This window comes from Homo sapiens, chromosome 2, assembly GCF_000001405.40.
Source record: "Homo sapiens chromosome 2, GRCh38.p14 Primary Assembly".
NCBI lineage: Eukaryota > Metazoa > Chordata > Mammalia > Primates > Hominidae > Homo > Homo sapiens.
Window position 1 is genome coordinate 19784644 of NC_000002.12, and position 245046 is coordinate 20029689.

Sequence of the window (245046 nt, forward strand, 5' to 3'; positions counted from 1 at the left end):
GGAGAGTGAGTCGACAGCCACATTCAGGTAACTGGGAAGATACCCAGGAGCGGGCTGGCCACACTCGGGGATGGTTTGAGGGTGATATGCAGATGACGCCACTCACCCCTGCAATGCTGCTTCACTCTTCAGAACCAGCACAGCCCAAACTGCTCAACAGTGTTTCATCCAAGCAAATGAGAGGCAGATTCCTTAATAAAGAAACAAAACAAAAGAGACCCACGCACTGAGAGTAGGAGGCTGGTTCTGACCTGACTCTGCCATGAACTCCCCGAATGACCTTGGACCAATCACTTGAGCTGCCCAGACCTCAGTTTACACTATATGTAAAAGAGGAATCGTTTTTCCCGGGGCCCTCTCACAGGATGGCTGTGATTACCCATGGAACAAGCAACAACTAAGGGCTTGCAAAGTTAAAGTGCCAGACAAAAAAGTCTCCCTGGTAGAGGTTGCAACTTCCTCAACCCCTGAGAGGTGACAAGGTAGATATCAGCAATTGGACTTACCTCCCAATCTAAGTCCAGGCATATGGCTTCCCCAATGCCATAAAGGGAAAGACAGGAAATTACTTTTTCCCTGAGGGTGCTGAACTAGGCAGATAGCCAGCCTATTGTTATTCAATGTCAGAGTCAAAAATCCTGAGAGACCTCGATACCCCTCACAACAGTGTCAAAACTGGAACAATCTTAACACACACACACACACACACACACACACACACACACAAAACTTTCACTTTCATCATCCCCGGGCATCCCACTCAGGGCATAAAGCACGCCTGGGAACAAGAATCACAGGTTTCCTACCTCGCTGGAGACTTCACAATGACCCAGGGCCCCTAAGAGTTCCAAATATAGTCCAGGCTCCCAGAGCCAAGGCAGTGACTGGCCAGAGCCTCCCCATTTAGGGGTACTGACCTGAGTGCCATCTACCCGTCAAAGTGCTTGAGCCACAACAACAACCCCTGAACGTGAGGCTGATTAAAGAGGGTTACGTGAACTGCCGAATTAAGCCGTCCAAAATTGGATAAAGTGATTGTGAAATCTGTTTTGAGTCAACCTATACATGTCTCATTGCAGGAAAATGTCTCGGTAAGAGTTCATGGAGAAAAAGTCTGGCAACTCATTGTTGGCTGACCTTCCTGGGCTCCTAATATTCAGTTCCCCAAAAGGCATCTTAGCCATGTAATTTCCAATATGGGAACAATTTGAGTTGCAATTAGGCAAATCTCAGAAGGTTCTGCCACTGATTTGTTCATTCTCTCAATATTATTCTATAGGACACACTAAAATACTGCACCAGGTTCACGCAGAGGACAATTAGGACTGCTGCATGTCAGGTTACAGAGGCTGGGTAAACACATCCATGTCGCCATTCAGGAATGGTGTCGTTAGGCCTGCAGAGCTGGGCACAGGGCCCTCTGCCCCAAAGGACACCTACTAATGGCTCTGTGGGGGACAGAGGCTGTTAGCAACCCAGAGCTTTGGGCTGTGGTGATGGCAGGTCCAGAGCAAGTGGAGAGGGGGTCAGGGTAGCTAGCAGCCGGAATGCAACCCTGGAGATTGTAGATGAAGGAAAGCTAACAGACAACCCCTGGCAGTAACATTAGATTTTGTTAAAAGCTACATCTTTCACTGAGCACCTCCTCTGTGTCAGGCTCAAGCCAGGGCCCAGGGACACTGAGATGAAAAAGACATAGCTCTTGACCTCAAGAAGCCCAGTGGGAGGGCATATCAGCAAGCCCAATTATGATAAAAGATAAATTACAATCAAGATACTATTTTCAAAAGTGCCAAGAAAGCACAGAAAAGGAAGAGTTTGATTCGCCTGCAGTGTAAGAATAAGCTTCCCATCGAAGGGCATATTTGAGCAAGCCTTGATGCATGGCTAAGAGTAGGGCAGGTAGAGAGGAGAGAAATGGCCATTTTAGAGGAGAATGCTTGGTTGGGATGAGTTGGCACTTTCTGAGCCATGAGTGCCTCCCAAGGACTGAGTCATGTTCCTCTTTTTCAGTAAGCAAAAACTGCTAGTCTTCAGTTTATCTCAGGCCTGCCTCCAGGGAGAAGAAACTGTCATTCCAGTCCCCTTTGAGGCATATTTGGGTTTCCCCGGACTCCTGTTATGATTTGCTCTTTGTCCCCAGGTGGCTAGTTTACTCCCAGCGAAGAGGAATGTCTGGATTCTCCTCTAAGCCCTTTGCACAAAGTGCAGAAGCTGTCTCATCCCTTCCTGACCAAGCACATGACTCCGACCAGATTCTGCTAGAATTCAAGCATAGGTGAGGGCAAAGCCAGCCTTGACTGGGGACCTGCAGAGCAAGGCCTGAGTCAGGTTTATCTTTGTTTTTCCTTTGCCCCCACACCTACTCAGGCCCAGCTCTCAGGATCAAGTGTGTGGGTGAGTGAAGAAGCCCAAGTCAATAGCCGGGCAGTGCCTGGATGGTTAAGGGAGCACTCAAATCTCAACCTTGGGATCTGGTTAAGGGGCCGAATCACAAGCAGGAGAGAGGGGAAAAATGGGGCAATTAGTCTCAGGAACGAAAGGCAGAGGTAAGTTGTGTCAGGGCCACGTGTGGAGTGAGATTCAGGGACCATATAGGTCTGGAAGCCAGGAAGGAGAGTGGGTCGCCACCGGGCAAACCCAGCTTCCCAGAGCAAGAGAACCTTAGGAAGCATGCAGGGCGACTGCGGAGGCAGAATCAACAACTCAGCATGGCTCCGCGTGGTGGGCATCCTGCTAAAAACCACCTTCCGATCACAGTGGGAGTCGATTTGCACTTTGTAAACAGAGTTCCCTTCCCTGACACAGGAGTACCCCTTCCTCCATGAATTTCCTTTGGCATCTTCCTGCAGGTGACATGGATAGGCAGCTGCCACTTTCCACCCACGAAGAAACCCTGAGGATGAAAACTACCCAGGAACACTGCATGACAACTGCAGCAGCCCCGCACTCTATCCCTGGGCCTCTTGCTCAACTGAGAAAAATAAGCCCTATTTGTTTAAACCAACTATTCCACTTTTTCTTTTCAAGCAGCCAAATTCACTCCCTGATACACCTGACACTGGGCAGGTACTTGGTAAATGCGCATGGATGCTCCTGAGTCATCAGATAGCAGGAAAGATGCAGATGATCCCTGTGGATGAAATGCCTTGCCTTGGCTTCCAGCTGCGTGATGCTGTTCAAACTTCAAATCAGCCCCACAGACACCCCTTCTCCTCTCTTTCTCCTTCACACACACATCTCCTTTGAGTGCAGAGAGGCTACCGTTCCTGCAACAGAATCTGCCTTCCAATCGCAAGGTCACTCATCAAGGTGCTGCTTAAGCTGGGATTATTTCTTAATGATGTTCTAGGAGGGACAAAGCAGGAGCTCTCACCTATAAGTCCCGGAGCCAGGCCCTTCATGCGTCCCCGTCCCAGTCTCCTCATCTGGTAAATAGGGGTTAAAATTATTCCACAAGTCATAGATGGGGTAAAAAATGCTCCTTTTGGAAGTAAGAGTTTATTTCTGTCATGGTTAGTATTTTCTCATTTGTTTCTGGCTGAATGAAAGGTCTGCTGCTTCTTAATGATACTCCTGGTGCTGGGCATGGTGGCTTATGCCTGTAATCTCAGTACTTTGGGAGGCCGAGGTAGGAGGATCACTTGAGCCCAGGAATTTGAGACCAGCCTGGGCAACATAGCAAGACCCCCCCTCTACAAAAATAAAAATAAAAAAATTAGCTGATGTGGGGGTGCACACCTGTATTCCTAGCTACTCTGGAGGCTGAGGCAGGAGGATCACTTGAGCCCAGGAGTTTGAGATCACAGTGAGCTATGATCCTGCTGCTACACTCCAGCCTAGGTGACAGAGTAAGACCCTGTCTCTAAAAATAAATTTAAAAGAAAATTAAGGATACTCCCAGATCATAAAATTATTCTGCCAAGATGCTTGTGGCTTCGCTTAGGGATACAGCTACCCCAAAGCAGACAGTCGCTTGTCCAGTATCTCCTGAGCCACTACCAACACATAAGCCCAACCCCATCCGGACAGTAACCAGACCTGTGCCTTCCTAACCCAAATACAGGCTCTAAGGGTTGGCTGGGGGTGAGGATAGGAGCCTGAGCCTTCTTGCAGGTCTCACTGCCCAGTGCCCCAGCCCTCCAAGGTCTCCCCTTGACAGGCCTAAAAATGAAAACGCCTAATCCTACACAGGGTACAAGACACATCACAAGCCACGCAGATGTCACTGGCCATTTTAAAAAGCCCATGCTGGACATGGCTGTACCCAGAGAGCCTAAGGACTCCAAGAAATACCACTGGGGACTGATCACATTTGATTCTCTCAGTGACCCACTGACCCTAAGTACAGTGTCCAGTGTCTATACTGGTGCCTAGAGTTGGGCTGTCCTGCCTCCAAGGAGGCCTGCTCAGCGGGTGGGTCAGTATGTAAATAACTGGGCACAGAAAGAGCCTGAAAGTCAGGCCCACCCATGCTGGGGGAAAGGCCCAGAGCAGGGAGAAACACTTTTTCCAGGAAATCAGGAAAGCCATCATGAAGATTTCCCCAGCACGGGTCATTCTGAAGGAGGCAACAGCATGAGCAAGGGTGGGAAGCAGGAAAACAAGCAGCATCAACAAGGAATGGAGGGCTCAGTCCCAGAACACCTGGTGCTGATGGGGAGCAAGGAGAGTGGGGTAGGAAGGCAGGCTGGGGGCCAGGGAGGGCCAGAAGTTGGGCTTTGTCAGGAGGATGTCAGATGACATTGATGCATGGGGGGTATGACAAAGGTGGTCCTTGAGAAGATGGATCTGGTAGAGGATAGAGAGGGAGGGTGAAAGCAGGGAGCAGGGAGAGCTTTGGGGTGGCCCTGGTGGGCTCTGAGCTAGGATGCTGACAGCAGAAACAGATGGGAGAGAGGTCTTACGGTGGGAGAATTGGTCAGCCAGAGCTGCACTCTGAAAACAGGGAGTGGCAAAGAGAATACCCAGCATTTGGTTTGGGTGCCTAAGAGCATAGTGGTTCAATGAAAAACCTCAGGAACTAAAGAAAATAGCAAGTTAGAGAGAAGATGGTGAGCGGTGCAGAGGGAGCATCCCCTCCTACCGCACCACACTTTCCCGAGTGTACAGACCATACTCTCCTCCCTGTTGGAGCTATTTGAGACCACATCCGTCCCCACTCCAGGTGTCATGCAGAGCTTCCCCCATCCCTCAACTCTGGTCCAATGCCTGTTACAGCCTTTGACAGGCCGTTGATTCAGGGATGTTTGGTCATTCATGGGTTGAGATCCATGAAGTCACTTTAAAGGACAACACAAATGTGTCCCTGCCTCTGGTGACCGGAGCCCAGCACTGTCTCGACGGGAGATAATGAGACCGTCCCTTGATAGCAGGTGTCACTTAGCTCCATGGAATCAACCTCTTCTTGCTTCAATGTCACTGCCAGGTGGAGGAGAGCCATATCTGAGCATCTGTTTGTTTACAGGCATTGGCCATGGGGATTCCCTTTTGGCCAAGAACCAGAGTCCCATACCATGATGATTTCCAGCTTCTTTTCCATTGATTAACAAGCCGCAGGGGGGGTGTCACAATAAAAACCAATGCTACCACAGACCCATTAATTGTAGCTCCTTCTAAGCCCAATCAGCTGCAGGTAGGGTGACCAACCATCCCAATTTGCCTGGGAGTCTCCAGTTTTAGCACCAAAAGTCACACACCGCAGGAAAGTCCTCAATCCCAAGCGAATGTGAACAGCTGGTCACCCTAGCTGCAGAAGAGCTCTCTGATGTCCAGACAGGAGCAACCCTGAGGAGTTTCTTGGTTTGTGTTCCCAGCTGCTGTGGGAACACAGGCAGACAGCCAGCAGAGGCACTGCCCCGGGGCCGCCGAGTCTCCCCACCACAGACTCAGGCCCTCCGTAGCCTCTTCAGAGGCTACAATGCCCTGTCCTTTGCCTCCACCCCCTGTGAGATTAAGCCCATCCTCAGAGGCCCGCCAGAAGGCTGGGCACACAACATGTGCTCTGTAAGGAATGGTCAATTGTCTTAGGAAGTCTGTCCCTCTGCCTCTCCGATCTTCGCTTTTCTCCTCTCAGGGAAAGGCTGAATGGATTCATGTGGGCACTTGATTCTACCGGAATGCCACAACCAAGAATTAATTCCCAGGACAAATTCAGGTTCCTATTGCTGATTTATTGACACTCTATCCATCCAAATCCAGTTTGGTAAACCATTTAATCATGAGGTTTGTATATGAGAGTTTCCTAATGAGACATTTTACACCTTTTTTTGTTTGTTTTTTTTTTTTTGAGATGGAGTCTCGCTCTGTCACCCAGGTTAGAGTGCAGTGGGGCATGATCTTATCTCACTGCAACCTCCACCTCCTGGGTTCAAGTGATTCTCCTGCCTCAGCTTACCATAACTGGGATTACAGGCACCCACCACCAAGCCCAGCTAATTTTTTGTATTTTTAGTAGAGACAGGGTTTCACCGTGTTAGCCAGGATGGTCTCAATCTCCTGACCTCGTGATCAGATCTTCTGACCTCATGATCTGCCCACCGCAGCCTCCCAAAGTGCTGGCATTACAGGCGTGAGCCACTGCACCCAGACTTTACATCTGTTTTCTAAGAAAAGAAGCCATATGTTTCCAAGAGCAAACTGACTTGGTACCCTCAATAATGGAGTCCTGCTAAGGGGACTTCTAGGGAAAGGAGAGTCCTCTTTATCCTGTAAGGAGTGGAAAAGTGAGAGGCACGCAAAAGGCTAGATGCTGCACCACGGGGACATGCAGACTCACCTGCTTTGTGTTTTTAATAAATGTTTTTATTTTGAGATAACTTTAAACTTACAGAAAAAGCGCAAAGGTAGTACATGGAGTTTGCCAATGTTCCCTGTTGTTAATATTCTTACATTTCCACAATATATTCATCAAAACTAAGAAACCAGCATTTCCACAATATATTCATCAAAACTAAGAAACCAGCATTGATTGGCTACAATTAGCTTTTTTTTCCTTCAGATTTCACCAGTTTTTCCAACGTCCCTTTTCTGTTCCAGGATCCAATTCAGGTTTCACCTTGCAAAAAAGCCTTGTGTCTTCTTAAGTTCCTCTGGTCTGTAACAGTTTCCCAGACTTTCCTTGCTCTTTATGTCCTTGAGAGTTTTGGGACACCCTGGTCAGATATTTTGTAGCACACCCCTCAGTTTGGGCTTGTCTGATGTTTATCTCATGATTAGACTGATGCTATGGGTTTTGGAGAAAAAATATAATGGAAGTGAAGTGCTTTCCTCTCCACAGCCAATGAGGCTACACGCTGTCAACACGACTTACCTCTCACGATGTGAACTTTGTCCCCTAGCCAAGGTAGTGTCTGCCAGTTTCTCCACCATGGAACAGAGCAGGATTTTTCAAATGTCTGCCTTTCCAAACCTTATTGGGGAAAGCAGCAACAATAGCTTCTATGTTCATCCAACTCCCTGGCCGTGACTACTTGTCCAGGGGTGACAAGCATTTGTACAAGTTCCCCCATGACCAGGCTAGAAATCTGATCAACCTCACACAGAACCTAAAGTGGTCCCACTCCATCAGGAATTGTATAACAACAGAAGGTAGCCCTGGTCCAAGAGAAAACTGCAGTCCTTAGACTGATGTCCTCAAAGAAAGCCTATACAGTTGACCCGTGAACAACATGGGTTTGAACTGTGTGGTTCCACTTACATGTGGAATTTTCTTCAACCAAACACAGATTGAAAATAAGAGTATTCACAGGATATGAAACCTGCATATACAAAGGGCCAATTTTTTTGTATATGGAGGTTCCATAGGGCCAACGGAGAGACTTGAGTATATGTGGATTTGGGTATACTCCAGGGTCCTGGAATCAGTCCTTGAGTATACCAAGGGACAACTGTAGTTGCAAGAAAAAAAAATATGTATATTTACATTTGTATTAGTCCATTTTGACACTGCTATAAAGAACTTCCCTAAGACTAGGTAATTTATAAAGGAAAGAGGTTTTATTGACTCACAGTTCCACATGGCTGGGGAGGCCTCAGGAAACTTACGATCATGGCAAAAAGGGAAGCAGTCACCTTCTTCACAAGGTGGCAGGAGAGGGAAGAACAAAGGAGGGACTTCCAAACGCTTATAAAACCATCAGATCTTGTGAGAACTCACTCACTATCACAAGAACAGCACGGAGTAACCACCCCCATGACACATAACCAATCCCTTGACACATGGGGATTACGGGTCCCTTCTTTGACACGTGGAAATTACAATTTGAGATAAGATTTAGGTGGGGACACAGAGCCAAACCATATCAACAATCATGACTATTACGTTGCTCTGAGAACATGAATCTTCTCTAGCCTTAGTAAATGTCGGTTGAATTGAACTGGGTAGATCCAGTTCCTTCTACTCTCTTGCTGTGCCTCTCTCCTCTTTATTTCCCTCTCTTTTGCTTTTTGTTCCCTGTCTTGGTCCTTTAAGTGGTTATTACAGAATACAGTGTAATTTTTAATTATTATGCTTCTTAAAAAAGAGTTATGTCTCTGCTCTCCTTTATTTATGAAACAGAAAGTTGGGAGAGTTTCACTTCCATCTCCAAAAGAAATGGCTAGGATTGCTCTACGCATATGTGATTACTGGTGTTTGTTTTCTGGAACCGGCAGTGGGAACACACTTTCTAATATGTGATCTGGTGAGTGACAGAGTATTTGACACCAGGGTTGTTGGGTCACCACATCCAAACCTTACTCCAGTAGGGAACGGGACATTAGAAATAACTTCCTGCTGCTTCTGAGTTTATCTTGGGAGGAAATTTCAAGTGTTGTCGCTTAAAATTGGAGATGACCTCAGTTCTCATCTAGTCCAACTACCTTGCTCTACAGATGGGGAAATCTAAAACCTGTTGATAAGAGGAGGCTCGTACAAGGTCACTTTGCAAGTGAGTGGCTGTGGAACAAGAGCCCAGCAGCTTGGATTCCCACTGTAGTGATCTTTCTACTATATCAGGGTTATTTCACGAAGAAAACAACTACCTTTCCCCACACAGCTGTTTATAAGTAAGTTAGGGCATAAAAAAATCCCACACAGGCCCTTTTCCTATACAAAGTGTGCTATGAACGCTTTCTAATTTAATCAAAATGCACCTCAGAGTTTAACCAAACTAAACAGAACCCAGGTTGGAATCAGCACCACTTTGACCATCATACCCAGACCCTGGCTCCACCCACTCCTCACATAGCCCAAGCCCAGGTTAAGGCACTCAGACATGAGCCTGGACTCCATAAGATAAACCTTACACTTCGGGGTTATTGCTCAGTAATGTGACTGTTCTTGATGTGGGAATCCAAATGACTTGGCTGCAGAGATTTTATAGGCCTGGGAATGAAGGGGCTGCCAGCCGCCGACTTAGCTCCACATCAAGCAGCCCACCAAGGTGTTGGAACTAGGAGCAGGGTCAGCAGCAAAGGTGGCCTCTCAGGGATTACACAGGTTCTGGAAGTCCTTCAGGAAACTGAAGCTAAGGGGTTCTCCTGCCAGTCTCCAGATATCCAGCACATCTGTCTGTCCTATCAGCTTTTCTGCTATTTCCTGTACTCACCCAAATATGATGGAAGAGGAGGAATCTAGAAAAGACCCAGAGAAAAGTAATAAAGCCTGAGAATGGCTCTGGCCAGCTGTGTGGACGGTTACACTCCAGCATGCGGCAAGCCTGGAGGAGAACATGCAGGACAAGGGCTGAGGCTCTGCTCCAGACACCCTATGCTGGGAGGTGTCTGTGGCCACCACTGAGTTATATGCTGTCACTACACCGCATAAGAAACAATGAAGATGCCAATGTCATTGTCAATAACTCTGAATACATTCCACCCACATCACCAGTTGGGTTTGGCTGACTTATCCTCTTAAGAGATTGCCCAGAGTCACTCACTGAAGATGCCATTCAGGTATTGCTATGGTAGAAACTCCAACGCAGGTGGACCTAGCTGATCATGTGAGCCCAACCTCAGTGTCCAGGCAAGGATTCCTTGATGTTGAGTCTGGCAGGCCCCCTGTGTAATTTGTACTCTAGGTCCCAACAGATAGTGAAGTCACCTTAGATCGCAACAGCATCTAAGGGATATCAAACAAATTGTTATTTTAAAACCTAGGCGGCCAGGTGCAATGGCTCATGCCTGTAATCCCAGCACTTTGGGAGGTGGAAGTGGGCGGATCATGAGGTCAGGAGTTAGAGACCAGCCTGGCCAACATGGTGAAACCCCATCTCTACTAAAAATACAAAAATTAGCCAGGCATGGTGGTGGGCGCCTGTAATCCCAGCTACTCGGGAGGCAGAGGCAGGAGAATCGCTTGAACCCTTGAGGCGGAGGTTGCAGTGAGCCGACACTGCGCCATTATACTGCACCCTGGGTGACGGAGCGAGACTCCATCCCAAAAAAAAAAAAAAAACCTAGGCTCTCAAATAAAAGCCCAAAGACTCTCCATTGCCATTACAAATTTCATATACACTCATTAGTAAAACTCTCTACAGTCTTAGCTCAACCCACTTTTTCATACGCTGGAGACCCGCTTGCTCCCCAGCATATACACTGTACTACAGCCCCATCAGACTTTCTTCCTAGTCCTTTTACCAGGAATTCTCTTCCTCCATCAAAGCCATCTCCCTTTGCCTTTTGCTGAGCTCTTATTCATCCTCCAAACCCATCAAAAGCTTCCTCCAAGAAGTCTTTTTCATCATCTCTGGACTATCTTCTCTGCAAAACACCCAAAGAATTTCTTTTGTATCTATTTTATGGTTCTGATGCTCATAAACATCAAATTGTATTAGCATCAGCAATTTCCCTAAATAGGAACTAAGCTCCCGCTTCCAGCCATATATATAGAAAGCAAAACAGAAAGATCTGAGTCCTCAAGACCCCAGGGATAAAAGACTTTCACACTCTCTTCTATTCACACAATTATAATTCAGCTTCATTTTTTTGTCTTAATAAAAAGCATTTGCAATGTTGCTAATGTTCCTCCGGGCCTGTAAACATTTTTACTCCAAACACGTCAGCTGCAAAATGTTGGAGCCCCACTCAGAGAAAGAACAAGAAATCCAGATTCGCTTCTAGCCAACAGCCAGGGTGGGAGTTGAGACCCCACTCTGAGCAAGCTGCCCAGCACCTGGGTGGGCATGTGCAATCCAATACAGGCAGACCCCAACTAGTAAAATGAGGGGGGGAAGAGAGGATGTTTTTGTTCTTTTAGAAAAGGGCCCCCAATGGTATATATAAAGCCCCACGAAATATTTCACAGCTCACATCAAGAAGCGGAAAGCACCTTGATATTCAGACCCCTGACTGCTGCCAGGGTCCAAAGCCGTCCCTTAGCCTCAACTTCACACTTGCCAGAGGACAAAGCCAACTAGACCATGTGAAACCCGCATGCCTTCGCCACCTCTTAGCTGCCTAGAGGGACAATTAAATTAAAAATATAATGACTTTACACCAGAAGGAAGTTTATCCAAACCACACATGAAAAGTCGATTTCTGATTTCGTAGCCACACCTCTGTACTGCTTGGTTAAAGACCAAACAATTGTGAAACGTAGAGAAGAACGATGAGCAAGTCGTGAATGTGGGTTTCTGTTTCCCAGTAATCTTTTTCAGACTTTAGAAATGCCTACGGTTTCTGGAGATATGAGTGTCTAAGTATAACGAGAATATGTTTGGATTTCACACATTCTTATTTTACAGCAGAAATCCTTGGTAAGTGAGGAAGTCCCGTGAAAGCTGAAAAATCATTGGCTTTGACAATAGACCTATAAATAGAAGGCACAGGAATCATGAATATGCTAATGGATTTTCCCTGCTATGGCCTTGCGGTATTGAGGTTTTAGCCCTAACATGTACATCAATTGGTGCCAAGTTTAACCATCCTGCAATCTTCAGCAGGAATCCCTGCTTTACATGGAACAAGCGGCATGAATCACAGATGTTAGGGGAGGGCCCAGGATTTCTGAATCAGAAAACTGTCTCCCTGCAAATTTTTGATGATTTAGTACTTGGGTAAATGTTCTCTCTAAAATGGACCAGTAATCAGGTGGTTCAAAGCTTATGAGTACAATAGAAATTTAAATATTTTCTAGCTTAACACATTACATAAGGATAAATCAGCCAACAGACATTTATGGATCCATGGAGCATCTATAATAAATGGGTCTTAACTTTACTGGAATGTAAGCCCTATGAGGGCAAGGATGTATCCACCATGGAGTGGATAAAAGAGTGATGGGCACATGGTAGGTGTTGATACTTATCTATTGGATTAATTGGGTGGTTGATTCATTAATTAATTAAACTGTATTACTGAAGGAGAATATCATTTCAGGGGATCCCCAGCTGTCCTAGGAAATATGACACCAACTGAACACATGGAACTTGCTATAAAGAAAGGCAGCAGAGGGAAGACTTACCTGTTTCCAGTACAGTAACCCTGCTGAAGGAGCAATGGTGGGCAGTCAAGTTACCCCTCATTCATTCACTCAACACTCACCAACCTAGTTCTTACTGTGCTCCCAGCTCCAGGTCAGGGCAGAACTATAGACATGGCCAGAACACCACTGTCAGAAATAGCATCTTTAACCCATCAATCCAACCCATCCATGACAGGCTCTGAATGCCTGTCCAGCCTAGATAGGGGGTAAGGGTGGGGGATGCCCACAGAGAAGTGCAGGGCCCAGCCATCTCGTGGGAGCTGGACGTCCAGCCAATGCACAATATGAGCACATGTGTCCCTTTGACTTCAGCTCTTCCTCAGGTCCATGTGTTTTGCCCCAGGGATGTGCAAAAATCTGAAGGGAGATCACAGATGTTGTGCAGGAACAGAATGTGTGTGTAGCAAAGCAAATGAGGGCATCTTGGAAAGCTGGCGAGGACCAAGTCACAGAGGACCTTGGATGCAGAAAGGATAAAACAAGCAAGAATTTTAAAGTTGTAAGGAACGTTGGGCAGAGTGGTTAAGGAGACAGACTTTGAATCACATTGACTTGGGTTAGAATCCAAGTTTTGCAGATTAGCAATCATGGTATGCTGAACAAGTTAAACTCATTTGATCTCAGTTTCCTTGTCTGTAAAACACAAGCAATGCTATGAATGCCTTGTAGAGTCATTACCTCTTCCTAGTAAGCTTCCAATAAACTGTAGCTGGTTTACAAATGGTGTGTGGGATCAGGTAGCTGAAAGTACATACATACCCTGTTCTCGTCTCCCCACCACACACACACCTACTTCAGTTCACGGTAGGCACTCTGCCTGAATTACAGGTCCCCTTGTCTGCTGCAATCAGTTCACCTCCTGATGCTATCTCCTCTAGGAAGCATTCCTTGGTTAGCTCAGCAGGGTGTGATCTCCCCTGTCTGAGAACCCATAATGCTACATTTCTACATCTCTGGCAGGCTGTGATGCAATTCTGCCTTGTACCATAGAAATCTGTGTTCTGTTTAAATCTGCTCCATCAGACCAAAACGTCTTTGAGAGTTACTACCATCCTTTACACCTTCATAGGCCCCACTGTGACTCATAGATAGCCTGCTTTGATGCATGTCTATTTGATTGAGTCCAGATCTCCACGAGTTTTGCAGGTGAGGAAACTAGACTCTAGATCTTCCAGCCCATCGGGGTAGAATGGAGGCCTTTGGCCTCAGGCTCCCACACCTAAGCTCTGTTTCAGAATCATCAGAGAGACATTTCATTTGATCATGGAATGGAGCAGTCCCGCAGATCAAGCTCAGCCCTCGGAAGGAGCAGAGGCAGTGGGAAAGGCTGAAGGCTCCACTGTGGTACAGGGGCAGCAATGCCAAACTCCCAGTTGGTAACAGAGTGTTGGCCTTGACTGTGTTCCTGCCTCTGGAAACAAGACCCAGCCTTCAATGCAACGCTGATAACATCTCACCTGAAGGCAGCACAGGCAGGCCTGACTAAGGCTTCCACTCTTCAGGGGCCAGCCAGCAACATCCGGAAGTGCATGGAACAACCCAGGCTGCATCCTCCCTCCTCCATGTTCCTTCAAGAGTCCCTTCCTCCTTGCTACTCCAACCCACCTGCTCCAGCCTGGCCAAAGGGATGCTTCTGAAACATGGATCCAACCACCTTACTTCTCTGGCTGCAAACCCCTGCCCCACCCCATCCCACTGGATTGTTCATGGAACTGAGTTGAAACAGTGTGAGGATAGATTATGGGGTCTCCATGTATGGCCAAGTGGAATCACTCTGTCTCTAAGCACCCAGGCCTACTTGACTCCCAATCTATGTCTCCCTGGAAGCTCCATCCATGCAACTGTTCATCTGTACATCTGTGCATTCAACTCACATTTACTGGAAAGGGAATCTCACAAGAATGAAAGGACTGGGGATTAAGGGGTGATACTATTTGAGCTAGGTTCTAGCCCTGGCTCTATGCTAACCCACAATGAGTTGTTACATGCTCTAAGCCCTGGTTTAGTGGGTCCCTTTCTTCAGTCACACCAAGTGTCCTGTTTGAAATGGGTGCAGGGACCTCAATCTCTCTCTCTTCCTCTGAAGGTCCTGAGGAAAAGGATCAGCCAGATTCTGAAGTGGCCCTGCTCTGACCACCTGGGTTCTGCAATCCTAAATGACCTGGATGCTGGTCAGAAGCTCAGCTCCATAAGGAACACAGTTTTACAGCAGAGCAGGGAGCCATTGACTGGGCCCCTCCTGACCCACAGAGCTTCCCCAACTGGCATGAATAAAAGTCACTCCAGCACTTGTACAAAAGCCGAAGAGTCCAAAACAGCATAATGGGTGCTATGATGGAAGGGAAGAAGGCTCCGGGGGAGGGACAAGGGAGAGGAGTTAGGAATAGTAGCAATAAGGTGTGGCCAGGATAGAGGTCCTGCAGCCCTGGAACAGGGAATCCAGGTCAGAGAAAGGGAGGTGGTGGAGCCAGTCTCGGATGAGTTCATGAGGAGGCAACGCTGGGGCTGGACCTTGAATGACAAAGGTGACAGCGACTGTTTATTGTGCATCTACTGGGCACTGGGCAATATAAATGCATTATCTCTCATCCTTACTAAAACCCTAGAAGATAGGAAGTATAAATTCCATTTTACTGATAAGGAAATTGAGGTCGAGATAAGTTCTCTGGTTGTCTGGTCTGTTAATGTCAAAGATAGGATTTGAACCCAAGTGCATCTCATTCCAGAGCCCACGCTCCTTCACTACACAGGATCTGGATAGGGAAGGGGTGCAGAGGGCAGCCCAAAGACGGGCTCCCTGCAGTGCAAAAGCCTGGAGGCAAGACCAGGGAATAGCCTTTGGTATAAAGGAGGTTGTGCATTGTCCGAGGACAGAAGCTTGTCTCTATCCTGGGAAAAAGGCACACTGCCTCACTCAGGCCTAGAGAAAGCCTGGTGGCTTGCTCCTCCCCAAACCCCAGTCCCTGTCCCAGGTTGTTTACCTCCAGTACTTATGGAAATATAAGTGCTCTCACCTGACTCGGAGGACTGCAATGAACCAGGCAGGAGCACACTCTATGAACCTTCTGCCCATCCAGCAGCATGCCTCCAGGGGACAACCAGCCCCCAGGGTTCCTGGCAGCTCATCTAGACATTTCCATTTGATGCTATGCAAATGGATGAGCCTGCCGCTGCCATCAGGACCACCACTCCATGCTGGGAGTTTTCATGAAACAGATTCCAAACCTGCCCTTAGGCAGACATGGCCAACCCCAGATCCCAGCTCCACCAGGAGATCCCAGCTGCGGGGTGCTGGAAAGGGGCAAGTCAGCACTCGCAGCTGAAATCTACCTCTGGAGTACAGTTCTTCCCAGAGCCACAGCACCCCCTGCCCATGACAGGCCTCTCGAAGGCCATGCTAACACCTGCCCACTTCTAGAAGCTGCATGCCAGAGAGGCTAACATACCCAGTTAACCCACAAAGACCCACACCCTGAGCCAAGCCACCAGCTAATTAAAACATTCTGTGAGTGACTTCCACGCAGATGGAAAAAAACTGAAACAACACAGAACAAAGGAAAGGAGAGACTTCTGTTTGGGTCCTGGCTGTCACTATACCAGCCATGTGACCTCTGGCAAGCCACTTATTCTCTGATCTTTTCTTTCTTATCTGGTAGTAGTAACATCCAACATTTATTTTTTAAATTTGTAGATCACAATGTACTTTTACATAAACTATTTTATTGAAGGTGATGCTCGCAAAACCTTGCGAGGTAAGAACTATTGACCCCGTTTTGCAGATGAGGAGCACCAGGGTCAGAGAGGTCAACCTCCATATTCAAGCCACACAGCCATTAAGTCTGGCCTGGAACCAGATCCCCTAATAGCCTGCCCTCCCTGCTGCGTCCACCTCCCACAGCCTACTTGGGAAGACGCTCCCCTGTGAAGCCTTCCCAGACATCTTGTCAACCATCATGGCATTCTCCCTCTCATCACTTCAATGTCTGGCTTTCTGCATTCTGATTTTCTACAGTCTGGAACCCTTGGGGCAGCTGGAAGGCTCTCCTGCAGGTACATTCACTGTTCACCATTCAAGCCCCCAAAATAGAACATTCTCTTCCGCCCGACCTCTGCTAGACCAAATGCCACCACCAACAGGTCCCCAAAGACAAAAAGTGGGAGAAAAACTTCTGGGCTGGCTGTAGGAATGTGCAGTTAAAGTAGGACAGGAAAGTTGAGAGTTTGATCTAGAAATAGGACCCTATATAGAAAAAAAGAAAGGAGGGGCATGATCCTATCGGCAACTGCCCAAGTTGGCCACAGCTGACAATACTGACATAGGAACACATTCTCTGATGTCCTAGGAGAGGGTGATAGGACCATCCAGCTGCTGTTGCACGCGCCAGGGACCACACCTGGCTCTGCAGCCCTCTGGGCATGCTGCCCGCTGGGTCTCGTGGGCAGTGCTGACTCACAGAGGCCAGACCAAGGGGACAGCCTGGCCCGGCTCTCAGCACGTCTGACTCACCGTCTCCTCCTGAGCCACTGTACGACATTCCTTCTCCAAGAAACAACATCCATCTTTTTTTTTTAACTGGCAGAAGAGCTTTTTCATGTTCTTGGGACTGTAAACCAAGCATCGAATTTTCCGCAACTTTTTCTAGTAAGTGTGCCTTGTGGGAAAGTTAAAAACAAGTCCATTTTTGGGCCTAAACATTGTTATAACTCCTGAGCTGCCTTAGTTTCTCCCGAGGTCGTTCACCTAGGGGACGCCAAAAGCAAGGATGTTTCAGAGATCGTTGATCAAAGTAGGCACAAGATTAGGTAGTCAGCTTTGCTTGAATGAGTGTTTAATATTTAATAGAAATCCACATGTCAGGCACTGAATAGTCATTGTGCATGTATTTCTCTAGGCCCTACCATAAGCCTGCAGAGTCAGAATTGTCATCCCTGTTTTAAAGCTGTGGAAACTGAGGCTCAGAAAGGTTAAGCAACTTGTACAAAGTTAAACATTGGAGCCAAGATTTAAGCTCATGTCTATCTAATCCCAAAACTTCTATGCCTTAACTAAACCATGCAGCTTCTTTCCTCTCAGCCCCCACACATCCAGGCTGAGAGCAGGTCATTCTCCTGCAATTCGTACATTCCTGGAGGTTACTGAGCATGCCAAAGAGTTTCTACGAAGAGAATCCCTTGGCCTCCATCTCTGGCCAAGCTGTCTGCTCCTACCATCCCTGCCCCTCCTGACTCCTGAGGCTAAAGCTCCCTGGCTGCATCTCCCGGAAAAGGCAAAGAGTAAAAAATCACAGTTCCTATGGGTGCTACCCAGCCAGTCAAGCAATGTGTCCTCCTGGGAAGTTACTAACCTCTACCAGACTATACAACAGCCCATCCTCAAAGCCCTACATGGACCCATAAAAGCAAACCCTGTACCGAAGGCCCCTGTAGGGCACAGGTGGTGCTTGGGAGTAAGTCTGCTCATTGCAGATGGCATGCTGATGGGCAGATGGCCAGGTGGGCACTGCCCATGTACAGAGAGCTCATGCTGGATGCTTTGTTTACCCCTTGGACCCACCCTCCACTGTTCTCTGGCCTGGAGGCCAACCTGGGGCTGGAAGAATGGGCTTCCTTGCCCTTTGTCCTCCAGCTGGGTCTGGCCAGTGGAAGGTACTGGCACTATAGCAGAGGGCAGGAGGTGAATAAGACCAGGCTACTTGCCCAGCTCCTCTCAGGCAGCCTCTCCTGAGCCCCACAGCTGCAAGTACAGGTACGGTGGCTGCAACTGTCCGCCCCTACCACCCACCGCCCCCAGAGGGCTTCACCATCCCTTGCTCATGGCCCTTGCTCTTCTCACACTTTGAAAATAGGCCCCCCCCCTCCATTAAACTCTCCACGGTTACTTCCGTCTGTTCCTGCCAGGTCCCCAGCTCATTCAGAGTGGTTTAGTGCAAAGGCGTCGCCTTGAGTAAAGGAAGTGTGGGGTAAGCCAAGGCTATTTTGATGGCTTTTCTTTGGCTTTTATCATCCTCAAAATCAGGAAATTTTAGATGCTGTTCTTAGTGCATTTGCTGTGCATTTAAACTGTCGGCTACAATTCAGAAGCACCGGCACTTCTGTCAGCCACAGCTTCAATTCCCTGGCAGTAAATTCCTTAAGTAAAGAGAGAGGCCTTGGCCTCACAGCCTTCCCAGGATCCACGAGGTACCCACTCACACTTGGAATACTTGCCAGGTAACATCAGACTCAAAGCAACATTCTGCATAAAGCATGTTTGTTGGATTTAAGAATAAAATTTTTATTGAGATCCATTATCTTCCCAGTCTCCATTAAAATTGACTTGCTTTCAGTCTGTACAGATTTATTCTTAACGGAAGAGATAAGAAAAAGACCAAGACCCAATTCCTACCCTCAAGAAGCTCACAGATAAATGAATGCAATGTAACAGGAGCAATAAGAACACAAAAGCGACTCTCACACTGCCTGGAGGTACAAGGAAGGCTTCACAGAGGAGTGGCATCCAAGATGATGTCTGAAGGGTGGCAAGGAGCTCAGCATGTGAATAGATGAGTGAGGGCATTCCAGGTAGTGGGCACAGCATATGTAAAGGTATGAAGGCATGAAAGGGTATATGGTGTCCTGGGGGCCAGAAGTAAAACATTATGACAAGAACTTGGAGCATGTTTTGGGGACTGATAGTCATCAGACTGGAGAGTCAGGCCAAGGCCCTGCAGCCATGCTTAGAATTCAGAAGGAAGAACAAAACACTTGTAAAGTATAAATGATTGTCAGCCAAGAACCGTGTGTAAGGCTTTCTTAGTGACATTTCAAAATGGCCTTCTTATAAAATGATATTTCAAAATGGCCTTCTTAATGACAAAGGAAAATCTGATCAATTCATTTCTGGGTTAAAATTTATGCTCCAGAAAAATGTGACCTAAAGAGTAAGAAAATAAAGGTTACATATTTTGAAGTGGTTTAAGTAATAGATATTGTTGAGTACACATATTCTGTAAATTAGTGTGTATCTGTGCCAACTGGTTGGAAATAGCTCTTAAAAGTGGAGATTGGATGCATGGCGGGATGGATGGGTAGGAGATGAATATATGCATGCATAGATGGATGATTAAAGGAAGGAGGGAAAGAGGAAAGGAAGGAAAAGGAATGAAAGAACACAGTGAACGAATTCAGAGGTAAATGACTGAGAGATGGATGAAAAACAAATGGATGCTCCCAAAGCATTCATCACTCCCCGCCATTAAGCCTCCTTCTAACTCAGTGAATGAGCTCTGCCTATTGCCACAGAAACAAAATAATTTGGAAATGGCCAACTGAATTAGAAGCCAAGTTCAAAACTCCCAGAGCATTGAGAACACACGGTGAAGACCCCTGCACAATCCCACAGATAACTGGAGAGAGGCCCGATATGCCCATCCTTGCCTCTCCCTGGCCCTGCTCCCCTGAACAATGTGAGGATCACATGTGGGGATCCTGCAAGAGAACAGTGCCCTAGGGAACATCTCAGACTGTAAATTCCAAGGAACATTACAACCAATTGAAGGAAACTCTTGCAATTTTGTGAGCCACAAATGGCTCCAAGGAAAGTCTGGGTCAGTTTTCAGACCTGGCAATAACTTCCTTCATGGCAGAAGGATGGTGGCCATGAAAAGGCCAGTTTTTCCTTCCCCATTTTCCCAAAGGAATGGGCCCTGAGCCGGGAAGGTTGTGTTTTCCCCACCTGTGGTTTTCTGTTCAAGCCAAGTCAATAAACTGAAATACAGCTTTGGTTCAGCTGATCCTCGAGGAGGGAAACAGCAATTTTGCCTTCAAAGGGACAGACCCACAAGCCAGAAATAAGAGTTATGTTTCTGGGCTGTGCTGAAAGAAGGCTGGGCTGTAGGTTTCAAAGGGCCAAGCTCCCACCAAGTCCAGGGGTAGCTGGGGGCAGCCCAGGCTTTGGCAGTTGGGGGCACCTGTCATTTAAAGAAGGTGCTAGTTCATGAGTGGGCAGGGCAGATGCTAAAAGAAGACTAGTACCTGCTTTAACCGCACCAGGACACAGCTATCTGCTTGTGCCTCCAACAGTAGAGAAAATGGGGTAACATACTCCCTTAATGGGGTATGAATGGCCAAGCATACAGATAAATGGTAGAGGATGTGAGGAGGGAAGAAGGCTGGCCTCAAAATCACGAGGCTTCACTTCCTTCCTTACTTGACTTCCAAGTCCCTTTGTGGCTTTAGGCCAGTGATTCTTCCTTCCTCAGCCTCCATTTCTCATCCATAAAATGGACATGGTCGCACCTGCTCTGCCTATCTCACAGCCCTGATCAAAGAAAGAATGTGAGACTGCTTCAAAGTTTCAGCAAAAATCACCATATCATGGCCTGTATCAGGTGAACTGCCCTCCAGGGATCTTGTTATCACTAACCTTCCTTGCATCTTCAGAAGCGCATCTAGACTCCTCTCCTCCCATTCAAATAAGTCTGGTTGCATTCCCCACCTCAACTGAGTTCCCTATTCCAGCCTTGAACCTGGGTCTTCAAGGCCATCATTTCCCGGTGCCCAGATCCCCAAGGATTATGTACAGCTTCTAACTAACCCGACCCTCAGCCATAACCAAGACACTGCAATGTTTAATGCCGACCCAGTCCAATTAAACCCCCTGCATCTTCCTAGGCACAGCGCTATGGAGAAAGACATTTAACGGCCTTCAATACACAGAGGAGACCACGTTCCCCTCCACCCGGGGAAAATCTGCAAGATGCCAAAACGTTTATTTTTCTAGGATTAACACAATGACAGGGAATCAGCCACATATATTGTTGAACATGATGAGCCAAATATTTTTCTGTAATTTTTATAATAATATGAGGAAAGCTGAAAAAGAAAAAAAAAAAAAAAAAAAGAAAGCAGCTGGTGTTAGGCTAGCCTTCGTAAGTTCCAGCCTCCAAAAATAACAGTCGTTCCCATGAATTACCAACAACGCTGTTTGTAGGACAGTTGCTTGATATAAGAAATGGAACATATTAACAGGAGCTTCCTGAGAAAAAGGGGCTTAGGGAGGACAGAGTGACCTAAGACAGAGGATGCTGGGGAGGCCACAAGCTCTCAGCCCCATCCCCTGTGATGTGGTCTCCCCAAGCCTCCTGCAAAGCAAAAGAGGTCACAGGAGATGCCGCCAGGACCCACACTGATTTCAAGCACTCAGAATGTGGGCAGGTGGGGATGGGGACTCAAGCCGGGAGGAGGGCATCTGGATTGGGTCACACAAGTGCCACAGCACTGCCAGACAACTTACTCACTGTGTTGCTCTTTCCAGACCTTGAAACCTGATAAAGTGATGTGGAAGAGACAAACACGAAACCGGAGTCTAAGGAGAGATGAGGGTCAGAAAGGAAGTTCAAGGGAAGAGAAGGTGGAGGCAGACATGGTCAGGGCCTGGCAGCAAGGGGGTTCATCTTCTAGGGCCCCCACTCTCCCACAGCCTCTGGGTAAATCTAGTAGGGGAGGTATGTTGTGAGGAGGAGGAAGAAAAACAAGCACCCTGGGCTAAGAATGCAGAGTAGAGTGCTGGGATGGCTTCCCCACTCCCTGCCTCTGTAGCCTTGGATCAGTCACTGGCCTGCCCTTGGGCCAAGGTGTCCTCAACCTCATGAGGGTGCTGTAGAGATTAAGTGGGAGTGAGATAATTACAGCAATGCCACAGAAGGCTGGAAGCTGGTGTCTAGGAGCCAGCTGCTCCTTCAACCCTGCACTAAGGGAGGTCACGTGAGGAGCGTGAAGAGGGCCCTTGTGGACCAGCCAGAGGGGACCCCAGGAACAGCAAGCCTGCTACTTCTCAGCCTCCCAAAAAGAGCTTTCCCCTGGACTGTCCCCCAGGGAACTGGAGCTCCAGCTGACAACTGCTTGTGTAGAATAAGAGATGACATTTGTTCAGAGCCTCGGAGGACAGATCCAGGGCCACTAGCGGATGCTTCCTGGAGTCAGACATCTGCTTGGCAGAAAGAAGGACTTTCTATCAGTCAACACAAAGCTGGCAGCCCCTTCCCCACCCGCTCTCCGGGGATTTGCCCAACTTTATTCTCACACTCATACTCTCTTCTCTCTTAGGGCCTTATTTTTAAAAAGGGACCTGGAAAAAGAAGGATCTTCAAGACCAAAGGGCTAGGGAGAAAGGAACTGATCAGATTGGGCCCTGGACACAGGAAATCCTCAGGCTAATGGAGGGGAGTTGAGGCAGAGACACCCAAGGCTGGGCTTGGGTTAGGAGAGCTTCACAAAGCAGCTGCCTAGAGGGACCAGTGGAAGAGACCCTGGAGGGACCAGTGGACAAGGCCTTGGAGGGGTCAGTGGAAGAGATGCTACAGGAGCCAAGGTCAGAGGAGTGAGGGAGAAGAAAGGACCAGAAAAGAGGGTTCCCAGCAGGAGGTGAGTCCAGAGACTCAGTGCTGGCCCCAGCCTGCCTTTCCTGCAAGTTGTGTAAACCCAAGTGAGATGTTGAGTGGAAAAGATGGCAAGCACTCCAGGGACAAGAGACAAGGCCCTGGTACACCCTGCCAAGTGCTGGGGTAAAGGAACAAATCAGACACAGCCCACAATAATGCCCCCTAGGAAGAATTCCCATTTAACAGATGAGAAAACTGTGACTCTGAGAGATTGAGTTCCCAGCCATCAGAGAATTCCTGGTCTTTAGGTTCATGGGAGCCAGTGTGGGGAGGGAGAGAAGTCCTGCCCCCGCACACCCCCTGCTAGCAGGAGGCAGTTTCCACTGGAGAGCCAGGGATTTGAGGGAAGCATGAGGCAAACACCAAATGTTTTACCAGTGGAAATAAAATTGAAAATGTCCCTGGAACCCACTTCATCCAGAATTTCCAGGGGAGGTTTGGTGTGAGTGAGTCACCAAGAGCACAATGGCTGGTTCCGAAGGCCAGGCCAGCTGAGCTCGGTGGATATTTAAACAGAGCTTGGGGAAAAGATGGTCAAAAACACTGGCCTGTGCCTGCTGAAACCTGAAAGGGTTGCCTCCACCCTGCCTGAACCCACTGACTGCAGGAGGCTTGGCAGGCCCCATGTGGCTCTCAGAGGCTGGACAAGGACTGGGGGAAACCCAGAAAACAGTGAGGGCAGTAAATCTCTGCCTGCCCACGACAGTGCTCTGGCACCTTCAGCATCCTTTTCCTCTCTAAGGAGAAAAAAAGTACATAACGAATAACAGCCCCCAAGATCAGAAGAGTTATTAGGCAAGCTTAGTGCTGCGCCCGCTCTCTTTCTCCCCAACAAAATGTAAGCTTTTCCACGATACCTCCAGCCAGTGTCTTGTGATGTCACCGCCACTCTCTCACAAGCTCCCTTCTCCTTCACGGAACAAGCATTGAAGATGGATCAGCAGGCAGGATCACCCTGTTCTGTTCCCAAACTCCACCACATGCAAGTGCCTCTGAAAGAGAAAACCCCAACCCTACACGGGAGAAGATGGCCTGACGTCTAAGGACAATTTCCCCTTAACAGCTCAAGAAACTGTCCCAGACAATGAGAATAACTAACAGTAAGTTGCACCAATCACGTGCCATCATTTAAGCCTAACAACAGCCCCTCCAGAAAGAATTGTTCTTTAGCAGATAAGAAAACTGAGGCTTCAAGAGATTGAGTGCCCAGGCCAAGACAGCATTGATAGTCAGAGAATAAGTAGCAGATTGAAGCATCAAAACCTGCCACTTCCCTAGACTATCTCTCCTTGTTCTCAATACATCCCTGAGCCCCAACAGGAGTGAACTCTCCAAGCATGCAGAATGTGGGAAATGTCTCTGATATTCAGAAGCATACTAGACTAGCATCCATATATCCTGGGTCCAAAAACCTAGGAGTCAGGCTAAATCAGGCTAAGTGGCCATTGTAAAATAATAATAATAAAATATTCACCCTAATAATTATTATTACTATGAAGTCTTCCTTGGTGCAGCAAAAATCCTGGGCTTCTGAACATCCCCATGTAGAGAGAATCCAAAGTTCCCACCTTAAGCCTAAGGGGCAAAAAACACTCTCCATTCTGACTCTCCAGGTGAGATGAGCTGAACAAACAAAAAGCTCTCAACTCCCAAAGATTCCGGTTGCAGATCCACACCAGGCCCGGTATCCTGCCTCACTCCTGCCCCAGCCAGAACGCACCCCCGCCCCCACCCATGGCCCCCAAGTCCTCCAGCCTCAGGGATGGTGGACATTTACCCTCCCTCTGAAGACTAAGGGCCCCCAAAACCAGCTCTCAGTCAAGCCTCAGACTTTCCTGCTCCTGGGCCACTGCTGGGCTCAGAGGCACTGCAATGCTGAGGGCAGCCACCGCAGGCTTTCCTCTAACAGGCCATGCACAGAGTAGACGAAGTCAGCGTCAGATAGATGGAGGTCTTACTTGTAATCCTGAGCCTCAGTTCTTCTGTCAACTGGGCACAAAATTAGTACCCACCCCCAGGGCCATCGTGAAGATGAAAACATATTAATGCTTTAAACCATGGGATGGTGATTAATAAAGATTACCTATGAGTGTGAGAATGCTTAAAGCTGAAGACTCAATAGACCAGAAGATCAAGGCTTGTCTGCCCCAGATGACACTACTTCCCATCCATTTATCCACCCCCGCCTTGAAGCCACCCCTAAGTCCAGCGCTCACTTTCAGATCCCCAGAGACACAGCTCCACTAAGAATGAATTCATTCATTCAGGGCCTAGAGCAAGAGGACAGGTGAAAGTCTGTGACCCACCTGTCCTTTTCCTATCTCCCATTCTGGTGGAGTCCCACACCATGAAGGGCCTCGTATGTAAGTCTATAGACCCCTCCTTAAGCCCATACATTCAAGCCCAGTTCACATGCTGCCACCCCTCAGACTTAGAAATGCCCTCATGGGTGGCTCAGGAAAGACCCCAATGAGACTCCACGCAGGCCTCAGAGACATTGGAGCAGAGGAGTCCAGGGTCCCTGGTACCAGGAGTACAGTGGAGAAACCTAGGGTCAGACTCCAGTTGGGAATGTGGTTTTGGTCCCTTGTCCCCTGGGAAAGGGCAAGGCTGGAGGAAGCCCAGAGCAGGGACACAAAAGCACCGTGACCGTGGCAGTTGCTTTCCCTCGTTTACTCAATACATTCTCTGGGAACCCTGTGTGACCTGGAAATACCAAGGTGAATAAGGCCCAAGACTTGCCTACAAGGAGTTCTCAGTCTGGGGATGTGATGAGGTCCTCATAATTGCAGTAAAGTGAGCCCCATGGGAGAGATGTTAACCACAGCAACCAAGCTCAGAGGTGGGGCAGCCCCAGACAGCAACAAACCTCTGAGCAGGAGGAAGGGGAGTCCTGCGGGCAGAGAGTGGTGGCAAGAGTACTCTGAGAGAGGACAGCGCAGGCCAAGGTGTGCAGGAGTGTGGGCCTGGTCTCCAGCACCATTTGGGAAGGCAGAGCCCAGGAGGAGGAAGAGTTGAGGATGAGGCTCAAAAAGCAGAAAGGAAGTGAACCAAGCAGGGCTCCTGTGCTAGGGAGCACTAAGGAGTCTCTGGACTCTCAAATTCCAGCCCGGCCCTCCACACACACAGTCTACTCCACCTGCTTAGCAGAGAACCTTCCCTGTCTTGCTCATGGGCTCCATCCTGCCTCCCAGCTCAGTGCCAATACAGCACCAAGAATGTCCATGGCCACCTCACCACCACATCTGCAAGGGTGACATCACAAGCCATCTGCAGCTCTGGACAACACAGCCCCTGTTGGCCTGGTGATGAAGCTGTGATTAGATGCAGGGGCCAGGCCTAGGGCTGATGGCTGGAGCCCAGCTGGCCCCAGCTGGAGAGTCAGCTGCCCTTCCCAGCCAGCGCCTTCCCCTCCTGAAGCACATCCCATGCTACCCAGGAATTAACTAGGGAGGGACACTGTGAAAAACCAATGCCTCTGAAACTTGGGGAATATCACAACTACAGATTTAGAAATCCCCAGAATATGGAAGGCAGAGACTTATATGACCTTGACTGACCTATCTTCCCGTAGACAATGATGCCCTCAACTGCGCAATGGACTTCAGGACTAGGGTATGGAAGGTGGGTGACATGCCTGCCACCATCTTCCTTCAATCAATAAGCCCTAGGCCGGCTTCATCCCTTTCCAAACACCACCTTCCCACCTGCAACTGCCCCCATGGCCTCTGGCCTGGCCACACGCAGCTCCTCAATACACTCACTGCTGCACTCAGATGGGTCTTCTCACTACTCGGCGCGTCCCTTCTCACTCAGTCCCCCAGCAGAGCAACACCCTAGGTACCAAGCCAAACCTCAAAGGGTCAAAGGCAAGGAGGCAGGAACCTGGTGCGCTCAGGGAAGAGTGTGACAGGACCCAGTGTGGGAGAAGCAGGGGGGCAAAGTGGACATAGTAGCCTGGGGTCAGGTCACCAAGAGCACCCCACACCAGGTGGAGAATCACTGTTGCCTTAGCACTCCACCCCAACTCTTGCCAAGCATGTTACATTTCAAGATCTACTCATAGAGGGTAGAGGCCACCCTAGGACATCCTCTGGACTCCTGGAGAGGTTACAGGAGCTTTCTGGGGCTATAAGGCAAAAATGCCCTCAGCTTTCAGAATCTAAGTCAAAGTCACCTGCTCTCTAGAGATTTTTCTGACTTCCCAGCTCTTTCCTTGCCCCACTGTACCTGCGAGAAGGTTCTCATAGCATTGTGCTTAATGGCTGGTAGTTCTATCTTCCTCCACACCTTAGGTCTTTCGAGTGGAAAGACTATGTCTTATTTATCTTTGTATTTCCAGAGCCCAGTAAAGTGACTAGCATGGAATGTTTGTTCAAAGGATGGATGGATGGATGGATGGATGGATAGATGGATGGATGAATGGATGGATGATAGACTCTGCATTTCACAGCAGTCATAGATTCAATGAACATTATCTTCAAATTACTACTTGCCAAAAAGCTAAGGTGGATAAAAGCAATGGACCCAATTTTCATGGTTTTCCCAGGTACCCTTCCTTCTGTCTGCTCATCCCACTGGTGCTCAAAACCCTTGGCAGATTCCTGAGCTGGGGCATCAGGCCCAGCCTCCCAAAGACAGCATGGGAGAGGAAGAGCCACGACTGGATCCTGGCACCAGAACAACCCTTCGGTAATTACATGTTTCCAGACAGACATAAATAGACAGATTAGCCTTTCTGCATTTTTCTCATAAAAATAACAACAGTTCCTAAGCACACTGGCACGAGCATGGACATTAAGCATTGCAACCTGCTGTTCTTGGCAGGCAAGGGCTGGCCTTCCTTGCTGTTTCCCCCTACACTGCCTCCCCCTCCAGGCTCTTGGAGGGCTCCTCATGCCTGGCTCTGTCCACCCCTATCGCCCCAGAGCGGGTTGGCAGCCAAGCCCTGAGACTGGCTAAGGGCTTTTATGAGCATCATGTCCATGCTTTGCTATTCTCTTGGCTGGATCTTTATCTGCTTTTAGTCATTATGTAACTAAAAATCCTGTACACACGGTGAAACGATTATATGCCCCTTTCTGTACTAGGGAGAATGTTTGCTTTATTTCTGCCCTAACCCAGAAGCAGAGCACTCCTAACAGTGAAGCCCCTAACATTATACACACACTTAATGTAATCTCTCTCCCTTTCCTTCTGCTCTGGCCCTCTTCCTCCTCAACTCTCTCTCTCTCTCTCTCTCTCTCTCTCTCTCTCTCTCTCTCTCTTTCATTCTTTCCTACTTGTCCTCAGACTCCCATGCTGAACCTGGTTATGACCATGGCCCAAGGACCAAGGCACCTTCACTTTGCGTCCCACACTCTTCCACACCTGACCTGCCTCTAAGGCCTCAGGGCTCAAGAATCAGACCCTGAAGTACTGATCACCAGACCCTCCTCCCTAAGGCCCATGGATCTCCCAAGCTAAAAGAAGTCCTATCCTCATCCTCCTAGCAGATACTGACCCATCAGGCCTCTGGCCACAAGGTCAAGGGTCTACAACTAACCATCAGATGGCCATTGCTCCTTGTGGAAGACAAATGATGACTAGAACTGCTTGCAGGCCATAAAAAGCTTTATTTTCTCTTCCATGTGATGTTATTACTCCTCATGGCCTCCCTCAGAAAGACCCAGAACAAGGGGTGGGACCTTGTAGCAGGCTACATGCCACATACCCAGTCAACTATGCAAGGTATCTCTCAACAGGACTATGACATTCAATGAAAAAGAAGAGGAATTTGAAGTCAGAGGACTTCAGTTCAAGTCCCAGCTCTACCTCTCGTTAGTTGGTAGGTTCAGGCAAGTCACTTCCCCTCTCTGAAACACATAAGCAAAAATGGTGGTATTGTGCCTAATCATCAACGTGTGTGTGTGTGTGTGTGTGTGTGTGTCCTATTACTACACAATGTGGTGTCCCATGCCATGTTCGCTTACAATGCAGCTTAGTAATTATTTCACATAGGTACATAAAGCTTTCTTGTTCTTTCCACAGCTATGTAGTATTCATTTGTATAGATGTAATGTTATTTTTTAATAAGTAATCCCCAATCAACTTATTTTTAAGCTTTTTTCAGTCTTTGACTCTCTCCATCAATGCTGCAGTGAATGACCTTGTAAAAATATCATTTGAAACACTGCAAATATATCTGCAGATTAAAGCACAGATATAAAATTACTGGGTCAAAGGGCATATGCATTTGTAAATACAATAGGCTTTGTCCAATTACCCTCATAGATGTTGAATCAATTTGCACTTCCACCAGAAAGGTATGCATGCTCGTTTCCCATATTCTTGAAAACACAGTTTTTCACGTAACATTTAATCATTGCCAAATGTTGATGAAAATTTGTATCTCAGTATAATTTACATGACTCTTATTTTTAATGGGTGTGAAAATCTTTTCATATTTTTTACCATGTGTATTTCCTTTTCTATCGGTTTATAATATTTTTCCATTGTTTTATTTAGCTATTGGCTTGTCAGTATTCAGGAGCTTTTAATCTGAAGCTGCAGAGACAACACAAACCCCCAGAAATTGAGTACAAATGTTATGTAACCATGTGTTCATTTCTCTTGAAAATGTTTTTATTGCTTTTATCAAATTCTCAAAGGGTTTGTGACCTTTAAAAGTTAAAAACAAGTGAATGAGATTGCCATTAAGAACTCTTCAAGAGTTAACAACTGAATCTATGAATGCTGCAGAGTTTAAGGCACTGAGCATCAATAAACACCTATCTGTGTGCCCAGTACTGGCTCAGTGGTGTCGTAGGATACTCTAAAGGATTGGCTTTTCAAATCCAAAATGAGTCCCTACACATGTTCCACTTGCAGTTTAGATGCAATATTTATAGGTAGAAGGGTGATCTATTCACCCCTAGGGACACCATGATAAATTAGAAAACATAGGTACCGTGATGAATGTAGGATTCTGATGATTACTCTAGTCCTACTGTCAGTTTCAGTAACCACAAACAACTTGTTCCTGGAGGTTAAATACCGCCCTTGACATTTGCTTCCCTGGAATCCCATCATTCCCAGTGAAATCAAGAAAACCCTTCCTATGGCAATCTCTCCCCCCATCAACTCCTGCCTGCAGCAAACAACCATCACAAAGTCTTGCAAGAATGCCAGTACTTCTCCCACCAATGTACAGTGTTTCTCAACTTTGTATAAAAGAGTGATATCTGTGTGAACCCTCCTGTAAGGGGCTGGGTGAGCAGGTTGCATATGATAGATCCATTTCAGCATTCCTATCTCTTTAAGCCTTGGGATTTCTTTGTCTGCAGTATGCCAAGGAAGTTCTGATGTGTGAGTTTCATTTCACTCGGGACACCATTGAGTCCAAGTTTCAGTCAAAAAAACAAAAAAAAGCAAACTGCCAGAGTCATGCTGAGCTGCTCAAGCTAACAAATTAGATCAAGAACCTGGTAAATACATGCATCTTGATACATTCATCCCAATCCAACATTACATAACCTTCTCCCTAGACTGTCACCTTGTAATTTTTCTTGCATGTATGCTTTCTCCTCCTGGGTCATACTTTGTTCTCAACCCTCTTGGGCATGCTAGGATCTGACTTAGTTTTGAATCTGAAAACAATGAGAGGTAGTGAGAATATGTCTTAAGGGGATATAGCATCTCCTTATAAGGTCCTTAAGCAAGTGGAAAGTAGTTTCCTCGGAGAGCAGTGGAGAAGGTTGCTTCTAATGGCAAAGTAGGCACAGAGAGATTTGGGATGTGAGGCCAAGCTATTCTGAATCAGCCAAATCTACCCAAATGTCTGCATACCTATTCTCAGTGTCTCACTCTTTCTTAAACAATGTCCTCACTTTAATACAAGACCCGGTATGGATGTAAATTACATTGTGCTATTATCTGCAATTTCATAATTGAACTTTGTAACACACTAAGTTACAAGACAAGCAACAATTATTTTAAGGCAGTTACAGAAGCACTCTGATTCTCTGATCATTGACTTGTACCCTGAGATTATTCATTTCTTTTATTCCAGTGCAGTCAGAAATGGCCAGCCTGCCCACCCTTACAAGTCTCACTCCACGTGGCCACCATGACATTCTATAGCAGTCACCATGTCGTCTGCCAAAGCCTTGCCCTTCATAGGTTCTTTATTCCAGACAACTTCAGGTGACATTTTAAAACTACTGTTTGCCATGGTAGGCCATGCATTGTCAATATTCCATTTTCTTTTGAGAAAGAAGCCATCACTAGCTTCAAACCTAATCTGCACAGATAACCAACCCATTCTTCTCATCTTTAAATGTCTGCTTTCTAGGAGCACTTGCAGTGCCAAATACTGAATCAGCCAGGAGCCAGTCAGGAAAACAGAAATCTCTCCAGTTATATTAAGCAGGATGTTGTTTCATGCAAAAATGTAGGTGTTTATAAAACTGTTAGAATAATATTAGGAAAGACCACGATTAGCTCTTAGGAACCCATGAAGGATGACCACAGCAGGAACATGTCCAGAGATCACTATAATACCTCCCACTTCTTCCTAGATTCAACAGACTGAATGATGAATAAACTGCTCATTTTCCATTATAATTTTTTAATTGAAAGATTAACAATAAAATTAGAAATGTGGTTAAAAATACAAAGCTGTTTTAACATTGCAAACTTAACAGTATGATAAACCTCAGAAAAGCAAAACCAAAAATGAACTGATGTAGCTATCTCCGGCTTTGGTATAGCTGAGACTTTGGGTCTCAGGTCCAGGAAGGGCTTGGCTTTCTAACATCTTAAAGTAGTGCTCTTTGTCACTTGGTCATTTGACTCTGGTTTTTGCTTTAATTTTTTTTCAGTGAAATCCACAAGTGGCTCGTCCATGGTTCTGGGATTTCCAGCAACTTCTTCAGATGCATAAAACTCTTTTGGCCTTTCTTCCACTGAGGCTGTTGTCTTTTTAGAGAAAAGCTTTTTATCTCTGACAATCACTTTCTACTAGTCTCTGGAAAAAGGCCTCTGTTATCTTCTCATAAACCCTAAAAATGGGTCTGTGGGGCCATGACACTCCAGAATGTTCTGTGCTTGTGTACAGCCCAGGAGTTCCCATAAACTAGCAATGACTCCCCCAAGGCACCCTCAGCCATTAATACCTGTATTAGGGTTCTCCAAAGAAACAGAACCAATGGGATGTGTATCTATATAAACATAGAGAGAGGGAGGTATTTATTTTAAGGAATTGGTTCAAGCAGTTGCGGAGGCTTGACAAGTACAAAATCTACAGGGTCTGGCAGCAGCTGGAGATCCCAGGATGAACTGCAGTGTGAGTCCAAAAGTCATCTGCTACAGAATTCCTCCTTGCTTCAAGGTCAGTCTTTGCTCTTAAGACCTTCAACTGATCGGATGAAGCCCATTCACATTATGGAGGGTGGTCTGCTTTACTTCAAGCCTACTGATTTAAACATTAATCTCATCTTTAAAAATACCTTCATGGAAGTATGTAGAATAATGTTTGACCAAATATCTGAGCACCATGGCCAAGTTGGCACCAAAAATTTGCCATCACAATACCTCCTTCAAGAAGCCCTTTCTAGGGAGCAACCCACTGAACAGTTTCAGAACGTAGCCTTCCTCCCACGCAGCATCCCATGCCTTGAGGTTACTATGGTGTTTTACAAACATGTCAATCTCACCTACTTGAATCCGCACACCTCAATGGCAGAATCACTTCCAATTCATCTCTGTAGCCTGCTACCAGCCCAAACCTGACAGAGATGGCTCAGTGTCTGCCGATTGAAAGAACGAATGATCCCTGTAGGAGCTGGGGGAAGCTGATCCTACTTCCTCTCTCTTGAGAGGGTCTTGCTTCTCTCAAAACATCTTTTCAATAGACATTTGAACATGCAAAATAGAGGGGTTTTTTTGTTTTTTCTTTTTTTTTTTTTTTTTTTTTTGAGACGGAGTCTCTTTCTGTCGCCCAGGCTGAATGGAGTGCAGTGGCGCGATCTCAGCTCACTGCAAGCTCCTCCTCCCAGGTTCATGCCATTCTTCTGCTTCAGCCTCCTGAGTAGCTGGGACTATAGGTGCCTGCCACCACGCCTGGCTAATTTTTTGTATTTTTAGTAGAGACGGGGTTTCACCGTGTTAGCCAGGATGGTCTCGATCTCCTGACCTCGTGATCCGCCCTCCTCAGCCTCCCAAAGTGCTGGGATTACAGGCGTGAGCCACAGTGCCAGGCCCAAAATAGAGTTTTAAGGCAACCCAGTGTGGTTTCTTCATGGGGAGACAAGGTACACATGAGACCAGTTAAAGATTATAGCACACAAACCTCACTTAATACCAAGTTGGTACTACAAATAGTACCTTGAGTAACCCACTGTAAGTCTTTCTACTGATCATTTCTAACCAATGAGGGAAACACTTTAGGTATCCTGGATAAAAGCACCTTGAAGTCAGGATCTGAACATTGTAACAGGCCCTCTTGCATCTCACTCTGGACCAGGTTCTGAGCTGGTGTCTTTCTGGATGTCAGATCTGAAAACCCTGCAAACTAAACACATCTGATTCCCAAACCATCTCCTTGCAGTCAGGAATGGCCCATGCAGTGACGCATTCATGGAGGGGCTCCCACAGTTCCCAGCCCTGCCAAATCACTGACATGCTTCCCCAGACACTATGAATGGTGCCAGCAAGTCCCGCTGGAAGCCGAGTCTCCTCATGTCCTGATTCTGTTCTGTCTTCAGACAGACTCAGAGGGGAACATGAGCATGAAACACACAGCAATGTGGCCATCAGCCAGGGACATCAGAGCCCAACCCACTTCTTCTTGGGGTGAAGACAGACCTAGCATTGACAGCAGAGGGAGGTGTGATTTCCCCAGCAAAGTCCAGACTTCCTCACTGGGAGCTTTAGAAACCTCCAGGTGTGAAGGTTACTTAATAGGTGTTGAGTATAGGATCAGGGATCCATGAGGCCAGGAGGGTCAAAGAAGGAAAGGGAGCCTGGGCTAGGGAATGGCCTGAGGGTGAAGGACCTCTCCCCACCACCTTCATTTCTGGACTATTTGATGAAGGAAGGAGCAACCATTGCTCTTCACTGGTGTCGGCGGGAGGGGGGAAATACAGGTCTGGGAGATCTGCCTCTGATTAGCTGAGTGGCTCTCAGCAAGCTCCTTAAAAGTCCTGGTTTGTGTCACAGTGGAGGGGAGGTGATGGAGGACAGGCAGTCCTCGGGTGATTAATGGTGTCTGGGTTTCCACCTCCAGAATTAGTGCTCTAACTCTCTTCTGAGAACTGGATGCAAGAGTCTTTAGCTGGAGAGGTGCTCCCTTTCACTCCCCACCCACACACCCTGCTAAGTGCAGAGCCAGGCACACAGATTTCTCCATCAACAGCTCTTGGATTGATGAAGAAAAGCCTTCTAAAGGGAAAACATTGTTTTTCCTTGATTAGGGTGGGTTAGCAATGAATGAAGTTCCAGGACCCTGAATTCCAAATGGCTTCTCACTTGGGTCAGGTGCTTTCCTTGGTGGTGTTCTGCCTGGGGGGTCTTCTCCTGAGAACAAGGCCTATACCTTCTCCTGTCTTACCCTCTTAGCCAAGAACAGGACCAGACACCAGCTGCGTACTAGGTGAAGCTCCGGGGTGGAGGGGCATACATAGATGAAGGGATGGATAGAGACACTGAATGTGTTTGTGAAAGAGCACCCGGCCTCTGTAGACCCTGCCTTGGCCTGAACTGGATTTCCCTGTTCTAGTCATCACCCAGCCTTTGCTCTGCAGGGAAATATATGGGTGAGCGGAGAGCCACACATACTTCCCCAGTGAGCTTCAGCTCGCCCCCTCACCATCAATCTCCAGGAGGCTGGCTCCCCAAGTGGCTCATTGTTTCTGGTTTTATCTGAAACAAAAATAGACTCTTGCAAACATTCCAGTCTTGAGGTCATCAGTTCATAGGCCTCATCCAGCCCTGGCTGATGTTCCTCCCTCGAGCTCACTGAGGACACTGTGGCTGCCTAGGCACAGCTGGCTTCATTGCCATTGTGGCTTATTCAACACAGCATGTTCTTCCCTCAGGCCTTTTAGATGGTCCTTGGATATGAAGCTGTTCACAGACAGCAATGCCAAGCACTCAGACACCTTAAATAGCTGCCAAGACACAGACCTCCAGGGCCAATCATGTCCCTTTTGGGGAATGACTCAGTTACCACTCATGAGAGCCATCATGACTTCTCAGGGCCCCCAGGGCATACTGCATGGACAGGGCTTTCTTCCCATAATTCATTCCATGCTATGGGTGTTTGTCTATGTATCTTGCCCTGTCATTGGAGGGGAAGCTTCTGGTGGGTAGGAGCCAGGTCTGATTCAGCCCCAGGACCTTGCCAGGGAATATAACCAAATTCCTTCCTAGACAATTTTGTTAAAAGAGGCCGCATCAGGAAATATTTATTTATTTATTTATTTATTTATTTATTCATTCATTCATTCATTCATTCATTCACTCATTTACGGAAGGATAGACTAAAAGACACCCACTCATGCTATAGATTCTGGAATGTTCATGTTAAATTCGGCCAGGTCGTCAAAGCTGTTTGTCCAGCCTGTATCCTTTGACCACCACCTCCCATTCTTTTTTCCTGACTTGGATATTGTCACTGTGGCCCCTGCTTGCACTGGGAACTGGTGTGAGAAAGAGCCATTGGGAGACACTCCGATTGAGTTTTGGAAGGAAAGCCATCCAGTTCTTGACACATTGCCCCACTGTTGTCTAAGATTTTTCCTAAGAATCTGGTTTGTTATTATCCTATGGGTGCTGCTACTGCTCAGATTTCCCTATTTGCCTTTGCTGCTAAGAAGTTTATAGACTAATTGGTGGCCCATCGCTGGGAATGCATACACAGGATTGCAGTTTGAGGATTAATCTTACCTCCAACATTTTTATTTTCATACCCCTATTTTCCCTTTGCCCAACCCCCTATATTTTATTGTATCTTGCTGTTTATAAACTGCCCCAGGTTTGAGACCAGTTGAGGTCTAAATTTATTAATTAATAGATTAACTTATTTTAAAGTGTTATGAGGCCGGGCACGATTGCCTGTAACCCCAGCACTTTGAGAGGCCAAGGCAGGCAGATGGTTTGAGCTCAAGAGTTCAAGACCAGCCTGGGCAATGTGACAAAACCCTGTTTCTACAAAAAAATTAGCTGGGTTAGCTAGTTGTGGTGGCACACTCCTGTAGTTCCAGCTACTCAGGAGGCTGAGGCAGGAGAACTGCTTGTGCCCAGAAGGCAGAGGTTATAGTGAGACAAGATAGCGCCGAGATAGCGCCTTTGCACTCCAGCCTGGCCAACAAAAGTGAAATCCTGTCTCAAAAAAAAAAATTTTTTTTTAATTTTTTAAGTTTTATCAATGAGGGTAGGTGAAGTTTTGCTACATAATAAATAATCCCAATATCTCAGTGGTTTAACAACACGAAGATCAATGTGTGAATTTATTTACAACACTCCCTTATTTATTTCTAATGCAGCATTGCTAGGAGCTATGCTCCAGGCCATCACCATTAGAGGTTGCAACCTGACATAAACTTCTATTTGACATATGCTTCCATGATCACTGCAGCAGAAAGGGGAGGGTAAGCATGCATTGGCTCTTAAAGATGCCACACATTACTTCTGCTCACCTTTCACTGGTCCAAGTATGTCATATGGCCATAACTGATTACAAGCAGAGCAGAGAAGTACAAAACTACCATCCACCTGAAAGGTGGAACACCAGAATATTCATGAATTCTGTTCATGGCAAACACAATGCAAGCACAACCATATAATATACCATTCAAATTGGGACACTTTTGAGAGTGGAAGGAGGATCTAACAGTAAGAAAAACTAAATAATTTTCTTAAGATTTATGTGTTGCCTTGCAAATTGATTATTTTATTGATAGACCATAAAATTATTCTATTCAAAAACTAATTTCAAAAATAAAATTTCTGGCCAGGTGCAGTGGCTCACGCCTGTAATCCCAGCACTTTGGGAGGCCGAGGAGGGCGGATCACTTGAGGTCAGGAGTTCAAGACCAGCCTGGCCAACATGGTGAAACTCTGTCTCTACTAAAAATACAAAAATTAGCGGGGCATGGTGGCGGGCGCCTGTAATCCCTGCTACTCAGGAAGCTGAGGCAGAAGAATGGCTTGAACCCCGGCAGGTGGAGATTGCAGTGAGCTGAGATCGCGCCATTGTACTCCAGCCTGGGTGACACAGCGAGACTCCATCTCAAAAAAAAAAAAAGTAAATAAAATTTCTTCTAAAACTATAATATAGACTTGTGTACATCAAGTCAAAAAAATATGTTGTAAAGATGTCAACAATAGATACTGGGGACTACTAGAGGTGGGAGCAAGGGAGGGGGCAAAGGTTGAAAAACTGTTGGGCTCTCTGCTCAGCATGTGGGTGGCTGGATCATTCACACCCCAAACCTCAGCATGACTCAATATACCCAGGTAACAAACCTGCACACGTACCCCCTGAATCTAAAATAAAAGTTAGAAAAAAAAGTTTTAAACCCATAAAATAAAATAAAATTATCCTTTCTTTTCCAACTAGGAAAAGAGACAGAGATTTTGGAAATTGTGAAGAAAAAGGACTTTCTACTCAACAGAAAAACTGAAAGAATATAAATAAATAATCACTGACAAGGAAATATAGTTAAGCAATATGAAAAATGCCCAACTTCATTCTTAATAAAAGAAATGCAGATTGAAATTTTTTTTAAAAATTTAATCTCTATGTTGATCATCTGAACATTAAAAAATAATGTAAAGAGAATAATTTATGTTTGATATGGATTTGCATATTTAATTCTGTTTCCTAGACATATCACCCTCTAATATTGTATCACCAAATTTTTCGAAGATTGTAATTTTTTCAAGCTGATCTTATCATTTTAGACTTTGCCATAAAATTGCCTGCAATTTTCTTCAAATTGCATGTTATGATTCATATATTTGAAGTCATCGATTCTTTGAATTGGCCCTTCTTTGTAGAGCACAATTTTTTTAATTGAGAAAACATTTTGCCTCCTGGTATTGAGATATCTGGAAAGCTTGGGGAAATTTTAGTGAAATTGAGGATATTGTCCATTTTAATTATTTTTCATATTTGAAAAGAGTAAATATTTCACTTCAAGTATTTTCACGGATACTTTCCTTTTGTCTCAGAGTAGTTTTCTTTGCCAAAACATGTCAAATAAGTTGTCTCTATGATTCTTTTGAGTGGTTCACCAGTTTTACATGTTCGAGATCATAGGCCTACTCAATTCCATTCCACCACATTGCGGAATACAAATTTACTGAACTACCATGTGAGCACCATCACAAGATTCACCCCATAAATCAAGATATTCCAAAGCACTTAGAAAATTTGAATATTAAGTGTGGCACACCATTTTATCTCTTGTGATTTTTTTTTTCAGCTTCTCCCTTGCTTTTGTAGAGAGAAATCTCAGTGTCTTCCTACTTACAGGGCTTGTTTTTAGTAGTCACAATTCAAAAAAAGATTCATAAGCTGATGTCTTAAGATGAATCACTTACTTAATTTTGGTTAAAATCTCCAGCTGGTTTTAAACAAAATGAACCAAAATTTAGAGAATTTGTTTACACAAAAGCTCTACAACATTTTAAGACACAAGTTGATTCACAAAGTAGTTCTTCAAAAATTCAAAGATTTCTAAAATCTGACTGATAATAGGCAGGAAAGAGAAAAGTGTATACTGTCATGCTAAACTATTATTTCGCACTCAAAATCAGTTTTGTCACAAAATTTTGTAGTTCAGTTTTCTGAGTACATATAAAATTACTTAATTTTTTACAACTACACTTTCTAATTCAACTGATGGGGGAAAAAAACGACATTTGGAAACAGTTATTAAGTATGTGTGCACCCAACCAACTTCAAGTACATTCTGAGTCTATTAATATCTTAATTTAGTAAGAAAGTTATTTCCTCTATAACACTGTGTTCTACCAAAATTTGTATTTTTATTATCATTGAAGAAAATCTCCAATATTCAATGTCTTAACATTTATTTCATCTGTTTCACTTTTGACTAAATGAACTTACAAAAGCATTACAAGCATACCTCAGAGATATTGCAAGTTGAGTTCCAGATGACTGCAATAAAGCAAATATTGCAATAAAGTGAATCACATGAATTTCTTGGTTTCTCAGGGCATATAAAAGTTATGCTTACACTATACTGTAGTCTATTAAATGTGCAATAGCATTATGTCTAAAAAATACTTTATTGCTAAAAAATGCTAATGATTATCTGAGCCTTCAGTGAGTTGTAATCTTTTTGCTGGTGGAGGGTCTTATCTCAGTGTTGATGGCTGCTGAATGATTAGGGTGGTGGTTGTTGAAGGTTGGTGTGGCTGTGGCAATTTCTTAAAATAAGACAACAATGAAGTTGCCTAATCAATCGATTCTTCCTTTCACAAAAGATTTCTCTGTAGCATGTGATGCTGCTTGATAGTGTTTTATCCACAATAGGACGACTTTCAAAATTAAAGTCAATCCTCTCAAACCCTGCTGCTGCTTTATCAACTAAGTTTATCTAATATTCTAAATCCTTTTTTGTCATTTCAACAATGTTCACAGAATCTTCACTAGGAATAGATTTCATCTCAAGAAATCACTTTATTTGCTCACCCCTAAGAAGCAACTCCTCCTCCATTGAAATTTTATCATCATATTGCTACAATTCAGTCACATATTTAGGCTCCAAGTCTAATTCTAGTTCCCTTGCTATTTCTACCACATCTGCAGTTACTTCCTCTACTCAAGACTTGAACCGTCAAAGTCATTCATGAGAACTGGAATCAATGTCTTCTAAATTCCTGTTAATGTTGACATTTTGACCTCCTCCAATGCATCACAGATGTTCTTAATGGCATCTAGAATGGTGAATGCTTCCTGGGCAGTTTTCAATGTGCTTTGCCAAGATTCAGCAGACTAATCACTAAGTATGGCAGCTATAGATTTACAAAATGTATTTCTTAAATAATAAGATATGAAAGTCAAAATTACTCCTTGATCTATGGGCTGCAGAATGGATGTTTTGTTAACAGACATGAAAACAACACTAATCTCCTTGTACATCTCTATCAGAGCTCTTGGGTGACTAGACACATTGTCAATTAGTAGTAATATTTATAAAGGAATCATTTTTTCTGAGCAATAGGTCTCAATAGTGGGCTTAAAATATTCAGCAAACCATGCTATAAACAGATGTGCTATCATCCAGGCTTGATTTTTCCATTTCTACAGCACAGGCAGAGTTGATTTAGCATAATTTTTAAGGGTTCTAGGACTTTCAGAATGGTAAATAAGCATTGGCATCAACTTAATGTCACCAGTTGCATTAGCCCCTAACAAGAGAGTCAGCCTGTCCTTTGAAGCTTTGAACCCAGGCATTGACTTCTCCTCTCTAGTAATGAAAGTCCTAGATGGCATCTTCTTCCAATGGAAGGCTGTTTTGTCTATGTGGAAAATGTGTTATTCAGTGTAGCTGAGGTAGGAGGCAGGACTCAACTCCAGAGGCAGGGCTTGGGCATCAGTCCAAATTGAGGACTAGCTAAAACAGGGACTGGGTAGAAGCAGCTTTCCATAAGGCACACCCAGCAGTGTGCCATGTCAGTTTACCATTGCATGGCAACCCTCAGGAGTTACCACCTCTTTCCATGGCAATGACTCGACAACCCAGAAGTTACTACCTTTTCCTTAGAAATTTCTGCATAAACTGCTCCTTAATCTGCATGCAATTAAAAGTAAGTATAAATATGATTACAGAACTGTCCTGAGCTGCTACTCTCTGCCTATGGGGTTTCCCTGCTCTGCAAGAGCAGTCATGGAGCTATAACACTGCCACTTCAATAAAGCTGTATTCTTCTACCCTACCACTGGCTCGCCCTTGAATTCTTTCCTGGGAGAAGCCAAGAACCCTCACAGGCTAAGCCCCAATTTGGGGCTCACCTGTCCTGCATCATAGCCACCCTCATGAATTATCTTAGCTAGATTTTCTGGATAATTTGCTGCAGCTTTTATATCAGCACTTGCTGCTTTTATGTTATGGAGATGGCTTCATTCCCAAAACCTCATGAATCAACTTTTATTAGCTTCCAATTTTTCTTCTGCTGTTCATAGAAGGTAGGTATTACTTAACATTCTGTCTGGAAAAGGAGCTGGATAAGGGACCTCCTTGTATTATAGCTAAGCAGCCAACATTTTATGTGACATAGTACATTATTAACTCTAGGTATAAAGAAATAAGCTAAAGATGCATATTGTTGTTCCTAGAGCAGCCACCAAAATAATAATGCAAAACATATAGCTAAAAATTCAATAGAAAAATCAAAATGGAATACTAAAAAAATTTCAATTAACCCAAACAAAGGAAAGAAAAGAGAAAAAGTGGGACATAAAACAGAAGCAACAAATACCTAAAAATGGTAAAATGGCAGACCTAAATCCAACTATATCAATCATTATATTGAATGAAAATGAACTAGACACTACAATTATAAGGCCAATATAGTTGGGATGGATTAAAAAACAAAAAAGTTTCAACTATAGTGTGTGAGATGAGACATAAATATAAAAATAGGTTGAGGAATCCACTTGTGCCTGGTATTCTAGTGCACACGCCTTGCAAGCAATGACGCCATGAGTCTGACTTCCAGTTCCAGCATACGAGTTGAATGGATCACAGCATTTACTATTGCTGCTGGGAGAGCTGCAACTGGTTATCTAGCTTACAAAAGATTTTATGACAAAGATCATCAGAATAAAGCTATGATGAACCTTCACATCCAGAAAGACAACCCCAAGATAGTACATGCTTTTGACATGGAGGATTTGGAAGATAAAGCTGTGTACTGCCATTGCTGGAGGTATAAAAAGTTCCCATTCTGTGATGGGTCTCACACAAAACACAACGAACAGACTGGAGACAACGTGGGACCTCTGATCATCGAGAAAAAAGAAACTTAACTGGACACTGTTGATGTTGCATATCAACTTGTGAAGTTAACTGATTGCTTAATTAGAATGACTACCACCTCTGTCTAATTCACCTCCCCTGGGTTCTAAATGCGGTATATTGCAAACTGCAGCTTTCGTATTGATGGCATTTGTCTTACTTTTTGAAACATCGTGGTGCACATTTGTTTAAACAAAAAAAAAAAAAAAGGAAAAACCAACCTCATGGCCTGTGGGTTATTTTGGTCTTGTAAGGATCAGTTTCTTTAAAATATTGACATATACAGGTGTATCTTACACAGAATATAGTTGTATCTTGAAGTCAACATATTAAATTATTCTCAATTTTTAAAAAAAATATATTGAAAATAAAAGGAAAGAAAAAATAACTATGGAAACACATATCATAAAAAAAGGTGGAGGAGCTACATGCAGATCAGATAAAATAGACTTCAAGAAAAGGAGTGTTAGCAGAGATAAGAAGGGACATTTTGTAATGATAAAGGATTCAATTCCACATAACAAGCCCAAATGTGTCTGCAAGTGATAGCAAGCTTTAAAACAAATGAATCAAAACTTAACAGAAGTAAAAGAAGTAGTCAAATCTATACACAGAGTTGGAGATTTTATCATTCCCCTCAGCTACTGATAAAACTGTTAAACAAAAAATCAGTACAGGTATAAAAGATCTGAATGATGCTATCAAACACCTTGGTCAAACCGGCACTTACAGAACACTACATCCACAACTATAGACTACATTATTCTTTTTAAATGCTATGGAGTATTCACCATATGCTGGACCATGACAGGTCTAAATACATTTCAAAATATTAAAATATTATGGAGTATGTTCTTTAACCACAACAAATTACATTGGAATCAATATTAATGTGAAAGCTAGAAGTGCCCCCAACCATTTGGAAATTAAACAAATACTAAATAAGTTTCAAAGAATTCAAAAGGGAAACTAGAAAATATTTTGAATTGAATAAAAATGAAAACACAACGTATCAAAATTTGTGAGATGCAGTTAGAGTGTTCAGATGAAATTTCTTAGCTTACATGAGAAAGGAAGAAAGGTATAGAATCAGTGTTTTAAGGTTTCACTTTAAGCTAGAAAAAAAGAGCAAATTAAACCCAAAGTAGATAGAAGGATAGAAATAATAAAAGAACAGAAATCAATTGAATAGGAAATAGAAATAGTACACTGAAAATTAGATCTTTGAGAAGATGAATAGAATTGATAAACTTCTCACAGGAAGGATCAAGAAAAAAAGAAAATACAAATTACTAATATCAGATTTGAAAGAGCCGATAGTGCTACAAACCCTACAGATATCAAAAGGATAATAATGGAATATTATGCACAATGGTTCATTAATAAGTTTGCCAGCTTACATGAAATGGGCAAATTCCTTGAAAAGCACAACTTGCCAAAACTGACACAGGTGAAACAGAAAATTTGAATAGCCTTATACATAGCAAAGAAATTGAATTTGGTATCAGAAACATTCCCAGAAAGAAAACCTTCAAGCTCAAGATTCCACCGCTGAATTTGATCAAATGTTTAAGCAAGAAATAACATCAATCACAAGTAAACTCTTTCAGAAAATAGAGAAAGGAACATTTGCCAGCTCTTTTAATGAGTCTAGCATACTCTGATATATCAAAGCCTGAAAAAAAATTACGAGAAAATTCTCCATTAACACAAATGCAAAAATCCTTAACAAAATACTAGCAAATAGAGTTCATCCATATATGAAAAGAATCATTCACTGTGAACCAGTGGGCTTATTATAGGAATGCAAGATTGATTTAGTATTTGAAAATCAAAGAAATTCACCATACTAACAGAATAAAAGAGAAAAACCACGTGATTATCTCAAAATGTAGAGAAAAAGCATTTGTCAGCATTCAAAATTCACTTAAGGTTTTAAGATAATACACACACAGTGTATGGGGAATCAAAGAAAAACTTGTTCAGTCTGATAAAGGGCAGCTACAAAAAAAATCTACCAGTGCCATACTTAACGGTGAAACACTGAACACTTCTCCCTTACTACTGGTCACAAGACAAGGATGTCCCATTTTCAACACTTCTATTTAACATCATACTGGAGGTCCTCACCAGTTCAATACAGAAAAGAAATAAAAGGCATAAAGACTGGAAAGGGAAAAGTAAAAGTTTTTCCTTTTCACAGGTGACCTGATCGTTTAATTATCAAAACTTAATATTGATAATAAAACTACTAGAATATGTGAGATTAGCAATGTCAGAGGATATGTCAATACATATAATCCATTGTATTTCTAGGTAGCAACATTGAACAATTGGAAAATGAAATTAAAGAAACAGCTTCTTTTATAATTATGTCAAAAAGAAACATACTTAGGAACAAATTTGACATCAGTATTGCAAAAACTTCTCAACGAACATTTAAAAATGTTCTGCTTATGTAAATTGCACTGCTTAGGTTAACTGAAAGCCTTAAAAAGTATCCAAAAAAGACATTATGTGCTTGGCATGTACTTTCAAAATCTATTGAATAAATTCTAATGAATACCTAATACATTCCATGCACTGGAGATACAACAGTTAAAGTCCTGACCTCATGAAGTTTAGGTCCTACTTAGAGAAGCAGCCAATAAAAAGACAAATTATTCTACAATATATCAAGTGCTAATAATTGCTATGAAAAAAATAAAACTTGGTAAGGGAGAAGAGAGTAATGCAGGAAGACTGTTTTATATAATAGTGAAAGCCTTATTTATTGATTTAAGACAAGGTCTCACTCTGTTGCCCAAGCTGGAGTGCAGTGGCACGATCACAGGTCACTTCAGCTGCAAACTCCTGTGCTCAAGGAGTCCTCCCACCCCAGCCTCCCAAGTAGCTAGGACTACAGGCATGTGCCACCATGGCCAGCTAATTTTTTTAATTTTTTTTTTAGAGGCAGAGTCTCACTGTAATGCCCTGGCTGGTCTGGTCTGAACTCCTGGGCTTAAGCGATCCTCCTGCCTTGGCCTCCCAAAGTGCTGGGATTACAGGTGTGAGCCACTGCACCTGGCCAAAAGCCTAATTGATAAGGGAAAAAAAAAAAAAAAAACATTGAGCAGAAGCCTGAGGAAAATGAGAGAATGAGCTATGTATGTTAATCAGAGATGAGAATTACAGACAGAGGGAATAGCAGGTACCAGGGTCCTGAGGCATGAGTGTGCCAGTTTGAGAAACAGTGTAAAGACTAGTGTTGCCAGAGTGCAGGGAGGTGAGCAAGAGGAAGAGTAAATGACAGCAGAGGGGGAATGTCTCAGGGACCCCAGTCATGCAAGGATTGGGGATTTACCTGTGTGCATTATGCAAAACCACAGGAGCATGCCATGACCTAGATATTTTAAAAAGATCTCTCTGTTACTATGAAGAGGATAAAGTTTAGGGCACCAAGGATAGGAATGGGGTGGGAGACAGAGGCTTCATAACACCTAAAGAGAGAGGTCAGTGATGGCACTAGAGGGGCCCAGAAGCTCTGGGGAAAAGTATTCTTTGTGTTCTAAAAACACACCAAAGACACAGCCCATAAGACTTGGAGTATGGGGTCTGAGAAAAAAAAAAAAAAAGTTGAAGAGTTTACCTGAGCAGCCAGAAGAAAAAAGTACATTTAAAACTGTAGGCGGGGCACAGTGGCTCACGCCTGTAATCCCAGCACTTTGGGAGGCCGAGGCGGGTGGATCACAAGGTCAGGAGATCGAGAACATCCTGGCTAACACGGTGAAACCCCATCCCTACTAAAAATACAAAAAAATCAGCCAGGTGCAGTGGCGAGTGCCTGTAGTCCCAGCTACTCGGGAGACTGAGGCAGGAGAATGGCATGAACCGGGGAGGTGGAGCTTACAGTGAGCCGAGATCGCACCACTGCATTCTAACCTGGGTGACAGAGCGAAACTCTGTCTCAAAAAAAAAAAAAAAAAAAATGTAGGAAGTGCATGTTTGAAATAGAAAATCCAAAGGTACATTTTGGACTTGTCCCTTGTGAGATTCAAGTGGAGATCATAGACAGCTGAATATGCAAGTATGGGTTCAGGGGACCAGGTTTTGGGAAGGTAAATTTGAGGAGCCATCAGCCTACCGATAGGGTGATCATATAACTTAGCTTTCAAACTGGGACTTTTGCTGAGACTGAAAGGTGGGGCCAATTATGCCCAGCATTGGGCAAAAACCAGAACTCTCCCAAGCAAACCAGGACACAGGATCATCCTACCTACAGAGGGTGTTAGAACGATGAGACTAGGTGAGATGCTTGAGGAAATTAGGTTGGATTGAGAAGACAAACATTACAATGCCTAAAAATCCAAAGATGAGAGGGGACAGCCAAGATCCTATAAGACCAATCAGTATGAGAGCTGAGAGACTGCTGTCCTGGAAGCCAAGTAAAGAACAGGATTTTCAGTAAGAGACAGTGATCAGCTGCATCAAATGCTGCTGGCATGTGATGGCAGTGAGAGGATGGATGAGAACTGGATGACAATGAAAGCTAAACTCTGACCCACAGAAAAGAAAGTGTCTATACACTCTAAAAGCTTATTCTTTTTTAATATTCAGGGTTGAAGAAGTAGAAAAGTATTAGAGAATGCACATAGTTTTCACTTTAAAGAGAAATAATTCAAATCCTTCTTTAAAAATATACTGTCCAAAATGGAATGCTTTGTCAGGGTACAGTGGCTCACTCCTGTAATCTCAGCAGTTTGGAAGGCTGAGGCAGGCGGACCACTTGAGGTCAGGAGTTTGAGGCCAGCCTGACCAATATGCTGAAACCCTGTCCCCACTAAAAATACAAAAAAATCAGCCTGGCGTGGTAGTGCACACATTTAATCCCAGATACTGGGGAGGCTGAGGCAGGAGAATGGTTGAACCTGAGGGATGGACATTGCAGTGAGCCGAGAAGGCGCCACTGCACTGCAGCCTGGATGTCAGAACAAGACCCCATCTCAAAAAAAAAAAAAGCGTTTTATGGTCAGTTAAAAGAAAGATTTTTAAGGAAGGGATCCAGTTTCAGCTTTCTACATATGGCTAGCCAGTTTTCCCAGCACCATTTATTAAATAGGGAATCCTTTCCCCATTGCTTGTTTTTCTCAGGTTTGTCAAAGATCAGATAGTTGTAGATATGCGGCGTTATTTCTGAGGGCTCTGTTCTGTTCCATTGATCTATATCTCTGTTTTGGTACCAGTACCATGCTGTTTTGGTTACTGTAGCCTTGTAGTATAGTTTGAAGTCAGGTAGTGTGATGCCTCCAGCTTTGTTCTTTTGGCTTAGGATTGACTTGGCGATGCGGGCTCTTTTTTGGTTCCATATGAACTTTAAAGTAGTTTTTTCCAATTCTGTGAAGAAAGGCATTGGTAGCTTGATGGGGATGGCATTGAATCTGTAAATTACCTTGGGCAGTATGGCCATTTTCACGATATTGATTCTTCCTACCCATGAGCATGGAATGTTCTTCCATTTGTTTGTATCCTCTTTTATTTCCTTGAGCAGTGGTTTGTAGTTCTCCTTGAAGAGGTCCTTCTCATCCCTTGTAAGTTGGATTCCTAGGTATTTTATTCTGTTTGAAGCAATTGTGAATGGGAGTTCACTCATGATTTGGCTCTCTGTTTGTCTGTTGTTGGTGTATAAGAATGCTTGTGATTTTTGTACCTTGATTTTGTATCCTGAGACTTTGCTGAAGTTGCTTATCAGCTTAAGGATATTTTGGGCTGAGACAATGGGGTTTTCTAGATATACAATCATGTCGTCTGCAAACAGGGACAATTTGACTTCCTCTTTTCCTAATTGAACACCCTTTATTTCCTTCTCCTGCCTAATTGCCCTGGCCAGAACTTCCAACACTATGTTGAATAGGAGTGGTGAGAGAGGGCATCCCTGTCTTGTGCCAGTTTTCAAAGGGAATGCTTCCAGTTTTTGCCCATTCAGTATGATATTGGCTGTGGGTTTGTCATAGATAGCCATCAGAGTGAACAGGCAACCTACAAAATGGGAGAAAATTTTCGCAACCTACTCATCTGACAAAGGGCTGATATCTAGAATCTACAATGAACTCAAACAAATTTACAAGAAAAAAACAAACAACCCCATCAAAAAGTGGGCGAAGGACATGAACAGACACTTCTCAAAAGAAGACATTTATGCAGCCAAAAAACACATGAAAAAATGCTCACCATCACTGGCCATCAGAGAAATGCAAATCAAAACCACAATGAGATACCATCTCACACCAGTTAGAATGGCAATCATTAAAAAGTCAGGAAACAACAGGTGCTGGAGAGGATGTGGAGAAATAGGAACACTTTTACACTGTTGGGGGGACTGTAAACTAGTTCAACCATTGTGGAAGTCAGTGTGGCGATTCCTCAGGGATCTAGAACTGGAAATACCATTTGACCCAGCCATCCCATTATTGGGTATATACCCAAAGGACTATAAATCATGCTGCTATAAAGACACATGCACACGTATGTTTATTGCGGCATTATTCACAATAGCAAAGACTTGGAACCAACCCAAATGTCCAACAATGATAGACTGGTTTAAGAAAATGTGGCACATATACACCATGGAATACTATGCAGCCATAAAAAATGATGAGTTCATGTCCGTTGTAGGGACATGGATGAAATTGGAAATCATCATTCTCAGTAAACTATCACAAGAACAAAAAACCAAACACCGCATATTCTCACTCATAGGTGGGAATTGAACAATGGGATCACATGGACACAGGAAGGGGAATATCACACTCTGGGGACTGTCGTGGGGTAGGGGGAGGGGGGAGGGATAGCATTGGGAGATATACCTAATGCTAGATGACGAGTTAGTGGGTGCAGCGCACCAGCATGGCACATGTACACATATGTAACTAACCTGCACAATGTGCACATGTACCCTAAAACTTAAAGTATAATAATAAAAAAATAAATTAATTAAAAAAAGAAAGATTTTTAAAATGGCAAAAAGTAATAATAGAAACATTTAATACAGCACTTAAGATGTGCCAGCCACTGTTCTTAGTGCTTTACATATATTAACTCATTCAATCCCTACAAGACGTGGACTATTTTGCTCTCCTCCCATTTTAGAGGAGAATAAGCCCAGGTAAAGGAAGGTGAAATAACCTATCCAAGTCCCCATGAATAGTAAGTGACAAAGCCAGCATGAGGACCTTGGTAGCTTGGCTCCAGAGACTGTGCTCTTAGCCCCATCTGTGCTTAGTGCCCCTAAGGCAGGGATATATTCACAGTAGGAGAGAGATTTTTCAAAAATTGACCCTAAGGTGTTGAAAACAGTCATATTTCCAAAGTCACCAAGCTAGGACACAGGATACACACTTGGTGCTTGCTCCCACAATAGATGTACTAGGCCAAGGACCAGAGCTTTCTAATCCCACTTGTATGAGTCCATTCTCACATTGCTATAAAGAACTACCTGAGACTGGGTAATTTATAAAGAAGAGGTTTAGTTTGCTCACAGTTCCACAGGCTGTGCAGGAAGCATGGCTGGGAAGGTGTCAGGATACTTACAATCACGGTGGAAGGCAAAGGGGAAGCAAGCATGTCTTACGTGGCCCAAGAAGGAGGAAGAGAGAGAAGGGGGAGGTGCTACACACTTTTAAACAACGAGGTCATAATAGTGAACTCATTCACTATTATGAGAACAGCAAGGGGATGTCTGCCCCCATGATCCAGTCACCTCCCACCAGTCCCCTCCTCCAACACTGGGGACTTTGGGCAGGGACACAAATTCAAACCATATCACCACTCACCTGGGTCAGAACTTCATCTGCTACAGGTGCACTGGAGTTCAACACCTTCCAGCTTCCCCTTTCTTTCTGGAGTTCTGAGAAGACACTAATCTTCCTAAAAATTCGACTAACTGGCTGCTCACCTGGACCCTGACATCCTAGCATGGTTGTTATAAGCCAATGGATATACCCACAGTGAGGCAAGGTCCACCTAGAATGTGGTTACATAATCTAAGTAGGTCTGGGGTTTTCCCCACTCAAAAACAATAATGACTATCTCTTTATCTCCCAATGGATTTGAAGATACTTTATCATTTTTTGATGAATGCATAGTTTTCCTCTGTCGTATGAGCTATAATTTAACTAGCCCCCTTGTTTAAACATTTAGGGTTTTTTTCCAGTTTTTCATTAATCAGAAATTCATAAATATTCTAGTACATTCTCATATAAATTTCCCCACTGGAAGAGTTTCCTTTTTAGGGTAACTTTTTCAAAGCAGGTTGCTGGGTCAAAGGATATGGGCATTTATATTTTGGTACTTGTCATACTGCCTTACAAATAGGTTGAACTAATTTACACTGCCATTAAATAAGCACTTCTCAAGACCTTAGCTAATACTGATTTTTTTTTTTTTTTTACCCAATCTGTTTACCTTCGCCATTAGGCAAAATATGATATTTCATGTTTAATTAGCATTTTTCATCATTAGTGATGTTGAACATCTTTTTTACATGTTCCTGACCACTTCACTTCCTCTTTTGTAAATTACCTATTTAATTTTCCATTAGTCTATGTGGGTTGTTCTTTCTCCTTTTGCTTTGTAATCGCCTTGTGTATATTGGGCTGATTAACTCTGCCATAAATCATGCAAATATCTTTCCCAGTTTCTCATTTGGCTTTAAATATTAATAGTATTTTTACAGGGCAGATGCTTTTCAGCTTTATTAAATACAACTTACATATTAGGAACCTGCAGGAGATTTTCTTCTGATTAAAAGATTAAATATTGAAGTTAAATCAGACCCATATACTCCTAAATAGCCCACGCATAATGCAACCTTCCCTCCAGGAGCAGTAATCTAAGCTCTGGGGAGAGTAAAGATGGTGGTTATACATGTTCTGGTGGCATGGTACCTCTGGTCTCTATACTTTTCTCCTTCTCAGCCTCTTCCCTTTGGCTCCCAAAACTCTCACTAAAGCATGATGGGAGCCGTCTGTATGATCATCTCCCTTCCAAGGTTCCTGCCTTTTTAAGCTGATGTACATTCAAAGCTTTAGCTTTAGCACTGGAATTTAGCCCTCTGCCTTTTTGCATTTGTATGAATAATCCTTAAGAACCACCAAGCACCAGCATAAGTCTGGCCTGTGTTGGATGACAAGCCCATTGAAGGGTCTCTCTGGTTAACAATGGAGTTGCTGTGTGCCATCCCAAAAAGACAGAAAACACAGGAAGACGGAGACAGACAGACCAGCAAGGGATAAGCCCAGGGTGGGCCTCTGCCAGCTTGCAGTCTTGCCCGAGCCTAGTTTTGACTATGGTAAATGGAGGCTGTCATCTGTGAACAGGCCCAGTCCTCTGCCAAAAAAGCCCAATCATTGCCAAACCTCAAAGGCCTCCAAGTACACAGTGGCCAGAGCCCACTCGAAAAGATGACTTCACCAGCATAGGGTAGAGCCAAGAACCAAAATACTTTGTCTTCTGCTGTTTATTTTAAAATCATGATTATGTGTTCCCTCTTCTTTCAGGGACATCAAACATGTAGTAACATTGTACAGGGACTTCTGGAGGCCTGGCCATCGGCACGAGCATAGAGGAGATGTCAGGCAGGTGCTGGGAACAGTGTATCCTCGGCAGATGTTCAAAGGGCTGACCACACTTGGCTAGCCTTGCTATCCAAAAAGTGTGTCTAGTCTCAAGGCCATGGCCACCTGGGAACGGTCATGCAGCACATGGTTCCCCACCCCCAAGAACACTGCTTCACCTGCTGCCTCCTCAAGAGGAAGCTGGCAAAGGTCAAGAGGGGGAAGCAGACCTTCTCTGACCTCTCATGCTCTTCCAGACCTACACTTCTTCACCCTGTTCGTGCAAATCCTGGCTCTTTAGAGGCTCATACTGTCAAGAAATACTACCCACGACCATTCCATATCACTGCTGTCTGCCAACCTCCTGGACATTCTCTTCATTCATTAAAAACTCCAGGATCTGGCTAACAATTATCTCTACCAACCAAAGTCCCTGGGTGACCTCAACAGTTCCAAGAATGACCTAGACAGCACCGGGCTTCTTCTACTTCTTTTAGCCTCTCATCAGCAGCGATCTCCACCTCCTCCTCACTGTAACTGTCATTCCTGTTGTTACACCCTAGGCTTTGTCTTTATCTGTACTTTTCTACATCCAAAATCTTAAATTCAGTCACCCTAGTTTCCAACCACAGCCTCTCATCCCTCCAGCTCACTCACCTGAATGCATTCTCACTATATAAATATGCTCCTCCTTTGTGAATTCTTCCACCTCACAGGCACCACCAGCCCTGATTTCTTTCTTTCTCCCTCTCTCCCTTCCTTCCTTCTAAGTCTTTACTTTTTGCCCCACCCACCCGAGATTCCAGGGTTTTCTTCTGATTAAAAGATTAAATATTGAAGTTAAATCAGACCCATATACTCTTAAATAGCCCACACATAATGCAACTTAATCCTTCTCATCAATATTCTCAGATCAAACCCTTGTCCCCTTGATGTCCCTCTGCAACCATCTCACAAAACTGCAACCCAGGATCATTTGGACTCTCCAGTTCCATATGCCTAAATCAGGTGGCTAAATCCTACTGAAGAAATTAACTCACCCCTAGGTTTGGAGTCACTACAAATGCCTGGTCACCAGCTTATTCCACACTGCTTTCATTTTCCCGAGGAGCTAGTGCAAATGTTCTCCACTCTCAAATCCTTGACTCTGTCCCCACGCTCTTTCAGCTCTCAGTCCCAGGAGACAAACTCATCCCCACTTTACAGAAATGATGGCAGCCACTGGATGAGACACTTGTCAGCAGCTTACCAGCAAGCCTACCAGTTGTCCCCTCTGCCCCCTTCCTTTCTCACTTCTGCTAAAAGTGGAGAAAGTTTCTTTTTTATTTTTTTGCCTGAGGCTAATCCTTCCTTGTGTTCTTTCTCCTATCACTTTCACCTTCAGTGTCTCATCTCTTGATCATGGGCTGTCTCTAGCTCCTCTGTCTTGGTATTGGCTCTTTGCCATCAATGCTTAAACGTGCTCCAGTCTGCCCCGACTTTAAGCAAACAAAAACAAAGCAGCCTTCCTCTTCCCCAGATTCCACCCCAAACCTCCTCAAACTCATTTCTTCAGTTCATAGCCAGACATTGTTAACATTTTTTATTCTAGAATAAAACACAGATACAGAAAACCAGTAGAAATGTATAGCTGAATGAACAACCTTGTCAACGTGTTCAAAAAATTGCATTTTTCCAGTTAGAAGCCCCTGGTGCTCCATTCCAATCATAACTTCGCCTTCCCCAAGAAGGAACCACTCTTCCGATGTTCAGAGTGGTCACTTTCTTGTGTGTTTTTGTAGCTACACCACCAAAAGTGCATCCATAGGCACTACAGTTTACTCTTGCCCATTGCTTATTTGATATATCCTGTAAGTATTTATTATCTACATGTTTCTTCATGATCCCTTTTTTTTAACAGTGTATTGGTAAAAGAACCATCATGTGAACTGTAGGGTTTCTCATGGTCTCTGGATTTGGCTGATTGAACACTCATGTTGCACTCGTGTTCTTCTGTGTTCCTGTAAATTGGTGACCTGTAGGGTTTCTCATGGTCTCTGGATTTGGTTGATTGAACATTCATGTTGCACTCGTGTTCTTCTGTGTTCCTGTAAATTGGTAGCTGAGTCTAGTGGCTTGATCAGACTCAGATTTGATCCATTTAGCAAGACTATAGGTGATGGTGTTTCTTTCATCAGGAAGCATTTAATGTCTGGTTGACTTTGTGCCATGTTTGTACCCAAGAATGTTCAATGCCTCCTAATCCTGTTATGTTCTTTTCTAGCTTGAATATTTCTAGAAAAGATGCCTCCTCTCTCATAATTTGGTTACATGGTGGTACACAGTTGGTATAGAAAAGGCAGAATAAATGCTTGGTTCTTTCCTTATCTTTATCCAGTTGTCAAGATAATCAATTTGTTTCTTATCCTTCCAATGTGGCCAAGTAGTTTTGGGTTTTTTTTTTTTTTAAGTATTATTGTAAACTCATGGATTCCTATGTTTTGCCAGTAGAAGCCTCTTCAAATTGGCTCCTGGCCCCTTTAACACAGACCCCTTGGTCTTCGACAGCTTCCTTACTATCTGGTATGACAAGACATTCCAGATTTATCTCATGTTTACTGTTCCAGACCCAGAATTAGCCATTTCTCCTAGAAGCCTTGATTTGTTTTAATGGAAAACAAGTTTTCAAGACCACAATCTTCATGATAGGGATTGCTCATGGCTACTTAGTCAGACTTCCTAAAATGGTTATCTTCACTTCCCAATTCCCATCTACTCCTTAGGCCATCCAACTTAACTTCTGCCACCACCACTTCCTTGAAAATATTCTTATCAATTGCTAAATGATATTGGCACTTCTGAGACTCCATCCACAACTGACATAATCAACCACTCCTTTCTTCTCAAAACACTTAGGAACATTTATTTCTATGACACCATCATCTTCTCATTTTCCTCCTTTTCAAATTTTTTTCTTTTTCATTTTATCTTTTTCTTTTCCTATTTGTTTTCATTTTCCACCTTTTCAAGTGCTCCTTCTCATTCTCCATTGTGACCTGTTTATCCTCTGCCAAGCTCTTAAGTGCTGTGGCCTTGAGATGATTAAGGGTGTCTTAAGACTTTCTTCTTCTTATCAGAACCCCCCTCTCTGATCTATACCACCTACTCCATGGCTGAAATTAACTTATATGTTGATAATTCTCAAGTCAATATCTCCTGTTAAGATCTCTCCTCAAATAGAAGACCAGCTATCCAGCTCTTCACTCAGATGTCCCACCTGAGATTTCCAGATACCCATCACATCCCCAAGTCTCTAGCGTGCTCCTGATGCAATGATTCGGATCTCAGTAATTGGTGCCTCTGTCTACCCGGTTGCCCGAATCTGATTCTGGGTAGTCATCTTTAACTCATTCTTTCCCTTCACCCCCGCAATCCAATCAAAAACTGAAAGCAACTCCCTCCGTGGTCCCTCCTAGCTGTCTAGCATCCGCCCCCTTCTCTCCACCCACACCACCCTTACCCCAGCTCATGCTGCCTTCATCCTGCTCATCTCAGCCACATCCTCCCATGTGGCCTCCCTGCCTCTGGTGTGGCCCCTCCAGTCGATTCTCTACACCACAGCCAGAGCAATCTTCCTGAAACACCAACTAGATCATGTCATTCTACTGTTTAAAACAATGCTCTTAGCATAAAGCCCAAAATTTTTTGTAAGATGATTTTTACAAAGCCCAGCATGATCTGGTTCTTGCTTGCTTCTACATCCTCTCCTCTGATAATCGTCACTTTTCACTACCCATAACTCACTCCAAGATCCAGCTTAATGAACTTTGATCACTTTAAATGGAACCATTGTTTCCTCCAGGAAGCCTCCCCTGCGCCCCCAAGTTTGAATCTGATGCTTCTTTCAACACTAATTTGTGGCTTCAAAATTCCCAGTCCATTTATCTGCATTCCTCACTCCCCCTACTAGAGCAGAGTTTCTCCTTCTTGACAAAACTCATGCCACAGCTGCCTTATCAATTGCCAACTCAGGGACCCCTTCCTCTGGGTCCACCATGTATACCTCTGAATGCCAAGGTTCTATACTTAGAAGATCCTTCACATTCAGCAGACTTTCCTTAGCCAGAGACAGGCTGCCTATACTGGAAAGATGTTCTAAAAACATCAAGTCTGACCCTCCCATTTTACAGAGGAGGAAACTGAGGCCCCAAGAAGGGGCCTTTCAAAACCCCCTCAGAGAAGTCGTGGTTGAGACAATACAAGAATCCAGGTCCATTCAAGGGATTTTGCCTTCTACCAGCAAGCCCATAAGAGCTGCTCCAGGAGGCCTTATGGAAAGGAATGGGCCATTACAGCTTCCTTAGTTCAAAATAATCTAAAGCCATATTGTTGCAGAAATCTTACAAAACTACAGCTGCTGACCCTAACTGGGGTCTACTTTGCTCAGTGTTGGGACTAAATCAAAAGGCATAGCCCAGTCCAGAAGACAGACTGGCCTAGCCAGTTCTAAAGGGACATGAAGCCTCCCCCCTACCCCCCATGGTGACCAAGGGACTCCTCTAATCAATCAGGTGGCACAGACAGAAACACAGATGTAGTCACAGGAGCCAGGTGGATCTTGTTGTGGCCAAAGATGCTGGATCAGCCTAACAGAAGGTAGAACAAACAACTGAAGTGGCAGAGAGATCACAAGTTTAGGTCCCTGACATGGCACAGTCCAGACCAGATTCCCCTGCTAACTGCTTGACCTCCCCTAGGTCAAGCCAGAACAGGGGCTAGATGACAAAGAACAGATTGTGGCTTGTCTGTGAAATCTGTAGACCATCACAGACCACACTTAGAGAAGCAAGCATTCTCCTTGTCCCACAGAGCTGGAGAAAGCCTGGGTTCTTGGGTCAGATTCCCCAAAATAGGCCCTGAAATGAGAGTTTGCATTCAAGTGATTTCTTAAGGAAGTCTAACTGGGAGAAACTGGTAAGAACAGAGAAGGAAAGAAAGAAAGTGAGTTTGATCGTAGGCAGAGACCCACAGAGGACACTCTGAGTCCGATCCTGCTGTAAGACTCCTCAGGATTGACAAACCTTCAGCAAAGGCTTTCATAACCCCTCCCCTCACAGTCACTGGTCCAGGGGAGAGGTAACTGCCCACTCATTTCTGGCTTCTATGCAAAGTAAAGCAGCACCAGTAGCCCAAGGGTATGAGGGAAGTCCTTCAAAGAAGAGCTGCAGGCTCCAAGTGCTGGGGATTGGAAGCAAGAGCATACCCAAGACAGCGGTGCACAAAATGGACAGGGCCAAGGGGAGTGGTGGTGCACTGTCATTGCATCAAATAACAGCATAACATCATAGGGTGACCCAACTAAAGCCAAGCTGGAATTCACAGTCTTTCTGGCCACATGAGTAGAAGTCTGGTCATTGCTCTTGGAATCTGTTTAAATGAGCTGGTATACACGGAAGCTTTTTAGGAGTGAAGGGATGCAGAGACTCCTGGGGAGACAGATAGTGTAAGGAGGGGAATGGGAACCATACCAGGGAATGGTATGGTGACTGTCTCTCCCTCCAGCCCAAGACAGGGGTTCTGGATCTCTGTCACTTGTAGCCAGAGTTCTAAGTAACACACTTTATCAGTTTGCTAGGAGGGGTATAATGAGCGAATGGATGAAAAAAGTCTTCATAAATAACAAATGTTGTATTACTTCCAAGTCACATTTGATGGTCTGGAAAAAACACTGAAGGGTACACATAATGGTCACTCAGTGAATATCTATTAAATGAATGAATCAAACTGGCTGAAGGAGGAGGAGGAAGAAGAAAAAAAGGGAGAAGAAGAGGAAAAAGGAGGGAAGGAAAGAAGAATAAGAGTGGGTAAGAGGAAAAAGAAGGAAGGGAAGGGAAGGGAAGGAAAGGGAAGGGAAAGGAAAGGAAGGGAAGGAGGGAGGGGAGGGGAGGGGAAAGGGAGGAGAAGGAGAAACCCACACACAGAACTCACTGTATCTGAAAATTCTAGGGATAGGTCTAAATTCAGGCATGGCTGATTCAGGCCCTCAGAAGCTGTGGACAGGACCGTATCTCTCACCAAACTTTGGCGCTGCTTGTCTCTGTGTCGCCTTCATTCTCAGGCTCTGTCTGAAGTAGCAATGCTTCCACCAGTGGCTCTCAGTGAACATCCTACCAGCTTAGCACCCTCATGGCCCTTTCCTCATAGCTCCAATAGAAGTTCCATGATTGATTCTGATTCACTGACTTGAGCCATCTGCCCATTCTTGAACCAATTACTGTGACCAGGGAGATGGAATAAGCAGATCGGCCAGCCCTGGGTCACACGTTCACTCTGGAGCAGCTTACAGGTGGGTGGGGGTCGGTTGCTGGTCCCACCTGAACTGCATGAAATGAGCATGGGGGAAGGGGATTTCGCCCAAAGGAGAGCTGGGGTGCTGCTTGTTGAAGTAGAAAAACGAGGTGCTGGACATGCAAAAATCACAGTCTCCTACGTTCCTGTGTGATACCAAGACTGCTTCTGCAGCAGAAAAGGCAGAAAGAAGGGTGGGCCCTTAACTTCCATAAGCGATGCACTCTTAGATGTCTATGAACTATAGAGTCAAGGAAATTCAAATGTTTGTACCAGATCCAGGCTTTCTCTTGAATCACAGGTAACTGTTTTTCCAACTTCCATTAGTTTTCTCTCATTTGGGGAGCCATTTTGAACCATTAGAGAAGCTGTTAAAATGGTTTCAGGAGATGCCTGGTGTTTTCTTATAGAACTCCTGGTAAATTCATTTACACCATTGGAGTGAGTCCCTGCTGAATTCAACATTCCTTCTTCTAATTTGTCCAAAACTTCAAACGCTCATTTTCTTAACCCACCCAGTTTCTCTATACATCTATCTCCAGCAATAGTTTTTGGCATTCTTTAATGGTCATTCCTTTTCCCACTGGAACCAAGTGTTGAATCACCTCATAGCAGTTACAGTGTCCATGACGATGAACAGAGAATGTGAAAGTGGCTCTGAGGTGTGGGCAGCTTGCTGAGTGCTAAAGGTCTCTGAGAGAGACTCCTGTGGCCTTTGCCTCTGAGGATCTACTCACCCTTCTGCTGATAAATGTATTCTCTCCTCCACTCTTAGATCCTAGGTTTTGGTGGAGCTTCTCACCATAATTAGGGCTGGAGCCTATAATGTAAGCCTAAAAACCAACTAGATTATCACAGCTCCCCAGTCACAACAATTAATTTGGGACTCAGTCAGAAATAATGAGAGGCAATGAGACACTGGCAGAATTTTCTGGGAAAGAGACCGCTGCTATTAATATTTCCTGCTGGACTTGAATCTGAGGGAATATCAGGTTGGGAGCTAAGGCTGCCATTTAGTACCCTGAGAGACGGATCTGGCCTCCAAATGGAGTCAATCCAGAGGAAGTGGAGTTGAAGGTGAGGAAGAGGGAGAGACGAGAGAGAGGCTAGACCCTGGTGACATTGACTGAGTGAAGTGCCACCTGAAACCAGCCCAACCTCTGCCTTTTAAGAGAAGTGAGTTGATAAGTTCTCTTTTTGCTTACCCTGGTTTGTGCTGGGATTTCTCTCCCTGGAGAGCAAAAGTTACCAAGTAGATGCAACCCTATTGTATTTCAATACCCTCTCAGTCCCCACCAGCCCATGGGTTGACATCTGGTCACATTAACAACAGCACAATGGAGGCTCTTAGCTTCCATGCACTGCACATGGACTCAGCACCCCTCCAAGTCTCTCTCTCTTATTTCTTAGTGAAGATTTCACCAGTGGGTGTCTTATATGTTCAGGAACAATTTTGGTCATGTTCTTTCCTGACATTCTCTTATAAAATGACTGTGGCCAGAGGAGTGGGATGAGACCACTGACCTCATTCTGATCATGAGCAGGGCTGGGAGGAGAGTGAGTACAGCTGGCAGCCTCCATGAGGAGCACTCAATTCACATGGAGGAGAGGCCATCCATGGAGAAGAAGGGAGCACTATTGCCAGAAGAACAGAGAAGAGCGAGCTAAACACACAAACAAGGGGGCCCGCCATGGGTAGAAGGGCAAGAAGTGCTGAGACCACCCACTGATGAGGACAGGAAGGCCTGGGGGAGGGAACACATGTGCCAGTGGTCACTGGGTGAGAAGGTAGTGGGGCTCAGACTCAAGCCCAGGGGACCAGGGTGCTCCCCCTGCTCACCCATGCCTTTGCTGGAGAGCCATGAACAGTTTAGCAAGGGTCAGGAATGTGTGAAAGTTCACACTGCCAGTTCTGCCCAATCCACAGTCAAGTTCAAGTGTATTCCTGGATGGGGAGCAAAGGCAAGATCTGTCTGACAACACCAATTTCCCCCAACCTGAGTGCCAGCCCCCAAGGCTCCCTGCAATATAAACTGCCATGGAACACTGGCCTTAGACCCCTGCAGGCTTCCTACCCTCAGAAACAGCCATTCTATGGAATTACAATGTGGGGCAGGCTTGATCCAAACACTCCTGACTCACTGCATTGCAGCCATGCCCTGTGGGCTCTGATCACACAATTCTCTCACTCTTGATGAGCTTATTCCCCTGCTCCTTCATACTTTCCTCTCTCCCATCATCCCGGAATTCCCTTGCTCATTTCTATAATCTAAAGTCTTTCCTCTTCTTTCTCTAAGATTTTTCTTCTTCAAACCCCACCCCAACGTTCAAATCTGAGACTTCTCAATAGAAAGAACCCCAAATTGGAAGCAGGAGGCATGGGCGAAGGAGCCAACCCTGGTGCTGCCTCCTTGGATGACCTTGAGCCAATTCCCACACCTCTCTGGGCTCCAGCTTGCTCTTTCCAAGGCATTGCAGGCAAACGCTGGGATTCCCCATGTCATCTGGCCCACTATGAGCACAAAAGATGCCCCGTCTTCCACCACCCCTGACCCCAAGCCTCTGTCCCTCACACCAGGGCTGCCTTCTGTCCCCAGGTTAGACCTGAATGATGGGAAGAGATGTTCTTGCCCCTGGAGACCGGGCAATCCAGGGCTGTTTCTGTTTTAAAAATAAACCATATGATTCTTTCGGATTTGGGGGTTGAAGAGCAAAAAGAAAGAGGATATAAGAGAAGCTTCAGGGGTGATTGCCAAAAATGTTTCCCACCCACCAATTTCTTAAACTAGGAGCATCTCAAGGGGGAGCTGACCACATGGTCTTGATTTACTAAAACTTCACTCATTAGGCTGGTATCCTTTCAAGCATATTGGACAGCTAACAGGCGAGAAGCTTTTCAAAGCCCCTTCCCCTCCATACTGGGGCTGGCAGGGGGCCAGGAGGGAGGCCCCAGAGCAGAAGCACTTGTGCAGCCACCCCCAGGGCGCTGTTCCTGCTGGGTTACAATCTCCCCACTGAACCAGAAGAAAGCTCTACTGAGGATCACACATGGCACAGATGTGGTCACACATGGCTCCAAAGTCCGAACGGAAGTCTTGGCACTGGACCCAGGTGTGATGGACACATGTGTGCCCAAGGGTATAGATAAGAATATGGGCAGGACCACACACAACCAGCCCCCTATGGGTGTCATCTCCCCACACAGGCACACATGTGCTCACACACACACACACACACACACACACACATACACACACAGAGGCAATGGTCCCCGCATGCTGGAGAGGCACATCCAGAGAGCTCAGTCTCTGCCTACAGCTAGAACATCTTGGACTTCCAAACTCCTTGTAAATTAGATGTTGAATCTGTGCACAGGCTCTTGCTACACACACTGAAAGACAGCAAAAGCATAAACCCACTGGAATCTAGCACCAAAATGTATTTTCCACCAAAGGATCTTCATAAGAATATTCTTTTCTATGAGCTGATGAGAGGCCATATTTCCTGAGTTCTGGCAGAGACCTGCCTGAGTATATCTTCTGTCCCATCCACGAGTGTCTGCACCCCACATATCCAGCCTAGCACAATTCCACTCACAGGCTGCAAATCAGCACATCAGCTCTGTCCTGGGGACACAGCCTCGCTGGCAGAGGATTCCTAGGGCTCTGTGGGGCTCAGTCTATACCCAACACTGTGAACACCAAAGGGTAAGCCAACCAAGGCATTCCCCAGAGACACCTTGCTTAGGGAGGTGGCGCAGTGCCAACAGGGAAGCTGAAGTTCTTTTCCTGATTGGGAAACATGCTGATGGTGACAGCAGAAAGAGTCAAACCCAGCAACTGATTGTTTCCCAGGCAAGAAGCTCCAGAATATGCTGCTGTCCAGTCGGAAAGGGCTTGCTGCCTCCCTAAACACCTTCCAGCTACATTCACTCTCAGAAAAACTCAGGGGTGAGATTCATGGATGATGGCTCTGAAAAGGGTGTGGTCCAATATGAGTTTCCAAATGGGAAGCAGAGGCTCAGAGAGGAGAAGGCAGTCCTGTTCAAAGCAGTGCAGAGCTGGGCCATGAAGCCAGGCTAGTCCAGCAACTGAGAGCACAGGCTTTCAGGACACGTAGTCCTGAGGTCAATTCAAACTCCACTGTAGCCAGGAGTTAACACCTACTTATCTAGGACTAGAATTCTTATTGACAAGAACACCACTAACTCATGGAGTTAAGTGAGAATTAAATGAGACACTACATAAAAGAAGCCAGTATGCAGTAGGAGCATAATAAATGCTGATCTCTTCCCCTTCTCATTCCCACATTCTTCCACCAATCTGAGCACAGCTTTGGCTGCTTTTTGAGTTCTTGACTAGTTGATGCTTTAAAGATCTGGTCCACAACCCAAATGTCCATCAATGATACAATGGATTAAGAAAATGTGGCACATATACACCACGGAATACTATGCAGCCATAAAAAAGGATGAGTTCATCTCCTTTGTAGGGACATGGATGAAGCTGGAAACCATCATTCTGAGCAAACTATCGCAAGGACAGAAAACCAAACACCGCATGTTCTTATTCATAGGTGGGAATTTTACAATGAGAACACTTGGACACAGGAAGGGGAACATCACACACTGGGGCCTGTTGTGGGGTGGGGGAGGGGGGAGGGATAGCATTAGGAGATATACCTAATGTAAATGATGAGTTAATGGGTGCAGCACACCAACATGCCACATGTATACATATGTAACAAACCTGCACGTTGTGCACATGTACCCTAGAACTTAAAGTATAATAATAACAATAAAAAAAGATCTGGTCCAAACTGAAAAGCTGGCTCCAAAGGATGGAAGCACAGCAGCTCAGCCCCTTCTGAACCAAGGCCAGGTAGAGCCCAACATTCCCAGGACTGCAGGAAGACTCATGACCACCAGGTAGAGCCCAGAGCCTATTTCTCTCTCCCTCTTGCACTCTGATCCTGAAAGAACGGTGGTATCAAGACTGGAGACTCCTCCTCATTTGGTCGCTTTGGTGGCCCTCCCTAAATAGAGGAAGAGGCATCCTGATTCACAGCATCATGCAGTCCCAGGTGTGGCTGAGGGGCTGGCAGACCCCTTTCTGGCTGCAGATCCTGAAGGGCTCTATGGGGGCAGGGGAGCACACAGGCTCTGTGGTCCCAGAAGGCAAGCCAGGACCCAAGCAGTACAGGCTATTGTCAGGTTACAGGGGCATCATACTGCCAAATCTGCACTGCTTCTCAGGTTGCAAGATGCTTCCATGTCTATCTTCTTAGCTCAGGCTGTGGTGGGACATTTCAAAAGGCGGTGACTCCAAGATAAATCCTAGCAGAGGATGACCACCCGCCTACGACCACATTAAGAATTCCTCTAGTAGGTAAAGGTAGGAGGTGGCTTGGAGATCCCTCCCAGACCCAAGTGTCTGTGAGACCATCAGAGCCTTAGAGTCCAACTCTATCAAAAGTTTAGGGCACTAAATGGATAACCCCAAAGATCACATAAGAGGCTAGTTACTTCTGTGGAGTTCAGAAAAGACACCTACTTTCTTTCAGTCAGTTGTGTCCAACAATTTAGCTGCTACAACCCAGGTAGCAAAAGTCAAGCTAAAATTCCAGGCTGCCTTCCCCAACCCAGAAATTGAAAACAAACTTGCAAAATGTGAGCCCAGCAGAGCAAGATCTACAGCACTGACCCAGTGAGGAAACTAGGCCACCCAATGGGGGGTTACCTGCGATTGGCGCCTGAAAGTGAAGCATTCCAGGCTGAGCCTCCCGGGACACACACATCTCTGTCCGCTCAGTCTCCACACCATTAACAAGCGGAGATTTCCCTAGGCTGATCCTCGCCAGGTTCATTGGGCAGAAGGAAGTCGGCTTTCCAAAGACAAAGAAAGTCACTTCGCCCGGGAACTTGACATAGCCAAAGTGGGCCATCTTTCTTCTCTAGATTTTAAGACCTTTATGGCAGGGCTAGGGAGGTATATATAAAGAGGTCAAGGCTGGGTGTGGTGGCTCATACTTGTAATCTCAGCACTCTGGGAGGCCAAGGCAGGAGGATCACTTGAGTCTAGGAGTTTGCGTCTGCAGTAAGCTGTAACGCCACTGCACTCCAGCCTTGGCAACAGAGCAAGACCTTTTCTCTATTAAAAGAGGGATAGGTCACAGGGTGAGAATGGACACTCAGGGTCATTCTAGTCCAAGGCCCCATCTAGCACTTTGATGCTTGGGCCTCTCTGCAGCAGGAACAGAGACCACAGAATTGACTCTGCCAGTGACCAGGACTCATGAATGATTGCAATTCAGAAATGTTCTTCCATTGTGTTGAAATCTGCCTTTCATTTTCCCCCACCATATCTTCATTTACTCACAAATATTAATCATCTAAGCAAACATGGCGCCTGCCCAATCAGTCTAGAATTTTAATAGAACAACTATGGCCTCCTGAATCCCCAACTACCTGTACCTCCCTCTGTCCCTCTACTTCATCTCTTTTGGTTTCTCCTGCTGTGGAATGGCTTGGCAGGACTCTGTAGAAGAGTTGGGAGACCTTGAGAACACACCCCAAAGTGTTTGGTCATGAGACATTTGAGGACCAGGGCCCTGCCAGCTCACAGCTGCCCGAGGTCAATGAAGGGATGACCTGAAGAGAATAGGGCCTGAATTGGGTCTCCCAAGGGCCTGAACAAGCCCACTTGGCTGAGAAGGGAAAGCTCAGGGAATGGAGGTCATCACATTGTCAACAACTAGTGTTTCAACGACACGGGAGAGAAAGGAAGCTCCCATGAAGACATTAGTCCGTCTCCTTCCTTCGTTCTTGGGTCTTAAGGGAGCTCTGGTGCCATTTGGGATTTATTTTGTTTTGCTCAGGTAGGGATGGGGGAAGAATCAAATTGCCATATATTGTGATGTCCTTACACGTGACCACGCTGGTTTTCAAACGATGTTTGATGAAGCTCTGGGGAGTGCACAGAGCCCTTTAAGGGATGCTGGGGAGAGGAGCCTAGGGACAAGGTAAGCTACAGCCAGAGGCATCAGTGTCTTCTCCGTGCCCCTGTCCTATCAGAACAGCAGCTCTGAGTTTATCTGTACTATATGTGAGGCTTTTTGTTTGAAGAAAGTCCTCCGTGGATCTTTTCAGATGCCCTTGCTTTTTAAAACAGAAAATTTTTAAAGGACCTGAATTTCTGAATTGCAATCATTTCTGAATCATTTCTGAATTGCAATCATTCATGAGTCCTGGTCACTGGCAGTGTCAATTTCGTGGTCTCTGCTCCTGCTGCAGAGAGGCCCAAGCATGGGCCATGGAATGGGTTGGTGCTGTCTCCTGACCTTCCCACCAGAGTTCTTTTCATCTAATTCAGCAAAGCTCAAGGATCCCTTAAGGGTAAAAGGTGCTACACAAGAATCCTGAAAGAAGTGGAGGGCGAAAATGAATGGCAATTATTTCCTAATTGTGAACCATAAGATATGCAAATAGAGGGGCTTTTCCACAGTTGGAAACCACACAGTCCAGGCTTGGCCAGGACACCTGAGACCTGGGCAGGTACCTCTGCTGGATTGTTCCCAGGATGACTGATGACCCGACATCCTCAAGCCCAGCTTCAGGGCCCACTACAAGGCCCTACTACTGCTTCACTGCCCCAAGCCCACCTGTGGAATTGAACATAGAGTTTATCCTAAACGGAGTCACCTGGATCAGGTATGGAATCCTTCAACGATCCCAGGCCGGAAAGCCCTGGGCAGGGCCCCAGGTAGTGGCTGAGTCAGTGTGAGGAGGCATAGTGTCAGCGTCTAGCAAGTGCTCAAATCAATCATGAATAATTTTCTGGAAGCAGCTGAAGGCCGAACATATTCTTCAGCCATCAGATGTGGACTGTACGTTGTTTTTAAACTTATTTCGTTTTCTCTTTTGCCAAAAAAAGGGGGGAAAAAAAAAGACACAAGTTTTGGACCATGAAAACAACCCTGCTCCCTCTGCTCTGCAGCGCCTGGGCTTTTATTGGTGTTTTGTCTGCAATGGGCTTTGGCCACGTAAATGTGAACAAAATGAGGTAACTCACAAATCCTCTGGCTGCCTCATGGCTGAAGGCTAGTGCCTCTGAGAGTCAGCAGAAATAGACAGGCAGACAGGCGAGCACCCCAAACAAGTGGCTATGAGCCGGCAGCCAGCATGTTCCCCAAACCAGGGGGGTCAGACCAGGGGTCTGGAATGCAGTGGCTTGGGAAAGTGGGACAAGATCACCATCACTATTAGGATGAGGGACTTGCCTCACGGGCACCGTGGCTGTAGGCACTGGGTGTCTCTTGTGAACTACCCTGTCCCCTCCCAGCCACCAACTACCCCCACCATGCTGAGATGCCCTCTGCTCTGCCCTATCCTAACCCACCCCCATCATCTATTAGGAACACATGTTGGTGGGGGAGACTAGTTGGGGCTAAGGACAGGACCAGCTACATCACTGAAGTGACCCAATGCAAGATGAAAATGTGGGTCTTCTTGTTCACAACTTACTCAGAATTTCAAAATGGCAAAAGTCCCAACCTCTTTCAAGCATGGATGCCCAAGAAGTCAGGGGAGCAAGACAGAGACACGGGCAGGAGTGGGAACATCACGTAGGGTCTCTGTGATCAGGGCTGAGTAACAGCACTCTGTTCCTGAAATGCCCTCAGGCAAAGCAATAGTTCTGAGAGAAGTTCCACTTAGGAAAAGACTTTCTCAAGCTCATGATGCAGTGAGTAGCACAGATGCACCTCCCAGGTGAGGCCAGCCCTCATCCCATGCCGGCAGGGCCACCGGGGATGCTGCAGCCATGAGCTCAGCCCTCTGGTGGCCAGGGAAGTCCAGGCGTGAGCTTCAGACCCAGCGCCCCTCACCCAGCTGCTGCGGCTACCCACAGAGGGTGAGAACAATGGGTCATCCTTACATGCCCAGGCAGGTCAGCACCAGGCAGCCTGTCCCCTCCCAGCCACCAACTACCCCCACCATGCAGCCTCCAAGGAGGCACCAGGGCATCTCAGCAGCACAGGCTCAGTGCTGCAGGAAGGGCAGAGGTAGGTCACAGGCTGGGAAGGCCATTAATGACTCAGGTACCCTATAAGCACCGGGTTTCTGGGAAGCTGTCCCCCTGTGGCCTGACACCAATCCCTCCAAACCCTGCCTCCTCCCCTCCTTTGTCCAAAGAGGCAACATGAAGTCGGGCAAAAAAGTCTGATCTCAGCCACATCACTGACCCACTGTGTGATCCTCGAAAGACACCCGTCTCAGAGACTATTTCTTCTAAAGTAAAACCCAAAGTTGGGTTATATGATGGCAAAGGCACTGCTGGTTCCAACACCACGATTCTTCCTAAGAGAACAAGTTATGTTGGCTTTCAGGGATCGAAGTTCAAGTCCTCTTGATAACACATGAAGGGATGAGGATGCATCACTTTACCTCCTTCCTGGCGTTTCTGGAGTCAACCTCCTTGTGAGATCCTAGGGCCTCTCTGCCCAGCCACAGGTCAATGGGAGCATCACACCACTGTGGTTTAATCTCACATTGTGGGAGCTGCCCCAGTCCAGGACTTGGCCGCGGAAGCAGCCAGCAACCCATTGTCCAGCTGGCAACGTGTGGGATCTCACACAAAGGCTATGTGGAAATTGCCCATAAAATCACTCTCTTGCTCCCCACCCAGCTCTCATGGACCCCACAGAACAATTTATAAAGCCCACGTGGAAAAGACTTCATCCACAGCCAACTCCCCACAGGCCCCAGGCTGGAACAGGCTCCAGCCCAGAGGGGCTGCTTCACTGCTGGGCGGGCCCCCCTGTGCAGGCCGGAGTGGCACAGCCTGAGAACAAAGACTTGGCAGAAGTGTAATGCCCCCAAAGCCATTTATCACCAATCGCCACCCCCGTCACAGAGCCAAGAGTGATATGATCATACAGTATTTCATAAATTGTGTCCAAATATCTATGATATTATACAAAGTGATGCCTCTATAGAATTAAAAAGTCAAATAGCATAGAAAGTTGTACAATGAAGAGAAAAATCCACCACCTAACATCAAAAGACTTATCTAAGAGAAGGTTGAGTCCCCACTCTACTGCTGGAGGAAAGGTGGTGTGACTTGTCCAGGGTCACTCAGCTGATCTGCAATGGAGCTCAGGGTCTCTGACTACCCAAGGCAACTGTTCCCAGTGGACAGCATTTAGTATGCTCTGTGTCCTGGTGCTGGGAGATCCAAAGTGTCCCCGGCCTGCTCCTGAACCCCACACAAGCCTGGAGGCATGGCCCACACTGAAGAAAAATGGAAGCCAGGTCCCGTGGGTCACACCTATGGTCCTAGCATTTTGGGATGCCTAGATAGGAGGATTGCTTGAGCCCAAGAGTTTGAGACCAGCCAGGGAAATATAGAAAGACTCTGTCTTTACAAAAAAAAAATAATAATAATAATAACTAAGTGTAATGGCACAAGCCTGTAGTCCCAGCTACACAGGAGGCTAGCATGGGAGGATCGCCTGAGCCCAGGAGTTCAAGGCTGCAGTGAAGTATGATCATGCCACTGCACTCCAGCCTGGGTGACAGAGAGAGACCCTGTCTCTATTTAAAAAAACAAAAAGGAGAAAGAAACATGGAAAAGAGGTGAGTTTTGGTTTTGGCCCTTATTTTGCACCTGCGGGGCCTGGTGTCTGACACCACATCCACCAATAGGTTCTTTGCTCCACGTGGAGCTCGCTTCACTTTGCCCAAGTATATCATTCCCGCTGAGCCCTCTGCAAGCTTTCCCAGTGAAGCCCTATTTGAAACTCTTTCATTCATCCCTAAAGCTCTTAAGCTACGGAACCCAGGTCTGGGCACCCTATCGGGCACACTGAACACACATCTGCAGATAACATTTAAGCCCCCAGGATTCTGAGCTAGGGCTGATGCCATGGTGGGGAAAGAAGGGGAGAAAGTTTCCAGTCTGACGTCTGGGAGATGGGGCCCGCCCCTACAATTCAACAAGTTTTGTTGAACAGAGCAGACTCAAGGGCAAAGCACAGCACATTATGGTTGATTGAGTGGAGAAAAAAGAGATGAATACCTCATTTGTGGACAAGATAAAATTGCCACACCACCCGGGCCTGAAGAAAACATCCAGCTGACTATGACAAAGGCAGCCTGGGGACCACCAGGGTCACCACCTGCTGGAGATGCAGAGGCTGCCCCAGCATGGCAGGTGACAGTGTCCTGAAGGCTCACATTCTGAATGAGAACCCTGCGCCATCTGGGCCTGTCCCCAGCCAAAGCTGTGCAATCTGGGACTAGCCCTGGGATCATTTGAACCACCAGAAGCACACACGATTATAGGATAGTGAATTTTAGGAGAGCTCAGAAGAGAAACTTTTATGACCTTAGACAGAATCATAGAGAAGGGGAGAAAGGGTATCTATGACCTAAACTTCTCCATGTCCTAGGCAAGAGGTCTCTCAGCAGCATCCCTGGCAAGCATCCATCCTCACCTACCTTAAACACTCCCTTCACAAGCACTCACTCCCCTGGAAGTCAGCACCTTCTTTAGCTGGAAGGGGTATTCCTTTATTTTTTTTTAATTTAGGTTAAAAACCAGTCTTTTTGGAATTACTGCTGACTGGCTGAAGTCCAGTCCCTTAAAGCAGTTTTTACAACTTTTTCTTCTGTAACATGTAACTGATGACCCACAAATGCATATCCATGGGCACCTGTTCATGCATTCATTCAACAAGTTTTGTTGAACATCTACTAGGTCCAGGCACTAGAGCAGAGTAGAACAGAAAAGAGACAAAAACTCCTGCTTCCTGAACGCTATATTTATTATTGTTTATAACACTAGTAAGTAAAATATACAGCATATCAGGTAGAGATAAGTTTAAATATAAATAAAGCAGGGACAAGACAGGGGAGTACTTGGGATACCTGTTTCTATAGAGCAGGCTGGAAGATCTCATTAGCAAAGGCCTGAAAGGGGAGGGAGACAGCAAGCCATGCAGACATCAGGAAGAAGGGCAAGCCAAGCAGCGGGAGCAGTAAGTGCAAAGGCCCCAAGGCAGCAAAGCTGGGCACAAATGGAATAGGCTTCAGGTTGGGCACAATTCTATGGAGTCTAGTCACCCTTAGCTCGCCACCCTAGAAAGAGCTGGGAATGCCCGGCAATGAGGAAACATTGCAGAGACGAACCTTGCATCTGCTCCAATTTTTTTATTTTTATTTTTTCAAGATGAAGTTTCACTCTGTTACCCAGGCTGGAGTGCAATGGCGCAATCTCGGCTCGCTGCAACCTCCGCTTCCTGGGTTCAAGTGATTCTCCTGCCTCAGCCTCCTGAGTAGCTGAGATTACAGGCACGCACCACCAGGCCCACCTAATTTTTGTATTTTTAGTAAAAACAGGGTTTCACCATGTTGATCAGGCTGGCCTCAAACTCCTGACCTCAAGTGATCCGCCCATCTTGGCCTCCCAAAGTGCTGGGAGTACAGGCGTGAGCCACTGGCACCCGGCCCTGCATCTGCTCTGACTTCTTAAAATGCATGAGTTATTTATCATTAGCAACAAATTTGCCAGCAACACACCTCACAATGAAGAAAGCTCCCCAATGCATTACCACACGGTGGCCGAGAACAGCTGTCCTAGAGACAAATGCACCCAGCCTCAGCCTGAGGATGTTCTTTGGGGAAGAGGAGAAACACTCAACACCCTGCACTGTCCCCCTTGTCCCCTTCCAGCCCACTCTAGCTTGTCTAGGTCAATCATTCCTCTCCATCCTTTTCTAAATCATGATGTGCAGCCCACAACATGAATGATGGAGAAAAGGCACACCGCACATCCGTTCACACACAACTCGGGTTGCCTTAACCCAGACGCCTGACCTCCATGTTGGGGAGCTGGCGCTCTGGACTGCCCTCCCTCCTTGTAATTCACGTCACCTCCAATACCAGAAACATGTATCATACAGATCTTTTCCCTTTTTTTTAAGATGTTCCCAAGAAAATCTGCGTTTAATTTATGGGCAATTTATAATGGAAATAGACCATATAAAATGTATACAAATGTGTAGGCCTGTCTATAGGGCTTGGAAGGAGACGGTTTAGCTTAGCAATAATTAACGTGAAGGGTCTCTTCCCTGCTGCCAGGTAGACATTTAGACTGCCTGGACTTTCATTAAACTTAAACCAGAAAGGGCTCAAGGGCCAAGGTCCAAACATTCCTCAACTCCATGGAGGACGTCAGGACACGTAGCTGACGACAATACATTTCACCAGGGTTGCCAAAGCCCTGCTTAAGTTGAGAAGATGCCTGCATTGCGTTATCGGACACAGGATGCCAGCCTGTGTACCATAATCAGTTTTCCAGAGAAACAAAGCCATCTCCAATGCCCCAAACCAGCGTGAGGCCACAGGGTTTGCAAAGCAGTCAGCAGAGACACAGGGCACCTCTCTGTCCCCACACCTGGTTCTTCAGGCCTCTAAAGACAGCTGCTGCTCCCAGCACAGGGCCGCCCCGCTTAAGTCAAAGAAGAGTTACGGAGAAACTCAGGGTTGCCAAAAGCTATTTCCAGGGGACTTTGATCATCTGATGCTGTAATCTCTGAAGGGAAACATACTTCATTTAGAAGGTATTCTTTGGTGTCATTCCCAAGGAGAAGGCATACTTGTTTTTGGAATAGCAGAGCACTTACTTTCTCTCTCTCTCGCTTTTACTTGATCTCCCTCCCGCTCTCTCCCAGCCATGAGCATTCTAACTGTGATGGTGCACAAACAACCGTGCTGAACACAGTGAGAAATCATAGAACATGCTGTCGGCCAAAAAAGCATGTTTTTGACAGTGCCCAGTTAGGAGCCAAAATCCTAGATGGCAGCAACACTGAAGCCTAAGGGCCAAAGGCCAGGCTCCAAACTTCCCAGAACTGTTACAGCCCCACCAGCCTCCTGACCTCACTCAGGGTGAGACCCCCATCGTGGGGGAGGTGGAACACCCTAAAACCCAAATGGGTCCCTAGAATCCTCTGAATGCCATGGTGAAGGGTGGTACATTTAAATAAGTTTTTCCTGGCATAGTCAAACACAGTTTAGATCAATTACCTCATTTTTCAACAATGAAAAGATTAAACAGTTGTTAAGGGTTATGAAATGATTTAATATGTTATTAAGCAGAGATGTAAACTATCAAAGTAGAAATTTCCAGAGAGAGACTTAAATATCAATTATATGTGCATCCAATTTGTAGGCAGCTCTTCCCCACACCCCTCCCAGAAGCCCACACCAAGGCCCCTCTGAAGGCAGCTTTGAAAATCCAATTCTGTACTGGTTTCATGAGAATTTTTCATGGCCAGGGGAACCAGGTTCAGAGTGTTCACAACACTTTTTTTCCCCTTGAAATGGAGAACAAAATCAAATTTTAGAGAGATTTTGTGGATATGTATTCCTGCTGAATGATGGGAAAGGATCATTAAGTACCTTATTTGAAACCAGAGTAGGACTCTAACTTTTGAACTTTCACTGGTTTTTACTCATTCACTGCTGGCAACATTTCAAAGGGTAATTTTTTTTTTTTCAAATTACTGTTAAAGGAAAATGAGAAAACAATTCTTTTCTTCATCTGTCTCTTCCCCTCGCAATAACTTTTCAAAATATTGGTTCTTCAGGCTCACTTTACTCCCCAAACAATTTTGCCTAAAAACCTGCAGCCCCTGATATTGACATCTTCTCAATTTGCATAGCACCCGTTTACATAATCAATCAAACAGAGTAAAGCACGCATCCTGTCTGAGTTCACCTCTTGGCCCCTGGACAGGATCCGACAATACAGGCCCCATCACAAGGACAACTCAATAACCCATTTTATCGACTCCAACCGCAAAAGGGAAGTTAAGGTGGACCCCGCTGCGTGGGGAGCTCCAGGTCAGCTTTCATAGAACACAGATGTGCCCCCACTTCCCTGTTCACTCCAACCAGAGGAAATAATGTAAGAACAACATCAGGAAGATAGACTCAGCAACATTCCCATGCAGTAAAACAAGGCTCCCTGCCCCTGCAGGCCTCCAGACCCCATCTCCTTCCATCAGACCCCAGAAGAACAAGTCGGGGAGGGGAGGCGATACTGCCCGGCTCCTGATGAAAGTCTGGGAGCATCAGCTTAAAGAACATTTGGAAAAATGCTTTGCAGAGTAAATATCTCCCAACTTCAAACTACTGCTGCCCAGTGTCCAGGAAACCAGAAAGCCCATATCATGGCATGGTTGGATCACAATTATTAAAAACTGCACACTCCATGCCTTTGACGGGGTAGCCAGAGTCCCCAAATTAACAGCAAATCCAAACAACCCAAGCATGGATTGGCATCTTCAGAACAGCGCTGGAGTCTCTCGTGCCACGTAACACACTGCAATTCCCCACTGGCGGGAGGAGCGTGCCTCCTGTGTCCTCTGCCGCACCGGGACAGCAGCCACCACCACAACACTAGCAGCTTCCAGAGTCCCAGGGCCACACGCGACAGGTGAAGCAAGCCTCTCTGTGAGGATGGCCCTTTGCTCTGCTCAAGGAAGGAAGCGGTGCCTGAGCAGGGAACCTTCCCCATCAGCTGTGCATGCAAGGACTGTCCTCAAGACCCGCTTGTCAGAGCAGTGACTCATCCCCGAGTCTCCAAGAGTGAGGCCGATGGGGCTGGCAGAGGAGTGGCCCTGCGATTTCAAAGTTTCGCCTCCTCTGACCCTCCTTCTCACACTAGGTTCGGCTACAGATGAGGGAGCTCAAAGTTCTGTTCCTTCCGATGTGTGGCTAGTAGGGAGGGTCTCAGAAGGGGCTTGAGGCTTTCCTTATCTATCCCAGCAACCAGCACCTGTGGGGCCCCTGGCTCCAAAGGCTGGGCATGGATGTAGGTGAGGAGGGACATTGTTCTGGAAGGAATGGAGGCATGCAGCTCAATCAACCTCATCCAGAGCAACTTTGCCAGAGGCAAGGTGGATTCTTACCACTGTAAGAGCTCCTCTCCGGTCTCGGTCTCGGGAGAGTTGAGTCTCTGAGCTGTTTATGTAGCAGAAAGACACTTAACCACAGGCAGGGCACACGGGAGACCTGAGAGCATCCTCTGAAAGCCATTGTCTGGAAATGCAGGCTCTGTCCTCCAGAAACGTGCCCTGCACACTCTTCAGAAATGTGGGCAAAGCTCCCTGAGGAAGGCAGCCTCAGGGCTTCGTTGGCTGAGAGCAAACACTAAGTCAACTTGATCTAAGTTGTTCTCCTCCAAGCTTCAGTTTCTGCCATCTGAAAATCTTGTTTGGAGTTTGAAACAGGGCAGAAGCGGAGACACGGGGATCCCAGTGGAGGCACGAGATGGACCAAGGGCTCTGCACTTGCGGAGAGGCCCTGGCCAGGTGCGCCCAGCCCTCACCCCTAAACCTACCTGGTGTGAGCCACCAACAGATCCTCAGGAGGGAAGCTGGTAGCCCCGTCAGGCCGCCCAGGCCAGGATTCCTGAGAGGCAGCAGCCAGAGCTATCTCTAGAAGTGGCGCTTCCTGTCTATCCCTCCATACACAGGGCAGCAGACAAAGCTGAGCCCTCTGCTGAAATGAACTGAGCCAAATGCTGATCTTTATTTGGGGGGCATCTTGTAAAAATATTAGATCCAATTGATGCTCTGCTCATGAACAAGCTACAAAGGTGACCTTGGAGGGACTTTTCTCCCACAGGCCAGGAGCAGCGACAGCAGCGGCTCTCACCTTCACCACCTGGCTGCGCTGCATGCAGGAGGGGCCCAACAACCCACGTGAAGGAAAAGGAGGTAGGAGAGCCACTGGATCCTGAGCCCCGCCGGAATCCGTGGCCCATGGCGCCACTGGGAAAGATCCAAGGACCACACGCCCAGTGTCCAGCAAGCCTCAGCTCCTCCAGTGGGCATTTCCAGAATCCCCAAGGCTGCCCGAGAGCCCCTTCACTTCTGCTGTTAATACACAGATGTCATGAAATGCTGGGTGACCTCTAAGGAAGGGATCCGTGCACCCACACTGCAGACGCAGGGGAGCGGCCACAATGGTAACAAGTGGGTGGGCAGGACTGTAGCCCATTTCTCCTGCCTCGGCCAGTGTTCTTTCTCACACTAACCACAAGTGTGCATGCACACGCACATACACATAGGCACACATGCTCACACGCATAAGTACATGCTCACATGCACACACACACACAGGCTCTCTGTGAGCAACAGGTCCACGCACTCCCTGGTAACCGGTTACCCGCAGCTGCAGGCTTCTAGAAGAACAACCACTCCCTGGGATTTTCCTGGGAGGGGAGACGTAAGATCGAGGTTTGGATCCCCACACTCACCACACTCACCACACTCAGATCGCCTTGTTGCCGTGTAACCGCAGTCCTCTGACCCTTGATGACTCTCAAAACCGTTCTTGTCATATAATACATGAACTATGCATAAACAATTCTGGGTTATGATGTGTTTCCTAAAACTAAGAGAACTTCAGCCATAACACTGACATTTTGTTTCTGGAAATTAAACCCTGGGAACAGTGAAAATAAAGTCCCTCAATTTATGAATTGTATTTCCGTACATACTTCAATTCCCAGTGCTTGCGGTGAAAGAGAAACACGATTGTGTTTCTGATGGCGTAGCCACTAAGACCAGAGGGCCTGCCCCTCCTAGGTTCTCCACTTCATACCAGGAAGCCAGGCTCTCCAAATAAGGTCCTCACTAACAACCTGGGTGACCTAATACTTCAGGAAATGACGAGAATAAACCCAAGCAAGATGGATTTGCCCATTGCTCTTGGGAAACAGTCACCTCCGCCTCTGCCCTGTTCCTGGCAGGAAGGGGCAAATGCCTGGGAGATGCTGAGACAAGTTTGCCAAGGCCTTGGCAGAGTCCCCAGGCTGGCATCTCAGTATGAACCTTGCCAGTCCTGGGACTTCTGCAGGCAGAAAATGTGCACCCCCAATGCCCAGCAAACTGTGGGCCCTGCAGATGTGTGCTGGGCTATGAACAAGGGTTTGGGGGAGGTTGAATGATTATAATTGCCAAGTGAGGCGAAGATGGATCGGATTCTGGTGCAGAGAGGAAGGTTGAGAGAAATGGAGGAAGGTGAAACCAACAAGAAGTGTCCGGACACGCTAGCAGGATTTCAGCATACAGAGCTAACAAGATGCGGGGGTGAGATACACATACAAGCTGGAGAGAATGGGGGCATGGGCAAAGGTGGGGGGCCAGAGAGGCTTGGAGTAGAGAGGGAAGAGTGGGAAGTTCAGTCAGATGCAAGCCCTGGAGATGAGCAAGGGAGTTGAGAGGTGCGGACGTGGCCCCTAACATGAGTACATGTCAGGTGTGTTATTTCCCTGCATTGACTGCCCTCCTTCTCCTTCCTCCAGGACAAACCCTCCATCCCCACTGGCCCTGCTCAAACTCCGCCTCCTCCAGGAAGCTTTCCCTGAACTGCTCAACCGGCAATGAACTTCTTCCTCCCTTCTCTAATTTCTATAGCACACCTCAGCCATCAGTTCAGGGCCACCACAAGGTGTGCACAGGCATCTCACAAGTTTGCAGAAATGCCTTCGTAGACTGTGTTCTTCTGGAAGAAAGATCACTTTGTACACATGTACCTCCCTGCAGTGTGGCTTAACCCAGGTCCAGGCACACCAAGACTTCAGGAGGGGCCCACAAACTCAGAGGGAGGCTGGCATGGGAGCAGGACAAACCATCCAGCCCCACACCCACCCCAGCCCCTATCCATGACTCCACCAACCAGGACTCTGCCTGCCTTCCCAGCCCTTGGCACAGGAACCCCAGCTTCTAGCACCTTCTCCAAGGCTCCTGCACCCTGCCTGGAAGGCAGCCCCTCGCCCCCAACCTCCTCCCAGAACTCTTCAGTTCCCCACACCACCAGCCTTCCACAGCTGAAGGCCATAGCTCATTAAAGCCAGACGTGTAGTGCCCCGTGCCACATTTCCTGGGCCTCAGCACTTCCACAGAGCCCCACTGCCAGGAGGCCACATATTCAGCCCCAGGGGCAACCTGTCTGGTCAGGGAGGCTAAAAGCAGCCCTATCACAGCGAATGAGCAAGCCCACTCTTACAAAACCAGAGTGGAGCCATGGGGGCATGGGGAGAAGAGGCAGGGAGTGCTGGGCAGGGCTCCCATCTTGGTCCTTCCTACTGAGGAGGGAAGTGGGAAAGTGGGCTCAGGCTACCACTGTCAGTGGGGATGGTGGGGGTGGCCTCCAAAGAGGACACCTGCCTGTGCAGAAGCCAGAGCCAGTCCTGGGCCCCTGAGTCAGCAGCAGAGACACAGAAAGAAAACATGCTAACTTGTTAACTGAGTGACTTGTAATGGGGACAAACATTCACATTACAAAATAATCTCCATTTGGCAAAAGGGCCTCTTTAGGAATTAACAAACTCCTCTTTGAACATGTAAGTGTCCTAGAAGAGCTAAGTGAGGCTGTTCCCTGGAATCACACTACCCAGGTGTTAGTCACTCACCCCTTAGTGTGAATCAGCTTGATCAGGCTGTTTTCCTGCTGCCTTCTGCTAGAATTCAACTTTCTGAAAAAATAGATCTGTTTGGGAAGTGATGCAGGCTGGGTCATTTTGGAACACAGAGCACAATACGAGTCTTGGAAGCAGTGGGGAGAGAAAGAGGAGTTGTTCAGCCAGAGGGCCAAGTAAGGAGACAAAGGAAAGCTGGGGGTCACAGTGGGAGGCTCAGGAGGGCAGAGTCCAGGGGCGGGAGCAGCCCCCCAGGCGTGGGCACTGGATTTGCTTGCTGGGGCTGCCGCAACAATGCCACACAGACGGAGCAGCTTAAACAGCAGACGTGCACGGCCTCTTGCCTCCTGCCGTGTCCAGTCTCCCCGCTTTCCAAGGACACCTGTCACGTTGGATTAGGGGCCCACCTGACTTCACTATGACTTTGCCTTAACTAACTACATCTTCAACCACTGTATTTCCTTATTTGAAATTCTTTATTTCCTTATTTCATCACATTCTGAGGTACTGGGGTTTAGAACATCAACATGCGAATTTGGGGGTATCATGACTTAGCCTGTGATCAGCACCTTTTCTGGGGTGAAACTGAGGCAGAGGAGACCTCAGCCCCAACCAGCCGAGTAACCCTGAGCAAGCCATTGTCCTGTGTGACCTCAGGTGACTCACCTGTGGCACGGATGGCCCGGGGATGGTGGCTGATGGTCTCTTCCACCTGCCTCCCAGCACATTCAGATGGTCCAGTGAGGACCTCCTGCATCTGCGAGGTGCAAGCCCCCTGGGCAGTGGCTTTTCCACGGCTGTCAGCAACGCTCACGTGACTAGACATCAGAGGCTCTTCCATCCCTGCTCGATAAGGCACGGGGCCTTGTTACCAGCACTCCCAAGCCCCAGGGAGTGAGCTAGGGCACAAAAGTAATAACGGACACCAAGAGGTCTGGAGACTCCTTAAACAGGTGAGCCTCCAAGACTACACAGCCAAGACCTCTACTGTATTAAGTCTGTTTTCACACAGCTATAAAGAACTGCCCGAGACTGGGTAATTTGTAAGTAAAATAGATTTAATTGACTCACAGTTGCCGCATGGCTGGGAGGCCTCAGGAAACTTACAATCATGGTGGAAGGCGAAAGGGAAGCAGGCACACCTCACATGGTCGCAGGTGAGAGGGAGAGAGGGGGGAACTGCCAAACACTTTTAAACCATCAGATCTCGTGAGAACTCACTATCACGAGAACAAACAGCAGGGGGGAACCGCCCCCCTGATCCAATCACTTCCCACCAGGTCCGTCCCCTGACACATAGGGATTACAATTCAACACGAGATTTGGGTGGGGACACAGAGCCAAACCATACCATCCACAGAAAAGCATGCTCTTACACAGTCGGGATACATCCTGCTGTTGTCTGCAAACAGCTTGCGTTTACAGGGAGCAACAGCACCATCTCTGGCTGAGTCAGGCCCATCTGCCTTCAGAACAGAGCCTGGCCAAGGGGCCACCTCCCCGCGCGGGACAGGCCAGCACACAGTAGGCGCTCAAGGAGCCGGGGACAGAGGCGAGGGCGGCCCACTCGTGGAGCGAGGGCGACACCCAGTGGCCATGTGGAAAATGACCTGCTCGAGCCCAAAGGCGGGTGGCAGCAGCGTCTGATCCGCCAGCCTCAGGCCAGGAGGCGGTGGCCGAGTCCGATTTGAGTCCCATGTCCTCTGGACTGCAAGTTGAGACTCCCGGTCCCAGGAGGGACAGCAAGGCCTTCTCCACCTTCACAGGCCATCTGACTACCTGCGCAGCTGTTTAAAGAGCAAACCGCGCATGAGTTAGGCCGCTTGGCCCTCCCATTCAGACCCCTCAGGCCGCCTGTGGACAGCCTGGCTCACCCTCTAAGAGCCTTCCTGCCCGCCCTGGGAACACACACCGCAGGGTCCAGGGACTGGCGTCAGGAGCAGAGCGAACTCAGCGCCACCTGGGCTCCAGGCCAGGCTCTGCTCCAGGACTGGCCCCTCCCCGATTCCCATCCCTGAAGCCAGGGCCACTGGGGTTATAGTGAACCGCTTCTGAGGACACGTGCAGCTAAGGGTGAGCAACTTGTTTTTTGTTTGTTTGTGTTTTGTGTGTGTGTGGTTTTGTTTTGTTTTGTTTTTTGAGATGGAGTCTCACTCTGTCGCCCACACTGGAGTGCAATGGCGCGATCTCGGCTCACTGCAGCCTCTGCCTCCCAGATTCCAGCGATTCTCCTGCCTCAGCCTCCCGAGTAGCTGGGATTACAAGTACCTACCACCACACCAAGCTAATTTTTGTATTTTTAGTAGAGATGGGGTTTCATCATGTTGGCCAGACTGGTCACAAACTCCTGGCCTCAAGTGATCCGCCCGCCTGGGGCCTCCCAAAGTGCTGGGATTACAGGCGTGAGCCACCCCACCCTGGGTAAGCCATTTGTCTTCAAGACCCCAAGCCTTGATATCAGACAGCTGGGTTCAAATCCGATCTCTGCCCCGCCCAGCTCTGCAGCCTCGGGAAATTCTCTATGGGGCCTTTCCTCTCTTGGGTTACCACGGAGATTCGATGATGGCAGGTGCTTAAAGCTCCCCACGTGGTACCTTTCCCGTAACAGGTGCTCAGTGGTCGCGGGCTCTTCTTTAGCTTTGTCTGCATATCAGCACGACAGAAAACAGCTGCACCGTATCTCAGGCAGCCCCAGGTATGTGGAACTAAGTGATCAAAATCAGAGACATCTGCCTCTGCTGTTCTGCAAAGCCTCTGCCCTTCCTCTCACACAGACCTGATCACACCCCCACACCAAAACATACACGTGCAAGCTGCCCAGGGCCCCTTGCTGACTGCCTCAGGGTCAAGTTCACACCGATCCCCCCACCACCAGCACAATTATCCAGCCTGGAACCCCAAGTATCCATCCTAGAAGCTGCTGTCCCCTGTTGCCCTCATCCCCACCCCTCCAGCCGCCTAGAGAAGACTGGGAAAGCCCAGAGAAGAGCAGGGCAGGCCCCTCTACTTGTTCCCTTACTCAGGCAGGTCCAAGGCAGGGCCCTGGAGCCCAGGGACAGAGGACAGGGAGGGTCCTAGGCCCACCCAGCTCAGAAGCTCAGTGGAGAGGAAGGAAGGGCTCAAGAAGCTAGAAGGATGCGGTTGTTACTACCTTCGACAGAACCAACAAACCAAGCTCAGAGCCAATTCTTAGGCAGAGTGTGTCAAGTAAATCTTACTTTCAAGCCCTGGGAAGATGTACCCTCATGCTAGCGGTGGGGGTGGGCATTCCTGTTGTACTAGGGGCTGTGACCCCTCCCAAGACCCAGCCTTACAGTATGGCTGCAGAACTACCCCTCCCACTAAGTGTCCTCATCCTCCCTCAGCCACAGCCTGAGATGAGCCTGCAGGGCCTTTCCACTCAGTGACTTTAGATAAGCAGAAACAGAGGCCTGGAGAGTTTAGGGGAATTGCCCAAAACCACAGAGCGAGTAAGTGGTAGAAGCAGGTGAAATTGTTTAACATTATTTTATTTGACCCAGTATATCTAAAATATTATCATCTTGACACAATATGAAAATGTTAGAGGTACTTTACATTCTTTTATTTATACTAACTCTTAAAAATCTGGTATATATTTAACACTTAACAGCCCATCTCAGTTTGGGTGCTAAATTTTCATTGAAAATACTTGATCTGTATTTAGATTTCATAAACTTTGCAGTGGCAGATTCACATACTTTAAATGTGAATTTGTTGTTCCAAACAAAGTGTTCACATGAAGTGTGAGTTCATTTCACCCACTCCACTGCCGTACTTTAAAATTTTTTAGTAACTGAATTGTTGGCTTTGGGTTTGTTGTTGTTGTTGTTGTTTTTGGAGATAGGGTCTTGCTCTGTCACCCAGGCTGGAGTGCAGTGGTGAGATCATAGCTCACTGCAGCCTTGACTTCCCAGGCTCAAGCAATCCTCCCACCTCAGCTTCCTGAGTAGCTGGGACCACAGGCATGCACCACCATCCCCAGCTTTTTTTTTTTTTTTTTCTATTTTTTTGTAGACATGAGGTCTCACGATGTTGTCCAGGTTGGTCTTGAACTCCTGGGCTCAAGTGATCCTCCCACCTGGGCCTTCCAAAATGCTGAGATTGTAGGCGTGAGCCACTGTGCCCAGCCAGTATTTTTTATTTTAAATGAATTCAAATGAGAAATTCAGTTCCTCAGTAACACTGGTGACACTTCAAGTGTTCAGTAGTTGCATATGCTAGTGTCTATCAGTGGACAAGCTAGCACTAGATCTTTTTGCAGAATCCTTAAATGAGACCATACCCAGCTATACAGCACTTAGAAATCCATGTCTTGGCCGGGCACAGTGGCTCACACCTGTAATTCCAGCACTTTGAGAGGCAGAGGTGGGTGGATCACCTGAGATTAGGAGTTCAAGACCACCCTGGCCAACACAGTGAAACCCCGACTCTACTATAAATACAAAAATCAGCCGGGCATGGTGGTGCCCACCTGTAATCCCAGCTACTCAGGAGGCTGAGGCAGGAGAATCACTGGAACCTGGGAGGCTGAGGCTGCAGTGAGCCAAGATTGCGCCACTGCACTCCAGCCTTGGCAACAGAGTGAGACTGTGTCTCAAAAAAGAAAAGAAATCCCTGTCTTTTCTTGTCCTGTCCAAGTACTCAGTTTCTACAGGCTTCATGTTATAGGGCGGTGTGTCCCAAATCCCTCTAGCTGATTTAGGGGTATGAGTAACAGTTAAAGCATCAAGAGAAGTAGCCACCAAATAGAAATGAAAGTATGGTGCCATTTCTGCTCATGTAGCCACTACCCCTAAAGAGGCAACACTTGTAAAGCATCCATGGAGTAAAACAAGTCTGCACATCTCAACAACTCAAGGGCACTAAGCAAAGACCATGGAGCTGCAGCAACAGGATGCTATTCAGACTGTTAGGAGGCCCACACATAACTCATTTGAGAGCACAAGGTTAATAAGTGGCAGAGCCAGAACTAGAGCCTAGGTCCTTGCACTCACGGTCTGAGCTCATCAGTGTGTGAGCTCACTTCACCCACTCCATTCCTACAGCTACAGAGTTCCCCGTGGAAGTCTCAGTTGCACACCAGAGAGGCATCTGGGGGAAAATGTTCCACCTGGTCTCATGGCCTAGGAGACAAAGAACCCTGGGTTAGGATCTCAACTCTGGACTTAGTAATGACCCTGAATAAGCCTGGGCCCTCATGTCCTTCCCACCTGCAAAATGGAGGCTGTATCCCTGTTCTAGGCCCTCTGCAACAAAGCATCACAAACTTGGTGACTTCAAACGACAGAAATTTATTCTCTCCCAGTTCCGGAGGCCAGAAATCTGACACCAACTTGTGGAAAGGGCCTCCAAAGCCTCGAGGAATCTTTCCTGGCCTCTTCCAGCTTCTGGTGAATGCAGGTGTTCCTTGGCTTGCGGCAGCAGAACTCCAGTCTCTGCTTCTGTCTTCACATCACTGCTGTCCACTCTTCTATCCCAAGTCTCCTTCTGCCTTTCTCTTAAAAGAACACTTACATTGGATTTAGGATCCACCCAGATGATCCAGGATGAACTCTTCTTCTCAGACTCCCAATTACTTCTGCAAAGGCTATGTTTCCAAATAAGGTCACATTCACAGGTTCTAAAGGTTAGGTAATGAACATATCTTTGTGGCAGAATTGGGGTGGAGGGGAGCGGAGGGAGGCTCACGGTTCAACCCATGGTAAGGAGTTTGGACCACGTGAATTCCAGGTCTCACTCAGCTCTGAAAACATACAAAAATGGCAAAGGGCAACTATCTCTACCACATAAAGAATACATCCAAGTGCCTCAGGTCAACATCAACATCCCAAGAAGTAAATGGACAGTTCACACATACAATTAGAAGATGCTCTAATTAGCAAGCAGACACACGTGGGAGTTTTGCCTTTCTAACGTCAGAGAGATGCAAACTAAAAAATTTGTTTAATCTCAGAAAACTAAAACCAAATGCTGGCAAGGATGTGATGGAACTGAGACTTAAACATGGATCTGCCATTTATTCCCTGGGACTGGCTCAGGGTAGGCACTTATTGATTTGACTTGCCGATGGATGGTTAATTGGCAAAACTCTTTGGGGGGAAACTGTGGCAACATATTCCAAGAACCTTGAAAATAAAGATGGCTATTGGCTGAAAATTCCTCATCTGTACTGAGAATTTATCCTAAGGAAATCATCCTTGTGAACAAATATTTGTCTCAGCATTATTTATAACATCTAAATAGTGCAAACAACCTAAGCCTTCAAGAGAATGGGAACAATTCTGCACAGAAGTTCCGCAGCCGTGAAAGTGATGTTAAAACCGGGAGAACAGATAAGGCTAGTTGAATAAATCGGGACCACTGAGGAGGAGGCAGGGGAGGTTTAGGGGTGCCAGCAATACTTCGCTGTGGGTGATCAAGAACATGATGTGATTGCTGTAGAATCACTTCCTTAAACTGTGCATTTGTATTATGTATTTTTTATGCTTAAAACACATTTTAAGAAAAACCGAAGATTTTATTTTTTCTTTTTAACAGCTGAATCCAAGAATCCTAGGACACTCTTAATTTGTCCCAGAAGTGTGAAGTCCACCTAGGGCATAGCCGTGAAGGGCTCCCAGAACTGTACGGGGAATTTTGAGGCTGGGGTACCGCAGTGAAGTGCAGCTCACCCGGGCGGAGCGCACCTGACCTGGCTTCCACACCTGGTGGAGCGCCTGGGAGGCCTCGCGGATAAAGCCCCGGGCAGCGCGTGACCCGCCCCAGCCCAGTAGTGGAGTCCCCGCCGCGGGCCCCTTGCTTGCAGGGTAGGTGTGGCCCGGTCGTCCCACTCTCCGCCCCCTCCTGCTCCTCCTCGCCGTGCCCAACCCGCCCGCTTCTCCTGCCTAGGCTCTTCTTTCTGCTCCTGTCGCCATGGCCCCGGCCTCGGCGCTCAAGCGACCCTCTCGCTCCGCCCAGGTCAGTGAAGGATGGGATGCAAGTGCCCGCCAAGCCCCCCGTTTCCCACGTGGAGTTCCCACAGGGCAGCAGGGAGGGGCCGCGCCTTCTCTAACTGACCCGAACCGACCCGGGCTTCACAGGCTTCGTGGAGAGCAGCTGCCCCGCCGGCATCTTCCGGATGAGGCTCTCTAGACAACAAAGCCTTCTACGCGGAAGTTACTGGTGACAGGGGAAGGACTCATGGGTTTTTGCAGCCCGGTGTCCCCAAAACAACCTCCTGACCCCCAGCCCACCCAGGTTCCCTGCTAGCCCGCCCAACCCAGAAAGACTGGCCTGCCTGGGGTCCAGCAAGGATACAGAATCGCGCAGCTGCCCCCCACAGCCTGCCGCCCAGCATCGGTTCTCCCACCCATCTGCCTGTCCCCACCCGCTATGAGACGCCCTGGGTCTGCTTCCCTGGGACCAGCCCTCAGCGTTGCCTTAAGTGATTCTGGTGCCAGGGACTCTGAGGACCCCCAGGCTCCTCCAGGCTGGCAGGTGACCATACTCCTTCCACTGCAGACCCCTGGATGCCCAGCTGCCGCACCTCCCGTGGCCCCACGCTGTGGCTACGTGTTGTCTGAAGACGCCTGGGGAAACCTTCAGGGCCTCTGTACTGGCCTGTCATGTGGTCAACCAGGTGAGCAAGCTTCTGAGATGCCCTTGTTCAATTGCCCAGGAAACAGGTGTCCAAGATTCATATGGAAGAAATCTGGCCCTGCCCTCAGCACTGAGGACATTTGGGGAATCCAGCATCCCCTCCTGGATGCAGATCGCTTCCGCCTGGCACAGGCTGTCTTCACAGCTGCAGAGTCCTCTTGTGTCTAAGAACAGAGACCACAGTTCCATCTTTGCCTTGCCAGGATTGACCTCTAATGAATAGATCACCTTTGTAAGGTGGACCAAAAAAAAAAAAAAAAAGAGCATTTCCAGGTGGCTGTAACTGACAGCTGGGAACTGCCAGAGTGTGGCAGGAGGCCCAAAGCTGTAGGAGTTTAGAGGAAGCCGCATGCAGGCACCTTGCGCTCAGATGAGGCATGGGGTAGAACTGCAGATGAGAGCAATCAGAAGGAGACTCGTGGGATAGCAGGGTTTAACCTGGCTACGATGTCAGCAAGGTGGACGGGGAGACTGGGGCCCCAGCTATGCCTGGATTTAGGGGTTCAAAGGTATAGGGAGCTAGCAGGAGCACTTCAACAGAACAGAGGTGAGATTAGTGTCAGATCACTAAATCCTAAGTCTCTTCTGTGCATCTCTACCTGCTCTATTTCATCATGCTCCCTTCCCTGCACACCTCCAGCCGTCTGTCTACTAACAAGAGACCCGTACCTCAGTCCCACTGAGCCAGGTGGGACTGGGCCAAACCTCCCTATTTGATTCTTGCCTCATCTTCCCTGGGACTTCGGTGCTTTCTTGCCCTTCTTCCAGGATAATAGATGGTTTTCCCTCAGTGTGAACATCGAGGTGTCTGGGTTCATGGAAGCTGGTGAAGAAACCACCTACAACTATACCATGTCCTGTCCCTATTTCACATGGGCCTCGAGGAAGATTCTCTGAAGGGAACTACATGGAGGTGAGCACAGGTAACCCCAGCCAGAATGCTGGGTCTCCTGGGGCCGAAACTACCTCCTTCGTTCTATGAAGTGAGGCCACACTTGATATTTTCATGGAACCAAGTCCCTTAGTACTTAAGCCTTATCAGCCATGAAATAGACCCTTTTCGGGAAACAAGATTTGATTAAGTTGAAAGGAAATCAGAATGTCAGCGATCTCTGCACTCCTATGGTCATTGCAGCACTATTCACAATGATATAGAATCCACCTAAGTCCCTCTCAGTCCCTCAGTTGGATGAATGGATAAAATGTGAAATAGATTAGATACACACACACACACACACACACACACACAGGAATACCATTCAGCCACTTTTAAAAAATGAAATCCTGTCCCTTGCAGCAACGTGGATGAACCTGGAGGTCATTATGTTAAGTGAAACAAGCCGGGCACGGAAAGACAAATACCACGTGACCCCACTCATTTGTGGAATCTGAAAAAGCTGATCTCAGAAGTAGAGACTATAGAATAGTGGTTCCAGGTAGCTGGGAAGTGTAGGAGAGATAGGTTAAAAGGTACAAAATTCCAGTTAGGAGGAATAAGTTTTAATGTTCTATTGTACAGTAGGGTGACTATGGTTAACAATAGTATATTGTATATTTATCATATTTATAATTTATATTGTATATTTATAAGAGGATTTTGAATGCTCTTACCACAAAGAAATGATAAAGGTTTGAGGTGATGGATACGCATTACCCCGATTGGATCATTACACATTGTAAACATCACACTGTATCCCATAAATATGTACAGTTATTATGAGTCAATTAAAAATACAACTTCAAATCTTGATTTAGGTTGGCAGGTAAGGAACAGAGGCCTAAAGGTAGGTGGGCTGTACACAGTCATCATCCAACCACGTGGCTCATTGCTGTTGCCTTGGGCTCAGAAGTAGCATCAAAGCTGGTGCCCCAACCAGGCCCTCGGCCCTTAGGATATCTCATGAGAACCTAGGTCCCAACAAGAAAGGCCATTCCTATGAATGACGTGACCCTTAGGCTGCATCCCTGCTCCAGGAGATGTAACTGGACCTGTGTGGGTATCTGCTGGGTCAGGTCCTGGGAATCTGCATTTACAGCCATGTGGTGTAGGGATCCCAAAGGAGAGGCTAAGACACTTGTAACTGGAGGAGGGGAGGGGAGTCAGGAGACAGAGCTGCATGAAGAGCTTGCTTGTTGGCAGGTGTCTGTGAGGATCAAATTGCCCATGGTTTCTGAAGCCCAGGACCCTGAGCAATGGATGTCAGCATTGGCTGGATGCACTCCCCATGGTAGGACTGAGGACTGACCAAGCAATCCCTGGCCAGCCCACATGGACCTGCCTACCACTCTCCCATACAGTGTGCAGGTAGCCTGCAAGCAACATCACAGCCTTCAAATTCCCTGCAGCCTATTGAGATCCTAGAGACAGGAGCCCCACCTGTCTCATCTTGCCTACCTGGGGAGGTACCCCTGTCTTTGCCAGTCTTGCCTCCAACTGGGAGCCTCTTCTGCCGGTCCTCTCTGCTGAGCCCTGCTCACACCGAGCCAGGTGGTGGAGGGACAGTGAGGGTTGCTGAGTGAAGCTATGTAACTTGTACAGCCTGCACAACTCCAAGCAGTAGCCCTGTGTCTAGTATTTTTTGGGGGGAGATTCTGGTCAGCCTTGATTTTTGGGCCTTTTTAGTGTTCTATCTTGCCAACTTAGTAAAAGATCTGGTTGTCTTGCATTTGAGAGGAGATGAGAGAAGCAAGTACCTCTTTTTTGTAAGAACAAGTAAGTGAACAAGTGCCTCTTTCCTGCCTTGCATTCAACTCCTTAGATCTCCTTGATTGCACGGTCAACCCCGCTCCTGTCTGTCAGGCTCAGGAACCACTTACAAGCTATGGCAGGTGATGTTCCAGCATCCCACAGGGAGGATTATGCTGGTGAGCCACATGGCCAAGCAGGACTATGGCTTCAACAGCTCTGGGGCCTGCATGTTCCTGCATTAGCCCTACTCCAGCAATGAGGCTGAAGTTACCAGGTGAGTTTCATCTACCCCACTCTAATCCTTGGGAGAGCGAGAGTGGGGACAGATCAGGAGGATGCTCTTTAACTGACATCTGTGAGCTCTGAGCACAGAGTACTATTAGGTTGATGCAAAAGTAATCTCAGCTTGGTCAAATAGCTTAAGTCTGCTTTTATCTTTATGAGCAATTCTAATCAAAACTGGTCATGTTCCAGGGAGCAAATAGATTAATGTGGGAGCAAATAGATGAATGTTTTCAGGATTTAGGCATCTGGTCTTACTTATAGGAAGTTTATTTCATCTCAAACAACTCCTGTATCATCTTCTCTAGGTTTTAATATAACTCAATACCTGCCTCTCTCTAAAGAGTGCCCCTGGGTAGGACTGAGGTGTGATCTCATGGGGTGGTATAACATCACAGCTGTAACTCCAGCTAGAAGTTTGTCTCAATCCCGATTGGCTGGCCAGCTATGGTTTTCTAGGGAAGGCAGTTGGCAAAGTGCCTCATCCACAGCACACCTCTCATCTGCTGCCTCTTTGTTTCTCATAGAGTGACATCATGGTATCTGGTGCAAGCTATAGCATCCACCTATTCTTGGAGCACACGTGGTCAGACACTGATTGGCATGTGACCAAGTTGATGGTGGTCAAAACAGAACTCCTTTCATGCCCACAAGCTTCAGTATTACTATGTTCCCTGCCACTTCCGTTGAAGTTTTGCAGGATTGGGATGATCCTTTGGTGTGAACGAAGCCCCAAAGAGGACCACGTGGAGAGTGCCTGGTAGGTCTTAGTGTGTACAGCAGGAATACTGACTTGGCATAAGGGCTCAAGTTTTAGCAAGTACAGCCCATCCCATCTGGGCCAGCTTCTACCTTTAGGCCTCAATATGCCCATAGACTGATTCAGTTTGAGTTCTGATCACTTGTAGCCTGTAACTAAGGGCTAGGTAAGTGCATTCAGAGTTCTGTCAAAAGTGTGATCTTGATATTTAGAAGTAAAAGCTTCAGAACATCAACTTTCTAGCCTATCATCCAATTAATGCTTAAAAACATGATATAGACCTTCCTTTAGAACTATCATTCAGGCCAGGCACAGTGGCTCATGCCTATAATCCCAACACTTTGGGAGGCTGAGGCAGGCAGTTCACCTGAGGTCAGGAGTTCGAGACCAGCCTGGCCAGCATGGTGAAACCCCATCTCTATTAAAAATACAGAAATTAGCTGGGTGTGGTGGTACACGCCTGTAATCCCAGCTACTCAGGAGGCTGAGGCAGGAGAATCACTTGAACCCGGGAGGCAGAGCTTGCAGTGAGCCAAGATCATGCCACTGCACTCCAGCCTGGGCAACAGAGCAAGACTCCGTCTCCAAGAAAAAAAGAAAAAAAAAAACTATTATTCAGACTCTAATGTGATTGAATAACTTTCGGTCCTGAGGAGAGACAACAGTAGTAAGGATTCTTTTGACCTCCATGAGCCTATAATCTACACAAAGAAGATTGTGGTTAGCCCTCACATGCGAGCTTATTTTTTTGTGTTCAGCCGCTACTTAAGCCAACATACAAAGGGACAAAGCTGGATAAATTGCACTCTTACCTGGGATGGTGAGGCTAGTATGTTAGTGGTTATTTGCATAAGGAATGGCTGGCAATTTTTGACTGATGCTGCTGGGTTGCCCTCGGGTTTATGAATGGGCTTATGTTCTCAAAATGGCCCTCGCTGATCACATCCTTCCTGTGGTTCCTCACTCGGCCTTGTTCCTGAGTTACTGGCTAAAGAAGGATTGACTCTAAGAGACAAGAGCATCTTTGGGGGGAAAGGGGAGAAGATTATCAAAGGACACAGACACCCCTAGTCCTTTCTAGTCCCCTCACAGGAAAGAGAAAACAGGATGCTCTTAGCTCTGAGGACTTAATTAAGGGAGACTGGGAGAGTCTGTTGCCGGTAAACCACAGGCTGTAATAGATGAGAACTTCCAACAGACACGGTCCCTGGGACAAGACTCTTCAACATCACCTTTGGAGCTGTCTTCCCTGGTGACCAGTTGGTGGCAATGGGGATCAGAACTGTGCCCTATCCTATTTCAGAAGTGGATGAACCTGGGTATAAGGTTTGGGAAATTTCCCTCCCAGATGGAACACAAAGGTTTGTGCTTGAAGTGTCCTTGATGACACAGAAGTGATTAAAGAGGTCAGCCAGTGCTCATGTCCAGGTAAGAAGCTGTCAGTTTGGACAGATCCTCTGCCCAGCAGATAGCTTACCAGATAGTGTTACCTGCTGGGCAGGTAACATACTTCATAGGCAGAGCTCTCACCCACCCCACCCTCACAGGTCATTAAATTACATGAGCACGTCTTGTCTAATCTAGCTTGGCAGGCTGGAGCAGTTTGAAACACTGTAATGGAGAGACCAGTAGCCACTCGAGTACGTGACAGAGTGGACATCCTCATTGGATTGAGGTCTCAAGCCCCCCATCAGGTGGTGGGCACACAAGGACAGGGCCTACTCTGCTATGCTGTCCAGCCTGAGCAGATGCTGTAAGGGGGCAGGAGGCTGTCCTAGGGTCACTACCCAGAAGTGGCTTCGTAAATTCAGGCAGCCTTTTGCTCAGCATGGCTCTAAGCTATGGTCAACCTGAAATAATTGAAAGGATCAGAATCCAGTTTTAAAGAGTTTATTCAAGCAAAAAGCTGGGAATGACCATACAGGAAACAGACTTCAGAGAAATGGAATAAGTGCTCCGAAGTTAAAAGTTAAGGTCTTGCTTATATAGGCAGAAAATAAAGAAATTCAGTAGGATTTTATCATTTTCTATACAAGGCTGTTTTATGAGTTACAATTTAGTTTGTTTTCTTTTCCATAAAGTTTGTTTTCTTTACAGCTTGTTTTCATTTCCTTTCCAATTTAAGAGTAGTTAACATTCCATCTTAGACAATCCCATAGCCATGAAGACTTTGTGTGGAAGAGGAAAGAGGGAAGTTAATCTATACTGAATATCAACAGTTAAGAGGGAAGGGGTCTTCCCTGGCACCCTTTAGTCATTTACAACATTTTACAAAACATGTAGGTAAGAAAAATGACCAATCTGTAATCAGAAACAAAGGTTACAGCTGCATGTTTATGTGACTCAGGTCCTATAATCACATTCCCTTAAGGCTCAAAATGTTTTGAGGTTCTAACAGCTTAGATTTTGAATTACTTTACTCTATCCATCACTTGCAGACTGTTCCTGTGATGTCTTCTAGTACATGAACAGGAATGAAACCCACTATGTCCTCCATGTGAACTACATGCTGAGCGTGGGTCCAGATGGGAAACCATTCTCCTACCCTGCAGAAATGGTATATAGTTTCAAGGATGTGGGTAAGTACACCAAGTGAGGTGCTGGTCCTGGACTCATGGATGGTCTTGGTACCCAACAAGTTACACTGGCTCTGTCCAAACAACAGCTGTGGAAGCCCCTCCCATGGGAGGGGGGTCCCACTGGGGCTACACAGAAGTAACTCCTCACAAGTGGCTTGTCTGCATCCTGGGATTGGAAACCCAGTATAGAAGCAGCTGTTGGCAGACTCATGAAGTAATACAGAGAATGGGTGGCTGCTCATACAATCAGCAGTAAGACTTCACTTAAATCATGCCAGGAATGACATGAACAGGACTCAACGTACCCCATACAGTCTTCCCTCCCAGGTGCCACCACCCCTGAAATATTAACCTTGGTAGACTTCTCCTGTCAAGGTCACAGTAAGGGTAGCCAGTGGTATCAAGACCTTGGTATAAATCAGACATGGCCTTCTTCCCAGCAAGGTCATTAGGTACCCAATGTAGAGATAGCAGGGAAAGGATATAAAAACAGGAAAGTTCCAGGTGAGTCATCTTTTGCCCCTTGACTAGGCCTGCCTATAGGTTTGACAGCTCCAGGAAGTAAGAAAACAGGTATATTGTCTTCCTTCCTATAGCTCTGCTAGGTGTCATCCTCTTAAGGTCACTAGGATTCTAGTGTTGAAGGCTTGCTGCCACACAGATGGCACTGTTCTATCCTCAAAGCATTTTCAGGGTGCCATCTAATGGGTCTGAATCCTGGTTCCATTGCAAACTTTAAGCAAGGAACTCAGCATTATCCAATCCCCATTTTCTCCAACTACTGGCCCCCTCTAAGGAGGCTGAAGAGTGAAAGCATGTTGAACACCAAGATGCTCTCCAAAGATGGAGTCCTTCTCTTCTGAGCCCCACAGCTCTGCAAGATGGGTAAAACTCAAGGTGGCATTAGGCTCTGAGAGGAGCTCCATCACACAGCTGGCATAGTATGGAGCTGGACCAGAGCCCAAATCCCCTATCTCCCCACTGTCCTAACCAAAAGCTTACACTTCAGAACCCAAGGCCGTGAACACAGACCTCACACAGCTGTAACCTGAGAAACTGCCATTGCTGATCTAGTGCCAGAACCACTTCCCCATCCCTGGCTTTCCTGCTGACTTCCCACGAGATAAGACTTTTCTTTAAAAAGGGGGCCTTCTCAGCCACACGCAGTGGATCACACTGTAATCTCAGCACTTTGGGAGGCCGAGGCGGGTGGATCACTTGAGGCCAGGAGTTCGAGATCAGCCTGGCCAACATGGTGAAACCCCATCTCTACTAAAAATACCAAAAAAAAAAAAAAAAAAAAAAAAAAAAGCAGGGCATGGTGGCATGTACCTGTAATCACAGCTACCCAGGAGGCACAAGAATTGCTTGAACCCAAGATGCAGAGGTTGCAGTGAGCCTGTTTGTACCCCTGCACTCCAGCCTGGGTGACACAGTGAAACCCTGTCTCAAAAAAAAAAAAAGGAGCCTTTGGCCAGGCACAGTGGCTCACACCTGTAATCCCAGCACTTTGGGAGGCTGAGGCGGGTGGATCACCTGAGGTCAGGAGTTTGAAACCAGCCTGGCCAATATGGTGAAACCCTGTCTCTACTAAAAATACAAAAATTAGACAGGCTTGGTGGCATGCGTCTGAAGTCCCAGCTATTCAGGAGGCTGAGGCGGGAGAGCCTCTTGAACCCTGGAGGTGGAGGTTGCAGTGAGCCGAGATCACGCAATTGCACTCCAGCCTGGGCAATAAGAGTGAAACTGTCTCAAAAAAAAAAAAGAAAAGAAAAGCCTTCTTGGGCTGACCAAGGTGGATCATGCCTATAGTCCCAGCACTTTGGGAGGCCTGGGTGGAAGGATTGCTTGAGTTCAGAGGTTCAAGACCAGCCTGGGCAACATAATGGGACCCCGTCTCTACAAAAAATTTAAAAATTACCATGGCATGCTGATACATGCCTGTAGTCCCATCTACTCGTGAGGCTGAGGCGGGAGGATCACTTGAGCCCAGTAGATGGAGGCTGCAGGTAGCCATGATTGTGCCACTGCACTCCAGCCTGGGCAAGAGTGAGACGCTGAATCAAAAATAAAAGGCATCTCACTTAAGGGCCTTCACACTAGGGCTCCAGTGGAAAAGTAAAAGGGCCAAAGGGGAGTGATGAGAAATGGATGCTTGGGAGAGAATAGGCCTCCAACAAGATTCTTCAGTCTTGGTATGCCAAGGCTGGACAATAAGGAGAATCGGACCCCAACCTGAGTCCCATTTACCCATTGTGTACTTTTCACAGAAATTCCCTAGGCCATTGGCACCTGTGACAGTGAGAACCTATACTTGGCCATCCCAGTAACTGACCCGCTCTCCTGTTGGGAGCTCTACATGGGACACTGGCACCTGAGCCGTAGGCCAGGACCCCTTGACATAGTCCTCATGACAGATAACTCCACCCATCTGCTATTGGCAGTGCAACTCTTTTCTCCAGGGGCGCTGTATGAGGGGGTCCCCCGAGGGCTTAAGCTGGTTGACGGGCTAAGGAGGGTGGAGAGAAGTTGTGCAGCCACTGTCCTGGGCCATCAGTCACAGCGGTGTGTCACTTCAGACACAAGGAAGTGCCTGGATGGTCTTGGTGCCCAACAAGTTGCATTGGCTCTGTCCAAACAGCGGCTGTGGAAGCCCCTCCCAGGCCAGGGATGCGGGCTTGAGCAATCCCTGTCCAGTGTTCTCGGGGAGCAGAATGTATGGTATCTAATACAGTCTACAACAGCATTTGTGAGGAATGGCCTGTGTTTGGGTGCATGTCATGCCATTAAAATCCCTAGAACTAGAAAGAAGTGGCTTCCAGATCCCAGGCCCCCTGGGCGACTCTCAGCATCCTGGGCCCCACAGGCCTCAGCTGCCAGATCTGCCCCAATGGCCAGGACTGCGTGGCATCTGTTTCTGATGAAACTGAACCCAGCTGTGGGGTGGGTCCCAGGATCTCTCCCTCCAGAGGATTTGCGCCCAGCTTGAGGTGGCCCCAAAGAAAACTGACATGCTAGAGACTCCAGAAACCTTCTCCATGGATTTACCCCATTGGGAGAGAAAAGGCCTCCAACAAGACTCTTCAGTCTTGCTATGTCAAGGCTGGACAATAAGGAGAATCGGACCCCAACCTGAGTCCCATTTACCCATCCTGTACTTTTCACAGGACTTCCCCAGGCCATTGGCACCTGTGACAGTGAGAACCTATACTTGGCCACCCCAGTAACTGACCTGCTCTCCTGTTGGAGCTCTACATGGGACACCAGCTCCCATGCATTTATCCCTTTTCAGACCTCACTGGTGAGAAGCTGGGCTTCTGGGTCCCCATGCTGCTTCATCCCACCTCCCAACCCTGTCTTCAGGCCCACTGCTGATCCCAGTCTAGAACCACAGCACCGCCCCCATCCTGCATGAAGAAGGCCTTGTGCATCTGCCTTGGTGAGATCTTTCCAGGCTGACTGGTCTGTACTCCCTGGGGAGATGATCGAGACCAGCTCACACTGCTGTGTGTCACATCCATACCTTCTATGGGAAAACTAACCCCCCTCGCCTCCTATGTGAAGTCTCAGGCTTCACAGCCCATTTCAAATGCTGTTTCTCCTATAACCACATAGCCTGCCAACCACTGGATCTCCTTTCTGGTTCCTCCCTCTCCCCCCAACTTTTTCCTTTTGAACTCTCATAATCAGAGCCATAACCATTTTCTGCCTTGCACTAGTTACTTGTCCTTGACTGTCTTTATTTTCCCTTCTGAGCTGACTTTCTTGAAGGCAGGGCCCCCAACCTGATCACCATGCCTCAGATAGTATCCAGGTTTTGCCTTCAGCCCCTCAAATAATACATATAAAAATGAACAAATTCCAATATTTATCCACAACCTACTTGATGGCCTAAAAATGCATTTTAAATGGGTGTGTCTGAGGTAACTTGTGAAAAGCCCTGGGGTCAGGAGCCAAGTCCTACCTCAAGGAGCAGCATAAAGGCTTAGCCCAGCCTCGTCCAAGGACTGCCAGGTAAAATAGAGAACAGACTTTGATCAAAATATGGTTGGAAACAGGATGGTTGTGAGAACTATGGTTGTGTTCCTAGTGTGTTTCCCTAGTGGGACTGTGGCCATCTCTTCCATGATGGCCACAGACCCTTCCATTGACATGTGCAAGGCCACACTGAAGGATTGCACCTGCAAGCCAACAGAGTCTAGCAGCAACCAAACCTTCTTCTGACTTGACGTCACCAGCCGTGGTACCTCAGTGAGGGTGAGTAAGGCAAAAGGGCCACCTGCTCCTGCCAGGCCTTAGCATACCATCTAAGCTTTTTCTTCTCAGTCCTGTGGTATTGTTCCATTTTCACACTGCTGATAAAGACATACCTGAGACTGGGCAATTTACAAAAGAAAAAGGGTTAATGGACTGACAGTTCCACATGGCTGGGGAGGCCTCATGATCATGTCAGAAGGTGAAAGGCATGTCTCACATGGCAGCAGATGAGAAGAGAAGACTTGTGCAGGGAAACTCCCCTTTAAAAAACCATCAGATCTCATGAGACTTATTCACTATCACAAGAAAAGCACAGGAAAGACCTGCCCCCATGATTCAATTACCTCCCACTGGGTTCCTTCTACAACATGTGGGAATTGTGAGAGCTACAATTCAAGATGACATTTGGGTGGAGACACAGCCAAACCGTATCACCCATGTTCTCCATATGCTCTAAAATCTTGGGTTATGTAGTTTGAAGGTGACTATATTATATATGAAAAGGGAATCATGTATGAGAAGGAACCCTTGCTATGAAGGGCTGGCCCACAATTACAAGATATCCAGACTACAGGTGAGATGGCCACTGTATGAATGGAAGTCAGCTGTGCCCCTGAGCTTCATCTCACTGTTGTCCCCACCCCTGTCCTCAGGAAATTCCAGCTGACTAGGGAAGAGAATGCCAGTGTATAGTTTGCAGCAGGAGGAACTCAAAACATCAGTGACAGTGCCCCAAAATGCTTCAGTTTCCATGTTCTCTTTTTCATTTTTTAGGTCCTATTTTACTTCCTTACCTAATACTTATTATATTGGAGGTATGATGTAAATTGGAGTAATACTGACAGACCTTCTTCTTTGATAGACTAAGCAGTGTTGCTAGAAACAAATCATTGCATAACTAAATCATGATCCACCATGCACATAGCCCACCAACCAATGGAGAAGACCAGCAGAACAGATAGTAGGCTATCTCTTCCAGCCTCAAGCCCCAATGCTGTCATTCCTAAGTTGAGACGTTGAAGTCTCTTTGCCTCCCTGGTACAGAGTCTGTTTGCCTTGTCTTGTCCATGAACCAGAGTTCCTTCAAGTCCTTTCTTGCTCTGCAGTTCTACAAACCAGTGAGCCTGCTCTTGCCTCCATGCTTGTCCTAGGCTGATGCTGCTCTGCTACTACTCAGTTAAAGAAACATTGGCCCAAGAGGACAGGCACAAGGACAGGTGGAAGAAGAAAGCTGTCCTGCCACCAGGAGATGGCATGGTGGTATGGCAGTCCCAGGTCCGAGGTCAAGGAGTGGCTGGGGAACAGAGGGAGAACTTTGAGTATTTCTGCCTGGGTGCCCTCAGCTTGACATTCTCTCATTCAGCAGGGCCTCAGAGAGAGCAGACAGACACTGGAGATCCAGGCAAGAGTAGCTCAAGGTAAGGGTGTTCTGGAGTATACTTTGGGGGACAAAGGGCAGAAGAAGAAAGTTGTCCATGAGTTCACCAAGCCCTTCCTCTCTTAAGATGAGTCGTTCATTGAGTTTCACCATGGGGAGATGGCCATTGTGAATCAGCCATAGTCAACACTCTTTGAGGTAGAACTGATGAGCTTTGCAGATGCCTCAGCAGAATTACTCCTGGACAAGTGTTGGGTGTCAGAGTCACCAGAATTTGATGGCAGCCCCCAGTGGAACATAATAAATAGGTACATATCCTCAGCTAGCAGCTGAGAGGGCAGAACCAGAACCCCAGTCCTACCAGATATAGCCCAAGATTCTGTAAGAATATCTTACATGCTAAAGCAAGATCCCCAAAGTGAGGACCTGATATGGTTAGGCTGTGTCCCCACCCAAAATCTCATCTTGAATTATCCCCACAATCCCCACTTGTCAAGGGCAGGACCAAGGGTGGAGGTATGGGGGCAGTTTCCCCGGAGCTGTTCTCATGATAGTGACTCTCACGAGATCTGATGGTTTTATAAGTGTCTGACATGTCCCCTGCTTGCACTCACTCCATCCTGCCACCCTGTGAAGGAGGTGCCTGCTTCTCCTTTGCCTTCTGCCATGATTGTAAGTTCCCTGAGGCCTCCACAGCCATGCAGAACTGTGAGTCCATTAAACTTCTTTCCTTTATAAATTACCCAGTCTCGGGTATTTCTTTATAGCAGTGTGAGAAGGGACTAATACAGGACCAAATCTCCCAATAGATCTGAGTCTACCAAATGAGACTTCCATCACTTCTGTGCAGCTTCTCAGTTAGGAACTTCCCCTGACTTCTAACAGCCTCAAGCCCCCGCCCCAGTCCTACTCATACTTCCTCATGTATAAGAAAGGGTCAGCCAGTCCTCACCAGTCCTCAGATAACTACTGGAATGGACACAAGGTTTCTCCAGAGTGCCTCACTCCTTGTTTGTCTCCAAATTCTTCCTGACAGCTGCAAAAAAGAGAATAACCTGCTAGAGGTAGACTTTTACCCTGTCTCCCAGGGTGAGAAGGTCCAATACCCCTCATTGGTCAAGAAGCTGGTGAAGTTTGTGGCACCCAGATTCAAAGAGGTGAGATCTCAGAGAACCAGAAAGGGCTAAATAGGAACCTAGATTCCTGTTTATATGGCCAGTATGGGGACACTGAGCAAAGTCCCTGGGAGCCCCAGGTCCCAAGTACTTCCTAGGCTTTTATAAAGAGATCTGGATGACATGTCCTGCTTGGTGACTTGGCATCAACGTTTAGAAGTCAAGTCTGACAGATGGCAACTGGTAACCAGATTAAGCATGGAGGGTGGGGACAGGGCAGCCTAGCATGAGTGGGACCCTAGCTGATCCTCTGCTTAGACAGTTGTTGACTCTGTGACCTAAACAGGTCATGTCTCCTTTTTGAACCTTACCACCTTCTGCAAAATGGAGCATTAACGTTAAAGTCACTGAAGACTTTAGAAGTATTGATAAAGCATTCAATAAGTAGACTTCCTAAGAGGAAACGAAACTGACTCATTCCTGATCAACACCCTCAGAATAATCCCATTTCATGCCTAGATGCAGGAGGAAGCTCATTATCTTCCCCATCCCATTCTCACACTTTAACTCCTCCTCTCCTCCTCTTGTCTCCTTGAAGAAAGCCTGCCCTCTTACTAAAGCCAGTTGGGAAGAGGTCCCATAAGGCTTTTGTCTTAGGAAAAAGTGTGGGTGGGAAGGAATTGTTGTTGGGTCACTCTTGGTTTCCCAAGGCCCTGAGACAGGAACTTCTGTTCCTGCTAGAACAGAATGGCCTCTGCCCACACCGAGCTCGAGATGCTGTGGAAGCTTCCAGATCCTTGGCTCCTTAAGGTTTGTCCTGCTGTAATGCTCAGTCTTCTGCTATTCACCCACTTCCATTCTCAGGTGTATCTGTACCACCTGACCCAATCCTGCCTACACTTGGACCCTGACGGGCATTGTGGTGGCCAGTACTATCCAGAGGAGAGAGAAGGAGGTAAGAGCAGGCCCCTAGCCACGTGTCCAGTAGCAACACTGAGAAGTTCTGCCCCAAAGGTCCTGCCCATAAAGTTCTCTGCACTTTCCCCCTCCATCCCTCCAAACAAACTCACCCTTCTGAAAGCTGCCTCAAGTCCTGACCAGATGGCACCCTCCTGCAGAAGTCCCTGAACAGCAAGCACTCTGCATGTCATGCCTACATCTCAGCCTGAGGAACTCTTGAAGAGGCCTTTCCTCCAGAGCTGAGTGAGCTCTAAGAGCTCTTTGGCCAAAAACCCCTGGCTCTTGCCCATCACACTTGCCTAGTGTCTGGCTACGATAATTTTCAGGCATTTTATGAAACATTTAACAAGTCTGATTACCCTTCTAGGAGACAGTCCTAGAATAGAGGTCATATGAACATAGATCTTAGTCCTCCTGCCTCAGTGAGTCCCTCACCCCATACACACCTTGAACTCAGGCCAGAAGAGAGCACTTGACCATCTGGCTCTGGTTCCAGTGACTCCAGGACTTATATGCCCACAAGCCAAAAGAAGATCAAGATCTGAGTGGGAACTGTGGAAAGCATGTCATGCGAGCCCCTGCCGCCCTTGAAACTCTGCGTTCCTCCTCCTCAAAGAACAGTGCCTGAAGGTCCTGGCTGTGGCCCTGGCTGGCCATCTTGCTTCCTGGTCACGGTGGTGGCCACTGTGCTGGTCCTGTCCAAGATGACCTGTACATCATTCCATGAATGACACGTGACAACAGCTTCCCAGTGTAATAAGCACATTTAACCCAGCACTTGTCAGCCCCACTGTTCTGTTGGAAGTGTTCTATCTCACTGATCTTGCCTCTCCTAAAGCAAGGGACAACTCCTGGCACTCCGCTGCAGAGGCCCTTGAAGCCTGTTGGAATTTTAGTGAAATGAGATGCCTGGCTTAAGCCATGTTGCCTGGCTTCTCAAGTACCAGCGGACATATTACTAGCAAGGAAGAAGGCTAGCAGCAAGAATGGTTATTGCATCCTAGAGGCATTTAGTGGAGGAGAAAACTGCCCTGGTACCGCCATAGCCCTAAGTGCTGCCCAGAGTTCTGAGCTCTCGATGAGCACTTGGAACACGTCTGCCTGCAGCCTCCCTACACTTTTTTATGACTTGTCCTACTTGTCAAGCCCAGCTTGTCCCACTTCTCCACATGAGTCTTCCAGTGACATCTTTGTGACCATCTCCACCCCCTGGGTAAATGCTCCACGCTGGGAGTCCACAAAACACAGTCTGACTTAGAGATTCTCTGGCATGACTCTCTTCCCCACTGTGTACACTGACTGCCTTAGATGTAGGCCTCTTGTTTGGGGCCCTTCCTGGCCAGACCCTGAAGCAGCCTCTGAGGAGGGTGGTAAGAATGGTTCCCTAGAGCCCAGTTACAGAGTCTGCCTCCTTTCCAGATCATGCTGTAATGGACTGAGATCTCAACTCAGCCCACACTCTTTCCTGGCCTACATAGCCGTCTCAGAAGGGCAATGTTTCTCGCTGTTAAAGCGGGTGGTCCCTCTTGCTAACCTAGCTGAGCATCAGGTACTGGTTAGCTGTAAGGGCTGGGAAGTGGGGGGTGTACCCATTGGCCTTGGTGATGAAGACAGCCAGGTATCCAAGTCCCAGCCGGGACTCCTGCTGGGCCATAAAGGCTTCAATATGCTGGCTTCTCCCCATTGAGGACCTCAGGCCCCAGTTCATTATCAGGATTTTAGAAATACCAAGAACATCAAAAGAACAGAAAAGAGGCCCTTAAGGGACTCCTAATAAGATAGAATTTGCATGTCCTCATTGGACTAGAACCTGAACTGCTTTAAAAAGCAAAAGGCCCTTGGTACAATCTGATGGATGTGACTGTACAGAGAAGAGGAAACACCTCTGAGGGGAGTGAGAGGCCTTGGTAAGGAAGTTGCAATCTGGAGCCACCTGGGCAGGTCAGAGCTCTATAAGCAGGAGAAGCCAAGGGCATAACACACAGTAGTGCAGGTGTCAGCCAGGAATCAAGGCTATGACAGCTGGAGTCCCGGGCCAAGAACTACAGGGGGAAGGAGGAGAAATGCTTGTTCCCCCAACTCCTATCTCCTGCCATGGGGGTGGACTTCTACTAGCTATGACATTCCTACCATCTCTCTGCCTCTTCCCTCTCTCTTTTCTCTCTGCCCCACCCTGGGACACGGTGACTTCCCTGATGCTAGGGGGAGGGGATGGTGTGGGTTAAAAAAAAAAAAACAAGCTGCATAGCTCAGCCCCTTCCTCTCTCCCCTCACTCTCCTGGGGGTGCCTGCTTTCAGAGTCTGTGCAGCTCTTGTCTCCTTCTTACCATAACCCTACCTGGGCGGCAGCAGCCGCCGCCCACACCCTCCCCTACCCCCATGGCACTGCCTGCCACATCCAGGACCATTTCCGAATTCTGAGGCTCTGTTGTCGGAGTGTCCCCTCTAAGCTGCATCCTGCAACCCAGTCCTATTCCCAGAGAAGCCCAACATCCCCTCTGGATCTGCCTGTCTGCATTACCGTTTGGTTCAAAACCCAGTGCTGGTTACTGGGCCTCTCAGGACACCAGGGAGGCTGGGCTGGGGAGGACTGGTGGGCGAGCTGTCCCCTCCACATTCTGCCAATGCCTGGGACGTGAAACTCATTCCTGTTTCCATGAGACTCGTATCCTTAATGTCCCTTTTGACTTCAGCTAATTCTGAGTAAGTTTTTGACCCTCGCACCTAAATTTGGCCCAAGGCAGAAACAGCGGGGATTGGCTTCTCTGACGGCTGAGTCACTTGTCTTCCTGTCTTCTCCCTCATATTCCACTTCTTGTGGGCGTGAATTAAAGTAGAACCAGGCAGGCGACACTCTCCTGTTGGTGACCAGCGTTCCACAGTAAAATGGGGTGTGACAGCAGCTGGCAGAGCAGCAGCCTGCCCGGGGCTGTGGGCCACATCCCCCCTCCACCCCAACCAAGCAGCCTGCCCTGCCCTGGTGCCAGGCGCCAATCGGCTGAGCAAAATAGGCTGAACTCAGGCCCTGCGAGGCCAGGACGGCGCCTATCAAGAACTCCTGTTCCCTCCAGGGCAAGAAGAGGGAGGAGCGAGGCTTGCCCTGAGCGGAGGGGCTTCAAAACTGAGCCCTGGGCAAAATGGGGCAAGTTGGTCACCCTAGAGGGAGCTTAGGTTTAAGGAAAAGAATCTGGGACCTTCTAGCTTTGACTCCAGTCTAACATAACTCTCTGATTGTCCCTTTAGTAAAATAGAAATAATGTCAGTCTTGAAAGAATGTCATGAGGCTTTCATGAGGACACATGGAAATGGCAGACATTTGTCTTGCTGGAAGGTTCTCCCGTTTCCCCGCCCCTATTCCAGGTAGGTTGCTGTCCTCAGTACCTGAGGTTTTATGTGGAATCACCATTCTCCTTCCCATGATTGTAAGTCAGATTATAAGCAGCATTTGAGTAGATGGAAATGTGATTAGGTCTATGTCCCTCATCCCAACATTCTTTATGCCAGCTTTCATTCCCACAGCTCCAGCTGGAGACATGCACCCACAACTTAGCAGTGCCTTGGGGTGTCCTGTCTACTGCAGGACGTCTTCAGTGCCCATAACGTTCTTCTCCAAATTAGGTTTCTGAGCCTTTGCATATTACATCACAGGGCTGGGCCCATGGGACTGCAATCCGGGAGGATGGTCCTAGGCACAAAATTGAATCTTGAGATAGGTCTAAGGTTTGCCATCAGGATTAATGAAAATAAGTGTACACCGGGGCATGCTTCACTAACTGGAAGTCACTATTATTAAACTGAGAACCGGAAGGGCTAGATCTGGTCATAATTCTGTTAACCAACTGCATAACCTTTAAGCCGGAACCTTTACCTGTAAAATAAAGGAGTAGATGATTTCTCCAGTTCCTTCCCGCTCAAGTGTCCTATGACTGATTAAAATTATGTGTCCATTAAGCAGCTCAAAAGGAATTATGTCTGGCTATCTGAAAGCTCACAGCCAGCCAAGGAGGAAGTGCACTAAAGGCGAGGCCCGGCTGCTCCCCAGCCCAGCACTGCTCGCTGCTGTGTTAATTGACAATGATGGAACAAAGCACATTTTATGAGAGTTCATGAGTAGGAAGTCCAAGGAGCCTATACATTAGTCACGTCTGAAAATCTTCCTTGCTGGTCCTGCAAGCCAGAGGAGCTGGCCACTGCCACTTACCCAGATGAAGGACATGTCGATCCAGAAAAGGGAACAGTTAGCCAACATTGCTTTATTTGCTCAATCGTAATAACTTTTTCCAGGGAGAAAACCCACGTAAAACTATTGGAGACAGAATTCTGGATCAAGTCAGGCCACAACATAAAATTACATGGTAACAATGGTCTCCAATTTGAGAGAAGCAGCATAATGCACCCCAACCTCCCACAAAAACCTCAAACCCTTGACTCGGGAAAACAAGAAGGTCATCTTCCATCGGCCCTTTCCTCCACTGTCCTTCTCCCCAGACTCCCTTGTGCTTGTATAGGGCAGGGAGGGGTAAGGAAAACAGATCAGTTGCCCTGGGACGTCAATCACCCTGTTGAAACTGGTCTGAGTGCCAGACAGACAACCAACATGGCTCCTGCCTTCAGGGTCCACATCTTGAAGAGGGAGAGGAACACAGGAAATGGAAAAGCACCCTGGAATTAGATGCTGGGCCAGATGAACTGGAAGTAGTTCTTAAACTTGAGTGTGCCTCAGACTCCCCAGGGGCCTTGTTAAAACACAGATGGCTAGACCCTACCCCCAGGGAGCTAGATTCACTTGGCTTGGGGTAGGGCTGATATTTTGCATTTCTAACATGGTCCTAGGTGCTGCTGGTCCATAGACCATGTGCTGAGAACCAGTACTACAGACAGTGCTCCCCATACTTTAGTGTGCGTATGAACCGCCTGGGGGCCTGGGTAAAGTGTGAGCTCTGATTCAGCAGGTCTGGTACAGGGCTAGGGATCTGCATTTCTAACAAGCTCCCAGGTGATGCCAATGCTGCCGGTCTGTGGTCCCCATTCAGTAGCAAGGGTGCTCCATCTAGACCAGAGTGTGATGGAAGTTAGAGAATGAGATGAGTTTGGGTTGATATTGGCAGGGAAGGTTTAATGGTAGTTACTGGGACTTGGGCTGGTCCCAGAAGAATGAGCAGGATTTAAATAAATGAAAAGGCTGTATTCTGGGAGAGAAATTTGAACACAGACAGGGCGGTGGGATTGAGAATAGCAAGGGTAGAGGAGTGGGCACTGGCCATTGTCACAGATGAGTGACACACCGAGGCTTGGGGCCCTGCATGCAGGCGCCTTGCTCCATCTGCCTCCACACCACCCTCCCCAAGCAAGAAGCTGGTGCAGTTCCAGTAAGTCTACTGGCAGCCAGTCTTCATAATGGAAATAATTATTGTTCTGTGAGTCCCAGACTGACAGCTCCCAATCCTGCCTGCTCAGCCAACTGGGTTATTTTTTCACCTGGCTTGTTAGCAATGGTTTGTTGTTTGGCAGCATGAAGTGACTCCCACTTTTCCTTTCCAATCTCAAGTCAGAGAAACCTCAGTTCTCCGAGAGTTGAATGTCTCGAAGCCACACGGGGGTGGTTATGGATTTCTCAGCAGGCAGCCAGGGCAACCAGCATGTTCTATATGGTGCTCAGTCATGGGTTCCTCTCCTGATCCAGTGAGGGTCATGATCAGATAAAGGAGTAATAGCCCCTTCTTTCCCACACCCACCCCCCAACCTTGGAAGTCTTCCGTTTTCAGGTTTGTTCTAACAAAAGGCTCACCTTTTCTTCAATAGAGCTGCATGTGTAGGTGCAGAAACATGCGAGCTCATGTGCAAAAGGCCTGTCATTTGAAAATGAAACTACTATTTATTGGGTTTCCCAGCAGTGCTGTAACGAGGCACTACAAACTGAGTGGCTTATAACAACAGAAATTTATTTTCTCACAGTCCTGGAGACTGGGGAGTCCAAAATCAAGGTGTTGGCAAGGGCATGCTCCCTCTGAAGCCTCTAGGGCATGGACCTCACCCCTGGGGAGCTGGAAACCCTTCCTTGCTTTTTCCAGTTTCGGGTATCCCTGGGTGTTCCTTGGCTTGTGGCAGAACCACTCCAGTCTCCACCTCTGTCTTCACAAGCCGTTCTCCCCAGTGTCTGTGTCCAAATTTCCTTTTCCTTGTAAGGACATCAGTCACACAAGGTATCTGTAAGGACCCACCCTACTCCACCTGCATCTTCTTAACTAATTAGATCTGTCATAACTTTATTCCCAAATAAGGTCACATTCTGAGGTACTGGTAGTTAAAACTCCAACATATCTTTTTGGGGGGCCCAATTCAACTCCTAACAGGTAACTTTATAGTTTATAACATTATATTACCTGCTGAATTTGACCTTGTCTTTTAGAGGGGCTTTTTCCTCTAAACTAGAATAGTGACCTGTTTTAAATAAAATCGATGCTGAACTATAAATCAGGCCCTATTCTCAAGGTCAGCTGAGAAGGGCTCAAACACTTATCCACCCCATACCTATTAGCCAGTGATGAATCTGTAAGCTCTAAATAGCAAGTTACTGAGCAGATTATGATAATGAATTCACTTATCCATTCAACACATGTAAGGCCCTTCTGCATGCCAGGCCGTGGTGCTGAGGACACAACAGTAAACAAAAGAGACAAAAGTCCCTGCCCTCTCAGAGCTTGCCTTCCAGTGTGGGAAAGACAAAATAAATAAGAACATGGTTTGGGTAAACAGAAAAAAGATGAGTATGATGAGGATTTGCTATTTTAAAGAGAGCGGTCAGAGAAGGGCCAGGATAAGGCCATGGGGTAAGGCAGGGAGAAAACAGCACATGTAAGTTCCTCAACGTGAGTCTTTGTGAAGACTCTGCTTCTCACTGAGAGAAGCCATGGCACACTCCCAAACCTTCACTCTGGTGGCTGTGTTGAAACTGACTTTGGAGGTAAAACTGACAAAGCAGGATACTTGCAATACAGAGGGGCTGATGTCTTGGCTTTGGGTGGTAGCGGATGAGATGAAAATTGCTGGAATCGGGATCTGTTTCAAGGTAGGAACCCACAGTGTTTGCCGCTGGGGAGCACTGGGACCAAGTCTGGCATGAGAGGCGGGACAGTACAGCTGCCATTAGCTGTGCTGGGGGAGGACCAGGAACTCCGTTTGGGATGCTTTAAGTTTGCACAACATCAACTCTGTGATCTTAAAAAGAGCTTTCCAATAAAGTGGAAATAGGTTCAAATAACGTGGTGCCAAAAGAATACATTCAAAGGTATTCTTGGTACACAGGAGTCAAAATTGCCTAGAGGGAAAAGAGGCACTCAGGTGGTGAACACAACTAATAGTAATTTTTTCAAGAGGTGACTAGCAGCCATAGGAAAGGGAGCCTTTTAACCCTTTGTTTCTAGTTATTCTGGCTAAAAATGGTTAGCTGTAGAGAAAAATATGAAAGGCGGGGGGTCTTTTTATTTATACCTCCTGTACTGTTTTAATTTTTATTACCATAGCCATGTATTAATTGTATATCAAGAAATTGGCAAGCACTTTTCATGCGGCTTTAAAAATTATGTGTCAAAGCAGAATAAGGTAGACTTCTAAGTTCTTACACAAAAGAATGTTCAAAATAATAAGTGATTTAAGTTACCAAATAATATGTATACCATAATTCTGCGCATGTATCTGCATACCTGTGCCCATGTATTTGTACAAAGAAAAAGGCCTAGAAGGATAGACAGGAACTGCTTTTTACCTTATATTCTGCAGGTTTGCCACTTTTAAAAGGAGTACTTTTTGCATGTGTTTAAATTGAATGTGATGGCCTTCCCTCTACTTCGCTTCAGCCAGAGCTCAAGCCTCCACACACTCCAAACAAGAATTGTTGAATAGTTTAAAGAAATAGGCGGGCTGGGCACGGTAGCTCACGCCTGTAATCCCAGCACTTTGGAAGGACGAGGCAGGCAGATCATGAGGTCAGGAGTTTGAGACCAGCCTGACCAACGTGGTGAAACCCGGTATCTACTAAAAATACAAAAATGAGTTGGGCTTGGTGGCACATGCCTGTAATCCCAGCTACTCAGGAGGCTGAGGCAGGAGAATCCCTTGAAACCCAGGAGGTGGAGGTTGCAGTGAGCTGAGATCACGCCACTGCACTCTAGCCTGGGCAACAGAGCGAGACTCTGTCTCAAAAAAAAAAAATAAATAAGCAACAGAAAAAAAAACTGAAGCTTTTCAGTCCCCCTTGGCTCTTATTCCTGCTAGAAATAATGTGACTATGTAATAATAAATTCTACTTAAGGGTTGTATCAGTCTGTTTTCACACTGCTATAAGGAACTGCCCCAGTCTGGGTAATTTATAAAGGAAACAGGTTTAATTGACTCACAGTTCAGCATGGGTGGGAAGGCCACAGGAAACTTGCAATCACGGCAAAAGGGGAAGCAAGGCACCTTCCTCACAAGGCAGTAGGAAGAATGACAGAAGGAGGAACTTGCCAAACCCTTAAAAACCATCAGATCTCGTGAGAATTCACTCACTATCACGAGAACAGCATCGGGGAAACAGCTCCATGATTCAATTACCTCCACCTGGTCTCTCCCTTGACATGTGGGGATTATGGGGATTACAATTCAAGATGAGATTTTGGGTGGGGACACAGCCAAACCATACCAAGGGTTTTTTGTTGTTTCTTCAGTAGTAGGGCCAAAATGTTTTTTGAAGTTAAGCACGATTCTTATAAGAATATAGAATGAAAATGTGAAAAATGTTTAACTCATTAATAGAGAACCGCCAGAGTGGTAAAAGAGCATTAGAATAACTGAGTACTTATGGTCCATGAAGAAAGAATTTGGGAATAAAGTTGCTAGGTTAAATACAAAACTGGTTAACGTTCTTCAGGGCAATACAGCCAAAACTTTTGGGGTTATCTTTTCTACCAGAGTTCATTTGCATCTCCTCTGGACAAAAATCTGCAAGTTACATGCAACCTCCCAGAGTCTGGGCCCTAATCAAGAGTAAATAGAAAATCAAAGAAAGGCACACACATGGCTCCCCAAAAGAATTAAACAGTCGTTGAGTGGGTCTGCTGGTATGATATTGAAATGCCATGCAAATCCTTTTGCCTTATTTCTACGTATTGGATGCTTTTTTTGACATAAGATAAAAATTTACATATTGGCAGCTGTAGCTATCTAGTTTCCAAATGGAGTTTGCTCTTAAAATTAATCTGCTTTTCACCATCTTTTGTGTCTGTTTTTAATAAGAAAAATGACCACCAAGCAATGTGGGCATTGCAATAACATTCCATTATTTAAAAACATACTTTAATATTATTCTGATACTCACTTTGCTGGGTACTAAAACATTTTATGAGCAATTTAAATTTTTTATCAGGACCAAAAAAAAAAAAAAAAGTCCACATATCTGCTGTGAGTTGATGCCAACAGCAAAAACATTGATACTCATTGCAGTTTCAAATATTTATATGGATTTTGGACACAACCTTGCACAAGTTACTCAATTTCTTAGCTTCATCCTCTATGCAGAATAAGACCTTCACTAAACTGCTATATTTATGATTTTGTGATGACACATATAAACCTGGGATTACACTGTTGTGTTCCTATTTTACTTTTATATCCACATTCATAATTTCAGTTTCGGGGCTTCCTTACAGGTTGCTTGTTTTATAATTTGTCTTGCTACATGACGTGTTCTTTTACCTTCTTGTGATTTTAAAAAGGATAAACTATGTGTTTTAATTGTATCAATTGCTTTGTTTTTTCAAAAACAGAAATTAGACTATACTCATCCTTCTTTCCTTTCTGTAGAGTGAAATGGTGTCATTTGAAGTCCCTTAACATTAGATTTGAAATTTAACAAATCTCACTCTCCCTCTTTTACCAACTGCCATTTTAAATTATGGGCATTCTGTTCTCACAATTTACTGTCACATTTTTTAGAAACACAGAAAACACCAAAATGTGAATTTATATAGAAATTGTTAAAATTACACACCTAGCGTAAATAGCAAATATTCAGTCAACTTTTCACTATGCTCTTGAAAAGCTATTACACATTTGTCAACAATTTGTTTAGCGTAGCAATATGTTAACCTAAACACACTAAATTCAGCATCCATTTCAGGCAGAGATGAGCCGTCTGATTTACTCAACACATTTCTAGTTAGAGAGCATCACATGAGACAAAGTGGAATCGTGCCACATATTTGAATGAAGCCAGAAGCAGCACTTTTTAGGACTCTTAGATCTGTTTTGTGCATGAGCTGTTGTTTTTGAAACACTCTCATGTTTAGTCATTAATTTGCATAAAATTTTTTCTGTGTTGTAACTTTAAGTGCAGTTTGCATGCAAGACCAGTATACCCAAAAACCTTGAAAAAATGGTGCAGCAACTCTGAATATACCTTCAAACCATTGAACTGTACACTTTAAATGGGTAAACTATATGATATATGAATTATTCTCAATAAAACAAAAAACTAGCACAGTAAACATTCATGCTCAGCCTAGACAATGTGGTGAAACCCTATCTCTACAAAATATACAAAAATTAGCTGGGCATGATGGCGCATGCCTATAGTCCAAGCTACTTAGGAGGCTGAGGTGGGAGGATCACCTGAGCCCAGGGAGGTCAAGGCTGCAGTGAGCTGTCATCAAGCTACTGCAATCCAGCCTGGGCAACAGAGTGAGACCCTGTCTCAAAAAAGAAAAAAAAAAAACATGCTATTACGGTTTATATACAAACTGTTTACTTCTGAGTTAAATTTTTAAGGGGGCTAGACTTAGCAGAAAGGGAGACATTGAGACAAGAATCAGTGTAAACGCTGAGTGGTAGGTGGGGTTGAAATATATCATGCCCACGGAGAAAGATTTAAGACCTACAAAATGACAGGGAGCCAAGGCTACATTTAGGATTCAGAGGGTAGAGAAGCCAGTGAAAAACAGAAAACCAAAAAAGACAGAGCAAAAGAGCAAATGACAGAGCAAAAGAGCAAATAGATAATGACTAAAGACTAACTTGGATATTTGCTTTGCTATCATAAAGTAAAGGGTTTTATTCAGTTCCAAATTTCAGAAAAAAACAAATAGCTCCACACTTTTCAACTACTGTTAGGAGTAATATTCTAAACTCAAAAGTAACTTAAATCCATTTTATCCTATCTTACCTCACTTTGTGAAAGAGAAACCTTATAACAAACCACAATTCTTTTGTTTTTACAAAGGAAAAAATTAGAAAACATAAGTTACTTTTCTAGTAGAAAAAGGAAATAACGAATACTGAAATGTGGGAAATATGAACGGTAATGAATATATTTTAAGGTAAATATCCAAGGTATTATTTGGTCAATCAGAAACTTAGAATCTGAATAATGCCTAAAGTTTCAACGCTAAACAAGGTAAATGAATTATTCTTTATTTCCAGTAACAAGACAAGAGAAAATGAGTGCCTGGGTCTACAATCAGCAACTGCTGATTCTGAACTTAAGTGACTTTTTTTTTTTTTTTTCTGATAAAGGATGAAGAAATTTTGAATATAATCTAACAAACCACATGAAAATGTTAAACAATTTTTCCTTTTCATATTCCATCTGATCCCAGTCAAGAGTAAAGAGAATATGAGTCAAGAGAAAATAAAATTAAACATTAAGCATTTGCTTCTCTGGGTGGAATGGCTTAAAGCTTTCCCTCCCAAGGTCTAGGAAACTTGCTTTTTTAAAAAAAAAGTTTTCCTAAGGATTTTTCTACATTTTAATGCAATTTTAGAAATTTTTTTAGATTTCCAACAAATATAAGATAAACCGTTTTGGAAAGTATGAATAATTCCAGAAACAGAGACTTTGTTTCTAGGCCATGAAACTTAATTTCCTCTTAATATTCACTTACCTACAGCCCAAACTCTCCATGTATTTTGCCAGATATTACTTATGAGCTACAAACAGGGCAATTACTTTTTCTGCTTCATGAGATTACTCATACACACACAAAAAAAGCATTTTAAGGCTGCTGCTGCTGATTGCATCTGAGGCCACAGAAGTTACCCTGCGCCTTCCTCTGAAGACACAAAGCAAACTTTCCTTTCTCCTGATTCGGGTAATTTCCACCACAGAACAGCTTTTCCATAGCAGTAATAAACTAGTTTGGGAATCTTTGGAAGCCAAACAACAATAAAATACAAAAAATGTAGATGGCATATGGCTGGTGTTAGTCTGTTTTCCCTTCAAGTTCTTCCCGGTTTTTGATAGCTTCATAAGGGCCTAATTGTTGGCAGCACCAAAATAAAAGATTTTTAAACTTTATACTTACTAAGTGCTTTTTGTCATTTCCTCACCTCTCTATACATTCCTACCTGATCACCAAATTATTATGGAGATTTGAACAGTGCTTGGCTTATAGTATTCAGTAAATGTTGATAACAATTGTCATTATCCAGAGACAGAAAATATGTTCAATATTTAAATCTTAACCTATTTTTATCAATGATTACTTGAGAAAATCAAGTGTAATTCAAGCTGAACTCTTTCAAATTGTAGGACATGTTTATTTTTAAGCCTAAATGTTATGTCTCTCTAGCCTAGCTATATAAAATAGCCTTTCTCTCAAAGCCAATGCTAGGGCAAGAAAATGGACAGGGGACTAGATTAAAAGAACTGAGAGAAACATAAAAAAAAAAAATGCAATTGAAACCTGATTGGCTCTAGATCCAAATAAAAATCTACACACTTTGGAATATGGGCTGGATATGGCTGACATTACAGAATTATTCATTTTATTAGGTATTATAATGGTATTGTGGTTATAAAGGAGGATGTCCTCAATCTTAGAAAATGTAGGCTGAAATATTTAGGGGCGAAGTACTGTGACCTCGTCACCTTATTTTCAAATGTTTCAGCAAAAAGTTATATATTTAAATAGAAAAAGCAAATGTGGCACAATATTAACAACTCATGAATTTAACTGAAGAGTTTATTATACTTTCAACTTTTCTGCAGATGTAACATTTTTTAAATAAAAAGTTGAGAATAAAAAAATCACAAAAATAGTTTTGCTGAAGAAAATACCACACATTCCTTTTTACTATAATATTTAATATAATAATATACACTTATACATTGGTATTATTTACACTTCATTAAAAAAAACCCATTCAACCTGAAATTAACTACCTTAAACACACTATTTAACTTTCAGTGCTAATGTATTAATTTCTTAAATATAAATCAAAATAGCTCAATATCTAAATTACTGATAACTAGATGCAGATGTAAGGATCATGAATCAATACTTCCATTAAGTTAAAAATATCAATAATTTTTTGCAACATTTCTTCTTTGTTTTTCTTCTTTGTCTAGAATAGTCTGTTTTAAGCTCAAAGTAGCATCTTGAAATCCAGGATTTAAGTCTAAGACCTTCTTGAAATCTTCCAAAGCATCATCAAAATATCCTGTACCAGAACCCAAAAAATGGAAAAGAGAAAAGAAACCGAGTATTTCTATATATTATTCATGGAAAAGCTTTGATACATGTACTTTTGCTTTTATATTTATGAGCTTTCAGTCACTTCTAGTAAAGGAATCTTTTTATCTTAATAATATAGAGATGTGTATATCAAAGTAATTTTGTGTGCCCTTAGGGAATAATACACCTAAAATTAGCTATGGGTTTATTTATTGAGATTTAACAGGTAAATATTATCAATCATCTTAAAATTTTAATAAAACTGTATCACCTGTTTTACATAATTGCAGTAAAATTAAGAAACGGGAACTAATTTTCTTTTTGACACTTTAAATGAAGAAACACTACCTATGGTCCCTTTAATCCAAGAATCTAAACTTCACTTTCTATTGTCTTGTGTGTCTTCAAAGATTTTAACTCAGAAAAGTTTCACAGGTGAACATCTGAATTGCCCTCATTTCACAGCTGGGAATGCACAAGCACAAAGTAATGGGGTCACCCCTGCTCCTGCGCCCAGGTCCAATTCCCACCCCAGTGCTCTGCTGTGATCTATAACGCCTATCAAAAGCCTAAAATAAACTCAGGGACACTTCCTTTGTTCCAAGCTCTAAACCTAAATTTCACAGAACTTTAAAATTTGATTACCACGTTAGTTTTACAACATTTGAAAGCTCTGAAATAACAGAATACAGTCAATGACAAAACTCAAAAAGAAAAAAAATTCTTACCCAGCCTATACAGTATCAACCCTCTGTTGTAATATGGAACTTCAAAATTGGGTTGGACTTCTATGGCAGATGTGTAGTCATCCATGGCTTCATAAAAATCAACCCTGAAGTACTTGATTTGCCCCCTGTTGTTATATGCAGTAGCCAAATCCTCAGGGCTGCATTTGCTTTAAACAAAAAGTTCACATTAAAAACACCGTGTTACCAAATTCCTCTCATTTCCACTTTCATTCTCTTTTGGGTATTGTCAAACTTCACAGCCTATAACATGCAGCATCAACACTGAAAATCCAAGCTGAAGAAAAAACGTACAAATAAAGAGCTAAAATCAATTTTTGTTTAACCCTGTTATCTACTTTTGTAGGGTTATACCACTGCAATGTCAACCTGAAAAGCATACTAACTTTACAGTGTGTTCACTGCCAATTTGTTCTGCTGAATATAACATTAAAATGATTGTTCATTTTTCTAAGCACACACCAGCAGGGCAAAGAAGACAGAACAGATAAATACTAAGCAAAGAGGGAAAGCCAGCCCAAAGCCCGAGTTTGCTATGGATATGTCACAATGTGAATCAATTTCATTCTCAAATTTTTAAGTGATCTTAAAACAATAAGATTTGAAATCATTTTCCACCAATAAAAAACTAAAGTTAACGCTAAGTGAAAATTCAACATGCTACGATCCCCAGGAAGTTATCTCTGGGGACAGAGTTGCCCTCCCTCCAGCCTCAGCTGGCATCCTCCCCAATGCCAGGCTGGCTTCCTGCTAGGAGGGTGGGCTCCTTTAGACCCCCTCAGGGCTCCAGTCAATTTTGATGTCCTTTGTGCAGAACTGGCTCTGCACCTGAGGGAACTAGAGGTTGCCCAAAGAGCTTTAAATTAGCAGCCATTCCTGGGCTGTACAGCCAGGTAGCTCTGACCAGCCACCAGCTCAACAGGTCACAGCCCCTGGCTGCCTTGAACCTTTCTCTGCACAGGACAAATAGTCTGCACAGAGAACATTAGTGCCTCTGCTCTGAGTCAGGGATGATTCTGTTTCCCTTTCTTTTTTCCCAAAGCAATTCTCAAATTAGAACCAAACAGAGAATTCATCTGTCACTTCTTTGTAATACCCCGTAGTAAAAAGTATAGTCCTCCGAAAGTATCTGTGAAGGCAGTTAGTGTAAATAAAAGCTACTTCTCTTAATATCTTGATCCTTGAGATTTCAGACAGGGACTGTAACTACTGCTACCCTAAGAGGCACTCACAGCCCAAGGGCCTCCTTCAAACCAAGTTTGCTAACGATGGAGAGGAACTGTCGCAATTTTAGAAAACGTCTATTCTATGAGCTGTGATGGAGACTGGATGTAGGGATACTTCTGGATGCCACTAAGCACCCCCGTTAAAACCTAGATTACAAGACGGTACCACTCCCCTTCACCTATGTGTGACATGACACTAGTTGAACTGCTCCCAGTAGAGAGTTTAAAGAAAAAAGCAATCTCAGGATGCCAGTAAGGTTTTAGTCATTAAATCGAAGTTTCAAAATTATTGTTATAAGTTTTTAATACTAATTATATATTCGTAATATAGAGAATCATAAAATGTTAGACTTAGAATTAGATCTCATTAAATCAAATTCTAAAATCGTTTTCATGTGGAAATTTTGTTTCATATTTTAAAGAAATGGACTAACAGTTGAAGCCGAAATTTTCTGTAATATTAAAATTTTTGTAATGATAGTATTTATTATAATGGAATTCATTCAAGTTACCTAACCCAAATGTGAATTTTTAGGATTTGCTAACTTTCGCAAAAAAAAATATTTTTTATATATATATAAAGTGTGTGTATATATATTTTTTATATATAAAGTGTGTGTATATATATACACACACACTTTGGAAATTAGGTTTATGACTAAAGCTATACTTTAGATATTAAAAGAAAACGTCACAAACCATTCAGAATGAAAGGCATTCAAAAATTGCAAATATTGTTTCAAAATGATTTAGTGACCCAATACTTAGAAAATAAATGTAAGCTCCAAAAGATAAATTGAAGGGAAAAAGTTGAAATGACAGAATTCAGTTTCAATCCTTGAGTTCCTAGAATTTTATCAAAAGCTTATTTTACAGATGAAAAACTGAGGCTGAGACATTAGCCATGTGGCAGTGCCAAGACTGGAATTCAGGCATGATGAACTCCCTTCTACTGCGCTATGACAAACTGTCTTTCCTGTGCTGGTAAGGCATAGCTATTATATATGCTACAGACACTTGTGTTCTTAGGCTGAGAGGTGCAAAGAAGGAAGAATAACAAGACTAGACAGCAACAGCATACCTGATGCTGATAAATACTTTTTAAAATCTACTAGGTAAGTCTACTCTTAGAGCTTGAAACATGAATAGTTTCGCTTTCTATGTTTACTTATCTTTTTTATGGGGGAGGTGCACTGAGGAAAGTAGATGGTATCATCTTATTGCCTGTTCAGAAACTTCTATTATTATTCTTGTGTGTTATTGAAATGAGAAGGCAATTTTCTTTCTGGTTTAATTCCATGTAGCGTAACAAACAGGGTAAGAATCAAGTCCTTAGTGTTTAGTTAAGCCTCATACAAAAGACAAGCTGGCATCCTGTCCAGAAAACTCAAATCCACAACAGACAACTCACAACTATTCAAAAAGCTGTTCAACCAACCCCTCTGTTCTTTTCTCATCCTGATCCACTCCATACCATCAACAAGCCCAGTCGAGGCAAGACTTGGAGTAAAAACAAATGCTACACATCCAGGCACAAGCCGAAAAGATGCTTTGGGCAAGCAGACAGTAACAGGTGAAGCCGCTCACATCACAAAGAGAAAGTCAGCGAATCGTTATGTGCTTCCTGGTGAAAGTACACACACCCACCTAAAAAGTATTCTTGCCATGATATTGAATCTGAATTCAATTGGATCAAACCTCAAGGTTTAACCACCAATTCACAGCAATATGAGACAGATGACCACATTAAACGACAGAAGAGATTCAGTCAGCAAGTCCAAAACACGGAAATTCAAAGGACACAAGAATCGGTTTCCTCAACAAATAAAGAGGGGAAGGTGGAGAAGAGACTTAAAAAGACTTGATGTGTATCCTGACTTGAACTAACTGCGAAAAGGGAACCAAAGAACAAAACACCTTATTAGTCGATCAGAATGGTTCCAACACTGACGACTTGATATTAAGTAACTATGTGATGATGACATGGTGGTTCCTTCTGAAACATCCATGGATGAATACAATAGGTAAACTGATAATGCTTAAGCCAAGTGATAAACACCTAGACGTTCGTTATGCTCTCTTCCACATATTTAAACGTTTTTCACAAGTGAAAAACACCACCAAGAGCCTGCGCCGTGACACTGAGATGGGAGTCGCGGTACTGTGGCCCTACGCAGCCGTGACCCCTTCCCTTCCCAGGTCGCGGATTTCCCGCCAGCTAAAATCACGAGTGGAAAATTCCTATCTGTCCTAAGTCTCTGGGTGCGAATGAGGAACGTGGAAGGAGAGACGGCGGGGTGAGAGGCGGCGGCCCGCGCCCGAGGATCGCGCAGAGGGCTTGGTTCCCGGAAATCTCTCCGCACCGTCGCGGCAGCTGGCTCCTCACGGGTGGGCTTCTCCCCGCGTTCTCCGCCGCCCTCGTCCTAGGCCTCGCCTAGGCCTTTCTAGAAAGACGAACGTCCGCCCGCTCAGTCCTAGTGCTGGGTTATGACAAGCGCCGACCGTGAGCTCCAGAGGCAAAGATAGGAGCCCAAACAACCCCAACGTCGCCTCCACCCGGGGTCGCCGCGGCCCCAGGTCTCGCGATAGTTACCTCCCGGGACTCTCGTCGCTGGAGGCCGCGCAAGCGCACCGGCGAATGTAAGCGGAGTACAGTGCCTCGGCCTCCGCGTACTCTCCATTGTTGAAATGAGCCTGGGCGAGTGTTAGGGTTGCGTGGCTTTCTTGCCGCTGTCCTTCCATAGCAGCCAAGGCCTAGTTTTCGGTGTAGAATGGGGGTTGACCTCCGAGCGGTTAGAGGTGGCACCACAAAGCCACTTCCACACCCTGGAATCTACCTTGACAGCCAACCTTGGCGCTAGGTTTGTGCCTTATGGGGATCCGTCGTCTCGCGAGATAACGGTTCCGCTGCTGGCGGGGCGTTTGCAGTGGCCCTTGTGAACTATGTTTCTGCCGTTACCAGTGTTGGACCCGCCTTCCTCTTTTCCTAGAAAAGGCGCAGATGCGTGGTCGCAAACTGATTTCCAAGTCCGTTGTCTGATGCTGCGAGACACTATCCGTTTGTTACAGCGAATTGGGGGCCGATGACGCTGGAGGTGGAAGAAGCCGCGGTTCTGTTTCTTAATGGCGAATTAGCCTGCGGACGTCCTGTCATTCCCTTGCCTTTTAGCGTCCCAACTTAGCAAAACTCCGCGTTTAGGGTGTTCTGAGTAGGCTTTGTCTACCCTGAAACGCTTTGTGTCGACATTCCACCAGGTCTGTTCCACGGTCCAAACTTCTCTACCTTTTTTGACCCTCTAGAATTGTGTTACGATTAGTAGTATATTGTGTCGAGAGTCTGGGATCTTTGATGTTAGTTATATTCCCTGGCTGTTTATGCCAAAGGGAAATCCAAATAGTAATTTATTACGTACATTACGTATAATTCAAATTAAAATTTTGTAAGAACAGTTGCCAACCACGCTACCCTACATGCCTGCTGTGTATCTTCTCGGCGTCCCTCGATTCTGTTTTGCTTCCCAAAGTACTTGAGCCCTTTCCGTCATAAAAAGTAAAGATGAAAAATATATTTGGAGCATGATACTTACATGCGGAAGTCTTAACAGGACATAAATTGTGTGCTTTTGGCTGCTTTCATTAGATTTTTAATTTTTTCCTTTTACCACCACTGAAAAAAATACAAATACAGTGGATTAAGGTTAAATTAAAAAGCACTAGTAGAAATTAAAAGATTGCAAGACTACAAAAAAATAAACTGGCATTTCTGGTGTAAGCAAATGGACAGCTCAATAGAACAAAAGCCCAGAAACATACCTCAAATAGGCTGTATTTTGTAAAAGACATGTAACATATATGGGGAAAGGACAGATTATTCAAATGAGTGCTATTGGGAGGATTAGTTAACCATTTGGGGAAAAATACATTTAAGCATTTAAGCTCCCAATTGACATAATATTCATTCCAGGTGAATTAAAAGATTAAATAAATAAGATAAAAAGCTTTTTTTTTTCAGTTCCCATTTATTTTTGCCTCTTGGAGCAATGTCATCTTTTCAATATGAAAAAAACAAAACAAAAAACAAATCTGAAGTACAGGATAGAACAAAACCAAGTGTGTTGGGGGAAGCAACAGCAAAGGGAAGACAAGATGTTGCAAAAAAAAAAATGGAGGGGGGATTCCCCTCTCCTCTGGGGAATGACTCAAACACTGATGTGGCAGCGTACACTATTCTACATAAAGCCAGGGATGTTAATCCTTTTGGGGGATAAGAAAAAGTGGAGATGGCCAGGCTCTGTGGCTCATGCCTGTAATCCCAGCACTTTGGGAGGCCTAGGCGGGCAGATCACCTGAGGACAGGAGTTTGATAACAGCCTGGCCAACATGGCAAAACCCCGTCTCTACTAAAAATGCAAAAAATTAGCTGGGCGTGGTGGCGGGTGCCTGTAATCCCAGCTACTCATGAGGCTGAGGCACAAGAATCCCTTCTGGGTGGAAGTGGTTGGCAGTGAGCTAATTTTTGTATTTTTTGTGGTGATGGGTTTCCCCATGTTGTCCAGGCTGATCTCCAACTCCTGGGTTCAAGACATCTGCCCACCTCAGCCTCCCAAAGTGCTAGGACTACAGGCATGAGCCACCGCACCTGACTAGAAGTTTTGCTTTGTTCTGTTCAAGGAATAACAGGAATATTTATGTGTCTAAAAACCAGTGATCTAAGAGGAAAATAGCAGGATATGTAATGGAAATTGGGGATTTGGGAAGGGGGTTTCTAAATAGGAGTAAGATTCTTAACCTTTTTTGTGCTATGGCACCTTTACAAGTGTGGTGAAGCCTATGTCGTTTCAATGTTTTCAAGTGTTTTTAAAACATAGGATTACAAAGGAAAGGAATTATATTAAAAAACAGTTGGAATATTAACAGATTTATTAAAAAGTAAAACATTTATTAACATTAAATATCAAGAACAAATGGCAAACACAAAACTAGCAGAGGAAGAAAATAATAAAAGATCAAAACACAGATAAAACAAAAATGGAATCAACAAAACCAAAAGTTGGTTCTTAAAAAGATTAAAAAAGTTAATAAAACTTGAGCTAAATTGACTACGAAAAAGGAAAAGACTCAGATTACTAAAATCAGAAATGAAAATGGGAACATTACCATCAATTCTACAGAAATAAAGAGGATTATAAGAGAGTACTATGAACAATTGTATGCTGAAAAATGGGAGTAACTACATGAAATGAGCAAATGCCTAGAAACAAAAAACCTACGAAGATTGTATCATGAAGAAATAGAAAATATGAATAGACGTGTGTATTAGTCTGTTCTCACACTGCTAATAAAGACGTACCCAAGACTGGGTAATTTTTTTGTTTTTAAGAAAAAAGAGGTTTAATGGACTCACAGTTCCACGTGGATGGGGAGGCCTTATAATCATGGCAGAAGGCAAACAGCACGTCTTACATGGCAGCAGGCAAGAGAGAATGAGAGAACAGTGAAGGGGGAAATCCCTTATAAAACCATAAGATTTTGTGAGACTTAGTCACTACCATGAGAACAGTATGGGGGAAACTGCCCCCATGATTCAGTTTTTTCTCCCACCGGCTCCCTCCCACAACATGTGGGAATTATGGGAGCTACAATTCAAGATGAGATTTGGGTGAGGACACACACAAACCATATCAACCTGTAACTTGTAAGGAGATTCAATCAGTAATCTAAAAATAACCTCTTGACAAAGAAAAGCCCTGGACCTGATGGCTTCACTGATGAATTCTACTAAATGTTTAAGGAAGAACCAACACCAGTCCTTCTTAAGATTCCATTTAAAAAATGGTTATAACTAATGAATTCAGCAAGGTAGGAGGATATGAAATCAACATGCAAAAATCAGTTGCATTTTTATTCACTAACAATGAAGCTATCCAAAAATGAAATTAAGAAAACAATTCCAGCCAGGCACAGTGGCTCACACCTGTAATCCCAACATTTTTGGAGGCCAAGGTGGATGGATCACTTGAGGTCAGGAGTTCGAGACCAGCCTGGCCAACATGGCAAAACCCTGTATCTACGAAAAATACAAAATTTAGCCAGGTGTGGTGGCAGGCACCTGTAATCCCAGTTACTCAGGGGGTGAGGCAGGAGACTCACTTGAACCTGGGAAGTGGAGGTTGCAGGGAGCCAAGATTGTGCCTTGCACCACTGCACTCCAGCCTGGGCAACAGAGCAAGACTCTGTCTCAAAAAAAAAAAAAAGAAAGAAAAGAAAACAATTCCATCTACAGTAACATCAAAAAGAAAAAAATATTTAGGAATTAATCAAGAAAGTAAAAGATGTGTACAATTAAAACTATAAAACATTGCTAAAAGAAATTGAAGAAGACATAAATGGAAAGACATCTCATGTACATGGATTAGAAGACTTAATATTGTTTAGATGTTAATATTATATAAATCAATCTTCAGATTCTATGGAATCCTTATCAAAATCCCAATGATGTTTCTGCAGAAATAGAAAACTCCATCCTCAAATTCATATGGAATTACAAGGACTCCCAAATAGCCAAAACAATTTTGGAAAAAGAACAAAGTTTAAGGACTCACTTCCTGATTTCAAAACTTACTGCAAAGCTGCATTACCCAAAACAAGTGTGTTATTGGCATAAAGACAGTTTTTTAAACAAATGGTGCTAGGAAAATTGGATATCCACTACAAAAGAATGAAGCTGGTCTCTTACACCATATACAAAAATTAAAATAGATCATGACCTAAATATAAGAACTAAAATTACAAACTCTTAGGAAAAAACATATGGCAAAAGCTTAACAACACTGAATTTGGCAATGATTTTGTGAATATGACATCAATGGCACAGGCAACAAAAGAAAAAACTACACAAATTGGGCTTGACAAGAATTTAAAAACCTTTGTGCATGAAAAGACACTATCAGAGTAAAAAACAGAATATTTACAAGTCATGTATCTGATAAGGGATTAATACCCACACTATATAAAGAACTTCCAAAAACAACAATAAAGCAAAACAATCCAATGCAGAAATGGGCAAAGGATTTGAATAGACTTTTCTCTAAAGAAGATACACATATGGCCAATGAGAACATGAAAAAATGCTCAACGTCACTAATAATTAGGGAAATGCAAATTGAAACTACAATCAAATACCACTTCTCACCACTCCAGTAGGATGGAAACTATTAAGAAGAAATAAGTGTTGGTGAGGATGTGAAGAAACTGGAATCTTTATGCACTATTGGTGAGAATGTAAAATGGTGCAACCACATGGTGTGACAATTCTTCAAATACTAAGAATAACCATTTGATTCAGCAATTCCACTTCTAAGTATATACCCAAAATATCTGACAGCATGGTCTTAAAGAGATATTTACACATCCAGGTTCATAGCGGTATTGTTCACACTAGGTAAAATGTGGAAGCAATCCAAGTGTCTATCAACAGATGAGTGGATAAGCGAAATATGGTATACTCATACAATGGAATATTATTCAGTCTTAAAAAGAACAAATTCTGCCACGTGCTACAACATGGATGAAACTTGAGGACATTACATGAAGTGAATTAAGCCAGCCACAAAAAGACTGAATGATTCTATTTTTATGAGGTACCCAGAGTAGTCAAATTCATAGAGACAGAAAGTAGAATGTGGTTGCCAGGGACAGCTTTAAGGGGGATAGGGAGTTATTGTTCAATGAGCATACAGTTTCAGTTTTGCAAGATAAAGAATTCTGAAGATGGATGGTGGTGGTGGTGGTGGTGGTGGTGGTGGTGGTGGTGGTGGTGGTGGTGGAATATGAACAATATGAATGTACTTAATAAATATAGTTAATGCCACTTTAACTGTACACTTAAAAATGATTAAGATAGGCAAGGTGCAGGATCTCATGCCTGTAATGCCAGCACTTTGGGAAGCTGAGGTGGGAGGATTACTGTGCTAAGGAGTTTGAGGCTGCAGTGAGCTATGATTGTGCCACTGCACTCCAGCCTGGGTGACAGAGCTAGACCACGTCTTGTAAAAAATTTAAAAAAAATTTAAAAATGATTAAGATAGTAAATTTTGTGCTATGTCTATTTCATCACATAAAAAATATGGAAAAATCAAGTGGCAAGTGTGTTTTCTGTAAAAAGATCGTTGCAACAACATTGCATTGAAGTCATTATTACTGTATTTCTATTGATTTTGTTGCATCCACTGCAGTTTCTGCTTTATAAAGGTGGTTGCTACGAGCATAGATATTAGGTGTTATATCTATGTCTACAGATACTCTTACATGTTACATTGTCACTGTGAATAGCAGTTTTTAGCATTATCAAGTATTCTTGCTTGTAGTACTTAACTCACCACATCAACAAATTGAAGAAAAATCTCAACAGATGTAGAAAATGCAGTTAATAAAATTCAACTCCTTAGCAAACTAGGACAAGAAGACATACTTATTAAAACCTACCGACAAAATGTCTACAGAAAATATAATAAGCAATGATTTCTTAAAATATTGAAAAATTTCCTTTGAGATTAAGAATAAGACAAGAATGCCCAGTATCATCACTTTAATTATTCAGCATTGTATTGGGTATCCTAGCCAGTGCAATAAGATGATAAAAAGAAATGAAAGACATGACAATTGAGAAGTATTTTTTTTAAAAAAAGCAGTCATTAAACATGGTTATATAGTTGTATATGTAGAAAAGAAGTGCAAAGGACTGAGAGTGACAAAACATTTTTGAAGAAGAAAAACAAAGGAGGACTTGTACCAGATAGCAGGACCTATTTTAAAAACTATAATAACTGAGACATTCTGCTTTGGGCCAAAGAAAGACAAACAGATCAATGGAACAGAAAAAGAAATCAGAAATTGTTACCTACATATATGGACTTGATTTTTTTCCCATATAATTGCACATCAGTGTGGAAAGGGTGGACTTCAATCAGCTGGAGGTATCATTGACATTAATTTCTTTTAACTTTAGAGAAATCTCTTAGGAGCTGATATCTCTCAGCATAAAGACATAATACAGCAATTTATTCAGTCTCACCTCAGTTTCTTTTTCTTCTGTTAAATTCAACTAAAATAGAAATCTCTTATTAAAAAAATAAAACTACCAATGTTAAATGGGCAATTTGATGAGTTTTAACAAATGTGGAGTCATGTAATCATCACCAAAACCAAGATATGGAACATTTCTATCATCCCACAATGCTCCTTTGTATACCTTTGAAGTCAATCACCTACCCTTCTCCCTGATCTCAGGCACTACTTTCTATGATTTTGTCTTTTCTGGAATTTCATATAAATAACATCATACAGTATGCTGTCTTCTATATCTGGCTTCTTGCACGTAGCACAATGCTTTTAAGATTCATCTATGTTGTTACTTGTGTCAGTTCATTCCTTTTTATTGCTGAGTAGTATTTCATTGTGTGGATAGTCCACAATTTGTTTATACATTCACATATTAATGGATATTTGGTTTCTTTCCAGTTTCTGTCTACTATAAATAAAACTTACGTACATTTGCATTCAAGTCTTCCTGTAAATGTGTTTTGATTTCTTCTGGGTAAATTCCTAAGAGTGAGATTTCTGGGTTCTATGTTAAGTGTATATTTAAATTTAGAAGAAACTTCCAAACTTTTCCCAAGTGAGTGTACTGTTTTGCATTTCCATCAGCAATGTATGAGGGTTTCAGCTGTTCTATACCCTCACTATTTCTCTTGTCAATTTTAGCCATTGTAGTGTGTAGAAGCATCTCATTTTTTCTAAATCTCTCTCAATTTTACTACCTAGAAATTTAAACTGCCAAACAATAAATTAGCTAAATAATTTTGTTTTGTTTTTTTGTTTAGACAGAGTCTTGCTTTGTCACCCAGGCTGGAGTGTAGTGGCACAATCTTGGCTCACTGCAACCTCCGCCTCCCAGGTTCAAGCGATTCTCCCGCCTCAGCCTCCCAGGTAGCTGGGGCTACAGGAACCCGCCACCATGCCTGCCTAATTTTAGTATTTTTAGTAGAGACAGGGTTTCACCATATTGGCCAGGCTGGTCTCAAACTCCCGACCTTGTGATCCGCCTGCCTTGGCTTCCCAAAGCCTTTTAATGTCTACTTTCTTTTAATTTTAAAGAAATCTCTTAAGAACAAATACTGATTTTGGTACGAAGAAACCAATTATACAAATTCCTTCAGTGTCACTTCAGTTTTTTTCATCTCTTACATTCAACTAAAATATTTTATTTATAAAGATCAACTAATTTTACTTTCTCATCTATACCGTTATGTATTTTTGAAAATTTCTGCCATGAACATTTTTGCTTTTTTTTTTAATTATTATTATTTTTTGAGACGGAGTCTTGCTCTGTCGCCCAGGCTGGAGTGCAGTGGCACTATCTTGGCTCACTGCAAGCTCTGCCTCCCGGGTTCATGCCATTCTCCTGCCTCAGCCTCCCAAGTAGCTGGGACTACAGGCGTCCGCCACCACGCCCAGCTAATTTTTTGTATTTTTAGTAGAGACGGGGTTTCACCACGTTAGCCAGGATGGTCTCAATCTCCTGACGTCGTGATCCGCCCGCCTCAGCCTCCCAAAGTGCTGGGATTATAGGCGTGAGCCACTGCGCCTGGCCTGCTTTTTATATTCAAAAAAAAAAAAACCAGTAAATATTAGTTTCTTAGAGAAAAAAATGAATTGAGAAAATGGTCTTTAAAATAGACAGTAGAGGCAATACAATATTCCTATTTTCATTTTGAAACTGAGTAGAAAATCTTGGAGCTACATTATCAAATGTAGTATTCTTTATTTTCTCTTATAGGTCTAGTAGGACATAATTTCCTTCGTTCCTAAATGAGAACTCAGCATGACCATTAAGGAGTAGCTCACAGCAACCTCCAATATCTGACATTTGCCTAGTGCCTCTGGAAGGTTGTTGGGGTTTTTCCCCCCTTGTTTGGTAGCAAAAGTGGTATTGTATATCTATTGTACCTCCTGCTCCCTTTTCCCCTTCTCCACTCTGGAGCCCAATACCCTCCTAACCAACCCCCATCAGAATACTTAAATGAAGACACAGCAAACACCGTGTTCTCCGTAAGTTATAGATAAAGAAAACGTGGAATAAACACAAGTTATTTTTTTCTTCAATGTTTATTATTTTCGTATTTTTTCACTTAATACTACATAAAATCTAAGATCTCAGCTCTTGGAATACAGAAAAATAGTTTCAAAGTGTATTTTAGCAAAACAATTTATAATGAAATTAGCATTTGTGAATTAAGCATGTCAACATTACTGTGTTGCTTGTTAGGCACACTGCTTATTTGTACAGCTTTATCAGTCAGTTCCATCATTTCAATATTTTGGCCCACCACACCACTTTGAAACATGTAATGAAGGGCAAGTTTTATAATAAAAAAAACAACTTGGCATTACTCAACGGGAAGTCAGTACATGTTTTTTGCAAGGAGAACAACATAACTGTTTAATGATGCTGTCTTCAATATACTACCTAATTCTGTTTATGCAACTTCTCACCAGGTAATTGTTTTTTATGGTCAGTTTTGCTTTTCTTTGTCCCCCTAGTCAAGGGAGAGTTTGTTAGTGTTGTTATCTGGAAATTTCCTTCATGTCGAATAAAACCAACTAGATTGACTCATAATATAGGTGTTTTCTCTAGTACCATTTACACAGAAGACAAAGGTCCCCAAGACATTATGGCAGATCATTAAAACTTTCACAGATATAGATACCAAAGAGGCATAAGCTTTTACAAAAGTAAAAAAGATGTGCCTGTCTATATACATATGCGCGCACACACACACGCACACAAAATTAGGTCCACAAGGTATGAGAGGTTGTTTTTAGAGATACTGGTTTCTGGATCCAACTGAATGAGAAATATCAACTAGATATTGTTTAAATATCAACTAGATCCAGCAACTTAGGATCTACCTGGAATAATTCGTTGGTGGGAAAATTCTAGGGCTCAGGCAGCACAGAATTAGGGGGAAATGAGAAGCCTCCAAAAGAGAGTTTCCAAAGTTAGGTGAAGTCTGAGGAGTCAACAGGTGATTCTAGAACTAAAGCAAATGAAAGTGCAACCAACAAATCACAGTAAGGGGCTAGAGGCATGACAATCGAATGAATTCTCAGCTGATTCCTGAGACAGGAAAGGGAAAGAAGAGATACTCAAGCATTAGACCATGGACTAAGAATTGCAGCTCTGACCAAACTGTCCTGCAGGAACCTTTCAGACAGGCAGAACTAATAAGTGTGCCATCCCTACAACCCTGAACATTTCTCTTTCCTTGATGAAGCAGAGAATAGTCTCATCCCTAAAAACAGAAAGTCCTGTGGAAAGATGCAAGTTCAACAGGAGATGTACTGTCTTAGACAGACTTCTTTGTTAGGATGTGATTTTCTGATTTGGGGAAATTTCCCATTCTGGTATAGAACAAATGAGAAAGCTGGAATTCATTGTGTTACATTTAGGTAAGTAAGTTAGTAACCTAGGAGACTTATTAGGCAAAGTTAATAGAGCGTGTATGTGTGACCACAGATAGAAAGGAGCAAGAGATACCAAATATTCATGAAGCACTAAAAATATGAAAAGCCACAAAGATACCAAATATTCATGATACACTAAGTATGCATGAGACATATAAAGCCTTCAGTATGTGTGAGAAGTTGATTCAATTACCCACTGGTGACACTCATTCTGGCCTGTCCTTACCCAAGAAATACAATAAAATTCATGACTGCTCAGCAGACTAATAGGCAAGCTATTGCTGTGGTGAAGTGTACTTGCCCCTGACACCCTTCTATAGAGCAAGTGTACATCGTTGGCCTCAGGCACATTTCATCTGATTGAGTCATCTGGCTCAAGCGGCCACTCTGGTCCTTTTTGTAACCCGACTATTAGGGGAAAGCGTATGTGACAGAATGTGAGTCAGGACATAAAAACATTACAAAACCCAGGATTCAGGTGTTGCGGTCTTTCCACTCCACTGGCACGTTACACTAACAGTGTTAATCTATCATTGCTTTCTCCTTGTTCCTCACTGTGTATTGCAAATTGGTTCAATAAACCAATGTATTTTGAGAATTTTTATTTGGTTTATAAGGCTTTCTGTTCCATGACCTCTGGAATAGCTTGCGAGGCAGTCTATTTAGAGGCTACCATTGTACCAAGGTAATTTTCCACGAGGCGCATGAATAGAGACAGAGACCTCAAAGACTTCTGGTCTTCTCTTTTTATTTAGGCCAATGAGCCCACTCTCTATCCTAAGCTCATCTAGGCTCTAAATCTCTTCTCATAGCTCACTATTCCCAATCTGCAACATGCTGAACTTGTCTCTGTCTCTACAAGACAAAAACATATGAGATTGAGAAAGTGTATTGTAGCTGCAAAAACAAAGTTGCGTATCTCTATGTATTGCCTCTACTATATGTAAGCCAAACCTCAATAAAATAATCTTGATGAAATAGTGCAAAGGTCTGGTCTTTAGCCACAAAATGGGAATTCATGAGAAATAAACAGAGAACATTATTAGCTATGTAAAAGACATAAGAAATGATCCATTATGGATCACAACTGTTTATCTTTCAAATTAATAATAAATGAAAACAGACGCATATCAAGAAAAAATCACTCCCTCAACAATACTTGTGTAAATAAACGGTCCAACTTAGTGACAATGTTTCAACAGAAGCTATAACTACAAAATGGATATTTCTGTTTAAGTTATCTTCATTATAAATAGAGGCAAGTTTTCTGCACAATCATATGAAAGTGTAAATTCCAAATGCCATCTCTTAAATGAGACTAAAAGGACAGGTTTTAAAATAGAAGAATAGGGCTATTAGAAACAATTCAGATTGTAAAAAATGTCTTAAAATGCCATCGCCTCACTTCTGAAAATACAATAAAGAAGACATTCGACACTTATTTAATTAAATATGGCTATAGAGAAAGCTCATTTCATTATTACAATTGTTTAACTTCCTTGTAACATGGGTTATAAAAATTCTCTAAATTCAACTTTGCCCCACTCCCATGCTTCCCCCACTCCCTACTCCCTTCAAGATTTTTTAATGAATTCAGTTACCTTGACACTGTGAGAAAAAAATTTATTTGGAATATTTCCATGGTATCATGTAACCAAAAACAAGATAAACAAAAGAGAGAGGGTGAGAGAAAACATGGTTGATTTTCATACATTTATATGAAAATCGGCCTTATTATTTCACAGTTGTATTGCCATAAAAATTATTTTATTAACATATATTTTGTGCAAAAATTCAACTATAAATAATGAGGCTGATTTTCATACAAAACTCACAGAAATAAACCTTATTACATATACAGCATATAGCCATGTATATATGCTACATATATTTTACAGTTATATACAGTTTATCATTCCTTTATCCCACTGGACTATGGCATAAGGGGCAGAAGCTGTAGTGGCTTATTTCCTGAGCAAGGACACCGTGTTTGCATACACTGCACATCCAGAATTGATACTCAGTGATTGGGCTTCCTGTGGCAACGCATGTTGGCAGTTTCCCTTCTCCACTGTAAAACGGGGAGAAACAATTCATTATACTTTAAAACTTCTCATTAGTCTAACTTTATTTAATACACTTAAAAAAAACCTAAAGAATAAAACTTCTGAGATGAACATCAAATACTTTCATTTAAAAAAGTTATTTCAAGAAAAAACCTTTCTTACAATGACAAAATAAAGCATGAATACACTTGTAAAAATAAATAAAATAGGGTATAATGTTAATGTGAATTGCTTCAAAATTCAGTGCTTTAATTCCTACATTAAACATTGTACATCTAGAAATCCAAGCTTCTAATAAGATAGAATGGCATCCACTAATTAAAATTAGCCTACCCTTCCATAAGGCTGTCCAATTCAGGTTTTCTGTTATCTTTTGAAGTATGTTTGGTGAAGATTTCTAAAGCAAGGTCTTCATACTGCTGTTTCTGTTCTGAACTGAGGGTCTCTAAAGATTTAAGTTTAATGAAAGCTTTTGAACAAGTCCCAAAGGCTCTGCTGGCGCATGCGCAGAGTGCTAGCAGAGAGTAGATCTCCACAGGAGGGATGATGTCTTCATAGTCTTTCAGGTGAAGAGCTAAGAAAAACAGGGCAATTGGGGTTTTTTAAAATAATTATTATGATATCATGAACATGCAAAAGAAGAATCTAAGTTAAGGTGATTTCATTGAACTTGCATGAACGAACTGAAAGCAAACAGTGTTGAGAGATGGGAGCACCAAGAGGAGGAACTAGGCTACATGATATCCAAGGTTCTGTGAAGCTGGCTAACAGCTCATCCTATGAAAAGAACCACCACCAAATGCTGCACATGGCTGTGCCAGCTCAGAAATACACACACACACACAAAATTTTGGTGTCAAAACATCCACATTTTCTTCAATTTATGTTAGAAATTTCTGTGGCACTTCATAAAAAGCAAATGAGTATTATACTATGTTAGTCATAAACTGCAAGATAATACCATGTTTCCTTTTGTTAAAAAAAAAGCAAAACAATATAAGCAAAACAGTATAAAATAATATGTTCTTTTCTCTGTGTTTCTTTGGACAGATTATTGCTTTTGTATTACTGCTTTTGTCATTTGTCTCACTGAAACAATAGGATTTTGTGAAAAAGTGAAAATGAGTCTCCAAGTTGTCAGTTGAGACAATTCAAGTTACAACATCTTATTTGCAATTATACTGGAGATGAAAAAATCTTTCTTTAAAATGCACTGTATTCTTGGGCCTGTTGGGGGTGGGGGGCTAGGGGAGGGATAGCATTAGGAGAAATACCTAATGTAGATGACGGTTGATGGGTGCAGCAAACCACCATGGCACATGTATACCTATGTAACAAGCCTGCACGTTCTGTACATGTACCCCAGAACTTAAAGTATAATAAAAAAAGCAGACTTAATATTAGATTTAATATTAAGATTTAATATTAGATTTATAACCAATTTGTATCTTTTTCTTCTCTAGACCTTGGAATCTTAAAAATACTTTGTTATAGTATATCAAAAACTTCATAAAACCAGTTTAAACAATATATTCATGTGTTTTACAATCAGAATCCTATAAACTGGTTCTGGGGTCAAGTATTTACAACAAAGTGTAGTAGAAAAAATGTATATAAAATGTAATCACTCAGTTACAATAAACAATATCCTCTAATTTCATATCCAAAGCATGATAGGTTCAAGGGTAATAATTTACAGGTCATACATTGTTTCAGATCGTCTTACCACTGACAAAAAAAAAAAAAATGAGGCATATAGAGATCTTCACCTAGTAGGTGAAGCATCTCAAGTTAAAGATCTAATTGTTCTTTTAAGTCTAGAAATGGTGTATAAATTGAATATGATACAGCTATTTTAAACAGTGTATAATTTATGTCACATATTAGTTAAAACTAAATGAAGGTCAGTTATAAAATAAACATAAAAATAATTTTTATATATAACTAATAACCAATTAGAAAAAAAATTTACAACCTCATTAATGACAACAAAACTAGGAATAAACTGAAAAATAAACCTTTAGAGCCAGCAAGAAGAAAACTACAAATCTTTAGAAACACAGATACATAAGTGATTTCTAAAATAGATGTTTCTGACAAATATCACATGTTCTCACTCATATGTGAGATCTAAAAAAGTTGACCTCGTGGAGCGTGCAGTGAGCTGAGATTATGCCACTGCACTCTAGCCAGGGCAACAGAGCGAGACTCCATCTAAAAAAAAAAAAAAAAAAAAAGTTGGCCTTGGCTGGCAAGATGGACGAATAGGAACAGCTCTGGTCTGCAGCTCCCAGCAAGATTGACGCAGAAGGTGGGTGATTTCCGCATTTCCAACTGAGGTACCAGGTTCATCTCATTGGGACTAGTTGGACAGTGGGTGCAGCCCAAGGAGGATGAGCCAAAGCAGGGTGGGGCGTCACCTCACCTGGGAAATGCAAGGGGATGGGGAAATCCCTCTCCTAGCCAAGGGAAGCCATTAGGGACTGTACCGTGCACTCCGGCCCAGATACTGCACTTTTAACACAGTCTTCACAACCTGCAGACCAGGAGATTCCTTTCGCTGCCCACGCCACCGGGGCCCTGGGTTTCCAGCACAAAACTGGGCGGCCGTTTGAGCTGACACCAAGCTAGCTGCAGGAGTTTTTCTTCATACCCCAGTGGCGCCTGGAACACCAGCAAGACAGAACCATTCACTCCCCTGGAAAGGGGGCTGAAGCCAGGGAGCCAAGGGGTCTGGCTCAGCAGGTCCCACCCCCATGGAGCCCAGTAAGCTCAAGATCCACTGGCTTGAAAGTCTCATGGTTAGCACAGCAGTTTGAGCTAACCTGGGATGCTTGAGCTTGGTGGGGGAAGAGGCATCCACCATTGCTGAGGCTTGAGTAGGCGGTTTCACCCTCACAGTGTAAACAAAGCCGCTGGGAAGTTGAAACTGGGCGGAGCCCACCCCAGCTCAGCAAGGCCCCTGCAGCCAGACTACCTCCTCTCTGGGCAGGACACCTCTGAAAAAAAGCCAGCAGCCCCAGTCAGGGACTTATAGATAAAACTTCCACCTCCCTGGGACAAAGCACCTGGGGAAAGGGGTGGTTATGGGCGCAGCTCCAACAGACTTAAACGTCCCTACCTGGCAGCTCTGAAGACAGCAGCGGATCAACCAGCACAGTGTTCAAGCTCTGATAAGGGACAGACTGCCTCCTCAAGTGTGTCCCTGACCCCCATGTATCCTGACTAGGAAACACCTCCCAGTGGGTCCCTGGGACCCATGTAGGGGCCGACAGAGACCACATACAGGACAGCATTGGCTGGCATCTGGCAGGTGCCCCTCTGGGACAAAGCTTCCAAAGGAACAGGCAGCAACCTTTGCTGCTCTGCAGCCTCCACTGGTGATACCCAGGCAAACGGTCTGGAGCGGACCTCCAGCAAACTCCAGCAGACCTGCTGGAGAGGGGCCTGACTGTTAGAAGGAAAACTAACAAACAGAAAGGAATAGTATCAACACCAACAAAAAGGATGTCCACTCAGAGACCCCATCCGAAGGTCACCGACTTCAAAGACCAAAGGTAGACAAATCCATGAAGATGGGGAGAAACCAGAGCAAAAAGGCTGAAAATTCCAAAAACCAAAACACCTCTTCTCCTACAAAGGATCACAACTCCTCACCAGCAAGGGAACAAAACTGGATGGAGAATGAATTTGATTAACTGACAGAAGCAGGCTTCAGAAGGTGGGTAATAACAAACTCCTCCAAGGTAAAGGAGCATGTTCTAACCTAATGCAAGGAAGCTAAGAACCTTGAAAAAAGGTTAGACGAATTGCTAACTAGAATAACCAGTTTAGAGAAGAACATAAATGACCTGATGGAGCTGAAAAACACAGCACAAGAACTTCGTGAAGCATACACAAGTATCAATAGCCAAACTGATCATGCAGAAGAAAGGATATCAGACATTGAAGATCAACTCAATGAAATAAAGCAAGAAAACAAGATTAGAGAAAAAAGAGTGAAAAGAAATGAACAAAGCCTCCAAGAAGTATGGGACTATGTGAAAAGGCCAAATCTACGTTTGATTGGTGTACCTGAAAGTGATGGGGAGAATGGAACCAAGTTGGAAAACACTCTTCAGGATATTATCCAGGAAAATCCCCAACCTAGCAAGGCAGGCCAACATTCAAATTCAGGAAATACACAGAACACCATAAAGATACTCCTCGAGAACAGCAACACCAAGACACATATTGTCAGATTCACCAAGGTTGAAATGAAGGAAAAAATGTTAAGGGCAACCTGAGAGAAAGGTCGGGCTACCCACAAAGGGAAGCCCATCAGACTAACAGCAGATCTCTCGGCAGAAACCCTAAAAGCCAGAAGAGAGTGGGGGCCAATATTCAACATTCTTAAAGAAAAGAATTTTCAACCCAGAATTTCATATCCAACCAAACTAAGCTTCATAAGCAAAGGAGAAATAAAATCCTTTACAGACAAGGAAATGCTGAGATATTTTGTCACCATCAGGCCTCTCCTACAAGAGCTCCTGAAGGAAGCACTAAACATGGAAAGGAACAACCAGTACCAGCCACTGCAAAAACATACCAAATTGTAAAGAGCATCGAAGCTATGAAGAAACTGCATCAGCTAACAGACAGAATAACCAGCTAGCATCATAATGTCAGGATCAAATTCACACATAACAATATTAACCTTAAATGTAAATGGGCTAAATGCCCCAATTAAAAGACACAGACTGGCAAATTGGATAGTCAAGACCTATTGGTGTGCTGTATGCAGGAGACCCATCTCACGGGCAAAGACATACATAGGCTCAAAACAAAGGGATGGAGGAATATTTACCAAGGAAATGGAAAGCAATAATAAGAAAAAAAAGCAGGGGTTGCAATCCTAGTCTCTGAAAAAACAGACTTTAACTGACAAAAAGCAAAAGAGACAAAGAAGGGCATTACATAATGTTAAAGGGATCAATGCAACAAGAAGAGCTAACCATCGTAAATATATATGGACCCAATACAGGAACACCCAAATTCATAAAGTAAGTTCTTAGAAACCTACAAAGAGACTTAGACTCCCACACAATAATAGTGGGAGACTTCAACACCCCGTTGTCAATATTAGACAGATCAACAAGACAGAAAATTAACAAGGATATGCAGGACTTGAACTCAGCTGTGGACCAAGTGAACTTAATAGACATCTACGGAACTCTCCACCCCAAATCAACAGAATATACATTCTTCTCAGCACCACATGGCAGTTATTCTAAAACTGACCACATAATTGGAAGTAAAACACTCCTCAGCAAATGCAAAAGACAGAAATCATAACAAATGGTCTCTCAGACCACAGTGCAATCAAATTAGAACTCAGGATTAAGAAACTCATCAAGGCCAGGCGCAGTGGCTCACGCCTGTAATTCCAGCACTTTCGGAGGCCAAGGCGGGTGGGTCACGAGGTCAGGAGATTGAGACCATCCTGGCTAACATGGTAAAACCCCATCTCTACTAAAAATACAAAAAATTTAGCCAGGCATGGTGGCGGGCGCCTGTAGTCCCAGCTACTTGGGAGGCTGAGGCAGGAGAATGGTGTGAACCCAGGAGGCGGAGCTTGCAGTGAGCTGAGATTGCACCACTGCACTCCAACCTGGGTGACAGAGCAAGGCTCCATCTCAAAAAAAAAAAAAAAAAAGAAAAGAAAAAGAAAAAGAAAAAAAAAGAAACTCATCAACACCACATAACTACCTGGAAACTGAACAACCTTCTCCTGAATGACTACTGGGCAAATAACGAAATGAAGGCAGAAATAAAGATGTTCTTTGAAACCAATGAGAACAAAGACACAGTGCAGCAGAATTTCTGGAATGCATTTAAAGCAGTGTGTAGAGGAAAATTTATAGCACTAAATGCCCACATGGGAAAGCAGGAAAGATCTAAAATCAACACCCTAACATCACAATTAAAAGAACTAGAGAAGCAAGAGCAAACAAATTCAAAAGCTAGCAGAAGACAACAAATAACTAAGATCACAGCAGAACTGAAGGAGATAGAGACACAAAAAACCCTCCAAAAAATCAATGAATCCAGGAACTGGTTTTTTGAATACAACAACAAAATAGATAGACCACTAGACTATGAAAGAAGAAAAGAGAGAAGAATCAAATAGATGCAATAAAAAATGATAAAAGGGATATCACCACCAATCCCACAGAAATACAGACTACCACCAGAGAAGACTATCAACACCTCTATGCAAATAAACTAGAAAATCTAGAAGAAATGGATAAATTCCTGGACACATACACCCTCCCAAGACTAAACCAGGAAGAAGTCGAATCCCTGAACAGATCAATAACAAGTTCTGAAATTGAGCAGCAATTCATAGCCCACCAACCAAAAAAAGTCCAGGACCAGACGGATTCACAGCCAAATTCTACCAGAGGTATAAAGAGGAGCTGGTACTATTCCTTCTGAAACTATTCCAAACAACAGAAAAAGAGGGAATCCTCCCTAACTCATTTTATGAAGCCAGCATCATCCTGATACCAAAATGTGGCAGAGACACAACAACAACAAAAAATTTCAGGCCAATATCCCTGATGAACATCTATGAGAAAATCCTCAATAAAATACTGGCAAACCAAATCCAGCAGTGCATCAGAAAGCTTATCCACCATGATCAAGTTGGCTTCATCCCTGGGATGCAAGGCTGGTTCAACATACGCAAATCAATAAATATAATCCACCACATAAACAAAACCAGTGACATAAACCACATGATTATCTCAATAGATGCAGAAAAAGCCTTCAACAAAATTCAACAGCCTTCATACGAAAAACTCTCAACAAACTAGGCACTGATGGAACATATCTCAAAATAATAACAGCCATTTATGACAAACCCACAGCCAATATCATACTGAATGGGCATAACCTGGAAGCATTCCCTTTGAAAACCAGCACAAGACAAGGATGCCCTCTCCCACCACTCCTATTCAACACAGTATTGGAAGTTCTGGCCAAGACAATCAGGCAGGAGAAAGAAATAAAGGATATTCAATTAGGAAAAGAGGAAGTCAAATTGTCCCTGTTTGCAGATGACATGATTGTATATTTAGAAAACTCCATCATCTCAGCCCCAAATCTCCTTAAGCTGATAAGTAACTTCAGCAAAGTCTCAGGATACAAAATCAATGTGCAAAAATCACAAGCATTCCTATACACCAAAAACAGCCAAACAGAGAGCCAAATCGTGAGTGAACTCCCATTCACAATGGCTACAAAGAGAATAAAATACCTAGGAATACAACTTACAAGGGATGTGAAGGACCTCTTCAAGGAGAACTACAAACCACTGCTCAAGAAAATAAGAGAGGACACAAACAAATGCAAAAACATTCCATGCTCATGGATAGGAAGAACCAATATCATCAAAATGGCCATACTGCCCAAAGTAATTTATAGATTCAATGCTATCCCAATCAAGCTACCATTGACTTTCTTTACAGAATTAGAAAGAACTTTAAATTTCATATGGAACCAAAAAAGAGCCCGCATAGCCAACACAATCCTAAGCAAAAAGAACAAAGCTGGAAGCATCACACTAACTGACTACGAACTATACTACAAGGCTACAGCAACAAAAACGGCACGGTACTGGTACCAAAACAGATATATAGACCAATGGAACAGAATAGAGGCCTCAGAAACAACGCCAAACATCTACAACCATCTGATCTTTGAGAAACCTGACAAAAACAAGAAATGGGGAAAGGATTCCCTATTTAATAAATGATGTTGGCAAAACTGGCTAGCCATATGCAGAAAGCTGAAACTGAATCCCTTCCTTACACCTTATACAAAAATTAACTCAAGATGGATTAAAGACTTAAACGTAAGACCTAAAACCATAAAAACCCTAGAAGAAAACCTAGGCAATACCATTCAGGACATAGGCATGGGCAAAGACTTCATAACTAAAACACCAAAAGCAGTGGCAACAAAAGCCAAAATAGAAAAATGGGATCTGATTAAACTAAAGAGCTTCTGCACAGCAAAAGAAACTATCAACAGAGTGAACTGGCAACCTACAGAAAATTTTTGCAACCTACCCATCTGACAAAGGGCTAATATCCAGAATCTACAAAGAACTTAAACAAATTTACAAGAAAAAAACAAATAACTCCATCAAAAAGTGGGTGAAGGATATGAACAGAAACTTTTCAAAAGAAGACATTTTTGCATCCAACAAACATGAAGAAAAGCTCATCATCACTGGTCATTAGAGAAATGCAAATCAAAACCACAATGAGATACCATCTCACACCAGTTAGAATGGTGATCATTAAAAAGTCAGGAAACAACAGATGCTAGAGAGGACGTGGAGAAATAGGAATGCTTTTACACTGTTGGTGGGAGTGTAAATGAGTTCAACCATTGTGGAAGACAGTGTGGCGATTCCTCAAGGATCTAGAACTAGAAATACCATTTGACCCAGCAATCCCATTGCTGGGTATATACCCAAAGGATTATAAATCATTCTACTATAAAGACACATGCACATGTATGCTTACTGCAGCACTGTTCACAATAGCAAAGATTTGGAGCCAACCCAAATGCCCATCAATGATAGACTGGATAAAGAAAATGCAGCACATATACACCAGGGAATACTATGCAGCCATAAAAAAGGATGCATTCATGTCCTTTGGAGGGACGTGGATGAAGCTGGAAACCATCATTCTCAGCAAACTAACACAAGAACAGAAAACCAAACACCTCAGGTTCTCATTCATAAGTGGGAGTCGAACAATGAGAACACATGGACACAGGGGCAGGAGATCACACACCGGGGCCTGTAGGGGGTGGGGGGCTGGGGGAGGGATAGCATAAGGAGAAATACCTAATGTAGATGACGGGTTGATGGGTGCAGCAAACCACCAACGCATGTGTATACCTATGTAACAAACCTGCACATTCTGCACATGTACCCCAGAACTTAAAGTATAATTAAAAAAAAGTATAAATTTAGTTTCATGAATGTTGGGAACAGGCTCCACAAAATCTGGCCATAAACCAGCCCCAAAACTGGCCATAAACAAAATCTCAGCAGCACTGTGACAGGTTCATGATGGCCATAACACCCACGCTGGAAGGTTGTGGGTTTACTGGAATGAGGGCAAGGAACACCTGGCCCGCCCAGGGCAGAAAACTGCTTAAAGGAGTTCTTAAACCACAACCAGTAGCATGAGTGATCTGTGCCTTAAGGACATGCTCCTGCTGCAGATAACTAGCCAGACCCATCCCTTTATTTCAGCCCATTCCTTCATTTCTCATAAGGGATACTTTTAGTTAATCAAATATCTATAGAAACAAGGCTAATGACTGGCTTGCTGTTAATAAATACGTGGGTAAATCTCTGTTCAGGGCTCTCAGCTCTGAAGGTTGTGAGACCCCTGATTTCCCACTTCACACCTCTATATTTCTGTGTGTGTGTTTTTAATTCCTTTAGCACCGCTGAGTTAGGGTCTCCCCGACCGAGCTGGTCTCGGCAAGTGGCATCCACCGTGGGGGCTTGAATCCAGATCAAAGGGTCGCTGGAGCAACAGTTGGAGAACGTGGAACTAGCTGGAGGACACCTGAGTACTCTTAAAGCAATCCCCGTAGTGAGTAAGAAGGGGAGCTCGGAAGCATCAGGGTAACAATGGGAAAAGTGTGGGCTGTGGTTCGTTCCACCTTGGAACTTTTTCACACTGATGATGAGGAGGAAGGAGAGTATAACGAAGTAACAGAAGAGATTACAGAGCAGGTTTATTTGCCAGCTAAAGCTAAAGCGGTAAAGGAGAGAGGTTCATCCCTATCCTTCTGCACCCCCTCATTATTATTTTGAAGAAAATGACCCTCCAGATCTTTCTTTTCCAGAGGACACTGGATGAAAAGAGTTGCCCCAGTGACTGTTCGAACAGCACCTTGAGTGACTGCTCTTAGTTCTATTCAGGCAGGAATTCAGCAAGCTAGACGAGAGGGTGATTTACAGGCTTGACAGTTCCCTGTTAGAATACACCCCCCAGAACAACGGGGAAATATTACAGCTACATTTGAGCCTTTTCCTTTTAAATTGCTCAAAGAATTTAAACAAGCTATAAATCAGTATGGACCAGGTTCTCATTTTGTAATGGGACTGTTAAAGAATGTTGCTGTTTCCAGTCAGATGATTCCTACTGACTGGGATGCTCTTACTCAGGCTTGTCTAACTCCTGCTCAGTTCTTACAATTTAAAACTTGGTGGGCCCATGAAGCTTCCATTCAGGCTGCTTGCAACGCCCAGGCCCAGCCTCAAATTAATATAACTACAGGCCAACTTTTGGGGGTTGGCGGCTGGGCTGGTTTAGATGCACAAGTGGTCATGCAGGATGATGCCATAGAACAGCTTAGAGGAGTGTGCATTAGAGCTTGGGAAAAAATCCCTTTATGTGGAGAACAATACGCTTCCTTTAGTGCTATAAAACAGGGACCAAAAGAACCATATGTGGATTTTATAGCTTGGTTACAGGAGTCTCTTAAAAAGGTGATTGCAGGCCGGGTGCAGTGGCTCATGCCTGTAATCCCAGCACTTTGGGAGGCTGAGGGGGGTGGATCACAAGGTCAGGAGATCGAGACCATCCTGGCTAACATGGTGAAACCCCGTCTCTACTAAAAATACAAAAAATTCGCCGGGTGTGGTGGCGGGCGCCTGTAGTGCCAGCTAATCAGGAGGCTGAGGCAGGAGAATGGCGTGAACCCGGGAGGCGGAGCTTGCAGTGAGCCGAGATCGCGCCACTGCACTCCAGGCTGGGCGACAGAGTGAGATTTCATCTCAAAACAAAAAGGTGATTGCAGATTTGGCTGCTCAGGATATAGTGCTGCAGTTATTAGCTTTTGACAATGCTAATCCTGACTGCCAGGCTGCTCTGCGACCTATCAGAGGGAAAGCACATTTAGTTGATTTTATCAAGGCCTGTGATGTTATCGGAGGTAATCTGCATAAGGCTACTCTGCTAGCACGAGCAATGGCAGGACTAAGAGTGGATAAAGGAAATACTCCATTTCCTGGAGGGTGTTTTAACTGTGGGAAGCATGGTCATACTAAAAAAGAATGTAGAAAAAATCAGCAAGTCAGGCCACCAGATAGCTGAAAAAAGAAAACTGCTGAGCCTGAAATATGTCCAAAATGTAAAAAAGGACATTGGGCTAATCAGTGTCACTCTAAGTTTAATAAAGATGGGAACCTGATTTTGGGAAATGCAATGAGGGGCCCGTCCTGGGCCCCATTCCAAACTGGTGCATTTCCAGCTCAGGCCATTCCCTCACCCCTGTACAATGTCTGTTCCCCGCCACAGCCAGTAGTGCCGCAGTAGATTTATGCTGCACAAAACTGTGAGCCTTCTGCCTGGGGAACCCCCGCAAAGGGTCTGTGGACCCTTGCCAGTGGGGACAATAGGATTACTTTTAGGAAAGTCTAGTTTAAGTTTAAAAGGGGTATAAATACATACAGGAGTCATGGATTCAGAATACAATGGGGAAATTCAAATTGTTATATCTACTTCTGTTCCCTAGAAAGAAGCCAGGAGAGTGCATAGCATAGCTCCTTATTCTGCCATATGTGGGAATGGGGAAAAGTGAAATTAAACCAACACAATATATTTGGAAGCACAAATAAACAAGGCAAAGCAGCTTACTGGGTAAATCAAATTACTGATAAACGTCCTACCTGTGAAGTAACTATTTAGGGGAAAAGAATTTAAAGGTTTGGTAGATACAGGAGCGGACATTTCAATCATTTCTCTACAGCACTGGCCATCTGCGTGGCCAATTCAACCCACTCAACTTAACATAGTTGGAGTTGGTAAAGCCCCTGAAGTATATCAAAGTAGTTATATTTTGCATTGTGAAGGGCCCGATGGACAACCTGGGACTATTCAACCAATTATAACTTCTGTACCTATAAATTTATGGGGGAGAGATTTATTGCAACAATGGGGAGCACAAGTTCTAATTCCAGAACAATTATATAGCCCTCAAAGTCAACATATAATGCATGAAATGGGGTATATCCCTGGTATGGGACTAGAAAAAAATCTGCAAGCTTTGGAAGAACCGCTTCAAGTGGAAAGACAAAGTTCCCGCCAAAGATTAGGATATCATTTTTGATGGTGCTCATTGTTAAGCCTCTAGAACCTATACCTTTAAAATGGTTAACAGATAAGCCAATTTGGATAGAACAATGGCCACTAAGTAAAGAGAAACCGGAGGCTTTAGAGAAATTAGTTACTAAACAATTAGAAAATGGGCACATAGCTCCAACATTTTCCCCTTGGAATTCTCCAGTTTGCGTAATTAAGAAAAAATCAGGTAAATGGAGAATTTTAACTGACTTAAGAGCCATCAATTCAGTTATACAACCTATGGGAGCATTACAGCCAGGATTGCCTTCTCCTGCTATAATTCCAAAAAATTGGCCTTTAATAGTCATAGATTTAAAATACTGTTTCTTTACTATCCCCTTAGCTGAGCAAGACTGTGAACAGTTTGCATTTACAATTCCTGTGGTAAACAACCTGCAGCCTGCTAAGTGTTTTCATTGTTTTACAGATGGGTCTAGTCATGGTAAAGCTTCTTATTCTGGATCAAAAGGTTAAGTTTTCCAGACGCCCTATACTTCAGTTCAAAAAGCGAAGCTTGTAGCTGTAATTGAGGTAATGACTGCTTTTGATTTGCCTATTAATGTGATATCTGATTCTTCATACGTGGTTCATTCTACACAGTTAATTGAAAATGCTCAGTTATGATTTCATACAGATGAACAACTGATGACAAAAACAAAAAAGAGGGAGAGACAGGGATTATGGGACAGCCCATACACAATTGAATCTAGCATTATTAACTTTAAATTTTTTGAGCCTGCCCAAATGCCAGATGTTATCAGCAGCTGAACAGCATCTACAGAAACCAGCTGCAAAGACAGAAGCAGAACAACTAGTTTGGTGGAGAGATCTGATAACAAAAAGTTGGGAAATAGGTAAAATAATAACTTGGGGTAGAGGTTATGCTTGTGTTTCTCCAGGCCAAAATCAACAGCCGATTTGGATACCATCAAGACACCTGAAACCTTATCATGAGCCAGATGCCAAGGAAGAGATTCCGGGAGGATCTCGAGGACCCCCCCCACCCTGTTGCAGCCATTTCGAGACTGACACTGAGGAGGACCCCAGCTGTCGCAAGCAACACCCGTTGAACACAGTCAACTAACTGGGGACAGATCAAGAAGCTGTCACAGATGGCGGAAGAAAACCTGAGGAAAGTGGGACAACCAGTCACAATGAGTAATTTAATGGTAGCTATGATAGCTGTTATCACCACTGCTATGAGTATTCCTTCAGTAAGGGCTGACACAGGGAACAATTACACTTATTGGGCATATTTATCAATCTTGGCTGGCAATAATGCCTAGATGTAATCACTCTATGATGCTGTTACACAGCTTTCTGATCTCAGTATTTACCATAATAAATCTGCTCCTATAATTGAGGCATACCGCCCTCAAAAACCTATTTGTAAACAAAATTGAACCTGGCCAGAAAAAAATGAACGTACTTGTTTAGGAAGATTGCATTGCAGAACAGGCAGAGGTGCTGCACAATGATTCCTATGGAATCATTATTAATTGGTCCCCTAAGGGGATGTTTAGCTTGAATTGCACTTCTCAGTCTGTGTGCCATGCCATACTTATGTTCAGATGGTCTCAACAAAATGTTCAGGTGGTAGATATAATAAGAAGTACGGCAAGAGTTCCTATTATCTAGAACCATGGTGGTATAGTGGCACCTCAACCTCAAATGATATGGCCCGCTCTAGGAGCTAAACATTAAGGATTTGTGGAAACTATTAATAGCTCTTAACAAGATCAAAATTTGGGAAAGAATAAAAAAGCGTCTAGAAGGACACTCTACAAACTTGTTTTTGGATATAGCAAAATTAAAAGAACAAATATTCAAAGCATCCCAGGGACACCTGACCTTAATGCCAAGAACTGGAGTGCTTAAAGGAGCTGCAGACAGATTAGCAGCTAGTAATCCATTAAAATGGATAAAAACACTTGGAAGCCCTGTAATTTCAATGATGATTGTGCTTTTAATCTGTGTTGTTTGTCTTTCTATAGTCTGCAGATGTGGATCCTGACTCCTGCAAGAAGTAGCTCACCATGACAAAGCTGTCCTTGCCTTTATAGATTTGCAAATCAAAGAAGGGGGACATGTTGGGAACAGGCACCCCTCAAAATCTGGCCATAAACTGGCCCCAAAACTGGCCATAAACAAAATCTCAGCAGCACTGTGACAGGTTCATGATGGCCATAACACCCACTCTGGAAGGTTGTGGTTTACTGGAATGAGGGCAAGGAACACCTGGCCCGCCCAGGGCAGAAAACTGCTTAAAGGAGTTCTTAAACCACAACCAGTAGCATGAGCAATCTGTGCCTTAAGGACATGCTCCTGCTGCAGATAACTAGCCAGACCCATCCCTTTATTTCAGCCCATCCCTTCGTTTCCCATAAGGGATACTTTTAGTTAATCGAATATCTATAGAAACAAGGCTAATGACTGGCTTGCTGTTAATAAATACGTGGGTAAATCTCTGTTCGGGGCTCTCAGCTCTGAAGGTTGTGAGACCCCTGATTTCCCACTTCACACCTCTATATTTCTGTGTGTGTGTCTTTAATTCCTCTAGCGCCGCTTGGTTAGGGTCTCCCTGACTGAGCTGGTCTCGGCACATTAAGGTAGAATTTCAAATCTGTTAAGAAAGAATAAACCTAATATATGGTTTCAGGATAACTTAGATGTTATAATAAACATAATATTTAACAAACTTGAAGGAATTCCTAAGCATGATTCCTAAGAGAAAAATATGAAGTAAAAGACTGACAGACATGACTATATAAAAAAAACTATTAATATCATCATCACAGCTACCACTTATTGAGGGCTCACAATGTCCAGGCAGCATAATAAGTGAGTTTTCTTTTCATGAACTTCTCAATCATTACAATAACTCTATGAGGAAGATACTATTTTTTTTTTTTTTTGAGACGGAGTCTCGCTCTGTCACCCAGGCTGGAGTGCAGCGGTGCGATCTCGGCTCACTGCAAGCTCCGCCTCCCAGGTTCACACCATTCTCCTGCTTCAGCCTCCCAAGTAGCTGGGACTACAGGCACCTGCCACTACACCCAGCTGATTTTTTTGTATTTTTAGTAAAGACAGGGTTTCACCGTGTTAGCCGGGATGCTCTCGATCTCCTGACCTTGTGATCCACCCGCCTCAGCCTCCCAAAGTGCTGGGATTACAGGCATGAGCCACTGCACCCGGCTGAGGAAGATACTATTATCCTTTCTTTACACAAAGAGAAACTGAAGCTTAGAAAGGATCAAGTAACTATAACTTATAAATGCTAGGGAAAATCAATATATATGAAAGACGATTATTACATATGGTCTCTAAAGAGCTCTTATAAAAATAATTAAAAATAAAAATCATCACTATAGAATTCCAGAAATATTCAAATAAAAGAATTTCTCTAAAAGTTTTCTTTTAATATCATGCCATTGGAATACAGATTCATGATGTATTAGGATTAGAGTGTGATGTGCATATGGTGATGATGTGAGCAGCAAATGGATGATGTCACCAATATGACAGAGGAAGGGTGGGGTGTCATGACAGTGCTTGCCATGGCCAAGCTGAAAGACCAGTAATGATTTAGTCATTCATATGCTTTGGCTTACAACATAATTATCATAATTACACTCTCTGGAGTTCATATATCTAAATTCTAGAATATTGTTATTGTTAAGAAGAAATTGAGATCCTGATATTACATGTAAATAATCTTCTATCAATTACAGTATACAAATACCATGGAATATTAGGTAGAATGTTTATATAGATCTCTGTTTAAGAATGAGGAAAGAACTATAATATACTGCTGAGGGAAAAAACCATGCTCCTGCATGTAGAAACATCTAAAAGGAAGTTTACCCAAACCTTAGCAATGATTACCTCTGAGTTATAGGATTATTTTACAAATTGTTAGATTATTTTACTTTTTCTTCATATTTTTCTGTTTTGGTTGAAATTATTAGCTAAGTATCACTTTTATAAAACACAAGATAAATGCTATAGCAATGTATATGTAAAATATGGAAATATTTTAAAACGTGGTTTTCAAAAAGTACATAAAAGTATGCCATGTTATACTCCCGATATTGTAAAGAATAAAATTATCTGAATGTATGTATTAAATATATTTTATGTATTTAAATATATGTATTAAATATATTTAATAGATATATGTATATATATTTTTCTCCAAAAAATATGAACTTGGCTATGAAGTATTTAACTTTGAATGGCTAGCCATATGAATGCTATACACATTCTTTTTGCTTATCTCAAATTTCTGACATTTCTGTGAACTATGTGTTTTCTCTGTATTAAAAAAAACTTCAAAAATGGGAATGCATAAGACTCAAACATAGGAAAATAAATCCATAGGAAAAAATGTTATTGAAGGCCACATAAAGGCAAATTGAAGAAGCTAGCCCTTCATACTCAATTTATAATTTTCAGACATACTATACACATTAGGTGACATGCCCACCTGTCTTCAGTGCAGTGTCCACACATCCCTCATAGAGCTGCCTCTGTGCAAGTATAAAGAAGTGGTAAGCCTCTGCCCCTCTCCATGCATTATCTGTGAAACGATCTGTTGTAGACAGAACTTCTTCTTCCAGCAAACCAGCCAAGGCAGAAGTGGCCTACGAGTAAAGTCAGCCCACACTTTCCGTCAGCACAAACGCACACACAGTGTCAACTCCCAAATAACAACAGTCATTAAAGTATCTAAATGAGCAGATTTTATCATTACAAAACTATGATTACAGACTTTTTTTTTTAAGAGATGAGGTATTACTCTGTCACCCAAGCTGGAATGCAGCTGCGTGGTCATAGCTCACTGCAGTCTCAAACTCATGGACTCAAGTGATCCTCCCACCTAAGCCTCCCTAGTCACTGAGATCACTGGTGTGAGCACTGCACCCAAAACAGATTTAATTTTTTATTATAATTCATAGTTTGTTAAACTGGTATGAATAAATTTTAAAATATAACTAATTAGATTCTAAGTTAATCAGACATTCATTTACGCATTACAACAATATATCTAGGAAAGTTTTAAAACTCACTGATTAGAAAGGAAGATTTCCCAGGTAAGTAAAATTTTTTAACAAATAAGACATTAAAGCAAAGACTACAGATTAGTATTACAGAAAAACAATTTCAATATTTCTAGGTAGAAATTTCTGAATTTGAATACTAATTCTAAATCAGTCATTCTTTTTCTTCATATCATTTAAGGAAACAAATGCAGACATGCAAATTAAATGACCTATCCATAAAAGAAGTTTAATAGTTTCTTTTTTTTTTTTTCTTAAACACTTCCAATGATGTAATGTTATTTAACGTGCTACTTTACCTCTGAACTTTTTCCTTTAACTTTTCCTCGCTGGGCATTCTTCATCTGTTCATGGTATTGCTCTATAAGTAAGGCTGACAGTACATAGAGCTTCTTGACACGTAAAGGTTTACTTCCTTTCTTTGCCTCTTCATCTGCAATCTTAAACATTTTTCAAAATTGAGGGAAGTTACTTCTTATCTATATTTGTACAAATACAATCATTTCCAAAACTAACAAATTTGATTCCCTAAAAAAGGAGGAAAATCAGTAAGATGGAATATAAATATCACCTATTTAAGATAAATATTTTAAAACCTATCTTCTTTTCATTAGTACCTATTCGTATTTAGTTCTTTCCTTAGTATTTAGCCCTAGGAGTTGGAATTCAGATCACTCTTAGAAAATGAGAGGTGCTGTTAGATAACTAAATCAGAATAAAGAAAGTATTGATGAAATGCTGGTATTTTCCATAATACAGAGATTTTTAAAATAATGTTCCAAGTACACAAAGATATGATAGTGTTAACATGGTGCATCCTTCAGAAGCTGAAACTTATTTAAATGATTTTAAGAGATATTTTTCCTTTTTCATTAAATCAAATGGGAATAGAATAGAAGGTAAAATGTGTATACATTAATACTGTACTAATTATCTTCCCTCCAAATAAATATTATGTAAAGCGTAATATTTAAAACTTGTACATTTAAAAGAACTTAAAACTCTATTATCAACAAAATTTAATTCCCTGTTGTAGAAATTTGTACTTTGCAGTCTCAGTAATTTCTTTAACTCTTTGTTAACTCCAGTATTCAACATACAATTGTTTAGGTATTAGTAAGTTGCTAATATTAATAAACATCTTTGTTGGTAAAAGGCAATAATACTAAAATAATGTATACAGAAGCAATAAAACCAGAGTGGTTTTGCTGTAATAAATATTTGTTTCCAAAGAAAATGGAGAATATGCTCTTTCATATATTAAAATATTGTGACTGGAACAAATCAACTATTCACCAAGATTTTTACATTACCTTAAACATCAGTTTAGCTGCATCAAAAAAGTAATTGGCTTTCCGATAGAGTTCTATGGCATCAAGAGTTTTATTCTTTTCCAGTAAATGAGATGCATACCTAGCTAACAGAGATCCAATTTCTTTCATACTATGATTTTTAGCCAATTCAACAGCTTTGTTCCACTAGGAGAAAAATTACACCATTCAGTCACCCAAGTATTTACAGTCACATATATCATAAAATTCACACAAGAAAGCTTTAAGTTTATAGTAAAAACACTATTTCAAAATTAAAAACTGGTATGTTTTAAAAATAGCATTTAAAATCACAGCAACATAAGTCCTATAAGCATAAGTCAAAATGATTAAATGATCTCTAAGACTCTGATTTGCTTAAGAAATACATGTGAAAATGAAAGTTTCAAAGTTTATAATCATATTAATCTTGTAATTCTAATCTTACAAAACTTCAAGCAAGAAAGATACACTTGTTTATATGTTATAGTAAAACAAAATATGCAATTTCAGTTGTGAAAATGTCCTATCAGATTTGACATTTAAAAATTATTTTTATAAAGCAAAAGGGGTTTTAAAAAATAAGAAAAATATTAAAAGAATACATTAATAGTCAATAGTTTCTATAATAACGCTGTACTTTTAGTTTAATTTCAGCTCTTAAAAATATCAAATGTATGTTTTCTATAAAGGAAAAGGAAAACAGATTTGCCAAAATAAATATTGATAAAGTAACTCAATTCCTTCCTCAGGCAATGACCAACCATTAACTGGTCCTTCTTTGGAAACAAAACCCAACCCTAACAAAATGCAGAAAATTATGAAATTACTTCCAGACAAAAACTTGCCAGACTAAAAGCACAAGGTTTGTTCATGCTCCCATACTGAGCTGGTTATAAGTGGGTCACCCCTCATGGTAGCACTTTAAGAGGTAAGTGCAACTTTCTTCATCCTCAATTAAGAGAATACCCGCCTGGCTCCTTTCATAAAATTCACGTCAGGCTCTCCAACCCTTACATTGGCAATAATCTTTAAAAGATCACTAGGGTGACTTTAACCTTGCTTTGACTTAAAAATTCCTAAGACAATAAGCTGCACAGACAGAAAGTTTCAGTTCCTACTTGGTTGAGATGTACGCAGGTATCTACTGCTGCCTTTGGTTGACTACATTTCAAAAATGCAGTCACTGCTTGTTCACACATTCCAACTCTGACAAACATTTGTGCTATTTCCTGTACAAACAAAACAATACTATCAGATTTCACAGACCAAGGAAATTACTTATATTTTAATTTAACAAAACTCCGTAGGGACGTATGAGTATTAAATTTACTGGTAGTTACAGATTTTTCTTGTAAACAGACGCAAGGGCAGAGGGTACAAATGAGAATGGATGCTAAGGCATCACTTCTATAAATCCAGAGCTTCACTGGCTCAGGCTGTGGATCTGATTTTTAACGAGGCCCTGAAGACACTGCACTCCTTTCTTATCTCAGTTCAGTAGCTAGTATACAGAAATGTCAAGCTCCAAAACAAATCCCCCACCAGTGGGTGAAAAAAGCCTTTATATCAATTGGTGGTATACTCAGTGCTAATTATTAACTAGAGACTTAAGGGAAATCTCACATTCACAGAGCCCTCAAATACCTCTATAAAGAAATGTCCTAGAGAAGTCTGCCATTAATCAGTTCAGGAAGCTAGACCCAAAACAGAGCTCTCTTGGAAAGTGGTGGCAGCGAGGAAGAACCACCACCACCACCACCACCACCACCACCACCACCACCACCACCACCACAAAAAAAAATCCTACTTGTTCAGCTGCACTGGCCATTTTCAGAACATCATTTTTTTTCTTTCAGAATATCTAATTAGCCAGAGGTTTTCCCTCCCCAACCCTTCTACAATATGTTTGGAAGTATGAAAGTATATTTTATATCCAACTTTTAAAACAATGCTTATATTTTTCTGATTATAAGGGAATACATTCTATCTGTAAAAAAAATTACAAAACATGAAAAAGTGAAATTACTCATAATCTTATCATTCATAAGAAACCTCTCTCAATACTCTGGTGCAATTTCTTAACATCTTTGTCCTTTGAATATATATGTATATGTTTGTGTTGTACACAATCACACAATACACAATTTTGTATCCTGTATTTCCTACTTAAATATTATGTACACCTTCCCATATTATTAAAAATTCTTCTATAACTCTATTTAAAATTTATAATACTAAAATTTTTACTATTTTAGTTATTTAATTATCATTATAGTTATAATTACTTAGCATTTACTCAGGAATATTACTATTCTGGATACCCTACAGCAAAATGTTTATCGGCATCATCAGACACATCTAACAGACAACACTAACGGAGTATACACTCTTCCCTATACCCAGGGTTCTAAGTAATTTCAGTTTCTTTCCTACTCAAGAAAACCCATAGGATTGAAAATAAGGGTGAGTGAAAATACCATTATTACAGAGATAGCCGCTCAAATTCACAATAGGGAAAACTGAATTACCGTAATTCTATACTTATCTATTAACTAATAGGCAAAATTTTTGAAGCAGAACTCACAACTGATATACATCCAGACTCTGCAGTTGAGAGCTGCTAGCTCTACAAGTATTGTACGGCTCAGTGATTCACATATTAAACACATAAAATACAAACTTATTTACAGTATTCAACAATTAATTAAGAGGCTCTAAAAGAACATTTGAAAGCAAGAGAACTCTTTCCATTTCTCTTTTAACTTGAAATACTTTATTGTTAATATAACATAATAAAAGTTGAGCTATCTTTTTAAACTTAAGTTATAGCAAATTTCAAACAATTTCAGATTATTTTGAAGCAAATCCCTAGCAACATATCATTTCATCTGTAAATATTTCATGTATTCAGCTAACATTTAAAAAGTAACTTTATAAATCTTAACAGACTACACAAGACTGTGATCATATTAAAGTAGTAAGAATGTGACTGACTTTTCCTCCTCCATTTTCAAGCATTCTATATTATTTATATATTACTTTATAATTAAAAGCATCATTCCATGTCTAAGAAACTGTAACATTATAGATTTTTAATTTTCTTTATTGTGGGAGATATTTCCTGACTATAACATAAAATTTTATAAAGTAACCTAACAATTCCAAAAACTAAAATTTGCAATACCTACTGGAAGTAACTTGTGGTTTTCTGGAAGTGAAATGGCAAGGTTCTCTAACCCTTCATAATCCTCTAACATATAGTAACATTCAGCTAAGCGTTCCTGGTTCCGTCCTTGTACATAATATTGTACAGCATTCAACCTACAGAAAGAAAAAAGGAAAAACTTTTAAAACTAATGTGAATCTCCTGATAAATAAGCACTTTCAACCAAAATGTTCCTTCATCATAATTCCCAGTACTAGTATTACTGTTCATTATCTTCAGCTTCAGAATAACTTTCAAACATATAAATGGGGAAAAAAATCTAAAGCATATTCTAGTTGTAACATTCCTTGACTATTCTTAAGAAATACCACCGCTTTACTCCCAAACACTGACATAAATAAGCATACTAATCAAAATGAAAAGAAAAGCCAATGATTTCTGAAAATAATATATAATAAAGCAAATAAAAACACTTATTAAACTTTGTTCAAAAATAAAACATAAAACACCTTAGAATTATATACTGTAGGCTCAAACAGAAAGCTGCATGGAGCTAAGTACAAGTTTTGTGTTTATACACTACAAATTTTTATAGTGCTCATCTCACAACTTCACAGGATCTCCGGCTTTCCAAGATGAATCTAGAGCTATCTGAATTTTAGAATTCAAGAAAATGATCTTCATTTCCCCAGGATTACTTCCTAGAGAAGTACTCAGGCAGCTACTAAGTGTTGCATGAATGCTTGAGGAGCTCCAGGTAAGTTACATACCACTTTTGTCGATCAGCAAAGTAGTCTCCAATGGCATTGTTGGCTTGTTCCAGGAGACTGTCATCTGCATCACCAGATCCAGTTTTCAGGAGCTGGAGTACTCTAAACCAATCCCCCAATTTCAGCCGGAGGCCAATAGCAAGATCCCTACAAACAAAGGCATTCATTCATTCATTCATCTATTTGACAAATATTTACCAAGAGCCTGCTGTGTGTTAGGTACAGTTCTAGGTGCTGAGGCTACACAGCAGTGGACAATGTGACTCTCCAAACACTTTAGGAACTTAGCCTGACTAGCTAAGAGGAAATGAGGAGCACCTGGAGGTTATGGTTTGAATGTGTGTCCCCTCCAAAATTCATGTTAAAACTTAATCTCCATTGTGGTAGTATTAAGAGGTGGGGTTTCTGGGAAGTCATTATGTCTGCCCTTATGAATTGATTAATGCCCTCATAAAAGACTCCTCAGAGAATTTGCCCCTTTTGCCCTTTTCACTTTCCACCATGTAAAGGCATAACATTCAAAGCACCATCTTGAAAGTGAGACAGGGCCCTCAACAGACACCAAACTTGTTGACGCCTTGATCTTAGACTTCCTAGTCTCCAGAACTGTGAGAAAAATATTTCTGTTCTTTATAAATTATCCAGTCTCAGGTATCTTGTTATAGCACCCCAAATGGTCTAAGATACCAGAACAGGGAAAAGAATGTTGTGCCTTTACTTTCCTGGACTTTCAATTTATTTAGCAAAATAATGATTTAAATAACAATCATTTCTTTTCAGCAATTTCTTAGATGTGATCAGGTTTATTTCAAAACAAAACACAGTGTTAACACATGTGGTTTTATATGACTTTTCAGAGCCTAAGTCATATTAGAGATCTCCTGGGAGTATAAATAACATTAATGAAGATGAGATACAATCTTAACAGCTGAAATGAAGTTCAGACAGACTCTCCGCCTTGTGGTTCAGTGGCTAAGATTATCTGCTTTCATAGCAGCTGCCTGGGTTTGATTCCTGGCCAGGGAGACAGGCCTTACAGTTCTTTAATTCAAAAGAAGAAATATTTATGAAGTTCATACATTATTTTATATAAATCAAAAACGAAATATAAAGAACTAATCTCGATCCCTAACGACTTCTGATTTTTATTTTATGCCTCTTGACAACATAAAATTAAATAATGGCCTAAACAAACAAAGAAAGAAAGAACTGGAATAATGAGCTATGTCTTAAATATAAAAGATCCCAGTCTCTGTTGTTCTATCATTTTTTCCCATCAAATGAAAAAAAAACCTCCCAGAGTCAGCCATTATTAGATGTAAAAACAGAGAAGAAAACTGCCTCCAGACTATGAAACACAAATGAATGAGAGGCATGTAGAATATCTAGGTTGTAATCCAAACTTAAAATTAATTTCTAAAAGGAACCATATGATACACCTAACGTATTTATAGTTTCCATTTGTAAAAAATACAATGATGAACTGATAGAGTACTCAGGGATGCCTGCGCCTTCATAACTTACCTTCTGTCCATCTCGAGATACGTTCTTTCAGCCTCTTCAAACCTGCCGAAGTAGCCAACAACTTCAGCCTGTTTCATTGACTCACTCAGTAGTTTGCCCAAGCGCTTCACAAACTTAATGCCTTGGTAATCTTTGCAGCGCACAAATGCTTGCTCTGCAGTGTATAGATCCAGTTTCTGAAGAGCTGCTTCAGCCAGTAGGCGCCTTTATTTTAAAAGAAACAAAAACATAAGTGCATATTGCAAATTACTGACAAACTAGTCTTGAATCACAATTCAATTATCATTTATGTCTATTATTTCTAGAGAAACATGGTGGAAAGTAACATATGCAAACATTTTTCAAATAATTTTCTGCTTATTTTGAGGACTTCCAAATCTAAATGAATTTCTACATCTTAAAAAGAAGAGCAAGAATGGAAGTCTGCTCCCATCAGGAGGATAGTAGGGGAGCAGAGGGACAAAACTGAGACTTTAAAAACCTACACCTGACATCCTGGGAGAGTTTGCTTTTTTTAAATACCAAAGTCGGGGGTGTGGATTGTCCTCTATGAACTGAGATGCATCTTTAATTCCAACCTTCTCAATCAGTGCTCGGCTATCTCGCAGAGACCGAATCTCAAAGTTAATTAGGTAATCCTTGTTTGGATGTTCTGGATCCTAAAAGTAAAGATGAAAACAAAAAAATTCAAATATTTGCCGTTAGAGTATGTGTTTCTTTTTTATATTAAAAACCAGAACAAAACAAAACAAGAAAAAAAACGGCATCATATTGTGAGCAAAATAAGGAAGAGAAATCTTCACGTTTGGGTCTTTTGAGTTATCTGGAAAACACCAAAACCCACAAGTAAGTACCTCTGAGGCAATCAGGCGGCCTATGAGGAAAAGGGGACAGAGGAAAATGGCAGAAGGGGTCCCTCACAGTTATGCATCCCTGTTTCCCTCTGCTCAGATTGGTTTTTCACCTTAAATGAGATAACATGTCTCAAAGATTCAGCACAATGCCTAGCTGTACTATTTACGGTATTCAATATTCATCATCTCAGAACTGACCTAATGCTCTCCTGCTTCAGAATTTTGAACAGGTGTACCATCCTGACTGAATCACAGCACCCCTAACTCTTTTCTGGCAACTGAATTACTTATCCATCTCCTCAACTCCTCTACCTGAGGCCAAGAACTGTGTCTTATTGGCTGTTAATTAATAGTTGCTGAATTAATGAATAGATGAACTTTAGGTAAATCATTTTACCACTGAGAGCCTTCTTTATCTAAAAAACTTCACAAAATTCAATATAATCATCAATTACAGCAACAACACCACAGGCATTTTCACACATTCTAGAGCTTAAGGCAATCGGAAATTATGAGCCTTTCTTGAAAAACACTACTAACAATGAAATCCAGCCAACTAAAAGATTAATCAAAATTAAGAACTTACGTAAGGAGAAAATGTAGTAAAAAGCCTGGCTAATAGCTTTGAATTCATTTAACTATTAAGACTAAACAACTGGAAATTAGGATTACAAGACGAAATTTAAATGTTCTAAATCTTGACAATGTAAAAATAATATATCTACAAAAGGAGAAAAAGAAGAAAATGTAAGAATGTTATCTTTTAGAGTAGAAAGACAATACTATTAAAAATTAAAATATAATTTAAACTAATAACTACCTGGTTTTTCATAATTTTTCTTCTCAACCCAGGAAAATGGTATTCTTTGCAGTGGAAAAATATTATCTAAAAGTCTAGAATTCCTTTAAACTCACTTTCAGGTTATCTAATTAAATTAACACTAAAAAAGTAGATTGTACAATGATGTCATTTTTATAAAATTACTTCTGTTCATCTATCTAAATCTATCAAATCCATATTTCCATATATAACTTGCAGCTGTAAGGAATGATGTTCTGATGTTTAACGGTAGTGACTAAAATATCTGAGTTGTGGGATTTAGGGTTTTTTTTTAACTTGTTTCAGTACTTTTCTGTTTTGCTTGAATTCTATATAATTCTGCCATTTGTTTAAAAGCAGTAAAGTATTCATTTTTAAAAATCAATTTAACCAACACTTTCTGAAAACCAACTCTGTATCAGATCCTTGCTAAATGTTAGGGATTCAAGAAGCTCACTCTTTATCAAACCATTAAATATATAAAAGCAGACAAAATATTTCAGTCACCTTAGTTTGATTCTACCCACTTATGACTGTCTTTTTAAAGGGCCCTGGAAGAACCACATATTCAAAATAAAAAAAAAAGAAATAAATAAATAATGTCTTCTTTCCCTAAATCTCTTGGGAAAGAAGACAAGCAGAAAGACATCTTCTGGCTGGGCATGGTGGCTCACGCCTGTAATCCTAACATTTTGGGAGGGCAAAATGAGAGTTTCACTTGAGCCCAGGAGTTCAAGACCACCCTTGACCAACATGGCAAACCCCATCTCTACAAAAAAAAAAAAAAAAAAACACAAAAAATTAGCCAAGCATGGCGGCCTGTGCCTGGGACCCCAGCTACTCAGGAGGCTGAGATGGGAGGATCACTTGAGCCTGGGGGGCAGAGGCTACAGTGAGCCATGATGGCACCACTGCACTCCAGCCTGGGCAACAGAGAGAAACCCTGCTGAAAAAAAAACAATAGATATCTTTCTTCACACGTGTGGAAAAGGAAAAAATATTATCTGGTGGTACTGTATTCAAGTTAAACGGGCAATGAAATAAGTTCATTAGTTTTACAAGTCATATACCTTAAACAAGGACAAGAAAAGTGCTATCCATATACAGAAGAGTCAGATAGTCAAATCTGGAGGTTACATAATCCTAGGTAATAACAGCCCAGACTCCATTTTTGATGGTTGGCTGCTGACAGCTTTTAAACCTCACCTCTCCCTCTTCCCCTCTGCCTCACATGGGGCAAGCTAATGAGAAAGCCCAGATGCTTCTTCCTTTGGGGCACCAGTGAGTTTCAAACCACATAAGCCCCTATCCATTAAAAGCCTCACCCCAGACCCACTCCCTAACTACTAAACAACAAAACAACAACAAAAACACCCTCAAGCCAGTCTCCTTTCCCTGTGCTGTCCAGCCATTTCTGACAGCTTGGGAAGCCTGCCCTTCTCTCCCCTAAAAGTTTCATTATGGAAGATACATTCCTGGTGTCCCTATGGTATCATCAATCTTTACATCCAAACCAAATTTTGGGTGGGGGCCCATCCCATTGCTGCATGGTGGTTATGATATAGAAAATGAAACTGGCTCACAATAAAATAGCCATAATTTACATATCAAACCCAAATATGATTTACATATCAAACCCAAACCTGTTCCAAATTGCCACTAACTTCTGGAAATTTTAAATCTACTATCTCAATTCAAAAACTATATATATATTACATAGAAAAAGTTAATGCTTTGGCTAAAATGAAGGTAAAACTTCTCTCAGTATATTCTTAGAGAAAAAAAATTCTCAAAGGATGGTCAATGTAGGCCAATGCAGGGGTTCAAAATCATGTCTTGAATTTAAAAAGAGAAAAAAGGATTATTTTACAAAACCTGGAAAAAATGGAAAGATAGATCTCTAAAAAAAAGTTACTCAAGTATCTTAGAACTAGAAAAAGGCTAAACTCTTAAATATTTCTTCAGTACCTCGTTATTACTACAAAAACAATGACAACAATTAGCACTCATTTTTTTTAGCTCTCACTTGGCCGTAGCATTGTGCTAATTGCTTTTCACACATTATCTTATATAATAACAATCCTATAAGTAGTATTATTATCTGTATTTTATAAAGGCAATAACTGAGACTTATACATTTTTATCATCATTTTACAGGAAAGTAAAGTGAAGCTCAAAAAGATGGTGGCACCCACCTAAAGGCTGAACAATAAGAGAGCAGGGCTGGGCCTGAGATATATCTGACTCCTGGGTCCACACTGCTAACCAGGATACTACACCGCCTGGTCCAGAAATAATCCCCTGTCAAGCTAGCAACAGAAATGTAACTTTTTAGGAATTACCTTTAATATCTCATCCAAAAGAACAGATTTAATTTCTAAATCCTCAAAATTACAAATATATCCAGAGGTCTGAATGGGTTCCTTTAAAGACAAAAAAAAAGTTATGTTTCATTATGCAAAATTTCCTCTCTTTTAACAAATCATGCTTTTAAATTTTATTATCAGAGTTTTCAGGTAAACAAAAGAGAGAATGTCATTAACACCCATATACCCATAACCTAAATAATTAGCATTATGGTAAATATGCTTCCTTTAACTTCTTGGCTGAAGTATTGTAAAGTAAATACAGTAAATTACGGACATCATGATATTTTATCCCTAAATACTGCAGTACATATCTTTAAAACATAAGAATTTTCTCTTACATGGCCACATTACTATGATCACACCTTACATAATTAATGTTAATTCCCTAATAGCATGTAATATTCAGTCCAATTTTCTCAATTAATAAAAAGTCATATAGCTTGAAAATTCTAATTCATGCAATTCAATATTAAAGTTAATTCTTCATAAAGCTGATAAACACTATATTTGTATGTAAGCCCATCTATCAAAGAAATCCCATACCACACTGAACAGTCTCTCCTCTGTAACATGAGCCAGAGTGCATTCCTGATATATCTCCTACTCTTAAGAAGATTTATTTGCCAATATGTAAGTGCATGAGACTGTTATATGTCTGTCTCTTATCTTAGTGTTATACAGGCTTGTTGAAATAAAGAATAGGATATGCATATTATAAAGTAGCTGCCCTAGATCCTTGTATAAACATGTTTATCATTAGAAATTTTTTTTTTATTTTTGGCAAGACAGTGCAACAAAACAAGATAATCAAAAGATAAACTCACAAAAGTTGATCCATGAAAAAAAAAATACTACCAAAGAGAAAGGGAGAAAGATGGAAAGAGAGATCAAAAAATAAAAGTTTGAAAAATAATCTGATTATTAATGCATAAGTAAATACATTTATGTAATTCAGATTTTAAAAATTCAACTTCTGCTGGAATTAACCAATTTTCTTTAGTTTCCAAAATTCATTAGCTATCTATCCACACACTTCATTTAAATATGAAGTTTCAGACCAGCAGGGTCTCACCTAACCAGTATGCAAGATAATTCTTTTTATCAAAAAAGTAACCAAAGCTTTAATAATCTATACTACACCAAACAAAATATTGGCACCCTTATCCAGCACACAAGTCAGAAGGCCTCATAATATGTGCCATATAATGAGTGTCCTGAAGTACCCTTATTTGTCCTACAATTTTAGCATATTGTGATATACTGAGGTTTGCATATACCTAACTAAGTGAATTGAGGGATTGTATTACCTAATTTTAGCTAACTCTCACAAACTGGACAAATGGCTTAAAAAGCTTCTTGCAAAGAACTTGTAAATTAAAAGTAATATTAATAATGCAAGCACAAGCAAACAAGAAAAGGCAGAACTGACACCTCTCTTACTCCTAGCACAGATTCTTGTATCAGTCACATTACAACGTGAAAACAATGACAATCCTATCAGGTCTGACCAAAAGTCAGCTAAAAGGTCAAAGTTATCAAGTAGAGTATTTGACACATGAGACTTTTATCAACTAAGTTAACAAAACCTTGCTCTAAAATGTGCATTATGCTGATATACTAGCTAATGTAGCATTAGCATGAACCATAGCAATTAGCATGACTTAAAAAAATAAAGTTATGTCATCCAGTATAATTTATTTTTCTCATTCTTTTAAAATTTCTATTTTGATTCATAATATATTAATATGGTAGGTCATGTAAATAATTTCTAAATAAATATGTATATATAAGAGCATATATTCAAAAGTTTGGGAGCCCCTTGTTTGAAAAAGAAGCAAATGTACAAAAATGAGTCTGATTGATGAAATTATGAGATATGAAAGAAACATGAAATGAAATTGTAGTGCCAATGAGAAGGAAGAGCCAAGAAAAAGAACAAAACAGCGCAATCAGTACCTTCAGAGGGTCACTGGAGATGAAAATGATCAAGCAGGGAATATCAACATTAAATATTCATCTCCTAATTCTCAAAGAAAATGTGCTTTATCAGTGAATTAAAACTTTGCACACAGATGGCATCTTTTTCTCTCAAATAATCTGAAGATTTACAGCTTAGATAAAGGTATGAATCTAGAATTCTTAACAACACTCAAATGGATAAAAATATATTGTTATTAGCTGTCAAACAATAACTTATCTCCTAAATAATAATATAGAATATTATGTCCTTAAGGAACATACTATTAAATATAATAGTATGTAAAACAGATCTTCCCTGCTTTGAAGAGATCATGTTCTTACATGATCAATAAGCAGCTAGAAAAGCAAATGAGCAGAGTAGCTAAACCAGCTGCGACCACAGTAAGCCAGTGTCCTTGTGAATGAAAAGAACAGAACAGCATCATTTATAAAGAAATCCAGACAGTGGGAAGGTTTTAAGAAATCCATCTAGCTCTAAATCTAACAGAAATCGAACTACATGCCAAACCAGAAAACAAATTCAAATTAAAAAACAGTATGTTTTTAAAAGGCTGTTCTGTTAAAACTACTTAAGAAACTCTTTCCACCAGGCAAAGATTTCACTTGGTACCAGACTGACCATGTGTGCTATAGACACATTATGAGCAGCCAGATACAACAAACATTCTCCCTTCTCCAGGCATATGATTTGTGATTTAGTATGAGCAGGGCTAAGGATAGAAAAAGACTCTAACATTCAAAAAGTATTCTACTCCCATCCTCAAGGTTATCCTGTGGATTACCTGTCAAATTCCCACAATTGTTTTGTGGCAAGGATTAAATTTCCCTTGGACCCTTGAAAGAAGCCCATGCTTACAGGTCAAATGCAGCAGCCCTGAATCTGAATGCCTTTCCTTTGAACTATTTCTCAGGGTCGAAGAATCACAAAGATCCTAAGACTTGCAAAAGCTTTAACAGAGCCTTTGAGAGCACTTTACATCAGGGCATTTTACATCCAAAATTCCTGAGTAGGGCTCAAATGGGGAAATGTGAAAATAATTTAGGATATTAAAGGGGCAAACAGTTTACCACTAAATAAATTACTCCAGAAACCCTTTGGCAGCTCAGGGGCCCAAGCATGCAATTTCTTCCCAAGAAGGAAGCTATACATGCAAACAAATGGAAATTAATGATATAAAGCATTTATTAACTTATTCCTTATTATTTACAAGAGTAGAGTGCAGCAGAAGTACAGAAAATTCCAAATTGAAAATCCATTACTAATTCAAAAGTCATTTAAAAGATTTATCTTCTTAATGATGTTTTGATTAGGTTACCACTCGGATTATTTTGTATTTCCTAAATACAACAGCTGAGAGTTGGCCAGAGTAGACTAAGTGACAGGAAAATCCAGAGCATAGAAATTAGCTGATGTGAGCCACAAGCAGAAAATCAAAATGTAACCTTAAAAATGAGAACAAAGGGGACTTCCTCATACCCAAAAGAGAGATTAATCCCTGCCTGCACTTGCATATTTGTAAGAATATCTGGGTTAAGAAAGAACACAGATTTGTGAACGATATGGTAAATGTAAATATAAATAAGACAAAGTAAGCACAGAATTAAGTGAATAAAGAGACAGAAAAGAATGAATGGACAAGGAAATTTGAAAACTATATTTTTTTATTAGGTTCTTTTCAGAAATTCTGGTAAATAAGGCTACTGATTTTGTTTTCTTAAGTTTGACAAGGGAAAAAAAGACTAGTGACCATGGCTCCACCTTTTAAAAAGAACAGATAAATAAATGCCTAGGAAGTACCTTTCAGAGAAAGTAGAGAATATTTAATAGATAAGTATTTTCTCACCTAAGACCAAATATTTTTAAAATCCACAGAAATGTTCCTATTTATTTTCAGAAATTCATGCAGCCGTGTTGGCACTGCTATTCAACAAACTTCTTAAAGAAACAAAGGGGAATCATCCAGGTTTTTATATTTGGCTCATTATTTATAGACTGTTAACACTCATTTCTTGTTTTTACCTCAGGATCCAAGTTTCTGAAAACATACATTCTTGTCTTCTCCATCATTGCAAACAAATCAGGATTATCTTTGGCCCACTTCATATCCCAGACATCTCTTCGTTCCAATTTTAACAACTCTCCAACTACTTGCTGTCCCGTACTGTCCGTTACTCGAGCATCCAAGTCAAAGAAAGTCAGAACTCCTGAGATGTCTATGATAGCAAGACGGCTAAAAACAATGCAATTAGAGAAAAGGAAAAAACTATAAAATTACTATCAGCAATCATGAGAATAATTACCTATAGCCATTCTTCTTCAAAATCAGATTATCAGAAACCTGGAATACAGTAGAAATGGCTTAAAATTTTGTTAAATAAATTTGATACAAGATATGGACTACTCTCTATTTTGCTCTCTTCTGAGGAAAATGTATCCAGAGACAAAACCAATTGGTATGAAATATAAAATAGTCTCAATGCTTTTAAGCTTTAAGAGTAAAAAATTATACTAGTACTTCCACACGCCCAATTAAAAACATTTAAACCAAATGCAGTATAAAATAAAACCATACTGAATTTTAAGACAAGTTCATAATAGACACGCCCATCTTTACATTTATTACATATAAATCTAACAATCCCAACTGATCATTTCTAAGTCTAACATCTACATGAGCAGAGTTTTCAGGCTTACCTAGAGTTGCAATTCAAGGATAACTGGTAGGCTCGACAATTAAGGGAATATTTTTGAATCAAACCAACATTAGGTAGACTGTATCTCTGAATGGTGCCAGATTCACGACCCTATGGAAATTACTTTTGATTACTTAAGCATACGTGTATCATAATAATATTAAACTACAACTATTTCTCTATATGTCTATACATTTGTCTTAAAACCAAAGTGATGTCACAGCAAATTCTCAATTCTGATAATGAATCATGTCCTTAAGTACATATTTACCTACTAATTTAATTAAACCTTTTTCAAACAGCTGAAGTATTCTAATTTTTTTTCATGTAATATTCAAGAAAGAAGTCAGAAACCTAGCACTTTGGCAATACACAAATTCTTACATCACAAGGAAAAAAAATCTAAAGTTATTTATATTTGTTATCTAGGTTAATATTCAGGGCACATTAAAAGCTAAAGCAAAGTACTTGTTGAGTTAAATTACATATGTATATGAAAAATCAACAGAAGATCATATGATATAGCTGTTACTGAAGGTCTAGGTTTTTATCCTATAGTCATCTATCTGATACTAGTTTTTAGCAAAAGGAAAGATGATCTGAATGCAGGGATACTATGAATATTAGTTTAAATAAGTTTAAAAAATAAAGCAGCATATAATTTTGTACACAACTCAGGGCAAATCTTAAGGTTGACATATCAACAGTAAGTATAATGCCATGAGAGAACTGTGGGTTTCAAACCCTTGGCTGCCTCAGGCCATGGCAGTGGGACAAAGTGGAAGCCTCCACACAGCTGATCTTTAACTCTCTTCTTTTTAATCAGAGAACCACTGCTTTTGCAGCATGAGTCTCATGAGGGCTTATCAGAAAGGAGGGAATACTATAGAAATACTATGCTCTTAAGATTTTTCCCCCCATAAAATTAGCTCATGGCTGAGGAATGTAACTAGAACTAGAATATATACTATTAAGGTTTTGTTTACATAATTCAAATGCAATAACCCCAGCAGCATTACTGTATAAAAGTAAACATTAATTTCTAAAATTAATATTTTCAAATCTCAGAGCTCAAGAAAAGACACTATGCCATTGATTCTATTTGAAAAATTCAGCTGAAATTTGCCATAGGCTTCTCTATTTTACTGGCTGGCAAACATGTTACCTCGTCATTCTAAGTCTTATGAAAGTGGCTGAGCCAAAGCACTTTCTCCAACATAAAATATCGGGCTACACAAAGGAGGAAACTTTCTAATACCTACTACCACCATGCAATCTGCCCCACCACCATGCAATCTTCCACAGGGCTCATTCCACTCAGTGTTAGAAACTGTAAGTGTACTCTGTCTTCTCGGCTGGTCATCCCTGTACTGCTTTCATAAATAGCTGTTTTTGCAAATGGTTAATTATTAGCGAGGAAAGCTTTAAAACTTTCTTATTTCTCATACTGAACTTATATTAAGGGTACAGTAAAACTTGGGGTGCCCATAAGATGATATTCAAAACTTTACTGTAATTTTTTTTTTTAGAGACAAGGTTTCACTATGTTCTCAGTCTGGTCTCCATTTCCTGGCCTCAAGCAATCCTCCTGCTTCAGCTTCCCAAGTAACTGTGATTACAGACATGGGGCACACACCTGGCTCCTACCATATTTTTATAATTTAAAGAATTATTATTCATAAAATAAGTTTTTGCAAAACTTACCACAATCAATATCTTATCTGATGCAGTTATGGCACAAATTGGATCCCTTGTGCCCTAAAATAAATTAATCAATCATTACTATTCAACAAACATTTATTGAATAACTAACCTGGTACAACGTAGTATGCAATTCACTAAGCAGTCAATATTTCTTAACTTAACCAACATTTATTTACTGCTGAGCACCTACTATGTGCCAACCACTGAACTAAGCACTAGAGATACTCAGATGAAATCTTCATCTTCAGAGATTACTGAAAAGTCTATTGAGGAAGACAGTGAACTAAACACCTCATTGCAGGACAGTATGATAAAAGAAGAGACAGAAACAGAGGTTATGACAGTGCAGAGAAAGGAGTACCTAACTTACACCAAGACAGGCAAAAACCTGAGCTCAGGCCTAAAAGAGAAACAGACAGCAGAAGGGCCAGCACATACTAAATTGAGGAAATGTAAGAAGGCATTGCACTGCAACAACCTGGACAAGTCTCTAGGGCATTACGCTTAGTGAAAAAGCCAATCTCAAAAGGTGACATACTATATGATTCTATCCATAAAACATTCTCAAAGTAACAAAACTATAGAGATGGAGAACATATTAATGATTGCCAGGGGACAAGAATGGGACTGGGCCCAGCTACTTGGGAGGCTGAGGCAGGAGAATCACTTGAACCCAGGAGGCGGAGGCTGCAGTGAGCCGAGATCACACCACTGCACTCCAGCCTGGGCAACAGTGCAAGACTCTGTCTCAAAAAAAAAAAAGAAAATGAAGAAAAAAGAGATAAGATCCCTTATGGTGATAAAACTAGATAAACCTACACACGCACACCTATTAGCACATGTAAAAACAACTGAAAACTGAATAAGCTCATAGTCTAGTTACAGTACTGCGCCAATGTCAGTTTCCTGGTTTTAATACTCTACTACACTTACATAAGATGACACCACTGAAGAAAGCTGAGTGAAGGGACTCTTTTTGCAATTTTCTATTAGCCTACAATTATTTCAAGGTAAAATGTTTTTTAATAAAAAATTTTAAAAACCAGCATGATACATTCAGGAAATTTCAAGTTGTTTGCCACAGCTGGTATCTGAGGAATATACTGGGAAGTGGGCCAGGAAGGAGGAGTAGTTGTGGCTATTTATACTTTATTCTGAAAAATATGGGAACTTACAGAAAGCTTGTAATTGGGGAGGGGAGGAACTATATGTAACATGATTAGATTTATATTTTAGAAAGGCTGCAGTGGCCAGAAGTATAATAAATGGATTGGCATAGTGGGGATGGGGAAAACTGAAAGTAGAGAGGCGATTCTGTACTGTTCGATATGGTAGCCACTAACCTGATGTCACCATTTAAATGTAAACTTCAATTAATGACAGTGAAATAAAATTTAAAATTCAGTTCTTCAGTTGAACTAGCCATATTTTAAGTACTCAATAGCCACATACGGCTAATGGCTACTGCACTGGAGAACAAAGACACACAGTATTTCCATTATCACAAGAAGTTCCATTGGGCAGTGCTGGATGGAAATTATTGCAGTGACCTAGGCAGAAACTAATGGTAGACCAAACTGATACAGAGATGGAAAGGGGAAAGCCAATTTGAGGGAAATTTAGGAAACAGAATCCAGAGGACTTGGTGATTTATTAGACGTGGAAAGCAAGAGAAAATGAGTTCTCGTGATTCTTGCAAAGATAGTGAAGCCAACCACTGATATATAGAATATATATGCAGAAATGAATTGGGAGGGAAGCTGAGTTCAGCCTCAGGCAGATTAAACTTGGGGGGCTTTTGAGCTGCTCAATTTCTTGCTATCCAGATGGCAAGAAATATGTTATTCAGAAATTGAAAAAACTCAACATTGGAAATATACATATTAGAGTTGTTGGCATATGATTAAAGGGGTGGATTTCATTAAGAACACTAAGAAGAGTGTATTCACAGGTTTTTTTAAAAAAGGTAGATGGCTTAGGGCTAGACATTAGGGAATATCACAATAAGTGATGCATAGATGAACCCTTGACAAAGAAGACTCAGAAGGAAAAGCCAGAGATAAAACCAGGAGTGTAGTTTCATGAAAGCCAAGAAGAAAAAAGTAGTCATTAAAAATATTAAATGTAATGTGTAGATCAAATAATATAAAGACAGAAAAAGACCTATCAGACTTGGCAATTCAAAGTCTTCTGGAAACCAGAATGCAATGAAGTGCAGATGGAATGAACAGTAGGGGAAAGATGAATACAGAATAGTCTTTCAAGAAACTCAGCTACGAAAGGAGGAAGAGAGAAGGTAGTAGCTGGAAGAAAATACGTGGTTGACAATGGAAACTTCTGTTGTTTTTAAGATGGCATCTATTTTAATTTATGTGAGGGTACAGGAGAAAAGCTGGTTGATGATGAATCAATTTCCCAAAAGTTCCCTGTTAAAGCGACTGTTTCTTATTCACCAGTAGATTCCCAGCACCTACTCCAATGTCTCACACTTAATAGACATTCAAAAAATACTTAATTGAAAAAAATGGATGGATATGTAGATGACTAGATGAACTCTTGCATATTCTAGTAGATACATCACTAGATCTGCTGTCAAAAAATTAAGCTTGCACCCTTGCTTTGTTACTTAATCATTTTATGATCCTGAGTAAATCAGTGAACTTCTCTAACAGTTTTCTAACCTGTAAGAGAGGAGATGACATGCTGATTGACTTACAGAGTTTTGAGCATCAGATAAGAAATGAGACAACAGTTTTATAAACAATAGGCACTACTTTAAATACTCTGAGAAAATCATTTCAAAAACTATTTACTGAAATAGCAAATTATATTAGTTTGTAAACAGAAGCATATTTTCATAAAGAAACAGTTAACTATATTATCTGCAAAATATATGCACTCACTAATACGCCAGGGATGACAGACCAATCCATGGTCAACTGATAGACAGATAAAGAGATAGACAGATGGGAAGGTGTGAGGAGGAGAGGAGGAGTTATGTTTTCCAACATTTTTAGATAATACGCTTTTCTAAGTAGTATATTAGCTACTTATCACCATCTACCATCTTTATTTTAGTTCAAGAATTTTTAAGATCTAGGAAAAAGTTTACAGAAGAGGATTTTTTTAAAGAATTGCTAAAATAATATCCTATTCACTGGAAACAAATTATTTTTCAGGTTTCAAAATAAAATTATAATATTTCAAATCTACAGATATTAACATTTTCTGGAAAAATTAAAATCACCTACTTGAATGGTTTTACTATAATCAAGCACACCATCCATTGATCCAGAAGGGGTATCATCAACATGATAAATTCTGCAAAAAAGATCAGAATTTCAAAGAAAGTTTAAGTATAGTTTATACTATTTCATAATCTCTAGAATAAACGATTGGACAACATCAATTAATACTGTTATTTAATATAAAAATTCTGATTATTTTAGAGAGTTCTCAACACAGTTAAATCTTAATGAAGATAAAAATTATCTACCAGGTGTTTACTAGTTATATAAATGATACGTTCCTGAAAGCTGTACCAAAAACATATCTGAACATTTCATCATATATTCCCGATGAATTTCATTAAGCCCAGAGAGACATTTTACCTTACCCTCCACTTGAACATCAGTAAAGAGTAACATCTAATTCACTAACTTTCTCTGTTGTTTCTCCATAATTTCTCTTCTATCAATGTGTTTAATAAAAGTAAAATTTAAGTGGATTTAGGAGGTTCTAATTAATGCAACTTCTGCGCTGAAGTAAAGAAGCCTTTCCTACCCTTTCCTGTGTTAGGAAGGGGTATCACTTTTGGACATCCACTGTCTCTCTAGTACCTGTACCTGTATTATTATTTTAAAATAAATTTAAGGGGTACAAAAGTACAGTTCTGTTATATGGATATATTGAGTAGTGGTGATGTCTGGGCTTTTAGTGCAACCACAACCCAAGTAATGTACACTGTACACATTAAGTAATTTCTTATCCCTTACCCCCTACTACCCTCCCACCCTTCTGAGTCTCCAATGTCTATTATTCCACACTTTATGTCCATGTGTACACATTATTTAGCTTCCACTGGTGACCTTTGGCAAATACTTTAAGCTCATGTGTCTGTTTCCTCTCTGCAAAACAAGAATAATGAGCACTGATTAGATTTATGAAAGTGTCTGGCACGTAAGAAGTACCCAATAAATGTTGGCTGTTATCACCATCATCAACTGTACCTTAGAGATGAGGAAACTGAGTTCTAAGGGGAACCTACTCAAAGTTATTCAAACCAGTACACATATCCCAGACAGAAACATAAGGAAATGCTGTCTTCTTGATTTAAACTAATGTCATAATCTCTTTAGCAGCTATAAGACACTCTGGAGAGGCTAGGCTTTCTGCTTCAACTTTGTCCTAAGATCTACCTTCTCCCACAAGATTGCAGGCCTCTGCTTATTATTGCTACCACGGTAACGCCTACCAGCATGAGGACTACCACATACTGGCCAAAGATTCCTTCCAAAGATTCTTTCCATTTGGTCTTCCAGCACCACTGAGAACAAAAGATATAACATTTTTCAATCTTTTTTTCCTGCCTCCACATGAATTCGCATACTCAACATACTTTTTTTTTTTTTTTTTTTTTTTTTGAGACGGAGTCTCGCTCTGTCGCCCAGGCTGGAGTGCAGTGGCGGGATCTCGGCTCACTGCAAGCTCCGCCTCCCGGGTTCACGCCATTCTCCTGCCTCAGCCTCCCATCAACATACTTTTACTGAGGATCCATCTCCCATCTTAGCACATGAGTGAGTCTTAAAGGAAAGGCAAGGGGAGTCTGCTTTAAGATCTCAAGGATGTGAGGGAGGATAATGATTTGAAAAAACACCTAGCATTTCTGTCATGACTGTACCACTCACTTCCACCAACACAGGCCTGTGTCCCCATTAAGAATCCTTAGGTTAAAACATTCAACAAAATGCTTTACTTACAGGCTTAGAGTAACAACAGAAGAGCAGCAAACACAGAGTATCACTAATGGAGACAATATAACTTACAAAACACAGTAAATGCTTCTTCACTTACAGACTTACTGTGGGGAATCCCTCTATCCTGGCTTCTAACCTATCTACTATGTGGCAGAGCCCTTTTCACCCCACTTACTAGAAGTAATTCCAACTCCAGAATCCTTGGAAACCAGGGCAAGAAAAAGAAGCTAAGTCCCCAGTTCACCCCACCTAAAGACTTCTTCCATATGTGTGTCTAAAGGCCTGCCTCTCCTCTGGTCACTGATATTGGAATCACCCCACCCTCTTGGGAAAACCTATACCACTAATGTATAGGAATAAACCCTTAGTTAGATCCTTCGATCTCAAGTGAATAATCATATTTTAGTATAGCATATTAACTCTAATCTGGTGGGGAGGGTAAGTGAGGACAGCCATTTCCTTATAAAAACACAGCTTTCCACTCTTTATCTCTAAGGACTTTATTAAACCATTCTACTTCTCTTTTATTTTAATAAATTTAAACACATAAATTTTAAAGATAATCAAATTAATTGAAAAAACATTTCTACTAATCAAGACACTACAGTTATCAAGCATGACAATTTACAATTACTATGTCTGACTTCAATGTGATATGGTTGAGCTACTAAAAAGTATGTATCAAAAGATATACCTTTCTCTCCCTTCTTTTCGAGACCGTGTGATCTGATTAATTTCCAATGCTGTGAGCTTCTTTGCCACACGATATTGCCAGGTATAAAATGCTTCTTTCGAGGCTGCTATCACATGGGTTTTGGTCATTGCAACAAACAATGGTACTGTTAAAAATAACATTAAGATAATTTACAGTTACACAGAATTGCAGAATGCTTGTGCTGCAAAGGCCTTTAGTAATCACGGAGTTCAACCCCTCATTTTATAGACAATATACCCCCACATAGTCTCAAAATACCCATACACAGTCTCTGAAATCAGAAAAGAATCAAAAGCTTGTAGCATCATACAACGATACTAACTCAAAATAAATCAGAGACTCAAATGCTAAAACCATAAACACTTAAAGAAAACTTGGGAATACACCTTTATGACCTTTGGTCAGGCAATAATTGGCTTCTTAGATATGACACCAAAAACACAAATGACAAAAGAAAAATTAGATAAATTAGACTTCATTAAAATTAAAAACATTTGGGCTTCAAAGGACACTATCAAGAAAGTAAAGACAACCCATAGAATGGGAGAAAATATTTGCAAATCGTGTATCTGAAAAGAAATTTTATCTAGAAAATATAAAGAACTCTTACAACTCAATAATAAAGACAAATAGCCCAATTTAAAAGTGAGCAACGGATACAAATAGACATTTCTACAGTGAAGATACACAAATGGCCAATAAGCACATGAAAAAGATGATCAACAACATTAGCCATCAGGAAGTGCAAATCAAAACCACAATGAGATACCACCTCACACCCACTAGGATGGCTAGAATCAAACAGTCAGACAATAACAAGTGTTAGCAAGGTTATGGAGAAATCTGGGAATGTAATATGGTGTGTTCACTTTGGTAAACAGTTCAGCAACTCCTCAAAATGTTAAATACAGAGTTACTATATGCCTCAGCAATTCCACTCCTAGGTATGTACCCAAGAAAAATAAAAACATGTCCACACAAAAACTCATATGCTGATGTTCATAACAACATTATTTATAATGATCAAAAGTAGAAACAACTCAAACAACCATTAATTGAAAAATGAATAAATAAAATCCCAGTCCTTCCTCCCATCCCCACTACCAATTACTACCTGGTTCAGAGTCTCACTCTGTCGCCCAGGCTGGAGTGCAGTGGTGTGATCTCAGCTCATTGCAACCTCTGCCTCCCGGGTTCAAGCAATTCTCCTGCCTCAGCCTCCAGAGTAGCTGAAACTACAGGCACGCACCACCACGCCCAGCTAATTTTTGTATTTTTAGTAGAGACGGGGTTTCACCATGTTGGCCAGATTGTCTCCATCTCTTGACCTCACCATCTGCCCGCCTCAGCCTCCCAAAGTGCTGGGATTACAGGCATGAGCCACCCCGCCTGGCCACATCTTATATTTCTACTCTAATTTAGAAAAGAAAAATCTCCCAAGTCCCTTCCTAAGGAATATATTCTTCTAAACAAATAATTTTTAATATTCCTAATATGTATTGGAAATATATTCTCCTAAGCAAATAATTCTTTTCATCTGCCCATTTCTTAGAGAACATTTAATTGAGCTCCTACTGTATATGCTTTTATGAAGTAGATAGTCTCATCAAATCCATCTTATAGATAAATAAACAGAGGTTTAAAGAAGTAGAACAATTTGCCCAAGGTCACAAAACACAAAATAAACAACATAAAATTAAACACTCATACGAAATACATAAAAGCAAAAAACTCCGTCACAAACAGATTATACTACCTGTTTTCTAAATTCATGAACAATCAAAACAGTGTAAAACTTAATTTCTCTATTATAAATACTATGCAATGTAATCATTAATATGGCCGGAATAAAGACATAACGTTACTAGGAGGTACCATTTATAGAGTTCTTGCCAGAGTGCAGACAAAGGACATTTGAGGCAGCAAGAGACTTAGAAACTGAACAAAGAATTAGAAACTAGTCTGATGGTATGATGTTAATTGAGTGGGTTAACAACTCAGGGATTAAATTCAATAATTTTTATATGCTAAATAACTCAGTCCAACTGAGTAATTTTTTTTTTAATTCTTTTTTCACTGTAACTGTCAAGATTTTTTCATTCAAAATGTGTACTATTACCAACCTCTGGAGGGAGCTCAAAGCCTTTCTTGGAAGGAGCACTTTGCTGAAAGCCAGGCATGGAGACTGACAGCAAAGCCTCCAGGGTGCGCTCCTGCCAGGTCAGGCTGCGCTCTCCTTTCCCTGACCTGGTCTTCACTAAATCTTAAGAATTTTTTAAATATTTAGTAAATTCCACCATGGATACTCTAATGCTGGTAACTATTATGCCCTTAGTGTAATTTGAAGCAAGTTTGCACACCTTAACTGCTTTCTAATAAAATCTCATTTTTTCCTAAGTATATAAAAGCATTCTTCCAACCAATGTTTACCTACAATTATAAATTACACTCATGTTCCTTTCTTTTTGATAGATCCTAAATACTCACAAGGGTTTATCATTAGCCTGATTACTTCAAAATTAAAATGTTAGTGGTTCAAGGTAAGAGTCAGACTTCTTGGATTCAAATGACAGGCACTTGTTAATTCTGTGGCCTTGAATAAATTATTTGTTCTCTCAGTTTACTTACTGTAAGTTGAAAATAATAATAATGCCAACCCTACAGAGCTGTTTGAAAGTTTAAGAGAGATAACAATATAAATATAAATACAATATAAATTATAGCATAGCACAGTGCCTGGCATAGAGTACACGCTTAATAATACTTTTTTTTTTTTTTTTTTTTGAGACGGAGTTTCGCTCTGTCGCCCAGGCTGGAGTGCAGTGGCACGGTCTCGACTCACTGCAAGCTCCGCCTCCCGGGTTCACGCCATTCTCCTGCCTCAGCCTCCAGTGTAGCTGGGACTACAGGCGCGCGCCACCATGCCCGGCTAATTTTTGTATTTTTAGTAGAGACGGGGTTTCACCGTGTTAGCCAGGATGGTCTCGATCTCCTGACCTCGTGATCCGCCCGTCTTGGCCTCCCAAAGTGCTGGGATTACAGGCGTGAGCCACCGCGCCCGGCCAATAATACTTTTAAAAGACAGTATTTATTGAATGTTTAAAAATATGACAGGCAGTGTTCTAAATATATAACACATATTAACTCACAACTTCCCTATAAGGTAGGCGTTATTGTCCTCATTTAGCAGATAAAGAAACTGAGGCATGTGAATTTGCCCATATCACACAGTTAGAAAGTAGTAGAGCTGGACACAAACCTGGTCAATCTGGCTCCAGAAACTGCTCTTAACTACTAGAGCAGACTGACCCTCACTAAGGATTAAGAAGTATTAGTTAGACATGGTTGCTATTGTTCTTTTCACTTTTATCACCTACATAGGATTTTATAATAAAACCATATATAAATTCTCAGTTACTACAAAAAATAGAAATATATCTGAAAAATATGTTCTTTTGAATCAGTAAGGTGGTAATTTCAGCAAATTCATATGGGTAGATAATCCTATCTATACATATTTTGCTAGATCTTTATTAAGATTCATCCCATCTAGACTAAGCTTCTAGGAAAAGCAAAACAAAATCTTAACAGATACAATGTTTTAGGACAAGAACACAGCCAAGATGAAGGCCCTCCATGCCCTTTTTGACTGTTCAATATCTGAAAAGAAAAAAATTTGAAATATCTAGAAAGGTTATTGGATTTTTTTTTTTTTTGAGACGGTGTCTTGCTGTGTCACCCAGGCTGGAGAGCTGTGGCACGATCTTTGCTCAGTGCAACCTCTGCCTCCTGGGTTCAAGCGATTCTCCTGCCACAGCCTCCCAAGTAGCTGGGATTACAGGTGCATGCCACCATGTCTGGCTAATTTTCGTATTTTTAGTAGAGATGGGGTTTTGCCATTTTGGCCAGGCTGGTCTTGAACTCCTGACCTCAGGTGATCTACCCACCTCAGCCTCCCAAAGTGCTGGGATTACAGGAGTGAGCCACCATGCCCAGCTTGGAAAAAAAGTTTTTAAGAAAATAATTATGCTTTCATTAACTGAACTTTGTAATGCTAATAGGCAGTCATTACTAGCCAAGCAAGGATGTAAAATAATTTAAAACAATCTTGGAATTCACATATAAATAAAACCTGCTTGTAATATTTTAATGCTAAGGCATGAAATAAATGCCTACATCTGTAATGTTCACCCACTTTCCCATTTATTCATTTCTCAGCCCTTTCAAGTGCTGGTAAATTGAAATTTCACTGAAATGTTTTCATCAAATTAACTTTCTCTAAAATATATGGAAAACCTAGTGCACGTGTTAGATACCATCATTAGAAAGCTGCCCATGTGCTCCCACTAAAATGGCTGCAGCATAGGCAAACTGGTACTTGATGGCCACTTTCCATGCCTTCATTCCTCTGCAAATGCCGTTTTCTTTCCTTGAAATATCACCTAAAGAAATACTTACTTTTCAAAACTCAGCTCAAATGAAACCTTCTCTAAGTAGAAAGATGTCTCTGATGTCCTTATGCACCAATAACCATTTACCTGGCACCTAGAGCAATACCTAGCACGCAGTAGGGAAGCAATAAATCACTGTTCAATGAATTAACTAGGTTTTAATTATTTGTTCAGAAATCCCACAGGAAATGTCATAATTAATTTCTTATTATTCCCAGTGACCAGTACAGTACCTGAAACAGTATATACTCATTGATAGTTTGCTAAATAAATGAATCATCATTTTTTATTTACATGATAGAAAATAAATAATTTCCATGCATTCAATAAACATTTATTATGGGCCAAGGCAGTGTTAGGTCATGGGGATACAGAAGTTAATTAGACGTAGATCTTTAAGAAGTTCAAAGTCTAGTGGGGAAGATAGACAAGAAAATTAGTAACCACAGTGCAGGTTAAGAGGTATTTTGGATGGAAGCACACCAAAGGTATTATGAGTGCTCAAGAAAAGAACACCAAAAAAGGATACCTAACTCTCATGTGTAGAGTATAACAGAGTCCCACAAACTACACTTCTATAATAATCTATAAAGTTCATTTTAAAGTTTCTACAAAAATTATAAAGAGGAAGAGTAGGTGGCAAAACAAAAATAATAAATTCTAGAAGAGTATCACTCACAGACTTTTTTTATTTTAGCCTCTAGTCCTCATAAACATTTGGCATAGAAACTTTAAAAAAGAAATTTTACAGGATATGTATGAAACAAAAATGTTGAGTCTTTGGCTGTGTTCACTGCAGGCCAATGAAAGAACTGTTTGTTAAAATCTCAGTCAGCAAGACTACAAAAAAAAAAAGTTTTGAGACTCAAAAATACAAATAGTCATGCTCTCAAGTATTTGCCATTTTATGAAGAAGGATTTACATTTAGCTTTATTTTAAAAAAACAGTCTACTTGTGATAAAAATTACTTTGACATTAACCCTATCACCATTATGATTCTATGTTAAAACTTTGGATATTAAAAGAAAAAGCATATAATCTGAAGACTGACAAAATTTACCTCTTAAAGACTGTTAATGCTTCTAATAAACAAGAGATATTTATGTGATGAGAGTCTGTTAATAATTTTAAGCTAAGCTTTTTAACAAGGAACACTAATGTGTATATATATGTGTATATAAATATATACACATATAAAACATATAAACATGCCTATGTAGCAATGAATGTAAGACATGAAGTTGAAATGTGTCAATATATCTAAGTGAGTAGGTTATCAAGACCCTAAGCCATAGAGTATAAAGTCTTTGAGGTCATTATTTCTCATATTTGCTATTATCACCCAAACACTTAGCAATTTTTTCAACAAACACTTAGCAAAATGCAAACACTCAAAAGGCAACAGGCATTAATACTTAATTGCTTAGGCTAAATGTCCAATATGAAAAAAAAATGACTAGTTCTCAGGTTCTCAGGAATAATGCAATGGGTTTTTAATTTCTTAGATTTAATAATTTTTACAATACTGTATCCAATATACTACCATACACATTAAAAGAAAATCATTACTTTTGGAAGTTACAGTGAAATGGCAACAAAATACTTGTTAATGATTTTTAATAATCTACTTAGAATAAGATTTGGAATTTTTAATGGGTTACTTTCATAGTTATTGGGTAGAGGGAATAGTAAATCTAAAGTAACAAAAGTCCTTTGAAAACAAAAAGTCAGGAATTTTTAAAACTGTCCCTATTAATAGACTCATTTCATTAGAAAAATCTGGAAAGGGCAAACTCACTTTTACAAGCAGCCAAAGTGTTTTTATGGAAGAGAGGTATTTACAAGCAGTTTATTAATAATGAAAGTGGTTTAATAGCAAAATTCTTTCTATAATCCTCAGTTTATTACATACTAATCATTACGCTGCATACCAATTCCTACACAATTATATTTCCCATTTAAAGCGAATGATGGTACTATAGCAGTTGTGAAATTATAATGGATTTTAGATAGACTAACCTTATAATTTACTGTCTTAACCAGGATACTTTTGAGAGTAAAATGGGATATTAAGAATTCTACCATGGTAACAGATATAAACTGGTACTGGATCTGACAAAGTAGGAAGTATGGTCATCCTCGTTTTAGAAAACACCATTCTAATTAATAATACCAGTGTTAGGTTTTTAAATTAGTGTTACAAATAAAACCTGATTGGAAAAGAAATAAATATCAACATTTCCTTACCAATATCAATGTATTTGGGATCCAAGGGTGTACCAATAGAATTACAAAGAACTAGTACAAACTGTGAACAAATAAAACAAAAAGTATCAGAACTCCTGCTTATGAATAATAAAGGAAATATGCTTAATATATATCATGCTTATCTCTTTTTCAAGTATTGCTAACTGGGAAATAACTGATGAAACTGTTACGTGCAAAAAATAGCAGACAAAAAGAAAGATGATTTACAGCATTAAATATAAAGAAAGATCAGTTAATACTAAACCAAGGCTGCTTTCTCAATGTAATGGAACACTGTGGTTTTTAAGAAGACACAAGAAACACAAGTACTCTGGCTACTTTTCATCATTTATACAAGGGGTCTTCAAAAAGTTTATGGAAAATGTGTATTATGGAAAAAATAAGCATGGATTTAAAAATTGTTTGCATCAAAATAAACGTGCACTAACTTGTTAAAACATGTTTGAACAGGATCTAGTTTGAAGCACTAAGAAGGAGATGGCAGCAGTTTGAAAAAAAGCCCTGTCAAAGAAACATTAATTCTGCTAAAATTGAAGCAAGAAAAAACATCAAATTTATGGTGCAGCTTGGGTGGAAGAATGGTGAAATCATCAATCCTTTATGAAAAGTTTATGGGGACAATGCCCTAAAGAAATCAGCAGTCTACAAAAGGACAACTCACTTTAAGAAGGGACAAGACAAAGTAAAGATGAAACCTGCAACAGCAGACCATCCATGTCAATTTGCAAGGAAAAAATGAATCTCATCTTGTTTCTGCCCTAATTGAAGAGGACTAACAATTAACAGCAGAAACAATAGTCAACACTATAGACATCTCAACTGGCTCAGCTCACACAATTCTGACTGAAAAATTTGAGTTAAGCCAACTTTCCACTCAATGGGTGCCAAATCCGTTGCACCCAGATCAGCTGCACACAGGAGCAGAGCAGTAAATGGAAATTTCAAACAGGTGGTATCAAGAACCTGAGGCATTTCTTCAAAAATTGCAAAAGGAGATGAAACATGGCTTTGCCTGTATGATCCTGAATGCAAAGCACAATCAAAGCAATGGTTACCAAGTGGTGGAAGTGGTCCAGTCAAAGCAAAAGCAGACCGCCAAGAGCAAAGGTCATGGCGACAGTTTTGGGGGATGCTCAAGGCATTTTGCTTGTTGACTTTCTGAAGGGCCAAAGGACAATAATGTCCACTTACTATGAGAATGTCTTGAGAAAGTCAGCCAAAGCTTTAGCAGAAAAATGCCTGGGAAAACTTCACCAGAGTCTCTCCCCACCATGACAATGCTCCTGCTCATTCTATTCATCAAACAAGGGCAATTTTGCTAGAGTTTTGGCGGGAAATCATTAGGCATCCATCCACTTTACAGTCCTGATTTGGCTCCAGACTTCCTTTTGTTTCCTAATCTTAAAAAATCCTTAAAGGGTACCCATTTATCTTTAGTTAATAATGTAAAAAAGACTGCATTGACATGGTTAAATTCCCAGGACCCTCAGTTCTTTAGGGATGGACTAAATATCTGTTATCATTGCTTACAAAAATGTCTTGACCTTGATGGAGCTTATGTTGAAAAATAAAGTTTCTATTTTTATTTTTATCTGTTAATTCCATTTTTCCATGAACCTTCTGAAGTCCCCTCATATTGCTACAGTTTCTGATCAGCTATAACCTCAAAACTCATTTTTATCCTATGATCAGCTATATAAGAGCTAATTTCATTTGTTACCGTTGCACCAAATGTCTCCATCTCGTTCTCCTCCTTTGAAGCAATATATAAATGACAGGAGAAATTCAGAAAAATTCAGTTAACTCAAAAAAGACATGACTCAACCTAATGAAAGTGGCTTATATACAAATAATCATCAATGACCAATATTAGGAAAATAATCAAACGTAATGCACATTTTACATCACATTGTTTTAAAGTGATCATTTCATTTTTCTTACTGTTAGTCTCTGTTTCTGTATCTTGTACTAAGAATACTATTCTACTTAGATGTTTTTCCTGACTAGAACAACAATTTCAAATAAAGCAGTTCTTTATGTGCTATTTACACAGACTTTTTCTTTTTTCAGCATTCGATTAAAATTTGTTTAATTACTCAAAACATCTCAGGTACCCCATAGATAACATACGTCTACTATTACCCATAACATTTAAAAAAAAATAAAAAGAACTCATTGAATTAATTTCATAAATATAAACCAAATAATAAAAATCATATTTTAAAAAATCATAATTTACTCTTCCACTACTTAAAATAAGCTTATTTACTGCCACAAAATACCACAAATTGTATTTTTAATATATTTTTCATTTTTATCAGTTATACATGCTAGTAGTTCCAAAAATCAAATAGATCCACAAGGCTTCTTACTAAAAAATGGCAGTTCCCCCTAAGTTCCCATTTCCTGCTCCCTTTACCGATCCTTTTGCTATTACCTCCACAAATCTAAGTAACGTGTTTATACTGCTACTTGTTTTATTTCAATTTAGTCCATTAGCTCTTGCCTCCCCACTACAAATGACAAGTCTTTAGCTTTCTTTCATTCCCTTTTCCACCCCACCCCTACCACACAGGGGCACCTTTCCATCCCTCTCTCTATTTTTAATACCATTTTGTCGGATCAGAATTTAGGGTTCAGTATGTTTATTATACTTCAATTAAAAGGTGTTTTAAGTTTAAAAAGGGTGATTACATCATTTTGACTATGTAAATGCTATTCACAACTCAGCCATCAAGTGTATCATGATTTATTTTCTTTTCAAGCACATTCTGCTTTCTCTGTAGTCGATAATTGTATTTTTTCTCTTTGATTAGTCTTCTATGGGCTTATTACTAACACAAATCCCCAATTATCCCTGAATTATGTATATCTTGCTGCAAGGGCTCAAATATGTCAGGTAGTCTATTGTTATCCCCTTAAATTTCTCTTGGAGCCTTCTGACCTCTCATCTGACTCACTGGACACACTGCACCATGGTCAGCTGGTACTTTCTTCCTCACTGGTGTCCACTCTACTGTTTCTTCTGCTTTCTTGGTTTATTCCTCATTTTGTTAGACTATTTCCTAAAGTAACTTCCTAAGATAGGGAAGCTTGGAAGGGAAATTTTTAGTGAGTTACACATCTAAAAATGTCTGTATTCCACCCATTTATTTATTTATTTATTTATTTATTTATTTACTTACTTTGAGACAGAGTCTCACTCTGTCGCCCAGGCTGGAGTGCAGTGGCACATCTCGGCTCACTGCAGCCTCTGCCTTCAGGGTTCAAGCGATTCTCCTGCCTCAGCTTCCCAAGTAGCTGGGATTACAGGCACCCGCCACCACACCTGGCTAATTTTTGTATATTTAGTAGAGATAGGGTTTTGCCATGTTGGCCAGGCTGGTCCCAAACTCCTAACCTCAGGTGATCTGCCCACCTTGGCCTCCCAAAGTGCTGGGCTACCCTCATATTTAATTAGTAGTTGACTTACAGCTATGGAATTCTAGTTGGAAAACTATCCCTGCAAATTTTGAGGCAATTCTCCAAACCATTGCTGTTGACAAATAGAATGCCACTTATGATCCTTGACGTTATGAAATCTGTTTTTCCTCCCTGAAAGCTTGTAAGATTGTTTTCTCCCCAATGTTCTGAAATTCTACAATGATGTGTCTCAATGTGGAAATGTTTTTATTCACTGAGCTAGGCACTTCCAATCCAGAACGTCAAGGAAAATTTTCTTGAATTTTTTTTTCATACTTACTGCCCTGTATTTTGTATATTTTGCCTGTTCACTCTTTTTTTTTCTTTTTTCTTTCTTTTCTTTTCTTTTTTTTTTTTTTTCTTTGGAGACAGAGTCTTACTCTGTCTCCCAGGCTGGAGTGCAGTGGCGTGATCTCGGCCCACCGCAACCTCCGCGTCCTGGGTTCAAGCAATTCTCCTGCCTCAGCCTCCTGAGTAGCTGGGACTACAGGCACACGCTGCCACGCCCGGCTAATTTTTTCTATTTTAGTAGAGACAGGGTTTCACCGTGTTGCCCAGGCCGGTCTCGAACTCCTGAGCTCAGGTAATCTGCCCACCTCGGCCTCCCAAAGTGGCCTGTTCACTCTTTTTAGAAATATTATTGAAATGCTAAGCTTCCCGGACTGGTCCTCTAATTTTATCTTTTCACCCCTATTTTCCATTTCCTTGTCCTTTTGCTTCACTTTACAAGTGTTTTCCTTCATTTTACCTTCTAATCCTCCAGCCAAAGTTTTCATTATGGTTATCCTATTTTTAATTTCCAAAAACTTCCTCTTCTATAGTATCCTTTTCTTATTTTATGGATGTAATATCTCTTAACTCTCTGAAGGTAATATTAATGGTTCTTTCAAAATAATTTTTTTTTTTTGAGACAGAGTCTCACTTTCGCCCAGGTTGGAGTGCAATGGCACGATCCTGGCTCACTGCAACCTCTGCCTCCCGGGTTCAAGCGACTGTCCTGCCTCAGCCTCCCGAGTAGCTGGGTTTACAGGCTTGCGCCACCATGCCCAGCTAATTTTGTATATTTAGTAGAGACAGGGTTTCACCATGTTAGCCAGGCCGATCTCGAACTCCCGACCTCAGGTAATCCGCCCGCCTTGGTCTCTCAAAGTGCTGGGATTACAGGTGTGAGCCATCGCACCCAGCCCCAAAATAATGTTTTTCAGACGTGTCCTTCCTGCACAGTCTCTGCTTCTTCCAAGTTCTTTTCCACTTGTGTTTAGATGGCTTTCTCAAATGTCTGGCAATCCTTGTCTAACTGCTTATATTTAAGAGTCAGACATTGAAAAGCTGTTCGGAACAGAGTTGTCTATAAGTGAGCCTCACTGACTGGCGTCTTTACTGTAAGGTGATGGGCAGGGCTATTTCCCTGGGGACTCTCAATCTCAGTATCTTTAGAAGGCTTTTCTCTTGAACAGGTCGAATTCTCCTGAGAAGATTTCCAAACTCCCACCTCAAAGCTCAATGCTTGGCTGCCAGTGTTCTGGGAACCAAATAGGAAAAGAAGACTTGGGTAATGTTGAGTAGCAAACTTTTAACGTAATTGTCCTGTTTTCAGCAGAGTTCCCCCACCCTCAGCTCTGCTTGATGCTCTTCAGCGCAGAGACTCTTTGATCCTCTCTGGAGAGTAAACCCCAGTCGTTGTAGGTGGCAGAAGGGCAGCTGCCTGTGGACTCAGTATAGGGGAGTGGGATCTCCTTCTTCTTAAAAAAAGTTTTCTCTTTTCTGCATAATCTCTGGTACTTCCAAATTGCTTTTATGTTTGTTTCTTTCTCCCACCAGGTACCCCCAAGTCCTGTGCCTCTTTGGGATTCCGTGATCTAAGCCAGTTGCCTCTGTTTTCTCCCTGAATGGCTTATGATTCAGCTTTCTTAGGTCTGCTAAGGTAATTACCGCTAATCCACCTACTCTAACCTACAAAATGTTGTTGCCATTTCCTTTCCCTTTCTGGTCCCTATGGGCTTATGACTTTTTAAAAAATACCTTTACGATTGTTTAGCAAGTTTCAGGAGAGAACACCAGCAAACATGGCTGTTCAAAGAGTCACCTTTAACAAAAAACTCTATACTTTTTAATGGGGTAAAATAATTGATAACACAGCCAAAGATATTGGTAGTCCTTTTCAGAAATATTTACATACTTCTGCAAATATTTAAGTTGTTAGTATACTTTTTAAAAAGACATATTTATATTATTTATGTTATGCTATGATACATTAATTTTAAAAGCAATATAACTCCAAAGTAGATTTCTCAATGTCAAAAGCTACCCAAACTGTCTCAAGTGTTCATTGCTGCATAATTTCTTCAGCATTTATGCATAGTAGACATCTGGATGTTCATTTTTGCTCATGAAATTTTAATTTGAAAAGGGATTGCGGTATTTTAAATATATTTCAGAAACAAAAAGCTTCAGTATTAAACCAGTCAGTATGAATTGCCATAAGATTAGCTGCTTGAAGAAAAAAAAAATCAGGGACACAGCATCAATGGAGTCACAGAGTTTTCCAAAATTGGTCTAGACCAATAGTGCCAACAGACCCAATGTTTTGATGTACTTGCCAGTGTAGAGGCCATGCTTGAAAAGGTAGAAAACTATAACCCAAGCAGTTAGCCCAGCTATGTCTTAAGATATCAAGAAACACCTACCTGAGGATGATTTTCATCAGCTTTTGTAGCCAAAATGCAGAAATCTCCACAGGTAGTAATAGAAATGAGACCCTTCACATATTTAACATATTTTTCATTGTTTTTCGTATCCCAGAAGACAACACAATATTCTGGACGATCAGGTCTGGTATATGCATAAACTACAGTGTTTGAGCAATAACCCCACTAGGAAGAAAGGAAGGAGGAAAGGGAAGGAGATTGAAAGGGAGAAGAATTATTTAGTATTGGGAAGGCAAATCACATTATTTTATTTTTACTCTCAAAATATTGCAGATATTTATCACTGCTGACAAAATATATTCTTCAGAAATAGAAGACAGATTCAACCTTTTATAAAAATAATAGAGATTTATAAAACAAAGAATGTGCTGCAAATATAAATTTAGTTTGTCTAACTTTCCTTATTTTAATTGGTAAGATTTAAGCTTCAATGGTAAAAATTTTCAATAATCAATAATAACTGCTGGAGAGGGGACAACAGGTAGCGTGATCCCTGTCAAAGTTTCAATTCTGGATCTCCAAGTCGAAATTCAAAAATAGTCACTTTGCCTTTTTACCCCCATCCATATTTTTTATATTTGCTTTTATCAGAGTAACATATTCACATAATATATGGTCAAATAATCCTACCTGGCTTATTTAAAACAAAAACAAATGTAGAACCCCCTGCCAAATTTCCTCTCTCTAGAATGGTCGTGTACAACTACTTTAACTGCAACTGTTCTGGTGTTTATTTCTGTATCACATTATCTATTGATTATGGAACTTACACACTTACAGCTTTCCCTTCTAACTCTCCCAACATGTTTATATTTAATTTTGAATAAAAAAATAAAAATACATAAATTATATTAAAAATATAAAAATGAAATAAAATATCATGTTGATATTATCATGATTGTGTTTACCATTCAAACAAACTAAGCTAAACCATGTTTAGCTTTTTGTATCCTGATTACTTTCTAAAATAAGTTTTTTTACTTTAAAATAGTTTTAGATGGACAGAAAAGTTGCAAAGATAGCACAGAGTTCCCATATACTCCTCATCCATTTCCCTTATTGTTAACATTTTACTTTACCATGGTACATTTGTCACAACTAGGAAATCAACATCACTATTAACTATATTACTATTACTATTAAGTAAACATCATACTTTATTTAGATTTCATTATCTTTTCCAGAATGTCCTTTCACTATTCCAGAATCCCATTTGGGATACTTAGATTTAGTCATGTCTCCTTAGGCTCCTCTGGGGTGTGACAATTTCTCAGTCTTTCCTTGCTTTTCATGACCTCAACAGTTTTGAGGAGTACTGGTCAAGTATTTTGTAGATTGTCCCTCAATTTGGGTTTGTCTGATGTTTTCCTCATGCTTAGATTGGACTTCAGGTTTTTAGGAAGACTAGCACAGAACCGAAGTGCACTTCTTTATCATGCCATATCAGGGGGCATGTGATAGCCACATGACATTCCTAATGATGTTAACCTTTATCACTTGGCCAAGGTGTGATTGACAAGTTTCACCAATATAAAGCTACTTTTTTTCCCCTCTCCATACTCTACTCTTTGGAAACTAAGTGTAGCCACACTCAAGCCAGGGGAACAGGGGCCTATGTTCCACCTCCTGGAGAAGGCAATACCTAAGTAAACTGGAATAATTCTGTAAGGAAGATCTGTTTCTCCTCTCCCATTTATTTATTTATTCAAATAATCCATCTATATCAGCATCAACTCTTGGGCATTTATACTTTGGGTCACAATAAAATAATACATCATTTATTTTATTATTCAAAGTGCTCCAGCTTTGGCCATTGGGAGGCTCTTTCAGCAATGTCCTTTTGACATTTCCCCATCCTTTTGTTGTCTGAGCACTTCCTTACTTGCTGGGACTATAAACTGTTCCAGGCTTACCTTGTATTTTCCCTGCCCTAGTCCTAGAATCAGCCATTTCTCTAAGGTCCTTTACCTTTTCAAAATTAAATATATAAGATTTTTATAACAAATAGTTTACCAGGTCAATCTCACATTTGAGAGCTTGCTTTTGGATCAAATGTTAAATTCAAGATAAAATACTGATTATATGTTATGTTGCTTATTCTCATTTTCTCCTTCTAATCCATTCTCTGCCCTTCTCTACCCTGCCGTGAGCCTTGGAGACTAGTTTCTACGAACTCCGTCACCTGGGCTACCTGGCCATCTGGCTCCCCTTTGGGTTTGGCCAATAGAAAGCACCAGCAAGTGGAGAGGTGAGTTGGAATATTTATTCCCCAAATCCCTCTCTGCCTGGCTGGTTGGCAGGGTCTGGGCTCCTGCAGAGCAGACCCTCTTGCACAGCCACAGCTCTTGTGGGTTCCAGGAGCCTGACTCCCTTGTCTTGCCCCTTCAGGCCCAGGGCTGGTGATGGCTTCTCATTGACGCTAATCTTTGGGTGGTACTTTTTATCATCCCTTACTGTTCCCTTTAGCCCTGCCCACATCTCTGTAATAAGCCCTTCATCAATCTCTCTTCAATTACTCCTTTGAGTGTACCATCTGTTTCTGGCTAAGACTCATGGAGTAATTTTACTAACTATATATAGTATTCTAGAAAAGTTTACTAGTTCTAAAATCTTCACACAAAAAGGCTTCCTTTCTGCTAGCTCCTAAAACAAGACAGCTTTGAATATACTTTGAGCTATAGCAAAATTATTTAGTAAGAAACACTGTTTATTTTACAACTGCTCTTAATATTTACCTTATAATTAGGTCGAATGTTTGCAAAATATATAAAGGAATCAACAGCTAGTGCAATTTTCAGTCCACCTCCTTCCCAAGATAGTGCAGATATTTCCTTTCCAGGAACTTTCAAAGTACCCAGATGCTGAAAAAGAAAGTTATCTTTAACCTAAAGTATAACAATTAACTGAAATACAAATTACCACCAATCACTTCACAGAGATCAAAAGTGGTATGAACATTATTTTGTGAAAAGTTACTAGTCACTTTAAAATCATGTTTCTTGAATTTTTTTTTTTTTTTTTGAGACGGAATTTCTCACTCTCACCCAGGCTGGAGTGCAGTGGCGTGATCTCGGCTCACTGCAAGCTCCGCCTCCCAGGTTCACGCCATTCTCCTGCCTCAGCCTCCTGAGTAGCTGGGACTACAGGCGCCCGCCACCACGCCAAGCTAATTTTTTGTATTTTTAGTAGAGACAGGGTTTCACTGTGTTAGCCAGGATGGTCTCGATCTCCTGACTTCATGATCTGCCTGCCTCGGCCTCCCAAACTGCTGGGATTACAGGCGTGAGCCACCGCACCCAGCCACGTTTCTTGAATTTTTATAATGAAAAACATGCATATAAGAAAAATTTACAAACTATATCCAAAGAATTCAATAGCAAATTTCATCAAATCTAAAATGCCATAGACTGAAACATGAATTTTTATGTACAACTAAGGAAAGGAAAAAACACATTGCTAATTAAAATATGGCAACTTTGATTATAAGATGCCTCCTCATTTTAAAGTTGTAAAAAATTATATTTCTTAGAATCAATGAAATATTTTATTAGCAAATTCAATCATAAAGTCTTGTCTTTCTCTTTCATCCCCTCACAACCAACGAGTCACCAAGTCCTACTGCTTTTACTCCTTTCCACTCTCTACAATTACCTTTTTAATGGACTGCATTGTGGTAATAGCTTCCTAACTTTATATCTTACTTTTCATCTGTTTCCTTATTCTCCCCCTCTGCCCTCCCAATTCAATCTATACTCTGCTGTCACAATTATCTTTCTGGAACACAGATCTAATCATAACCTACCCTGCTTTTTAAAAGGTTTAATAACTTTTAAAAATCAGTAAATCCCCACCATCACATTCTTTAGCATGGCATACAATGCCTTTTTCCCATCTTGTCCAAAATCATATTATGTGGCTTAATATCCCACTATTTAGCCATAACTGCTGTGTGCCTGCTCGTGAAGGAACTACTCTGCCTCCACAGCTTTGGCCTATACAATATCCCTTCTGCCTGAAATCCCCCTCTTCTTTCCTCACAGCTCCCCTATCCTTACTGGTCCTTGTCCTCCTGGAGCACGCCTATTCATCCATCAAGATACAGCTCAAATACTGCTTCCTCAACGAGTCCTGCCTTCTTCCCCCATTCTATGGTTCCAGAGAATTACAGAATGAGCTCCTTAAGAGTACTAACTGTATCATATTCACATTTCTTTCCCTTTCCATTAATAGATTATTTGATAAACTGATAGTCAATATATATCTTCAATAAATATACATTCAAATTTTTTTAATTTAAAATTTAAAATAAATAAACAGTACTTTTTATGACCAAATTAACGAGTGAATAAATGAATACAAACACTTTTTTAATGTGGCTATAAGGCAATCGAACATTTTTAATCTATATCTTTTATTTGACAGAATGATAGAATCCCCAAAATTTCAATGAACTTTACTGGTATCCCTTGTTCTAAGCAGATACCCTCTAGGGTCAAATTTAATGTTACTATAGTTTGAATGTCTGTCCCCTCCAAAACTCACATTGAAATGTAATTGCCATTTTGACAGTATTAAGAGATGAGACCTTTAAGCAGTGATCAGGGCATGAGGGCCCTCATGGCTGGGACTACTGCCATTATACAAAGGGGAATTAGGTCCCCTCTTGTCTCTCTGTTGCACTCTCTTTGCCCTTCTTCCTTCCACCATGAAATTATGCAGCAGAAAAGCCCTCACCAGATGTCAGTAGCTCAATACTGGACTTCTCATTCTCCAGAACTGTGAGCCAATAAGTTTCTGTTAATATATACTATGCAGTCTGTGGTATTCTGTCATAGCAGCACATAATAGAGTAAGACAAATGTATTGAGCTCCATTTTCCCAAGGAAACCAATGGAAGAAAAAAACTCAAAGTTTTAACCTAGGAGGGTCTGATCTATCTGTCTTGCTACCTGTATGAAATTAAAGGTGAACCAGCAAGCCCTCTACAGTACTCTTGGTATTGACCCATCCATAAGAGGAGGAGAATACGACCATCTTCTAACTGCAAACCAGCCAGGATGTGGCAGCAGCAAGGAAAGAAAACCACCTTTTAGTAAGCCCTCATTACATGCCAGGCACTGTGTAGGCATTTCCTCATTGTAATCTCCTTTAATCTTTACAACAGCACCATGACGTATTTCCTTTATTTCTGAAAATAACTAAACTGTGTCTCAGAGGCTAAATAACTTCTCTACGTCAAACTACACTGTGGAAAATGAATTCAATACCAGATCAACTTGACTACAAACCCTATGCTCTGTTATCTCCTACCATGGCTAAGACCACAGTGCAAAACCCAGGAGCCCCTGGCCCTCAGAATTTAAAAGCAAATTCTTCTCTGAGGTTTTCTTAAGTTTAAATCATTAAGTTTAAATTGTTAGATAACTTCCATCCAGGTTATCTTTCCTACCTTAACAATAACACAGATCCAAATAATTCCCCATATATTCACTCACTCAGAAAATACTGACTACTATGACCTGAGGAACTATGCTAGATACTTTTAGTTACAGCTAAACCAAACCCCACTTACAGTTTTCCGTTTAACACTTAACACATTGTTTTGCAAGACAAACAAACAGACTTTAGAACCCATGTTTTTCTACCTGGGGAAGGCTGAACTAACAAAAATAAGCAGATAAAACATTATGATAAATAAGTAAATGGCAACCAACAAAAATAACCAATAAAGAACAAGAATTAAGAAGGAGGCTATAAATATAGAAATAATTAGAATGCAGATTTTTAATTATTTAGGAACCTTGAAAACTATGCTTTTTTTTTTCCTTCACTTTTACATCTACGAGAAATATTGTCGTTTGACAATGTATAGAGAGCATCTACGTTCTACAGTATATTCTACTGGGTAACTTTGAGATACTGATTCAAAAGCATCAGAAGACATCATTTCTTGCCCTAAAAGAAATTATTAAAATATATAAAAATAACATTAAAACAACTGGTATAGGCTTTTATGCAGCCAAAAATATATATCACTGTAGTCTATGGCGAATTTATAAAAGCCAACAGGGTATTCAAAAGGGACAAAATATAGTACTGGGTTAGAAAATAAGACATTCAAAAAACGTATTAAGCTTAGTTATTAATAAGCTCTCACTTTCTAAATTCTTTAAAATTCACAATATATTAATTCTCCTACTTGACATTTTCCAATGCTACTTCTGAAAATTCTTTTAAAATTAAATTTATTAAAAATACTATTGAGAAGGATAATACTCATATGTACATTTATGAAAACAATGCTTTTATTTTAATGTAGCATCACCTAAGATTAATTATTAAATTTTCTTCAAATAACTGATTACTTTGCAACAAATTAAAAGTATTAGAAGTTTGAAGGAAGGACAGACAGATATGTATGTTTAACATCTAAACACATTTAAAATATCACATTAAAAATCAGAAAAATTAATCTGAAACAACTATATTATACTAAATACTACTCAAAAGCTGGCTATGAAAAGAGACACATATTCAGATCACAGAGAAAATATTCAAAATAACTACTCCATGGTGATTTCTTATGTTAAACTTCTGGTTTTCTGAATGTATAAAATTGTAATTTTTATTTTATAATTATAAAACTATAAGATTATAAAATTCCATGATAAAATACAACAAAGATTTATACTATGAAGATGAAATGTCCCTAAAAGAAAATGTGATAAGTTTACACCGTTTCCTTTGTTATTTTTTCCTCTACCTTACTCACTGCACATTTAAATAGAAAGAAAGAAGATCAATTTGAATGCATTTACCTCACCAAACGGAGTGTAAAACTGCACAATGTTCACATCTTTGTCCTGCATGGCTGCCTTCTGGAAGCCTGCCACAGCTAACACGCTGCCCATGTGGTTCCACTGGATGCCTACTACGTACATGCCAGTGTCAATCAAAACGGGATCTAGTCAGAAAGAGAAAAATGAGGTCACTGTGGGAAAATACGTAGCCTAGAGAACTTTATAATCTTAAGAACAACTTTTAAACATTTTTAAAACTTTCCACATTTTTAAAAAAACAGGGCTGGGTACAACGGCTCACGCCTATAATCCCAACACTTTAGGAGGCTGAGGCGGGCGGATCACTTGAGTCCAGGAGTTCAAGATCGGCCTGGGCAACATGGTGAAACCCTGTCTCTACGAAAAATACAAAAATTAGCTGGAGGAGTTGGTGCACACCTGTGGTCCCAGCTCCTCAGGAGGCTGAGACCTTGAGCCTGGGAGGCCAAGGCTGCAGTGAGCCAAGAACGCACCACTGCACTCCAGCCTCGGCAACAGAGCAAGACCCTGTCGCAAAAAAAAAAAAGTTAAAAATTAGAAATTGAGGCCGGGCACAGTGGCTCACGCCTGTAATCCCAGCACTTTGGGAGGCTGAGGCAGGTGGATCACGAGGTCAGGAGATAGAGACTATCCTGGCTAACAGGGTGAAACCCCGTCTCTACGAAAAATATAAAAAATTAGCCAGGCATAGTGGCACGCCCTGTAGTCCCAGCTACTCGGGAGGCTGAGGCAGGAAATTCGCTTGAACCCGGGAGGCAGAAGTTGCCGTGAGCCAAGATCGTGCCACTGCACTCCAGCCTGGGCGACAGAGTGAGACTCCATCTCAAAAAGAAAAAAAAAAAAATAGAAATTAAAAAAATTTTTTAAACAGAAAAATTCCTTACTTTGGTCATTCTCATGTCTCATTATTTGGCATCTTCCATTATCAAAGCAAACAGCAAGGCAAGGGCAATCAGGCTCCACGTAGCCTTCTGTGCCATGGTACCAATGAATTCCAGCAATGCTGATAGCTCCAGTGACATTCACCAAACAACTCAGTTTCATTTTTATCTAAATAAAATTGGTTAGGTTTAATATTTTACATTTTAAAACACAGCAGTATAGAGACAATACTCAATAGAGTATTGTAGAAAGAACACTGAAAAATACAGTCTAAAAATCAGGTGGCAAATTAAAGCTTAATCACTTACTGGTATACAGGCCATGGACAAATCACCTAAATGTCCATTTTCCCCACATGTAAAAAATGAGGATTAAAAAACACTGAGTTTTTATGAGACTCAAACAACAAGTATATAAAAGTACTTTGAAAACAGCAAAATGACATAAAAGTTCATTATTTTACTTCCACCAGTGAGTGGATTTACTTAATGTCCTAACCCTTGCTAAAAAACAAAACTGCCCCACCAGTAATCATACATCTATGATAGCTAAACCTTGCAAAGCCAGAATTTTTCTCCAGATTATGCTGCCTGATCCTATTCTATTTTACCTTCTTTCCAGGGATTGATTTTTCTCACTTACCATTTAAGTCTGTCATTCTTTTTACAAACAACCATTGGTAGCTTGCTACAAAAATACCCTGTGGTATCTACATGTAAACTTTGGCTTCAGACACCAGAAGACACCTATAAAACTTAAACTGCACATCGCCCTACTCATTATCTCTCTGCTTAAATGCACTGACACCTCGTCCTTTCTACCTACCAAAAAAAATTGGAACTAAAAGCTACACTCGAACTTGTTGCACTAATTTGCCTTGAGAAAACCAAAATTTTATTTAATTAAAACAAAATTTAGACGATTGGGAAAAAGAAAAAAAATCTGAATTGAAGACTTTAATTACACAAACCGCCATAAAAAATAAATGTATATACAAACATGAATGATATGTACGATAATCATATAAAATTGTATAAACAAGACTGATGCATACACTTACTTACCATAAAATTTCCTTGATTATCGTAAATGTGTATTTCCCCATTTGCCATTCCAAAAAGTAAGACTTTACTGTCCGCAGACCATGTTACATGGGATAGCTGTATACCCTTCAGGTCTTTTCCCCAAATACGATTGCCTAAAACAAAACATTATTAAAAGTTGTTCAAGGTCATGATCCTCCAACAACGGCTTTCGAAATCTTTGTTTTTCTAAAGATCTCACAAATTCTTCACAGCATTCATGCATTCATTCAATTTATTTGGCCAATAAATATTTACTGAGCACCTATATGTGCCTGAAAAGACATCTGAAATAGCAGCTGTTTCAACCTTTCTCCCCTTTCTTCTAAACTCTGATGCTGGATCTCACTCCCAATTAGCAGTTGAGCCCATCTTCTATTTTGGAAAGAAAATAAAAGCACCCAAAAAACAAATTCCTCATTCCCATCTTCAACAATTCAGAACATAACTGAGTCCATGCTTACACTTTCTGCGTTGCCCACTAATACAAAAGAAGAGGTATTTCCCCAGTCAGTCCCCTATCCAAGGCTAATTCCTCTATGTATTCTCTGATCTAATCCCTTCCTACCTTTGCAAAGATCTCCCTTTATCGACTACTCTCATTTTCTCTTTCTCATTAAACTCTTCACTCCAGGGCCTTTCTTATGTGGATTTAAACACATGCAGATCTATTTCTCTTTGAAACCATCACCCTAAATAAAATAAACACTTTTATTAACCCCAAGTTCCCCCTCTAACTACTATTTCTACCATTCCTTTCCCAACCAAACTTCATGAAAGAGTTCTTCACACCTATAGTCTCCACTTCAACTGCCACTCAACCCTTAACCCCTCCCAATCTGGCTTCTGCCCCACAACTCCATTGAAACTGCCTACAACATACACTATTTGGGTTATGGTTATATACTAATAGTCCAGACCTCACCAATATTCAATATATCCATATAACAAACCTGCACTTGTACCCTCTAAATCTATAAAAATAATAAATAAAAAAAGAAGAAACCAAACCTGTTGACATCTTGATCTTGGACTTCTAGAGTCTAGAACTCTGAGAAAATAAATTTCTGTTGTTTAAAAAAAAGAAAGAAACTGCCTTCATGGACGTCACTGATGGCCTGTTGCTAAAGCCAATTGATACTTTTTTTTTTTTTTTTTTACCACTCCCTCCTTCTTGAACTCTCTTGGCTGCCATTAGCCCATATACTCCTTTATCTCTAAGACTCTTATATTTCTCGACATCCTTCTTCTGCCTATCCCTTAAATGTTGCTGATTTTTTTTTTTTTCCTGAGACAGGGTCTCACTCTTTTGCCCAGGCTAGAGTGTAGTGGTAAGATGATGGCTCACTGCAGCCTCAACCTCTCAGGCTCAAGCAATCCTCCCACTTTGGCCTCCCAGGTGATTGGGACTACAGGAGTATGCCACCACGCCCAGATAATTTGTTTTGTTTTTTTTTTATTTTTAGCACAGACAAGGTCTTGCTATGTTGTCCAGGCTGGTCTCAAACTCCTGAGCTCAAGCAATCCTCCCGCCTTGGCTTCCCAAAGTGCTGGGACTGCAGGCATAAGCCACTGTCCCCAGCCTAAATGTTGCTGATTCTTAACTCTACAAATGCCTCTTAGTTTTGTTCAACTATTTCAATGGTTTAAATTACCATGCATATGCTGGTGGTTCCCAAAATTTTGTGTTCAGCACAGACATTTTTGAGCTGCAGATATGTATGTCTAACTATGGTCTGGATAGATTTACTTGAATGGCCTATGGCATGACAAAATCAACATATCCAACAGAGGAATTTTCCCTTAAAATCAATCTTTCTCCACACTATTTTAATGAAAGGCATTACCATCCATCCAGCTGCCCAAGCTAAAACTCTGGATACTGCCCTGGGGACTTCCATCCTCTCATCCCCAATCCTATCTATTCTGCCTCCTGAGTATGTATAAAATCTACTTACTTCCATTCCCTTGTCATTACCTGGATGGCTACCATCCACCATAATCTCTCACCTGAATTGCCAGAGCAGTTTCCTGATACAGCTGCCCATTATCTTTCCTTCCTTTCTCTATTCTTCATATGTAGCACAGAGATGTTTCTAAAGAACAATCTTATCACATTGCTCCCATTCTTAAAACTTTTCATTGGCCTCCCAAGTGCTGTTGGACTTAAGTCCAAACACCTTAATATAACTTATGATCTGCATGATCTGGCCTCTGTTTCTCTCTCTAGATTCACTGCATACTACTCTTCACTGTTAGTATTATACCCTACTGATAATCAACTTTTTTCAATGGCCCAAACATAGCTAAGTGCAACTCCTCTGGACCTCCTCAAATACTACTTCTTAGGGCAGAGACATTCTACACACCAACCTACCTTGTGGCTAATGCCTCAGCATCAGCATCACTTCCTCCAGGAAGCCTTTCCTGATCCCTCCAAGTCTGCATTAGGTGGCACTTCTACATGCTCCTGTATTTTCCCCATCTTAGCGCTTATCACAGGATACTGTAATTTCTCAGTTACTCATCCATCTCTCCTGATCTAGGTCTGGTCATTGCTGTACCCTTAGTTCCTAAAATGATAGCTGTTGCTTTATAGGCTCTCAGAAACATTTGTTGACTACATGAAGTTACACACACACACACAGACACACACACACACACACACACACAGAGCGAGCGAGAGAGAGAAATAAAAATGATTTTAAAATAAATTATTTATCTACAGAGTTTCAAATTAAAACAAAGGTGCAGACTCTCAGAAGACCCAGTTTTATCTATTACTAGAATTTGAAAAATACAGGTTTTTAAGGCTATAAACTACAACCAACAATGACATATTCAGTTCCAATAAAAACGACCACAGACTTTTTGAAACTAAAGTCTATATATTTGTACAGACTAACCAATATAAAAAGAAATTACATAATGAGGCAGACATGTTTAAAATAATGCTGAAAAGTTAATTCAATTTTTTCAATGCCACTGTAGGAAATAAAAAAATTTCCTTGAATATACATAAAAACAGATGGTTAAAATCAAAGAACGGTTCTTGAATGTCGTCAAATTGTATATCAAATAGTTTCCCTTTTATGTCTATTTTTCAATCAGAATGCTAACATATGGTAACTAACTTAAATCTCTAAAGAAGAAAACTGTCAGCCAGATATTGATCTTAGTTCTATGTCCAATCAATACATTACCATCCACTGAACCAACTATCACAGCCCCATCTTCATATACAATGCAGATCTTCTGTCCGTCAGCATTCCAGCTCATACTGCGAACAACTGATTTATTTCGATTGTTGATCATCTCCTCAATCCAAGAGCCTGTTTTCACAAATTTAAAAAATTACAAGTCAAAACTTTCACATCTATTAAATAGTAGTTAAGAATTGAAAGCATTCCATAAAGTACGCCATGGGACAAATAACTGCAAAGTTTTCTACAACCTGAGACATTAAACTATAAAACTTCCAAATCCAACAAAAACAAAATGAAAAATTAACTTGGGCTTAACTGATAACTGCTTCAAAGATTATCACAGAAAACATAATAAATGCCCATCCTTTGTTTCTTCTTTCTTTCTTTCCCTCTCTCTTTCTTTCTGTCAATTAAAAATTAAACTTCATTTGCTTTTTCAGAGCTAAAACTACTGATTTTTCTGAAAGCCTAACTTTTCCCACTTGAACAATATGGTTCAGATCATAACCAATTAAAAAAACTCCAAGTAACAATAACTTTATACATATGCACATAAACTCTCCAATGAATAATTACAAGCATATTAAATGCAGCATATTAGTTACCATCACAAAGAGAATGAAGGCAAAAAAATACACAGCATATTAGGTAAAACCCTAAGCCTGCTTGAAAAAATTCTAATCAGTTTATACTACATTAGTGACACGACATCTCTAATGCCGAATGACAAAAATATTCTAGTTGTATGCAGGGTAGGAATGAGATGTAACTTGTCTTTTAGCATAACCAAACTAGAAGCAAAAAAATAGGCTATTTTGTTTTTGCTTTTCTCAAAGGCTTTTTGACATACCAACATGGGCAACTCTGGCCTGCAGCCAAGCAAATAATCATGTAATTTGGAATAACTGCCCAGAGCAGGATAACAGAATCGAGACTGAGACCCAGAGAAGACCTGAAGACCTACCTTGGAAACAGACAAAGTTTACTCCAGTCCACTGAACTTTCACATTCTATCCCCTACACACACACACACACACACACACACACACACACTTTTTAAAAAATTAAAGTATTATAGCATATCTTTAATGAAGACTTTTTAAATGGTATGCCCTGCCATTTAAAACAGCACACATGAACTTTTCAAAACAGCACACATGAACTAAGGCACCCTTCCCTTTTGAAGATGATAACTACAGGCCTCAGGAGAACATGTATTATGAGCTGCTTTTCTGGTAAAAGTGGATTATCTAAGTTAATCCTTCTTTTACTCACCCTCTCTCATAGACAAACTGTGAACCAGTAGTCAGAGTTGAGATAAAATCTGTATCCATAAAAGAAAAGGAAACTAACTGGCCCATGCAGGAAGTGAATTATTCCCTTTGACTTCTTACTAAATGTGTTTTTATCTACTGAGATAACTCTAGCCACTCATTTATTCATTCATTCAACAAATATTTATTGAACATGTACACTGTGCTATGTATTATAAAAGGTTCTACGTATAAAATGAACAAACAGTCATTTCCCCTTTCCCCTCAGAGCTTACAGTCTACTGAGGAACCAATATTAAATACACACTCACACACACATGAATGTAATTATAAACTGGAACTACCTAGAAGTAATTCTTATTGGAAATCTGGAAAAAAAAAAAGACTTATCTCAAGTAGAAGCTATTCTTCTGCTAAGAGTCTAAGTTCATTTTGGAGATGGCCAACAGTCACCTAATTCACTTTCTTAATAACAGGGTTAAAGTTTTAAAAAAGTGAAAAGTAGGCAGCAATAAATCCAGAAATATTATCACTGTGCAGTCAGGATGAACTCCTGTTGTTAGTAAAAGGGGTCTATTTTGGAGATGTTATTTACCCATCCAAATACTGTGATCCAGATGCCAACTTGTGAAAAATTAAATAATCTCTCCTAGTAAAGTATACCTTTATATAACATCCACACAATGATAAGCCCGTTTTCATCACTGGTAGTCAACTTCTGATACTGCTCATTCCATGTTACAACTTGAACAGAACCTAGAACATTATAAAACAATTTAGAAACTTAAAGGTTACAATTAATTTCAAATTCACATTTTTATATAAACACCAAGATCATGTTAAAATCAATATGGTTCCTGTACAGCTAACTAGTCTTTAATATTCCTCAAAACCTATTCATAAGATGCAGTTATTGATATCACTAATTTTCTACAACAATGCATAATACTATTTTTCATATCTATCCCTATTTCATCCCAGTAAAGACACCAATCATGGCTAGCTACCAGAACTACCATATACCTGATGACAGAAACAAATACAAGCATGGTTTACTCAATTGGCCTGACTCCCAAAAATAATGATGTTCAAAGGACACCATAACAAGTACTTGTTTAGGGGACTTTTATCATTTTTGGTAGATATGTCCTATAATCTCTCTTCTGCCCACCTCTCACTCGTTTTCCATTCTATTAGTAAAACACTCTTGAGCATATCTTAAACCTCTAGGGTACGTGAATAATTGATGACTTTTAATTTTTTAATCCCTAAATACTTTAGTGTACATTTCCTAAAAATAAAGACATTCTCTTCCATAATCATATTACAAATTAGGAAGTTTAACACTGATATACTATTATCTAACTCACAGTCCATATACAAATTTTACCAATTGTCCAAATAATGTCCTTTATAGACACTTGTTCTTCTCATTCCAAGATCCAATCTAGGATTATACAGTGCATTTAGTTGTTATACATCTTCAGTCTTTAGTCTTTTTTTTTCTTGAGACAGGATCTTGCACTGTCACCAAGGCTGGAATGCAGTGGCACAATCATGGCTCACTGCAGCCTCCAACTCATGAGCTCAAGCGATCCTCCCACCTCAGCCTCCTGAGTACTGGGGACTACGGGCACACAGCACCACGCCTGGTTAATTTTTTTTATTTTTTGTAGAAACAGGGTCTCATTATGTTGCCCAGGGTGGTTCCAAAATCCCAGCCTCATGCAGTCTTCCCACCTTGGCCTCCCAAAGTGCTTGAACTATAGGTGTTAGCCACTACACCCAGTCTCTTCAGTCTCCTTTAATCTGGAATCATAGGACAGATTCTAAAAAGGATTATATATACAACATCCATAGACAGGAGTATTTTCAATATATTAAAAACAGCTATTTTCTTCTAGATTTATTTAAGATGTTGTTTAATCATGTAAAAGTTGAATGACTCTAAGTTGTATTACTTATGTCTCAACAGAAATGATTACAAACAGCTCCCAACTTACAATGGTACTACTTAAATGACTTTTCGGTGATGGGAATGCAATGCACATTCAGTAGAAACCGTACTTCGAGTGCCCATACAACCATTCTGTTTTTCACTTTTAGTACAGAAATCAATAAGTTACATAAGATATTCAACATTTTAGTATAAAATAGGCTTTATGTCAGATGATTGTGCCCAACTGTAGGCTAGTGTTTTCTGGGCATATTTAAGGTAAGCTAGGCAGAGCTACGATGTTCAGTAGGTTAGGTGTATTAAATGCATTTTCAACTTACAATGGGTTTATTGGAACATATCCCCATCGTAACTCAAAGAGCATCTGTACTGTAAATATTACCATTATTTAAAATGTTGACATTTCTGCATTAAGTAGAAACTTTCTAAATGCCTAAATACCACTCAAACATGACTTAAAAGAAATTGAATGACTCACCACTATGACCTTCAAGAGTCTGATTCATAGAAAGGTTACTGGGGGCTGCAAGGCCCCTCAATTTTGCATCATCTAAAACAAAACAAAACAAACTACTATGATAAATATGTAAAAGTGACATATTATAAGATTTTGACTCTTTTTGTATTCCTGGGCAGTATTAATCATTTTTCTAAGTATGCCCCATTCTGATATATTTTTCTCATGGTATAAACATGAACAATAACACATACCCCTTGCAAAGATATTCTGGTAAAATAAAGCAAAATATATAAATGAAGATTGTTTACTCATACATTACATATATTAATAATCATCACTGCTTTTTATTCCTTTCCAAAAGACCACAAATAGAAATATTTATGGCCTACAGATTGAAAACTCTACAGCTTACAAGGGATCAAAAGAGCATAGACTTTGAAAATGGGTTTTTACTAGATTACACAGAATCTTATATTCACTCATTTATTCATTCATTTAACAAATATTTATGAAATGTGTACACTGTGCTATGCATTACAAAAGGTTCTACATATAAAATGGTGAACAAAACAGTCATTTCCCCTTTCTTCTCAGAGCTTTCAGTCTAAGGGACCAATATTAAATATATACTCACATACACATAAATGTAACTATAAACTGGGAATGTGAAAGCATAATAAGAAAGAGTAGCAGAAGTGACTTAATTTAGATTGATGGGGAACCAGGGAAGGCTATCAGAAGAACTGATATTTAAGCTGAGACTGAGAGGTAAACTGGAGATAGCCAGGAAAGGTAGAGAAAGAAGGGGAGTATTCCAGGCTAGGACACAGCAACATAAAGGCTCTGAGGTAGACAACTAGAGCCCTTGACAAACTCTAAGAAGGCCTATGTGGATGAACAGGGGAGAAAATTGCATCAAACAAGGCTGGAGTGATAGGCACAAGAAAAACTATGAAGTATTTGTAGAAAATGATAAGAATTTTAGATTTTATCCAAAGTGCAATGAAAACCTCTAAAGACGTCTTAAAAATTTACTAACCATCCTACAGAGAATATTAAAATGTCATCTCAATAAATTAATCTTGGCTTAGAAATCTGTTACACATAAAACATAGCATTTAAAATTTTCATTTAAAATACAAATGTTATGAAGATCTTAAGAATTTGTGAGAATGGGAATTATACCAATGCTAAAGAAAATTCTACTTTCAGATAACAAGTATCTTAAAATATTATGAAAAATATCCTTTATTCTGAAAACATTGTCAGGAAAAGATACCTAATTTCCTCTAAATCACTAGTTCTAATTACCCAGTTGTTTTGGTAACACAAGAGTACACATGTACAGTTTAACAATGCAATCATCTGTCAATTAAGATAGAATAAATGTTGCTGACACACACATTAGGCTGAACATAATTTTTTTTAACACAGGGTTCTTTCATTCATTTAATCTTTTAAAAATTGTACAACATACTTAAACTTTATTATAATATTCTAAAATATTTGGTGGAAACATTTTTCTTAACTTCTAGCACTGAAAAATCCATTCTAATGCATATATATATATATATATATATATATATATATATATATACATATATACACACACCCACATATTCTGATGTCACTATAACCTAAGTGAAATGGGTCATATGAGATTTAGATTGACCACCCATGTTTGCCCTCTGTTAGACCATAAGGTAGCATACTCTTGACAAAACACATGCTGACAGTTAAGAACAGGCTTTGAAATTCAGCTTGATATATTGAACAAATATCATCCACATCTGAAAACGTCTCTTGCTGGAAGCAACTCCGTAACTTGATCATGTAAAAAATATTCATAAAACCCACCTGAAAGTTCTCAGATGTCCATAAAAAGGCCAAAAGTTTTAAATGATGTAGAGTAAAGCCAGCGATAATATCCCAAGATTCCATTCAGTTACATTACTAGACTCCAGATAGCCAATAAGGTAATGAAACCAAACTGGTATGTGAACAAAAATCTGGTAATACTGACATAAATCTTCTAAAAGCACATAACAGTAATCCTTGGATTTAAAAGGCATAATCGAAGAAGTCACCAATAAAATAAAGCATTTTAAACTCATGTAAAGGAATTTCAGAATGAAATCAGTTATTCCAACAATCCGAAGTACATCAAAAAGTCCAAAGAAGGCTTTTAAAAAATTAAGGTGTAATAAAGCAACTGAAAACAAAAGGTATGACATAGAAGAACAGAAGATCATGCTAATAACACCAATAACCAAGCACACTAAATCTTTGAGAATCTTTCTCTTAGAAAAGCGTGACTGCCAATGCTTTTGTTTGCATTCATAAAAGTTGTCAGCAGCCCAATTTCAACAGAAATTCCTGTTACATGCTGCAAAATAAGCTTGAAACCTAGAATCAAAATATACAGAAGACTGTTTTGCAACACATAAGGATAATACAATTCTGAGAAAGAGATGGTACCATATTCGCCAGATTCTCTGGCAGGATCATCTGGTTGCCTTGCTTCTCTGTGTGAATGACTGACTGCAAAGGACTCTGTATGCATCCCTGGGTCTAGCTAAGGACACCTTACCTGAGATTTCTGGTCAATTTTGTTGTCCTGGGCATATTGGAAGGTTGAGGCAATGTCACTGCCTGCAGGTACCGGAGGACTGCGCAGTCAGCTGCAGTTGGCTTCCATGGCCCTATATACTTTTTCTCTGATGCAAATGTTGGCTTCCAGGGCTCTCTATTTCCTCTCATGAGGATGAGGGTGGAGGCCTTGGCAGTCGTAGCAGAAAAAGCAAGAAATGCCACCTCAATCCTAGTCAGGGCCATCATCCTCAAACCCTACCACAAGCAGCTCCAACCCAGGGCCATCATCCTCAAACCCTACCACCAGCAACTCCAACCCAGGACCGTCATCCTCAAACCCTACCACAAGCAGCTCCAACCCAGGACCATCATCCTCAAACCCTACCACAAGCAGCTCCAACCCAGGACCATCATCCTCAAACCCTACCACAAGCAGCTCCAACCCAGGACCATCATCCTCAAACCCTACCACAAGCAGCTCCAACCCAGGCTGTCAGCCCTTTAAATACCTTTTGGCAAGGAAATGACATCATCTGGTCCCTTTAAAAAAAAAAAAAAAAAAAAGGGCCGGGCGCAGTGGCTCACGCCTGTAACCCCAGCATTTTGGGAGGCCCAGGCGGGCGAGTCACTTGAAGTCAGGAGATCACGACCATCCTGGCTAACACGGTGAAACCCCGTCTCTACTAAAAAAAAAAAAAAAAATACAAAAAATTAGCTGGGCGTGGTGGCACGCACCTGTAATCCCAGCTACTCAGGAGGCTGAGGCAGGAGAATTGCTTGAACCCGGGAAGTGGAAGTTGCAGTGAGCCAAGACTGCACCACTGCACTCCAGCCTGGGCAACAGAGTGAGACCCCATCTCGGGAAAAAAAAAAAAAAAAAAAAAAAAAAGCCTGACACTGGCTAGAGTGTCAAGAACGACTAAGAGGAAGCCAGAGACAATGGAAGGAGGGAAACTGATTCTCACAATAGACCAGGTGAGGGATGATGGTAGCTGGAGCTATAGAGGGAGCAGGGGAGACAAAGGAAAGGATGGGTTCAACATACACTTTGGAGACAAAAGCAACAGGATTGCTGATGCAGATGTTGTTAACGGAGGAAAAGAGAAGATTTCCAGCTTGAGCAAATGAGTGAAATGGAGATATTTGCTGAAATGGAGAGAATTGAAAGAGATTTGGAAGAATATCAAGAGTTCGGTTTTGAACACAGTAAATAGGAGATACCTGTGAAAGACTCCAGTGGAGACACCCACGTCTGAAAAATCAGGACTGGGCTGGAGATATAAATGTGGGGCTCTTCACCTCATACCACAGATGGCATTTAAGGGCATGAGAATGAAAGAATAAATAGAGCAAGTGAATAGAGAGCCCAGAAGCAAGTTCTCAGGAATTCTAATAGAAGAGGGAAATCTAGCAAAGAGACTGAGGACTGACCAGAGAAGGAGAGAAAAGTAGTACGTCTAAATATAACAATAACTTAAACATTCTGAATTCTCTTGTCTGGAAAAATAATGTTTCAAGTCAAATCCTGATGAGTCAATAAAAGCTGTCCATTAGATTTAGAACATGAAAGTCACTGGTGAGGGAGAGAAAAGGAGAGAGGACTGATATTGAAAGGAGAGAGAGAGGATAAATTGGCAGAAAGGTACCTGAGAAGGTGAAGGGAGATGGGCTCCAGCAAAACACTGGAAGCTGGCCTGTGAGAGAAGTAAACCTGATGTAAAAAGATGGATTGCTGGTTCTAATTCCTTTCCTTCTAGAGCAGGGAACTGAAAACTGGAAATGCAATGTGGTGCAAACTTTCTGGAGGGTAATTTGTGTACACATATTAGGAACTTGTATAAATGTACACACTCTTCGATCCAGTGAATGCCATTTCTAGAGATTTATCGTAGAAAGTATTAACTATTTATGCAAAGATTTGGATACAAAGATACAGTTGCTTTAATAGTAAAAATGTGGAGACACCTAAATGTCCAATACTAAAATTGGTTAAGCAAATTATGATATATTAATACCAATATAATGAAATACTAAATAGACATTAACAATGGTGCCATAGAAGATGATTTATGGACGTAGAGGATTGCTGTATTATGTTGCTGTACCCAAACTACAACACATTATACTTCACATGTTGCATCTTTAGCACAACACAGTGCTTCATAGAAAGCAGGCATGCAATATCTATGATTGTTACTGGACGGATCTGCTGAATCAACACTAGTTGTATTAAATATAATATACTGATCTTGTTAGACTCTCACAGCCATATTCCTCATATTTATTTCTTTCAGCACAATTCATAATCATTCAGTTCCAAAACAAATACTTTACTCCATTTTCCAAACCTCCCAAGAATTGATTTCCCATCTTGTTCACTAATTTCAAAGAATACTCCAGTCACAGCTCATCAAAAGGGCAGAGCAGAAAAAGAAGTTTGTTTTTAAAAAAGCCTTCAATGTTAAACAAAATGAATGCACTTCTTAATGTAATTTAAAACTTGCAGGCCAGGCACGGTGGCTCACACCTGTAATCCCAGCACTTAGGGAGGCCGAGGTGGGTAGATCACGAGGTCAGGAGATCAAGACCATCCTGGCTAACACGGTGAAACCCTGTCTCTACTAAAAATACAAAAAAATTAGCCAGGCATGGTGGTGGGCACCTGTAGTCCCAGCTACTTGGGAGGCTGAGGTAGGAGAATGGCATGAACCCAGGAGGCGGAGCTTGCAATGAGCCGAGATCCAGCCACTGCACTCCAGCCTGGGCAACAGAGCGAAACTCTGTCTCAAAAAAAAAAAAAAAAAAAAAAACTTGCCAAATATTGTAAGCAAAAGTATGTATATACAGACACACATATATATATATACACACGTATATATATATCTATATACACATTTAAGAAACAGAGAAAAACTTTCTTTTAACACAGTTTTAAAAAACTAAAGCACTGACAGATTGAACTATAAAACAGCATAAGCCAAACTTTAATTGGTACTCTTCTTTACTTAGGCTGTCCACTAGCCCTTTGTGTAGTGGTTAAAAACAAGGACTTGAATGTGAGACAAACTTAGTTTCACATCCTTGTTCCGCCACTTACTGGCTGCGTGACCTAGGGCAGTTAACAGCTCAGAGCCTCAATTTTCTCACCTAGAATACCTACTGCCCAAGATTATTGTGAAGTCAAATAAGATTGTGAAGGTTAAACATCCACTACATGGAAAATCGTCAATAAGTATTTATTATTCATACCGCATTCAAAGTTGTAAGGTAATGCTATTCAAAGTGCGGTCTGAGGACCAGCAACTCAGCTTCACTAGAAATGGAAATTCTCAGGCCCCATCCCGGGTCTATTGTGTGGGGGTAGAGCATGAAATCCATCTTAACAACCTCTTCCAGTGATTCTTATACCTAATACAGTTTGAGAAGCTATGTTGTAAGGAATCCAAAAATGTAATGCAGTTTAACCCCCTACATTTTCATTTTATGGAAGACTAAACTAAAGTAGTAAGATCCTCAGCTAACTTGTTGAAAGTCATTCAGTAGTCTTGTGGAAGAGCTGAGATTTAACTCCAATTACCTTATCTAGGTCTTCAATCTAGGGGGGCTAAGAAGTGGGAAGCTGTTTGCTGTGATTCCAGAGAACTAGATAAAGAAAGAAATCAAGCAGCAAAGACAAGAGACCTACTAATAGAAATGTAAAACGTATCCCATTTTCTGTTCTTGGACACTAGGTGAATAACCATTAATGCATCTGATAAGCAGAAAGGATGACACAGACCTGTAAACAATCTGCCAGATTTTCTTAGTGAAATGTTGACTCACAGGATTTCTTTTAGACTCCTAATAATATAGTACAATAATTAGACATAGCATAACACAGTGACTTATTTTCATTCTTCATTATTTTTCATTTTCCATTAATAACTCAGCAAAAACCATCCGATGTTTACATTCAACATTCTCTGAACTTTATTGCAAATATACTCCAGAAAAACACCATAAAATGTTTTGGTAGTTTTCCCTTTAAAATAATCAGAACTGCATATTGACAGATAACATGAGTAGACCGCACTGAACAAATAACATTAGCCAATTTACTACCAAACATGTGGGCTTGCATTCATTTACCTGTCTGCGTCTCTAATTTCAAAACTTTCAGTAATCCATCTTCACCACCGCATGCTATGAACCCTTGTTCCTTGTTCCAGGATACACACTGCAGCTTCACGTTATTGGGAATGGAAATCTGAAAAAGCAACCACAGCCGCACTAGCAACTTTTCACGAAGGAGCTGGGAAGTAAGTCTGCAGGAGATGAAAGCTGAAGAAAATCTTCCAAGAAGAAAAACGAACGGCCTTGCAGAAAAAAAATGAGCTGTTGTGAAAATGGGCATGGTCCCCTGAACTGACCCGGGCTCTAGCATTTGGGAAAGAGGGAAAGAAGTGCACAAAAGAGAAGGATAGTGACTGCGGAGGAAGCCAACGCCAGAGTCTCACCGGATGGATTTTTTAAAGGGAGGACGGGGAGAGGGTATAAATCCATACCACCAGTCCCTCTTCCTTTTTACCTACAACTTAGGCTATCCTATTGTTATTTCTTTTCTCTTGCCCAATGGCTCGTGGTGATCCAAAGAGTTTAAATCACGTGGATCAGCAACAAGTGGAGGAGGAAACATAGGGTAGCACGTGGCGACTTATCCTCAAGCCACCCAAAAGGACCTAGCCAGGGGCAGGAATGGGAGAGTGCTGCGAGAGGGCAGCAAGCTCGGCCAAAGACTGAGGCTCTGGGAACCGCAGGAAGAGGTCGGAGGCTGGACCCGGCGGGAAGGATGGCTGCGGAATGGCGAAGCCACGACCAGGACCGGGTGAAGGAGCCTGGCTTCTCGGGAAGGCAGCGGGAATCGCCGCAGGCTGCGGGAATGGCGGAGAAACGAGGACGCCCCCCAGGAAACTCACTTTCTTGCTCAGGTAGAAGAACATCGTGGGATCCCCGAGAGGGTCACGGCGGCCGCTAAGGCCCTCGACAAGTAACGGTTCTACGTCTCCAATCGGGAGTACCAGCAGCTCCGGAAAGCTCCCGTCGCCCTGGCAACCGCTGTTGCCCGGTCGCATCCGGGGCGCCGCGGGACACTTCCGGTGACGCCCTCGCACCGGGCACCGGCGTAGTGCGCCTGCGCGGACGTCGATGGGTTTGTGGGCGCAGGGCGCGAGGCGCGAGGCGGTAGCTGGGCTAGTCCTGTTCCCTGGCGTCTGGGCCTTTCTGCTCTCCGCAAGGAGCTGGGTCGCGACCTGTCACTGCCAGCCGTGCGCTCGCCCTCTGCGCCCCGTCTCGTGGTCACTGCCGCCCTCCCTCCCGCCACACCTGTGATGATCGCTATGGAGCCGCGCCTCAGGTGGCATTACTATAAACCTAAGAGGAGAGGCGCCCGTTCGAATAAGGGCAAATTATTTAGTATTTTGTAAGTTCCAAAGTTCCAACATTCTTGAAAGGGAAAAGCCATTTACTGTATTTGATAGGCTGGCGCCACTGGCCAGATGAAAGTGCAAATGTGCGTACTGAGATCTTACAACCCTTCTCTGTGTCTTTGGGGATTGGAGAACCTCTAGAGCAATTTAGGAATAGAAGATTTTGTTTATTCCGCTTGTTTTGATATTTTTTAACAGTTTAATTATTACCGCAACCCCGAGGGTCCTTTTAAAGGAATTTCTGTAAACGTTGGGTAATTACAGCGTACAATTGCTATTGGGGCATGGCCTCCCATTTTACAAATATTTGAGCGTTTGGTGTTTTCTCGTCTAGAGTCGACTGTTACATATTCTCTTCTTTTTCTTACCTTCTTTCTTCATTCTCCTTTGTCCTTTTGGAATGCTTGAGAGTTACAAAGCCTCAAAGTCTAAGGCATAGGGCAGAAATCCAAGTAGAACCACTCATGAAATTATTTGGTCTCACCTATGTTTTTATTTCTGGTTTTCCCTTTTACCATAATCTAGCATGTAATTTATGCATCAGTAGTTAATTTCCCCACTTGGAGTCTTTTCCCATCTCAGACAAAAATAAAATAAAAATCCTCCAATCCTTTGACCTGGGTGATTTGTCTCACCCAGCACAATCTATTATAGAATTGACAATAGTCCCTAGTGCCTTTCCTAGCAAATCTAAACTCCATCCAAAATCAGATCTTCCCTCAATCCTAAATGTTTTTACTAGGGAGCCCCCACCTCAAGTAAGCCAATATGCTTTCTGCAGGGCAACATTCCATCCGGCTCTGCTTCCCAAGCCACTTTATATATGGTCCTACCCTCTTAACAGGCCAGTTGTGCCTAGCCAAACCAGCACAAATCAGTCTCCATGAGGAATTCTTTCCAAACTTAACCCAATCCCATTCAGATAATGTTTGCTTTCCATTGTTTGTGTGTCTGTTTAAGATACATTGGCCCCTGTCCATAGGCTCCCTATACTGGACGCATGAGACAAATTAGTATTATCTAACCCAGGAGTTTCCAATAAACTGGTCAAGACATAATTAGTTGAAGCTAGTTACTGATGGTGACACCTGAAAACTCACCTCTCTTTATCTTTCCCTTCTTGCACATGAACTCTCATTTATTCCTTCTATACCACCATTTCTCTGTGGTATATTAATATGTATTACTGATTTTGGGCTCAAAAAAGTCTGGAAAATACTACTGTAGCTCTATGTCATACCCTTTCAAAATTTTTGAAAAGTAAGAGATGCTTTATATATTTCCTTGGTATATTTAGTTTTTGTTCCTTCCTTAAAGTTTATATTTTATATTTACATCTGTAGGATATATTTGCTTCTCAGGAGCTTATATTAATGTAAAGCTCATCATTATTTTATCCAAATTTAGATAATTTTATATTGAAGCCTTTCTTTTGAACCTGAACTTACACTTTTAGCCTCAGGAGTGTGAGATTAAACTATAGGAGGAGAATCAAACTTCTGTCTTTTGATAAGAAACTGTTGAATATCAAAATAACTGTTAATTCAGTATAATTTAAAGAAATATCTTTAATAGACAAAATTGATGAGTCATCAAAAATAGACATGATAATATGTAAAGGTAATAACTTTTATTATATTAAAGACAATGCAAACGAAAAACAGAATTGAGCAGTGCAAAATTTAAAGGACTGTTTTGTTCTCAAAGTTGCAAGTTTCAAAGCCAAAAGAATTATATGTATCAAATATATAAGTAAAAAAAAGTTAGACTTTCAAGCCTGTAATCCCAGCACTTTGGGAGGCTGAGGCAGGTGGATCACTAACATTAAAAAGACAACATTAGATTTTGTCGATTTATAGCAATTTTATAAATATATAACTTTGTCACTTGGATCCTGAAGCAAAATAATAAAGTGAATTTGGGATTTTTGTACTTGGTAAAAAGTTTAACACCCTAAATTCACAACTAGTGCTCTTTAGTAGTACATTTCTTTCAAAGACCAGAATGAATTAAAAATGGCAATGTAATGTTCACTTGATCTGTGTTAACTATTTTTAGATATGTGTATTACAATCTATTGATCACATCTTCAATAATACTCCAACAAAATAAGCAAAAAACAAAAAGTGTTAAACAGTTCAAAATTACATTCATCTCAGTTATATGAAGTTGTATGTGTAAATACCTTGTACAATTTGCACTCTCAGTAATAAGATTGATTTATATTATAAATACTATCAAAAGAAACTAGACCTAAAGTTTCCATTGTGAATATGGTTATCTAATATAAACATTTAAAAATTAAATGGCTCAATTAGTAGATAAAGAAACACTAAACTTTTCATTCTATTTCCTACCAATCATTTCACAGTCATAACTTAGAGACACTAAAGTTTGCTCTTAATAAGTATCTGCATATGTATTTCCTTGGAAGAATCATGCTGATTCTGCAGAAGATCTTCATACAATTTATCCAGTAATATTCAAGCATTAATACAGATAATGGCAAATTATTAGCAGGAACATTGGCAATAACAGGTGTGCAAAAGAATGCATGAGTATTAAGTACACCAAGCTGTCCACATTTTCAGGTGAGAAATTGGAGCAATTTAACGATGTATTTGTCCATATTCATTTATTTTCAACTTCTCCAAAATGTCATCAAGTGGCAAGTTGTTAAGGCCAACACCATTTATTTTTACACATTAGAAAATATAAACACACTTTCAAACACTTCACAAGATAAAATAATTATGTCCTATGAGAAGTGAAAAAAAAGAGCAAAACTGTTTTCTCACCAAAAGTTGAATTCAGTCTAAAAGTCAAAAATCCTGTTCTTCAGAGAGCACAATAAAAGTAGACCCCTGCAGTGGTCTTCAGATGTTTTTGTTCATATAAAATGTAATTGGAGTAGCATCTTAGTGTGAGGGATGGGGGAAGCAGTGTTTATGAAGTATTGATTAAAGGGATAGTTGGATTGTCCCTTTGTTTGGCTATCTCAAGATTCTGCTGTTCTAACAAATGCACCTTAGTAGATCTAGGGTAAATGAGAAGTATGCCTTTCTTGTGTGAAGTTAGGAGAATGGTGATATGGAAATGAGAGACGGGAAAAGAAAATGCCAGCTGATTCCAAGTAGTGTCTTAAGCAAGTGAAGGATTTGGAAATTGATTCTTTCCAATTATCTGTACCTCCCTTAAAAGTCTCTACATACGCCTAGATTGTACCTACCACAATCTAAATTCCACTCCTCTGGGGTACATAGGAACAGAGTTGTTAACTTGAACTGTTCTGAGAAACTTTTCCCTAGTTACTCCTTTGAAGAAAGAACTGATTTTGAAAGTTTCTGAGATTGTATCATGTTACATTTTAAAATCTGCTTTTTGACCACTTGGCTAGTCAAAGGGTACAACTGTGTGTAATCTGAGATATCACACCCCATTAATCAGCTGACTTGCTTTGTACATGTTCAGATTCTGAACTAAGAAAGCCATATTAAGGAGTCATTAGCATAAATGTTCCATCTGTTATGTAAGAGCATCATTAGGAGCATATACAGTTATGGAAAAGCACTAGGGGACAAAATAGGCAGCTTTTACATGTAAATATTGAATGGGTGAAACAGTCTATTAAACCATTAGAAAAGAACTCTAAATTTTTTAAAGTTGTATATTACCACTGCTCATATTAAAACCTAACAAATAAGTCACTTGCCTGTGGAATGTCTTAAAGTGTTTGGCTCGATCGTAGTACCTTGGTTGGCTCCAGGCAGAAGGAGAAAACCTTCCAGAAAGGATATGTTTAGTGTTCAGTCTTTGAAGATACGAGCTGACCTTGTCCTGGAATGCCAGTGTAGCTTCACATCCACAAGCATCTTCAGTGGAAACAAGTCTTCGTGCTTCCTCAGTGGCTGAAGACAATGACAGTACACAAATATACTATCTAGGAATAGCTATATAGGAATCATAACAAATCAGGAAATCCACAGTTGAATATTTCCACCGTTAAGACTTACCTAAGTGCATTTTCCAAGAGGTAAAGGGATAGATGAACAAACAAAAAGACGAGAAAATACTTATCACAGAAAAATTCATCTTAGGATACATTGGGGAAAATGTTTATAATTGTCAAAGCTGAGTGATGCTTAAGTGAGGGTTCCTTATTTTATTCTCTGTACTTTTGTGATTGCCAGAAATTATTCATGATATAAAGTAAATTTAGAAAAACATGGTTGGTATAGGGGGAGGCCAGGGATATAGAAATAAGACAATGTTTATGTAATACTGTGTAATTAAGAAAGGAAAATGGGCCTGGTGCAGTGCCTTATTCCTATAATGCCAGCACTTTTGGAGGCTGAGGCAGAAGGATCACTTGAGGCCAGGAGTTCAAGACCACCCTGGGCAACGAAGCAAGGCCCTGTCTCTACAAAAAAGTAAAATAGTTAGCCAGGCATAGTGGCACACACCTGTAATCCTAGCTACTCGAGAGGCTGAGGCAGGAGGATCACTTGAGCCCAGGAGTTCAAGGCTGCAGTGAGCCATGATCACACCACTGCACTCCAGCCTGGGTAACAGAGTAAGACCCTGTCTCTTAAAAATAAATAAATAAAAATAAAACTAGGACAATAGTCCTCTATTTGTATGGCTAAAATATACCAAAGATGAAAACTAGGGCCAGGCGCAGTGGCTCACACCTGTAATCCCAGGACTTTGGGAGGCCAAGGTGGGTGGAACGCTTGAAGTCAGGAGTTCAAGACCAGCCTGGACAACATAGTGAAACCCCGTCTCTAATAAAGACACAAAAATTAGCTGGGCGTGGTGGCCCATGCCTGTAATCCCAGCTACTCGGGAGACTGAGGCAGGAGGATTGCTTGAACCCGGGAGGCAGAGGTTGCAGTGAGCTGAGATCGCACCACTGCACTCCAGCCTGGGTGACAGATTGAAATGTCGTCTCAAAAAACAAAACAAAAAAAAAGGATAAAAACCAGGTTAAGTCCTGATTTCCTCTAGAGGACTGTTATTCTATTTAATGGTTTGAAGTAAGAGTCCTAGTTCTTACCAATAAATACTTTGGAACTGAAAATTCACGTTTGTATTGACATTTAACCAAATATGAGAGGTGATAAAAGTAACTCCTATTTCTTTATGGAATTCAGTCAGGCAGCTATTCCTATTCAGTATCAGGGCTCCTCCTAAAGTTGTGAATAGAAATAAGAGTAACTTCCCAGGTCTGAAGACTGGTGTATCATCTTCCAATGGAGTAATTCTATTGCCTGAGGACAGGAAATGGTCCTTTGCTGCAACATTTTTACTCTTAACATTTTACAAAGATCCAATATAGGGATGGGAGATCATAAATTCATTAAATATAATCTATCATCTATCCACCTGTCTGAATCCTATTGAACCTTTTAGGGACAGCCAGTCCAAATCCCATCTTAGTTAATCAGTCAATAAACCAGGAAGTATCTATTGAAGATCAACTACATGTCCATTATCCCTGTACCCATAAGATGGGTATATATAATACTTGTTCAGTGTCTGTCGTGCCTGATAGTCTCTAAGCTCTAGCAGGGCATGGGTTCAGTGGGATAGTCTTAATTACAACACTTCATAGAAAATTGTAAACCTGGATTGTAGAAAAATTGAAAGTTGAGAAATGGATCTCAAACTCCATTTCTCAAACCTGGGTTGTAGCAAAATTGAAAGTTGAGAAATGGAGAAATGGTGCTTATAATAGCACCAGAAGGAATAAAATAGTTAGGAATAAATATTTTTAAAAGTACAAGACTTGTACACTGAAAACTACAAAACAATTTTGAAAGAAATTAAAGAAGACCTAAAATAAAATAAAATTAAATTAAATTAAAGACATACCATGTTAATGCAATGAAAGACTGTTAAAATGGCAGTACTCTCCAGGAAAAGATGCCTCACCTCATTAGTAACCAGGAAATGAAAAAAACATCCACTGGATTGGCAAAAATTTAATTCAACAAAACCAAATGTTGGCAAGCAAATTCTGACAAGCAAAAGCATTGAGGGGAGGGTGGGAATGAGTGAGTGCAGGGCATGCTCCTGGACCATCAAAGAGCCCACTGTGGCTGGACCAGGATGCAGGAAGAAGCAGTGAATCTGGGGGCAAATGTAGTAGAAAAGTTTTAAAAGCCAGGATGAGAGAAGTAGTTACCATGGGCTGAGGGGAGCGGGTGATGGGCAGTTATTGTTTCATCGGCACAGACTTTTATTTTGGGATGATAAAAAATTTCTGGAGATGGATACTGGTGGTGGTTGCCCAACAATGTAAATGTACTTAATGCCACTGAACTATACACTTGAAAATAATTGAAATGGTAAATTGTATGTGTATTTTACCACAATAAAAAAAATTCAGACTTAGGCAGAAAGTTTAGTTATTAAGAAAAATGTGAAAAACAGAGAAGACAGAAACAGATCATGGAGGGTAGGCTGCCTGGTATAGGGGTATCATTGTTTTATTCTGTAGACCAGTGGGAGCCACTGGAGAATTCTGACAGGGAGAAAGAATCACAACTGTGTCTTAGACAGAAAGAAAAAAGCTTGCTCCTGAAAAATTTTCCTACCAAAGGAAATAGCCTTAAAGGGCTGATCCTCACCTGAACATGTTTTCTTGTCCTCATTTAAGGTGTAGCCAGGATAGCAATCACAGTGGTAGGATGCGGCCCCATCACTCACACAAATGTGCTGGCAACCATGAGAGCCTAGGGCACACTTGTCACGGACTGACCGCACGTGGTGCAGGAAAGAAAATATTCACACATTAAATAGAAAAGTAAACACAAATGTTTGAGAGGAGAAGCTTCCATTTGGTCCCCACAAGTGCTGAGAATGTAGTAGTCAGTAGTCAGCAACAGGCCCCATGCTGCAGGAGCAAGCCTGTTTTCTCTTCCCATACCTCTCATCCCTTTGGCCTCACATCACACACACTCCTTTCCTTTATATCTCTCACAGATATCTAAGGGTACCTTTCCTTTTTTTCTACCCACAGCACTGGGCAGCACTGAGTCTTGACTATATTCCAGAACTTACCTCCAGCCTTTCCCGATGACTATCAATGCTTCTAGCATCCCCAGCTACTCATGGATCATCATCATCATCACCAAAAGTAATGTTTTAGGGACCTAATCATACATGGAGCTAAGTTTGATGCTGCACAAAAAGCACTATATTGACCAAGTGCCTGCCTTCATAGCTTACAAAGTGTAACAGAAAAGACTGACCAGGAGACACATGCACACACACACACACACACACAAGCACAGATGGGGAAATGATACAGGGTTAGTAATGATGATGTGTATGATTAGAGAGTGAAGTACTTACTATCTATCACAAATAACATTTCAGGGACAAATGCAGTTTGCCCAAATTTGAGTGGAGAGGAGAGCAAAGTGCCATACTCATCCCATGTTCAGACTGGCCTAGGACAAATAAAACAGTAATTCTCCTTTGAAATCCAGAAAGCCTTCCTGGAAGACATAGGTTCCTCCTCTGCCATTGCAGGAACCAAAATAGTTTATTTCCCTCTAATTTTCCTCTTAAATGTCATTTCATGGGCAGAACCTTTTGTGGCTCACTAATGCCTATAGAATAGCTTCTTGTGAAATGTGAGACGCTATATAATCTATACATAAAGTGCCTTTCCAACCTTAATATGGCTATTCCCTTTCAGTGCTACAATTTAGATTTTTTTTTCAGCAAAATGCCTTATAGCAGGGTGTTTCATTTTTTTCCCCCTCATTCCAGGTTAGTACCCACTCTACAGGTGGCAAATGGACATGCTTCCAGCCCCTGGCCCTTATTTGGGGCTCCACATTTAATTTACAAGCCTTCCTACCACTAGCAACGGAAAAGCAGACCATTAGAAGGGATCTGATCCATGGTATGTTCCCCAGCTTTATAGCAGTATTCACTATTACTTTAAAATATATAAATAGGCCAGGCACAGTGGCTCACACCTGTAATCCCAGCACTTTGGGAAGCCAAGGCAGGTGTATTGCTTGAGCTTAGGAGTTCAAGACAAGCTTGGACAAAATGTCAAAACCCCATCTCTACAAAAAAATACAAAAATTAGCCAGGTGTGGTGGCATGTGCCTGTAGTCCTAGCTACTCAGGAGGCTGAGATGGGAGAATCACTTGAGCCCGGGAGGTAGAGGCTGTATGAGCCAAGATCACACCACCGCACTCCAGCCTGGGTGACAGAATGAGACCCTGTCTCAAAAAAGAGAAGAAAAAAAAATATATATATATATAACTAACTTTCCCACTAGTATTCTTTCTCTTCTGTCCCTCTTCACTGTCCTGTGCTTTGTACATTAAGACAGTAAGGCTTAGTGGTTAAGAGCCTATGTAACCACTAGAGGAAGTACCTGGGTTCAAACCCTGGGTCTGCTACTTGCTAGCAGAGTAACCATGGGCAAGTTACTGAATCAGTTTCCTCCTAACGTTGCTGTGAGTATTAAGGTACATTACTGTATCTAAAATGCCTAGAATCCTGCATGGCCTACAGTAGGTATTGAAGAATATGGAATACTGGCATCTGGGAGTGTTGTCTGCCTTAACTGAAAATTTTCTTTGATTTATGTTTTTTTTTAAAATAGATTGCTTCACTTTATTCCATACTATCTGTTAGTTTAAATGGAAATTTGTTTTTGGTTTGTTTTCCCAGGTCTTCAATGTTCCTGGCAGCTTAAAGTACCAACTGGGACACTTGTCACTAGTTTGAGAAGTGCAGCCATAGGTGAGTTCTCTCCACCCCAACTTTCTTAGTCATCCTGCCCTGAACAAATCAGCTCAAGCCAGTCCCCCGCCAGTGCCACTTTCCACTTGTCTCCATTGAAACCTTCACCCTCCTTCAAGGCCCACCACCAGCCCTTCGCAGATGCCCACCTCCCCAGCCTCTACAGCCCTTTGTTTCCATCAGTCCCTCTCCCTGGCTCAGTCTCTGCTTTCATAAGGAGCCGGCTCTCTGTTCACCCAGATTTAACTTGCTCAGAGGCAGAAACTTAGGCTTCTTTGTATGCTCCCAATGCTTAGTTCCATACTGGGAACAAAGTAGGTGTCCGGTATTTTTTTACTGGTTTCCCTTTAAAAAAAAAAAAAAAAAAAAAAAAGAGGGGACTGGGTGACATGCCATTTCCCTTTGTCTATCTTGATGAAGTCTGTATGTCCTCAAGGGAGAGGAAAATATATGTCAAATCTAAAACACATTCAATATGCCAAAGCTAAACGGCACCTTGAGAGCTTGGAATTTCTCTCAGGAGTGTTTTTACATTTATAAATGCCACCCTGTCCTGCCAGTAAGTTTAAATCAAATTAATGAGGATTAACAGCACTGGCCTGGGCTCATTGGCCAACGTATAAGGCTGAGTTTCACCAATGATTGATCGTCTAGAAACTGCCAGGGAGTGACTGGCCTCAAACTTACTGGAAGATCTGTGTGGGTCTAATTCAGGCATTCACAAAGTCTTCTTTACTAAAATCATCCAGCTTTAAGATTAACACTACAGAAAAGTTCCAGGCCAAGTTTTAACTGGAAAAAGATCAGTTCATCCTATCACACCAAATAGTTACTGTCCAACTGACTTCCACTAAAGTTTTCTCTTTGCTTAAAAGTCTTCAGTGTACAGAGCTATAAAATTTTCCTGGATAAGGACCCTACATTTAGTTAGTTTTTCTCATATCCCCCACTCCCTACCTATTTCCCAGTAATTTTCTGAAGTAATCTATGTTTGCTCCAGTGAGCTCACCACCCTCTGAGCAATGTGTGCCTTCATCTAAAAGTGTGATAGAATGTCTGAACCTTGATCTTAAGTTACCTTTAAAAACCTCTTTGCTGGTGAGTTGCAAGTTGGTTTCATGTGAAAGACCCAAGTATGAAAGAATTTTTTGAGTGGATCTTACCTGAACATGTTTTTTTATCTGCATTCAGAGTGTAGCCCTCATAGCATTCACAATGATGGGACCCTGTTCTGTCATTCACACAAATGTGCTGACACCCATGGGTACCCAAAGCACATTTATCTTGAGCTGTGAAACAAAAAGTCAGGAGAAAAGAAATAGAAGGTGGAAAAGTATTTTATTACCCAGGATAGAAACCTTATTTGCAGCTGGAAACATATGAGGAAAACTTACTGGAAACTATTCAAAGCCATTGGCACTGTTTTTTTCTAACTAGAAGTTAACTGAGTTAAGTGAAATCCTGCACATACAATAATTATTCTCTGACCTTCCACAATTGCTTTTGGAAATCATCAGTATTGAGTTTTTATAACCTAAGTATCTCATAAATACTTTCTAGCATTCCTTTTAGGCTTATTGTACTTATCCCAACTCAGCGGGATACCAACAGTTGTGTGGCTAATTACATTAGATTCAGAAAAACATAGAATTAGAGTTTGAAGAAATTGTAGTTCAACCCTCTCCTATTTTTTAAATGAGGGAAAGGAGCGCGAGGGAGACCATTTGATTCAGAGCAGCATAAAAACTCAAGACACACATTTTCATTCAATGCACTTTCCTCTCTACTGATATATTTTTAAACTATTTTTTACTTTTAAACTTTTCATCTGAGATAATTTCAGATTTATGAAAAGGTTGCAAAAACAGTGCAAAAAATTCCTGTACTTCACCCTGTTTCCCCAAACAGTAATTTACATAACCATAGTATGATTATCAAACCAGAAATTAACATTGATATAATATGATTTACTAATCTACAGACTTTATTCAAATGTTGCCATTAATGTCCTTTTTCTGGTCCAGGATCCAATCCAGGATTCCACATTGCATTCAGTTTCACATCTCCGTCCTCTCCAACCTGGGACACTTCCTAAGTCTTTCTTTGTCTTTTATGACTTTCACGTTTCTGAGAAGTACTGGAAAACTATTTTGTGAACTGAGAGTGTCTCTCAGGTTTTTCTAATCTTTCCTCATAATCCTGAATTTTTAGCAAGAATACTACAGGTGTGCTGTTGTGTCCACAGTATTGAGCACAGCATGTCAGGTCATACATGATGTCACTATGTGTCATCACTGATGATGTTAACTTTGATCACTTAGTTAAGGTGATGTCTGCCAGTTTCTCCACTATAAAGTTACTGTCTTTCCCTTTGTAAGCAACAGGTAACTTGTGGGTTGTTATGTGATTTCAACCTACTGAATTGTCTGTAGCATTTGGGAAGGATTGTTCAGGCTGGCTACAGAGAAGGAAATGAGCAACATATTTATGTATTTGGGCCGAGATACATACATGTTACCATTTCTAACATTTTGGATAAGACTTAAAAATGGGAAAAGCTCAAGGTGGCAAGAGAGGAAAACACACCAACTTCCCAGTCAATGTGACCTGCCCTTCCATCACCGGGTAGGTAGGCAGAGAGCTAAGTAGCAATAGTAAAGACTCCTCCCTCACTTACCTGAACAAGTTTTCCTGTCTTCATTCAAGGTATAACCTTCATAGCACTCACAATGATAAGAGCCACTTCTGTCATTCACACAGATGTGCTCACATCCGTGGGTGTTAAGAGCACACCTATCAAGAGCTATCAAAAGATGATTGGGACAAATGTAAATGCATGCAGAGCATGGCAGAAATAATTGTGGGCCACGCCACTTACAGTTATACACACACACACACACACACACACACACACAGAGCTAATGAAACAAGGGAGGGGCAGCTGGGAGTTGGGAACCAACCCTCCGGTCTTGGCTCTTTCACTAAGAGACCCTGTGACATAGGTAAGTTTTTTCCCTTCTGTCCATCTCAATTTCATTATCTATAAAATTAAGTTATCTCTAAGCTTTCTTCCTCCCAAAAACTTTTTTCTAGGATTAAAAACAAAACAAAAAAATATATAATTCCCATTCCTCATTGACTCCATGTATGTATCTATGTACCAGACCAGTGAGTACCCCTCTAACTTCTTTGCTACTTCTAGATTCCATGAGCATCTATGACTAGAGAGGAAGAGGGTAGCTTGCATGTAATGAAATAAAATCCAGGAAAATTTTCAAATCCTCAAAAGGGCTAAGAATCTTGGACCCGTTTCTTTTCCTTTTTGTGTGTGTGGGTTCTGTTTTCTGAAAGAAGGTCTCCCTCTGTGGCAGTGCAGCAGAGGCATTATCATAGCTCACTGCAGCCTCGACCTCCTGGTCTCAAACAATCCTCCCATCTCGGCCTCCCAAGTAACTGGGACTACAGGCATGCACCACCACACCTGGCTTTTTTTTTTAAATTATTTTTTGTAGAGATGGGGTCTCACCATGTTCTCGAGGCTAATCTCGAATTAGCCTCAAACTATCCTACCATCTCAGCCTCCCAAAATGTGGGAATTATAGGCATGAGCTACTGCACTCAGCCTGGACCTCTTTCTTAGTAGCCTTTTCTCCTACGATTTTATTTAAAACTTACAAAGTATGGAAATAAGCTGATTTATCTATCATTTCACTTTTCTCCCTAAGCTCCTTTTCAGGGAAAACTGCTGATGAACACCAGTAAACCAGCCAAAAGGCAGTTAGGTAAAAAGGGGTCAGAGAGTCAAAGCACAAGGCCAGTCCAAAACCTGGAGCATAGGTTCCCAAGTATTTGATTCAGTCACGGCCCCCTACACAGGCCTCACCTGAACACGTTTTCTTGTCGGCATTCAAGGTGTATCCTTGGCTACACTCACAGTGGTGCTTGCCTTCCCCATCACTGATGCAGACGTGCTGGCACTGGTGTGTTCCAAGCACACAGGGGTCCAGCGCTGTGAGAGGAAGTTTACAACAGTCAGCACTGACACTTAGGAAACATCTCAGATACCGTCTCCCATGTCAATAGACATTGCTCTCTGGGCTCCTTTCCGAGTCCATCTTTACTTCACTATAAAAAAATGGTTATTTGTTTTCTGCCTCTGGCTTATTAGCAATGCTACTCTTAAACTAGAAATTGTTGCTAATTTAAAAGTACACATCTTGCTATATAGACTTTCTCAAGGGAGAAAGGGAATTTGGAGTTTGGAGCTGAAGCCAAACACTTACATAGGCCAGGCAATTGGATGTTTTATTTGGCTTATCCGCCTCCCCATGAAAAAAAGATTTGTGCTTCCCCACCACAAGAAATGGGAGAACAATAAATGCACAGCCTGAAGTGACGTGAGCTAGTTGTCCCATTGTAGCCAGAATCTGATTTCCAAGGTTCTATAGCCTATGTCTAAACAGAATTCTCACACAAGTCTGGGTCTAAGCCTAGAACGAACTCACAGGTGGGCAGTGGTACATATTTGAACATGCAAATGGTAGAGGACAGTTCGGGTAACTGTCTTCTGAATATGTAAGGTGGGTGAAGTCATCCATACGCTAAATCCATAGTGAACTCATATGCTAATACAAACAGGTAAAAAGAAAAGAACAAAATAAATGAGATTACATTAGCTAAACTACATCTCCATCTTATTGCTCCTGGAGCCATTTATATCTCATTGGATATTTTTTTCCTAGTGACCTCTTTTGAAAGATGAATCAATGAATTAAGTCATTTCTGAGAAACCAAGGAGGCCTGTTGAAGGAGGCTGGCCCTCCTGTGGCAGGTAACCCAACCTCCACTGCCCTTGGCAACAGGACAAGGCTAATATTTTCCCAAGAAGGGCCTTTTCATGGAATGATCTTTCCAACCCGTTGACTACAACAAGCTGCCGCTCAGTCTTTTTTCCATAGAGAGGACGTTTTTCCCCCAGAACAAGCAGGTCTTTTGTACCAGAAGGAAAAGATTGCCACTCACCACTTGTTACTTTATAGCCTTCGAAGCCCAACCCCAGGTGCTAGCTTTGAAACCCAACTTTGCCACAGACCAGCATGTTGATGGAGAGGCTCTCACCCACAAGCATGGAGTGGGAGGGTGATTTCCTGGGAGAAAGAAAGCCACTTTCTTTTTGGAAGCCAACGAATGCCAAGTAGATGCCACCAAAGCCAGTGATGGCTTGTGAAAGCCCAGTGTCCTGGGACAGGAAAGACAAGGGGATCCCAGCCAAGTCTGACTGCAATGAGGCCAAACGTTGCCCCAGAGCAAGACTTCATCTCCCTTTTCCTGACAAACCATTGATGGCTGCGTTTCACATTAACCTAGATTAAAAGTCTCCTTGAAATGTATAATTGTAATTAATTATTGGTTCATTTGTTTGTCTCACCCCCACCCCCAGAATGTTACTTAATGGTATGGAGGGATTACCTTTATCTTTGTATCATCAGAGATCAATAAATGCATGCTGAATAAATAAGTGTGAAATAAATTATATTGCAAAAAGATATCTATGTTTAAAAATTCACCTGAACTAGAAATTTGTCCACAACTGCTTGGATATTCACATAGAGGGAACAAAAGATTATCTCCAGATGATAAAAAAATAAAGCATGAGTCCCACAGATCATAATTCTGATCAGTGACTAAAATTAAACTCCAGCATTGAATGGATCTGTAGTCCTAGATTTGGTCAATTCATGCTAAAAATTCCAATAAAATTAGCATGTCCTTATTCAAATTCCATCCTAAAGGATGGAAGGAGTAGCAGAGTTAACAGAATGATTTCTTAAGATCATCTTGCTTTCTTTCAAGTGAGCTGAAACCCTAATCTGCCTGGTCCCTGAATCCTGTTCTTCAACAAAGAGTAATCAGATAAACAGCCCAGTCTGAAAACCAGAGCATTCACTAAATGCACACTCGGGCTGACGGTGACATTGGAATAGAGGCCTGCTGACTCTCCCAAGGACAGACGCTTCTCCCTGTCTTCTGCAGGAGAACAAACAGAGTTCTGTTAGATCTAGAGATGGTAAAACTAAAAAAATATGTATCAGGGGAAAAAAATGTAGTGGTGGGGCAGAGGGGACAGGAGAGGCATCTTGAGTTTTGTTTTTCCTGACCCTGACAGGGAACAGCAGGGTCATTTATCCTGGATATTTGCAGACCTTCACAGTTCTAACGCAAACATGAAGATTTTATGAGCAAACCAAGTTCCATATAATGCAGCTCTATATTCCTAAACCAATAGAGTGTGTTTAGGTTGGTCGCACACACGCGCGCATGCACACGTGCACACACACACACGCATTGGATATATTTAAGTTTTTCATTAAATTTCCACCAAAAAAGAATAATACTCTTTTCTCTGGGTACACAATGTCTGAATATAACATCCTTTCTAGTTGGAAGCAAAGACTGACCAACTTACCACAGAAGGTTTCCTGGAATCTAGAGGAAAGTTTCTCAATGACCCCATAGGTCTCCACGTAGAAAACATGCTCCTCTAGGGGCTCACTGGCCATCATCTTGAGGGACGCCATGTCTGCCCGGTCCACGCCCACAGCATAGAGCTCAATACCAGATGCTTGGGCCCGAGCCGCCACCTCATTCACCTGGTCCTGGGGCCTCCCATCTGTAACAATGATGGCCACCTTAGGGATGTTAGAAGAGGGCTCTCGAGCCCCTGCCTCCACTGTGAAGGCTTCGTCCATTGCTGTCTGGATGGCTAGGCCTGACATGGTGCCTGTTGACAAGGGTGTGATTCGACCCACGGCCTGCTTCAGGGACTGCTTATCTGTGTAGGCCTGGAGTTGGAACTCGATCTTCACAGTGCTAGCATAGTTCACCACTGCCACCCGCGTGTCGGCTGGCCCAATGTCCAGAGTGTCGATTATCCGGGAGACAAAAGTTTTCACTTTGGTGAATTCCAGGGGCCGTACGCTACGAGAACTATCAATGATAAACACCAGGTCCAAGGGTCTGCTCTTGCAAACACCTGCAAAAGACCAAGCAATGATCAGACCACAATTAGAAATGCAGTAATCCTCACTTCCAGAGAACTCTGGGATTCCAGGAGGCCAGGCAAGGCAGCATCTCCTGACCCCAACATCACCACTGCCTGCGACCTTCCCCAAGACCATCGGGGTGTTGAAAGCACCAAGGACTTCAGAATTCCCTAGTGAGAATTCACCTGGAGGTGTGAAGTTTCCCCAAATACCTCACCTGCAGGCTGGCTGAATCCTGAAATTTCACTTAGAACCTCATCCCTCTGCTTAAGCTTTTGCTCCCAAGGGCCCTCATGATTCCTGGGAATTAATAGATTCTACACATTTCTTAAGTACCTTGGCTATCTGGAGCAATTGGACAATGTGTCCCTGAACCATGTAAAAGGCCTTGGGCCCTCAGGGACAGCCTCACTGCCAACCACTGTGCCCAAGCCTCAGGCAATGGTAGTCTGAGGCAAGGCACTCAGGGGCTCTTCTGGTGGCCCCCCTCTTTTACTCCACTTCCAAGGGGCTGAAAACTGCTCCAGAGTATCCCTGAATTCTCCCTCCATCTGGCCATCTTTCCTGTTTAGTGAATTTGGGGGCTCACTGGAGCCCTGAACTAATTTAAAGTAGAGCCAGGCGTGGTGGCTCATGCCTGTAATCCCAGCACTTTGGGAGGCCAAGGCGGGCAAATCAAGAGGTCAGGAGATCAAGACCATCACGGTGAAACCCCGTCTCTACTAAAAATACAAAAAATTAGCCGGGCGTGGTAGTGGGTGCCTGTATTCCCAGCTACTCGGGAGACTGAGGCAGGAGAATGGCGTGAACCTGGGAGACAGAGCTTGCAGTGAGCTGAGATTACGCCACTGCACTCCAGCCTGGGCAACAGAGCGAGACTCCGTCTCAAAAAACAAAACAAAAAAAAAAGTAAGTAGAAAGAGGGGCCCGGGCGCGGTGGCTCACGCCTGGTAATCCCAACACTGTGGGAGGCCGAGGCGGGAGGATCACCTGAGGTCAGGAGTTTGAGACCAGCCTGGCCAACTTGGTGAAACCCTGTCTCTACTAAAAATACAAAAATTAGCGGGTCGTAGTGGCATGTGCCTGTAATCCCAGCTACTCGGGAGGCTGAGGCAGGAGAATCGCTTAAACCCGGGAGGTGGAGGTTGCAGTGAGCTGAGATCCTGCCATTGCACTCCAGCCTGGGCAATAAGAGCAAGACATCATCTCAAAAAAAAAGTAGAATGAGGGATGCCAACTTAATCTTGTATCTGTTTAGTGAGCTTCCAGCTTCATGAGCATGTCTCGTAAGAAGCAGGGATTGTGATCTGGTATCTACCCTACTGCCCCAACTAACTCTCTTGGTCATCTCTCTTTTGACTTATTCATTCACCAAAAACATTTTTTGAGGGCCTACATGTATGAAGCCCTGGAGCTACAAAAGCATATAAACCAGATAGCCAGATTTCCCACCTTCAAAGAATTTATCTCTTTTCTACACAAAAGTACCTAACAGTTTAGTATCACAGTACATTTTAGTGTTCATCTATTCTTTCCTGTTCTTTCCTGTTTCCCCCAACCCCTGTTTGCACACCCTCTCTCCTCGATACAAAAATCAAATCCACAAGTCAGGATGAGACAAGAAAAAAAGCCAATTATTAAACTTCTTTTTCTTTTTTTTGAGACGGAGTCTCATTCTGTCACCCAGGCTGGAGTGCGGTGGTGCAATCTTGGCTCACTGCAACCACCACCTCCTGGGTTCAAGCAGTTCTCCTGCCTCAGCCTCCTGAGTAGCTGGGACTACAGGTGTGCGCCACCACACCCAGCTAATTTTTGTATTTTTCATAGAGACGGGGTTTCACTATGTTGGCCAGGCTGGGCTCAAACTCCCAACCTCAGGTGATCCTCCCACCTTGGCCTCCCAGAGTGCTGGGATTATAGGTGTGAGCCACTGTGCCCAGCCCTAAACTTCTTTTTCAAGTCATTCCCCCTTCTCACCCAACACACGCATGCAGCCCTAAATGGAAATGAGGTCCTGGGGCATGAAGTGTCACTCAAGGCTCTTTCCTTTCCTAATAAGGAGGCAGAAGTTGATGCTACTCTAGGAAGGTAATACTTAGTAGGAAAAAAAGGTGATTCAAAATTAATGCCTAGACTAAGCAGTTTATAGAAAAAAATTAAAGCCTTACCTGGAACAGCCTACCTTATGTCTCTGTCTAGTTTTCTTTTAAAAGCAGAAAATTATCTTCTTGTTTTTAGCCTGCTGCTTGGAGGTATTTAATTAACAAAAAGAAAATCTTCCTTTCAGTAACACTTTAGGAATCGCAAGGTACCAACACATCAACCTGTGAGGCTGGAGGTGCAGAGGTGGTTTTTATATTCATTTTACAGGTGAGAAACCTGAGGTTCAAGGAGGTGTGAGAACTAGAAAGTGGTAGAGCATGGATTGGACTCCAGGTTTCCTGACTCCCAGTCCCTGGGAGCTTGCTACTGAATCCCAGTTACCTCTCTCTGAGGCAACATTTTCCTCCACAAAAATCAACATTCTCTCATGTATTCAGTAAACATCCTGCTTGTTGACTTTAAGTCACCGCCCTGAAATATGCTGTATGTCATGCATTTAGTTAAGTCAAAAGGAATTAAACCCAGGCGCAGTGGCTCACGCCTGTAATCCCAACACTTCGAGAGGCTGAGGGAGAAGGATCACTTGAGCTCCGGAGTTCTAGACCAGCCTGGGCAACATAGGGAGACCTCATCTCTATAAAAAGTTTAAAAATTAGCCAGGCATGGTGGCAGGCACCTGTAGTCCCAGCTGCTTAGGGGGCTGAGGCAGGAGGATCGCTTAAAGCTAGAGAGTCAAGGCTGCAGTGAGCCACAATCACACCACTGCACTCCAGCCTGGATGATAGAATGAGACCCAGTCTCTAAAAGCCAAAAAAAAAAAAAAGGAATCAAAATTCTTTCTTTCTTTAAAAAAAAAAAAAACAACTCCAGCAGCCATAAAAAAGAATGAGTCCATGTCCTTTGCAGGGACATGGATGAAGCTGGAAGCCGTCATTCTCAGCAAACTGACACAGGAACAGAAAACCAGACACCACATGTTCTCACTCATAAGTGGGAGTTGAACAATGAGAACTCATGGACATAGGGAGGGGAACATCACACACCAGCGCCTGTCAGGGGGTGGGGGGCAAGAGGAGGGAGAGCATTAGGACAAATACCTAATCTATGTGGGGCTTAAAACCTAGATGATGGGTTGATGGGTGCAGCAAACCACCAGCGCACATGTATCCCTATGTAACAAACCTGCACATTCTGCACATGTATCCCAGAACTTAAAGTAAAATAATAATAATTTTTTAAAAAGATCTGAATAGGAAACATTTGTCATCTATTGTCTCTAAGGGTAGCCACTATAAGACTTCAAAAGAACATTGGTCTTTACAGTCTTTTATCTTAACCTGAACATTTCCTTTCTATGGATCCCAGGTCTTTAGGCAAATGCAACCAATTATCAACCAGAAAATATTTAAACTTACCTATAGCCTGGAAGCCCCTCACCACCACCGGCTTTGAGTTGTCCCACCTTTTAGGACCAAACCAATGTATTTCTTAAATGTATTTGATTGATGTCTCATACCTCCTTAAATTGTATAAAAACAAGCTGCACCCTGACCATCTTGAGCACATGTACTCAGGACCTCTTGAGGGCTGTGTCACAGACCATGGTCACTCATGTTTGTCTCAGAATAAATCTCTTCAAATACTAAAAAAAAAAAAAAAAAAAAAAACCTCCAGAATTTTACTTCATTCCTGGAAAGTCCCATAGATCTAGAGCTAGGAAGAAGAATTATGTTGAAAATCTTTCCTGGAGATGGGTCAAAGTATTTTTGTATAATTAGAAAAAGAAAAGGTGGGGGTAACATGAAGATATGAACTCTGTAATTGACAGTGCTTTCACCAGCACCCAAATGGTGTCCTTATAAATATCATGGCTATGTTCTTATAACTAAACGTGCATGATTCTTTCCTTCTCCACTTGGTTATTCACACCGAATCCTCTATTCGGGGTGTGGTATGCAGAATAATGTCCCCCGCCAAAGACGTCCACGTCCTAATTCCAGAGACATGTTACTTTTACGTGGCAAAGAGCAGAGACTTTGCAGGTGTGATTAAGTCAAAGAGCTCTACACAAGAGGTTATCCTGGATTATTCAGTGAGTCAATGTAATTATAAAGTAGAAGAGGGAGGCAGATGAAAGAAATGTGAGTAACTCAATGGGAGAAGGCCTCAACCTGCTTTAGCTGGCTCTGAAAATGGAAGAAAAAGGCCATAAGCCAAGGAACTCAGCAGCCTTCATGCGGTGGAAAGGGAAGGGAAATGCAGTCTCCCCTAGAGCCTCCCAAAAGGAACACAGCCCTGCCGACACCTTCATCTTAGCCCAGTGAGACCAGGGTCAGACTTCTGACCCACAGAACTCTCAGGTAATAAATGTGTGTTGTCTTAAGGCACTAAATTCACAGTAATTTGTTACAGTGGCCATAGAAAACTAATACCTGAGGCTTGACCATGGTGGCAGAAAATTCTGTGAACATCTGGTTCCTTCCTGACTGGTACTCCGCATCAATCATTAGTTGTTTTTGAATCTCACTCCCATTTACTAAATAGCAGCAATTTGATTCCCAAGAACAAAGAAAGAATCTGAATCTCCTAAAATGTTCCCATACTCATAATACCACTGAGTCCTTACAGTCCTGCTAGAAATAAAAATCCATAGCGAAGCTTAGCAATTTCTGGTTGCTAAAAGGAGATAATTTGGAACAGGGTGGAATCTCGCATTTATTAATGGGTTATCATTCATGATCAGGTTCGGACTCTAGGTAATGAAAGACCAGTAAAGCTTAGGGGGACATGGCCACCTGGTGCTGAATCTCTCCTTCCTCTTCCAGTCCCATCCCAGAGGGAGGCAGGTCAGGACTAGAGTAAGATTAACTTCCAGAAGAAAGGCTTTCCCTCAATTCCCGGCCTGGAGCAACCAGCCACCAGCTGAATCTAGCCCTGTGGACCCCGGTACCTCCTGCCTTAGCAGCAATGCTTTTGCCATTTCAAATCTGCCACTTCAAATACGGGGACTGAGTATTTGAGTCAGGAAAGAGTCCCTTGAGCTCCTTCTCAGCTTATCCAGAAAGATGCAGAAGGGGATAGACAATTGAAATCAGCCTGAGGCATGCAGCGTGGCTGGCCAAATGAGACTGCATACCCAGAAATGGCCTGGCACAGACTCTTTTTAGCAAGACTGAAGCTGCGCTTTTTGGAAATGAAGATACAATCTTATGTAAACCATATTAAGAGGTTGGTAGGCTGGGGCAGTGGAAAGAGACCTTGCTTGGGATTTCGGAGCCCTGAATTTTATTGTGGCCTCTGATACTGATTCACAGAGTCCCTTCAACTTGATATGCCTCAGTTTCCCTTCATGTGCTGTCAGGGGCTGTGTCAGACGACCTGCCCGCTTCGCTGCACTATGAGCTTTGCTCTGCTTCAGGAATCAATTGCTGACCAAAAAGAGAAATAGAATTGTTCGCCAAAGACCCAGAGTGTCTTGATCCTGGGGTATCCTACGGCTCCTCGGATCTCCTCCTGGTCTCACACCCGCATCCCTTACCTTCCAGTCTGAGGCAGCCTGAGGACTGTGGGAGGGGAGGAAAGATCACGCCCTGATATTGGATGGAGATGGAGAGATTCCAAGAGAACTAACAGCAGAGTCTCAGGAAGGGTTTGCTCACTGAATGGAGAGGTCAGGACTGGGACGGAGCTTAGCAGCAGCCGCTGGGCAGCAGCCCCTGCGCTCCCCAGCTGCCCTGTGCTCCTGGCCGAATCACAGGGGAGTGAGAGCTTCAGGAGACCCACATCTCTAGCCTGGACACATGAGTGATATTGGGCATCTCCCTCCCCTTCTCTGGACCTCAGTTTCCCCCACAGGATTCATCCGGGAGGGGCCTCTTTCCCCCGCACCACGGTCGGCCTGAGGCCGGGATGAAGCGCGCTTGGTGGATGCCCTGGGCTTCTCCTCGTTCGATGCTCACGCGTCCCTCCCGCCGCCCGCCTGTACCTGCACCGCGGGCGCGGCCAGGCTCGCTGGTCCCGGAAGCGGGCGCGCCGTCGGGAGCCGCAGGAGAGGGGCGGCGTCCAGGGCTGCCCCCGGGACCTCGGGTCTCCAGCCTCCGGAAGCCCGGGCGGGCCACGGGGTCGGGGGCGGCGGAGGGCAGCAGCAGCAGCGGCCAGAGCAGCAGGAGGAGTCCCGGGAGGCGGCGCGCGGGGGCCGGGCGCGGCATGGTGGGCTCCGTGGGCCTGGTGGTGTCCGTCGGGGGCCAGGAGCCCACGCGAGGCTCGGATTTAAAGGTCCCGCGGCCTCGGGCCCCGCCCCGCCCCGGGGCCTCGAGCGCCAGGCCGGCCCGGCGAACCCCGCCCAAGGCCAACAAGGAGCCTTGTCCGCGCATTCCAGCGGCAGAAACGGAATGTCTGGGCGAGGCGGCCAGCGGCGCGGTGGTCACCTCCCGCCCCTGCCCTAAGCCCCGAGCCGGCTGCAACTGGGTGGGCTCGGCTGCTGTCGCAACCTCCGTCCTCCCAGTAACACCGGGGCAGGGGGGGCAGCCATCCGCGGCTGCAGCCTGCCCGGCCCTCCACTCTCCCTCCCACCCCAGCGGGGCCTGCGCCCCAGGTACGGGATGGGGACCCCTGGGCTCTGCTTTCCCTTCTGCCACTGGTTTGCCCGACTGGGGCTGAAGATGAAACCCTGCTCCTAGCTCTACATTCCTTTCCTCAGCCAAGTAACCCAAGTTTTGCTGTGGGCTCTTGTTTAAAAAAAAAAAAAGAAAGAAAAGGCCTCACAGATTCTAGGGGCATGAATAGAAACGCTTTCATCCGAGCTTCAAATATCCACAAACATTTGAACTTATATTACCGGGAATAGAAAGTCAAACATACATTCCCCAGAGAGCCCCGTTAGCTGGAAGGACAGCCTGTACCAACACAGGCTTCAAAGGCTCTCCCGAGGCCCCATTTCCTCTCCGGAAGAGTTAGCATGGTACAGGGCTGGAGGCTGCCAGGGGACCCCCATGGAACTCACTGTCTGTGAGAAGGAGATTTGCATAAATGTGGTGTCTGTCTACGGGAATGTGGTGGATTTAGGAAAGAGATACTGACTGCCTGCGGAGACCAGGAAGACTTCTAAAACCAGGTGACATTTGAGCTGCGTCTTAAAACAATGGGCGCGAGTTCCAACAGAGCCTATCTGGTCGTCCTATTTCACTATTTTCCCTCTACAAGTGATCCTCCTCACACGATCCTAAACCTCACTTCTCATATTTGTACCCCATGCTGGTAGCAGCATTATACACAATAGCCAAGAGGCGGAAACAACCCAAGTGTCTCTCTTTGTGTGAATGGAAAAGCAAAATGCAGTATCTACGTACAATGGAATACTGTTCAGCCTTAAAAGGGAGGAAATTTTGGCAGATGCTACAAAATGGATGAACCTTGAGAGTATTATGTTAAGTGAAATAAGCTAGTCACAAAAAGACAAATACTGTATGATTCCATTTACATGGGGAATCTAGAGTAGTCAAATTCATAGAGACAGAAAGAATGGTGGTTAACAGGAGCTGAGGGGAAGTGGGGATGGGGAGTTGTATAATGTATCAATGACATTGGGCAGTGATAGTCACACTGAGGGAAAAGGTCACTCAACTCCCACTGAGAACTCACCAATTTAGAAGGACCTTAGAAGAAACGAGAAGTTTGTAATAATGGGAAGAGGACACTAAGAAGTTTGAAAGAAACTATGCCAAGAAGAGGAGGGATTGATAAATACAGTATTTGCAAGCTCTGGTGGACATTTGTCTTTCGTCTTGCTTTTAGAATGATCCCCAAAGCCTTTGAACCCTACATTAGTCAGGGTTCTTGAGAGAAACAAAACCAATAAATTTTATATACACATACATATAGAGAGAGGGTGGGGGGAGTAATTGAGATTATGAGGGATTGGTTCATGCGATTATGAAGGCTGAGAAGTCCCACAGTCTGCTGTCTGCAAGCTGGGGGCCCAGGAAAGCCAGTGGTGTAATCCAGTCCAAGCCTGAAGGCCCAAGAGCAGGAGAGCCAATGACATAAGGCCCAATCTGAGTCCAGAGACCCAAGAACCAGGAATGCTGATGTCCAAGGACAGGAGAAGCTGGTTGGCCCAGCTCCAGCAGAGAACACATTTGCCTTCCACTGTCTTTTTGCTCCATTCAAGCCCTCAACAGATTGGATGATGCCCACTCCACTCACATAGATGAAGGTGATCTTCTTTGCTCAGTCTACCGATTCAAATGCTAATCTCTTCCAGAAACATCCTCACAGACACACCCAGAAATAATATTTAATAGCTATCTGGGCATCCATTAGCCCAGTCAAGATGACACATTAAAATTCACCATCACAAATACCTTCCTAAATTTAGGGATTTCCAACTTCATGAGTCAGCACCTCCCCAAGTTGACTCCAAGAACTTGCTTCCCCAGCATCTCTTGCAGCTAGGATGTACATAAGTGGCCCAGTCTTCATCGATCATATGTGGTGTCTATGCCAAGCAGCAGTGACTCTAGGTCTCCCATATAGCAAACCTGCAGTATAATTTTGGGAATGGTTGATGACTGTGTGGCTTCCAAGCTTGATTCTTGAACCTTTCCAGAAATTATTTGAACCACTTAATATCCAGGGCTACATATGGATGGTGTAGGTGTACATTGCACAAGTTCACAGGGGCACTATTCACATTCGTAGTCAACACATATTGATTATAACATTTGGAATTCCACTTCAACTGGGGAGTGATGTTTCTTGAGGAATGGTTGGCTTTTCCATTTGTACTTTGAGCTAGTAGTGGGACAAATAATACCCTTAATATATACTTTTTCTGTTTCTTTATTATTATTATTATAAACAGGGTCTCATTCTGTCACCCAGGCTGGAGTGCAATGGTGTCATCAGAGCTCACTGCAACCTCAACTTTCTGGGCTCAAGCAATCCTCCAGGTTCAAGCAATCCTCCTGCCTCAGCCTCCCGAGTTGCTGGGACCACAGGTGTGCACCACCACGCCCAACTAATTTTTTTTTATTCTTTATAGAGACAGGGTCTAATTATGTTGCCCAGGCTGATCTTGAACTCCTGGGCTCAAGTGATCCTCCCACCTCAGCTTGCCAAAGTGCTAGGATTATACATGTGAGCCACCATGCTTAGCCTCTTTTTCAGCTCATTCTAGCAGGAATGGGTTCTGTTTGCACCAACAATGTGGATATATTAATCTTGTGATTTTTTTTTTCTATTGCATACCACTGGGGGGCACTGTTTTAAAGAGCTCAAAATAAAAATCTCAGCTCCCTGGTGAATGTCCCTACACATTCGTTGTCAGTATCTCAGACAATTTCAGATGCTGGTGTATGAAAGTCATGCCATCTTGAATGAAATAGAAATTGTCTGATAAGTTTGTATCTCCAGAGTTCACACTCCAGGGCGGTTGTCTTACATCTGATGTCCAAAGATTGTCAAATAAAACAAAGGTAGCTCTTCTGACAGAGGAATTCAGGTGGCTGTAGGGCCTTCTTGCATGTCACCAACTCAACTGGCTGCTGGACCAGGTGGTAACTTTGCTTTCAGGTGTTTACTTGGGAATATTGCAAAAGCTATATTTCTCTACCACTGCATATTATCTTATACTACTTTGTCAAGATAAAGACTAGAATAACTTTTTGATAACCTAAAGACTTAGGTCATAAAAAAGCCAAACAGAGGTTTTTTGAACTATTCAAAAATCTAAGAAATACAACAAAGATTTATATATACACTTTACATTGTTTTTAGAATTTTATTATTTTTAAAGTAGGTAATACATGCACTTGGTCTAAACTTTGAAAAGAAAAAAGAAACCGACCAAATGTTAGGATTACTTTCAACTTTGCATTACTTCTTACAAGCAATAAATTCAACATCTTGGGAGAATTATTTTTCTCACAACTAGGATTTCAGCAGTAGAATAAGACTTGCAAGCTACTTAAGGAACCACTTGTCTCCTGCTTTGCTGCCCTTAATGTGTGGATTTTGTTCCCAAGGCTGCTGGAACTCCAAGTATCATGTTGGCATTCCAGGATGAAGGAAGAGGGAAGACCAAAGGCCAAAGAGCAAAGGACCAAAAGATATTTGCTGCTGACATCTCATGGCCACACCTGGCCACAAGGGGGTCTTGAAAGGTAAGTTCTTAGCTTTTTTGATCCACAGTGAAGAAGGCAAAGGAAAACATGCATTGGAATGGGAGTTGACAGCTAACCTGTGGCATATACTACAGGTATATGGTGAAAAGGAACTATCCCAACCACCCTTGCCAATAACACCACTGTTGCCAATGTCTTGAATGTGCATAGACTTGTAGGTGTAAACATTGAAAAATACGTGTGCAGACATCCACTGTTCTATTGAAAGAAGACATATGTTTCCAACTTTAGACCAAAAAATCTACCCCCAAACAAGTTGAAAAGTCCTTTGATTCCATGGATGCATTGGAGAAAATGTTGTCAAAAGATGTCCCAAGACTTCTTAAATCTGATAAATGACAGACCATGTACTTGGAGAAAAAAATTTGTTTTCTTTTGTGTTCAAAACTGTCTCAATCCCAAGGTGGAAGTCTTTTCCAGAAAGTATAGAACTCTTTACCTATGTTTTTTGCAATTTACCCACCTGAAAAAAACAAGTAATTATGAAAAATGAATATGTTCAATAGCCTACAAGTTGTATTGCCATCTCTGTTTTTTAATTGCCACAGGGATTAAGATAGTACAAATTACGGATTGGTACTACCCATTAATATTTATTTTATTAAATAAATATTTCTAGACTGGATGTGGTAGCTCATGCCTGTAATCCCAGCACTTTGGGAGGTGGGAGGAGCGCTTGAGCCCAGGAGTTCAAGACCAGCCTGGGCAACATAGTGAGACTCCATCTTTATGAAAAATTTTTTAAAAATTAGCCAGGTGTGGTGGCACACACCTATGGTCCCAACTACTCGGGAGACTGAGGTAGGAGGACTGCTTCAGCTCAGGCCATTGAGGCTACAGTAAGCCATGATCGTAGCACTGCACTCCAGCCTGGGCGACAGAGTGAGACCCTGTCTCAATCAATCAATCAGTCAATATTTCTGTGAATAAGCAGAAAACATGGAAACTAAATCTAAACTCTTGTGTTTTAAGGCCTGTGCCTATTTTTAATACCAAATTCTTAGCTATATGAGAGTAGCTTGCAAATGAGATGAGGTTGAAGGCAAAGTTTGGCTTGCTCTAAAAAAGAAAAAAAAACACTATTTCTGAAACACAGGAAGCACATTTCATTATTGCCAGTAAGTTCTGAAGAGGGCTGTTAATGACCTACTATTATTAACTAACATTTACAACTTAAGACATATTTCTATTCAAAATAGTAGAATCAATATTTGAAAAGAGCAACTCATAACACTTTTGCTTCCTTTAATAAAAGATTGGTTTTAATTTTTATTGTTTCATTTTAGAAGTACAAGCATGAGCATTAAGTTTCACTAGTAAATAAAAAAACAATTATCAAGTCAGCCAGTTCACTGTAATGTCTTCCCCAGAGTTGATTCTCTGAAGCCATATTGTAAATTAGGTTTTTCAAATTTGTTTTTACCACAATTCACTATAACAACACATTTTATATTATGAGCCAGTTACTGCACAAATATATAATACATATATACAACAGAAATAAGTTTTTTTTTTTTTTTGAGACGGAGTCTTGCTCTGTTGCCCAGGCTGGAGTACAGTGGTGCGATCTCTGCTCACTGCAAGCTCCGCCTCCCGGGTTCACACCATTCTCCTGCCTAAGCCTCCTGAGTAGTTGGGACTACAGGTGCCTGCCACTATGCCTGGCTAATTTTTTTTTTTTTTTTTTGTATTTTTAGTAGAGATGGAGTTTCACCGTGTTAGCCAGGATGGTCTCGATCTCCTGACCTCGTGATCCGCCCGCCTCGGCCTTCCGAAGTGCTGGGATTACAGGCGTGAGCCACCGTGCCTGGCCCAGAAATGAGTTTTATAAAGCAATATTGACAACACATGTGATGCACTCCAATGATTCCTATTTTATTCAACTCCATTCATTTCTATTTCATTTTCTTAAAAATCTGGCTATAAACATCTAAATAGAATTCATGATTCACTAATGTTTGAAAACGTCTGTATTAAATAGATTTTCTTCTGCTGCCTCTGCCCTTTCAATCTATTACAAGTGTCTGGTTTGTTGCTTCAGTGGGCCTTACTCACTTTGTAATTATTTAATATGTATTAAATGCATTCATTCCATCAGACTCCACTAGAGCATAGGCTCCAAGAGGGCAGAGGCAATGCTTGCATTGTTTGCTACTAAATTCCCAGAAATTCTACCTTACCACATGCAGGTTCACAACCTCTGTTAGGACTGAGACTTCAGGAAATGGGAGATCATGGAACAGAGCTGATATTCAGCCTTTCCTTGGCAGAGTAGTCAACAGGCATGATAGATTGTTTGTAGGAAGAGAAACAGCCTGGCACTGCTTTTTCCAGGAATTGAGTGGTGGCGAGTGCTCTGTTTCACTTCACTGACAACAGACTGCCCTGTGCTGGGCATTGGCTCCACAGACCATCTCTTCCTTGGCCTTCTCTAGCAGTGGAGTGAGATCCTCCTCCAACACCAGGCTCCTTCTAGGGAAGAAGTTTGGGGGAGACGCAGCCTAAAGTGTAATGTCTGTTTCAGCACATTAGCATGTGAGCATCTGTGGAAATTAAAACTATTTAACCAAGGCTAGAAAGTAAATTAAGAGTTGCTTTTCTTTAAAAAAATCACTTTAATATTGCTATAATTTTTTTACAATTCTAAAAAACTATTTATTAGTCAACTTTGGCTAGGTTATGCTATGGTAACCAATGGCCCCACACTCATGTTCTTATAACAAAGGACGTTTATTTCTTGCTGTGTTATGTGTCCTTCATAGGTTGGCTGCAGCTCTCCTCCATGTCTTCTTCATTCTGGCACCCAGACATAGGAGCAGGCCCAATCTGGAATGTGCTGGTCTTGAGGCAAAGGAAGGAAAAAAGATGGTAGAATCATGCACCTGCAAGAAGGTGGCAAATCAATTTCATTCACGTTATTGGCTGGAGCAAGCCACGTGGCCAAGCCTGATGGCAGCAGTTGGGAAATATTAATATCAACTTTTTGCTGGAAAAATGGCAAATATTTGGAAACTACAACAGGATCTAGCACAATTTATTTAGACATTGCTTATGATGGGGATAGATGGGGGCCCTCAGAGGGCCCTTCTCTTAGAAGATTCAACAAGAACCCTTCATCTCTCATTCCAGGTTGGCTTCTCCTCAAGAGGCCACTCACGTTGGCTGATCTAATCCTAACCACTTTCTAACAGCTTTTCATCTTCATAAGTAGATAGCCTTGGTGGAGCAATTTCTTTGTTCTTGTTGCTTGGTGTCCTGCGAGTAGGGAAACTGCTAGCTCTCAGCTCAGGCCAAATGGGAAGCATGGTTGGAATCCGCTTCCAACAAGTTGTCACTCCCAAGAGTCATGCCCTTTCTTGACTTCGGGTTGTGCAGAGCCTGGCTCTAAAATCTCCCAGGACACATGCAAGGCCATGGATCCCAAGATATATTTTTTCCACATCCTAGACTTACTGATTTATGACAAAACATGCAGTTGTGCTATTTACAGAAACCTCCAATGGAAGCCTTTTCATATCTCTCAGAGGTTCAGTCTTTTCCAGCTCTGGGTGCAAATCAAACAAAGGGGAAGGAGGCCTGTAGTCCCCATGCCCTGATGCAGTGGGCCTGCAACTGGACTGTCAGAATCACCCGGGAGGCCTTATCAAAGACAGATTCCTGGGCCCCCACCCTATATGGGCTGAATCAGATGGTTGGGTTCTGGGCCCAGGAATTTCCAGTTTCTGGAGGTGTATTAGTCTGTTCTCATGCTGCTAATAAAGACATACCTGAGACTGGGTAATTTATAAAGAAAAGAGGTTCAATGGACTCACAGTTCTACATGACTGGGGAGCCCTCACAATCATGGCAGAAGGCAAAGGAGAAGCACAGGCACATCTTACATGGTGGCAGGCAAGAAAGCTTGTGCAGGGGAACTCCCGTTTATAAAACCATCAGCTCTCATGAGACTTATTCACCACCACAAGAACAGTGTGGGGGAAACCACCCCCATGACTCAATTATCTCTGCCTGGCACCAACCTTGACACATGGGGATTATTACAATTCAAGGTAAGATTTGGGTGGGGACACAGCCAAATCATATCATTCTGCCTCAGCCCCTCCCAAATCTCATGTACTCACATTTCAAAACCAATCATGCCTTCCCAACAGTCCCCTAAAGCTTTAACTCATTTCAGCATTAACTCAAAAGTCCACAGTTCCAAAGTCTCATCTGAGAGAAGGGAAGTCCCTTCAGCCTATGAGACTGCAAGATCAAAAGCAACTTAGTTACTTCCAAGGTACAAGGGTGATACAGGCAATGAGTAAATACACCTGTGCCAAATGGGAGAAATTGACAAAAACGAAAGGGCTAGAGGCCCCGTGCAAGTCCAAAATCCTGGGGAGGGGTAGTCATATCTTAAAGCTCGAAAATGATCTCCTTTGACTCTGTGTCTCACATTCCAGGTCAAACTCATGCAAGAAGTAGATTCCCATGGCCTTGAGCAGCTCTGCTGCTGTGGCTTTGCAGGGTACAGCCCCCCTCTTGGTTGCTCTCACAGGCTGGCACTGAGTGTCTGCAGTTTTTCCAGGTGCATAGTGCAAGCTGTCAGTGGATCTACCATTCTGGGGTCTGAAGGATGGTGCCACTCTTCTCACAGCTCCAGTAGGCAGTGCCCATTGGGACTCTGTGTGGGGGCTCCTACCCCACATTTCCCTTCTGCACTGCCCTAATAGGAATTTTCCATGAGGGCTCTGCCCCTGCAGCAAACTTTTGTCTGGACATCCAGGCCTTTCCATATATTTTCTGAAATCTAGGAGGAGGTTCCCAAGCCTCAATTCTTGATTTCTGTGCACCTGCAGGCTCAACACCACGTGGAAGCCAACAAGGCTTCGGGCTTGCACCCTCTGAAGCAATGGCCTGAGCTCTTTGTTGGCCCCTTTTAGCCACAGGTGGGATGCAGAGCACCAAGTACCCAGACTGCACAAAGCAGCAAGTCCCTGGGCTGGGCCCACAAAAACATTTTTTCCTCCTAGGCTTCTGGGCCTGTGGTGGGAGGGGCTGCCATGAAGACCTCTGACATGCCCTGGATATATTTTCCCCATTGTCTTGGCGGTTAGCATTTGGCTCCTCATCACTTATGCAAATTTATTCAGCAGCTTGAATTTCTGCTCAGGAAATGGGTTTTTCTTTTGTATTGCATCATCAGGCTGCAAATTTTCTGAACTTTTATGCTCTGCTTCCCTTTTAAATATAAGTTCCTATTCCAAACCATATCTTTGTGCATACATAAAACAAAATACTCTTAGCAGCACCCAGGTCACCTCTTGAACACTTTGCCACTTAGAAATTTCTTCCATCAGATGCCCTAAATCATCTCTCTCAAGTTAAAAATTCCAAAAATCTCTAGGACAGGGGCAAAATGCCACCAGTCTCCTTGCTAAAACATAGCAAGAGTCACTTTTGCTACAGTTCCCAATAAGTTCCTCATCTCCATCTGAGACCACCTCAGCCTGGACTTTATTGTCCATATCACTATCAGCATTTTTTTCAAAGCCATTCAACAAGTCTCTAGGAAGTTCCAAACTTTCCCACATTTTTTTGTCTTCTTCTGAGCCCTCCAAACTGTTCCAACCTCTGCCTGTTACCGAGTTCCAAAGTCACTTCCACATTTTTGAGTATCTATACAGCAGCAATTTACCAATATCAATACCAGTACCAATTTATTCTACCAGTACCAAGTTACTGTATTAGTCTGTTCTCTTGCTGCTAATAAAGGCATACCCGAGACTGGGTAACTTATAAAGGAAAGAGGTTTAATGGACTCACAGTTCCACATAGCTGGGGAGCCTGCATAATGATGGCTGGAGGCAAAGGAGAAGCAAAGGCACATGTTACATGGCAGCAGGCAAGAGAGCTTGTGCAGGGGAACTCCCATTTACAAAACCATCACATTTCATGAGACTTATTCACTACCATGAGAACAGTATGGGGGAAACTGCCCCCATGATTCAATTATCTCTACGTGGCCCCACCCTTGACATGTGGGGATTATTACAATTCAAGGTGAGATTTGTGTGGGGACACAGCCAAACCATATCAGGAGGCAACTGCTATGCCGAGGGAGTTTGTGTCCTGCAGTTTGTAGTATCTCATTCGAATGATCTTGGCAACAGGCCTGTATCTGCAGTAAGAGCAGGTGCAAGGAAATGGCCACCAGCAAGGAAACTGCACAGTGGCCCCATGTCTTTGTTATGAATGGGACTTGCTGAGCATCTGGATCTGGGGTCATGAAACATCTGGGGCCAATGAGTGACTATCCTCCCACCTCCTTCTCTCCACACCACACTTCTCAACAGCTATCACTTCTTAACCCATTTCTTACTGCCTCCCCTGTACCATCCTGGGGAAAGTGCTCTTCCTTCCTCCCCTGCACTATCCTAAGGAAAGTGCTCTCCTAAGTGCATAATGGCTCAGATCACCAAGCCCAGAGGCCTCTTGGTAGAGTTTAGATCACCCTGTTTTTGGCAGGAGCTCCAGTGTTAGCCCCTTCATCCCAGGTTGTCCTATAGTCCTGATTCTACACTGTCTCTCTCATTTGCCACTTCCTTTTCTTCTTTCCATGCTCTATGAAGTGTGGAAGTCCACAGGCTTTTTTCTAAATCAGCTTTTAAAAAGGAAAATCGATTTTTTTCTTAGTATAAAAGTAACATATACTTTACTATACAGAATGTAGAAACTGTAGATAAGCAAAAGAATGGAAAGACCATCCATAGACTACCACCCAAAGATAAGCTATGTGGTGTTACCTCTTTTGTCTCTGCTTATATATGCATCCATTTTTATTAAAAATGAGACCATGCTATGTTGTAGGGTTATAACTTGCTTTCTGTACTTAACATATAGTGAACACTTTTCTGTTATATTCTTCAAATACAACATTTGTAATGACTGTACTGTATTTCACTGTATATTTCATTTACTTAACCAATTTTCCATTGTGGGACATGTAGTTTCTACTTGTTTTTAATTGCAAGCTGTGCTTCACTGAACCTTTTTTCATGAATCTTTGTGAATTACTATTATCTCCCTAGAAGAAATTACTAGAAATGGAAGGGCTGAAATGACTAGGTCTTGATACTTTGTGTACCATCTATGTTAGGAGTCTCAACTACCAGCGTTGTTTCAGCTACCACCTCTATATTGCTAATTTCCAGATCAGAGTCTCTTGTCCCAACCTACTCCTGAGCAATAAAACTACATTTGTAACTCGCTTTTGTACTCCTCTATTTAAAGGTCACAAAAGTACGTCATGCTCAATCATAACCAAGAATGAACTCATCTTCCTCTTTTTTAAAAAAGCTCACTGTCCTTTATTCCCCATTTATTCCACTATTCCTCTGGCCAGACAGGCATGAAAGAAATCTTGATGACCTCCTTCCTCTCTTGATCCTTTCATATTAAGTTGCGAAGTCTTTGATTGACATCTCTACCAGTTCAAGTCCTAACCAACTCTCAAGACCTATCTCAAATCTGCTCACTGTAGGAAGTTTATCTTCCCTTTTCCAGCCAGACAGGATCCCTGAAGGAGGGAGAAGAGAGGACAGAGAAAATATTTGAAGAGATAATGACTGAAATTTTTCCAAACATGATGAAATCTATAAACCTACAGATTTAAGAATCTCAATGAACCTCAAATGCAACAAATGTGAAAAAACAAAAAGCCAGCATCGAGGAACATCATAAACAAATTGTTCAAAATCAGGGCTATAAGAGAAAATGTTCATTACCCAAAGAAAAAAAATGTTCCATACAGAGAAAGTCAAGGATGACAGTAAATTTCTCATTAGAAACAATGTGTTCAAGAAGACAGTGAAGCAATATCTTTAAAGTGCTGAAAGAAAAAAAACAAAAATAAACCAAAAAAAGGTCCACTTAGAATTCTACATCCAGGGAAGATAGCTTTTGAAAAACAAAGGTAATTTTTTTTTTTTTTGAGATGGTGTCTTGCTCTGTTGCCCAGGCTGGAGTGCAGTGGAGCGATCTTGGCTCACTGCAACCTCCGCCTCCTGGGTTCAAGCAATTCTCCTGCCTCAGCCTCCTGAGTAGCTGGGATTACAGGCCCGCACCACCATGCCCGGCTACTTTTTGTATTTTTAGTAGAGATGGGGTTTCACCATGTTGGTCAGTCTGGTCTCAAACTCCTGACCTCATGATCTGCCCGCCTTAACCTCCCAAAGTGAGTAAAAATATTTTTAGATATACAAAACCCAAAAGAACTTATCACCAGCAGAACCACACTGTAAAAAATGTTAAAGTCTTTCTGAAAGAAGAAAAATTATACCAGATGGAAATATGTATCTACACAAGGGAATGAAGAACACCAAAAATGGTAACTAAGAGGGTACCTATGTAGTTTTTTAAATTATCTTTTTATCTTTAAAAGATCATGAACTGGCTGGATGTGGTGGCTCACACTTGTAATCTCAGCACTTTGGGAGACCAAGGAGGGAGGATTGCTTGAGGACAGGAAATTGAGGCTGCAGTGAGCTATAATTGCACCATTGCACTACAGCCTGGGTGATAAAGACCCTGTCTCTAAAAAATAATAATAAAAGATAATTAACTGTTTAACCAAAAGTGAGTCACAGAAGGTCAGAGGAAGAAGGAATGTACAATCTCATTTGCAATCTGAATTACTTACTGAATTCATATAATTGGTGGGAGGGCCAGGAATATAAATCAAGTTCTCTGATGCAACCTAACCAAATGATAACAGATATACTAGTCCCCGGTTATCTGTGGTTTTACTTTTCAAAGTTTCAGTTATCTGTGGGGGACTACAGTCCAAAAATACTGAATGGAAAATTCCAGAAGTAAATAATCCATAGGCTTTAAAAAAATAATTTATAAGTTTTAAATTGCATGCCATTCTGAGTAGCATGATAAACTCTCACACTGTCCTGCTCTGTACTGCCCTGGACATGACTCACTCCTTTGTCCAGTGCATCCACGCTGCCTGCATGTATTACCCACCTATTGGGCACTTCGTAATCATCTTGGTTATCAGATCAACAGATCACAAGAAGAAAGGTAGGTACAGTATAAGATGTTTTGAGAGAGATACAGAGAGGGAAACCACATTCAGATAACTTTTATTAAATTGTAGTTGTTCTACAGAACAGAGCCCTCAGAAATAACGCCGCATATCTACAACTATCTGATCTTTGACAAACCTGAGAAAAACAAGCAATGGGGAAAGGATTCTCTATTTAATAAATGGTGCTGGGAAAACTGGCTAGCCATATGTAGAAAGCTGAAACTGGATCCCTTCCTTACACCTTATACAAAAATTAATTCAAGATGGATTAAAGACTTAAATGTTAGACCTAAAACCATAAAAACCCTAGAAGAAAACCTAGGCATTACCATTCAGGACATAGGCATGGGCAAGGACTTCATGTCTAAAACACCAAAAGCAGTGGCAACAAAAGCCAAAATTGACAAATGGGATCTAATTAAACTAAAGAGCTTCTGCACAGCAAAAAAAACTACCATCAGAGTGAAAAGGCAACCTACAAAATGGGAGAAAATTTTCGCAACCTACTCATCTGACAAAGGGCTAATATCCAGAATCTACGATGAACTCAAACAAATTTACAAGAAAAAAACAACCCCATCAAAAAGTGGGCCAAGGACATGAACGGACACTTCTCAAAAGAAGACATTTATGCAGCCAAAAAACACATGAAAAAATGCTCACCATCACTGGCCATCAGAGAAATGCAAATCAAAACCACAATGAGATACCATCTCACACCAGTTAGAATGGTGATCATTAAAAAGCCAAGAAACAACAGGTGCTGGAGAGGATGTGGAGAAATAGGAACACTTTTACACTGTTGGTGGGAGTGTAAACTAGTTCAACCATTGTGGAAGTCAGTGTGGCGATTCCTCAAGGATCTAGAACTAGAAATACCATTTGACCCAGCCATCCCATTACTGGATATATACCCAAAGGACTATAAATCATGCTGCTATAAAGACACATGCACACGTATGTTTATTGTGGCACTATTCACAATAGCAAAGACTTGGTACCAACCCAAATGTCCAACAATTATAGACTGGATTAAGAAAATGTGGCACATATACATCATGGGATACTATGCAGCCATAAAAAAGGATGAGTTCATGTCCTTTGTAGGGACATGGATGAAATTGGAAATCACCATTCTCAGCAAACTATCGCAAGGACAAAAAACCAAACACCGCATGTTCTCACTCATAGGTGGGAATTGAACAATGAGAACACATGGACACAGGAAGGGGAAAATCACTCTCTGGGGACTGTTGTGGGGTGGGGGGAGCGAGGAGGGATAGCATTGGGAGATATACCTAATGCTAAATGACGAGTTAATGGGTGCAGCACACCAGCATGGCACATGTATACATATGTAACTAACCTGCACATTGTGCACATGTACCCTAAAACTTAAAGTATAATAATAATAAAAAAAACCTAAAAAAATTGTAGTTGTTCTATTTTATTAGTTATTGCTTTTAATCTCTTACTCTAATTTATAAATTAAACTTTATCATAGGTATGTATTATAGGAAAAAGCATAGTATATAGAGGGTACTGTTACTATCCATGGTTTCAGGCACCCACTGGGGTTCTTAGGGTATATCCCCCACACATAAGGGGGGACTACTGTACAAAGCTCCTTTCTAACAGACAGGGAACAAAGTCACTCTTTTTCTGGTTTCCAGGTCAAATACTTTTCTCCCTCTCCAGCCCTTCCTCCAGCCATTCCTTGCTCTCATACACCCTCATAATATTTGCACAGTAATTTATGGTCTGCCAACCCTTCCGGGTCTGTTACCTCACTTGATCCTAAGAACAACTCCGAGTTCATAGGTCAGTTATTTGCATCTTTCTGATTTTATAGATGCAAAAACTGAAGCTCAGATCCTAGTTAAATTTCCCAGGGTCAGAGTGTAATCGCTGGGTGAAGACAGGAATTGAATTTCAACCTTCTGATGCCAAACTTTGTGTTCATTCCACCATCCCAGTGTTGCCTCTCTCGTGTGCCTGGAATTCCACATTATTTGGCAACACTCATCTTGTTTCTAAATTATTTTCTCATAACCAAAGTCATGACATTTACAGAAAAAGCAACCTCAGAAAAGCAAAGGTACAACTTTTTCTTTCAGTCAACTCTTGGGCTTATTTATAACACATTCCTTCTTTGAAAGCAGGAGTTCTGAAAATAGCACATCTATCCTTTGCCTATTAAGGGATAGTGGAACAATTAGGCTCAGAACAAAGCTAAGTCCACGATAACTGTGAACAAATTAGCCACAGACTGAAAAACAGCGTGAGTCACCAGAGGGAATAAAATGTACAACTTATCAGTGAAAGATCTCTTGGTTTCCTATTGCCAGAAACTTTAAATGTAAGTGTAGTATGTGTACTGGTATATTCCCAATTATATTGAAAATGATCTATTAGCAGTATAAAATTTGTGGAGGGGAGAGAAATTATTTCATTCAGAAAACATTTAATTCCCTCCCCCTCAGCTTTTTGTGGGTCACTGTGCCAAATATAGATGGGAAAAGAGAGTAAGAGGTCCTCATCTCCAACTTGTTCCTTAGCAGGGACACAGGACACACGAGCTGTAGTGGACTTGCATCCTAGGTACTGAAAAGGATTTTATTTCTTTTTTGATTATGAAGCTTAGTTTGGCTGGATATGAAATTCTTGGTTGGAATTTTTAAGAATGCTGAATATAGGTCCCCAATCTCTTCTGGCTTGTAGGGTTTCTGCTGAAAGATCTGCTGTTAACCTGATGTAGCTGACCTGCCCCTTCTCTCTAGCTGCTTTTAATATTTTTTCTTTCACATTGACCTTGTATTTTTAGTAGAGACAGGGTTTTACCATATTGTCCAGGCAGGTCTCGAACTCCTGGCCTCAAGCAATCCACCCGCCTTGGCCTCCCAAAGTGCTGGGATTACATGCATGAGCCACTGTATCCAGCCTGAGTTCTGAAATTGAATCAGTAATAATAATACTCCTACCAACTGGAAAAGGTCCCAAACAGATTCACAGCCAAATTCTACCAGACATATAAAGAGCTGGTACCAATCCTACAGAAACTATTCCAAAAACTTGAGGAGAATTCCTCCCTAACTCATCCTATGAGGCCAGCATCATTCTCATACCAAAACCTGGCAGAGACACAACAAAAAAAAAGAAAACTTCAGGCCAATATCCCTGAAGAACATAAATAAGGAGACCTGAAAATGTGGAATCGACTTTGGAACTGGGTAATAGGCAACAGTGTGTGCAGGGGAACTGCCTTTTATGAACCAAAACCCAGCAACACATCAAAAAGCCAACCCACTGTGATCAAGTGGGCTTTATTCCTAGGATCCAAGGTTGGTTCAATATATGGAAATCAATGCATGTAATTCATCACATAAATAGAACTAAAAACAAAACCACATGATCATCTCGATAGACACAGAAAATGCTTTCAATAAAATTCAACATCCCTTCATGGCAAAAACCCTTAAAAAACTATGAGGCATCAAAGGAACGTAACCTCAAAACAATAAGAATTATCTATGACAAATCCACAGCCAACATTACACTGAATTGGCAAAAGCTGGAAGCATTCTGCTTGAGAACTGGAACAAGACAAGGATGCCCACTCTCCCCACTCCTATTCAACACAGTACTGGAAGTCCTAGTGAGAACAATCAGGCAAGCGAAAAAAATAAAAAGCATCCAAATAGGAAGAGAGGAAGTCAAAATATCTCTTTTCACAGAAAATGTGATTCTAAACTTAGAAAACCCCATAGTCTCTGCCTCAAAGCTCCTAGATATAAACTTCAGCAGTCTCAGGATATAAAATCAATACACAAAAATCAGTAGCATTTCTATACAACAATAATACCCAAGCTGAGAGTCAAATCAAGAATGCAATCCCATTCACAATAGCCACAAAAGACTTAAGTAGCTAGGAATACAGCTAACCAGGAAGGTGAAAGATCTCTATAATGAGAATTACAAAACACTGCTGACAGAAATCAGAGACG

The 245046-nt window shown here is 42.1% G+C and overlaps 3 protein-coding genes, 2 long non-coding RNA genes and 2 pseudogenes across 10 annotated transcripts, besides 17 other annotated features; 3 read left to right on the forward strand and 4 right to left on the reverse strand.

The window, feature by feature from the left end:
- Positions 1503–2702: an enhancer, noted in NCBI's record as "MED14-independent group 3 enhancer chr2:19985907-19987106 (GRCh37/hg19 assembly coordinates)". NCBI's record gives its function as "activates an origin of replication core promoter dependent on BRD2, BRD4, P300/CBP and CDK7 cofactors, and independent of MED14, by STARR-seq in HCT116 cells {active_cell/tissue: HCT116}" and the evidence as "EXISTENCE:reporter gene assay evidence [ECO:0000049][PMID:35650434]".
- On the forward strand, positions 41553–42265 carry CISD1P1 (CDGSH iron sulfur domain 1 pseudogene 1; annotated as a pseudogene).
- Positions 66221–66973: an enhancer, noted in NCBI's record as "H3K27ac-H3K4me1 hESC enhancer chr2:20050625-20051377 (GRCh37/hg19 assembly coordinates)". NCBI's record gives its function as "activates a minimal SCP1, AML or CMV promoter by ChIP-STARR-seq in primed H9 embryonic stem cells {active_cell/tissue: H9 hESC(primed)}" and the evidence as "EXISTENCE:reporter gene assay evidence [ECO:0000049][PMID:30033119]".
- Positions 77574–78074: an enhancer, noted in NCBI's record as "H3K4me1 hESC enhancer chr2:20061978-20062478 (GRCh37/hg19 assembly coordinates)". NCBI's record gives its function as "activates a minimal SCP1, AML or CMV promoter by ChIP-STARR-seq in naive H9 embryonic stem cells {active_cell/tissue: H9 hESC(naive)}" and the evidence as "EXISTENCE:reporter gene assay evidence [ECO:0000049][PMID:30033119]".
- Positions 78868–79368: an enhancer, noted in NCBI's record as "H3K4me1 hESC enhancer chr2:20063272-20063772 (GRCh37/hg19 assembly coordinates)". NCBI's record gives its function as "activates a minimal SCP1, AML or CMV promoter by ChIP-STARR-seq in primed H9 embryonic stem cells {active_cell/tissue: H9 hESC(primed)}" and the evidence as "EXISTENCE:reporter gene assay evidence [ECO:0000049][PMID:30033119]".
- Positions 83923–83972: an enhancer, noted in NCBI's record as "active region_15365". NCBI's record gives its function as "activates an Ori minimal core promoter by ATAC-STARR-seq in GM12878 lymphoblastoid cells {active_cell/tissue: GM12878}" and the evidence as "EXISTENCE:reporter gene assay evidence [ECO:0000049][PMID:35858748]".
- LINC00954 (long intergenic non-protein coding RNA 954) lies at positions 84211–100404 on the forward strand. The gene is made up of 10 exons (NR_033875.1): positions 84211–84309; positions 84853–84970; positions 85759–85903; positions 87750–87953; positions 88489–88721; positions 91160–91300; positions 94593–95557; positions 97972–98092; positions 98915–99005; positions 99507–100404. It is a non-coding gene; the product is annotated as a long intergenic non-protein coding RNA 954 (long non-coding RNA).
- Positions 100405–111987: 11583 nt separating this feature from the next.
- Positions 111988–117340, reverse strand: TTC32 (tetratricopeptide repeat domain 32). The gene is made up of 3 exons (NM_001008237.3): positions 117063–117340; positions 113226–113392; positions 111988–112483 (listed from the first exon to the last, which is right to left on the reverse strand). Exons 1-3 carry the CDS (start codon positions 117209–117211, stop codon positions 112344–112346), a joined length of 456 nt encoding a protein of 151 aa, NP_001008238.1. The 5' UTR covers positions 117212–117340; the 3' UTR covers positions 111988–112343.
- Positions 116301–117182: an enhancer, noted in NCBI's record as "H3K27ac hESC enhancer chr2:20100705-20101586 (GRCh37/hg19 assembly coordinates)". NCBI's record gives its function as "activates a minimal SCP1, AML or CMV promoter by ChIP-STARR-seq in naive and primed H9 embryonic stem cells {active_cell/tissue: H9 hESC(naive and primed)}" and the evidence as "EXISTENCE:reporter gene assay evidence [ECO:0000049][PMID:30033119]".
- Positions 116433–116622: an enhancer, noted in NCBI's record as "active region_15366". NCBI's record gives its function as "activates an Ori minimal core promoter by ATAC-STARR-seq in GM12878 lymphoblastoid cells {active_cell/tissue: GM12878}" and the evidence as "EXISTENCE:reporter gene assay evidence [ECO:0000049][PMID:35858748]".
- Positions 116763–116822: an enhancer, noted in NCBI's record as "active region_15367". NCBI's record gives its function as "activates an Ori minimal core promoter by ATAC-STARR-seq in GM12878 lymphoblastoid cells {active_cell/tissue: GM12878}" and the evidence as "EXISTENCE:reporter gene assay evidence [ECO:0000049][PMID:35858748]".
- Positions 116903–117002: an enhancer, noted in NCBI's record as "active region_15368". NCBI's record gives its function as "activates an Ori minimal core promoter by ATAC-STARR-seq in GM12878 lymphoblastoid cells {active_cell/tissue: GM12878}" and the evidence as "EXISTENCE:reporter gene assay evidence [ECO:0000049][PMID:35858748]".
- Positions 117183–118063: an enhancer, noted in NCBI's record as "H3K27ac hESC enhancer chr2:20101587-20102467 (GRCh37/hg19 assembly coordinates)". NCBI's record gives its function as "activates a minimal SCP1, AML or CMV promoter by ChIP-STARR-seq in primed H9 embryonic stem cells {active_cell/tissue: H9 hESC(primed)}" and the evidence as "EXISTENCE:reporter gene assay evidence [ECO:0000049][PMID:30033119]".
- Positions 117453–117692: an enhancer, noted in NCBI's record as "active region_15369". NCBI's record gives its function as "activates an Ori minimal core promoter by ATAC-STARR-seq in GM12878 lymphoblastoid cells {active_cell/tissue: GM12878}" and the evidence as "EXISTENCE:reporter gene assay evidence [ECO:0000049][PMID:35858748]".
- WDR35 (WD repeat domain 35) lies at positions 125620–205462 on the reverse strand. 6 transcript variants are annotated; one of them, NM_001006657.2, is made up of 28 exons: positions 205349–205462; positions 204522–204639; positions 197820–197891; positions 196048–196140; positions 194108–194236; positions 190887–191020; positions 189825–189990; positions 188920–189065; positions 184837–184962; positions 182081–182266; positions 177652–177684; positions 175911–175971; positions 169191–169335; positions 166772–166841; positions 163521–163574; positions 161818–161927; positions 161143–161353; positions 157116–157196; positions 153622–153758; positions 153100–153303; positions 151576–151722; positions 150828–150960; positions 148758–148868; positions 147640–147804; positions 146626–146766; positions 145753–145909; positions 129394–129634; positions 125620–129065 (listed from the first exon to the last, which is right to left on the reverse strand). In NM_001006657.2, exons 1-28 carry the CDS (start codon positions 205370–205372, stop codon positions 128915–128917), a joined length of 3546 nt encoding a protein of 1181 aa, NP_001006658.1. In that variant the 5' UTR covers positions 205373–205462; the 3' UTR covers positions 125620–128914. The 6 variants fall into 6 exon arrangements, 4 of the variants coding, with proteins under 4 accessions (NP_001006658.1, NP_065830.2, XP_011531309.1 ...); NM_020779.4 differs by lacking the exon at positions 177652–177684; XR_426989.4 differs by lacking the exons at positions 125620–129065; positions 129394–129634; positions 177652–177684 and having other exon boundaries at positions 145803–145909; positions 147740–147804.
- Positions 148835–148884: an enhancer, noted in NCBI's record as "active region_15370". NCBI's record gives its function as "activates an Ori minimal core promoter by ATAC-STARR-seq in GM12878 lymphoblastoid cells {active_cell/tissue: GM12878}" and the evidence as "EXISTENCE:reporter gene assay evidence [ECO:0000049][PMID:35858748]".
- RNFT1P1 (ring finger protein, transmembrane 1 pseudogene 1) lies at positions 199478–200403 on the reverse strand (annotated as a pseudogene).
- Positions 205193–205242: an enhancer, noted in NCBI's record as "active region_15371". NCBI's record gives its function as "activates an Ori minimal core promoter by ATAC-STARR-seq in GM12878 lymphoblastoid cells {active_cell/tissue: GM12878}" and the evidence as "EXISTENCE:reporter gene assay evidence [ECO:0000049][PMID:35858748]".
- Positions 205259–205762: an enhancer, noted in NCBI's record as "H3K27ac hESC enhancer chr2:20189663-20190166 (GRCh37/hg19 assembly coordinates)". NCBI's record gives its function as "activates a minimal SCP1, AML or CMV promoter by ChIP-STARR-seq in naive H9 embryonic stem cells {active_cell/tissue: H9 hESC(naive)}" and the evidence as "EXISTENCE:reporter gene assay evidence [ECO:0000049][PMID:30033119]".
- Positions 205393–205442: an enhancer, noted in NCBI's record as "active region_15372". NCBI's record gives its function as "activates an Ori minimal core promoter by ATAC-STARR-seq in GM12878 lymphoblastoid cells {active_cell/tissue: GM12878}" and the evidence as "EXISTENCE:reporter gene assay evidence [ECO:0000049][PMID:35858748]".
- WDR35-DT (WDR35 divergent transcript) lies at positions 205561–220163 on the forward strand. The gene is made up of 3 exons (NR_110235.1): positions 205561–205851; positions 214563–214634; positions 219377–220163. It is a non-coding gene; the product is annotated as a WDR35 divergent transcript (long non-coding RNA).
- Positions 205603–205682: a silencer, noted in NCBI's record as "silent region_11197". NCBI's record gives its function as "represses an Ori minimal core promoter by ATAC-STARR-seq in GM12878 lymphoblastoid cells {active_cell/tissue: GM12878}" and the evidence as "EXISTENCE:reporter gene assay evidence [ECO:0000049][PMID:35858748]".
- On the reverse strand, positions 207409–228025 carry MATN3 (matrilin 3). The gene is made up of 8 exons (NM_002381.5): positions 227766–228025; positions 221101–221667; positions 218518–218643; positions 217312–217437; positions 215798–215923; positions 212491–212616; positions 209656–209766; positions 207409–208523 (listed from the first exon to the last, which is right to left on the reverse strand). Exons 1-8 carry the CDS (start codon positions 227986–227988, stop codon positions 208468–208470), a joined length of 1461 nt encoding a protein of 486 aa, NP_002372.1. The 5' UTR covers positions 227989–228025; the 3' UTR covers positions 207409–208467.
- Positions 227129–227741: an enhancer, noted in NCBI's record as "H3K27ac-H3K4me1 hESC enhancer chr2:20211533-20212145 (GRCh37/hg19 assembly coordinates)". NCBI's record gives its function as "activates a minimal SCP1, AML or CMV promoter by ChIP-STARR-seq in naive H9 embryonic stem cells {active_cell/tissue: H9 hESC(naive)}" and the evidence as "EXISTENCE:reporter gene assay evidence [ECO:0000049][PMID:30033119]".

Coding starts and splice junctions, on each gene's coding strand:
- MATN3 (NM_002381.5), bottom strand. CDS start 227,988: ATGCCGCGCCCGGCCCCCGCGCGCCGCCTCCCGGGACTCCTCCTGCTG. Junction 221,668..227,765: donor TGGCCGCGCCCGCGGTGCAG/GTACAGGCGGGC, acceptor GGTCTTTTGCAG/GTGTTTGCAAGAGCAGACCC. Junction 218,644..221,100: donor ATTCCAGGAAACCTTCTGTG/GTAAGTTGGTCA, acceptor TTCCTCTCACAG/CGCTGGACCCCTGTGTGCTT.
- WDR35 (NM_001006657.2), bottom strand. CDS start 205,372: ATGTTCTTCTACCTGAGCAAGAAA. Junction 191,021..194,107: donor GATAGTTGGTTCAGTGGATG/GTAATGTATTGA, acceptor GTTTTGTTTTAG/GCAATCGTATTTGGGGAAAA. Junction 161,928..163,520: donor CAGATAAGATATTGATTGTG/GTAAGTTTTGCA, acceptor TAATTTCCATAG/GGTCGTGAATCTGGCACCAT.
- TTC32 (NM_001008237.3), bottom strand. CDS start 117,211: ATGGAAGGACAGCGGCAAGAAAGCCACGCAACCCTAACACTCGCCCAG. Junction 113,393..117,062: donor AGCGACGAGAGTCCCGGGAG/GTAACTATCGCG, acceptor TTTTGTTTAAAG/CAAATGCAGCCCTGAGGATT. Junction 112,484..113,225: donor GTTGATACTGTATAGGCTGG/GTAAGAATTTTT, acceptor GTTCTGGTACAG/GATATTTTGATGATGCTTTG.